The sequence below is a fragment of the Chenopodium quinoa genome, unplaced genomic scaffold, assembly GCF_001683475.1.
Source record: "Chenopodium quinoa cultivar QQ74 unplaced genomic scaffold, ASM168347v1, whole genome shotgun sequence".
NCBI lineage: Eukaryota > Viridiplantae > Streptophyta > Magnoliopsida > Caryophyllales > Amaranthaceae > Chenopodium > Chenopodium quinoa.
The window spans coordinates 999729-1225920 of NW_018744537.1; the positions used below are offsets into that span (position 1 = coordinate 999729).

At 35.6% G+C, this 226192-nt stretch overlaps 33 protein-coding genes, 2 long non-coding RNA genes, 3 other non-coding genes and 2 pseudogenes across 43 annotated transcripts; 24 read left to right on the plus strand and 16 right to left on the minus strand.

Annotated features, from left to right (window-relative positions):
• Positions 1-2350: 2350 nt before the first annotated feature.
• On the minus strand, positions 2351-4210 carry LOC110698507. Its single transcript, XR_002506750.1, has 2 exons — positions 3907-4210; positions 2351-2573 (listed from the first exon to the last, which is right to left on the minus strand). It is a non-coding gene; the product is annotated as an uncharacterized LOC110698507 (long non-coding RNA).
• A 7520-nt stretch (positions 4211-11730) lies between these two features.
• Positions 11731-13764, plus strand: LOC110698508 (probable LRR receptor-like serine/threonine-protein kinase At3g47570). Its single transcript, XM_021875949.1, has 3 exons — positions 11731-12893; positions 13005-13382; positions 13493-13764. Exons 1-3 carry the CDS (start codon positions 11828-11830, stop codon positions 13504-13506), a joined length of 1458 nt encoding a protein of 485 aa, XP_021731641.1. The 5' UTR covers positions 11731-11827; the 3' UTR covers positions 13507-13764.
• A 2597-nt stretch (positions 13765-16361) lies between these two features.
• On the plus strand, positions 16362-19343 carry LOC110698916 (receptor kinase-like protein Xa21). Its single transcript, XM_021876422.1, has 6 exons — positions 16362-16649; positions 16796-16980; positions 17797-18055; positions 18148-18238; positions 18390-19016; positions 19153-19343. The coding sequence occupies exons 1-6, from the start codon at positions 16362-16364 to the stop codon at positions 19341-19343; spliced, it is 1641 nt and encodes a 546-aa protein (XP_021732114.1).
• A 32-nt stretch (positions 19344-19375) lies between these two features.
• Positions 19376-23341, plus strand: LOC110698917 (probable LRR receptor-like serine/threonine-protein kinase At3g47570). Its single transcript, XM_021876423.1, has 6 exons — positions 19376-19555; positions 19652-19730; positions 20691-22652; positions 22800-22877; positions 22988-23174; positions 23278-23341. Exons 1-6 carry the CDS (start codon positions 19376-19378, stop codon positions 23339-23341), a joined length of 2550 nt encoding a protein of 849 aa, XP_021732115.1.
• Positions 23342-25316: 1975 nt separating this feature from the next.
• On the plus strand, positions 25317-30173 carry LOC110698509 (probable LRR receptor-like serine/threonine-protein kinase At3g47570). Its single transcript, XM_021875950.1, has 3 exons — positions 25317-29245; positions 29357-29734; positions 29845-30173. Exons 1-3 carry the CDS (start codon positions 26560-26562, stop codon positions 29856-29858), a joined length of 3078 nt encoding a protein of 1025 aa, XP_021731642.1. The 5' UTR covers positions 25317-26559; the 3' UTR covers positions 29859-30173.
• Positions 30174-31929: 1756 nt separating this feature from the next.
• Positions 31930-32919, plus strand: LOC110698918 (probable LRR receptor-like serine/threonine-protein kinase At3g47570). The gene has a single exon (XM_021876424.1). It carries the CDS (start codon positions 31930-31932, stop codon positions 32917-32919), a length of 990 nt encoding a protein of 329 aa, XP_021732116.1.
• A 318-nt stretch (positions 32920-33237) lies between these two features.
• Positions 33238-35258, plus strand: LOC110698919 (probable LRR receptor-like serine/threonine-protein kinase At3g47570). The gene is made up of 3 exons (XM_021876425.1): positions 33238-33637; positions 33710-34609; positions 34876-35258. Exons 1-3 carry the CDS (start codon positions 33238-33240, stop codon positions 35256-35258), a joined length of 1683 nt encoding a protein of 560 aa, XP_021732117.1.
• A 3915-nt stretch (positions 35259-39173) lies between these two features.
• On the plus strand, positions 39174-42504 carry LOC110698920 (probable LRR receptor-like serine/threonine-protein kinase At3g47570). Its single transcript, XM_021876426.1, has 3 exons — positions 39174-41874; positions 41994-42374; positions 42491-42504. The coding sequence occupies exons 1-3, from the start codon at positions 39174-39176 to the stop codon at positions 42502-42504; spliced, it is 3096 nt and encodes a 1031-aa protein (XP_021732118.1).
• Positions 42505-43884: 1380 nt separating this feature from the next.
• LOC110698921 lies at positions 43885-45034 on the plus strand (annotated as a pseudogene).
• A 420-nt stretch (positions 45035-45454) lies between these two features.
• Positions 45455-52153, plus strand: LOC110698510 (probable LRR receptor-like serine/threonine-protein kinase At3g47570). Its single transcript, XM_021875951.1, has 3 exons — positions 45455-49531; positions 49684-50073; positions 50193-52153. The coding sequence occupies exons 1-3, from the start codon at positions 46792-46794 to the stop codon at positions 50204-50206; spliced, it is 3144 nt and encodes a 1047-aa protein (XP_021731643.1). The 5' UTR covers positions 45455-46791; the 3' UTR covers positions 50207-52153.
• A 123-nt stretch (positions 52154-52276) lies between these two features.
• Positions 52277-53283, minus strand: LOC110698511 (peroxisomal membrane protein 11A-like). Its single transcript, XM_021875952.1, has one exon. It carries the CDS (start codon positions 53146-53148, stop codon positions 52411-52413), a length of 738 nt encoding a protein of 245 aa, XP_021731644.1. The 5' UTR covers positions 53149-53283; the 3' UTR covers positions 52277-52410.
• Positions 53284-53884: 601 nt separating this feature from the next.
• LOC110698512 (putative receptor-like protein kinase At3g47110) lies at positions 53885-58651 on the plus strand. Of its 2 annotated transcripts, XM_021875955.1 has the most exons (3): positions 53885-54160; positions 55457-57517; positions 57689-58651. In XM_021875955.1, exons 2-3 carry the CDS (start codon positions 56944-56946, stop codon positions 58636-58638), a joined length of 1524 nt encoding a protein of 507 aa, XP_021731647.1. In that variant the 5' UTR covers positions 53885-54160; positions 55457-56943; the 3' UTR covers positions 58639-58651. The 2 variants fall into 2 exon arrangements, with proteins under 2 accessions (XP_021731647.1, XP_021731645.1); XM_021875953.1 differs by having other exon boundaries at positions 55457-58651.
• Positions 58648-60900, plus strand: LOC110698513 (probable LRR receptor-like serine/threonine-protein kinase At3g47570). The gene is made up of 2 exons (XM_021875956.1): positions 58648-59624; positions 59802-60900. The coding sequence occupies exons 1-2, from the start codon at positions 58877-58879 to the stop codon at positions 60185-60187; spliced, it is 1134 nt and encodes a 377-aa protein (XP_021731648.1). The 5' UTR covers positions 58648-58876; the 3' UTR covers positions 60188-60900.
• Positions 60901-63831: 2931 nt separating this feature from the next.
• Positions 63832-66018, plus strand: LOC110698922 (methyltransferase-like protein 13). Its single transcript, XM_021876427.1, has 8 exons — positions 63832-63864; positions 64007-64102; positions 64240-64348; positions 64541-64629; positions 64725-64859; positions 64946-65050; positions 65440-65466; positions 65789-66018. The coding sequence occupies exons 1-8, from the start codon at positions 63832-63834 to the stop codon at positions 65873-65875; spliced, it is 681 nt and encodes a 226-aa protein (XP_021732119.1). The 3' UTR covers positions 65876-66018.
• An 886-nt stretch (positions 66019-66904) lies between these two features.
• Positions 66905-71773, plus strand: LOC110698514 (probable E3 ubiquitin-protein ligase ARI1). 2 transcript variants are annotated; one of them, XM_021875957.1, is made up of 7 exons: positions 66905-67272; positions 68826-68858; positions 68960-69242; positions 69733-70213; positions 70484-71005; positions 71105-71262; positions 71418-71773. In XM_021875957.1, exons 1-6 carry the CDS (start codon positions 67159-67161, stop codon positions 71232-71234), a joined length of 1563 nt encoding a protein of 520 aa, XP_021731649.1. In that variant the 5' UTR covers positions 66905-67158; the 3' UTR covers positions 71235-71262; positions 71418-71773. The 2 variants fall into 2 exon arrangements, with proteins under 2 accessions (XP_021731649.1, XP_021731650.1); XM_021875958.1 differs by lacking the exon at positions 66905-67272 and adding an exon at positions 68039-68607.
• A 13445-nt stretch (positions 71774-85218) lies between these two features.
• On the plus strand, positions 85219-88861 carry LOC110698515. Its single transcript, XM_021875959.1, has 8 exons — positions 85219-85534; positions 85620-86006; positions 86659-87044; positions 87123-87222; positions 87320-87379; positions 87658-87744; positions 87838-87966; positions 88067-88861. The coding sequence occupies exons 1-8, from the start codon at positions 85487-85489 to the stop codon at positions 88382-88384; spliced, it is 1515 nt and encodes a 504-aa protein (XP_021731651.1). The 5' UTR covers positions 85219-85486; the 3' UTR covers positions 88385-88861.
• Positions 88862-89486: 625 nt separating this feature from the next.
• Positions 89487-92308, plus strand: LOC110698517 (plastid division protein PDV2-like). Its single transcript, XM_021875961.1, has 2 exons — positions 89487-89859; positions 91024-92308. Exons 1-2 carry the CDS (start codon positions 89617-89619, stop codon positions 91648-91650), a joined length of 870 nt encoding a protein of 289 aa, XP_021731653.1. The 5' UTR covers positions 89487-89616; the 3' UTR covers positions 91651-92308.
• A 101-nt stretch (positions 92309-92409) lies between these two features.
• Positions 92410-94066, minus strand: LOC110698519 (late embryogenesis abundant protein 76-like). The gene is made up of 2 exons (XM_021875962.1): positions 93946-94066; positions 92410-93328 (listed from the first exon to the last, which is right to left on the minus strand). Exons 1-2 carry the CDS (start codon positions 93976-93978, stop codon positions 92648-92650), a joined length of 714 nt encoding a protein of 237 aa, XP_021731654.1. The 5' UTR covers positions 93979-94066; the 3' UTR covers positions 92410-92647.
• An 855-nt stretch (positions 94067-94921) lies between these two features.
• Positions 94922-99296, minus strand: LOC110698516. The gene is made up of 5 exons (XM_021875960.1): positions 99069-99296; positions 97612-98713; positions 97382-97531; positions 96554-96739; positions 94922-95368 (listed from the first exon to the last, which is right to left on the minus strand). Exons 2-5 carry the CDS (start codon positions 98635-98637, stop codon positions 95288-95290), a joined length of 1443 nt encoding a protein of 480 aa, XP_021731652.1. The 5' UTR covers positions 98638-98713; positions 99069-99296; the 3' UTR covers positions 94922-95287.
• An 8021-nt stretch (positions 99297-107317) lies between these two features.
• Positions 107318-108757, plus strand: LOC110698521 (non-symbiotic hemoglobin 1-like). Its single transcript, XM_021875964.1, has 5 exons — positions 107318-107464; positions 107612-107705; positions 107815-107929; positions 108155-108271; positions 108405-108757. Exons 1-5 carry the CDS (start codon positions 107422-107424, stop codon positions 108546-108548), a joined length of 513 nt encoding a protein of 170 aa, XP_021731656.1. The 5' UTR covers positions 107318-107421; the 3' UTR covers positions 108549-108757.
• Positions 108758-111907: 3150 nt separating this feature from the next.
• LOC110698520 (non-symbiotic hemoglobin 1-like) lies at positions 111908-113365 on the plus strand. The gene is made up of 6 exons (XM_021875963.1): positions 111908-112063; positions 112177-112323; positions 112415-112544; positions 112647-112764; positions 112946-113062; positions 113160-113365. Exons 1-6 carry the CDS (start codon positions 112027-112029, stop codon positions 113304-113306), a joined length of 696 nt encoding a protein of 231 aa, XP_021731655.1. The 5' UTR covers positions 111908-112026; the 3' UTR covers positions 113307-113365.
• Positions 113366-114701: 1336 nt separating this feature from the next.
• On the minus strand, positions 114702-115169 carry LOC110698924. The gene has a single exon (XM_021876428.1). The coding sequence runs from the start codon at positions 115167-115169 to the stop codon at positions 114702-114704; it is 468 nt and encodes a 155-aa protein (XP_021732120.1).
• Positions 115170-119211: 4042 nt separating this feature from the next.
• LOC110698522 lies at positions 119212-121006 on the minus strand. Its single transcript, XM_021875966.1, has 2 exons — positions 120432-121006; positions 119212-119729 (listed from the first exon to the last, which is right to left on the minus strand). Exons 1-2 carry the CDS (start codon positions 120810-120812, stop codon positions 119355-119357), a joined length of 756 nt encoding a protein of 251 aa, XP_021731658.1. The 5' UTR covers positions 120813-121006; the 3' UTR covers positions 119212-119354.
• Positions 121007-130932: 9926 nt separating this feature from the next.
• LOC110698523 (pentatricopeptide repeat-containing protein At2g15980-like) lies at positions 130933-135014 on the plus strand. Its single transcript, XM_021875967.1, has 2 exons — positions 130933-133986; positions 134428-135014. Exon 1 carries the CDS (start codon positions 131170-131172, stop codon positions 132598-132600), a length of 1431 nt encoding a protein of 476 aa, XP_021731659.1. The 5' UTR covers positions 130933-131169; the 3' UTR covers positions 132601-133986; positions 134428-135014.
• Positions 135015-137908: 2894 nt separating this feature from the next.
• On the minus strand, positions 137909-140806 carry LOC110698524 (mitochondrial import receptor subunit TOM6 homolog). The gene is made up of 2 exons (XM_021875968.1): positions 140528-140806; positions 137909-138222 (listed from the first exon to the last, which is right to left on the minus strand). Exon 1 carries the CDS (start codon positions 140705-140707, stop codon positions 140549-140551), a length of 159 nt encoding a protein of 52 aa, XP_021731660.1. The 5' UTR covers positions 140708-140806; the 3' UTR covers positions 137909-138222; positions 140528-140548.
• A 2765-nt stretch (positions 140807-143571) lies between these two features.
• Positions 143572-145431, plus strand: LOC110698525 (RING-H2 finger protein ATL65-like). Its single transcript, XM_021875969.1, has one exon. The coding sequence runs from the start codon at positions 143645-143647 to the stop codon at positions 144821-144823; it is 1179 nt and encodes a 392-aa protein (XP_021731661.1). The 5' UTR covers positions 143572-143644; the 3' UTR covers positions 144824-145431.
• Positions 145432-150062: 4631 nt separating this feature from the next.
• Positions 150063-156339, plus strand: LOC110698526 (long chain acyl-CoA synthetase 2-like). The gene is made up of 19 exons (XM_021875970.1): positions 150063-150426; positions 150982-151045; positions 151128-151217; positions 151490-151546; positions 151921-151969; positions 152099-152175; positions 152475-152511; positions 152608-152702; positions 152850-153014; positions 153372-153482; positions 153578-153665; positions 153768-153834; positions 153934-154009; positions 154146-154263; positions 154666-154911; positions 155036-155175; positions 155262-155444; positions 155529-155648; positions 155958-156339. Exons 1-19 carry the CDS (start codon positions 150281-150283, stop codon positions 156003-156005), a joined length of 1977 nt encoding a protein of 658 aa, XP_021731662.1. The 5' UTR covers positions 150063-150280; the 3' UTR covers positions 156006-156339.
• Positions 150803-150879, minus strand: TRNAI-AAU. The gene has a single exon. It is a non-coding gene; the product is annotated as a tRNA-Ile (tRNA).
• A 1553-nt stretch (positions 156340-157892) lies between the features above and the next one.
• On the plus strand, positions 157893-165520 carry LOC110698527. Its single transcript, XR_002506752.1, has 3 exons — positions 157893-161536; positions 161642-164609; positions 164707-165520. It is a non-coding gene; the product is annotated as an uncharacterized LOC110698527 (long non-coding RNA).
• Positions 165521-167567: 2047 nt separating this feature from the next.
• LOC110698528 (coenzyme Q-binding protein COQ10 homolog, mitochondrial-like) lies at positions 167568-170778 on the plus strand. The gene is made up of 4 exons (XM_021875971.1): positions 167568-168259; positions 168817-169012; positions 169974-170105; positions 170301-170778. Exons 1-4 carry the CDS (start codon positions 167955-167957, stop codon positions 170406-170408), a joined length of 741 nt encoding a protein of 246 aa, XP_021731663.1. The 5' UTR covers positions 167568-167954; the 3' UTR covers positions 170409-170778.
• Positions 170779-172134: 1356 nt separating this feature from the next.
• Positions 172135-173948, plus strand: LOC110698530 (trihelix transcription factor ASIL2-like). Its single transcript, XM_021875972.1, has one exon. It carries the CDS (start codon positions 172492-172494, stop codon positions 173641-173643), a length of 1152 nt encoding a protein of 383 aa, XP_021731664.1. The 5' UTR covers positions 172135-172491; the 3' UTR covers positions 173644-173948.
• Positions 173949-174816: 868 nt separating this feature from the next.
• TRNAI-AAU lies at positions 174817-174890 on the minus strand. The gene has a single exon. It is a non-coding gene; the product is annotated as a tRNA-Ile (tRNA).
• A 79-nt stretch (positions 174891-174969) lies between these two features.
• Positions 174970-175043, minus strand: TRNAI-AAU. Its single transcript has one exon. It is a non-coding gene; the product is annotated as a tRNA-Ile (tRNA).
• Positions 175044-175981: 938 nt separating this feature from the next.
• LOC110698531 (cold-regulated 413 plasma membrane protein 2-like) lies at positions 175982-179246 on the minus strand. 4 transcript variants are annotated; one of them, XM_021875976.1, is made up of 5 exons: positions 179130-179246; positions 178731-178914; positions 177670-177777; positions 177515-177585; positions 175982-176424 (listed from the first exon to the last, which is right to left on the minus strand). In XM_021875976.1, the coding sequence occupies exons 2-5, from the start codon at positions 178907-178909 to the stop codon at positions 176171-176173; spliced, it is 612 nt and encodes a 203-aa protein (XP_021731668.1). In that variant the 5' UTR covers positions 178910-178914; positions 179130-179246; the 3' UTR covers positions 175982-176170. The 4 variants fall into 4 exon arrangements, with proteins under 4 accessions (XP_021731668.1, XP_021731666.1, XP_021731667.1 ...); XM_021875974.1 differs by having other exon boundaries at positions 179036-179147; XM_021875975.1 differs by lacking the exon at positions 179130-179246 and adding an exon at positions 179040-179123.
• Positions 179247-182699: 3453 nt separating this feature from the next.
• On the minus strand, positions 182700-184274 carry LOC110698925 (annotated as a pseudogene).
• LOC110698532 (allene oxide synthase 3-like) lies at positions 184184-186238 on the minus strand. Its single transcript, XM_021875977.1, has one exon. The coding sequence runs from the start codon at positions 185897-185899 to the stop codon at positions 184385-184387; it is 1515 nt and encodes a 504-aa protein (XP_021731669.1). The 5' UTR covers positions 185900-186238; the 3' UTR covers positions 184184-184384.
• Positions 186239-193420: 7182 nt separating this feature from the next.
• On the minus strand, positions 193421-194027 carry LOC110698926 (allene oxide synthase 2-like). Its single transcript, XM_021876430.1, has 2 exons — positions 193507-194027; positions 193421-193460 (listed from the first exon to the last, which is right to left on the minus strand). The coding sequence occupies exons 1-2, from the start codon at positions 194025-194027 to the stop codon at positions 193421-193423; spliced, it is 561 nt and encodes a 186-aa protein (XP_021732122.1).
• A 2044-nt stretch (positions 194028-196071) lies between these two features.
• Positions 196072-198435, minus strand: LOC110698533 (allene oxide synthase 3-like). Its single transcript, XM_021875978.1, has one exon. It carries the CDS (start codon positions 198361-198363, stop codon positions 196906-196908), a length of 1458 nt encoding a protein of 485 aa, XP_021731670.1. The 5' UTR covers positions 198364-198435; the 3' UTR covers positions 196072-196905.
• A 397-nt stretch (positions 198436-198832) lies between these two features.
• Positions 198833-203839, minus strand: LOC110698534 (proteasome assembly chaperone 2-like). The gene is made up of 7 exons (XM_021875979.1): positions 203700-203839; positions 203353-203518; positions 202992-203050; positions 202309-202427; positions 201808-202048; positions 201420-201543; positions 198833-199338 (listed from the first exon to the last, which is right to left on the minus strand). The coding sequence occupies exons 1-7, from the start codon at positions 203757-203759 to the stop codon at positions 199259-199261; spliced, it is 849 nt and encodes a 282-aa protein (XP_021731671.1). The 5' UTR covers positions 203760-203839; the 3' UTR covers positions 198833-199258.
• Positions 203840-220578: 16739 nt separating this feature from the next.
• LOC110698535 (protein JINGUBANG-like) lies at positions 220579-222962 on the plus strand. Its single transcript, XM_021875980.1, has one exon. The coding sequence runs from the start codon at positions 220796-220798 to the stop codon at positions 222272-222274; it is 1479 nt and encodes a 492-aa protein (XP_021731672.1). The 5' UTR covers positions 220579-220795; the 3' UTR covers positions 222275-222962.
• The last annotated feature ends 3230 nt before the right edge of the window (positions 222963-226192 follow it).

The following is a 226192-nucleotide window of genomic DNA, read 5'->3' on the forward strand; positions in this document are numbered from 1 at the left end:
GATCCCTCCCGGGTTTGGTTTCTTTTTACATCTACATCGCCTTGACTTATCCACTAACAACTTGACAGGTACCATTCCTTCTTCTCTAGGAAACTTATCATCTCTCAGTATGCTCCATCTGGGTGGAAACAACTTGGTTGAGAAGATCCCAGACGACCTAGGAAATCTGAAAAATCTCACCATATAAGCTCCAATATGCTGTCTGGAATAGTCCCATCGTCGATCTTTAACCTCTCATTCATGACTTAGAGGGACACCTTCCTTGAGATTTAGGCAACACTCTTCCTTATCTGCAGTTCTTATCCATAGCCGGGAACCAATTCACTGGACTCATCCCTGCTTCAATCTCTAATTCTTCTAATCTCGGAGTGCTCCGATTGTCCGAGAACTATCTTCAAGGACCAGTTCCTTCTTTACAAAAGTTACAATGGCTTACTGACCTTGTCATTGGTGATAACTCCCTTGGCAGTGGCGAAGCTACTGATTTAGACTTTGTTTCTTCCTTGTCCAATGCTACCAAGTTACAATGGTTGGATATTGGTCCAAATAGTTTCAGGGGAATACTACCAAAAATCATTTGCAATTTCTCAACGCTTACATTTTTGAAATTTGAGAGCAACAAGATAGCTGGGAAATTCCAACATGCATAGAAAATCTTGTAGAGTTGCAGATATTTAACATAAACACGTACCCATTCTTACAAAATTGATACGTTTGGGTTTTTTTTAACTATAAATATACTAACTATTTATATACTAACTAATTAAAACCATCATTTTTTTAGTAACATATAATAAACAAATTTTATTTGAAATATTTTGTTAAGTAGGTATTACTATAAAATTGTAAAGTATCAATTTTTTTGGTATATTTTTAAAACATTAATTTTTTTTTAATACTATTTAATTATACATATTTAATTTACTACGTATGACTAATGCATAAGAAGAGGGTAATTTTTTTTTTTAAAAAAAAAAAAACTCTAGATAATAACGAGTTAGCAATTATAACTTTTGGTAGGGAAGTATGTCGATTGTTACCTGTTTACGTTAGCGGTACATGCATGTTACCTGTAATCTTACCTATTTTAAGTTAAATAAGGGTGAAGGTTGTATTATAAAATAATAACCCAAAGATTGTATCATTTTGAGCGGGTAGAGTGTTGTATTATTTTTAGTAAATTTTATAATATCAACTTTTTAATTTTTTTTAGTAGCATATTATTATACATTTTTAAGGTCACCTGTAACCTTATCAATCATTGATATGTGTGATAATTGTGTGTCCCAATCTTCTCCTTGTTGGGTTACAGGTGATAATTGATATGTGTTTCAATCAAGTTTAAATATGATTAATTATTGTGGGATAGAGGGAATAGATGACTTATGCCATAGCATATACGGAGTACTCTATAGTGATATTGACTTGACCAATGTGAGAAATTCTTATGATAAATCCAATAATAGATTGTAGAGAACTAGTGACGAAGGGAAGAAATAGAAGAATTTTCAAAACTACCGAACGTATGGCTTATGACTGATTTTGATAGCACTAGACTTTCTCTAACCAAGTTGTGGTTCGCATACGTTATTTTCAATTTTATTTTATTATGAAACAAAATTTCATAGAAATGAAGTATTAGTATATCCTAAATTTCCAATTTTCAAGTCGTCTCTTTTATTTATAGAGAAATAGCAACGAAATTGTCGGAGCTGTCCGAGAGCGAAAGAAAAATAAACTTTCTGTAATCGTATATCAGGTCAGTTTATTTGTATATAGTTGTATGCGATCACAGCCTCACAAGATCCCACATAAATATATTATCACTTATAAATCAACGAGAATTCATGGTCAAAGTTTTAAAAGTTTGACCCGTATTTTTGCCCCGGGACAAAAATTAAGGAATGGAGGGAGTAATTGTCTAGATGTGTCAAGGGACTAGGGGTGAAAGTTCGGTTTTCGGTTTGGTTTATAGGCCAAACCGAAACCGAACCACACTAATTCGGTTTTTGGTTTTTGGAAACCAAACCGCACCACTTTACTTTTGAAACCAAACCAAACCAAACCATACAAATTTCGGTTTCAAAAGAGAAAACCGAACCAAACCGAATTTTTTTGGGCCTTGTTTATTTGGGATTTAATCTGCAATTTTTGTTCGGTTTTTGGTTTTTGGAAACCAAACCGCACCACTTTACTTTTGAAACCAAACCAAACCAAACCAAACCATACAAATTTCGGTTTCAAAAGAGAAAACCGAACCAAACCGAATTTTTTTGGGCCTTGTTTATTTGGGATTTAATCTGCAATTTTTGTGGGCTTAAATCATATAAATATTATATTCAACAACATATGTAGTAGCATAAATGCTTAATGAGATTTAAACAACATTAACAAGTTCTAAAACTTCAAAGTTATAATTCAAAGTTATAAAAGCTCAACACCTCATCCCAAAAAAAAATAAAATTGTTCAACATTACAACTTTAACAATTGTTTAACAGCAGTAGCAACAAGCAGCAGGGCAGCAGCAACATCATTACAGCAGGTCAGCACTCAGCAGCATAGAACCCTACAACTGCAAAGAAATTGTCATTCCATCCATATATCCTCAATTTCACAAGTCAGTTTTTCAGCTTACTCAAATTTGTGACATAGACATGAAAAAATGCAATCAGAAGTCAAAACCCATTGTTCAGAAGAAAAAACACAACAAGAAGAAACAACTAAGTATAAACAGCAAAAAAAAACACAAATTCGCACAAAAACCACTTCAACCCAACAAATTATAGCTCAAATTAAGCTACCCCAGAAGCAAAATCAATATATTACAATAATCTCATAATAATTAATGTGGGAGTACCATATATTTACCAATAAACAAAAACTTCCATTTCCTATTCTTCTTACACGAGAATGACACTTATCATTATCAACTCTTCAAGTTGAACTAAAAGTACTAATTCATACTAAATTACCCCAAAATAAAATAAAAATTAAAAAAAAAACCCACATGAAACTAAGGGGGCGTTTGGTATCAACTTTGTAAAGGTAACGGAATGGAAACAAATTAGGAGGGGAAAGGGTAATGTATAGTGTTACCCTTACTAGTTGTTTGGTATTACTAAGAAAACGTAAACGATTAACAACCAATTAATTTCCTTTTGTTTGGTATAAAAAAAGGAAAACAATTTTTCTTTTTTAAAACAAAAAAGGGAAAACAAAATTTAAAATATTGGTGGGCGACAATTATCACAATTCAGAAGCTGCTTTATTGCTTCAACTTGTTCGAAATTCTTCTCTCTTTTTTCTTACTCTAATTTAATTACTCTAATTCAATAACCAAATTGATCACATCATCAAAAAATCAGATGACTAGATCCTTTTTTCTTTTATTGATCATAAAAAGACAACTACACCAGATTAAAACCAGCAGACCATCAAAAATCAAAATTATCAACATCAAATCAGATCATCGCAAAGGCAGATCAATCTTCATCATCGATCATCACGAAAGCACATTCGTTTTTTCTTTTTTTTTTTTTAATTTTTGGTGGGTGAGATGTGAAAATGATGAGTTGTTGTTGAGCAATTTTATTTGACCCAATTTGACGTGTCTTGAATAATGAAGCAAAATCTTGAACAATGACATGCTGAGAAATTGAATTCAGAAGAGAGAGATTGGGTGAGTAAGAACCATAAATTACTAGGCTCTAAAACACACACTAGTTAAAAACATATCCTCGAAATAAATTACCAAAATTAAAAGTTACAGAGAAGAATTTACATAATACAACTATACAAGTACACAACCATTGCATTGCATAAAAATTGGAATCAAAATCATGAATACAAGAAAAACATCCAAGTAAACCAAACCAAAAAAAACAAAAAAACAAACGAACACTCACCAATCTGAACGGTGAAGTGGTGAAGTGGTGAACGGCAACGGTGGAGAGTGAAACTGAAAAGGTGAGCTATCTGGATTCGCAATGAAACTGAGAAATTCGCAAGAGGATTAGAGGAGAGGAAGTCAGGAGACTAGGAGAGACCGAGAGAGAATGAGGGATTGAGGGTTAGGGACTTAGGGTTTTTTTTTTCTGATTTTATACTTAGGGTAAATTTGGGCTGGGCCAAGGGTTTTTTTTATGTTGGGCCAAAATTTCGGTTTTCGGTTTTTTTCGGTTTTTTATTTCCTCAAACCGAAACCAAACCGAAAACCGAATTATTTTTTTTTTTAAAAACCGAACCGAACCATTTCCGAAAAAAAACCGAACCATATTTCTTATTCGGTTCGGTTTTCGGTTTGGTTCGGTTTTAACCCGAATTTGTTTCACCCCTACAAGGGACACTGACATGTAATCATGTACTAGTGCGTGTATGACTCAGCTAGCTTAAAAATTCTCTAGTCTGCTTGTATTTTCATTGCTAATTTATTTAATTTTTTCCTTTTGGGCTGGAAATTAGAGTCAAGTCGTCACTCACCAGTCCCACCATAGTCTTTGTTCTAAACACAATAACTCCGTAATGTACTTTATATAAAGTCCCCCAAATAGCAAAGAATAGTTATGAACATGTACTAGCCTTGGTCAGTTAAGAGTGTTCTTTCCAAACTAGTCTGTAAATCTGTATTTCCATAAACCAGAGAAGGCTTTATTTCCATAAGTTAGCATAATGTCATTCTCTACATTTTACCTCATCATTTTGGCAACTGCTTTCATGTACTGCCTTCATTTTTCCGTCGCCGGGACAAATGAAACAGACAGGTTAGCATTGCTCGATTTCAAAGCTAAAATTACAGGTGACCCTCTTGGGGTTATGAGCTCGTGGAATGATACAACCCACTTCTGTGAATGGCATGGTATTACATGTCATCGAGGCCGGAGAGTCAAGATGCTGGAACTATACTCTTCCAAGCTCACAGGTTTCCTCTCTCCATCTATTGGAAATTTAAGCTTCTTGAAGGCGTTGTTACTGCACAATAATATTTTGGGTGGTACAATTCCTCCTGAAATAGGCCGCTTGCATCGACTGCGCTATCTCCGGCTCGATAATAATGCAATTGAAGGCCACATTCCACCAAATATATCAGCTTGCTCAAGGCTCACGGGTCTCAATATCTGCGTTAACAGGTTGGTAGGAAAGATCCCATCTAAAATTAGTTACCTTGTGCATCTACAATATATTTGTCTTGGTAAAAACAACTTGACAGGAACCATCCCTTCATTTTTCGGGAACTTTTCATCCCTCAACTATATCTACCTAGAGTCCAACAACTTAAGTGGAAGCATCCCAGAGAGCTTAGGTGTTAGAATCCAACCTCTTTGTTATGTATTCTTCTTTATTTTCCTTATATTTTCCTTATGTAATGTCTCTTTAGTCTTTCTTTTTATTTTTCTAGACCCTAGGGAGAATTATTGTGTTACTGTCATTTCAACGTTCACTTGTAATTCTCTACTAATGCAATATAAAGCTCTTTAGGGAGCGAATGGTTATTCAATCAAAGCTCTCTACCCCGTTGTTATTGCTTTAAGACTTGTGTGTTGTTTAAGCCTTTATAGATATTGTGCTTGCCTTGTTTTAAAGCATCCCCCACCAAACCAAGAGACCCTAGAGACGTCCTCATTTTCGTCGGTTCCGCTTGTGCCCGCTTCGAAGTATCGGCCGTCACAAGCCCCGACTCCGCACTCGTTGTTCTCGTGCGCCCTCTTGAGACACCGTAGGTCCGTGTTGCTGTGTGCTCACGAACCTCCTTGCTTTAGGCTTGCGCCCTTGTCGCCAAAAGACGAGAGCGCGCCGCACGATCTGGTGTTGAATCACTCGGACCGTGACAGTTTGGTATCAGAGCCAAGTTTGCCGTAGAGATGGCAGAAGAAGGAGAGATGCATGAATACACATTCGAGGAAAGACTTGCTTGGCTTGAAGGCAAGTCCGAACAGTGGGCTATGCTTGAAGAAAGGCTGCCCAAACTCGAGGATATTGTAATAAAACAAGCCGACCAAATAGAGAGGCTTGCCGCTACTGTGGATGGGTTAACGGAGCAACTTAACTTCGTGCAAGGCGTCGCTGATGAAGCACATGATAAATGTGCAACCTTAATGCGTGCCCAGAGAGGGCTCGGGGGAAGTGGAGGTGCCAAGATAAAACCTCCCAAGCCCCGGACCTTCAATGGCACGAGAGATTCAAAAGAAGTCGATAATTTCATTTTCGACATGGAGCAATACTTTCGGGTCTGTCAGTTGGAGAATGAGTTAAAAGTTGATACCGCCACTATGTATTTGGTGGATGATGCAAAGCTTTGGTGGCGCACCAAGTACACCGACATCCAAGCTAAGAGGACGTCAGTGGATACTTGGGAGGATCTGAAGAAAGAGCTGATGGCCCAATTTTATCCCGAGAATACCGAGTTTGTTGCTCGCACCAAGCTCGCTGCTTTGCAGCATAAGGGTTCCATCCGGGAGTATGTCAAAGAGTTTTCAGCGTGCATGTTGGAGATCCACAATATGTCCGAGGAAGATCGCCTATTCAACTTTGTGCGTGGTCTTAAGGAATGGGCCCAAAGAGAAATTTGGCGCCAAAAGATTGATACTTTATCGGGAGCCATCGTTGCAGCCGAAAGGTTGATGGACTACTCCTCAGAGAAAGGACAAGGTTTGAAGAAAGGGAATAGCGGGCCGACACCGAACCCTCCTAGGAACTCCGGACATGGCTCGCAAGTGAGCTCCAACAACTCGAACAATAGATACAATAGGAGTGGGGGAGAAGACTCTCGGAAAAGTGGAGCTTCTTCCTTCTCTAGTAGAGGAAGCACCCCTAGTTCATCTTCGACAGCCAGGCCATTGACGTGTATCCTTTGCAGAGGACCGCACAAGTGGTTTGAATGTCGACACAAGGGAGAAATTGACAATCTCCAAAAGAAACTGTCCTCCATGTCCTTAGAAAACCCCGAGGGTGAAGAAGCCGATGAGGTAGTACCTAGTGAAGGAGAACATTCCAGACTGGGGGCCATTCGCATGATGTGCGCTATGGGAAGAGAAGGCTCTGAGGGCCAACCCAAAAACTCTGGATTGATGTATGTGAATGCGTTGGTAAACGGAAAGGAAACTCGTGCCATGGTGGATACCAGTGCTACCCACAACTTCATTTCAGAAAAGGAGGCAAAAAGACTTGGGTTGAAGCTCCTACCAGAAGGAGGCAGTATGAAAGCGGTGAATTCAGTTGCCAAACCGATCCACGGCGTTGCCAAGAAAGTAACAATGAAGCTGGGAGATTGGAGCGGACAGGTGGACTTTACCGTTGCGCCAATGGACGACTTCAGCTTGGTGCTCGGCATGGACTTCTTACACTTTAGTAAGGCAGTCCCGATGCCGCATCTTAGATCTATTCTGGTGCCCGGGCAGCAACCATGTCTCCTCCGAACCTGCGATTCGGGAAAAGGGCCGAAAGGGCCCCTCCTTTCAGCAATGCAATTGGAGAAGGGGTTGAAGAGGAACGAGCCCACGTTCCTAGCAACACTTTCCACGAAGGAAGATGAAGCAAGTGGAGACTTTCCGCCTGCAGTTGCCGAGCTACTATCAGAGTTCCAGGATCTCCTCCCGAAAGACCTACCAAAAGTTCTCCCACCTAGAAGGACAGTGGACCATGAGATTGAGCTGGTTCCAGGGGCGAAACCCCCAGCACGAAGCCCTTATCGCATGGCCCCCCCAGAATTGGCTGAACTCCGGAAACAATTGGAGGACTTGCTTGAGGCAGGCTTCATCCGCCCATCAAAGGCTCCTTATGGGGTTCCTGTGCTTTTTCAGAAAAAACAAGATGGAAGTCTTCGATTGTGTATCGACTACCGAGCATTAAATAAGGTTACGGTGCGCAATCACTACCCTATCCCTTTGGTGGCGGATTTGTTCGATCAGTTAGGGGATGCAGTGTACTTTACAAAGCTAGACTTGAAGTCTGGCTATCACCAAGTTCGTATCGCCGAAGGAGATGAACCAAAAACTGCTTGTGTGACGAGATACGGGGCATACGAATGGCTAGTCATGCCCTTCGGCTTGACGAATGCACCTGCTACGTTCTGTACTCTGATGAACCAAGTATTTCGAGAGTACTTAGACAAGTTTGTGGTCGTGTACCTCGATGACATCGTTGTCTACAGCAAGACTTTGGAGGAGCACCTCGAGCACCTAAGATTGGTCTTCGAGAAGCTGAGAGAACATCACCTTTTTGTGAAACGAGAAAAGTGTGCCTTTGCGCAGGAAGAAGTCGGATTTCTTGGACACTTTGTGGGGAAGGGTCGATTGAGGATGGACCCAAAGAAGATATGTGCTGTTCGCGATTGGCGGGATCCCAAGAACCCCTCTGAGCTGCGATCCTTTCTAGGACTGGCGAACTATTATAGAAGATTCATTAAGGGATACTCAGAGATCGCAAGTCCCCTCACCGACCTATTGAGGAAAGATTGTCGTTGGGAATGGTCAGGGCCCCAGAAGGAAGCTTTCCAGAAGTTGAAAGAAGCAATGGTGAAGGAGCCGGTCCTTGCCCTTCCAGACATCACCAAACCATTTGTGGTCGAGACGGATGCTTCGGATTTTGCTTTAGGAGGAGTGCTCCTCCAAGAAGGACATCCTATTGCATTCGAAAGTAGGAAGCTGAATAATGCGGAGAGAAGGTATGCGGCACAAGAAAAGGAGCTACTAGCCATTGTGCACTGCCTAAGAGGATGGAGGCACTACTTGTTGGGGTCAAAGTTTACCGTCCGCACAGACAACACCGCGGCGAGTCACTTTCTCACCCAACCCAAGCTGACAGGAAAACAAGCTCGGTGGCAGGAGGACTTAGCTGAGTTCGACGTGGAGTTCACCTATAGAACGGGATCCAGCAATAGAGTTGCCGATGCCCTGAGTAGGCGGGCCGATCTTGCTGCGATGTACAAGTTAGCGCCAATGACGGCAAACAACATTGCCACATCCGTTAGAGATCAAGTTCGTGCTTATCTCCCAGATGATCCGATGACAAAAACCATAACAAGGATGATTGAAGAAGGGAAGACTAGACGCTTTTGGTTGGAAGATGACCAAAGGTACAAAGCTGTTCATCCCCAAAGCAGGGGGATTGAGGAAAATGTTGTTGAAGGAATGCCATGATACGCTGTGGGCGGGACATCCAGGTTGGCAGAGAACCCTCAGTCTACTCGCGATGGGGTACTACTGGCCAGGAATGAAGGAAGATGTGATGAGCTACACCAAAACCTGCCTTGTGTGCCAGCAAGACAAGGTTGACAGACAGAAGCCCGGGGGCCTCCTTGAACCTCTTCCTGTACCAACTCGACCGTGGGAGAGTGTGTCGATGGACTTCATTAGTGGCCTCCCGAAGGTTGGCCAGTTCTCTTCTATCATGGTGGTGATAGACAGGTTCTCAAAATACGCAACGTTTGTACCCTTGCAGAAGGCTTGCGGAGCAGAAGAAACGGCATCTCTCTTCTTTAAGCATATTGTGAAGTACTGGGGATTGCCAAAGAGCATAGTAAGCAACAGGGATACCAGATTCACGAGCATATTCTGGTCTGAGCTATTCCAAATGATGGGGTCTGACCTCAACATGTCGTCAAGCCACCACCCTCAATCTGATGGGCAGACAGAGAGATTCAATGGGCTTCTCGAGGAATACTTACGTCACTTTGTGAGCGCCAACCAGAAAGATTGGGTGAGACTCTTGGACGTCGCACAACTTTGCTTCAACGCTCAAAGGAGTTCTTCTTCCAACAAAAGCCCCTTTGAGTTGGTCATGGGTCAACAACCTCTCCTCCCGCACACAGTGGCTGACTGGGAGGGCGGTAGGAGTGCTCAGGCTCGAGATTTTACAAGAGAGTGGAAGCAAAACACCGACATTGCAAAAGCCTACCTAGAGCGAGCATCGCGCCGGATGAAGAAATGGGCTGATCAAAACAGAAGGCCAGTTGATTTTGCTATTGGGGACATGGTGATGGTGAAGGTCTTACCAGAACAGCTGAAGTTTCTCAGAGGGAGAGATCGTCGCCTCATTCGGAAATATGAAGGCCCCATCCGCATCACTAAACGGATTGGGAAGAACGCATACAAGGTAGAACCGCCTGCGTGGATGAGGATTCACCCCGTCTTCCACGTTAGTCGTCTAAAACCCTACCATCCAGATCCCGACGACAGCAACCGCAACGTCAGCTACCGCGCCAACATCAGAACCAGGACAAGAGCCACCCCTACAACAGAAGACTGAAGCTGCTAAGATCTTCGTGTAGATTTTGTAAGTCGACGAGGACGTCGACGACTTAAGTGGGGGAGGATGTTAGAATCCAACCTCTTTGTTATGTATTCTTCTTTATTTTCCTTATATTTTCCTTATGTAATGTCTCTTTAGTCTTTCTTTTTATTTTTCTAGACCCTAGGGAGAATTATTGTGTTACTGTCATTTCAACGTTCACTTGTAATTCTCTACTAATGCAATATAAAGCTCTTTAGGGAGCGAATGGTTATTCAATCAAAGCTCTCTACCCCGTTGTTATTGCTTTAAGACTTGTGTGTTGTTTAAGCCTTTATAGATATTGTGCTTTCCTTGTTTTAAAGCATCCCCCACCAAACCAAGAGACCCTAGAGACGTCCTCATTTTCGTCGGTTCCGCTTGTGCCCGCTTCGAAGTATCGGCCGTCACAAGCCCCGACTCCGCACTCGTTGTTCTCGTGCGCCCTCTTGAGACACCGTAGGTCCGTGTTGCTGTGTGCTCACGAACCTCCTTGCTTTAGGCTTGCGCCCTTGTCGCCAAAAGACGAGAGCGCGCCGCACGATCTGGTGTTGAATCACTCGGACCGTGACATTAGGCAAATTGAATAAATTAACATTGCTCTCACTTGGAGGGAACATGTTATCAGGGATAGTCCCATCTTCAATCTTCAACCTCACGCTCTTAGAGAATTTTGATTTAGGATTTAATAACTTGGAGGGAAGCCTTCCTTCAGATTTGGGCAACAAACTTCCAAATCTGCAGTGGTTCTCCATTCTCTTTAATAAATTCACCGGATCAATTCCTACTTCTATATCCAATTCCTCAGGTCTAATGGTTCTTCAGTTAGATGCTAACAATCTGACTGGACAAGTTCCTTCTCTGCACAAATTAGCAAATCTCTCAAGACTTTCTCTTGGCCTTAACTTACTAGGGCATGGCCAAGCTGGGGATTTGAACTTTGCATATTCGTTGGCCAATGCAACTAATTTACAAGTACTAGAAATAAATAGTAATATTTTTTCAGGAAATTTCCCTAAGATCTTCTGTAATTTCTCAATGCTTTCCTATTTAGGAATTGCTGATAATCATATAGGCGGACAGATTCCAGCTTGCATTGAAAACCTTGAATACCTGACAGTATTTATTGCTTTCGGTAACCAACTTTCTGGTGTCATACCTCGAGGCATAGGAAGGCTCCATAATTTGGGCAAATTATGTTTAGATGCTAACCAATTGTCAGGGAAAATACCATTCTCTATCGGGAACTTAACAAAGATGACTATTCTAACTCTAAATAATAATAATCTTGTTGGCCAAATTCCTTCAACTCTAGGAAATTGTAAAAACCTACTACGCATGGATCTGTCTTTCAACCGCCTCAGTGGTAAAATACCCTCACAACTTTTTGATCTCTCTACCTTATCCATTGGTCTTCTTCTATCATTCAACAAGTTAAGTGGGTCCATTCCTGAAGAAGTAGGGCAACTCAAGAATCTAGGTTTGCTTCGCGTTACAGGAAACACGTTGTCCGGTGAAATACCAAGCACACTCAGTAGTTGTGTAGAGTTGACGAATCTGTACATGGATGGAAATTTTCTTCAAGGCGCCATTCCTGATGCATTGAGCGAATTGAAAGGTCTCAATGAGTTGGATTTGTCTAAAAACAATTTATCAGGTAAAATTCCGCAATTTTTGGAGAGCCTTCCATTGCAAATGCTGAATCTATCATACAATAGCAAGCTCGAAGGTGAAGTACCCACTGGTGGAATTTTTAGTAATGCAACAGGTCTTTCACTAGATGGAATTAGGGGATTGTGTGGAGGTCGACCGGAGTTGAAGCTTCCTAAATGCAACAAAAAGAACCAGAAAAAAAGACAAGGTCACAATAAAAGATTAATACTTGGTATTGTTTTCGGCCTTCTTGGAATTATATCGATGGTGACAATATTTGTGTCATTATACATCTATCGGTATAAAAAGAAGACTAAATTACCCACATTCTTGGGTAATTTTTCAGAGAACTATCCAAACTTGTCTTACCAAACCCTTTTAAAAGCCACAAATGGGTTTTCTTTTGACAATTTGATTGGGAGAGGCACATTTGGGGCTGTATACAAGGGAATCCTTCATGACCTTGTGGAAACATCCATTATTGCAATCAAGATTTTCAACCTAGAGCAGCATGGTGCTTCGAAGAGTTTTATGGCTGAATGTGGAGTCCTCCGGACTATAAGACATCGGAATTTGATCAAGGTCATTACTGCTTGCTCAAGTGTTGACTATCAAGGGAATGACTTCAAGGCTTTGGTTTATGAGTACATGGTTAGAGGAAGCTTAGAAGAGTGGTTGCATCCAGTGGCAATTGATGTGGTTGAGGACACAGATACTGCACCTAGGTTAAGTCTACGACAAAGACTTGATATTGTAGTTGATGTTGCTAGTGCGTTGGAGTATCTTCATCATAATTGTGGTGCACCCATAATTCATTGTGATCTCAAGCCAAGCAATGTCCTACTAGATGAAGAATTGGTTGCACATGTCAGCGACTTTGGGTTGGCTAAATTTCTCTCGGAAAGCATCAGTAGCTCTATTGCAAATCAATCCAGCTCTCTTGGAGTCAGGGGAACTGTTGGTTACGCTCCACCAGGTAAATAATAATAACTGGCTAATCAATATCTTATTCATTTATCCTATTTCTATGTATTTTAGTACATGTAATTTGCGAGATTCTTCTAATATTTTTTAAATTTTTTGGCAGAATATGGTTTGGGAAATGAGGCGTCTACCAATGGTGATGTCTATAGTTTTGGAATTCTACTACTGGAGATGATCACAGGAAAAAGGCCTACTAATGATATGTTCAGTGAAGGAATAAGCCTTCATGACTATGTGAAAGAAGCTCTACCTGAACGAGTGATCGAGATTGTAGATCACTCCCTTGTTGAAGACATAGACTCTGAGGAGATCGATAGCAGGTTAATGTTGGAGGCACTAACTTCTGTACTTGGAATAGCATTGTCTTGCTCAACTGAGGTCCCACAAGAAAGGTTGGATATGAGTGATGTCACTGCAAAATTATCATCAATCAGAAAAAAGCTTCTTGGAACTAGATTAGATCAAAGGAGAATTCGTGCAGGTAATGTATTAACTACCATAATGATGATAAAAAGAGCAACTGCAGAATTATTTCTGTAATGACAGTTTTTAATATCAGTTAGACTTCATTAGTTTTTCTTCTGGTTGCAGGAACACGATGGTGATCAAGATCTCTCTAATATTACCAGCTCATGACCAAGCTTTCTATGTATCTGTGACTTCTCTTAAAAAGAATCTTGCTCTTGTTTCTTATTTTTTTCTTTTCCCCTTACAGTGTTCTGACTTAAGATCTGAACAGTAGAGCAACTATCTACTTCAGATTACAGTCTTTGAATCATTTGATGGTTTTTCTCCTTTAAGCTTTTTGTTTGTATCACAATAAACAATTTTAGTTCCTTATCTATATACTGTGTGATCAGATACATTATTCACTGGCATATCTTTCAATACTCGTACAAAATGTATGTAGCTAATTAAGCATATTTACCAAACCAACCGAGTCATGTTGGATTACTATTAATGATTATATATGATTAACTATTGAAAAGTTTGAGAAAAATTCCATGGAAGAAACTTTCCAAGTCAAACTTGAAATCGCGTTGTCTTGCTCAACTGAGGTCCCACGAGAAAGGCTGGATATGAGTGATGTCACCACAAAGCTAACATCAATCAGAAACAAGCTTCTTGGAACTAGATTGCAACAAAGGAGTATTCGTGCAGATAATGTTCCAGCTACCCTATGATAATAAAAAGATTAAAAAAACCACAGGATTATTTATGTAATGACTAGTTTTTAATTCAGAATTAGACTTCATTTGCTTTTCTTCTGGGTGCAGGAACAAGAGGGTGATCAAGTTCACCCAAACTTATTTTATCAGTCCGTGACCAAGCTTAGCTTATCTGAATGAAATTTCATCTTTAAAGGCACAGACGACTAATGTTAACATACTAGCATTAAGAAAATAGAAGCCAAGCAGCAATATTTCCATTCATAAATTTCATATGAAATCAAAGTATCAAAAAAAAAAAAAAAATGTGAGAGGAAAGCTAATAAACCCAGGCCACTTTGCCCTCCAACTCTAAACTAAACGACATGAAAGCTAATATTTCTCTCTAAAACCTAAAGTACCAACAATTTGAAGATGATTATTGAACCAAAAATGCATGTCATTCTTTCAATAATCATTTCAAAGGCCCTTCAATGTATTACATGCATATTACTCTGCTGCCTATGATAGGATGTTCTTAATCACTACTCTGAAAAGAAAAAAGGCTAGAGCTTGCCATCATTCGAACAACTAAACATGAAATCAACTTGCATAAATTTCCGTAATGTTTGGCTGTTTGCAGCTAAACCAAGAAGCAGAAACAAAACAAAAAAGCATAGTGAACAGATCTTCTGAGAAGTAGAGTTAAGAAAACGAACCTTTGTTTAGCAGTCCGTAATCTTAGAAATTTAGATGATCGGTTCCAACTCCAAAAGAACGCAGTACCATTAACTCAAAACCGAGCTATTTCGAGCTCACAACAACCAAAAGTTCCAATTTCCAGCTAACAAGTGAAATCATGTTACTCCAGTAACTATTATCCTGCTTTTCTTCATGACAAATAGTTGGAAGTTAACTTCAAAGGCAAAAGCAACCATATATCATATGTTTGGGTCCAATTCAGTCCATCTAATTGGGCCAAGTCCAAATAATTCAACTCAAGCCCAAAGCAAGGTTCAACTCTCCAAAAGTATGCTAAGGTCATCAAAAGCCCAGTCAATGTGGTCATCCCATCTGACTCCAGGGGCCCAATTCTCCTCAATTGAGTCCAGGTATAAAAGCCATCAATTACATCATTTTACATTCATGCAACTAAAACCTCAAGCACTAAATCTCTTGCATAGCATTCTCTCTTAATTGAACTGACTTTAGCATCGGAGGGGCCTTCCTTGGCAACCACCCCCGAGGCTAGTTTACGTGTTCTTTGCTGTGCAGGAAATCCTCGGCTCCAGTGTTCTTTGGACCGAGACCCGTCTTCTCCACCTTAAAAGGGTCTGCTGAAGGTCCTATTGTTTTTTTATACAAAAATAATTTGGCGTCGTCTGTGGGGAGGATACATAAAATCAAGCCAAAAATCCATCACTCCTAGTGAAAAGCATGACTAAGAGTGGCAAGAGTACCAAAAGTGCTAGAAAGAGGGGCGGTCATACCCCCTCAAGGAAGGAAAAGGACATGATCACGGTGAGGGAGCATCACTCGATTTCACCGTCACCGGAGCCATCCTCTCCTTCCTCAAGAGCTCCCAATTCTCAAGAAAGGGAGGCTTCAAGAGCCTCCAATTCTCAGGAAAGGGAGGCTTCAAGAGACTCATCCTCGCACCAAACTCGACAGCCAACAGTCTCACCTAGGCCGAGTGGGTCTAATGCGAGGAGTCCTTCACCAAACAACAGCCTGCGTTCTCGGTCCCGGCCGAAAGAGACCCCTCTATCGGGGCCCTCTAGAGAGGAAGTGGACAGGGCCGTGGCGGTTTGCATGGAGTTCCTTAAGGCCCAAGGGGGTCAACTCCAACCAACACCTCCTGAGTCTTCATCTCTTCTGCCGAGAAACCTAAAAAGGAGAATCGATCAAGAGAAGGATGGACAAGTTCCATCCTACAAGGAGCTTGGGAACAAGTGGCAGGAGGACACATGGTACACTAATAAGGAAAGGAAGAAGAACCCTCATTTCTTCGACCATTCTGAAACTCGGGACTCAATGAGTTTCCGAAGCAACAATACTACCTCCACATACAAGGAGTCTGCTCGTCGAAGCGTTCATGAACGCTTAGGCTCAAGGGAGGTGAACGTGCATAGCCGCCTCACCTTCCCAGAAAAGACCGGGTCATACACCGAATTGTCTCGGCCACAGACGAAAACCACTTCCACCTCTCTAAGAGGATGAAGTGAGGTCCCTTTGGCCAAGCAAAAGGGGAAGGCCGTAATGGTCCCTACAAGCTCGCCCTCCAAAGTTGGATATTAGAAGAGCATGTGTCGATGGTGAAAATACCGGGGCACATTACTTACGATGGCACCTCGGACCCAAAGGATCACATTGCCTCTTACGAGGGGCACATGTATCTTAACCCCAGGTCCGAGGCGACCTGGTGCAAGTATTTTCCAACAACCCTCAAAGGTGTTGCACAATCGTGGATCACCAAAGGAGTAAAAGAAGGCTCTATATCTGGTTGGAAAGACCTTTCCAACAAATTCAAGAGAAAATTTTCCACGGCTAACCGCCGAGAAAAGATAACTGCAGAGCTGATGAGTCTGCAGCAATCGAAGGTGAAAGCCTCCGCGATTATCTGACTCGTTTCAGCAACGAGTCATCCAGAATTATAAGTCTGGATCAAGGCCTTGCCGTATTTGCACTATGGAATGGTCTGTAAGCTGGAAAAATCCTGAAATTCATGGTCATGCATCCCCCGCAGACCTTGGAGGAAGCTTTGGATGCCTCGGATAAATTTATCCGAGCCGAAGAATGGAACAAGGTAAAATCTCAGTCCCAACCAGGGACTGAGAAAGCTAAAGGACAACTGTCCGAAGGCCCAACATTGAGGAAAGGGAAGGCCAAGGCCTCAGATTCGTCCTCGACTGCCGAGCCGGAGAAAGAAAAGTTTGTCCCCTATGCGGGGAGATACGATTCATACACTCCCCTTACTCTTCCTCGTGCTAAAATCTACAGCACGACAAGGGACGAGGGGAGGTTCAAGAAGCCTCGGCCGCTGCCACCGTGGCATCAGCAAAAGGGCAAAGACTGATGGTGTGAGTTCCACGAGTCTCCCGGACATCACACCGAGGACTGCCTCCAGCTGAAGGACCAGATCGAAGACCTGGTTCGAAAAGGCTATTTAAAGAAATACCTCGTGGATCGCGAGGAGAAAAAAGCCGAGAGAGACTCTCGACAAGATCTTGATTTTCTCCAGAAAAAAGGCAAGCAGCAAGACAAGGACACCCTTGATATTCTTGTCATTTCCGGGGGAATTTCTCGGAGCGTAGTAAAACGCCACTTGAGGGCTCTAACCCACCAAGTGAATCATGCTGTTCTTTGTTTTTAGATGGAAGAAAAACATCTGATGTCAATTTTAATTTATTGAACCAGTGCGACAATATTCATGATTTTATTTTATGCCATATCTTTATAGTTTGCATCTTTAAAGTTACCTTTTTTTTTCTTCAGATTGCCAAAGTAATAGTTATTTTATGTTGCAGCATGATTATCAGTGCATGGTGTTGATATGGGCATACTCTTGCTAATGCCATAGTACAATATCAGTTGTAGAAATTGCTTAAGCTTTATCAACTATTGTTGCATCTTCTGCATTTGAAAATCACGCAATTCTTCTCTACAACCTGTAATTTATGTTAGAGTATTCTATTTCATGATGATTTTTGTGGATTTTACTTTATTACTTAACATATGTGGATATAGTTGTGTTGATGCAGCTGCAGCTATAGGATTAGATCTTTCCCATAATAAACTAAGTGGGAGAATTCCCTCACAACTTTTTAGCCTTTCTACCTTGTCTATGCTACTTGATCTATCTAACAACTGCCTAGTTGGGTCTCTCCCGGAAGAAGTAGAGCAATTGAATAATCTTGAGGTGCTTAATGTTTCTATAAACATGCTCTCTGGTGAGATACCAAGCTCCCTTAGTAGCTGCATTGCGTTAGACATGCTAGGGATGGAGGTGCATTGGTGACATTAAAGGGTCTTCGTGTTTTGAAGTTGTCACGAAATAAATTATCAGGCAAAATTCTAAATTTTCTTATAAGTTTGCAGCTGCAAGTACTTGAGGGTGCAGTACCTAGTGATGGAGTCTTCAGCAATCTAACAGCCTTTTCGGTCCATGGAAACAATAGGCTCTGTGGAGGTATACCTCAGTTAAAGCTGCCCCACTGCAATTTCAATAATACTTGGAAAAGAAGATCGTGGAGGAAATTAACCGTGATTTTTCTTTCTACATTTTCCGGAGTTACTACACTGGTGGCATTATATGTGCTATACATCTTCCGGCACAAAAGGGGAACTAAGACATCTTCCAAATTTGTCGTACCAAACCCTTCTTAAAGCCACAAATGGCTTCTCTGGGGAAAATTTGATTGGCAGTGGTACATTTGGGGTTGTGTATAAGAGAAATTTTGACGACAATATATCAACAGCTGCAATCAAGGTATTCAAACTCGAGCATCATGGTGGTTGCAAGAGTTTTATGGCAGAATGTGAAGTCCTTCGAAACATCAGACATCGGAATCTTGTCAAGGTGATATCAGCTTGTTCAAGTGTTGATTATCAAGGAAACGGTTTTATGGCTTTGGATTACGCGTACATGGTGAATGGGAGTTTAGATGATTGGTTGCATCCAGCAAGAACAATAAGGAGGCTTCAAGATGCACCAAGGACCTTAAATTTCCGCCACAGACTTGATATTGCAGTGGATGTTGCATTTGCTTTAGAGTATCTTCATCATAATTGTGGGGCATCTATAGTTCATTGTGACCTCAAACCAAGCAATGTTCTCCTTGATAATGAGATGGTCGCACATCTTGGTGACTTTGGTTTGGCTAAATTTCTTTCAGGGGACGTTAATAGCTCTGCAAATCAGTCCAACTCTATCGGTTTCAGGGGAACTATTGGCCATGCTCCTCCAGGTAATGAGCTACTCACATCCGTAGCGTTTTCTACATAGTTGATCTCTAATCATAAATCCATTAAGCTTTAATTTTGTTACATTCACCTTAATCAATATTCCTGGTCATATAACATTTGAGGTATGACTTAATGCAGAATACGGTTTGGGAAATGAAGCATCTACTCACGGCGATGTCTATAGTTTTGGAATTTTGTTAATGGAATTGTTTACCGGAAAGAGGCCTACTAATGAAATGTTTAAAGGGGGTATGAACCTCCATACCTTTGTGAAAGCAGCTCTTCCTGAAGGGGTGACCGAAATTTTAGATAATCTTTTTCTTTTTTAGACGTAGTTGGAGAGGAGACAAGTAGCAGGGCAATGTTGGAGTCTATTGTGTTAATTCTTGGCATAGCAGTTTCTTGCTCTGCGGAGCTTCCACATGATAGATTTTCCATGAGTGATGTTTCTGCTAAGCTATCATCTATTAGAAACAAGCTTGTTGGAACTCGTCGCCAACAAAGGCGAAGAATCCTTGCAGGTAAAGATTCTACTACTGCTGTATGAGTTTTTAAGTAAAATCTAAGTTTGATTTTCCCTTGATTACACCGTGCTATTAAGATCCTACAGATGTAAATTAGTTCCTTCTGGCTGCAGGTGCACGAGGTGATTGATGTTTTGCAAAGCTGCTTAGCTCTTTTGATCAGTAAGCAGTGTTCTAGTGATCATGAAGGCTGTCCTAAAATGTTAAGTCAAATATTTACTTGATAAAGGCTGTCCTAAACTACTAATGTCCTCCACATTTTGCACATACATGTCCCTACAACATGTTCAAAACTATTACAAGTAATAATCCAGCCATTTGTTCTTCATTCACTAACTTATTATTCTATGAATTTCATGTCTTTCACTATATTGTCTATATATAACATCTCTATCGTTATTGATAGGTCTTATATCTAGCTCCAAATTATTAAACATGTTGAGCTCATGCTATTTCTTTTCTTGGATCTTTTTCTCTATTGGTATGTTTGCTGTCCGCTGCTCTCGATAGCCCGGATGGGCAACGACACAGACTGGCTAGCGTTGCTTGAAATCAAATCCAAAATAACAAATGACCCTCTTGGTGTCATGAGTTCATGGAAAAACACCCGCCACTTTTGTGACTGGTACGGGGTAACCTGTGGTCGTAGGCACGAACGAGTCATGAAACTTGACTTGCATTCATTGCAACTCACAGGTATCCTCTCTCCCCATCTTGGTAATTTGAGCTTCTTAAGGGAGTTGTACCTTCAAACAATACTTTTGAAGGAACAATACCGCGAGAAATTAGTCATTTGCAAAGGTTGCAAATTTGATGGTTGTATAATAATTCCATCGGAGGGGAAATTCCATCGAACATATCAAGTTGCTATCGACTTATCGATATTAGCCTCGATGGTAATATGTTGGTGGGAGAAATCCCTCTTGCAATATCTTTACTTGTCAAGTAACAACTTAACAGGCAACATTCCTTCATCTCTCGGGAACTTATCATCCCTCTCGATGCTCTTTATTGCTCAAAACAACTTGTTCGGTAGGATCCCATTTGGTCTAGGCAAACTAAAAAGTCTTACCATTGTAGATTTACAATATAACAAGTTTTTTGGAGTTGTTCCACACTTGATCTTTAACCTTTCACTATTGACAATTTTAGATTTAAGTCATAACGACTTGATAGGAAGCCTTCCTCTAGATTTTGGTAACGCGTTGCCACATCTTCGATCGTTTTCAATATCAAATAATCGATTTGTTGGACAAATTCCAGCTTCGATATCCAACTCCTCAAATCTAGAAGTTCTCCAATTAGGTGAGAACAATCTTCAAGGCCAAGTTCCTTGTTTACACAAGCTAGTAAAGCTTACTCGCCTCGGCCTTTATACTAACTCACTTGGGTACGACCAAGTTGATGATTTGAAATTTGTATCTTCCTTGGCCAATGCTACCGATTTACAAGCGTTAGACATAAGTCAAAATAATTTCGCGGGAGTTTTTCCTAATATTATTTGTAATTTCTCAACACTTACCTATATAATATTAAGCCAAAACCACCTAATTGGAGAAATACCAAATTGTATTGAAAACGTAGCAAAATTGCAATATTTTGCTGCTGATCAAAATGCAATTTCGGGGGTCATTCCCCATAGCATAGGGAAGCTTCAATACCTCTACTTTTTACTTTTACGAAATAACAATTTGTCTGGAGTTATTCCACCTTCAATCGGAAACTTAATAAAATTATCTATTTTCGGCTTTTCCGAGAATAGACTTGTAGGACAAATACCATCGTCTCTTGGAAATTGTAGTCTGCTAACAGAATTGGATATTTCTAATAACCATCTTAGTGGCAGGATACCGTTACAACTTTTTAGTCTCCCCGCCTTGTCCTTGGTACTCAACGTATCCAGAAACCACCTTATCGGATCCCTCCCTGAAGAAGTTGGGCGGCTGAATAATCTTGACGCCCTTGATGTTTCGCGTAACATGTTATCAGGTCAGATACCAAGCTCTCTTGGTAGTTGTGTGTCGTTAGAGTATCTCTACATGCGCGAAAACAATTTTTATGGCACCATTCCTAACACATTGGAGACGTTAAAAGGTCTCTATTGGTTAGATTTGTCACACAACAATTTATCTGGCAAAATCCCAAAGTTTTTATCGAGGTTCCAATTGCTAGGGGCCCTCGATTTATCACATAATAGTCTTCAAGGTGAAGTACCCATTGGTGGAGTCTTTAGCAACGCGAGTATTGTAGTACTAGATGGAAACAGTATGCTTTGTGGAGGAATTTCTGAGTTAAAATTGCCTCACTGCAATGATTTTAGCCGCGATACTCAGAAAAGAAAGCCAAAGAAGCATAAGAAGAAATTACAAGCAACAATTGTTTCAGGGATTTTTGGGGTTATTTTGTTAGTGGCTTTACTTGTATCACTATATATATTCAGGCAAAGAAAGAGTAGGCACTCAAATAAGGAAATTTTAGCTTCTGAAGTTTCAGAAAATTTTCCTAATTTGTCTTACCAAACTCTTCTAAAAGCCACAAATGAGTTCTCCTCAAACAATTTGATTGGCAGTGGTACATTTGGGCTTGTTTACAAGGGAGTTCTCGATGATAATGGACCAACTGTTGCCATCAAGGTGTTTAGTCTAGAGTATCGTGGTGCGTTGAAGAGTTTCATGGCTGAATGTGAGGTCCTTAGAAGCATTAGGCATCGAAATCTAGTTAAGGTGATAACAGCTTGTTCGAGTGTTGATTATCAAGGAAGAGATTTCAAGGCTTTGGTTTATGAGTACATGGGGAATGGTAGCTTAGATGATTGGTTGCATCCATCGAAAATGATTGAAGGCACAAGTAATAACTCAAGGAATATGAATTTTCACCAAAGGCTTGACATTGTGATCGATGTTGCATTTGCTTTGGATTATCTTCACCATCATTGTGGTGCTTCCATAGTTCATTGTGACCTGAAGCCAAACAATGTTCTCCTTGACAATGAAATGGTTGCGCGTGTTAGTGACTTTGGGCTAGCCAAGTTTCTCCTACAAGACAACATCAACTCTCATGCAAATCAATCCAGCTCAATTGGTGTAAGAGGAACTATCGGCTACACTCCTCCGGGTAACTATAATAGTCACAATAATATCTCATGTTCGGAATATTTGTTACATTTTCTAAAAATAGTATCGGTTTTGTTTGAATGGAGGGTACTATAAACCAAACCTTTTAATTCATCACATCAATTTCGTATTTTTGTCATAACTGCAGAGTCTGGTTTGGGAAATGAGGTGTCTACTAGCGGCGATGTCTATAGTTTCGGGATCCTTTTATTTGAGATGTTTACAGGTAAGAGGCCTACTGATCACATGTCGAAGGTGGGCTGAGCCTACATCGCTTTGTGAAAGAAGCTTTGCCGGAACAGATGAACTCAATTCTAGATCCCGCTCGTTTTCAAGATATAGATGAAGAGGAGACTAATGATACGAGTAGTAGAGTAATGTTGGAGGCCTTGACTTCGATATTTGGAGTAGCACTCTCTTGCTCAGCTGAAGTGCCGCGAGAACGGTTGGAAATGAGTGATGTTGTTGCAAAGCTATCATCGATAAGGAGCAAGTTCCTTGGAACTCGTTTACGACAAAGGAGGTTCATTCTAATGGGTAATGATTCAACTATTTCTTTGAGATTTTCACCTGATTGATATGAAATTATATGAGTACGACCTTATTTGTTCATTTTCTCAATGTAGGATCAAAAGAGTGATCGATGTCGAATTGAGTCAAGTTGCTCTGCCTTTGAGGAAGTTTGTGTAATTGTAGAAAGAAGAATGAGAACAACCATATGTTTATATATGTTCAAAACTTCTATATATGTTGAAAATTGCAGCCGCTTGATCTCGGATATTAGCATTCAATAAAATATCAAGAACACTTGTACTCAATTTATTTTCTATTCTGTTATTTTAACTTTGAAAAACAAAGGAGTATGACAACATACAGTTACAAATATATTTGATATGGTTACAAGCTCATCTTTTTTGATCATTAACTTTTTTCTTGAAGGGATTTTTTGATCATTAACTAGGCTTTTGGCCCATGCAATATAACAATTGTATAAAATAAAATCAACTTAGAATCAATTTATTTTTAATAGTTATATATATTTTTTTTTTCTTATGAAGAAATGTAAAGAATAGGGAGAGGAAAAGTTAAACATCACAGCAATGATGTATATTCATTAAAATATTAAGTATGTAAATATATATTAAATTATCAATTAAATTATTTTGGAAAAAAAAAAAAAATTAATGGAGGGGATGATACTTGGCGCATGTGGTTTGAGATTTATAAATTAGGTACTGTAACTATGTATACACTTCTAGACTTCTAGTACGTTAGATATACATTAAATAAAAATTTACTTTATATATCCAAATATTATATATACTTCCTTTATTTATTTATTTATTTTGACGGATTTCTTTGTTTCTTTTTAATACTATGTACTTGTATAACTGTACGTATCGTAATATTTTGAAAGTCCACATTCTAGCTCATGTAAAAGTTTAATCATGACTTTGGACCAAGTGTGAAAAGATCCCATAGCTTTTATGAATTTTTTTTGGTAAGGTATATGTTTCAACTTTCCAAGTCGTCGCTGATCATCTAGGAGTCGTCTCTCACATCGAGTCAGCAAGTCAATATGTATTTACTTAGGCCTTGTTCACTTCACCTTAAAAAAAAAAAATTCAGTAAAAATAATTTTAGTTCATTAAAATTAATTTTAGTTCAGTAAAAATAATTTCACTTCAGTAAAATTAATTTCAATTCAGTAAAAATAATTTCAGTTCAGCAAAAATAAGGTGAAATAAACAGGGTCTTAGTGTAAAACTATCACGTAGAACTTTAAATTTGTAATGATTGTGTGTTTGCTTGTTGCACAACTTTCTTGCACATGTATAATATAAACATTTATACCAAGTATATCCTTAAATACTTTCCTAAAAAAAAAAATTTATATCCTTAAATACCAGTTATACAAATAGTAAAAAATAAAATACACGATGCTCCTATTTTAAAATTACACATTCATACGAATCAACCAAGATTGACCGAACTCATGCACGATAATTTTTACTTTAAACATTAACGATTCAATGTTATTTTTTAATTTCAATCCCAATAGTTTTTACATGTCCACATTGGTGGTCACTAATGAAGAACATATATATACTAGTTGTTGGAAAAAATATAGTTTAATAATTCAAGTGTTAAATTTAATATACCAAAAATGGAAATATTTTCGTTTAAAGTACTTTATAATCCAAGACTAGTAAACGGTCTTCCACAACATGCACCTACCTACTACACTCGTATTCTTTCACCGATGTTCGTTCCCATCAATTTTATGTTTTTTTGGTGATTAATTTAAAAATGGAGGGAGTACATTTTTTCTTCAAAAGTTGAGTTGTGTTTCGTTCACCTTTCACGAATAGATCATATGGTGCAAGTGCAATGATTCGTATACTACCTCCATTTCAAATTATTTATAAATTGGAGTATTATTTTGAGATAAAAATTATTCTAAAGTTGCAAATAATTTAAAACAGAGATATTAATTTTCTAATGACACATTTTTGAGATTACAACCAACTTTTAATTTTCGTAATACAAACAAAAAAACAATTTATATAAATTTGTTGTCAACTTCTATTCAACGATCGTAGTTTTGATGAAGAAAACCCTTATTTAATTCAATTTTATGTATTTGTTGATTTAAATTTCATTTGTAGATGGCATATAACTTTTAATTAATGAATTGATTAATTTCAAAAATAAATTTGTTGTCAGCTTCTATATTTCAACTAACTTCAAGACGTTCAATCTTATGCCAACTTTTGTTTAGAATAACAACTAAAAGAATTTATAACTATTCTTTTTTTTTTTAAAAAAAAAAAAAAAAAAAGATAGATTATTTACCTACTTCAAAAAAACGTACATGCATGTCAATGGGCCTAATGTGAAAAATGTTATACTCTCTTTAAGTCTTTATTTATTTAAGTGTTATATTTACAAAATGTGATCATGTTTTTCAATTGTTACGTTTTAATTATTTTTTTTTTTTTTTTTAAAAAAAAAGCCAAAAAGTTACATTAATATGTTATTTCTCTCCTTTCATATTCCCTACTCAAATTCACTACAAATTTTTTTTTTATTATTTTTTTCCCAACTCACATTCATTACTTTTCAATAAACTATTAACCCCACTATCTTTCTTTAATAATTTTTTTTAATACTCAAACTAACCCACTTACCTACTATTTTATTTACGTTAACTAAATTGCCTAATAGCTAACACTATGTGCCAGTCAAGTGTTACAAGGTGTTAACTTGTATACCAATTTGTCGCTGATTGCTAATTTTAATACCAATGTGTTTTAAGGGTGCTAATTTTTATACTAACAATCATCAGCGTAACTTTAAATTTATACCAATGTGTCACAAAGACACTAATTTTTAAACTACCTCTGTTTCATATTATTTAAAATAATTAAATATTTTCTAATCATATTCTGTGTTAAGTTGTTGCAAATAATATAAAATGAAGGTAGTATCAATATTGTAAATTGATCTACTAACTTATAATTGCCGTTGCATATGATTTACGGCACGGAACTACGTGACCTCTGGAATAGTCAGATAAAATGAGTAGATCAAACAAAACTAGTAATTGTCTAGATGTGTCAATGGACATTGACATGTAATCATGTATTAGTGCGTGTATGACTCAGCTAGCTTAAAAATTCTCTAGTCTTCTTGTATTTTCATTTAATTGCTAATTTATTTATTTTTTTCCTTTTGGGCTGGAAATTAGAGTCAAGTCGTCTCTCACCAGTCACGCCATAGTCTCTGGTTTATATAAAGTCCCCCAAATAGCAAAGAATAGTTAAGAGTGTTCTTTCCAACTCTTAACTAGTCTGTAAATCTGTATTCTTATACCAGAGAAGGCTTTACTTCCATAAGTTAGCATAATGTCATTCTCTACATTTTACCTCATCATTTTGGCAACTGCTTTCATGTACTGCCTTCATTTTTCCGTTGCTGGGACAAATGAAACAGACAGGTTAGCATTGCTCGATTTCAAAGCAAAAATTACAGGTGACCCTCTTGGGGTTATGAGCTCGTGGAATGATACAACCCACTTCTGTGAATGGCATGGTATTACATGTCATCGAGGCCGGAGAGTCAAGAAGCTGAAACTATACTCTTCCAAGCTCACAGGTTTCCTCTCTCCATCTATTGGAAATTTGAGCTTCTTGAAGGTGTTGCAACTGTACAATAATACTTTGGGTGGTACAATTCCTCCTGAAATAGGCCGCTTGCATCGACTGCGCGATCTCCAGCTCGGTAACAATACAATTGAAGGCCACATTCCACCAAATATATCAGCTTGCTCAAGGCTCTTGGCCCTCGATATCCGCAATAACAGGTTGGTAGGAAAGATCCCATCTAAAATTAGTTACCTTGTGCATCTACAATATATTAATCTTCATAACAACAACTTGACAGGAACCATCCCTTCATCTTTCGGGAACTTTTCATCCCTCTACTTAATCGACCTAGAGTCCAACAACTTAAGTGGAAGCATCCCAGAGAGCTTAGGCAAACTTAATAAATTAACATATCTCGCACTCGGTGAGAACATGTTATCAGGGATAGTCCCATCTTCAATCTTCAACCTCACACTCTTAGTCTCTTTTGGTTTAGGATTTAATAATAACTTGGAGGGAAGCCTTCCTTCAGATTTGGGCATCAAACTTCCAAATCTGCAGTGGTTCTCCATCTCCAGTAATAATTTCACCGGATCAATTCCTACTTCTATATCCAATTCCTCAGGTCTAACAGTTCTTCAGTTAGATGATAACAATCTTACTGGACAAGTTCCTTCTCTGCACAAATTAGCAAATCTCTCAATACTTTTTCTTAGCAATAACTCACTAGGGCATGGCCAAGCTGGTGATTTGAACTTTGCTTATTCATTGGCCAATGCAACTGATTTACAAGTACTAGGTATAGGTGATAATATTTTATCAGGAAATTTCCCTAAGATCTTCTGTAATTTCTCAATGCTTTCCTCTTTAGAAATTGATGATAATTATATAGACGGACAGATTCCAGCTTGCATTGAAAACCTTGAATACCTGACAGGATTTGCTGCTTCCGGTAACCAACTTTCTGGAATCATTCCTCAAGGCATAGGAAAGCTCCGTAATCTCGACAGATTAATGTTAGATGCTAACCAATTCTCAGGGAAAATACCATCCTCAATCGGGAACTTAACAAAGATGACTATTCTAAATCTATATCATAATAATCTTGTTGGCCAAATTCCTTCAACTCTAGGAAGTTGTAAAAACCTACTAGGCATGGATCTGTCTTTCAACCGCCTCAGTGGTAGAATACCCTCACAACTTTTTGATATCTCTACCTTATCCATTGGTCTTTATCTATCATTCAACAAGTTAAGTGGGTCCCTTCCTGAAGAAGTAGGGCAACTCAAGAATCTAGGTTTGCTTCGCGTTACAGGAAACACGTTGTCCGGTGAAATACCAAGCACACTCAGTAGTTGTGTAGAGTTGACGAATCTGTACATGGATGGAAATTTTCTTCAAGGCGCCATTCCTGATGCATTGAGCGAATTGAAAGGTCTCAATGAGTTGGATTTGTCTAAAAACAATTTATCAGGTAAAATTCCGCAATTTTTGGAGAGCCTTCCATTGCAAATGCTGAATCTATCATACAATAGCAAGCTCGAAGGTGAAGTACCCACTGGTGGAATTTTTAGTAATGCAACAGGTCTTTCACTAGATGGAATTAGGGGATTGTGTGGAGGTCGACCGGAGTTGAAGCTTCCTAAATGCAACAAAAAGAACCAGAAAAAAAGCCTAGGTCACAAAAACAGATTCATACTTGGAATAGTTTTCGGACTTCTTGGAATTATATCGATGGTGACAATATTTGTGTCACTTTATATCTATTGGTATAAAAAGAAGACTAAATTACCCACACCCTTGGGTAATTTTTCAGAGAACTATCCAAATTTGTCTTATCAAACCCTTTTAAAAGCCACAAATGGGTTTTCTTTTGACAATTTGATTGGGAGAGGCACATTTGGGGCTGTATACAAGGGAATCCTTCATGACCTTGTGGAAACATCCATTATTGCAATCAAGATTTTCAACCTAGAGCAGCATGGTGCTTCGAAGAGTTTTATGGCTGAATGTGGAGTCCTCCGGACTATAAGACATCGGAATTTGATCAAGGTCATTACTGCTTGCTCAAGTGTTGACTATCAAGGGAATGACTTCAAGGCTTTGGTTTATGAGTACATGGTTAGAGGAAGCTTAGAAGAGTGGTTGCATCCAGTGGCAATTGATGTGGTTGAGGACACAGATACTGCACCTAGGTTAAGTCTACGACAAAGACTTGATATTGTAGTTGATGTTGCTAGTGCGTTGGAGTATCTTCATCATAATTGTGGTGCACCCATAATTCATTGTGATCTCAAGCCAAGCAATGTCCTACTAGATGAAGAATTGGTTGCACATGTCAGCGACTTTGGGTTGGCTAAATTTCTCTCGGAAAGCATCAGTAGCTCTATTGCAAATCAATCCAGCTCTCTTGGAGTCAGGGGAACTGTTGGTTACGCTCCACCAGGTAAATAATAATAACTGGCTAATCAATATCTTATTCATTTATCCTATTTCTATGTATTTTAGTACATGTAATTTGCGAGATTCTTCTAATATTTTTTAAATTTTTTGGCAGAATATGGTTTGGGAAATGAGGCGTCTACCAATGGTGATGTCTATAGTTTTGGAATTCTACTACTGGAGATGATCACAGGAAAAAGGCCTACTAATGATATGTTCAGTGAAGGAATAAGCCTTCATGACTATGTGAAAGAAGCTCTACCTGAACGAGTGATCGAGATTGTAGATCACTCCCTTGTTGAAGACATAGACTCTGAGGAGATCGATAGCAGGTTAATGTTGGAGGCACTAACTTCTGTACTTGGAATAGCATTGTCTTGCTCAACTGAGGTCCCACAAGAAAGGTTGGATATGAGTGATGTCACTGCAAAATTATCATCAATCAGAAAAAAGCTTCTTGGAACTAGATTAGATCAAAGGAGAATTCGTGCAGGTAATGTATTAACTACCATAATGATGATAAAAAGAGCAACTGCAGAATTATTTCTGTAATGACAGTTTTTAATATCAGTTAGACTTCATTAGTTTTTCTTCTGGTTGCAGGAACACGATGGTGATCAAGATCTCTCTAATATTACCAGCTCATGACCAAGCTTTCTATGTATCTGTGACTTCTCTTAAAAAGAATCTTGCTCTTGTTTCTTATTTTTTTCTTTTCCCCTTACAGTGTTCTGACTTAAGATCTGAACAGTAGAGCAACTATCTACTTCAGATTACAGTCTTTGAATCATTTGATGGTTTTTCTCCTTTAAGCTTTTTGTTTGTATCACAATAAACAATTTTAGTTCCTTATCTATATACTGTGTGATCAGATACATTATTCACTGGCATATCTTTCAATACTCGTACAAAATGTATGTAGCTAATTAAGCATATTCACCAAACCAACCGAGTCATGTTGGATTACTATTAATGATTATAAATGATTAACTTTTGAAAAGTTTGAGAAAAATTCCATGGAAGAAACCTCGATGTACAAACTTTCCAAGTCGTCGCGGACTATGTAGGAGTTATTGGTCACAAGTTCATGACCTCTAGCAGCGTGTCAATTGGGCTACAAATGCTAATTTTTTTTTTCTTTCACTAATGATCTTAATGATGTTTCTACTTCATATGATGTATTGTTTTTATTTGACACTAATGATTAACTTCATACTTCTACGCTTATTAACTTCTTTGATGGTCATATTTGACAATTGCATTATTTTTCCATAGTATTTGCAACCAGTGAGCAGAAACAGAACATGAAATATAGCATAATAAACAGTCCTTTTATGTAGTATAGTTAGGAAAATTAACCTTATTTAGCAGTCCATTTCATGCTCGATACAACCAAAAGTTCCGATTTCCAGCTAACGAGTGAAGTCCATGTTACTGCAACAACTTTTATCCTGATGATAATACCTTCATTTAATACTCAGGCCGCTTATTATGTGCACTACATAGCTGCCTGCCAAAGTATAATCGATCACAAATAACTGAGCAAGATTTAATTCGCCCATATTAATATACAATATCTAGACATCCTATGAGATTTATATATAATTTGATTCATTTCCATTTTCCAGAATTTAATTGTAATTAAACATAAATAAATACAAGAGCAATAGATCATCAACAACCTATTCCAGTCCCACAAAAAAATTAAATATGATGATTTTTCCTACTAATTGAACAATCACGGACCAATACACACACACACACAGTCTCTCTCTCTCTCTCTCTCTCTCTCACACACACACACACACACACACACACACAAAAAAAAAAAAAAACTTGAAACAAAATTTCAGCAAGAACTTCAAATGAATACAGAGTAATTCCTAAAATAATTACAAATATAGCAATAATTAACCATTTTTTGTTAACTAAATTCCAGAATTTTTAACATGTATTGTATTCATTATAAAATTTGAGAATGGCTCGGGTATTAACTAGTCTTACATTCACTTTTCCATGGATATTATATTCAATGTGAACACGATTTTGAGAAGGACCAAATGATGAAATTTTATCACTGTAAATAAATTAATTATTAAAAAAATATAATTTTGGGACACCAAAATGGAAATTAAAATGGAAAATTCCATACAGAGCAGATGGAGTATAAAATTGCAGAAAAACTAACAACTATCCTGGAAATTAAAGAGATAATTGCAAATTAAAATTAATATTAAGTGATCATAAGATGTAGTCAATAAATTGCGTAGAAGAATATAAATACATAATAGTCCATGCCTAAATTTTCAGGAGCCAGGACTAATGACTAATGCCATAGCACATTTTCTTGCATATACTTTATACTTTACAAAACTCCATTGAAAGGTCAAACGATGATTAAGTCCAATATTGGACCGTAGAAACTGGAGGAGTGGAGAGAAATTTCATAACTTGTAGCAAGGGATAGTGGATGTGTGACAGCTGATTGTGATAGCTCGCTCTCTTAGCAATTGTGTTCATCATTCACTAATCTTGTTTTGTCTCCGAAGTCTCATCACCAACGTATTTCTATAAATTTGGTTAGAGACTTTATTTTGATTTTAACATAACCATTATTCATATCTTTTCAACTGTACTGTTGGTGCACCGGAATAGTTAAGTCCCTTAATTATCTCCCAAAGATTAAGCATGTCAAGCATCTCATTTTTCCTAATCATCTGTGCCTCTGCTCTCTTCCACTCCTTTCACTTCTCCATTGCTGGGAGTAATGAGACAGACCGGTTATCATTGCTCGATTTCAAAGCCAAAATTACAGGTGACCCTCTCGGGGTTATGAGATCGTGGAATGACACAGTCCACTTCTGTGAATGGCATGGTATTACATGTCATCGAGGTGGGAGAGTAAAGAAGCTGGAACTATACTCTTCGAAGTTCACAGGTTTCCTTTCTCCATCTATTGGAAATTTGAGCTTCTTGAAGGTGTTGTTCCTGTACAATAATACTTTGGGTGGTACAATTCCTCCAGAAATAGGCCGTTTGAATCGACTGCGGTATCTCTTGCTCGGTAAAAATGCCATTGAAGGCCACATTCCACCAAATATATCAGCTTGCTCAAGGCTCACGGAACTCAATATCGGCTCTGACAGGTTGGTAGGAAAGATCCCATCTGAATTTAGTTACCTTGTACATCTACAACTTCTTAGACTTGAAAAGAACTACTTGACAGGCACCATCCCTTTATCTTTCGAGAACTTATCATCCCTCTCCAAAATCTACCTGTACTACAACTACTTAAGTGGAAGCATCCCAAAGAGCTTAGGCAAATTGAATAAATTAACATTGCTCTCACTTGGAGGGAACATGTTATCAGGGATAGCCCCATCTCCAATCTTCAACCTCACACTCTTAGAGGCTTTTGATGTAGGAGTGAATAACTTGGAGGGAAACCTTCCTTCAGATTTGGGAATCAAACTTCCAAATCTGCAGTGGTTCTCCATTTTCAATAATAATTTCACCGGATCTATTCCTACTTCTATAATCAATTCCTCGGGTCTAAGTGTTCTTCAGTTTAGTTCTAACAATCTTACTGGACAAGTTCCTTCTCTCCACAGATTAGCAAATCTCTTACGCCTTACCCTTGCCAATAATTCACTGGGGTATGGCCAACCTAGTGATTAACACTTTGCTTATTCGTTGGCCAATGCAACTGAGTTACAATACTTGGATATAGGTGGTAATATTTTATCAGGAAATTTCCCTAAGATCTTCTGTAATTTCTCAATGCTTTCCAATTTAGAAATTTATGATAATTATATAGGTGGACAGATTCCAACTTGCATTGAAAACCTTGAACACTTGACAAAATTTAATGCTTTCAGTAATAAACTTTCTGGTGTCATTCCTCGAGGCATAGGAAAGCTCCATAATCTCGGCAGACTAATGTTACATGCTAACCAGTTGTTAGGTAAAATACCTTTCTCAATTGGGAACTTAACAATGATGACTGTTCTTACTCTACAAAATAATAATCTTGTTGGCCAAATACCTTCAGGTCTAGGAAATTGTAATAGTCTACTGTCCTTGAATCTGGCTTCCAACCGCCTCAGTGGCAAAATACCCACACAAGTTTTTGAAATCACTACGTCTGTTCATCTCGACCTATCAATGAACAAGTTTAATGGGTCCCTTCCTGAAGAAGTAGGGCAACTCAAGAATCTAGGTTGGCTTGGCGTTTCTGGAAACATGTTGTCCGGTGAAATACCAAGCACACTCAGTAGTTGTGTAGAGTTGACGAATCTGTACTTGAATGGAAATTTTCTTCAAGGCGCCATTCCTGGTGCATTGAGCGAATTGAAAGGTCTCAATGTGTTGGATTTGTCTAAGAACAATTTATCAGGTAAAATTCCACAATTTTTGGAGAGCCTTCCATTGTAAGTGCTCAATCTATCATACAATAGCAACCTTGAAGGTGAAGTACCCACTGGTGGAATTTTCAGTAATGCAACTGGTCTTTCACTAAATGGAATTAGGGGATTGTGTGGAGGTAAGCCAGAGTTGAAGCTTCCTAAATGCAACAAAAAGAACCAGAAAAAAAGCCTAGGTCACAAAAACAGATTCATACTTGGAATAGTTTTCGGACTTCTTGGAATTATATCGATGGTGACAATATTTGTGTCACTTTATATCTATTGGTATAAAAAGAAGACTAAATTACCCACACCCTTGGGTAATTTTTCAGAGAACTATCCAAATTTGTCTTATCAAACCCTTTTAAAAGCCACAAATGGGTTTTCTTTTGACAATTTGATTGGGAGAGGCACATTTGGGGCTGTATACAAGGGAATCCTTCATGACCTTGTGGAAACATCCATTATTGCAATCAAGATTTTCAACCTAGAGCAGCATGGTGCTTCGAAGAGTTTTATGGCTGAATGTGGAGTCCTCCGGACTATAAGACATCGGAATTTGATCAAGGTCATTACTGCTTGCTCAAGTGTTGACTATCAAGGGAATGACTTCAAGGCTTTGGTTTATGAGTACATGGTTAGAGGAAGCTTAGAAGAGTGGTTGCATCCAGTGGCAATTGATGTGGTTGAGGACACAGATACTGCACCTAGGTTAAGTCTACGACAAAGACTTGATATTGTAGTTGATGTTGCTAGTGCGTTGGAGTATCTTCATCATAATTGTGGTGCACCCATAATTCATTGTGATCTCAAGCCAAGCAATGTCCTACTAGATGAAGAATTGGTTGCCCATGTTGGTGACTTTGGGTTGGCTAAATTTCTCTCAAAGAGCATCAGTAACTCTAACGCAAATCAGTGCAGCTCTCTCGGAGTCAGGGGAACTGTTGGTTACGCTCCACCAGGTAAAAAAATATCGTCTAATTAATATCTCATTCCTTTAATCTATATACTACCTCTGTATATTATTAGTTGCAACTTTGGAATATTTTATATCTCACAAATAATGCCCCAAAGTTGCAACTAATAATATACAGAGGTAGTATATATTTCAGTACATGTAATTTGCTAGATTCCACTAGTATTTTTCTCCAAATTTTCCTCCCCATCATTTTTGACAATAACACTTTAGGTGTGAATAATTTTTGAGAATATGGTTTGGGAAATGAAGCGTCTAGCAATGGTGATGTTTATAGTTTCGGAATTCTTCTACTGGAGATGTTCACAGGAAAAAGGCCTACTAATGATATATTCAGTGAAGTAATAAGCCTTCATCACTATGTGAAAGAAGCTGTACCTGAACGTGTGATCGAGATTCTAGATCACTCCCTTGTTGAAGACATAGACTCTGAGAAGACAGATAGCAGCTTGATGTTGGAGGCACTAATTTCTGTACTTGAAATCGCATTGTCTTGCTCAACTGAGGTCCCACGAGAAAGGCTGGATATGAGTGATGTCACTGCAAAGCTAACATCAATCAGAAACAAGCTTCTTGGAACTAGATTGCAACAAAGAAGGAGAATTCGTGCAGATAATGTTCCAGCTACCCTATGATAATAAAAAGATTAAAAAAACCACAGGATTATTTATGTAATGACTAGTTTTAAATTCAGAATTAGACTTCATTTGCTTTTCTTCTGGGTGCAGGAACAAGAGGGTGATCAAGTTCCCCCAAACTTATTTTATCAGTCCGTGACCAAACTTGTGATGTGGTGGACATTAGAATGAGATAATATGGTTCTGCCTTCTGTGACTTCTCTGAAAAAGCTTCTCCTTTTTTTTTTTTTTTTTTTTCGTTTAAGAATATTTTTAAAAAATAAAAAAATTTGTTCATTAGTTCTGACCTAAGATCAGAATAGCAGATACATCTTGATTGATCAATTTTCAAGTTTTTTGTTCTGGTTTCTGTGTTTCTAAGATGAGCAAATTATAGCTTATCTGAATGAAATTTCATCTTTAAAGGCACAGGCGACTAATGTTAACATACTAGCATTAAGAAAATGGAAGCCAAGCAGCAATATTTCCATTCATAAATTTCATATGAAATCAAAGTATCAAAAAAAAAAATCTGTGAGAGGAAAGCTAATAAACCCAGGCCACTCTGCCCTCCAACTCCAAACTAAACGACACGAAAGCTAATATTTCTCTCTAAAAGCTAAAGTACCAACAATTTAAAGATGATTATTGAACCAAAACCGCATGTCATTCTTTCAATATTCATTTCAAAGGCCCTTCAATGTATTACATGCACATTACTCTGCTGCCTATGATAGGATGTTCTGTAATCAGTACTCTGAAAAGAAAAAAAGGCTAGAGCTCGCCATCATTCGAACAACTAAACATGAAATCAACTTGCATAAATTTCAGTAATGTTTGGCTGTTTGCAGCTAAACCAAGAAGCAGAAACAAAACAAAAAAGCATAGTAAACAGAACTTCTGAGAAGTATAGATAAGAAAACGAACCTTTGTTTAGCAGTCCGTTATCTTAGAAATTTAGATGATCAGTTCCAACTCCAAAAGAATGCAGTAATTCAGCAGCATTAACTCAAAACCGAGTTATTTCGAGCTCACAACAACCAAAAGTTCCAATTTCCAGCTAACAAATGAAGTCATGTTACTTCAGTAACTATTATCCTGCCCTACTTCATGACAAATAGTTGGAAGTTAACTTCAAAGGCAAAAGCAACCATATATTATATATACCTCCATATTGTGCACGATATAAGTATATAACAGCCAAAATAGAATTGATCATGAACAAAATTGGCCAAATTCGTTTACATTATTGATAGCTAGTACAACTTTATCATTAACACCTGTTCAGAATATCAGAATCTTTGCGCTTAAGAATTTAATTTTCTAGATTTTCACTGTTTCTGAATTTGATAATGCCAAAAGCATTTCAGGTTGGAAAAGTTTGAATTCATCTTATTTGATAAAATTTTCAACTCCACTATCTTATCTTCATAGAGTTTATTAAGATTCAAAGGCCTCAAATTCCAATTGCGCAAAAAATTTAAAAAAAAAAAAAAAAATACTCAATTAAACTACTTGAAAAATTATTCAGCCTCAATTTCATTACAAAACAATCAAATTATGATTTATTTTCTGATTTTCATCTTCCAGAACATACATGTAAATTACACATTAAATACAAAACCAAAAGACCAAAAAAAAAAAAAAAAGGATCAATTTCCCTAAGACAAAAAACAACTACCAGTAATACAAAAAATTATACCTTGAGATAAACTTTGGTCAAATTTATGAGCGTGCTATTGAGTACGGAGTAATTCCTAATTTAATAAATGGAGAACGAACTCTCCAGAAAGTCTGTCTCTCTCTTCTCACGCCTGCAATACTGGCAACATACGGCTTCTTCCGAGCAGCGAATATATCGCCGGCAGCCGCTATATGCTTTCCGTTGCCGGCGGGAGAGTTCCAGTAATTTGTGTGAAATCTTTGGGTACTATTGCTAGATTTTTCTTGCCCAATTTAACCCTTCGTTCGTTTTTATTCTTTACGCATCAAAATAAAAATGAAAAAGTCACTTTTATCACCTCTGCTTACAAAATAATCTCACCTTTATCCTCACATTCTTAGATTGGTTTTTATGTTGTTTTTTTTTTTTGTTTTTTTTTTTTTTTTTACAGATAAGGTGCACGGGAAGCCCCCTCCTGTCACACGGGGGGATGAGGTTCAAACCAAGGGGGAGCCTAGATCCTCTAATTGGTTTTTATTTTGATGTTTTTAATATGGAGTAGTGAATTTTAAGGTCAAATCTTCAAAAAGTTGACCATAAAAGTTAAAGGGTAAAAAATCCTCCGTAAAAAAGAAATCGAGTGAGTACGGACTACACAATATTTGCTAAAGTTTGAAAAGAGTAAAGACGTGTTTGTTTAAAAACTGCTCCGCATTGTCCTCCTTCGTCATTTACCTACACCACACGCTTTGTGGTATACCAATGTTGTGTTACACCACTAGCTTAGTTGGCTAAAGTCTTGAGGGTATACCCAAAATTTGAAAATGAATTTTAAATTTCGTCTACATCACCACCTTATATGGCTCTCTCTATAAAAAAAATAAAAATAAAAAATAAAATAATGTCAATTATACATAACATTAAATATAATTATGTGTGTTTCCCTAAAAATTCTTATATGTGGTTAGCCACATGGTGTGGCCACTTCACATAATCACACATAAGATAATTAATTAAGAATAGAGGTCACGGTGATGAACAAATAGGGCTACCTTAACATATGTAGGTTACTTAAATGAGAAAAAGGAGTTAGTTTCTTAAATAAGTGGAATAATTCTTTCATTTTTTAAAACAAAAGAATAGGGGGTTACTTGAATGAACAAATGGGGTTACTGATTTCTAAATTACTTTTTTTTTTTAATGGATATTTTTTAAATTACTTGATTTTACTCGTATAATGAATTTGTATTACTTTTTTGGACAAAATGGGATTACTCTTATGATTAAATGAGGTTACTCATACATATAAATGAAGATTACTCTTACGTAGTATAAAGCAATGTGGCCACACCGTGTGGCTAGCCATATACAAGATTACCCAAATATAATTATGTGTGTGCTTGTTAGAAAAATATAGTTTTATTTATTATGTGTGTACTTGTTAGAAAAATATAGTTTTCAATAAGTAACCTTTTTTTTTTTTTTTTTTTTTTTTTCTTTTTGCTTTTTTTTGCTTTTCTCCCAACCCATTATCTAGATTAAATATAATGTTCCCCAAAACCCACTTAACTACATTAGATTTTAGAAAATCATCTCACCACCAAGTTAAATAATAAAATTATATGTAAGATAATATAATTTGTACCTATATAATTTATAGTTATTGATAATTCAAGATATTATTAGTAAAAGTTTCACATTTACAATTATACTGGTTAAAGTGAGGCAAAGATATTATTAGCCGAACCTAAAACCATAAGATCTGAAACCCCAACCCAATCTGACTCGGTTGACCGTTTTGTCTTGACCACTAGCTTCATATGTATGGTCCACGTGCTCTAATAAGATCTAATGCGATGAAGTATCATTTAGTATCCCTTGAAAAGAGTGATTAAATGAAGGTTGACTTAGATAATGGTTCATGTTAGTATGTTACCTTCTCATCTAGTCCATGTTCATCAATTAGAAAGTCAAAACACTTGAATGTCAGCATCATAATAAAAAACCTAAGTGACTCCCTTATTGTACGCATGAAAACATGAGAGGGTACTATTTTAGACTATAAACCAAATAATTAATTTGTTATATTCAGAGTTACCCTCCATAATTTCTTCATTGATGTGCAACAATGTAGCATGTGACAGTCATTTTTTTATACATCAATGATTACTTTTGTCAACTTTCACTTATGCATCTGAATAAAAAGTGATCTCCTTTGTAAACATGGTAACACCATTGTATATGACCCTTTTGGATCCATAAAATTAAATATGTCATGTGCATCTTCTTTGTTTTTGCAGCTCATTTTGGTTACGACTATGTTTTGCTGCCATCAGTTCTTGGTAATCGCCGGGAACGACAACACGGAAAAGCAAGCATTGCTTGAAATCAAAGCCAAGATAAGTGATGATCCTCTAGGTGTGCTGAGCTCATGGAATGCCTCCCTCCACTTTTGTAAGTGGCATGGGGTTACTTGTGGTCGTAGGCATCGAAGAGTGACAACACTCGACCTAAGTAACTCGAAACTCACAGGTATCCTTTCTCCACATGTTGGCAATTTGAGCTTCCTTAGGGAGTTATACCTTCAAGATAATAGTTTTGGAGGAACTATACCCCAAGAAATTAATCGTTTGTATCGTTTGCAAATTCTTTGGCTATTTAACAATTCCATTGGAGGGGAAATTCCATCAAATATATCAAGTTGTTATAGACTTATTGATATAAGTCTCGACAATAATAGGTTGGTGGGTGCAACCCCTCCTGAGCTTGGTTACTTGTCACAATTGCAATACCTTAATTTGGCAAGGAATAACTTGATAGGTGTGATCCCTTCATTCTTGGGGAACTTATCATACCTCGTCGAGTTCCACATGGGTGGCAACACTTTGGCAGGAAAAATCCCTAATCAACTAGGTAAATTAAGATATCTAGAAGTTTTGATTTTAGACAACAATAATTTTTTTGGAGAAATCCCTCCCTCGATCTTCAACCTATCTTCATTAACCAAATTAAGTTTAGCGCAGAATGACTTTGTAGGAAACCTTCCTTCATATATGGGTAACTCTCTTCCCTATCTACGGTGGTTCTCCATATCCAATAATCGATTCACTGGACATATTCCAACTTCAATATCTAATGCATCGGATCTAGAAGTTTTGAGCTTATCGAAAAACAATCTTCGAGGACAAGTTCCTTCTTTGCATAAGTTATCATGGCTTAATTACCTTAACCTTTACACAAACTCCCTTGGGAATAACCAACCCGAAGATTTGAACTTTATTTCTTCCTTGACTAATGCAACCAATTTAGAATGGCTTCAAATTAAAGATAATAACTTTGGAGGAGTTTTTCCTAAGATCATTTGCAATTTCTCATCTCTTACTTATTTAACACTAAGCCACAACAAATTAGATGGAGAAATCCCAAATTGCGTAGGAAACTTAGCAAAATTGCATTTCTTTTCAGCCGGTAACAACACATTCACAGGGATCATTCCTCGAGGCATAGGGAACCTTCAAAACCTCACATATTTATATTTAAAAGGTAACCATTTATCCGGGGTCATTCCATCCTCAATCGGAAACTTAACTAAGTTGTCAACTTTAACCCTATCCAATAATAAGCTCGAAGGCCAAATACCTCCCAATCTTGAAAATTGTAGATCACTTCTAAGCTTAGATCTTTCAAATAACAAGCTTAACGGCACAATACCGTCACAACTTTTTAGTCTCCCCACCATGTCCATCCTACTCAATCTTTCAGGAAACCATCTAACGGGGTCTCTCCCTGTAGAAGTCGGACAACTGAATACTCTCAATAGCCTTGATGTTTCTCATAATATGTTGTCCGATAATATACCAAGATCTCTTACTAGTTGTGTGTCATTAGAGATTTTATACATGCAAGAAAACAATTTCAACGGCACCATTCCTGATGCATTACAAGCATTAAAGGGTCTTCGTTGGCTAGATTTGTCACACAACAATTTATCTGGTGAAATCCCGAAAATTCTCACAAGCCTCCAATTGCAAAGCCTCAATCTATCACACAACAATCTTGAAGGTGAAGTACCCATAGAAGGAGTTTTCAAAAATGCAACCGGTATTCTGATAAATGGAAACAATAGGTTATGCGGAGGCATACCCGAGTTACAATTGCCCCGTTGTAACTTGAGCCGCAGCAACACTAAAAAAAGAAGACTAGAACATAGGAAGAAATTGATGATTGGAATAATTTGTGGATTATTTGGGTTTATTTTGCTAGTGCCTTTACTTGTGTCATTATATAGTTTATGGAAGAAGAAGGAAACCAAGGAATCTACACATTCAGATGATTCTGGGAATTTTTCGAATTTGTCTTATCAAACACTTCGTAAAGCCACAAATGAGTTCTCCAAGGAAAATTTGATTGGTAGTGGAGCATTTGGTGTTGTATACAAAGGAACCCTTCAAGAGAGTGGATCAATTGTTGCCATCAAGATATTTAAACTAGATTATCGCGGTGCTTCTAAGAGTTTCATGGCTGAATGCAAGGTCCTTCGTAGTATAAGACATCGAAATCTTGTCAAGGTGGTAACAACTTGTTCTAGTGTTGATTATCAAGGTACAGATTTCAAAGCTCTAGTTTATGAATACATGTCGAATGGTAGTTTGGATGACTGGTTACATCCAGCCGACGAAATTAATAGGCCGATTGAAGGCATAGAACATACCTTAAGGAAGCTGAATCTTTACCAAAGACTTGATATTGCTATTGATGTTGCATTTGCGTTGGATTATCTTCACAACCATTGTGGGATCTCCCTTGTTCACTGTGACCTCAAGCCAAGTAATGTTCTCCTTGATGGTGAAATGGTTGCACATGTCGGGGACTTTGGGCTCGCCAAATTCCTCTCAAAAGGCATCAACAACTCACATGAGAATGAGTTCAGCTCTATGGGTGTTAGAGGAACTATCGGTTACACTCCCCCAGGTAACTAGTTATAATGTTCACACACTTTTCACCAGTACTATATAGTTGGTATGTATGTACTTATGTATTGATAATGTGATATACGTAGTAACAACTAACATTCGAGTTATGCAATGCAGAATATGGTTTGGGAAACGAGGTATCTACCAAAGGCGATGTATATAGTTTTGGAATTCTTTTACTAGAGCTGATAACCGGAAAGAGGCCTACAAGTGACATGTTCAAGGGGGGTGTAAGCTTACATTGCTTTGTCAAAGAATCTCTTCCTGGACATGTGATCGAGACTCTAGATCGCGTTCTTCTTGAAGACATACATGGTCAGGAGATTGATAGCAGTTTTATGTTGGAGACCCTGAGTTCTATACTTAAGGTCGCGCTGTCTTGTTCAACTGAGGCTCCACAAGAAAGGATGGACATGAGCAATGTCGTTGCAAAGCTATTATCGGTTAGAAAGAAGCTTCTTGAATATAGCTTACGGCAAAGAAGAAGATTTCAAGCAGGTATACATATATTAATGGTTTAGTTATTGGTTTTCCCTCGCTAATGAATACTTAATTTAATAAAACATTGAAAATTGACTTTGATATATTTGATTGATCTTTCTTTCTTGGTGCAGGTTCACAAGTGTGATTGATCTAAAACCAAGTATGGTCTAACTTTGAGCAAGCTCCTGAAGACAAGAAGATTAACGAATGAAATAATAACGAGCTATATTTTTCATTTTTTTCTATAAAATAATGGAACCTTTTTTATTTTATTTTATTTCTATTTTGAGGAAAGAAATGAAGGAACTATACGGTGTAAACCTGATTTTTTGGCTTGATGTAGTACAGTAATTTATTTTGTTTTTGGTGTAGCGAGATACATGCCCCAACTTTACAGTAAATTTACACAGTTAGTCTGTAGTCTGCACTAATAAGATCTTGAATATCATTGCTTGAGTTTTGCCTTAAAAATATTGATAATGTAAAGGTTGACTTAGAGAGTCGTCTATCTTTAATTACCATCATCTAGCTAGTCCATGTTCCCTCAATTGGAAAGTCAAAGTCTTTACTATCTGGATCATGTTACAAGGTATATAACTCCCTATTGTATATTTTTATTATGTATTAAAAGCACAAGAGGAGATTTGGAATTTGTTTCTTCCTTGGCCAACGCCACCAATTTAGAACGGCTCAAGATAGCTGAAAATAACTTCAAAGGATATTTCTCAAAAATCATCTGCAATTTCTCATCGCTTAGATTTTTATCTCTAAGCTACAACAAATTAGGTGGAGAAATTCCAACTTGCATTTGAAAACTTGGCAAAATTGCAATTTTTTGCATCTGGTTACATCACAATTTCTGGGGTCATTCCCCAAGGTATAGGGAAGCTCCAAAATCTCATTTATTTAAATTTAAATGGTAACCATATATCAGGGGTTATTCCGCCCTCTATTAGAAACTTAACCAAATTGTCTATTTTTTCCTTATTCAATAATAGCCTTGAAAGCCGAATACCTTCAACTATTGAAAATTGTAAATCACTAATAGAATTAGATCTTTCTCAAAACAGGCTTAACGGTTTGATACCGTCACACTTTTTAATCTTCCTGCCTTATCAATCGCACTCAATCTTTCTAGAAACCATCTAATTGGGACCCTCCCTCAAGAAGTTGGGCAGCTCAACAATCTTAACAAACTTGATGTCTCTCGTAACATGCTATCTGGTCAGATACCGAGCTCACTTGGTAGTTGCGTATCCTTAGAGTTCTTATACATGCAAGAAAACAATTTAAGTGGCATCATTCCTAGTGCATTACAAACATTAAGGGGTCTCCTTCGGTTAGACTTGTCGCACAACAATTTATCGGGTGAAATCCCGAAATTTCTCGCAAGCCTCCAGTTGCAAAGCCTTAATCTGTCACACAACAATCTTGAAGGTGAAGTACCCGTTGGAGGAGTCTTCAACAATGTGACTGGTGTTCTAATAACCGGGAACAATAGGGCTGTGGAGGCATATCTGATTTAATGTTACCCCGATGTAACTGGAGCCACAACACTGAAAAAAGCAAAAAGAAGCACATAAAGAGATTGACAATTGCACTTCTTTCTGGGTTATTCGGAATTCTTGTGGCTATACTTTTGTCATTGTGTAGCTTTTGGCAAAGGCAGAGGGCTAGGGGACCTTTAACTTCAAGTGATTTAGATAATTTTTTGTCTAATCAAACCCTTGTTAAAGCCACAAATGAATTCTCCTCGGAAAATTTGATCGGCAGTGGTACATTTGGGGAAGGGAAGCCTTGATAACGATGGATCGACGTTGCCATAAAGATATTCAAGCAAGAGTACCATGGGGCTTCAAAGAGTTTCACTGCAGAATGCAACATCCTACGAAATACCAGGCATCGAAATCTGGTGAAGGTAATAACAGCTTGTTCTAGTGTTGATTATCAAGGTAGAGATTTCAAAGCTTTGGTTTATGACTACATGGTTAATGGGAGTTTGGAAGAATGGTTGCATCCAACCGAGGTATTCAATCAGGTTGAGAGCATAAATGTCACAAAAAACTTGAATTTTCACTAAAGACTTGACATTGCAGTTGATGTTGCATGCTCTTTGGAATATCTTCACCATCATTGCGGTGCCTCCATAGTTCATTGTGATCTCAAGCCGAGCAATATTCTCCTTGATGAAAATATGGTTGCACATGTAGGCGACTTTGGTCTAGCCAAGATCCTCTTGAAAGGAATCACGGACTCTCATGGAAATCAGTTTAGCTCTATTGGAGTCAAAGGAACTATCGGCTATATTTTGATTATTTTTAGCCCAATTCCAAAGATTATGCAAACTAAATTAATAATTTATTTTTCTTAGTGTCCCCTAAATTATCTTTTGTACCAATTACTATATTTTCGTTACGGAGTATGATGCATTGGTATGACATGCAGAATATGGACTAGGGAACGAGGTGTCCACCTGTGGCGACGTCTATATTTTTGGGATCCTTTTACTGCAAACGTTTACAGGAAAGAGACCAATTAACGATATAATTATAGGCAATTTGAACTTGCTAAGTTTTGGGAAAAGGGCTTTACATAAACATGTAACTGAGATTCTTGACCCTGCTCTTCTTCAAGACCTAGACAATGGGGAAAATGCGAGTAGCAGCGCAAAGTAGGATGCCTTGATTTCTATACTTGAAATCGCACTTCATTGCTCTGCTGAAGTCCCAGGAGAGAGGTCGGACATCAGTGATGTTGCTACAAAGCTATCATCAATTAGAAAGAAGCTCTTTGGCACTTGAATTGTGCACAAAACAGAGAAAAATCTAACAGCCTAGCAGGTATTCAGATATATTGACGAGCACTTGAGCAGGAATGTTTTTCTGATAGCATTTATTTTACTGTAATGTATTTTCTGATTTGCATCTCTATTTCTTTCTTGGGAAATATTATTGTTAATTTTGAGTATTAGGAGTTCATAACCAACCATGTGCAATAGTCCGGATTCCAGAAGACATTGTAACCTGGTATATTTAATTTCACAATACGCAGGAAACTAATTAAGGAACCTGCAGCAGTTATACATTGTCATTTTTTTCTTCCAAGGGTGAAGCACCACAAGATTTCGGCCATCCAGGCATCTTCATATAGGGCAGTGGTCATAGGCTAATGGCTTTACCTTAGCTACACTAGTTCATTTTGAGGTGATATCCCACCTCATGTTACTTTTTGTGCCAACCAAGTGCAGTCTCAGGAAAATCAAATGGTTAGAAGAAACCAGAAAAACAATGCCTGAGATTCAGAAGCCTGGATATGAACAAAGTGAATGCATTGCTCAGAACATAAACAAAGTGAAACAAGCTATCCCTTAATTCTAAGAAATTAGTAACACATACCCGCTGCATTTGGCATCTCTAGTTTGTATAACATTCTAAGTCACACATAAGTAATTTCTGCAATCCTGCATACAATCAGGAAATGGTAAAATCGATCTAAATGAATCAATACCAACATTCTTTCATGTGAGCAATCAGACAATACATTGGATGATATCTCCTAGGTTCGCACCAATCATGGGCCGGACGCATAAGAGCTTGCTTGAATGCGTTCGGGAGATACCTTAGCTTACCAGACCCCTCATCCTTAAAGCCCTGTCTTCCCAATAGGAATCGACTCAACAACTGATCATCGGATAACCCTTTGATCTCGTCGGCTATAGGATTTTAGGCTCGAAAATACCTGCTTGAGCAGCAGCTGCACGACAACTAAGTCCATTCGATTACAGCAACTCTGCAAGCATCATTTTCAAAAAAAAAAAAAAAAAAAAAAAAAAAAAAACAAAACAGTCTATATTTCAATAATATTGCCAAAAATTATGCAAAGCAAAAATGTATCCTGTATAACATATATTAGATCAAACAAATTAAAGAACCAGAAAGTAAGATTCAATAAAGAGACATTCTCACAGGTAAAACCCCAGGCAAAGTTACTTATTGATCCACCCTTGTTCAGCAAAAAGAACAAATTTTGGGTAGAATAACGGTTCAAGTACTAACGGAGTTTTGATCTGTTAACTGTTTTGTGTTAGCTGTCAAAAAAAAAAAAAATCATGCATTTTTCACTCCACTCATTTTCAACCCAAAGTCCTAACAATCACTCACAGCAGACAATGAAGATATTTAGAGTACATGGGACCACACCTAAATTTGCAAGTCCAAAGTTTTCTTGTATTATTATTCAACTTGTCAATTAAAAACACCAAAAGTAGAAAGGTGTTCAGATTTGGAGGTCAAAGTTTCATAAACAGGCTAAGGTCCTCCACAAATTTGCATATCCCTACCATTTTTAGTAATGTGCTGGTCATTTCAATTCAGCAACTTATTTTACGACCATTGACTACTGCATTGTATATAAAGATAAGTGAATAGCTTCAATGAGGATAGTTATATCAAATAATAACTCCCAAAAAACCAAAAAAAAAAAAATGTCAAGCCGAAACACTTTATTATACTGGATCATTTTCTCTCTGTCTGCGCTTTGCTGTCTTGAATTCTCGATAGCTAGCAACACTAGCACAGACAGGATAGCACTGCTTGAAATCAAAGCCAAAATAAGTGACGATCCACTCAACCTCATGAGCTCGTGGAATGACAGTCTCCCCTTTTGTGAGTGGTATGGGGTTACTTGCGGCGGAAAGCACTGGAGAGTAACGGTACTTGACTTGCATTCCTCAAAACTCACAGGTACCCTCTCCCCTCATCTTGGTAATTTAAGCTTCCTCAGGATACTCAACCTCCAAAATAACAGTTTCAGCAGCGTACTCCCACCTGAGATTGGCCGTTTGCATCGGTTGCAAACTCTCCGGCTGTCTAATAATTCCATTGGGGGGAAAATTCCATCTAATATATCAAATTGCTACAGCCTTACTGGTATACACCTTTCCCTAAACAAGTTTGTGGGGAAAATCCCACCAACGGTTGGTTCCCTGTCACATTTGCAATTTCTTATGTTAGCAAGAAATAACTTAACTGGCAATGTTCCTTCATCCCTAGGGAACTTATCATCCCTGTCTATGCTTTCATTAGGTGGAAACAATTTAGTTGGAAGTATCTCAGATAGTCTAGGCAAACTAAAGAACCTAACCAGTCTGAATTTATGTGAGAATAAGTTTTCGGGAGTACTTCCTCCCTCTATTTTTAACCTCTCTTTGTTGACATACTTGTGTTTATACCAAAATGAATTTGAAGGAAACCTTCCGGCAGATATTGGTAATACACTCCCGAATCTTCAGTGGTTCTCTATATACAATAATCGATTCACTGGACATATTCCAACTTCAATATCTAATGCCTCAAATCTAGAAGTTCTTGATCTGTCACAAAACAATCTCCGAGGACAAGTTCCTTCTCTGCACAAATTAGTAAACCTTATTCACCTTGTCCTTTACAGTAACTCCCTTGGATATGGCCAAGCTCAAGATTTGGACTTTGTTTCTTCCTTGGCTAACTCCACAAATTTGCAATGGCTTGAGATAGATCAAAATAAGTTCAAGGGAATCTTTCCTAAAATCATATGCAATTTCTCATCAATTACTTATTTGGTATTAAGCGACAACAGCTTATCAGGTGAAATTCCAATTTGTATAGAAAATTTAGCAGAAATGCAATATTTTGATGCTAGCAAAAATGCACTATCTTCGGTCATTCCCCAAGGCATAGGGAAGCTCCAAAATCTCCAGCTTCTAAGTCTAAATGATAACTTATTATCCGGGGTCATTCCACCCTCAATTGGAAACTTAACCAAGTTGTCAATGCTCTTCCTATATAATAATAGCCTTGAAGGCCAAATACCTCCAACTCTTGAAAATTGTAGGTCACTAATAGAATTATTGCTGTCTGATAACAATCTTACCGGTAGTATACCCTCACAACTCTATAACATTCCCTCCTTAACTATTGCACTCTCTCTAGATGGAAACCGCTTAACTGGATCTCTCTCTGAGGAAGTTGGACAATTGAAAAACCTTGCAGCCCTTGATGTTTCTGGTAACAGGCTATCAGGTGAGATACCACGCTCTCTTGGAAGTTGCCTATCATTAGAGCTCCTAGGCATGGATGAAAACAGATTCCAAGGCACTATTCCTAATGAACTGCAGAAATTAACTGGTCTTATAGAAATAGATCTGTCATACAACAATTTATCTGGCAAAATTCCAAAATTTTTAGCAAGCCTCAATTTGAGGAGGCTAAACCTATCATACAACAACCTTGAAGGTGAAGTACCAATAGGTGGAGTCTTCAACAACGCAAAGAATCTTTCCGTCATTGGAAACAATAGAATTTGTGGAGGCATATCAGTCTTAAATTTGCCACACTGCAAATTTAGCCACACCACCAAGAAGAGAAGATTGATGAACAAGAAGTTGACAGTTGTAATTCTTTCAGCAATTTTGGGAGTTGTTTTACTAGTCACTTTACTTGTGGTATCATATATTTGCTGGTTTAAAAGGAAGCCTGAGGAACCCACATCTTCTAGTGATTCAAATAATTTCCAGAATGTGTCATATCAAACCCTTCTTAAAGCAACTAATGGATTCTCCTCTGAAAATTTAATTGGCACTGGTTCATTTGGGATCGTATACAAAGGAATTCTTGAAGAGGATAGATCAACAGTGGCCATCAAGATATTTAACCTTGAAAATCGTGGTGCTTCCAAGAGTTTTTTGGCAGAATGTAGCGTCCTCCGAAGCATAAGACATCGGAATCTTGTGAAGGTAATAACAGTTTGTTCAAGTGTTGATTATCAAGGCAAAGATTTCAAGGCTTTGGTTTTTGAGTATATGGTGAATGGGAGTTTAGACAATTGGTTCCATCCAACTGAGGCAATCACTAGAGCTGATGGCACAAATGATACCTCAAGGAACTTGAACTTTCGCCAAAGACTTGATATTGCAATTGAGGTTGCATTTGCTTTGGATTATCTTCACCACCACTGTGGCACCTCCATAGTTCACTGCGACCTCAAGCCAAGCAATATTCTCCTTGATGAAAATATGGTCGCACATGTAGGAGACTTTGGCCTTGCCAAGTTTCTCTTGAAAGGCATCACTGATTCTCAAGCTAATCAATCTACCTCTATTGGAGTTAGAGGTACCATCGGTTACACTCCTCCAGGTAATTAACTAGTGTTCTTACACCTATCTCTAAAAATATATAATCTACCTGTACTGCAGTGATCCTATTTTAGCTATCTGTAACAAAATTTTTGCATATAATTTAATGTTAGTTCAATTATAACATATTAACACAAGAGGCACTACATGCAGAATATGGTGTGGGAAATGAGGTGTCTACCAGAGGTGATGTCTATAGTTTTGGAATCCTATTACTCGAAATATTTACAGGAAAGAGGCCTACAAACGACATGTTCAAGGGGGGCCTAAGCTTGCATTGCTACGTCAAAGAAGCTCTACCGGAACATGTGATCGAGATTTTAGATCATGTCCTTGTTGATGAAATAGACCATGAGGAAACAGACAGGCGAGACAGCACCTTGATGTTGGAGGCCCTGACTTCAATACTTGGAATAGCAATTTCTTGCTCAGCTGAGGTCCCAAGAGAAAGGTTGGACATAAGCGATGTAGCTACAAAGCTATCATCAATCAGAAACAAGCTCCTTGGAACTCGTTTACAACAAAGGAGGAGAATTCGAGCAGGTAATGTTTCTATTACCTTTCCTCACAAATGAACGATTACTTGTTCAACTACATCTCTAGCTGAGGTTTAGTAATTTTTTTAATCAGATTTTATTAGCTCTTCAATCTTCTGGGTGCAGGAACACAAAGGTGATCAATGTCTACATAACGTTATCTTCCCACGAGCAAACTAGTGATGTGATGGACATGAAGAACAAGATGAGCTAATATTCTTCAGTGACTTCTCTTAGAGGCTTTTTAGGGGGTTTTAATAACTAGTCCTTATGAGTTCTGATTCAAGATCAGAACAGCAAAGCAGCCATCTACTCATCTAATTCAGAATACATTATTTTGATAATTTGATTATTTTTTTTACCTAAGATGTAGCACAATGAGACTTATAATCTGTGATGCACGGGTACGGCACTCTTCCACCGTCTCCCGTACCGGGGATGTAGAAATTGAAAAGGCTAGATTCTTTGTATAGAAGGAGGCGACCTAGGTTGCAGCCCTACAATCGAAGCCGGCGACCACCTACGATCCACCTGGCACCGGCGACCGGTGAACACGCGTGACTGACAAGTGTTTTGATAGTGTGATGTGATTATTTTTTCTTTTTTCCCTGTTTTCATTCCACTAACTGTAGCAGCAGGCCAGCACTCCAGCAGTAGTGGTTTGGCGTGAACTTTGTGATTTTGTTTTTCTTTTCATTTTTCGTTTTAAATGATTTTTATAATGTGTGTTGTTTAAGACATGATATTAAATTATTAACAAGTTTTTCTTTTAATTTGTGTTGTATGGAATTTTTTTTTAAAAAAAAACTTTATATATATATATATATTTCTTATTTTGCCGTATCCCGTTTTTTGAAATTTTGATTTTGCCGTTTCCATCCCCTTACCCGTACCCGTTTTTGTCCCCGTATCCGTTTCCGTGCAACCTAGCTTATAATTCCTTATCTTAGATCCATGAGTCTTTTCATGAGATACCAAGAGGCCAGCAGAAATATTTCCAGATATCTTTAAACAAGTATCTTAAACATGATAAATGCATCGGCATTTCCAAGTTCTCTATTTTTGTAATTTTGATTACTCTGTGTAGTGTGTATACCGGACCCTATGCTGTACCGCAATGTATCCTTGTGCAGTAGCTTTATTTGTATCTGTATTCTATTCTGTTAAATGAAATAAGCAAACGCTAGCCATCATTTGAACAGAAAGGCACAATAACTTACAATCAAAGTAACTATCATTTCATTCACAATGTCAAAAAAAGGACAGAAACCATACAGAGAAAAATCCATATTCTCTTAACACAAGATTGTAACAAAGATTAAATTCTTTCAAGTAAATGCGCAAATAAAATTGAGGAAGAGCCAAATACAGAGTATACAGAAAAAGAAAAACTCCCAGTGATACACTTAAGAAAACTGACCTTAAATTCAGAGGTCCACAAACAAGCATTTGATTCAGAAAGAAAGTTGATCTGCAGCTGCTCGATCCACTGTGAAAGCCGCCCATCAAGATCATCATTCATCAACATGAAACTGCCTTAATTGGATGCTTGCTTGGTTGAACCAAAAGCTCCAACTTTCAGTTAACGAACACAAACTTTTGTCCAGTTCTGACACAGTAGTTGAAGACTTAGAGCAACCCGGAAAACCAGAAGACTGAAGTGACTACATATTTAAGAGCTGAAGATCACAGTTATGGACACTTGAAACCAAACTTCAACCCAAAAGTAACACAGGTTGAATTTTCCATATACACGGCTTTAGGGTCAATCTATCTTCAATCACAGATAAACTCGTCGTAATTCAACTCCATGTACAGAGGGAGGAACAATCTTTCTACCTACTAGCCAATTACTCATAACTAGCTATCATAATATCAGAGCCATGTTAATTCAGATGAGATTGTGCATCTGTTTAACCCATCTTCAAGTCAGCTAACGAGCAATCGATCATTTGCCTTGACTAGAGATATAAATACATTCATGAATCAAGTTCTTAAAGTTTTTTGGTAGGGAAACCAAGATTTTTAATCTTTCTGCTTCTGTTAGTACAACATTGCAATTGTATACAAACATCAACCAGCTCTCAAAACATTGCACAAGTAAATGCCGACTGGAATCAAAACCCATCCACATTGCCTTCCAGCTCCGATATCAAGTGGGATCAAATCCCGTCTACATTTCCTACTTGCTCAAAGATATTGCACATAAATGGCAAAAAAAATTTGTATTCAATTCAATTTCCAGATTTCAGTATTATTACACAAAATACAAGATTAAAACTGTAATATTCATCAATTTTCCACCAATTCAACCCTAAAAAAATCAATAAATTAACAGAAAAAATCAACAAGAAACCCAATTTTTGTGGGTACTAATCAGAGCAGACAACAATCCAGCACAAGAAAGAACAAATGGAGTAAAAATCTTTCCTTTACCGTCCCGAATATCGGCCAACGCCATTAATCCATCAGCAAAATCCTGCAAGATCGACATCTTCTTCATCATCATCTTCAACCTCAAAACCTTCAATTTTTCTCTCTCCTCTTCACAATTCTCATCTCTTACATCCGCAATCTCAACACTCGAATTCAAACACTTCAATTTCTCATCCAATTCCTTCAAATCTCCAACCTTCAACGTAATACTCCCAATATATCCAACAAACTCCGCCCACGCGCTTACCTTCTGAAGCTCACGCGCATGACGCGCGTCAATCAAACCAGATTTCGACAACCACACGATTTGTTCGACGAAGTAGTAGATTCCTTCTCCGCCGTACGCGAGGAGAGAGAGTAGAAGTAATTGACGGCTCTGATTTTTCTCACGCGCCGCCGAGCGTAGCGCGTTGACGTCTTGGATGAATTTTCCGAGGCGAAAGGCTTTTCGGCTGAGACCAACGGAGGATTCAAACGACTTGAGGCGGCGCGTGACAGGGTGCGCGTGGGGGAGGAGTGAAGAAGAGATAATGAATTTGGAAGCGTATCGCGATATCTTGAGGAGTTTGTCGACTCCATCGCGTTTTGCTAAGTATGCTTCTAGATGCTTCAGGAAGTCTCTATCTTTCGAAGGTTTTGCTGCCATTGAAGATGATGGAGTTTCCTTTGGTTTAGAGATTGTTCATCTGGAAGAGAGACGATGTCGTTTTAGAGTGTATGATTTTGGTTTCCATTGACCGATTGGTTGGGGAAGAAAGAGGGGAGATATTATTGTTTGAAACGAAGTCGTTTTACTGGATTTCGTGCTTTAATTTGCGTGCCAACTGGTGATGAAAATTAATTCCAAAATCTCTTAAAATTTAGACCAAACCACACTTACATGTATTTTGTGGTTTTTATTCTATATTTTTATTAAAAAAATATATAAAAGAAGTAAAATATATGAGCTAATCTTTGACTATTAGCTAATTAAAGGTTAAAATATGAGTTTAATATCTGAATTATAAATTAATAATCTCAAAATAAAATAAAAGTTTTGTTTTACAAAAAATAATTATAACTTTTAGAACATACGGCTAAACCGCAAATCGCACCGCACTAAACCGCATTTTGCGGTGCGGTTTAGTTAGAAGTGCGATTTGGTGCGATTTGAAAAAAATACAAACTGTAATTTTGCGGTTTGGTGCGGTTTAGGATTCAAACCACACCAAATCGCACCGCGAACACCCCTACTCCCACTAACATCTTATTTTATTAAACCACCCAAAACTCTGCGCAATCTAATCTCTAGCCTATAAAATAAAAATAAAGGGAATATATAATTATATACAAGTAAATTGTATAAAAATCAAATTATTGCAATTATTATAAAATGAAGGGATTACGAAATAGAGCTACTTACGGACACTAATCCAAAATGGTACGAGTAGTCGAGTACCAGTAACCACCTTTGTTTAACAGTTGATGCACTGTTTTGATTTTTCTATTTTCCAACGCACTATTTGACCACTAATTTTTTTTTTGTAGATGGATTTGTTCTTTGAGACGACATGCTTCGATGCTTAATTGTTGTGAATTGTAAAAACGTTAGGAGTTGATTGATTAAAAACGAAGAAGCCAAGAGCAATTGAAGATGATATGGAGTTCTTGCGATTTTGGTAAGTAATTAGTGCTAATTATTTCAATTTATCAAAAATTTTGCTTGTAAATTTGTAATTCGGAGTAATTAATGTTTTCTCTTAGTTTGTTGGTGTATGATTGACAAATTTGGCATTAACAATAGTCATGAAATTGGAATTCTGACTACATGATCTGTAATATTCTTTTTCTTCCCTGATAATCATTAATTCAGGAATGCAGCTATTGTCTGATAGTGTAGTTCTTAACATTTATTTGATCAATTTGAGTAATTATGGTTGAACTTCCATTCAGAATTTATCAAGTTAATCATTTGGAGAAATCATGATACTAGAGTTACAACATGCAAAATTTACTTTTTTTTTTCTATAATTAGGAGAAGTTACTAAATTTTGCTCACATGTTTTTGATTGTGGAAGATCAGATATCACCAATCATCAGCTGAATATTGTATAATCTTTAATATAACTAGGGTGGCCAAAGTACGTGATGCGCGCGCCATAGCTAGTCATGTGCGGGAAACTCTTTTGATTTGGCCTTATGTTAAAAGCATTAATGAGAAAAATATGTAAACAAATATTTTAGGAGTATAAATTTCCACGCACTATTCTTAAGAGTTAAAAAAAAAACAATCAAAATTAACGAAGGCAATAAGTAAATAAATATTTGAAGGGTATAATTGTCCAAACACTATTCATAAGAATTATGTCAAACTTTTAAAAGGTGGGATTATTGAACGAACTCAGTTTAACCTGTCAGTTGATCACCTTCTTTACCATTTATCGAAAACAGTTCGATTTTTTACTTGTTTGTGATCTTTTTATAGATGAATAGCAACTTAAGGAGAATTAGGAAGTTGAAAAATGTCAAGTAGCTTGTAGAATTTGCTTTAAAAATATATAATGGAATTGAAATTCAATTTTTGGGATTTGTTTGATGAAACTTGACATGTTTCGGCGTATTTGATTTCTAGCACATTAGTTGAAAAATGTCAAGTAGCTTGTAGAATTTGCTTTAAAAATATATAATGGAATTGAAATTCAATTTTTGGGATTTGTTTGATGAAACTTGACATGTTTCGGCGTATTTGATTTCTAGCACATTAGCTGAAAATGGTGGGTTAATATTTTGGTTATACTTGTAGAAATAGTACTTAAACTAGTATATTCTTTCTTGTTAATCAGTCAATTATTATCAGTTAGATGCAGGTGGGTTGATTCTTTCAAACTCTTGAATTAGTTTAGGTGGTTGATGAAACAATAACGTTATTAACGATTAAGTCCTACTCCCTCAATCCCTTTTTTGTTTGCCACTAGGTCAAATGGAGCAAATATTAAGGAACAAAGGGGTTACCATCCATGGAGTTCACCTTGTGGTTGTGAAGATTCTTAATTCAAAGTCGCAGAGGTATACTGTTTTACTCCAAAATTTTCGGGATAAATATTATAGTAGTGGAAAACTCTTGGTCTGATATCAATATTTGTGTGATACAAAACCCAGGTTTATATGGTATATTTGATTATAAAAAAAAAATACGGATGTTTTGTTGCAAACATTCTTCTGTTTGGCTTTGTTTCCTGTTTAAGTATGCTGCATTCTTCTTCCTGAGGATGTGGAGTGCCCATGGTGTACATGTGTGATATATAGCTGAACCTACTTGCTTCAAATTAAAATGGTTTCAACAGAAATAGAAAGCTTTATGTGTTTTTTGTCTTCAGTTGTGGTTGTTAAAGAAATTTGTTTCCCATTTATTATGGGCCAAAGTATTTTAAAAGCTAAAGGGGGGTGTTTGATTAGTGAGAATAGAAAATGGGAATTGGAAAAACTAATCCCATATATAATAATACCCCATGTTTGTTTGGTGGGAACGGGATAATTATGTTAATCTCTGCAGATTTTCTTTTATTTTTCTCTGATGGGATTATTCTTTCAAGAGATGCTTGTGGTCTGATAATGTTTTCTTCCTTGAGGTTTGGTACTACTGTGAATTTTTTCCTCTGCGAAGTTAAAGTAAGTTTTCTAACCACTTGATATCGTTATTTATTTGTTCGGAACCATTACTTATCAGTTCTAAGGGTGCGTTTTGGTTCCCTGGACATTGTATAGTAGGATCATATTTAACCATCAGTGTGTATGTTTAGATCATATTTTCATCAGTGTTCTTGTTAAATTTGCTATTTTACTCACCTTAAATGACAGAAAAATCAATATAATAACCTTCGGTAGTTGTCAGATTTGTTGTATTTGGGGGAGGAAGTAGGTGTACCTTATTTTATTAAAGGACATAATCATAAGTTTGATACAAGACTTCAGGATTAAAAAAATAATACTTATGAATATGAATCTAATCCTTTGGTCTTTTTTTAAAAGAAAACATATAGACTGGACCATATGCTTTTCTCGAGGAGACTTTTTTTACACTTCTTACTGTCTTAAGTGATCTTTAGAGAACAGAAGAGCACATAATACACTAAACATAAAATTTTATAAGATATTGCATGTCCCTTTCTGTTGTTTGATCAAAGCTGGTCAAACTCTGATAAATTAGAATTTTTTATTTTGATCACGGGTCATTTGTTAAATTATTTGGTCGTAATCTTCTCCATGTTCTCACCATTGCATTTCCTAGATATTCACTAATAGGGAGTCCTTCATTTGCTTTATCTTAGTTTAGTATATCTGGTAAAAATGCGGATACCTTTGTTAATATACTAGCCTTGGATTATATAGACTGACAAGACATTCTTTTCAACTGTATGCAATTAGAAACTAATACTCTCAAATAATCAAATATAGTTGTAGTATGGGGCTTCCCTCCAAACATTTTCTCATGGTTCTGTGTGCCACCTCTCTCTTCTGTTACTGTCTTCAGTCCTCCTTGGCTGGTTATCACCTGGAGACTGATCATTTAGCATTACTTGAAATCAAAGCCAAAATAACTGATGATCCTTTAGGTGTGATGAGATCATGGAATGACACTGCCTTCTTTTGCGAGTGGCATGGGGTTACTTGTAGTCACCGGCATAAAAGAGTGACTGGACTGGACCTCCAATCGTCGAAGCTTACTGGTTCCCTTTCCTTACATGTAGGAAATTTAAGCTTTTTGAAGCAGTTGCAGCTCCAAAATAACAGCTTTACAGGTTCAATCCCTTCTGAAATTGGTAATTTGCATAGATTGCAGTATTTCTCATTTTCTGATAATTTATTTCAAGGGGAAATCCCTGAAAGTATATCTGGTTGCTCTAGCCTTGTTGTGTTGGATGGCTCAAATAACAGGTTGAAGGGTCGGATTCCACCCGAGCTTGGTTCTCTGTCTAAACTTCAAATTCTTCAATTGTCAATAAACAACCTGACAGGAACCATTCCTCCGTCTCTGGGTAACACATCTTCCCTACTTAAACTCTCCATCGGTAGAAATAAATTGGTTGGGAAGCTCCCAAAAAACCTTGGCAGACTGAAAAATCTTACCTTTCTCTCATTCTTCTCAAATAACTTATCTGGTGTTGTTCCACTGTCTGTTTTTAATCTCTCATTCTTGACTACTCTAGATTTGGGAGAGAATCACTTTGATGGGAGCCTTCCTTCAAATGTAGGCAACATGCTTCCGAATCTCAGGTACTTCTCCATACACAATAACCAGTTTACTGGACTCATTCCTTCTTCAATATCCAACGCCTCAAAGTTAGAAATTCTTCAAATTAGCTCCAATAAACTTCAAGGGCAAGTTCCTTCTCTAGAGAAACTAGTTATGCTTTCCGAGCTTTTGCTTTTTGACAACTTCCTTGGATCTGGCCAAGTTGGTAGCTTAAACTTTGTTTCTTCCTTGGTCAATGCCACCAACTTAAATGTACTTGACTTAAGTCAAAATTCTTTCAAAGGCAATTTTCCTAGGATTATCTGCAGTTTCTCAATGCTTACAACATTTGTAATAGATAATAATATGATAGGTGGAGAAATTCCAAGCTGTATAGAAAACCTGGCAGACTTGCAGTTGTTTAACGTGTGGGGGAACCAACTCTCTGGTGTCATTCCTCTGAGTATAGGAAACCTCCATTACCTAGAAGAATTAGATTTAAGTTTTAACCGGCTATCAGGCTACATACCATCCTCAATTGACCTAACTAAGCTTAGTGTCCTAAGCTTATCTGCTAATAGTTTTGAAGGCCACATACCTCCCACTATAGGGCACTGTAAATACCTGCTAGCTTTGGATCTTTCCTACAACAATCTTACTGGCGGAAAACCTCCAGAGCTTTTTAATCTTTTTGCACTATCTACTGCACTATATCTGAATGGTAACAATCTAAGGGGGCCCCTCCCTTCTGAAGTTGGGAAACTGAGTAATCTAGGCGCTTTAGATGTCTCTGAAAACATGTTGTCCGGTGAAATACCAAGCACTCTTAGCTCTTGTGTAGTGTTAGAATCCCTTTTTATGGGGGGGAAATGCTTTCCAAGGTGTTATTCCTCCTACCTTGGAGACTCTGAAGGGTCTTCGTAAGTTGGATTTGTCACGGAACAATTTATCTGGTAAAATTCCAGACTATTTGGGGACATTCCAGTTGCAATTGCTTAACCTCTCATACAATAACCTTGAAGGCAATGTTCCCACTGGTGGAATCTTTAAGAATGCAACTGGTGTTTTAACAGCCGGAAACATAGGGCTCTGCGGAGGTCTACCTGAATTAAAGTTGCCAAAATGCAACTTTAACATCCAGAAAAGAAGATTGAGACAGAAAATGACTATAATATTTGCATCTCTTTCTGGGTTTTGTGCTGTTTTATTGCTGGTTTTTGTATTAGTATATGCCTTTTGCTGCAGAAAGAGAAACAAGGAACCCATAACTTCAGATGATTCAGAACTTTCTCTTACAAATTTGTCCTACAAAAGCCTTGTAAAAGCCACAAACGGATTTTCTTCTGAAAATATATTAGGCAGCGGCAGCTTTGGGACCGTATACCTGGGAAGCCTGAACCATGGTAGGAAAGTTGTTGCCATCAAGTTGTTTAAACTTGAGCACCATGGTGCTTCCAAAAGTTTCATCGCTGAATGTGAGGTACTCCGGAACATTAGACACCGGAATCTTGTTCAGGTTATAACAGCCTGTTCAAGTCTTGATTACCAAGGCAAGGATTTCAAGGCTCTAGTTTATGAGTATATGGTAAATGGGAGTTTGGAAGATTGGTTGCACCCAGAAATCAATAGAATTAATGGCCCAAACTATGCTTCAAGAAACTTAAATCTTCAGCAAAGACTCAATATTGCTGTTGATGTTGCTTTAGCCTTGGAGTATCTTCACCATCATTATGGTGTATCCCTAGTGCACTGTGACCTGAAGCCAAGCAATGTTCTCCTTGATGATGATATGGTAGCACATGTCAGTGACTTTGGGTTGGCAAAGTTTCTCTCAAAAAGCACCAGTGAGTTTAATTCCAATCCATCTAGTTCTATGGGAGTTCGGGGAACTATTGGTTACACTCCTCCAGGTAACTAACATCCCTCCCCCACCCACACGGCACACGAACACACACACACACTTACATGTAGTTCAGTGAGTTTGTGAATTTAGATGGATTATTGGAAGATTGCTCCCACCAAGCTTTTTAGAGCATGTAGTTACCTCATTTTCATGATCATAACATTTACATGAATTGTTATTGCAGAATATGGTTTGGGAAATGAAGTGTCTATATATGGCAATGTCTACAGCTTTGGGATACTTTTACTGGAAATATTTACAGGAAGGAGGCCTACTAATGACATGTTAAAAGGAAGCTTGAGCCTTCACCACTTTGTGAAAGAAGCCTTACCTGATAAGGTAACTGAGATTTTAGATCCAGCTCTTCTTGAAGGCTTAGTAGAAGATGAGGAATATAACTGTATGATGTTAGAGGCTTTGATTTCTATACTTGGAATTGGACTTTGTTGCTCTGCTGAGCTCCCACGAGAAAGGTTGGACATGAGTGACGTTGCTGCAAAGCTCTCTTCAATCAAGAACAAGCTCCCAAGTTATGCAAATTGCAGAGAGAGGGCCAATATTAGTTTGTAATCATACGGCAGAGGACCAACTGATGCTCCCAGCTCCTGATAAGAATGGTGGAATATCAGTGATTTATAATCCAATCCTATAAATGCTGGTATTGAAGGTTAAATGTCTTACCTAGAGAGAAGTGTGATGCACAACTTTCTGAAGTCATGTTGCAAAGGTTCCTGGAAGTTGTTTTCTTTCTTTTCTGCTCACTATTCTTTTTTTTTTTTTTTTTTTTTTTTTTTTGATTGAGTGAGAAAAGCTAGGTTAGCCCCTTTGATTGGGGATACCTAAAGCATCCTTTTGGATGATAAGGGAGAGGGAAGGCGCAAAATTATTAAAGGACCAAAGTAAATTTTCATGGTGGTGCCCCTTCTTTGCCATGTAATCCGCCACCATATTCGTCTCCCTACAACAATGGTGAATGGAGTGAGAATCAAGTGTGTTCAAACTACCTCCGTGTCACATATGATGTTGTAGATCTTCCATGGGATTTGCCACGTCCTCTTGATGGCGTTTATGACTGTCGGGGTCCATCTCGAAGACCGCTTCATAAATTTCTTAGTCTGATATTGTTCTTATTAATTCATTATTGTCTTGCTCAGAAATTATTGGATCTAAAAGATCAAAATCGGTGCTAATATTAAAAGTACAGTTTTGGTTGCTTGTAAATCTAGCAGCAAATTCTTCATTCATGATTTAGCTAATTGAATTGTTATCATAGACTGTTTTCCCACCTTGTGTGATTAATTTCTTTATAGCCATTTTGTTTTTCCTTATAGTAGCATGTGCTTGGAAGAATTTAATGTTTTGATCGTTTAATTTTAAAGAGTTTATTCTAGCTCTTTGCTTCCAATAGGTGTTTGAAAAGGAGAACAAATTATTTCTCTTTACTAGCAACTTATCATACTTTACCTGTAGCACCTTATTATCGGGTGTAGTAATTAGTTGAGCTTGAATTTTTTGTAGATTATCATCTACTAATCTTAACTGTCTAAAAATGTTACCAAATCTACGTTTATTCCATTCTTTGGCGTTTGTCTTAAGAAGTTTAAGTTTTTTTAGTAAGCGAAACATATTTGATCCTTTAAATTTGGTGCACCAAGTTTTTTTAACTAAGTTCTTAAAATCTTTTCTAGTTGTCCACATTTTTTCGAATCTAAATGGTGGGGTATTCAAAGGTGATAGATTTTTTAGACACAAACTAATTGGGCAGTGATTTGATGTTGTAAAAATGTTGTGCTTAATTCTTGCATTTTGGAATGTGTTTAGCCAATTTGTGTTAGCCATACCCCTATCTAATCTTTCAAAAATGTTGTCAGTGCCATATTTTTTCTTTCTCCATGTGAAAGGAGCTCCAGTGAATGGAATTTCAATGCAATCTACTTTTGCTTTTAATTCATTCATTCTTTGAAATCTTTTACTCGTTGGTGTGTTGCCACCTTGTTTATCCTTTCATTAAAGTCACCCATTATTATAAATGGGTCATTGATACAATGATACTTGCTAAATATGATATTAGCTCTGTCCAAAAGCGTTCCTTTTGTTCTTCTCTAGCAGGGGCATAAATAAAAACACAAATAAAGGATACATTCAAATTAATAATAGAGATATTACATGAGATAAATCTGTTGGCTTTTACTACAATGGATAAATTAAAAGGATTAGCTAAGCTATCCTTCCACATTAACCAGATACCACCAGAAAGTCCCAAAGTTGCGCTGAAAACAAAAGTCCTAAAGTCACAGTTGGCTATTTCCGAATGACGAGAAGATTGTTTTTTTGTATCACATAATGCCATTACATTAATACGATTTATCGAGCAGAAGTCATTGACTTCAGATAGGGCATTTTTTCTTCCGCAACCTCTAATATTCCAAAAACCTAAATTCATTTAAAACGTAAAAAATAAAAAAGGGAGGTTAATTGCATTAGTTCTTGTTCCTCTTCACTAAGGTTGAGGCCGTGTCTTCTTCCTTCTCCTCTATTTTTCGCTTGGTGGAGTCAGACATGGTTGAGAGGACTTTCTCTAGCGGTTGCTCCACCTCCATGTTTTCACTGTGCTTTATGATAGAGTTATAATGAGGGTGCCTATTTCATTTTTCTCAATAAGATTAGCAATTGAATCATAATTTATGAGCTCAGATGGGAATCTAGGGATACGAATCCAAAGATCAACCCACTGAAAAAGGATCAAACAGAGGTCTCCAAGGTTGGAGAACAAGAATTTCACCCTGGACATGCCATGGCCTTTCATTCCATACAATTTCCTTATCATTAGGAATTGCAAATCGAAGGAGAATCCAATTATTACCAACTTCGTAAAATTGAAAGGGGAGATGGGTTTCAAAAGGGACCCAATTTGAAACCCAGAACTCTGGAGATTTGAAACTATTTGAGGCTCTTTGATTGTGATGTTTAGTCCTTGAAATTTGGAGATTACAAAATACATGTAGATAATTGTTCAGATTGAGCTTTTTACGGGATTTGATAGATGCTTTTGTGGATTTCGTTGTGTTTGGTTGACGATTACCATTAATTCCTTTTTGTAAGCATATGATGTTGGGTTTTGAGATAGAATTGTGCTTGGATACACTGGGCTCTTTCCTTGATGATAGATTTTTACCAGAAGACATGCTGAAATTGTATTTCATTACTTTTAATCAAGAGAAATGAGTGGAGTAGAATGGAGATGGCTAGTAGTAGCTTAGATCTAGTGTTTTTCGTAGGTTCTGGTCTCTTTTTCTTGTTGGGGTTGTTGGCTAACTTTCTCTCTAGTTTCATTTTTTATCTGCTCACTATTCTTTGAACTTCATGTATTTAGTTATGCAAAAACTATTAATTGTAGATTGTGCATTGTTTAAGTGAACTGATGAAAAACAAACCCAAATAAATTATGAAATTGATAATGAAAACTTATTAACCCTGATTGAATCATAAATAGTTATGTATAGATCCGGATAATGATAATTCATTTCTTTAATTGGAGATAGTTCTTCCTCATAGCATGAAGAATCTCAATGACCTTAACTCCAGCAATTACCTTGCCTTCGGCCGATGGTGGTTTGTTAGAGGAGAAAATGATATATTGAGTTAGGGGGTGGAAAACATGGAATTTATGTGAAGGTATAGTCGCCCATTCATGTTTAAAACGTGGACATTATCTAATAAAATACGAAAATTGTTTTTTATTAATTTTTTTTTTTAACGTCTAATTATTTAAAATAATTTTTAAAATTCTTTCAGATTAAGAAAATAATTTCTTAAAGTACTCCGTAGAAATCAAGGAATGGACTACTTTTACGCGAAGTACTTCGTTGTCGATACTCAATAATACTGCTCAAGTGAGGTTGAGGTGATGGAGTAGTGACATCGCTGCTATCTCGTATCCCTAAAATCTTAGGATCGAACCTCATGGGAATTATTTGAGGGATTTTCTTTTATCTCCCTCTCAAATGAGCCCTTTTTTCTTACCATTTTTTAAAAAAAATAAAAAATAAAAAATAATACTGCTCAAGTAGTCAAGTCCTCATATAGTCAGATTTGACAAATTTTCCGATATTAAAGACTTTGACTTGTTGACCTGTAAGCCTTGTCGTCGCTCTTGCTCAATCTAGGGTTTAAGAAAACCCTCTGAAATCAAAGGTACCCAGAATCTCTCATTAATGGATTATGAGAAGAAGAATCTCGAAGATACAGTAGTACCCTATTTCTTTTTTACTTATCTTGATCCACTTTACTGGTTTGTTCTCTCTCCCCTGTTTCTAATTTTAATTTCACTCTAAAAAAATTTGCTCAAATTTATTGCATCTAATTTAATTTCTAAAATTTTCTTTTAAGAACGATAGATTTGCTAAGGAAGAAAATTATGAATGGCTCAAAGATTATTCCCATCTTTGTCACCTAATTTTGGAGAATATTCAACCTAATTCCTCTGTATTTTCTCTGTTTCATTTTTTTGTTTTTTTTTGTTTTGCATGGTAGAATGTTAATACTGAAGTATTTTTTATTTATTTATGTTAATTTTCTGGGCTTGATATGAATTTGATAAGTTTCATTTGTTCAATTTTTAGGTTTTGGAATTGGGTTGTGGAAATTCCCAATTAAGTGATATAGCCTTCCACGGACATGCTCGGATATTTTTAAGGTGTGCATCATTTTGTGCTTATTCAATGTGTTGTTGTTGCTAATTGTTTCCCTTTCATTAAAATTCAATGTGAATTTAGAGAAGATTCGAGGTTTAATCACTTGTGGAAAGTATGATTGTCAAGTTGTTTATCTTGACTGATTTTGAATGTATTTTGGTTTAGCAGTACTGATTGTTGCACTTTCTTGCCCCTTTATCTTAACTTGGATGATTTGTGCTGCCTTAAATGTCAGAAATAAAGGCCATGGTTGCAGACATGCTAGACTTGCCATTCGCAGATGATTCTTTTGATGTTGTTATTGAGAAAGGAACAATGGTGAGAACAATATTAGTAGCTTAGCCTTAAATATTTCTTTTGTAAGTGCAAATTGACTTTTAATTTGCCAAGTTTGGATATACTTGTCATTCAAGGATGTATTGTTCGTGGACAATGGTGATCCATGGAACCCAAAAGCTGAAACCATTAGCAAGGTCATGGCAATGCTCCAAGGCATCCACCGGGTATTGAAGCCAAATGGTATCTACATATCAATTTCGTTTGGGCAGGTAGTACATTCAAACTTTGGTTCACTGAATCATATAAGCTCTAGCATGGATTTTTCTCCTCTTTATTTCTTAACTTTCTGTTGCAGTCACACTTTAGGCGTCCATTATTTGAAGCTCCTGATTTTACATGGTCAATGAAGTGGAGCACTTTTGGTGATGGATTCCATTATTTCTTCTACACTCTAAAGAAGGTTAGGTTAATTTCTTATGTTTTATGAACTAGGTAGGGTTTTAAGTGTGAGAACATAACCAACATTCATTTACTGAAAGGAAATTGTTACATATTCCTATAACCCGCATTTTGAGTCTATTCTAATTTATAACACTTGAAGAAACAATTTTTTATAGACTAAGGTTATCTTGTATAAGCTCTTGGAATATATCACCTGTTATGTTACTCAGATTTATGGATACAGTGCCAAGTGTACAACACAACCATCATGAAAACTTTGCATATATTTTTGTCCAAAATGAACTTACTCATGTTTGATGTTGAGCTTCTGATTTGAGCACTTGAGGTGAAATGGAGAATCAAAGTGATATTGAACTTATAGAACACTTGTAACTAGAATATGAGGAGAATAGTAGACAAGAGGACTTGATTTGTGTGTCATAGAAATCTGTATACCGCTTTACCGGTGCATGTCATTCATATTATTGGATGCATGTATGCTACTATGCTTCACTTAGCTTGCAATAATTAGGCCAAATGATGCTATCTTTTCTTTCCAATATGAAATTTGAATCCCATGAGACTGCATCCTTTCGAAAATGATTCTTAAAAATTTGATCATGCATAATTATGTTCAGCTCTGTAATTATGCTAAATTTCTTAATGCAAGTGAATTAAGTTTTAAGTTTCTATGCTGCAAACCACAGGGCACAAGATCATTGAATAGTTATCAACCTTGTGAAAGGCTAAACCTTAGCTTCCATCAATCTGCTTGTATCAAGATGAATTGGAAGGTGAAGATTTCTTATTCAGGACCAACATTGATGAACCGGAGGACAACTAAAAAGGTGAAGTGGACAAGAAGCAGTGTCATTGTAACAGGGTCTTTTGCAATCTTATTCTCTTGTTAACCTTTCTAATGGTGATCATGAATTATGTTTTGCATATCAAATCATTAGTCCTTATTTGCTCAAATGATTGGGCAGATCTTATTGGCCAGGTTTGGTAATTAGAGTTTTGACAAAAAAAAGAAGCTTATTTGACCCAATTAGAGGTTTGGTTGCATAAATCATTTAATTTGGTTGTTTGGTTAAAGAGCTTTTTAAATGAGCTGATTGAGGCACAACTAATTTGTGAAAAGCTAAAAAATAGAGCTTTTTAGATTAGCTTATTGAGTAATGGATGTCAAATGACAATTTCATCCTAAAAAGTTACTCTAATTTACATTCTTGCCCTCCCACTTCTTACCTTAGTGAAGTAAAAATGAATTGCTAATGTCCTACATTGTCATTTCATGTGTTCAACTAACAAACAACTACAACTAAGAATCAAATTTTACCAAATAACTCTCATAATAAGCTCTTACCAATCAGCTAGTCAAAATAGCTCATGCAATCAACTCTTACCAATTAGCTAATCGTTAATTACTAAACAAGGCCATTATTTAATTGCGTGATCCATATTGCATTAGGAATTGTCTTCTGAGACCGTGTCCTAACGTTTTCTCTTTATCATACCTTATTACAAGTAAAACAAATAAAAAATTGTGTGATCCTTACGATTGGAATTGGACATACCAAATGGGCTAAGCCCAATCAAGCCTATTTCAAAAATACTTTGTAAAAATCAAAATGAGATACTTAAACATAAAACAGGAAGCATGTCATATACTTGTAAGTTGTAACACAAATATTCCGTACATTGATCCTTTAAAAAAAGAAAATACTTTGTAAAAATCAAAATGAGATACTTAAACATAAAACAAGAATTATGTCATATACTTGTAAGTTGTAACACAAATACTCCGTACATTGATCCTTTAAAAAAAAAAAAAAAAAAAAAAAAAAAAAAAAAACTCTGTTATATAATTTTGATCTTGAGAAAAATAAAATTATCTTACCATTTGTGTACTATCTGAACATTTAAAAAAAAAAAAAAAAAAAAGTCAAGGTCAACTGGAGGACGCGCTCAGATTTTTTATTTATAATAAAAGTATAAATACACAAGATAAAACTCATCTCACCAGAAACAAGTTGAGTTAACGACTCAAAACCTAGTATCTCCGCAAAATCCCATCATATCACTTGTTTTTCTTCTCTCTATTTTGCTTGCTTTCTTCTGGATTACATGGATGATAGCGAGGCCGAGTGCGACTATTATTCGCACAACTCCAGCGATGACGACCTTGAGTTTGACGATATCAAACCCGATCATCAATGTCATTCTCTCCCTTCGTGTCAGGTCCTGTTTATTTTTTCTCTACCTTTTTCCTTTAATTTATTATTACTCCCTCCGTTTCTTAAACATTGTTATCCTAATTCTTAAACTACTCTTTCTTATTTCAATCTGATCTAACGTTTACGTAGTACAGTACATATCATCAAAATAAAAATTGAAGGAGATGATGGTGATATTATGTCATTCTGTGTTTTGAGATGATCACGGATTTCACACGTCACTTTCCTAGGTTTAATGAATTATTCCGTATTGATACTTTTTTCGTCTCTAATATTATAATTTATCTTATGATTTTGTGGTCATGTGAAATTGAAATTTGACTCAGTTTTTTTAACTTTTGATCACAATAAGCCAATCTGACCTATTATTTAGGGACGTAGTTAGTTATGATTTTTTAATTTTTTGCTCATTAGCAACTCAACTTAGACCAATCAGTGTGTTGCTTTTAAGTGACAATACTCAAAACCTCAAAAAAAAAAAAATTATGATATTTATATTATGTTACTGTATTATATTTTTTTTTTAGCCATTAAGTCCATAATTAACTTGGGATTTCATTAAAAGAATTAAGATAATTCTGATATATAAGTCTCGTTAGTTTCATATATTAAACTTTATTAACAAATAAGATATACAAGTTCATGTGAAAAGTGATAATTAGGTAATTGATCTTGACAAATTGGCTTAATTGACTTGTAATTAAATAGTGGAAAAAAAGGCTCTTTTTTAAATAAAGCATTCTTCAATTTTATTTTATTTTCCCATTTTATTATACATACATAGTAATAAGAAATAGGACCGATAAGAAGTGTTTTCTAGTTAGATGCCTTTCTTAGGAGAAAAAGCTAAGCAAAAAATGACAAGTTGTTGAATTGAAGAAGCAAAGTTGAGCTCTACTTTTATGTAGTGTAATTTAAAAGTGTTGGAACAGTTTGTTCCACTAAGTTCTTTTCCACTTACACTAGTAAAAAAGTATCTCTAATTAATAACGTTATGAATTAAGGTAATCTCCCGTTCTGTAACAATTGTAATATTGGATGGTACTCCGTATTACTAATAAACACGTGGCCTACCTGCTTTTGGTAGGTAGCGTCATGTTATTTTTCTCTCTTCCAACTTTCTTTGCAAAGTTATTGATTAATTTTGGAAGTTTGAAAATCAAACAAATGGTCTAAAGTTGGTCATTCTAGCCTCCATGGACTTCATACTTGCGAATTACACTGCCTTGAAATTAAATTCTTAAATGAAATTCTATGAAAAATCGAAACTCAAATTGTTACACCTTGATGTGGTACTTGGAGGCTGCTAAACGAGTAAACGTTATCAGCATTGGCTAAGGTCATCTCTTCTTTGTTTATTTGTCATTTTCGTAAACAACATTAGGAATCGATTTTTTTTTTTTTTATATTTCATTATCTGCACAAGGATGATCTGATATACAAGAATCTGCTTAAATCGGTCAATACGTGTCAAATGATATTGGAATTACCAAGAGTCCAATAATATTGGGATTGCATATGATCAAGTTATGATTTCCTATATTCTGGTTCATGCAGGTGATTACAAGCGACTCTCTATTAGCTGCACAGGTATTCCTTACCCTTTAATTCTTTCGATCAAGTTTACTTTTTGAAATAGTCTTTCGAATTCCCTATTTTTAATTTTAGGATGACTTCTTCTTTTCTGTCAGTGGGATGTTTTACAAAGAGTGATGGATTTACTGATGGTGGGAGTACACCATGCTCGAACTTTACTTATTCATTACCATTGGGATGTTGATAAGCTAGTCACGGTGTTTGTGGAGAAGGGCAAAGATCACTTGTTTGCGGAAGCTGGAGTTAAAATGATTAATTGCCCTGATCTTGGCACCTACTTATCACCTTCTTCAACTGTCTTCTGTAATGTTTGCATGGAGGATGTTCGGTACAATGAAGCGACTCAAATGGATTGCCAACATTCGTTTTGCAACAATTGTAAGTATTCCTACTTCACTAAACTTTATGCATTTATGTAATTATGTACTTGTACTCAAACTAATGCACAATTATGGTCTACATTGCTAATGAAAATGATCTGGTTTGTTGGCACGAAAACATACACTACCATGAATCGGATTCTGTAGTCCAATCACAGAGTAATTTGTGATATTTTAGGTATATGATTTTCTTTACCATATAGGAATGTAAGTTTACCTGAAATTGGACCTCAATGCCAAGGATCAACTAGGAGTTCGGAGTTCCTATTTTCCTATACCTTTGGGGCAAGGATTTCATTTGGCTACTTTGTATGTCTGTAAACTGCAATAGCAAAATAAAATAAAAAACTTTGAAACATTGTTAGTGCAATTTATATACATGTTAATGTTTATTAATACATCTTTATCTCTGCTACGATAGTTTTTACCTGTTCATATGTTAACTAATAACACAATTATATCTATTGTACTTCGTATATGCTTTTTAGGCTGGACAGAGCATTTTATTATGCAGATAAGGGAGGGTCATAGCAGGCGAATTAAGTGCATGTCACACAAATGCAATACAGTATGTGATGAATCTGTCATACGAAACCTAGTAAGCAAGAGAGATGAAGATCTAGCAAAGAAATTTGATCGATTTCTACTAGAATCCTACATTGAGGAGAATAAATTGGTGAAATGGTGTCCGAGTGTTCCTCATTGTGGAAATGCTATACGTGTTGAGGGTGATGTGCTATGCGAGGTGGGATGTACATGTGGGTTACAGTTTTGTTTTAGCTGTTTATCAGAAGCACACTCTCCTTGTTCATGTTTGATGTGGGAGTTGTGGACAAAGAAGTGGAGAGATGAATCGTTGAACCTAAATTGGATTAAGATCAATACGAAGAACTGTCCATCATGTCTTAAGCCTGTGGAGAAGAATGGAGGCTGCAATATTGTCAGATGTGTGTGTGGAAAGCCTTTCTGGTGAGTTTGTTCTGCTCTTTTATTCTTTTTGTCTTTTCATTTCTAAGAATTCTGAACAAGTTCCGATTAGAAGGCTAGGCAATCAATAAAAAAATTTCAATGAAGTATTTACTCGATTACAGAACTTATAATTGGACTTATTGTTAACTTATTCTTACAACATAAAAAGTTAATAAGATGAAGAGAGTATTTTTAAGATATAATACAGAATTAGATATGCTCTGTGCTATTATCGACTTTGCTAAGTGTGTTTGATATTGTTTCTAATAGTTGGGTGTGTTTGCAAGCAAAGAGCTACAACCATGCCTGTGGGCGTTATGTAGACCCAGGAGATTCAGTTGAGCTTATAAGAAAGGCCCTCTACCGATATAGGCACTATTATGAACGGTTTAAAGCACATAGAGATTCCTTAAATCTTGAGACTGAACTAGAGAAAACAGTAAGAAAGAAGATATCCTTTTGTGAAGAGGAGACAGGGCTTCGAGAGTTTAACTGGTTGGAGAAAGGAATGTGTGTATTATTCAGGTCAAGACGGGCTCTATCATACTCGTATGCCTTTGCCTTTTACATGTTTGGAGATGAATTATTCAAGAATGACATGAGTAAACAAGAGAAAAAGATTAAGCAGAATCTATTCGAGGATCAGCAACAGCAATTCGAGGCTAATGTTGAAAAACTCTCAAAGTTAGTAGAAGAGCCATTGGAAAAGTACTCTGTGGATGATGAAGTCAAGGCTATAAGATCAAAAGTGATGATTTTGTCTAATGTTGTTAGCAAGTTCTGCAAGAGCATGTAAGTGCTGCATTTTCTCTATCGACACTTACAAGCATGTTTCGTGTTTTTTCAAGTTTAAATTCCAATGCTAATCTTGCTTTAACAACAATGATGCAGGTACGATTGCATTGAAAATGATTTACTAGGCAGCCTTCGTTGCAATATTCATAATATCGCGCCTTACAGATCAGATGGAGTTGAGAGGGCTTCTGAGCTTTCTGCTAGCCTAACTAACATGGGCAGTTGAGGCGTACCATCAGAGGAAGAGATAAATGGTAAATAGATTGGTACTTAAATAGGGTGTAATCATATTAACCATATTGTACATGCTTAAAATTCACAATATTAAGATGATAGCCTGAGCTTAGAAAGGGAAGATTTTACATTGTAACAGAGCTGTATAATTAACGAACTTTTGATGGTTTTGTAGGGTGGATGGTGGAAATTGATGAATCTTCAAAATTTGATAAGTCAAATAAAAGGTTGAAGGCGAGTTGATGCATGCTAGATTTGGCAATGATTCTACAGTGCACTGGCAGATTCAGAGATTTCTTGTGATGAATTCATCCAAAGAGTTTCTTGATTTTTCATTAATAAAGGTCCGCGCCTTGAAATAGCAGCTCGATACTTGATAATTTATCCAAGAAAATCATGATTGTAAAGATTGAGGATTATTTTATCTTTTACTCCACCGATAAGAAATTTAGTGTCGCATAAATAATGTTATGAACTAAAGAGCAACAATTGGTAGTAATTTAGACATGATTTGATCTTACATTTTCAATACCTATCCTCCGTGAGTACCGTGACTTTAACAAACTAATTAAGCTTTAGAATTTATAATGATTAGTTGAATTATGGATTGTGTTAAGCATCTGATGGTTATGGAAGCCAATAAATTTAGATGTTACAGTTTAGTGGTTGCACATAAAGTTATATAATAGGTGGGAGGAATATTGCATTTTAAATTGCAATTATACCTTTAAATTTATAGCAATGTAAATTGCAAAACTTTGATTTACAATGTATGTAAATGATATTATGAATAGTCAAACTATGATATTATAACACAAAGGTTGTTTCATTTTTGGAAGGCCCAACAAATATTGTATCATTTGTGGCAATTTAGTGTCAAATTAGGTATTATTATTGATTTTTTAAAATTTCCTAGTAAAAGAGTTTATGTTTTGGGGAGGAGACTTATCAATCTATCAAAATAAGGGCGTGTTCAGCAAAATAGAGTTGTGAATGTAAACTAATAATTTTATTCCGTACCTTTTAATAGAAGGTACCTCAACTACTAAAAGTCTAAAAGTTACCAAACCACTATAATGCCGATTTTGAATTCTTGATTATTTTTTTTAATCAAGTAATGGTCGTGCCTAGCACTGTCAAAACGGTTTGACAGTTCGGTTTCGGTTCGGTTTGAAATCGGTTCGGTTTGAAATCGGGTCGGTTTGAAATCGGTTCAAATGTCTTACGGGTCGGTTTCGGTTCGGTTTAAATAATTATCGGTTCGGTTCGGTTTCGGTTTATTCTTGAACGGTTTAAATTCGGTTCGGGTTATAAACGGTTCGGTTAGTAAACGATTCGGTGCAAACGGGTTGCGGTTTGTTAACGGTTCGGTGTAAACGGTTTTTAACCCGGTTTAAATTCGGTTCGGGTTGTAAACGGTCCGGGTAGTAAACGGTTCGGTGCAAACGGGTTGCGGTTTGTTAACGGTTCGGTGTAAACGGTTTTTAACCCGGTTTAAATTTGGTTCGGGTTGTAAACGGTTCGGTGCAGACGGGTTGCGGTTTGTTAACGGTTCGGTGTAAATGGTTTTTAACCCGGTTTAAATTCGGTTCGGTTTGTAAACGGTGCGGGTTGTAAAAATTCCAGGTAGTAAACGGTTCGGTGCAGACGGGTTGCGGTTTGTTAACGGTTCGGTGTAAATGGTTATTATCCCGGTTCAAACAGTTTCAGGTTGGAAACGGTTCGGTTGTTTTTTGGTTTAGTTTTATTTTAGTTCGGTTATAACTGGTTCGGTTCGTTCACGGGTTTGGTTCTTCTACGATTTAACATTATTTAGATCGGTTTTATTTCAGATTTACTAAATTACGGTTCGAGTCTGTTTTTGATTTCAAAAAATTTTGTACTACTTTCTAACTTTTTGCTAGTTAACAAGTTTTATATCAAGCCGAGACTTCATCACTTCATATTGAGGCATCATATTATATGCAAATTCTCATTAATTTTATAAATACATATCATGTTATGATTTAAGTTTAGCTATACTGATCTTACTAGTTTATTATGAAGTAGATTATAAAAGTTTAGTGCATTAATGTATTATTGTTTTACTATCAGATTATTATCTGCTTCTGATTTGATCATTTAGTTAATAGTGTCATAATCATGATTTGATGAGTTGTTGTGACATCGAAATTTGCAATTTGGTATTCGATACTTAATTAGTCAACAAGACTGATAATTAAGACTCGTTTATCATTATATATTTGCATAAAGTTATACTTGAAGATATTACAGAGTAGTTTGATTTGTATAATGAAAGAAAACATTAATGAAGAAGAAGGTAATGTTGATTCCTTCAATCGATTATACAGATACATAACATATAACCATCTCATATTCTCATAGTTAGATATTATTAGTATAAAGGGATGAGAAACATAAGATTATTATATTTTTGTATATCCTTTACTGGTTTACCCTTAAGGCTTAAGTCACTAATTAGTAATTAGTAATTACTTAATTAGACTAACAAGTTAATCAGAAAGAGTAACTTTTAACTTGAGTCTAGTAGATCAAATACTGAAATGGTATTAGTATATTACCGAGTATGATAGTCTAGTACGCTGCTAATCTGTTATGCAGCTATGCTAAATTGACAATTGCTCATATAGTCATATTAGTCAATCACTCATGTAGACATAACTCATATCTAATTAAGTAATTTGTATTTATGTACTAATCTACTAGTCAACTATATCATTTATAAGTTTACACGATTACAAGTGTATTGCTTATAGGTACAGCTAAACTGATATAAATATAACCATATAACAAATCTGTAGTACTTCTAACTCTCTAAGATATGACATCATTATTTATTGAACAATTTTCGATTTTTTATTAATCGCAACGCCTAGAAATTACACGCTAACCGATTCACATTTTATAATTTAAAGAACTTAATATTTTAATGTGTGTGTTAAAAAAAATTATAAAAGCTGATATTATGAAGGTGAATATCGTTTTATCGGGATCCGAGAAATGTAATTAGTTTTTTTTTTTAAGTCATGTAATTAATTAATTGTATAAAAGTTTGTTTAATGTTATTAAAATAAAATTAAAAATTTTGATTTTTACAAAGTGGAAAATTAATTTCATTTTTTTGGTTGACAATTTCAACAAAATATGGTGGGAAATTTCCCTCCAAAAACCAAAAGGAAAAACACATTTTAGATTTAGAATTTAGATATTTTGATTCTTTAATAATTAAATAAACATGTGGTTCATATATTATGCAAAAGAGAAAAAAAAAAAAAAAAAAAAAAAAAAAAAAAAAAGTGAAACGTGAAACTGTGAAAGACTGAAAGGCAATTAGGTTCTTCATTCATCCTCTTCATTCATCCTCTTCATTCCACAGCATTCACCGTTCTTCTTCTTCATCCTCAAATCGAAGCGTTGAATCCTCACTCACTCTCAAGTTCTCAACTCTCAAGCTCTGAACTCTTAGCCTTCAATAGCTCAAAGGTAAATTTTAGTTAATTGTTTTTGTTTTCGTTTCGTTTTTTTCGATTTTTTTTTCGATCTCTCCATTCTCGTTTTTTTTTTCATTCTCCAGTTCTCCATCTTCAAATCTTCCTCTCCTTCAAGCCGTCACTGCTCAAAGGTAATTTTATGTTAATTTTTTTGTTTTCATTTCGGTTTTATGTTGCTGATTCGTTGTTTGCAGGATTTGCATGTCTTTACTTTTTGATTTTTACTTCTGATTTGTTCATATAATTTCATATAATTTCTGATTTGTTCATATAATTTCTGATTTTTTGATGTTGTTCATGTAATTTTTAATTTTATTGTTCTTGTTGTTCATTTAATTTCTGATTTTTTAATTTTATTGTTCTTGTTGTTCATTTTTTGTTATATCTATTTGTGAGGTGTTCTGGCCTTACCAGCTTTGGCTATGCTCAGTTCTGATCAGGGTTGTGGTTGTAGTACCATGAGCAACAATTGAGTTGATTTGGTTACCTTATTCATGCTTGTGGTTTCTTTTCGTGTTATTAATTGTGCTTGGTTTTTTTCAGGCTGCTGTGTTGTTGCTGGTCTGCCTTTGTGACTGTTTGCTGTTTGTTGAGCATTTAAAATGTATGGCTTTGTCTATAATGCTCTATTAGTCTTCAAATATACTGAATGCTATCCTTTGTTCTATCAGCTGCATTGTTCTCTCATTAGTGTTTCTGTTTATGTGGGTTAATGCTGAATGCTAGCAGGATTTTTTGATTTAAGTTTGGGTTTTGTTTTGTTGCAAAAGTGCAAGTGCATTCAGATAGGAGTTGTCTAATAGTGTTTAGTATATTTTAGGACTGAATTGTAGATGGACTACCTCAGCTTAGAGCATGTAGTACTAGCTAGGGTCTGTCCTGTGCTGCTGCTGTTCTAATGTCTGGCCAGATCTGCTAGATGTACAAGGCTAGATTGTAGGATCTGCTGGGTGTTTTCTGCCCTGTTCAGAGCAGAGTCTTTCTGGCCATGGTTTGTGCTGTCCTAGTTGATGTCTCTGCTGCAGGCTGGGTGCTGGGGTTGGTTGCTGCTGGTTTTCTAGGGTATTGTAGCTGTGGTTTTGCTGTCGTCTTGTGTTAGCTGGGCTGTGTTGTCTGTCTGTTGTTGGGCTAGGTTGCTGGTGTGCTTTGCTTGAAGCAAGCAGGTCCGGAGCTGCTGTGTTAATTTGCCTTTTTTTTTATTTGCCCTTAATTTGCCTTTTTTTTCACTTGATTTATACTGTTGTGTTTTTGTTTTTTCAGCAATGGAGCAAGAGTTTATTGGTTTTGATGAGGATTCTACTGTAAAGAATCAAGATTCTACTGTTCAGAATCAAGATTCTACTCAACGTACCACTAGTGGTAGTAAGCGTGGACGAACATCAGATGTTTGGAGGTATTACACCTTTTTTGATAAGATGGTTGGTCTTGCTCCGATAAAATATGCTCGATGCAATGTTTGCGGTAATGAATATAAAACTCCAGGTAATGCTGGTACTTCAACTTGTAAAGCTCATACTAAGACATGCATGAATAAAAATCCACACCATCCTGGAAATCATGAAAGTGGTGTTGAGCTCCTGTTTAATCAAACACGTCATTTACAATTGCTTGCTAGAGCTATAATTTTGCATTCCTATCCTTTAAGTATTGTGGAGCATCATGGCCTTAGGGAAGTTTTTACGAATTTGAACCCCAACGTGAATCATGTGTGTAGAAACACTATTTTGAAACATTGTATTGATGAGCATGATAAGTTTAAGTCTTTGTTGTTGCAATCTTTTTCGGGAATTGAAGGTAGAGTTAGCTTCACTTGTGACTTGTGGACAACATGTACTAATCGAGGTTATCTTACTTTAACGGCACATTATGTTGATAAAAATTGGTGTCTTAGGTCTAAAATTCTGAATTTTAGATATTGTGGTCCTCCTCATACTGGTGTTGAGGTAGAAAAATTTGTGTTAAAACTTATTGGGGAGTGGAACCTTCAGGGTAAAGCTTTTGCAATGACTGTTGATAATGCTCGATCCATGGATGTTATGGTTAACCTTTTGAAGAAAGATTTAATGTTGACTTCTCCTCTTCCTTGTAATGGTAAATTTTTTCATATTCGATGTTCAGCTCATGTCTTGAACATTATTGTTCAAAGAGGTTTAAAAGAAGTTGATAGTAGTGTTCAAAAATTGCGTGAGGTTTGTAAATATATTGATTCTTCAGATTCTAGACTCACTCAATTTGAGCATGCTCTTCATGAGGTTAACTGTGTGTTTAATGGAAAGTTACGTCTTGATGTTGTGACTCGTTGGAATGCCACATATACGATGATTCGAAAAGCTTTGGAAGCAAAGGAAGCCTTGAAATTGGTTATTGATAGGTTTATAGGTTATGAATTCAAACTTTCGAATGATGAATGGGATACCCTTACTAAAATATGTAATTTCCTAAAGCCATTTCATGAAATCACTGTGTTATTTTCTGGTTCAGAATATCCTACTGCAAATTTGTATTTTGCTAGTGTTTTAAAAATTGAGCGCACAATAAGTAAAGCCCATATAGATCCTAAACTTGCACCCATGGCAAAAGTTATGCTTGAAAAGTTTGAGGGCTATTGGGATGAATATAGTTTGATCCTATCAATTGCTATTGTTCTTGATCCTCGTTATAAGCTTGTTCGAGTGATGAAGATGTTAAAAGTGCTTTATATTGATGAGGCATGTGTTGAAAAGGCGAAGGTGATTAAAGATGCTCTTTTGGAGTTGTATAACTTTTATTCTTCTTTGTCTTCCGGTTTTACATCAAGTACAAATGCTCCACCCTCCATCCCAGCTGTTATCGAAAATTCAAATAGTCACTTGGATGATGATATATTCAAGGTAATCAATTTCTGATTATTGTGGTTTACAAAATTAATAATTTTATGTTTTAATTTTATTATTTAATAAAAGCATTTTGTTTGAACTTTTCTAGTATGTTGATAATGATGATGATGAGGAGGATGACACATCAAATCGGCCATCGATGGAGATTGATTCTTATTTGTGTACTCCTCGACAACCAATTTATGAAGGGCAGAAGTACGATGTTCTTAAGTATTGGGAATCTCAAAGTAGTGTGTACCCCATATTAGCTGTTATGGCTAGGGATGTTTTGGCCATTCCTATTACATCGGTAGCCTCAGAGTCTTCTTTTAGCATGGGTGGTCGTATTTTAAACAAGTATAGGAGTGCGCTTTTGCCTAAGAATGTTGAGCCGTTGGTGACCACACAAAATTGGTTACGTGGTTATGATTGTGATATTGAAGAAGACGTCCTTGAAATTGGTAAAGAAGTGATAGATGAAAGTTTTGCATCTAATTAAGAAGACATGGATGTTGTATTGTAGTGAACTAGTGATGCTTAATATATATTGTGTTGCTTCATTGCTAAAATGTTTTAATCTCATAGAACAAGTATTAATAGTTTTAGTCACATTACATATTGATATGTTGTTCCTTTTTTTATCTCGAGTTATTGGTTATTATTTATGTCCCGCTAAATATTCATCTTGACCTGCAACCGACTCACTTCGTAAATGATCTGCATCGACCCACACTGACCCACCCAATAACCACTCCTAGTAGTAAGTAGTTTGTAAACGGTTCGATTTATAAGGATTCGGTTCATAAACAGTTCGGTTTATAAACGGTCCGGTTTATAAACGGTTCGGTTTGTAAACGGTTCGGTTTGTAAACGGTTCGGTTTGTAAACGGTTCGGTTTATAACGGTTTTTATGCCAGTTTAAACGGTTTCGGGTTAGAAACGGTTCGGTTTATTTTCGGTTCGGTTTCCTTTCCAGTTCGGTTTAGATTTGGTTCGGTTCTAAAACGGTTTAACATTACTCGGATCGGTTCGGTTTCGGGTTTACTAAAATGTGGTTCGGGTCGGTTTTCGGTTTCAAAAAATCGGTTTTTAATCGGTTCGGTTCTCATTCGGATCGGTTTGAATCGGTTCGGTTTCACCGGTTCGGTTCGGTTTTTGACAGTGCTAGTCTCGTGCCTAATCAGTAATCACTAAACTACCTCAATCACTAAAAACTATTTTAAAGTTACTCAATTAACTCAAAAACTAGTGCTAAACACACTCAATTTTAGTTATTTACTCTATAGTCTATACAAAGTACGAGTACATTTAAATTTAGTCGGTTAAAGTGAAGTTCAGTTGGGTAAAGTCTTGATTGTATAATTGAATCCACTTAATCACAAAATTTCGCGGGAACTTGTTGCACTTCTCATATATATACCGCCGGCGTAATTCAGGAGATTCAACCCAAAATTTCTCTGAAAATCCAAGAAAACTTATCTTATTACACCCAACATTATGAAAGCTCTGAACTTTGACAATGAAGAAAAAGAAAGTTACGATTCCACCCTTTTCTATGAAGATGACGACGACGATGATGACTGTTCTGTCGACGGAATTCAAGATGTTTCCGTCGCTACTTTGTCTTCTTCTCGCACCCCCTCTTGTCAGGTACTTTAGGAGAGAGAAAGTTATCATCTTTTTATGCAATTTGTTCAAAATTAATGATTTTAGCAAAATTGGGTTTCTGGGTGTGTTTAATTTCTTGTAAATTTCTAAATTTGGGACAAATTGATCATCAATTTCCTCAATTTAGCATTTATAATGTGTTAGTCTGTGTTTTTTAATTTCTGTTTTAAAAAGGTTTAACTAGGTTTTTGATGGACAAATTGATCATCAAATTCCTCAATTTAACTTTATTAATGTGTTTGTCTGTGTTTTTTAATTTCTGTTTTTGAAAGGTTTAACTAGGGTTTTTGATGTTACTTGTTAATCATGGTTAAATGCACGATTTCTTTGAATTTCTAAAGCTTTTTCATGTGGAATTCAGTTGATTAATTTCGTTTTTGTGGGGGGGGGGGGGGGGGGGGGGGGGGGGAAGTCTTAATTTTGGGGTTCTAAAACAGGGGAGTAGTTATTTTAATTGGAAATATATGTGATTTTTGTCAAATTTGGAATGTAGATTTTTTCTTTAACTTTTTTTGTTTTGGTTATTGACAGGTAAAACATATGGTGCCAAATTCTCAAGAAAAAACACACATACTCAAGATTTTAGCTGGGTGGAAAATGGAGCCTATAGACTATTTAGGTCAAGACGCATTCTCTCCTACTAGTATGTTTGCTTTCTATATGTTTGGGAACGAACTCTTCGAGGGTGAGATGACTGAAACAGAAAGAAAAATTAAACAGAATCTTTTCGAAGATCAGCAACAGCAATTAGAAGCTCGAGTTGAGCAGCTCTCTGATCTGATGGAGAAGCTTATTCACAATCATACCATAGATATCGCGATACAACTAAGGATTTGACTTGTACCATTGATGACCTCTGCAAAAAATTGTAAGTATATACGAAGTACTTCGAATCTAATTGCTGAAAATAAACAAGAGACTACTTCGTATGAAGTTTGTTGAAGCTGATACCTGTTTCAACTTCACTAATTTGCAGGTATGATTGCATTGGGAATGATTTGTTGGGTTCCCTTCAACAGAATACTCACATTATTGCTCCTTATGAATCAAAGGGACTTGTTCGAGCATCTGATTTTTCTGTTCATGCTGTATCTGATATCCATAATTAGGGGTGTTAATGAGTTTAGCTAGTTCGTGAGCTGAAGACAACAAAGCTTGGCTCAAGAAGCTCATGAACGCTCCTAGTTCTTCAGCTGAACACGACAAAGTTCGGCTCAGGAAGCTCGTGAATAGGTTCGATTTTTTTTAAAAAAACTATTTTATTCTATAGATTATAACATCTAACTTAAAATTACAATGACATAGAAGTATTAAACAACATTGGTGAGAAGCTTAAAATAATAACACAAATATAGTAGTAAGTACTAACTAGAGGTGATAGGGGAGCGAGTCAAGACTAAGCTATGCTTATAAGTGCAACTTCTAGCACACACATTCATCAATCAATCAATCGAAGTCTTAATCCCATAAGTGGGGTCGGCTATATGAACCAAAAGTGATTATTCCATGTAATTATCGACAAAAATCTTCCTCCTCCATCCCTTACATGAACCAAAAGTGTCAGCTCCTAGCACACACATTCATCGATGACTAGAAACATCTGTTCTCAAATCGCCCTGAACAGCTGCGTGTACACTTTATGTGTCTAGGTCTACACTTGAGTCTGCATAAGGTCTGCATCAGCATCCTCTGCACTTTTATACAGAATGATCAAGCCTGAACTTAAGATATGCAGTAGAGAAATTAGCATTTAGCAATAGTATAGCATCCAAGGTAAGCTTATATGGGCTTTATGTGACATTGGCAAAGGCCCATAATCGTATCGTGCCGGTGGGCAGTCGATTTATAGGGCCCATTTGGGAAGTCTAGATGAAGTGAGGATCCATGAATCATAACATTCATAAGCATGGTCACCCAAAGGCCAGCTCTTTTAATTCCTCTAAATCTCTAATGCAAGTATACTCCATTTCTTCACTTCAATTATCACATAATTATTCTGTTGTCTTTAAAATTGGGTCCTACCAATCCATAAATTATTTATCAGTCAATGTCAAAATGACCTAGCTCATTTGGATTTTATGATACAGCTTGTCAGTCTCCTTGCACTACACTATATATGTAGTATGTACACATACTTCCTCCCTGGTCTAAAATAAATCTCAATCATTTAATTTAGATGATCTGAGTCTAATCTCATAAAAATACAGGGGTTGCTTTTAATGACAACAATCCAAGTTTGTAATTAGCAGAGTAACTCTGTACTTCAATTTATTTTAAGAAAAAGTAAAAATAATTTTTTTTTAAAGAAAATAATATTTCCATAACTTTAACTTTTCTCGACTTATCAGAATTATCTTTCTTTGCAAATTGGATTATGAGATAAGTAACTGTAAATAGTGTATATCCACTTTACCCTATGACCCCCAAGGGCCCCACCTGTTAGGATACTTTGCAAAATTAGTCTTATAATATGCATTTATGGTGATTACTCCATCATTTTCCATTTAAATTTTAATTTTGATCAATAACATCTTTAATTATCAATAAGTATAAATTCTAATAATTAAAAGTTAACAATCTATTCATTAAGACGATTCCAACAAGTATCCATAAGACTATATATTTTTTTTCTTATATATAAATCATAGATATTAGTCAAAGTAGACAAATAAATAATACAAAAATAAAAAATGAAACATATTTAAAAATGGAGAGAGTATAAGCTTTATGGAACAAGAATACAAGATACGGAGTAGAATGTAACGTTACTGTGGGTGATTTTTGTCAAACCTGTCAGTTCAATTTTGTCAATTACTATTTACTATGGTATTTCTTGTAAATAAACAAGAAATAGACAGTAGTAGAAGTATAAGATATTTTTATATGAGAATAATGTATTTCTAACTGAATTGCATAATGCTCATTCAATTTTAGTGGGATGAAAAGCACTAAAACTTAACGTGACATAATAATAAAACTATACTTCTTCTGTTTCTGAAACTCGGTTCATTTGACTTTTGCACCCTTTTTTTTCAATTTTGTGCACTAATTATACATCAACTTTGACTTATATTTCTACTTAGGGTTGATCTCAATGTCAGTTTTAAAATATCATTTTTTACTCTTAACTTTTTTTTTGAAACGATATTTTACTCTTAACTAGTAAAATATATAAATGGTCAAATGTGTGCGTTAATAGACATAAAAATAAAAATGGTGCAATTATTTACCTGTTAGATGATTGAAAATATTAATGATAATATTTATGCTTTGACAAGCATGAGAATCAAAATGCATGGTCCAATTATTTCTAAATGGAGAAAGCATGTAATTTGATGAATCAAGCATATTGCTTAATGCTTATAATGCATGCATGCTGTAAAAGACAAACTTTTTTGGGCCTTTGACCAAAGACATGAGCAATTAGACATTGAAAGCCCACCAAAACCTAGTAATTTCACATCATCAATTTAATTATCTTACACTTTTTGTTTAATGGAAATTTTGGATATTTTTACACTTTCAGCCCTTTTAAGGGTATATTGCCTTTTTATCAATATCCATCCTTTTGGTTGCATCACATGGGGCATTAAGCAAAGGCATCAATCTTTACTTCATCTTACATGCATTTAAGTTTCTTTTTCTGCATGTAAAGCTGGCTATTTTATTTATCAAAAGTTAAGGGGTCACCTAAGAGATTCTTTGATGTGTTTGGATGCATGATTGACTTGAATGATAAAAGGATCCTATATAATATAGACTCATTATTTTAGCAATATAAATATAACAATGAACTAATCAATTAATGTTTAATTGGAAAGTAAACTAGTCATTGTAGAGTTTAAATGGAAATTGATAGAATATAAAACTAATCTCGTGATTACAACCATATATAAAGTCGGTCTAGAGACTCTAATGATTAGTTTAGACTTTTGATAAAGTTAGTTTTATGACAGAAAAACTGGCTTGAGTGAAAGAGTCTCAGTACTCATGGGCCCAATGTTTATATTTTTAAGCCTTAAGTGACGTGTCTGACACTTGTAAGGTTACATGCGCATGTACACTTGTAAGGTTACTTGTACTACTCGACAATTACACTCGTGTTTGAATCTGATGATGCTTGTAAATCTACTCGACAATCATACTAATGTTTGAACAACATAGATGAACCATACACCCATTACAAAGATCTAAAATTTTGGAAAACTTGTTAATTTTTATGCAATGACCAAAGTGTTTAATAGTTACAACCAAAGTGCTAAAAGTAAACTTCCCATTTCAAATAAACTTTGTAGCTATACAACCAAAAAGCCACCACCCCTTCTTTTCATGCAAATTAGACCACCACGTCCAATTAAAGTTACTACTACAGACAATTAAGTGGTTTTGCTTTACATTTGACAAGGGACTAGACAGCAAATTATACCCACCTTTTTAATTCAATTTTGTACACAAAAAAGTGTGTAAATTTACATCAAGAATAATGAAAAATTTCCCCCCTTTTTTTTCTTAATATTTAGTGTTTTTAAGCTTTTCCAAAGGACATTTGATTGACATTCGTGTGAGTAGTCTCACTCCATATCTCAGAAATTTGTTCAGTTTGCAATAAATGTGAAACTTGTATTTATCTTCAGCTTACACTTCTGTGCTTTACTGTCAAAATCTGTTGGATTTTACTTGGGTTGCAGTTGTTATGTTGGTTTCTTCTGTGAGCCTTCTTTGTGAGTGTAGTTGGTTGAATACAACTGCGCTTTCATAGTTTTATGACGTTGATCTTTTGTTCACGAGTCTATTTACATAGAGTCAAATTAATTGTCTAATAATTAGGCAACTAACAAAGGGCGCAAAGACTGTCATATAGCGGTTACTTATATACATGTAACAAGTGTAATGTATTGTAGCCAATTGACATGTTACAAAATAACTATTTTGCGTTCATAGCAATAGTAACATATTGATTAAAGGGTGATTTAGTTATTCTAACTTTAGTTAATAGTTGAATAACTTCAGATCATGCCTTTCTCCTTTCCCAAAAAAATAAAGGCATTGATTGAGGGTACTGTGAGTGATTATTAGACAAAAAGTTAGATTATGGGAATGATTATAAGAGCCTCTTGCGTTGAAATTTTGTTGAATTCTTGAATACAACTTTTTTATTAGGCTTGACAATGCACGCATGTCACAATGACAATGTTTAGAATGTTGAATATGTATGTTTATGGTTATAAATATACTCCCCGTCTTATTTTATTTGTCTCATTTGACCGATTTTTGTGAGAGTATGGCAAATAAAATGATATTGAAAGAGTATAATATGACCATTTTCATCAATTTCCTTTTGTGTGTTATATTCTTTCGTTTATGGATTATATAAGTATAAAGAACTATTACCAATATAGTGTTTTGTCAATTTTAGGACCATTCTCTAAAGTCTAAAACGAGAGGTCAATCTGAATAGTACTTGCAATATTCTAAAGTTTGAACTTGCTTGTGAATGTTAGAATCACTGGTTTATACTCTGTGACAATAGAGGGCATGAAACACATTTTATTTACTTATGTGGTATAAAGAGTTGTATTGAGTGAGTAGTTAGTTTTGTCATATTAGGTGTGATAGAAAACAAAGTATAAACAGATTGTGGGAAACATGTGAACTAATTAAAAAGAAAATGGAGTAATATTTTAATAGTAAACAAACATTAAAAAAATCGAGAAACCATTATTTAAGAGGTAGAGGAAGTTAGTAAGAGGGTACCACTTGTTAATTAAAGAGAGGGCTCTTTTAATTATATTATAAATAAAATTTACTCCTTTCACCAGGATTAATATCATATATGTATTCTTTAATCCGTATATTAGGATAATGTGACAACGATAGAGGTAAAAAAAGGAAGACATATACGATTGAGGTTTATATTTGAACCCATCAATATTATTTTGTATCCTACTACTTTAGTAACTAGTGTAACTGTTTCAGCTCAGAAGTATTCGAGTCCTTAGAAAAACCCAAGTCTTCAAATAACAATAGAAACATCAATTAGTTTCACTTTATGCACATCCAATTTCTATGGAGGAAGCTCACTTAGCAACTTCTGCCTTCAACTATCTTACCACCAAACTGTATTAAAGCTCATTCTTTCAGACCGACACTTCGAAAAGGCTGCTTATTGTCCAACACTTGTGAAGCCGTTCGACATCTAAACCCGAAACATGGAGAAACCTGTTTCTCAATCAATTCAGATATCTTCAAAGCCAAAGGTAACAATTTTTATACCAATGCATTGATGCTAATTGAAAGTTCTTGCTGATATAGGCGATGCAGTAATGTTTCCTCTTGCTTCAGTCTGTCACAGAACTTCTTAAGGAAATCGCGATGTTAGAGCTGGAAGTACTGCAGTTGGAGAAGTATCTTGTTTCCCGGTATCAAAAAGCTCTTGATCGCCGACTAGCCTCGCTGTCAAAAGACAGCAACGACGTTTTATCAGAAGAAATGGTCTGTTCTAATCGTTTTCAGATGCCTGCAGATCAACCTATCAATAACAACATTTGCTTAGAAGACAGCAATAATGAAGCTAAGGAACAAGAAGATGTGCTTGGTAGTAGCATTCACCGGTGTCACTCTTCGTTATCTCATCAATCGATAGCTTATGCAAGTCGATTATCTCCTTTAGCAGGGAAGGTTGCTGAAGCTGTGAATTCTTACCATTCCTTGCCTTTGACTATGCTGGAGGTAAATATATGTTTTTTCATGTAAACTTCTAGTAAGAACATTAACATTATAATATAATTTGCTACATGAATGCATGAATCCTCAAGTTTCTATTTAGTACAGCAATATATCTAAATCATCTACTTCTTCTGCTTGAACGCCTTAATCCCATAAGTGGGGTCGGCTACATGAACCAACATGAGGACTTCCCAGAAGGTCACTCGTCCTAGTACTACTCTCAATCATTGTGGCTCATGTGAAGCGATGTGACAAAGTTATACACTGGCTAAATGAACTCTGCAATATACCTAAATGAACTCTGCAATAAAGTAATCTGAATCTTGTATTTTGTAACAGCTGATAGTAAAGAATATGGCTGATCGTTTCACCTGAATGAAAACCCGTAGCTGAACTTACTTTTCCTTATCTGAACTTACCTGAATGAAAACCCGTATCTGAACTTACTTTTCCTTATCTGAAATATCGGCCTAACTGAACTTATTTTATATCTGTACATTGAATTTTGCTCGTATCTGAAATTATTGAAGAAGATAAAGAAGGGTGCTTTTTTTTTTTTTCTTTTTCTTTATAACTTTTTGAAGGAAGAAAGATTTTTGCTTAAAGATTCAACTCTTGCTTCTTAACGGAATACATTATTATTTTATCACATCAGCCAGAAGCTTGTGAAGTTCCAAACAATGTGGCTACCTATAACTTCAGTGAAGTTAAAGAGACAGCAAATTGGCTTTCAGCGGAGATGGTCAGGTGCATTTCAGCCATTTACTGTAAACTAGCAGGAAATTCTGTGATCAGCAACAATTTCTCATCACCTGCTGTATCAATTCCATCGTCGATAAGTGGATCACCACAAACTCATGAATCTAATTTGTGGAGTCCTCTTAGGATAAAATCTTTTCAGGACTTACATTCAGATGCACCTTACCAAGCGGGAGGACATTTCGAGTTTAGTGGACTTTACAGTCAAATGGTTGAGGTCCTCCAGATTCATAGGGACAGTACAAAATTCAGAGATATTGAGCCCATGCTTCAAAAATATAGGTAATTCTATCATTGATTCATCGTATTAAATGTGTTTCAGTTTTTGATCTTGCAATGAGGTTCATTTTTTGTCTGCAGGTTACTTGTTAACAAATTGGATGGAGTAAAACCGAGCAAATTGAACCACAAAGAGAAGTTAGCATTTTGGATTAATGTGCACAATGCTCTTGTGATGCATGTAAGAATGCTATAACCAATAACAAATTTTATGTCAACTTCTCCTACAACCTTTATCGTATAATACTGAACTCTTCTTATTGGTGTCGCGACAACAGGCATTTCTGGAGTATGGAGTGCCACAAAACAAGCTTAAACGACTGTCCTTGATATTAAAGGTTCAGAATTTACTTATTGTTTTATCCATCTCCAAAAAAAAATATACTCGCTTTGTCCCAGATCTAAGTTGATACTGCATTATAAAGCAGAGATTATAAGAGAAGAGGTGGAGAATAAAAGGTGGATGGGTGGATATTGAACCTGCAAGTCACACGTTTAACAAAAAATGCAGGGAGACTCATCCCAAATTGAATACATTAAAACTTAGTTTTGGGACGGAGGGAGTATGGAGTATATGTTTTGAAATCGTTGTTTATAAGCTGCTCGTGTTACACAGGCTGCATATAGTATTGGGAGTCATACTATCAGTGTGAGCATGATACAGGACTACATTCTTGGGAACCAATTGCCTCACCCGGGACAAGTATTATCTTTAACTTTTAAGTAATTACAATTAATTTTAAATCTTTTATGTCATGAAATCAATCTGAATGTGTATGTATCCATCTTCTTGCAGTGGTTTCATAAATTACTCCATATTAAGAAAAAATTCAGGACTGGAGACAGAAGAAGAATGTTCGCGATTGATCACTCTGAACCTCTATGTTACTTTTCCCTTTGCTGTGGAAGCCATTCCGATCCACAAGTAATAATCTTACAACATAGCATCACGGTTTATTTGAAGGTCTTACTAAAAGTTTTATACATAATATGTAACTATCTTGTGCTTAATGTATGTACATAAGGTTCACGTATACACGCCTCAGAGAGTGTTCCAAGACCTGATGGCTGCAAGAGACCAGTACATCTTGAGCAATTATCGAGTTCATAAAGAACAGAACAAGATACTACTGCCAAAGATTGTAGAGAGTTATGCCAAAGATTCCGGCTTACACCCACCTGAACTCATGAAGATTCTGGAGCAGATTCTCCCTGCAGATCTTCAGAGAAACAGGACTACTTCTAGTTACAACTTTCGACATAGGAAAGGATGGAAAGGCATTGAATGGATTCCCCACGACTTTTCTTTCCGCTATCAGTTCCCCAAGGATCTCTTGCAGTGATCATACACCCACTTATGAGCTGAAAAAACTGAGTAGATGTTGATACACAAACATAGCGTGAAAGAGGTGCTGATCAAACCGGCTCAGGGTCTTGTTATGTCTATTGGTGTCGCGAGGATGTCACTCAATTATGCATGAACAAGACAACAAAGTTGATAATGTTTCAATGTAATTGGACTTGAGCTTATTTGATCACTATTATCTTGATGAAATTGCTTTGTTTGTGGTTCAAGTTGAACCCCTAAATATGAGAAGATAAGCTAAGGGAATTGAATTTGGCTTTTGCTTGGTTGCATTTTTGGCATATGTGTGTTTGGTCGGTCTCCTATGTAGTGGTTAAGTATTACTCAAGAAAGATTAGTTTTGTCAATTGCTTGGAGAATTGTTGGCTTTCTACATTTTTGACAATGAAATATTGAAATAAAATTATGATGCCAAAAGAGCATATTTTACAGGTGATACATGCCAACATGAGCATTTTGCTATTAATAGTACACAAATTTGCGTTTTCTAGTTCAGGGATATCAAATAACTAAATAGAGATTTTGTAATTAATTTAGTTTGTGAAATTATTTTAGTCTCTGAGATCAAATACCATAGTGATTAATGAACTATGCGGAGTACACTTCTACTCTATAAAGAAGCTAAAAACCTAGACAATGCATATGGAAGCAAAAAAAGAAACTTCATTCTTTTCTAATAAGGGTTAATTATAGCTATCAAGTTCAAAAATTTTAATACATTTGAAAAAAAAAAAGTTAAAATAAGTTCAAGAATTTTTTAATTTTTTTTTTGGACGGAAGTAAGTTTAGATTAGAAAAGATTAGTATTTAAATGCACTATAAACGTGCAACTTGTGACACGGTACGTAGCTTTATATTACTCTGTAGTAAATTTTTATTCTAAACACTACTCACATTAAGACACTTCTTCTTTTAAAAAAAAAGAAAAAAAAATTAAGACACTTCTTTGAATGGCTTTAGTACCAGCACAATGGCATATTTATGTGTTGATTTTCTTTTGGATTATATCTAAAATTGAAATTTAAATCTAGTCTAAATCATTCTTTATTTCTTTTAATCGCGGTGCTAAATATCTTTTCAAAAAAAAATTATAAAATAAAAAAAAAAAACCCTAAATTCCAAAACTCTACCCCCGCAGTAGAGCATTTTTGGCGGTTTTCTTGTTTTCACTGAAATAGAGAGAGAGAGCGAGAACAAGAACAAAAGAAGATGGAAATGGAAGAAGAAAGGATAGGAATGGTGTTAGTTCGAGCATCTGAATTACGCTCCAAAATCGCAAATTGCATTCATAAATCAACAAACCCACTTCAATCTCAGCTTGAAGGTTCTCAAAACAATGGCGATTCATCTTCTTCTGCACAAAATGGTGATGAAGCTGATGAAGGAACTGATGCCCTTTTGAACATTTGCTACTCTTTTGATGCCCTTGAGACTCAGCTTGGTTCTTTGCAAGTAATTCCATACACCCCTTTTCTTTATTTCTGGTTTTATCTTTGATTTTTTTCATTTGGGTTTCTAGGGTTTTGTGATTCTGTTTCTGGGTTGTTGTTAATTTTGAAGAATTCGTTAATTTTGGTTGAATTTGGTGTATTATTCGAATATTAGTTGCAGAATTTAGGATTATTTGCTGTTTTTAACAATCATTTGGGATTTTTAAGGAATTGGTGGTATGTTATTTTGCCAATTTTGCTAGATACTTCTATTTTGTTTTAAATTTTATTAGGGGAAGAATTGTTGTTTTTAACCCTTTTTTTTTTTTTTTTTTTTTAAGTATTCAGGTCTAATTTGTGCCCATTATTTATTTATTTGTGGACTCTGTCTTACCAATATAGCGTGTTTTGTTAGGGTGCTTATTTTAATTACTTTATGATTGGGGGGCAAAGTTGCTTCATTTTCGAATTGCAGTTAGCTGGTCCCTTAATCCTACTTCTATATCTATATGAATAAGAAGTTAAGAACTATCCTTTCAGTGATGTGAAGTGGTTGGAAATTGGTGCCTTGATTTAATTTTTCATCTTGAAAGTAAGCTTATTTTCTGCATGAGTTGAACTGCCCAATTGTGGATGGATTGGTCTTGTTCATGTATAGCTGGTATGCTAGATTACCCAACCTAAAACTAAGAAAGAACAAAGAATTGTGTTTCGCCGCTGTGCAGCCTCAATCATTGACTAGGGAGAAATTGGAGGGTTCTGCACTTCTGTTATTTAGTCATTGAACTGTAACATGTAAGATAGTCCGGGAAGCTGGTGTCTTTATCAGTCCATTAGGAAAAAAATGTCTTTGAATCTAGTTTACAATTCTTTCATATGGTGTAATGGAGTATGCATCACCCTGTCAAATGGTGTAAACATCACCCTGTGGCAGGGTTGTGGAAGGCAGTGGGAATACCACTGCATCGTCTTTGGTTCTTGAAAAAATCTAGTTTACTTGGCTTGTAGAATGAAGATATGTAAGGCAGAGTAGTCAGGGGAAGTAAATAACATGATATAATGCTTGTCCAATTACTGATTTTGCGTAAAGGTTGTAGTGTGTAGCTAAGAGGTGTGCAATTTAGGACATGTCTATCAGATGTTGGCTTTCTGTGATGTGTATTAACTGTTAAATGTTTTGGATCAGTCTTTACGACAACAGCAGCAATATGAAAGGGAAGCTGTGATTGGAGAAATTGAGTACAGCCGTAAAATGTTGCTTAAGAAGCTCAGTGAATATAAAGGGGAACACTCTGATGTGATACAAGAGGCAGAAGCTTTTGCAAGTATGAAGGTGGAGCACGACAATGAATTGCTACTCCCACCATATCAAACCCATTCTCCAAATTCTTTGGTGCTAGACAAGAACTATCTCTCACGTGTTCCATATTCACGTAAGCTTGCACAAAATGGTCTTAATGGGGGCAGTGAGTCAAAGGAAAGCCACACTCAAAGTAAACCCAACAAGCTATGGGGAGGATTTAGATTTCTTGTTCATTCAACTGCAAAGACCATGCTTACCCTTGTTGGCGTCATCTCTCTTCTTAGCTTGGCTGGTTTTGAGCCTAAGCTTCAGAAAAAAGGTACCAAGTTAAATGTCCTGTCATTGTTTCAGCAACCCAATGATCAAGGCAGGGCACTTGGTGCACGCTGTCCCCCTGGTAAAACAGCAGTGATGGAGGATGGCGAAATCCGTTGCATTGTGAAGGAGAGAGTTGAAATTCCATTTGATCATGTTGCTGATAATCCTGATGTGCATTATGGTTGCGGTTAAAAACGGCCTGTGTTGTCAACTTTTTTGTATATCCTGCCATCATGACAAGTTGATTTCTTTTCCTTCTAATTTTGAAATGAAATTGTTTATTTCTCCGTAATTATTTAGTTGGCTTTCTTACTGGCTGATCTCCATATTTTGGAGAAAAGTGAAGCCAAAATCAGATATAGGAAGGCTCATTTTCAATAATATCTATACATAGCTCAGTGACCTGTTTTTTCTAGGACCTTTTCTGGGCAATCTAGGGCATGGACAGCTTAATATGCACTTACAAAGCTAGAGTTTAGAGATATGTTTGTCTCCATCTCTATTTTCCTCCCTAATATGTTTCTCAATTCGTTTAAGTTCGGGTTTTGTTTCAAGTTGCATTTGGACCTTGGTAGAGCAAGTAGGAAATGTTGCCAATGACCTAATCTGAGAACCATCAGAAGCAAGATATTTTCGGGTCTAGCCAGAGTCAGTACTTTGCCCATGACCTGAGAGCCATCAGAAGCAAGATATTTTGGGTAAGATTTGTAGATTTTTTTTCCGCCGTCATGGCTAGTTGGCTGCCATCAGCTTGTAAATGGCCCATCGTTGTTAGGTTGGGCAAAGCTTGATTGGTTGTTTTCTATGGCTCATTGATGACCCCAAAATTATAAACTCAGAGATCTTTTACTAATGACTTGGACATTCTAAAAATCTTTGCAAATTTTTTTTTCTTGTACAAATCTTCTCATTTTTTATTACTTTCCAATTGAAATATGACCATTTGGGAAGTAACAAAGTAATAATTAAGTTTTCTTTGATAATATATCACCAAAACATAGTGGTTAACAAACAGCTGCCCCTAAAACATTGTTTTGATCATACAAACTAGTAAAACAGTTTTTGGGAACTTCAGCAAGACCCAAAAACTTGCAAAATATTGTTTTAGGCTAAGGTTTAACAAGACCTAAAACTAGCAAAAAGGTTGTTTTAGGCTACGTTTACAAAAGTCGACTGATGATAATCTCATCTACAGAACTTTTCTTACTTTGACTCGACCCATTTCTGCCATCTCCGAGCCTGCCTTCTTCTTGGTGCCTTTGGCTGCATTACATGCATTGTCCTTAGTTGTTTGGGCTGCCTCAGATGCCTTGTCCTTGGTTGCTTGGGCTGCTTGCGCTGCGTTGAACGCGTCATCCTCAGTTGCTTGGGCTGCATTGAACGCGTCATCCTCAGTTGCTTGGGCTGCATTGAACGCGTCATCCTCAGTTGCTTGGGCTGCATAAAACGCGTCATCATCAGTAGCTAGGGCTGCACAAAACGCGTCATCCTTAGTTGCTTGGGCTGCATCAAACGCATCATCCTTCCCTTTCTGCGCTACATCAAATGCCGCATCATTGGCTGCTTGGACAGCGACTTTGGTTGCTTGGGCTGCAACAACCGCATCATCCTTGCCTTTTTGAGCTACCTCAGCTGCCGCATCCTTGGCTGCTTGGACTACAATCTTGGTTGCTTGGGCTGCATCAAATGCGTCATCTTCGGCTGTTTGGGCTACCTCAGATGCAGCATCCTTGGTTGCTTGGGCCGCATAATACGCGTCATCCATGGTTGCTTGGGCTGCCTCAGATGCGTCATCCTTGATGACTTGGGTCTTCTCCTTTTTCTTGTCCTGGGTGTGCCCTGTTCTTTTTTTTAGTTGATTAGTTTTCTCCTGCACAACATAATAGTGGATTATATTACAGCAGTCAATCAAAGGAAAGGGTATACATAGGTTTAGTGACAATACAAAGATGGGAGGGTCCATTATGGTAAATCATTAGTTCGTATCCTCGTTTTTATTTGTAATTTGTAATGCCCTCGAGAACTCAGATCCACATAAATTGAAATTTTTATCAACTAACAGTGTTTTGTTTCAAAAGATCGGCTAAGGTTGCTTTAGCATAAAAATACGTACAAGTCAATAAAGTCATACCAAAACTCCCTCCGGTCCAAATTATTTGGTTCAAATTAGCTAGTTGTAGAATAATATGTATCACATTTCTAATAGTATATCCTTTATACTTCGTATTGATAATCATTCAAAGTTATGTTACACCATTAAATTTGATTACATCCCATTTTAGTTTATTATTAGATCAGAAAAGCTTAGATGATGAAACACAAACTTAATTTCTTCCTTTTTCTAAGCAAATAAACATTATAAGATATTGAATCCTAATAAATTTAAGCCATTAATATCTTATTTTTTACACAATTAAATAATCCAAAAATCGTATAGTAATAGAGAGATTATACGAAAAAAAAATAAGTATAAGTGTAGCAAATTACCTCAACATTGTAGCTTTGAACTTGAGATGCCATGTTTCACTCTTTTGAATAACAGAAGCTTAAAAACACTCTTTTTAAGACAAACTAAAATGAAGTAATAATGATAGATGACTTTAATTGGATTTGTGTTTATCCAATATCAAGTATTTATAAAATTTGCATGCTTCCAGCAACAAAGGACGCGTGTCTTATGTGACACGTACCTTAGTACGTGCCATTCAACTATAATTCGGCTCTACACTACTACATGTTCCAGCAATTACATCTACTCCTACTTTTTAGATTTTATTTACTCTGTAAAATTAAATAATGGTTTATCTACTCCAATAGTTTATTTGATTTTTATAATGTGCTAGGATAGTGGGATGTGATAAACTTGTTAATGGTAATGGCCTAATGGGGTATGGTTAACACATGGAGCGAGATAGGGTTGGTCATATACTCCTTGCCTCCTTTTAGATCGTACCAAATCGCAAATAAAATTGTTTTCAATTATTTGTTATGGTTTTCAATTTTACTGTAATGGTTTAGTTTGAGAAAATCTTAAATTTGGAACTTACAAGATTTTAAACTAAACCAAACCAAAAGTTATAGTAACAAACTAACAAATCGTCTAACGCATATATTATTTTAAAGAATTATTAATACTTGTAATTACAAAGTTTCAATGTTCCATTAAGATATTTTGCCAATGTATTGATTTTCTCAAGTTTTTTTTTTTACAAACTAAAGCACACCAAACTGTCTTAATGTTATATCCTTTTTTGGGAGAGGTTTATATGTTATTCTTTGTTAAATATGGGTGTCTTTTAGAGGGGAAAAAAATAAATTAAAAAAAAAACCTACCTATATTAATTATCGTTGTAGATGGCATTTGACGAATTATTACATATAGATTTTCTATTCTCTTAAAAAAAATAAAAAATGCAATCCGCTCAAATTAGCAGGATCATAAATTTTTTAACAGAAGAATAAATTAAGATATTGTTTACTAGTGACTAGTTCAAATTTCAAAATCTATACAAATTACAGTGTCTTCCAATTCTATAGTTCTATATATTCGACTAAACTACATATCGGTTACAATTTTGCCAATTAGAGCTAGCAACACAACTACTAACAGCTCGAAAGATCGATTTAAGCATGCAAAAATTCAATATACTTGTAACAATTTAAGGGAAAAAATTACAACCAGTGTACAAAAAAAATCCTCTAGCTGGCTGTTATGCTTGTCAATGGAGAGAGGTTTATTGAAAAACTAATCTTCCTTTTTGGAAAAAAATTCGTATACCCAGAACATGGTCTTTGAATGCAAACTGTAAACTAAGCCTCAATAATCTGCTCACTTGCAGGACTTGGAAACCTCGAGTGCCAGCTTATCCATAAACTGCCATTTTCGATGAAATCCCCAGCCTGGATTGCTCTGCATCACAAGTTAAAGCAATATTGCTATTTTAGTTTGTAATCGCATTTTTAATAAGGAAATTCAGCCAGTAGATTGCCTGATCAGAATTATCAGACAATATCATGAAACTTATCAAAATACCGTCAGATCCTTTGCTAAGCATGAGTAAGAGTGAGTTTATGTCAACATACACAAGCAGCTAAAGTTTAAGGCTACTAAGGGAAAAATACTGATCCTAGAGAACTAAAAAAGGGTGGGATGGCCCTTCATAAGAGAAACCTTAGAAGTTACGAGAGCAATGGTTTTCCCAATTTTGTTCAAAGCCGAAAGACACTAACCAACCAATCACAAAAGCCCATACATATATACATAACATAAAGCAACTAGATCACAGAAGTCCATACTACTCCTTTATGTAGTTAAATAGAATGTGTTGCCTTCATATTGAGAACCAAATTTGGCACTCTCTCCATCCTAAATTACTCCTACTAGGCTTCAGCATGGAGATAAAGATATACAGTAGCGGAGGGCCCGGAGGCATTTGCATATTAAGTTTGAATAAAATGTTGAAAGTAGTAAGAGAAAATGTTAGGAAAGGATGATAAGATTAGAAAGAAAATTCACCAGGGCAGTCCAATGCACATGATAGGGTGAACTTTTTTCCATTTTAAATAACACAAAGATTATTTATAGAGACAATAGAATATAACTAGTAATATTTCTCTATCTAGAGGCATAATTGCTTACAAAATACGAGTAGCTTCCAATACTTGGATATAAATGAGCACTAAGTTACCAAAATCCATCCATATACCGGTAGTAGATGTAGATTATCTTCCATAGAATAACTAATCATCCTACATTCTTGACTCTCTAATTATACATTACTTCATTAACTACCGCTCATCCACACGTGCGGGAACAAAAATAAAAAATAATAAGAGGTATCAAAATCTCTACCTGCTCTTACATTAGGACAATCAGGTCCAACATCTTAACAAATTTAGTCTATTAATGAACAAAGAGCTAAATGCAAATTAAAAGCTTCGCTTATAAGAGCGATGGCAATGAATTGAATCTTGAATGCTTAGCTTAGATACTTTATGCACCATTGCTCTGAGTAGAAATCTCAGATATTATGGTATTACACCGTAATAAAATATACCCTGAAAAAAAAAAAATTGCAAGGTAGGAAAGACCAACCTGGAGTGATAGAACAGCACGGTCAGTGAAGTTCTTCACAGAATTAGGTACATTAGCAGGAATAGTTTTGGCAACTCTTTTCAATTCTTCATGTTGCTGCTTTGCAGTTGCTCTATCAGGCCCACAATAGTGATCCACAATCTCTTTCAAAAGTGGAACCTTCTCCATTGTCTCATTCAGAATTTCCTAGCAAAGGCCACATAATTTTATTTTTAAATCAGATTGAATGTTGAAGAATGATAAATCATGTAAACAATTAGCCATGTGAACAAGCATCCCAAAAGTGTTATGCATCTCTATAGCTTACTGACAAATGTCTGCAGTAAGGTAATAACTGAGAAACCAAAGTTACTTCTTTGTGCACAGCTACACATCTGTTGTCTGTCATTGCATATTTGCATGTGTTGACACTAAAGTTCCATTCAAGCCATTTTAGTAAACAACTTTTCAGTTTTCACCCTTAAAATGACAAACTAGCTACCATTTTCTCAAGACAGAAACACATAACTACCAATGCGCAAACACATGTACACACACTATATGTGTGCATGCACACATGTATGTATAGTGATCCTAAACTTAATAGCTCTTTAACATAATCACGGTCTTCTTGATTAAGGTGGAATGATGTGAAAGGTCAAAAAACGTTGGAAGGGAAGTGGAATCAACACCAATTTCCATAAAAGAGAATGAATCAGAATTCAAAGATACAAGATACAAATTGCAAAACTATTTTTAACAAACAACAGTATAGATAATTTCATATTGAAGCAGAGTAGAAAAACAAATTAATTAGCAGATCATGCAACATAGCAGGGCAATGCTTACCTCCCACTCCTCTTGTTTCTCTATTCCCTCATAAGCCATCAAGAATGGCTTCATCTTCTCAAGAGCTTCAAGAAGAGGAATAGGTGGATTCTCGTAAATATCAGGATTTGTCTCAAAATCTCCCATCAAGTATTCAGGCTCCAATTCGATCTACAACCCAAAGGTGAAGTTACCACATGAAATAGCTCATCCAACAAGTACAAGGGCAAAGATTGAAGGACAAATACTACCTTAAGATTTGTATCATATGCCTCAAGATACTCATCCTCCTCTGGATCAGGCAACACATCAATAGCCATTTCTTCAAACGCCTCAGTCAATTCAGCCATCATGCTGGGCCCAAGCTCCTTGGCTAATTTCTCACCATCTGCATCATCACCCATGACAAGTTTGTCTTCATCTTCTTCATCCTCCGCCTCATCATCAGAGTCGGCTTTCAATCTTCCACCCCTTCGCCTATGACCACCTCCTCTCTCAGCACCTCCAGCTTCCCTTCTATCATCACCCCTAGACAAGATGCCAACTGCCTTCTTTACAGCCTCCTCTTTGCTTATCTTAGTCTTTGCACCTGCAGAGCCCTTCTCACCTTTCTCAGCTCTATCTCCACCTCTTGCAGCTCCAGTGGCAGGAGCACCAACTTGCTTTGGCCTAATATGCCTATTCTCTTCCTTAACTCTATTTTCAAATACTGGTTTTCTATCAGGGATTCCCCTCCCTGTTCCTGACAACACATTCAAAATATTTTCAGGAAGATTATTTTCTCCAATAGGCTGACGAGGTACAGACTCAACTGATTCAGCTTCAGCACTAGTGCCCGTAAATTCATCTTTCTTAAGAAATACAGGTGCTTTATGTTGTGATCCCAGTTCATTTCCTCCCTCAAAGGACTGTTGAACTGGACCGCCTCTACCCTGACTTAATCCTGGTTGCCGTGGTGGTGGTGGGTTGGACGCGACAAAGGAATTATATGAAGGAAGAAATGGGGAGGAAGGTAGGGGCATTCCACTTCCATGCCCACGTCCTGCAGGAGGTAATGATTTATCGGAATCCTCCAATCCCTCATTCGAGTCAGCTATACCAGCCACAAAGTTATATAGAGGCGAACCGGAGACACCCCGGCCTCGGCCTCTACCTCCTCCCGAGCCATCCCCAGCAGAGGAGGAAAAGGCAGAACAAGAAACAAGTTTACTTGTCCGCCCAATTGTTGTACTTCCTAATCCACTAGGGTTCATAAACAACCCAATTCTTCCTCTCATTTTCACACCTTTCCTTAAATCCTATCAAACTTCTCCCCAAATATGTCCAGTAAAGCAGCAAAATTAAAGGGTTCACCTTGTCAAAAGAAATTTAGAGTAACTAAATCAGTAAACTATTGATAAACTGGGTTTTTTCTAACTTAGGTTAATCACTCAAATTTTCCCAATTAAATTGATGGTAAACTCACTAACATTGATCTGAATAACTAGACTTTTATTTCTGAGAAATTAATTCCTGTAAATTGGGTTTTAAACCCATTTCTCCGGAAAAATCAAATCTTGAATTTCACATTCCGCAAATTAGTTCTGAATATCAAATTTAACTAAAACATAAAAGGAATATCAATCCAATTGAGTTACAAGAATCTTACAAAATAATGATTTTGAATCTAAAAGATATTCAACAGTGTGAGAAGTTACAAATAACTTACCAAACAATGTCAGCACTCCATCGAGAATAGACAGCACCCAAGAATTAGAGCAAATCTTCTGAGCAAAAATGGCGAGAAGAAGAGGAGATGGCGTTGGGTTTAGAGTTTAGCCCAGTTGGGTTCTGGGTTTTAGGCTTTACTGCCTTAGCCAATGAGACTTAAATTTTTACTTTTCTTTTTTAATCCTTTCTTTTTTTATTTTTTTTTTTACGGGTATTTTTAATCCTTTCTTCATAAACTATCTACTCCTTTCTTTTTCTTTGTTTTTTAACGGGTATTTTTACGGAGTATTTATTTTCTTTTTTAAGGTAAGAAAATAATCATTAGGAAGCCCTCCTTGCTAGGGAAATTCTTAATGTATTCAAAAAAAAAAAAAATATAGTAAACCAAATATATAGGTCATGTTCTTTTGAACTGTTATGGTCTGCTCTGCTTTGTCTCAATCTACTCTGCTCTACTTGCCCAGAAGCTCAAAAGAATAGGGCGATTTCAACATAGAGCAAATTGATTCAACAGAGCTGAGCAGATTTCAGCAGCACAGAGCAGATTTCGGCATACTAGAGCAGATTTTAGCAAAGCAGAATGGGAGCAGATTGAGTAAGCAGAGCAGGGCTCAGCAGAGTAGAACAGCTCAAAAGAACAGTGCCTAACGAGTATATCAATATCCATACTACTAAATAAAATGACTTACAATATTAAGTACCTATTCATATGATCAATTTGACTATGATTTTGTGGATTCCGCTCGTATTAATTTGAGCTTTATGACTATGGTTTAAGTTGGTTAGTTGATAAAAGTAGTATTAGATGTTTTGCGATTACATCAATATTATGTTATGATTGTAGTTAGAAATCGACCTAATGTAAAGAAGGTAAAGGTAGTGGAGTTAATGTGGATTTTGATTTGTAGTAAACATAAACTTTATGTGAGCATTGGTATTATAAATTTATAGCTACAAGTTTAAAGGAAACTTTTTATTTTATTTATTTTTTTTTATTTTTTTTTATGTTAAGTTTAAAGGAAACTTCATTCCAAATTAACCAGTGATTATTTGGAACAACAATTCAAACTTAATGGAGTACAATGTGGGATATTAACTTGAATTTTCTCCACTTGTGTATAATATAGTGTTTTAACACTTTCCCTCACACTTGAGTATCCAAAGAATTACTCGTAGATTTTATTGAAAGTAAATTAATAGCAATACTGTCGTTAAAAATAAATAAATAAATAAAATAAAAAATTAATAGCAATACTCTTAGAAATTGGACAACCTATCAAAGTAAATCCTATAGCTATAATGCCATTTTATATGAATTTGTCTCTCTTATTGTGGGATCTATAATGCCTAGCACTGTCAAAAACCGAACCGAACCGATTCAAACCGATCCGAATGAGAACCGAACCGATTAAAAACCGATTTTTTGAAACCGAAAACCGACCCGAACCCCATTTTAGTAAACCTGAAACCGAACCGATCCGAGTAATGTTAAACCGTTTTAGAACCGAACCAAATCTAAACCGAACTGGAAAGGAAACCGAGCCGTTTCTAACCCGAAACCGTTTAAACTGGCATAAAAACCGTTATAAACCGAACCGTTATAAACCGAACCGTTTACAAACCGAACCGTTTACAAACCGAACCGTTTACAAACCGGACCGTTTATAAACCGAACCATTTATAAACCGAACTGTTTATGAACCGAATCCTTATAAATCGAACCGTTTACAAACTACTTACTACTAGGAGTGGTTATTGGGTGGGTCAGTGTGGGTCGATGCAGATCATTTACGAAGTGAGTCGGTTGCAGGTCAAGATGAATATTTAGCGGGACATAAATAATAACCAATAACTCGAGATAAAAAAAGGAACAACATATCAATATGTAATGTGACTAAAACTATTAATACTTGTTCTATGAGATTAAAACATTTTAGCAATGAAGCAACACAACATATATTAAGCATCACTAGTTCACTACAATACAACATCCATGTCTTCTTAATTAGATGCAAAACTTTCATCTATCACTTCTTTACCAATTTCAAGGACGTCTTCTTCAATATCACAATCATAACCACGTAACCAATTTTGTGTGGTCACCAACGCCTCAACATTCTTAGGCAAAAGCGCACTCCTATACTTGTTTAAAATACGACCACCCATGCTAAAAGAAGACTCTGAGGCTACCGATGTAATAGGAATGGCCAAAACATCCCTAACCATAACAGCTAATATGGGGTACACACTACTTTGAGATTCCCAATACTTAAGAACATCGTACTTCTGCCCTTCATAAATTGGTTGTCGAGGAGTACACAAATAAGAATCAATCTCCATCGATGGCCGATTTGATGTGTCATCCTCATCATCATCATCATTATCAACATACTAGAAAAGTTCAAACAAAATGCTTTTATTAAATAATAAAATTAAAACATAAAATTATTAATTTTGTAAACCACAATAATCAGAAATTGATTACCTTGAATATATCATCATCCAAGTGACTATTTGAATTTTCGATAACAGCTGGGATGGAGGGTGGAGCATTTGTACTTGATGTAAAACCGGAAGACAAAGAAGAATAAAAGTTATACAACTCCAAAAGAGCATCTTTAATCACCTTCGCCTTTTCAACACATGCCTCATCAACATAAAGCACTTTTAACATCTTCATCACTCGAACAAGCTTATAACGAGGATCAAGAACAATAGCAATTGATAGGATCAAACTATATTCATCCCAATAGCCCTCAAACTTTTCAAGCATAACTTTTGCCATGGGTGCAAGTTTAGGATCTATATGGGCTTTACTTATTGTGTGCTCAATTTTTAAAACACTAGCAAAATACAAATTTGCAGTAGGATATTCTGAACCAGAAAATAACACAGTGATTTCATGAAATGGCTTTAGGAAATTACATATTTTAGTAAGGGTATCCCATTCATCATTCGAAAGTTTGAATTCATAACCTATAAACCTATCAATAACCAATTTCAAGGCTTCCTTTGCTTCCAAAGCTTTTCGAATCATCGTATATGTGGCATTCCAACGAGTCACAACATCAAGACGTAACTTTCCATTAAACACACAGTTAACCTCATGAAGAGCATGCTCAAATTGAGTGAGTCTAGAATCTGAAGAATCAATATATTTACAAACCTCACGCAATTTTTGAACACTACTATCAACTTCTTTTAAACCTCTTTGAACAATAATGTTCAAGACATGAGCTGAACATCGAATATGAAAAAATTTACCATTACAAGGAAGAGGAGAAGTCAACATTAAATCTTTCTTCAAAAGGTTAACCATAACATCCATGGATCGAGCATTATCAACAGTCATTGCAAAAGCTTTACCCTGAAGGTTCCACTCCCCAATAAGTTTTAACACAAATTTTTCTACCTCAACACCAGTATGAGGAGGACCACAATATCTAAAATTCAGAATTTTAGACCTAAGACACCAATTTTTATCAACATAATGTGCCGTTAAAGTAAGATAACCTCGATTAGTACATGCTGTCCACAAGTCACAAGTGAAGCTAACTCTACCTTCAATTCCCGAAAAAGATTGCAACAACAAAGACTTAAACTTATCATGCTCATCAATACAATGTTTCAAAATAGTGTTTCTACACACATGATTCACGTTGGGGTTCAAAATTCGTAAAAACTTCCCTAAGGCCATGATGCTCCACAATACTTAAAGGATAGGAATGCAAAATTATAGCTCTAGCAAGCAATTGTAAATGACGTGTTTGATTAAACAGGAGCTCAACACCACTTTCATGATTTCCAGGATGGTGTGGATTTTTATTCATGCATGTCTTAGTATGAGCTTTACAAGTTGAAGTACCAGCATTACCTGGAGTTTTATATTCATTACCACAAACATTGCATCGAGCATATTTTATCGGAGCAAGACCAACCATCTTATCAAAAAAGGTGTAATACCTCCAAACATCTGATGTTCGTCCACGCTTACTACCACTAGTGGTACGTTGAGTAGAATCTTGATTCTGAACAGTAGAATCTTGATTCTTTACAGTAGAATCCTCATCAAAACCAATAAACTCTTGCTCCATTGCTGAAAAAACAAAAACACAACAGTATAAATCAAGTGAAAAAAAAAGGCAAATTAAGGGCAAATAAAAAAAAATAGGCAAATTAACACAGCAGCTCCGGACCTGCTTGCTTCAAGCAAAGCACACCAGCAACCTAGCCCAGCAACAGACAGACAACACAGCCCAGCTAACACAAGACGACAGCAAAACCACAGCTGCAATACCCTAGAAAACCAGCAGCAACCAACCCCAGCACCCAGCCTGCAGCAGAGACATCAACTAGGACAGCACAAACCATGGCCAGAAAGACTCTGCTCTGAACAGGGCAGAAAACACCCAGTAGATCCTACAATCTAGCCTTGTACATCTAGCAGATCTGGCCAGACATTAGAACAGCAGCAGCACAGGACAGACCCTAGCTAGTACTACATGCTCTAAGCTGAGGTAGTCCATCTACAATTCAGTCCTAAAATATACTAAACACTATTAGACAACTCCTATCTGAATGCACTTGCACTTTTGCAACAAAACAAAACCCAAACTTAAATAAAAAAATCCTGCTAGCATTCAGCATTAACCCACATAAACAGAAACACTAATGAGAGAACAATGCAGCTGATAGAACAAAGGATAGCATTCAGTATATTTGAAGACTAATAGAGCATTATAGACAAAGCCATACATTTTAAATGCTCAACAAACAGCAAACAGTCACAAAGGCAGACCAACAACAACACAGCAGCCTGAAAAAAACCAAGCACAATTAATAACACGAAAAGAAACCACGAGCATGAATAAGGTAACCAAATCAACTCAATTGTTGCTCATGGTACTACAACCACAACCCTGATCAGAACTGAGCATAGCCAAAGCTGGTAAGGCCAGAACACCTCACAAATAGATATAACAAAAAATGAACAACAAGAACAATAAAATTAAAAAATCAGAAATTAAATGAACAACAAGAACAATAAAATTAAAAATTACATGAACAACATCAAAAAATCAGAAATTATATGAACAAATCAGAAATTATATGAAATTATATGAACAAATCAGAAGTAAAAATCAAAAAATAAAGACATGCAAATCCTGCAAACAACGAATCAGCAACATAAAACCGAAATGAAAACAAAAAAATTAACATAAAATTACCTTTGAGCAGTGACGGCTTGAAGGAGAGGAAGATTTGAAGATGGAGAACTGGAGAATGAAAAAAAAACGAGAATGGAGAGATCGAAAAAAAAATCGAAAAAAACAAAACCAAAACAAAAACAATTAACTAAAATTTACCTTTGAGCTATTGAAGGCTAAGAGTTCAGAGCTTGAGAGTTGAGAACTTGAGAGTGAGTGAGGATTCAACGCTTCGATTTGAGGATGAAGAAGAAGAACGGTGAATGCTGTGGAATGAAGAGGATGAATGAAGAGGATGAATGAAGAGGATGAATGAAGAACCTAATTGCCTTTCAGTCTTTCACAATTTCACGTTTCACTTTTTTTTTTTTTTTTTTTTCTCTTTTGCATAATATATGAACCACATGTTTATTTAATTATTAAAGAATCAAAATATCTAAATTCTAAATCTAAAATGTGTTTTTCCTTTTGGTTTTTGGAGGGAAATTTCCCACCATATTTTGTTGAAATTGTCAACCAAAAAAATGAAATTAATTTTCCACTTTGTAAAAATCAAAATTTTTAATTTTATTTTAATAACATTAAACAAACTTTTATACAATTAATTAATTACATGACTTAAAAAAAAACTAATTACATTTCTCGGATCCCGATAAAACGATATTCACCTTCATAATATCAGCTTTTATAATTTTTTTTAACACACACATTAAAATATTAAGTTCTTTAAATTATAAAATGTGAATCGGTTAGCGTGTAATTTCTAGGCGTTGCGATTAATAAAAAATCGAAAATTGTTCAATAAATAATGATGTCATATCTTAGAGAGTTAGAAGTACTACGGATTTGTTATATGGTTATATTTATATCAGTTTTGCTGTACCTATAAGCAATACACTTGTAATCGTGTAAACTTATAAATGATATAGTTGACTAGTAGATTAGTACATAAATACAAATTACTTAATTAGATATGAGTTATGTCTACATGAGTGATTGACTAATATGACTATATGAGCAATTGTCAATTTAGCATAGCTGCATAACAGATTAGCAGCGTACTAGACTATCATACTCGGTAATATACTAATACCATTTCAGTATTTGATCTACTAGACTCAAGTTAAAAGTTACTCTTTCTGATTAACTTGTTAGTCTAATTAAGTAATTACTAATTACTAATTAGTGACTTAAGCCTTAAGGGTAAACCAGTAAAGGATATACAAAAATATAATAATCTTATGTTTCTCATCCCTTTATACTAATAATATCTAACTATGAGAATATGAGATGGTTATATGTTATGTATCTGTATAATCGATTGAAGGAATCAACATTACCTTCTTCTTCATTAATGTTTTCTTTCATTATACAAATCAAACTACTCTGTAATATCTTCATGTATAACTTTATGCAAATATATAATGATAAACGAGTCTTAATTATCAGTCTTGTTGACTAATTAAGTATCGAATACCAAATTGCAAATTTCGATGTCACAACAACTCATCAAATCATGATTATGACACTATTAACTAAATGATCAAATCAGAAGCAGATAATAATCTGATAGTAAAACAATAATACATTAATGCACTAAACTTTTATAATCTACTTCATAATAAACTAGTAAGATCAGTATAGCTAAACTTAAATCATAACATGATATGTATTTATAAAATTAATGAGAATTTGCATATAATATGATGCCTCAATATGAAGTGATGAAGTCTCGGCTTGATATAAAACTTGTTAACTAGCAAAAAGTTAGAAAGTAGTACAAAATTTTTTGAAATCAAAAACAGACTCGAACCGTAATTTAGTAAATCTGAAATAAAACCGATTTAAATAATGTTAAATCGTAGAAGAACCAAACCCGTGAACGAATCGAACCAGTTATAACCGAACTAAAATAAAACTAAACCTAAAAACAACCGAACCGTTTCCAACCTGAAACTGTTTGAACCGGGATAATAACCATTTACACCGAACCGTTAACAAACCGCAACCCGTCTGCACCGAACCGTTTACTACCTGGAATTTTTACAACCCGCACTGTTTACAAACCGAACCGAATTTAAACCGGGTTAAAAACCATTTACACCAAACCGTTAACAAACCGCAACCCGTCTGCACCGAACCGTTTACAACCCGAACCAAATTTAAACCGGGTTAAAAACCGTTTACACCGAACCGTTAACAAACCGCAACCCGTTTGCACCGAACCGTTTACTACCCGGACCGTTTACAACCCGGACCGTTTACAACCCGAACCGAATTTAAACCGGGTTAAAAACCGTTTACACCGAACCGTTAACAAATCGCAACCCGTTTGCACCGAATCGTTTACTAACCGAACCGTTTATAACCCGAACCGAATTTAAACCGTTCAAGAATAAACCGAAACCGAACCGAACCGATAATTATTTAAACCGAACCGAAACCGACCCGTAAGACATTTGAACCGATTTCAAACCGACCCGATTTCAAACCGAACCGATTTCAAACCGAACCAAAACCGAACTGTCAAACCGTTTTGACTGTGCTAATAATGCCAAATTGTTTACTCTACTAATTCGAGGCAAATAAGGATTCTCTTACTCTACGCACTAATTTGATGACTTATTTTGGTTTTCTCTTAGAATCATACTTAACTTACTAATTTTGTATGAATAATAAATCTCACGCCTATATCCATAAGCAAGGAATGAAATTTCAAATTAAACTTACTAATTATAGAAACACCAATCAATTTGGTAACACCAGAAATAGATTAAGAAAAAATGATTGACCACTCGGAGTTTCCTATAATTATTTATGGAGAAGACAGCAGCCAATTGACCATTTTAATATGAAGTACAATGAATTTTGTCAAGTTGAAAAACTCAAACTTGACCATATGCAACAACATGTATGTTTTCCCATTTAAGGCCCCTGGTTTTTCAACCACAATAATCCACAGTTTTCATCTTAAATTGAATTTAAATTCTTGTAAAACAATTCAAACTTTGCATTTGATTGACTCTACTTAGCATTGAAAGGTCATCAAGTCTCCTATTTAAACAGTTTGAATTTCTTTTAACATAAATTTATATTACCTTTTTTTATCCTACCAAAATAATTCAGATTTTGTATAAACCAACCATGAGCCTGAGTCTCGAAAACGTTAAATGTCCTGCCTCAAATGGTATATTTTTATATGTCTTTCACCATATTTTTTCATAGAATGTAAAATGTCATTTACCATCATATATATCGTATGCTTATTATGTTTCTTTTTTTTTTTTTTTTTTTTTTTTTTTTTTGTAATGTGTTTTTGTTGGTAATGTAACAGTTTTGTTTACTGAAGAACAAGAAGCACTAGTGGTTAAATCATGGAATGTCATGAAAAAGAACTCTGCTGAACTTGGTCTCAAGTTGTTCTTGAGGTAACAAATATTTTATTCTACTAGTTGGCTCCATGTTTATGTATTTTTGGTTTTTCCAATTTGCTCTAATTCATTTATTCACATTGTAATCGAAATTGGTTACGTGCAGGATATTTGAGATTGCACCAACAGCAAAGAAAATGTTCTCTTTTGTAAGGGACTCGAACGTTCCCTTGGAGCAAAATCCGAAGCTCAAAGCCCATGCTATGTCTGTTTTCGTAATGGTACATGCTTCATCTAATATCCAAATCCACCCCCTAAAACTCGTGATGCATATTACATACTTTGCTTGTGACTTATAGCCAAATATAGTTATGATACATATTACATACTGCCTCCGTTCCAAATTTCTAGTACACATAGTGGCCAGATTGCTCTGAAAATAACATATATGTCACGTATATATTTTTGTAATTTCTCATGTTTATCACTGCTTCTCTATCTCTCAGACGTGTAAATCAGCTGCTCAACTTAGAAAAGCTGGGAAAGTAACTGTTGGTGAGTCTACATTGAAGCATATGGGGTCAGTCCACTTAAAATACGGAGTTGTAGATGAACATTTTGAGGTAATTCATTAGTAACTCTTTTCAAGTTCTAATGCATTTTCTTTTAAAAAAATCTCCTAGATATAACGAACTATGTTTTGATTGGTATGTTTATGATCATTTTGAGCTTAGAAGATATGTGATGAACTTGTAGGTGACTAGATTCGCGTTGCTGGAAACAATAAAAGAGGCGGTACCAGAGATGTGGTCGCCGGAGATGAAGAATGCTTGGACTAAAGCTTTTAATCAGTTGGTTGCTGCTATTAAGGCTGAAATGAAGCCTTCATCTACAGCTTAAGTTCACTTGAAAAAAACTTGCTTTTGACAATGTTTGTTTTTTTATACATGGAATAATGTTTCATTATCAACAATGTACTATTATTGTACTATATACTCCGTGCGTGTTACATTCGAATCATCAATAACATCATTATTTGTTTTGTTGTAAATCCCTTAAAGTTTATCAGATTACATTAGAATATATATATATGTTATGAAGACATATGATCGTTGCTACAACCATTGCGTGCATCTTACCATTTCATTTAATAAATTATTCTTGCTTGATCTTGATGTTATATTTCCCTCACTCTTATCAAATTTCATTTACTCGATCATTATCATATTAAAGGAATTAGTAAAGAATTCAACATATTAGATTATTATTGGACGAAGAATTTTATGTCCATGTTAAATAATATTCTTACTATTGGGTAATTTTTATATCATTTTGTAAATATTGTGTTATATTTTTTTAATTTTTAATTTTAATTATTTAAAAAAAAAAATTCAAATTTGTTTTCTATAGACTTACCAAACTACCAATACATCACCGTAGCCATCTCCTAACAAGCCAAATAAAGCTCATGAAATATGCCAAACGGCTAACTCACAAAATCTGAAAATCATAGTCTGATCTGTTAGCCGCCAGATCAATTAAGAACACAGTTGCTTTTCATACATTCTCGAATTGAATTGGGGAAGACGTACGTATGTTAATTTTGTCACATCTGATAAAGTTATTCTTTCCTTCCGGATATTAGATTTGGTTTTACTAAATTGATTAAATGTATCGGTTGGACTTTAAAAACGATAACGTAATTTCCTTGACCGTATTAAGGCAAAATAGAATTTTGTTGAATTTGTTTTAATTATTGTTCTTATACGAAGTTATGTTTAGATAAAATAATTAATAGGATTAATACAGTTTTTTAATCCCAATTTTCACCAATTTATTTTCATTAATCTCAACTTTGGATTATTTCTCAACAATCTTAACTTTAAGGTGGTCTATCATTCTTCATATCCAACCGGGGCAACCGGTAACTAAACCTGTTGTACCAGGTCACTTGACACATGTCAAGTCCTGATTGGTCTAAAAATTAAAAAAAATAAATAAATAACAAAAAAAACCCAAAAATCACAAAACACCAGCCAGCCTCTCCTTCCCCACCGCCCACCTTAACACCACCAGCCCGTGCCCAGACCGACGCTTATTCCCTGTCGGCTAGCCGCCCCTTTTCAGCGCCGACTTCCCCCCTTCCCGAAATCTGCTTCCATTCCCTCAAACAACCACGAAGTACACCCCTCCCCAACTCCCAAAAACCCCAAACCACCACGAAGTTCAGAGCCACGAAATCCGGCCAAACCCCCAACCTCATCCATTGCTTTGCCCTCCGCCACCTAAAAACCCACGGCCACACCCCGAAAACACCAGACCACGCCGATCCAACATTAAGCCTTCGCCGCTTGATCGAAACCCGCATCGAGTTTTCCCTTCCCCCTTGAACGCCATCCTCGTGAGCACATGAGCATAATTTGAAGTTGTTGATGCTATTGGAGGCTGAAATTGATGAAATTAGGTGTTGAATTGCTGATTGTAGGTGGCGAATCGGCGTTGAGATGGAGATGGGTGTTGCGACTGACGAATTAGGCTAGTCGTGATGGTGGTTGTTTGGTGTTTGCGAGTTGTGCGGTTGTTTGGGTTGAGCTGCTGGTGTTTGTTGTTGTTATTTGTGGTTGTAGCGTGTGTGGAATGGGGCGGCTGATTGGCGAGAAGAAAGGTGTGAGTTTTCTGGTGGACAGTGGGGCTGGGCTTCCGGTGGACGGTGTGGCAGTGGCCAGGGAAGGGAAGGGGGTTTTCTGAAAAAAAAAATTAATTTTCAAGGGTTTCAAAATTTTTATTTTGTTGTTTTTTTTTTATTAAATTTTCATTAACCAATCAACTTGTGACACGTGTCACTTTTTTAAAAAAAAAAAAAAAAATAACTCATTCAACCGGTCACCGGTTTTTGGGATTGAAAAATGATAGGCCACCTTAAAGTTGGGATTATTGAGGAATAATCCAAAATTGGGATTAATGAAAATAAATTGGTAAAAGTTGAGATTAAAAAACTGTATTAATCCTAATTAATAAAACTTGTATGATACGGAGTAATCGTTAAAATTGTACATTGTTAAGCATGGAACTGCCTCAACCGCCGTCACCACTCACTGCATCCTTTTGTGGCCTTGATGTTGTCAAATAAAAGGGAAGGGGAGGTCGCCACACATCAAAGGGGAGTGATGAGTCTTTTGCCAACTGCGAACTAAAAACTATGAACGTAATTAACAAAGCTAAAGTAAATGAGACTTCATGATAATTTATACTTTCATTAAGAATTGAAGTCACATTAACACTTTTTGAAAGGATAATATAATTTTTTTTTTTTTGAGTTTACCCCATCCGGTTCAGACCCGAGTTGCACACCTGGCTTATGGTGGATGAGTCTCTCAACAAGAGTTTTCTGCATTCGGTGAGACTCGAACTCGAGACCTCCCTTAACCGATATCAAACTGCTTACCTCTTGAGCCAACTCTTGTTGGTGGATAATATAATTAATTCTATAGAATTTAGCTTTCACGACTCTGTTACTAATGTCTACCAATATCCAAACTACATGTGTCATTTTCCCAAAATATCTATCATTATGATCTCCTTTATTGCACTTTTATTAACAATGCTAATTCTCAATTGACTTTGGCATGATTTACATGACCCAGTTCTTTTGAGCTTCCGAACAAGCAGAGCATATTTCAGCAGAGCAGAGTAGAGCAGGGCTTAGCAGAGGAGAGAACATATTTTAGCAGAGCAAAGCAAACCACATCAGCTCAAAAGAACCGGGCCTATGCGCTTCAATCAATATTTGCGCTTTGACAAGATTAAATTGTGTGTCATTATTAGAATCTTTTCAATTAATAGTTTCAAATATCAAAAATTTATCATGTATATCTATTTAACAATTAGTACGATATATTATTAGTAAAAAAATCTACATTAATACGTGTCCGTCAAACTAAACATATATTTTAAAACAAATGAAAAAGTTTTAATGAACTCACCCAACTCTATTTGTCTTACATTCTTCCGTTCACCCTACTAAATTCCTTATACAATGTACATGTTCAAACTTTAACAGGCTAACAAGACGATTATTTGAGAATAGAGGAGTGGATATTAAGAATGACATTAAATTTGGTAGGAAGACAAGATAGATATAGAAATTCACCAAGTTGAGAATTCTTAGCATCTTAGCAACACGACACATGCAATTACCTAAGCAAGTAAAGTAGGTTGACTCTACTCTTCCTTGAAAGGCTACTGCATGCCCACATTAGTAGTTTAGTACATTGTACTTAGATTACTTTATTTTTTTGTTTTTAAGAACCAAGATCTAATATTTCCTGTATTTATACATCTCTTACCAATGTTTTAATTCCCATCTTCATATTTTCCAATGGATATTATCTGCACCAAACCCCCTGCCGCCAAAGGTAATGTCATTTTCCTACATTCTTTCATTTTGATTTTTTAGATATTAAATTTTCTTGGGTTTAAGGGTAATTTTTTTTCTTAATTATTGTGTGTGTGTGTTTTTTTTTGGCAGCTATTTGCATTTCCAATGCAGTAAAATTTCATGGTAATTTTTCTCCTCAGAAAAATTCCAGTTTCGGATTCACTGAGTTATCATGGATCAAAAGGGAAAATTTTCAATTTCAGGGACTTTTTTGCAAAGATTCCAGATTCATCACTAGTAATTTCTTTTTCCCTTCATTTGCTTTTCTTTTTTAATATTCATTATAATATACTCTGTATTAATTGGCACTTTTTTGGTGATTAATTAGGTGTAAGCAAGAGGAATAATGGTGGATTAATAGTAAAATCATTTAGTGAAGAGCAGGAAATTCTTGTGGTTAAATCTTGGAATGCCATGAAAAAGAATGCTTCTGAATTGGGTCTTAAGCTCTTCTTAAGGTTAATTAATTATCTAATTAAATCCCAGAAATTTGATTAATTAGTTTATTTATAATCTTCCTCTATTTTAGGATTACTAATTTGGGAAAGGTTATATTTCAGGGTTTTTGAGATTGCACCCACTGCAAAGAAACTGTTCTCATTCTTAAATGATTCTAATAATGTTCCTTTGGAAAAGAACCCAAAACTTAAGGCCCATGCCTTAACTGTCTTCGCCATGGTAATTACTCTCTCCGTTCCTTTTTGTTGTTCCTCTTTTTGTCGTGCTTAGAATCTTTCATTTTTTACCTCATACATATCAAAATTTCTGAACTTTTTCATGAAGTTAAGTAATTTTAATGAGGAAAATATCAATACTAACTTAAATAATTAATCTTTTTTTTCTTTCCTTCTTAATTTAGACTTGTGAATCAGCTGTTAATTTGAGGAAGGCAGGAAAGGCCACAGTGAAAGATTCCAACTTGAAGGATTTAGGAGAGTTGCACTACAAATATGGGGTGGTTGATGAGCATTTTGAGGTAATTAATTAGATTAAACAAATTGTAATGTCATATTATATGTCATTTGCTAGTATTATTAACATTGTAACAATATGATCATTGTTTTGACATAAAGGTTGTTAGATTCGCGCTACTCGAAACCATTAAAGAAGCAGTTCCTGAAATGTGGTCATCAGAGATGAAGGAAGCTTGGACAGAAGCTTATAATCAGCTAGTTGCTGCTATTAAACAACAAATGAAACCTCCAGCACAAGTTGTTTAGTGACAAAAATATCTTATGTAAACAACAATATTGGATATTAATATTATGTTTTTTAATTAGTAAGATAGCCTTGAATAAATGTGTTACAAAGTTTGTTAGATTAGACTAGTTATTAATGTATGATGATTTCTAGCATTAGTCCAAATAAATGTATGAAAGATGAATATCTGTTCAAATAATAAACAGATATTATTTGTACTGTTTAATAGCATTAGATTCAGTGAATTAGATAACAAACAGGAAAAAAGAATAAGAAAGCAAATCACTTTATTGAGATTTTTATTTTTCTTCGTTTGTTGGATTTTAAGGGCCCTTGTACAGTACAAATGTTTGGTACATCCAGCTATTTGAATCTCAATTTATGCATGCATTCAAGTTTGATGGACAAATACCCTTATCATTAACCCTTTAATAGTTTATACTAGAGAAGTCCGATCCTTTTCTTATAATCCGTCATTGTCTTGCCACCCTGTTCTTGCCCCCCGGCACACGTGTGTTTGCAGGGGGTGGGGGGCGAAATTATTTTAAATTATTGCCTTATTGGTGTATGTACATGTGAATAAAAAACGTTTATTGTAAACAAATTTCGAATACATTTATTTTGACATTAAATTTTAATGTGCTCACTAGTCACTATGATACAAAAGTATTGTACGAGTTAGAGAAAGTGTAACCCACTTAGAACCATAGGTTGGGATAAGACCAAATTATCGGGCTTATCTTATTTTAGGCTCCTTTCTTAACTAATAATATAATGAAGGAATGGGTCTGATTAAACAATCCGATTTAAACTTGATCAAGTTTAAAGCACGCCATATTAATGATCATAAGAGCAAGAACACAATGTTAATGCATCGGACCCAAAATCTAATTGGTTACGCACAATCTTTAAAAGCATGAATGATACCATAATTACAAATGTACTAACACCATATCCTTGTACTTGGACTTAATTATATGTACAAATTCCAGCTCATAGTGCTAATAATTGAACAAAAAGTTGAACAAACAAAGAAATGGAAGATATAGAAGGTTGTTACTTGTTACAATTCGTACTTTTTTCTTTTTCCAAATTTGGCCTTTTGCATAAAATCAGACCAATAGCAACAACTAATTAGTGCTGCCCATAATGTGCCCACTTAGTGTTACACATATATGAACACTTTAAATGATTCATTGTTGGCCAAATTGGCCATTTTTACATGTTCGTTTTTACACCAATTCACAACATTGCAACTCTCTAGAGATACAAACGTTACTTTTGGTCACTTCGCGTACAAGTGTACAACTACAAGTTACAATTACAACCATCACTCTAAAAAAATGGTCGTAAAAATTTTTACATTTTTCTTTTTTTCGGATTTCATCAAACTAAAAATACATACAAAACGAAATTTAAATCCCAATTCTTCGGCTACCTCGCCGTGCCTGTGGGTAAAGTGCACCAATGGCATCAAGCCCACTTAGGACGCGACACGAGCTACGAGCTTGAGCAACAATTTTGGCAACATTAGAGTGACTTCTTTTGATATTAGAGAACCCAAGTGCGATACTAGCCTTAATAGCTAACTCACATAAGTCCTCAAGGGAAAGAACTTTATGAGCTTGAGAAAGTGGTAAAAGAAAGTATATCTGACCTAGCTCAAGTTCTTCATCATACGAAATTGGAGGAGCAATTGAATCAACATACATTGACTCCGAACTTGCAAGAAAACAACTTGTGTGTTGAGAGAGTACACGACGCGGAGTGATTGCCTCGTTGAACTCGTCTAAGCTTCCATCTGGATGAATGATCATAACCGTAGGTCTCAATGAGAGAAAGTTGCCATTTCTTTTGGTCATTTGAGAGCTACAAATGCCCATCTTTGGAAGCCAAAAAAAAATAAGAAGAGAAAAAAAAGAGATTAAGATGTTTATGCATGAATAAAGAGGAAAACAAATATATTGGGATTTATAGAGGAAGATTTAGGCCCTAGTTAGCCCCACCATTAAGGACAAATGAAAATGATTTTCCTGTAAAGGGCATTGACACTAAAAAGTAGATATGTTATACACTTCGGTCCTGTTTTTTGAGCTTCTGGACAAAGCAGATTTCAGCAGAGCAAATTGAGTCACCACAACAGGGTTACAGCAGAGCTGCATAGATTTCAGCAGAGCATAACAGCTCTAAAGAACAAGGTCCTTTGTTTCTTTATAGTTGCTACATTTCTCTTTTCACGCTTGCCAAAGCATGATTTTAATTGTTAATATCTTTAATTACCAATATGTAAAAATATTTTATATTAAAATAGTATAAATCGATACGAATCTAACAAGATCACACATGACTATATTTTCACAAATCTATAAATCATCAAAGCTAGTCAAAGCTCAAAGTGGACACATAAATAGTGTAAAAGTCAAACTATTGCAACAATAAAACAAAAAATGGAGAAAGTATATTATAAACTACTATCTCTGTTTCATATTTTTTGTCACCTTAGAATATTTTATATCTCACAAATAATACCACAAAGTTGCAAAATCAGAAACGGGGTAGTATATGCTTTGTAAAAGCTTGATATATACCAAAATAATAGTCTTACATGCATCAGAAATTGTTGAAAATTATATGGTTCACATAGCTTTTGTATAACAACCAAAAGAAATGTAGCAAGAAAATACAACATTGCGCTGTCGTTGATAGCCAGCTTGCAGTGACCGCAATGTTAGTGTGAATTATTTTCTATGTCAACGGACTTGGTAAACTCGAGAGTGAATAATCAAACCATCAACAAATTTCTACTATTCTGACGCGACATATTTTGTAAGAATAATTAGTCATTGGTTGATATAATGATTGTTATGTCATGGGCGATTGTATGTAACAGAAATATAAAATTGTTAAATAGTTTAATCGGACTAAATCAAGTGGAAATAAATGGTTTTTTCAGGAATATATTTTCAAATGGGTAGATAGGTTATTAATGACATTAAAATCTAATACATACTAGTCGAAAATTGAATTTTTAGTCGACCTTCATTTGTAATGTGAAGCCTCGGGTTCAAGTCTTGATATTGTCAAAGAATATGTTCTTTATGCTCAATTTTTTAAATAAAATGGTAAAGTGAAGCTAAGGCCCGTTCAAGCAAAGAATTGTTATTTACACTCGGGTTCACGGTTCACCTATGAGTATTTTGTTCTCATTTTGATGATTGTTATTCATTTAATCATCAAATGAAGAGCAATAACTAACCTTGGATTAGTTGGGTGCACGACTATATGGTGCCGCACCCGGGTGTATATAACAATTTCCAAGTTCAAGGAGAAGGGATTCAAATGAGCTTGGTGAAATTCATGCATAGAAGTCGAGCGTTCTAAGAAACTTTGTAAGACACAATGGATAGTTGGATCTTGGGTGTATTGCAAATGTACTAGCAGCCAAGGTTAAAGGTTTTGATTATACGAACTGGCAATTGAATAGATCGACAATTCTGCAGTCGAGTTTGATCACCCTACAGCTTTTTCACCTTAAATTCCTTTTCATCAAGATTTCAAACCTTATCCATGTACTGTATTTAGTATATACCGTATATTTCAAATCTTCATCTTTATGTCATGACAACTACTGACAAAAGGGGTATTATTTACTTCATGTCATCCAATTTACGGAACTGAAATCCATAAAATCAATTGATTGTTGAAATCGTATAAAGTACAGAGTAATACCTACGAAGTAACGCATACAATAAAATTAAGTTATGAAACTTGACTGTGAGTAATAATTCAGTTGATTAATGTCTAATTATGAGTTCAAAATTTTAATTTGGTTATATTTTTTTTTTTAAATCAATTTGGTTATATAATACGGAGTATGATGATGGACTCACTCCAATAGACAACTGATAATTTGTAAATAAAGTTGTCTAAATGTAATGACGAAAAATGTTTGACGGTCACACGTCGTGTTTTAGAGTTTATTAAGTATAAATTTATAATAATGATGTGATTAGCCTTACACTTCTTGAAAAAGAAGAATATTGTTACAATAAATTAAAGAGTAGCTATTCAAAAAACGCTGGTATTAGATTCGTAAATTGAGATTGGATTCCAACTCAATTATTAGTACGTCAACATTATGGGAGTGGTTGATATGATAGCAACCTATGTCAACTTGTTATATGCAAAGTATTGTCTCAAGTAATTGCAACTGAAAATGAAGTATCATCGTTAATCATACACCAAATTAAAGATGTTAGATATATCAAGTTAAAGTTGTGATCAGGGAGCTGCCACACAGCTATATATGTATGTATAAGAGAATTCAAAGTTTTATGTGATTAGTGTCATTAGTGACTTAAGAATTTAAGATCGTGCAAAGTCGTCGGTAATACAGGATAGATAGCTAAGCAATTAAAATTATTACTTCCTATTATAATAGGATTATTAGGATAGATAGGTACACCCTTTTTTTTTTTTTTTTTTTTGGAAACGGATAGATAGGTACTTAATATTACATTTTCTATATACTTCGTACATAAGAGTTCGATATCTATATAAGATAAGTCATATCGGATTCACATATATAGGGTAATTACTATTCCTGTGCTCCATAGTATTCTCATCAATAAAAACTTGGTCTCCAATAAAATTCATAGATTAATTGATGTCGCTATAATTAGGAAGTAAATTTAACCGCTTTTACACATTTGTTTTTCAAGTGGATAAGATTGCTAACGTGATCTGCTTAAAAAAAATAATAAATAAAAAAAAAATGCTCAAGTGACCTCAACTTAGGGTGGATTCTATTCACCTAATTTTTACTTATTTGAATTTATCTTATCTTATCTGAATTTACCTGAACTTATTAAACCTTATTAAAATTTATTTTAGTTGTAATTTGAACCTGAGCAACCCTTATCAGAAATTATTTTTCCTGAACTGAACTTATTATGATAGACAAGAAATAAGTGAAAATAAGGTGAACAAAACATACCTTTAGTTGGAGATGAAAAAATCTACTAGCTGAATAAACCAATTATATTGTCCTAGCTAATTCTCATAAAACGAAATTCAATATCGTTAATTTTTTGTTTTTAACACTACTACAAAAATGTTTAAAGAGACTTTAAATAAAAGACTTGTTATAAAGATAACGGATCTCTTTGGGTGAAGAGACTTATTAGTAGAGATAATGGGCCTCTAACATGCCTTGGCTGAGTGATAAAAATGAGCAATATTTATTAAATGTGCAACAATATCTTTGGGCATGTACACCTTACCGGTGTACATGTATAGAAGCCACCATTACAAAGTCATCCAATATTACAATCCACTATTTCCATAGAGTATCGTGTATTCTTTTCCTCCAATGATTTTTTACTTTTATCATATATTTGGGAAATTGTGCTCTAGAAGTCAATATGTGGCCCGTGCAACCTAACTAGAGGATAAGATATGGAGATTGAATAATTTGCCTCGAAATTACCATAATACTTCAATATAACCCTAGCATTGTCTATTGAACACATACTTATTTTATCAATAAACATCTTAAAAAATGTTACGATAATTCTCCATTTTCATGGGAATCTTTATCATATTAATTTATCATGTTATAAAGTGGGTTTAATAGCTGTCCATGACCTACATATACGTAGTTATGCACCAATTATTTATCATCAAAGCTACTATATTTCTATATTGGTTATATAAGGCATAGATCAATTAATTTATAGACAAGACTTTGTGAGTCCAAGTTAATTTTGGTACTGTACGATAATCAATATAGTTATTTGTCGTTTGATTATAAGTGAGAAATAAATTTATTATACAAGTACTTTTGGTCTGGTATCATCACTAATCAGAGATCCACCTTTCTTATTATTGTTGGTGTCACATGTTAGCGTCAACTAAAAAAGCATCTATAATTATATGGTGTATCTTATTTCTTGGAAATTCAAACTGTACCATCATGTCAACCAGACGATCACTTATTTTACTCATAAATCTCACACTTGTTACAAATTTAAGTATACTAAGACAGAGTAGTATGGCAAGTACTATTGTTACCTAGACATCATGGAGCCTATGACCCCAGCAATAAGGGAAGTAGGATCCCCAAGAACAGCTGAGATAACGAACTGCAATGTCATTCCAGCCATTTCACAACATTTTTGTACCTTTGATCCCTTACTCTTAGTGTTAGTATACCTATGACTATGCGTTTGTAGCAGGGCCCTTTTCAGGCCCGGAACATCCGGTATCCCCGTCCCACCACCGCGAACAATCGTACTACCTAGGCCAAGCCCATTGTACAAATCTTGCCAGCTCTCAATCAGCATGTCCTTGACACAAGCTACGTGTAGATTGTACTTTTTATCTGATGATCGGTAGCTCCAACTTCGTCCTTTTTTCCCACACCTTTGACATGAAGCACTAACCTACATTCACATAACATACCAAGTTTAATCAGTGGACTCAAATAAAATGGAGCCTACACACATACGTACGCGCGCACACACAAAAAAATAGTTCTGTATAAAGTAACACTACCCTTCGAAAATTAAACAAGTCTACAAACTACAGCCTTTAAATTTTGTACTCCCTTCGTCCCATAATATAGTTCCTATTGTGTTTTTTTCACGGTTTTTAAAAAATGGGAGGAGAAGTGGAAGAAGTACACTAAAAGTGGAAAAAAAGCTAGACAAAAGTACAAGACAAATAGATAATTTAAGGGAAAAACTAAACCATAGTACAAATTAAAAGTGGAAGAAGTACACTAAAAGTGGAAGAAGTACTTGTATATGTTATATCACGCAATAACGGTCCATTTGGCAAAACTAAACCATAGTACAAATTAAATGGATCAATTTGTGTGTAACTTTGTTATAGATAAATCTCTGTGTCAATATATACAACTCTTATCTCAAATATATGTTTTACTTCTTAATTTCATTCCATTATTACTAACTTCTATTTTCTCTGACATTTGGGAAGAAAAACATTTACTTTTAAAAAAAAAAATAGAAAAAGAAAAAAGAATGTATTAGTAGTACAAACATGATAATTTGACATCTAGTTAAAGGTTTTAACAAAAACATGCTACTTATTGAGAAATAGGAGTTAACATTGATAACACTGACCTTCCTATAGAGGTACAACTTAATCTCTCCATCATCTATCGCGGTAGGAAGCTTGGCACAACAAGGATGAAGATCAAAACCACAAGACTTACAATGATACAAAAAACCCGAGATACCTCTTTCGCAAGCATTGCAATATCGAGGCACGTTCCCTGGTGGCCTCGACATGAAGATGAAGGAGCATTTAGGATAAAAGGGGTGGTAAATTACCGGGGTAGGAATAGCACAATGCATATGAAGATCATATTCACATATATTGCATTTATAGCAAGATCCTATGCCTATTTCCTTACACCCATCACACTTAAAGGGTATTTCTATGTACTCAAGTTTGAGCTTGTGTTGTGGGTGACTAAAATGAGATATCTCATTGTATTTCATTGCTTAAGATTATAATTAATTAATAATATTAGCTCTACATATATATATACACATCTTACAAGTTACAACTTAGCAAATATGTATATATAGTAAGTAATTTAAGATATTATTATGAGATAATAATAATGGGATGACTTGTAAAATTGGGTAAAATTGAGCTTGAGAATGAAGCTAATAGGTATCTAAAATTAAAGAATTTTATGGTAATGTCAAATATTTGTGTGGTGGGTTAAAGAATGTGTTGATAAGTATATTAGGTGACTCGTACTTCGTAGCTTTGTCCGCCCGATCGGGCGGACATTGCCCGGTCTGACCGGGCGGAAGAAGAAGAGGTGCCTGGCAAATTCGTTGAAGAAGCTGCTCTCGCGCCCGACCGGGCGAGCCTTCGCCCGACCGGGCGAGCCTTCGCCCGATCGGGCAGACCTTGCCCGGTCTGACCGGGCGGTGGGGGTTGGATACGTTGAAGCATTCGTATGGAGTTTTCTTCTCGCGCCCGATCGGGCAGACCTTGCCCGGTCTGACCGGGCGGAGAAGGAAAAATACGGAACGCGGATTTTGCGGTTTTAGGTTATCTTATTTTATTTTCTTTTTGCCCAAGTATCTTTTAATTAGGGATTAATATAAAACCTCCCTAATATCAGTATTAGGGTGAAGAGAGACAGAGTGAGAGCCGTTCTTGAGAAATACAAGAATCATCTTTGTAATCTTTGCAGTTTATAGTGAAATCATTCGATCTCGGTGCCCGTGGACGTAGCTATCACATCGATAGTGAACCACGTAAATTCTTGGTGTTGTTCTTATTGTTTGCATTGAATTTCTTTATTGTTTTCTTGTTTGTTTTCGACCTTTGCTTCCGCTGTCGCACAACAATTGGTATCAAGAGCTCAGGTTCAATCCTTGGAGAGTTTCTTGAAGATAACAATGGCAGGAGATTCAACAATAAGAATTGAGAAGTTTACCGGGAAAAATAGTTTCGGGCTATGGCAAATTAAGATGAAGGCTCTGTTAAAACAACAGCAGATATGGCGTCCGTTGGCTCCAAAGAGTACTACTTCGGAGTCAGGAGACGGACCGACTGACTCGCAGTTAGAAGTTATGGAAGAGAAGGCACACTCTACCATATTACTTAGTCTTGATGATCAAATCATCACGGAGGTGGCTGATCAGGAAACGGCGGCTGGATTGTGGCTGAAGCTGGAGTCATTGTATATGACTAAGTCGTTGACCAACAAATTATTACTGAAACAGCGGTTGTTTAGCCTCCGGATGCAGTCAGGTACTTCCTTACGGGAACATCTAGAAAAACTTAACTCTATTTTGCTTGATTTACGTAATTTAGATGTTAAAATTGATGATGAGGATGCTGCGTTGATTTTACTTGTATCTCTACCGTCTAGCTTTGAGAATTTTGTAGAGTCTTTTGTTGTTGGTAAGGATTCTATAACCTTAGAAGAAGTGAAGGCAGCACTTCATACTAGGGAACTCAGAATGAAAGCTACGAGTGATAATGGGGATAATGGTAGTGGGTTATTTGTTAAGTCCGGAAAGTCTAAAAAGAATAAGGGGTTTAACAAGGGGAACAATGCTGGGTCGGGTGCTGGAAACGGCAAGGATGGATCTAGTAAAACTACTACTAAAACATGTTATTACTGTAAAGAACCGGGTCACTTTAGGAATAATTGTCCGGTGAGGAAAAACAAGTCCCAGGCTGCTGTAGTTGAAGAGAAACCGAATGAGAGCTATAATTCAGAGGAAGATTTAGCATTAGTCAGTTCTGCTAGGTCTGATGATTTATCTGATAACTGGGTTCTAGATTCGGGGTGTTCGTTCCATATGTGTCCACGTCGAGATTGGTTTGATACATATGAACCTCGCAATGGGGGTATGGTTATAGTCGGTAACAATGCTCCATGTAAGGTCACAGGTATTGGTTCCATGAGGTTGAGGACTGTTGATGGGCGGAGGTTAACTTTGACTAATGTACGGCATGTTCCTGCTTTAGGAAAGAATCTGATTTCATTGGGTACCCTGGATGAATTGGGGTACAATGGTGTGTTTTCAGATGGGGAGTTGTGTATTTTCAGAGGTTCTGAGTTGGTACTTAAGGGTATCAAAAGGAACACCCTCTATGTTTTTGAGGGTGTTACACTGCCTAGTTCTGCGGTTTGCGCATCTGTATCTCACCAGGAGATGACTAAGATTTGGCACATGAGGCTTGGTCATATGGGGGAGAAGGGGATGCAGCTATTGTCCAAGAGGGGTCTTCTATCCGGGGTCAAGGTTGTCAACCTTGAATTTTGTGAGCATTGTGTGTTTGGTAAGAAACACAGGTCAAAGTTCAGCAAGGGTGCTCACATTACTGATGCAGTGCTCGATTACATCCATTCAGATTGCTGGGGTCCATCTAGAGTTGAAGGTATGGGAGGTTACCACTATTTTGTGTCATTTGTTGATGACAAGTCCCGATACACATGGCTTAGGTTGCTTAAGTCAAAGGATGAGGCCTTCAAAGTTTTCAAGCAATGGAAAGCTTTGGTGGAAAATCGACAAGGAAGGAAGATCAAGAAGCTACGAACGGACAATGGGCTAGAGTTTTGCAAAGACGAGTTTAATCAGTTCTGTGCAGATGAGGGTATAGGTCGGCATCATACTGTCAGGAAGACACCACAGCAGAACGGTGTAGCAGAACGGGTTAATCAGACACTGCTAGAGAGAGTCCGATGCATGCTCTCTAATGCAGGGCTTGGGAGGAGGTACTGGAGTGAAGCTGTGTTAACAGCTTGTTATGTCATTAATAGGGGTCCTCATTCTGGAATTGATTCCAAAATTCCGTTTGAGATCTGGAGTGGTAAGTTGCCTAATTTTTCGAATTTGAAGATTTTTGGTTGTGTTGCTTATTATCATGTTATTGAGGGTAAGCTGGATCCACGAGCCAAGAAGGGGTGTTTTGTTGGGTACGGGGATGGTGTGAAGGGGTTTAGAATTTTTTCACCTTCGGAGGGTCGGGTCATTCTTAGTAGGGATGTTACTTTCGATGAAAACACCATGTATTCAATTAAAAATGCAGAGATTTCAGATTTGAGAAGGGAAGGAGACAATTTATTACAGACAGATGGGGTACTTGAGGTACATCAGTCTACCATTGCTGATTTACCTCGGGTACAATATATTGATGATGATGCTGATGTTCCAGTGCCGGGTACTCCTGAACCTGAGATTACTCCTACTCATTCTAACTCTGGGGATGAGGTGGAGCAATCTAATCAGGGGTCATCTAGTCAACCTGACACCATTCTTGAGATGCCTAAACGAGTTATCAAGAAGCCTGTTAGATTGATTGAAGAGATGGAGGGAAGAAATTGCTGTGTTGATGCGATGACAGGTTATGCATTGAGTGTAGCTGATGATGTAGAGTCATTTGAACCTGCCACATATAAACAAGCAATTAGTTGTAGTGAGTCTGCGCAATGGCTTGCCGCAATGGGTGAAGAGATGCAGTCTCTTTACAAGAACAGAGTGTGGGAACTGGTAAAGGTACCGGAAGGGAGGAAGCTTGTGGGTTGTAAATGGATTTACAAGAAGAAAGAAGGGTTGTCGGAAACTGAGCAAATACGTTTTAAGGCTAGGCTAGTTGCTAAGGGGTTCAGTCAGGTAGAAGGGGTTGATTTTGTTGAGATATTCTCACCTGTGGTTCGACATACTTCTATCCGTGTGTTATTGTCAATTGTAGCACATTTTGATCTTGAGCTGGAGCAGTTGGATGTTAAAACGGCTTTCCTTCATGGCGATTTGGAGGAGGAGATTCTGATGAAGCAGCCCGAAGGATTCGAAGTTCCTGGAAAGGAACACTATGCCTGCAGATTGCTAAAGTCATTGTATGGACTTAAGCAATCCCCCCGACAGTGGTACAAAAGGTTTGATTCTTTTATGGTTTCACAAGGTTTTGACAGGAATTCATATGATTGCTGTGTGTATCATAGTAAGCTGGATAATGGTTCCATGATTTATCTTTTGTTATATGTTGATGACATGTTGGTTGCCACAAAGAATAAATCTGATATTGCTAGATTAAAGGAGATGCTTAACTCGGAGTTTGACATGAAAGACTTGGGTGCAGCTAGGAAGATTTTGGGTATGGAGATCTACAGGGATCGGGCTAGAGGTAAGCTTTTCTTGACTCAGAAAAGCTACATTGAAAAGATTTTGTCTCGTTTTGGGATGGAAAAATCGAAGCCTATAAGTACGCCAACTACTGTTAGTTGTAAGTTGTCTTTGTCTATGTCACCTCAATCAGAGGAGGAGTTGTCTTATATGTCTAGAGTTCCATATGCAAATGCGGTTGGTTGTTTGATGTATGCTATGGTCTGTACTAGGCCGGATATTGCGCATGCCGTTAGTGTTGTAAGCAGGTTTATGGCTCGACCTGGGAGGGAACACTGGCAAGGGGTGAAAAGGATTTTTCGCTACCTGAGAGGGACAGCTGATATTGGTCTTGTGTACGGGAATGATAAGGAATGCTTGGTCACTGGGTACAGTGATTCTGATTATGCAGCTGATGTGGATACCAGGAGGTCTGTGACTGGTTATGTGTTCACTTTGGGTGGTTCTGTGGTTAGTTGGAAGTCTACATTGCAGTCATCAGTTACGTTGTCAACTACTGAAGCTGAGTATATGGCTTTAACTTCTGCAGCTAAGGAGTCTATTTGGCTCAAAGGCCTAGTAGGTGAACTGGGTATTGCACAGGATTTTGCTACAGTGTATTGTGATAGTCTAAGTGCGATTTGCTTAGCTAAAGATCAAGTACACCATGATCGGACGAAGCACATTGATGTCAGGTATCATTTCTTACGTACTGACAAGAGGATTAAGGTGAAGAAGATTGGGACTGCTGACAACCCGGCTGATTTCTTCACTAAGCCTGTTCCGTTTAGCAAGTTTAAACATTGCTTAGACTTGTTAAATATTGATTACTACGTGATGTAGTAGGCCCTGAGGGGCGAAGTTGGGGAGCTCCTGGTGTAGGTGTGTTGGCCTTAAGGTGGAGCTTGCCCGGGGCTTGTGATGCAGGTGGAGCATTATGAGTTGTTATACTTGGAGACGAGTATGTGATGGGTCTTGGTTGAAGACTTATCGGGATGTATGGCTTATGCATGAGTCCTGCATCGGGTTTGGCTTGAGATGTTTTTCCACTATGTCTTGATGGGGTCGTTTGCTGACTACGAGTTCTCGTCAAGGTGGAGATTGTTGATAAGTATATTAGGTGACTCGTACTTCGTAGCTTTGTCCGCCCGATCGGGCGGACATTGCCCGGTCTGACCGGGCGGAAGAAGAAGAGGTGCCTGGCAAATTCGTTGAAGAAGCTGCTCTCGCGCCCGACCGGGCGAGCCTTCGCCCGACCGGGCGAGCCTTCGCCCGATCGGGCAGACCTTGCCCGGTCTGACCGGGCGGTGGGGGTTGGATACGTTGAAGCATTCGTATGGAGTTTTCTTCTCGCGCCCGATCGGGCAGACCTTGCCCGGTCTGACCGGGCGGAGAAGGAAAAATACGGAACGCGGATTTTGCGGTTTTAGGTTATCTTATTTTATTTTCTTTTTGCCCAAGTATCTTTTAATTAGGGATTAATATAAAACCTCCCTAATATCAGTATTAGGGTGAAGAGAGACAGAGTGAGAGCCGTTCTTGAGAAATACAAGAATCATCTTTGTAATCTTTGCAGTTTATAGTGAAATCATTCGATCTCGGTGCCCGTGGACGTAGCTATCACATCGATAGTGAACCACGTAAATTCTTGGTGTTGTTCTTATTGTTTGCATTGAATTTCTTTATTGTTTTCTTGTTTGTTTTCGACCTTTGCTTCCGCTGTCGCACAACAGAATGTACATGAAAATTCCTATGGATAGAGAATGAATTAGAGAGGAGACATAGAGAATAAGATTTTATTTCAAAGTCCACAGGAATATGAATTTTTTTGCTTTATGATGTGATCTACATTTTTTTTTTCTTTTTGACATTGATCTCTAGATTCCGATAGCATGGTGTTGGAGTAGAGTGCAAGAAATGGTCTTACTTCAATTATAAAGCTATTATCACTTGTACAAATTTTTAAAATTACTTATAATACCATCGCACGTACCAAATGTCAATTATTCACTATCCATATAATTATAAATAATTATTTTAATTACTTCATTTTATCTAATATTCTTATTGTGTATTAACTATTAAGAAACTATATTTTTTCATACATTTTTCACAACTAGTATATGTATTGACGTTATTAGTTGGTCAAATAAGACCAAATAAGCTAGGAAAACAGTCAACAACTGATCGTCAAAAAAGACATGCAAATGAGCAAAATTTAGCATGCAACCAACCTAATCCAAACAAACTTTGTCGAAAGTTTTAAGATAGTCATTTTTCAAGATGTTATTGTACTCGCTAAATTACACATGTTGTGGATCATGACTCGTAAGAGCTAATACGAGTACAAACTAGGAGTGATCCTTAATTATGTTTTGGAAAATGTATTGCAATATATGGAGTGATAGACAAGAATCACAAAATATGAAGAATAAAGTATTATTGTTTAGTATATTATAAGTTCTCTTAAAAAGTTTTAATAATGTTACATGGTTTGCTTAGAATGGAGGACACAGCATCTCGCAGTAAAGTTGAATAATTATCCAAATAATTGAGGAGGAAATGTAGGTCAGAGTATATTACAAAAAAGAATCGATGCCAACTTTATTTAAGATTCTAAATAATCACTCCATACTTAAGGTAGAAGGTAATAATCATATACTTATGCAGTTATGCTCACTTTTTAGAAGCATATTTTCGTATAATGGCTCAAATTTATGCCACATATATTCATCTCTAGAGGATCAATAATAGATTATCAAGATCTCAATAATTCAAGGCTAGGGTAAGAAAATTCTAATGGCTCTGTTTGATGCCATGAAACATTTACATAAACTTTCATATATTCTACTCCTTAAATTAGTGGTCTAAATTTATCGAATGGGAATTTAACTATAATATATATTTTATTGTTTCTCACAACTTAGATTTTATATTATATTTGAGATTATAATGCAGATCATGCATGTTTAAGATTATACAGTTTATAAAAAGGAAAACATTTCATCCTTATAAAAAAATATACTTCATATATTATGAAGTACGAAGTATAATTTTTCAAAATAAAAGAAAGCATCAAGATAAAATAATATACTTGTACTCCGTATTAAATTAATAGAAAGAACATTAATTAGAAGCATAATAAAGCACATTTGTGTACAGATTAAATAAATAAATAACCAATTGCTAGTTGCTACTAAACCTAAAACTTCAGTTTGACTTTGCAAAAATTCACAAGAATAATCCCACCTTTTGCACACCTTCTCATAATAGTCCCACTTTTTAAAAATTTGGGAATAATCCCACCTTTTCTAGTAATCTTCTCAAAATGGACCATTAAACTGGAAACTTGGAGAACTGGTTTTTTTATTTAGGTGGACTTTTAATTAGTCTTCCCTCCTTAATGAATTAAATTAATTACCCAACTATCCAATTTAGAACCTACAGTATTCACCCCCTTTCCCCTGCAAATAATTAAAGACCATTAATTTTAAAAAAAATAAAAATAAAAAAGAGCAATGGCATATTACGCATGAAGTTCAATTTCCGATTACGCATGAAGTTCAATGGTGGATTTTAAGCAGCAAAATTGAAGGGATTTTTCTGATTTAATGCTAAAAAATTTCGAGTTTTGTGGGTTGAATATGAAATCGAGTATGTATAGATCAATTTTCAAATTTCCGAATTTAATTAGATCGATTTTTCTTTGTTTTGTGATTTTTTCGGTTGAATAGGTGATTGTGGTTACTTGTTTGTTGAATGTTGGTTGTTGGTTGTTTCGATTACTGCTCTAAATTTCTACAAAATTGAGTCTTGATTGTTTGTAATGGATACTACTGTGACATTGAAGTTCTGGCATGGTGGTGTATTTATTAAGGAAGAAAAGGGATTAACGTATGTAGGAGGGGAGGGTATAACATGTGAAATTGACCCAGACGAGCTTTGTTGGTGGTATACTGAGGAATTAGCCAAGAAAGGGGAGAATTACTGTAAAATAGAGGAGGTGTATTACCTAATGATGACAGGGTTAACTTTAGGTAAGGGTTTAAGGAGAGTTTATGATGATGATGAGGTGAGAAAAATGACTGCTATTGCTATGAAAAACAGAAACTTAGAGTTATATGTGGTGCATGGTGTTTCTGACCTGAAGTGTTGCCAATAGATGCTTCTGTTTTGGAGAGAGCTTTACATGAGCAAGTACATGAAACAAAGAAACACCAGAGAAGCTAAGTGAAGGTGGTCAAAAAAGAAAAAAAATTAACTCCTAAGAACGGACCACTAAAGATAAAAGATGCCACAACTAAACCTGGGCATCGTGCCGGGCCGACGTGCAGTGCCGGCGTGCCCAGGTTTTCGTGCCGTGCCGTGCCGGCCTTCATGTTGGCCTGCGGGCCGCCGTGCTTTTCTTCTTCTTCTTTTTTTTTTTTTAATGTTTACACTATATAAATAAATATATATACATAAATATATATATATTTATATTTATATTTATATATATATTAATATATATATATTTAGGGCGTGCTTGGGCGGGCTGGCACGGCGGGCCAAGGGGCGGGCTCGTGCCGTGCTGGGCGGCACGCGGGCCACCCTGACCCGTGCCCAGCTTTAGCCACAACACAACCCGGATCAATAAAAAAGGTGGGATTATTCCCAGATTTTTAAAAGGTGGGACTATTATGAGAAGATGTGCAAAAGGTGGGATTATTCTTGTGAATTTTCCTTTGACTTTATAATTTCCATCTGACATTTGTAGGACTGTTCATCGGTCCAAGTCCGGACTGAACCAACCCGGACCGGACCGAAGACCTAAAAATTGAATTTCAAGAACCGAACAGCGGACTAATTAAGATAGGACCGAACGCAGACCAAAACGAAAAAATCGGTCCAAAACCCGGACCGGGCCGATTTGGACCGATGTTAGAATTTTTATAAAAAAAATTTCTAAATTTTAAATAATTTATGGAAAACTCGAAAAAAATAAAGGAAAAACAATATTTTAACTTTTTTTAATATGTTTAGCATAAAAAAGCTCATAAGACTAAAGTTTTCCAAGCTTGTTAAGGATAATCTTAATTATTATTAAAGGTTTTATGTAAATTTTTTAGCAAAAAACCGGTTCGGTCCAACACCGGTTTTTATAGGGTTTTGGACCTGACCGAAGACCGGAAAAAAAAAAAAAAAAAAATCTCGACCCGGAGACCGGTCCGGTCTGGTCCATTTTTTCAATCCGGACCAATTTTTGAACACCCCTAGATAATTGTAAATCTCATGTTTAATATGAATGCAACCTCAGCTTCACTGATCTCCTACTCAGAAAAATACTTCGATTTCTCCAATTTTTTAACTTATACGGAATAACATTTTTGTTTATCACGTTTATCAATACATAATTTCAACAATTTATATCTATAATTTTACATTAGTAAAAAAAAAAATTTATAAAATAAACATTGAGATGAATCAAACAAGATCTATATAAAGTAACTAATTTTTCCTTAAGTACGTACATGTTGCAAGTATGTCAAGATTCAGTTTGAGAATTTGCAAGTATGTATAAAAGTAAAAAAACTCAAAAAGACATACTCCGAAAAAAGTAAAAGACAATCATGTTGAATCAATTGACCCAACCCAACCCGACCCACCCCAACTTAATCTATTACTCCATACTAAATTGGAGTTATTTTTAGGGAATCTATACTTATATATTAAACACAAGACCAATAAAAAATAAATTAATGTTCTTACGAACTTTGCTATCTTTTAATTATGTTTCATATTCAATTAAAATACACTAAATACTTTGTAGTACAAAACATCAATTTGAGAGCGTTTATTTAATTTCATTAGTTATTATTGTTCACTTTCTTTTTTTTATTATATAGTTTTTATTTTATAGCTCAAATAATATTTATTGATATTCAAAATAAAATGCGATGCATCACCCGAGTCACACATTACTTTTCCTTCATAATTTTTTTTTTTTTAGTAAGATTATTTTTATAATTGACTATTGTGCTACATTTCGCTATAATCATCTATATTTCAACTATTAAAAATTTAAAAACCGGAACATGGCTCAGAAATTATCTAATTATCCATTTATCCCCAAAACTAAAACCCCAACAGTAATTATCAATACCGTACTTCCAAACCTCCCGCAACCAGAATGTAAATCCTCTATTCACTCTTAAAACTTCCCACTGAAACATCACTAATGTCAACTGCAATCTTCCGGCGGGCGTTAACCCCACGCGCCACCGCTTCAACCACCGTCTCACTCTCCTCCATCTCTTCCTCCCCTCCAACCCCCGACACTTCCGCCGTCTCCACCACCGTATCAATCCTAACCCACCACCGTCGCAAATCCCGGTGGTCCACTCTCCTCTCTCTCTTCCCCAACGGTTTCACCCCATCTCAAACCTCCAAAATCCTCCTCAAAATCCGCAACAATCCCCACCTCGCCCTCCGCTTCTTCCTCTTCACCACGCGCCGCTGCCATTCTCTCTCTTCCCTCCATTCTTACTCCACCATTATTCACATCTTAGCTCGCGGTCGCCAAAAAACCCGGGCCAAATCGCTTATTAAATCGGCAATTCGGGAGTTTGATTTGATGGGTGTTGAAGATTCTCGAGAATTTTCTGGAAAAAAGTGCAAGGTTTTTAAGGCTTTGGTTGAATCTTATAGGGTATGTGATTCTGCCCCCTTTGTGTTTGATTTACTGATTGTTTCCCTTTTAGAAATGAATAAATTAGACCCATGTATTGATATTGTTAGAATGTTGCATAATCGTGGAGTTTATGTTAATGTTGGTACTTGTAATGAGTTGATTTCGAGCGCCTTGAAAACTAGGGATTGTTTCTTTGGATATGATTTGTATAAGGAGTTATTTGGGTGTGAGAAAGGTAAATTAGTTCCAAATGTGCATGTTTTTAATGAGCTTATGCTTTCGTTTCATCGAAATGGATTGCTTGATATGGTGGAGGAGGTTTGGATTGAGATGGTTAAGTCGAATTGCGATCCGAATGCTTATAGTTATAGCATTTTGATGGAGGGTTATTGTGAGAAAGGTGATTTGGAGAAGGCTGAAAAGGTGTGGGAAGAGTTGAGAGTGAAGGGGTTGAATCCTGATGTTGTTGGTTATAATACATTGATTGGTGGGTATTGTAGAATGGGTGAGGTTGGGAAGGGTGAGGAGCTTTATAGAGAGATGGGATTGCGCGGCGTGGAGGGAACTTGTGTTACTTATGAACATCTTATAGGTGGGTATTGTTTGGCTGGAGATGCTGATTCTGCAATGCTGTTGTATAATGACATGCGTAGGAAGGGGTTTATTACTGATAATTCAACTGTTGATTCATTGGTTAGAGTACTTTGTTGTAAGAGGTCAGTTTTGGAAGCTTTTGAATTCTTCAAGATTGCCATGAAGAATGCTGATTTTGTTGCAAGGGAGTCAAGCTATGAGTTACTGATAAAGGGTTTGTGTGATGAGGGAAAGACAGAGGAAGCCTTGAAACTTCAGGCACAAATGGCAGGGAAGGGGTTTAGACCCAAGTCACATGTATATGGTGCTTTCATTGATGGCTACTTGAAGATAGGAAAAGCTGATGAAGCAGAAAGTCTGAGGAAAGAGATGATGGATATGTAAAGCTTACCGTGTTAAGAGTCAGGAATTAAACACCCTGTAAGAATGAAAACTGCCCGTCACTAAAGGTTATAACAAAACCTCGGACCTTAAGGATGATGTTTGTAATGCTTATATGAAATTTAAGAAGCTTTTGGAATCTGCTAAAAGGTAGGAATAAGAAGGTGTCAACTCTGTAGCTTATGAAATCCTTGATCTTCACAACATTGGAAGGTATTCATTTGACAGCTTTCCTTTGCCTCTTATATACATTAGCTTCTTATATCTCTACCTCAATGATACCATTTTTGAATATCTAAATGGGGAAGGGAGTTCAAAAACGAAGTCGTGTTTCTTGTTTGTGCATTTTTCATTGCAAAGCTTGTGGAATGCTTTGCACAAAGGAATTGGTTAGGCGTCATGTAGCCTGGGTTAGGCAAGAGCTGTTCTTACGGGGAGCATTTTAATAAGGCCTTGTTCGATCGAAACAAGGGTAGTTAAGTGAAGAAAAGACTTACCTTTTTGTCTTTTGATGCAAAGAGATTGGTCGCTTAAGTTGTTACATGCTTGATTCATGGCCAATAATTGTGCAAGTTACATTAGCATTGGTATTCATGTAGTAGTACAAAAGTCTAGGACTTGCAACAATTTCTAGATTTGCTACACTTATTTCGACCATTGTCATGCTGGTCAATTTCCCTTTGTCAATTTGTGCTAAAAAGTATCAGTAAAAAATAATGGAATCAAAGGATTAGAGAATGAAGGCTACATCTGAAATATTGATAACCATGGGAATTTTAAAGCTTCAAGAATGGAAGATTTAGCTCTTGTCTAAGATTATTTAGAAATATCGAGAATAAATGGCTGACAAATTTTCTTTGTACTACAAGTATTACTTCATTTGTCTTCTGGGATGCTCAATCATCCTGACAATCTCTGCGATGATTCAGACAAAGCTTTCCCTTGATAGAATTGCCTCATTTCTTAGCCTCAACGACAATATATTTCCAAGGTGCTGCTGAGATGTATAATGAAACTTTAATTTGGATCCGTCTGTCCCAAGCAAAATCGAGGACATTAATCTTAGGGTGTATTCAGCTTTGGCGAGTCAACCGTACTCTCTTCTATACTCGTAAGACTGATTGGATCCAAGGCTTTTGCTGTGTGGATAGTTGATGAAATATTGTTTGGCAAAGAAATGGATCATGACAGTTTTACAGTTTTGTGAAGAAGGATCTCAAAATCTTATCTTTTAATAACAAGATTATTGTTGGTGAGGGGGTTATCAGTTGGAGTGGCGATTAGAAGCAAAGGATTTGAATTGCCTGTGCATGGTACCAGGATGCTGATATATCTGTTTGATGATCCATTAGTGTTGTTGATGCTCACACTCATAGTCTTCTTTTCAAGGTATAGTATCTGTCATTTTCTTATAGTTCCTGGTTGTTAAAATAATGAGAGTATCCGTCCTACAAAGTACATAAGTTTTATACTCTGCCCCATCACATATCATGGCGCTTTGTTGTAATACTTTTGATTGCAGGATTGTGTTCTTAGCCTTAAGAGCCCAAAATTGTAATTTGTGTCGCACATCAAGTGTAGCTCATACCTGCTGCAGATTTGATCTTGATGAGAAATCAAGTGTAATAAAAAAAGAAATTGCTTCATTTTCCAATTAATGGTTCATAATTTACAAATTAACTTGTAATCTGTGTGCATAAGTGTGATGGAAGTTTTCTTTATCGTTGTAGTTTTGTACTGGGTGACATACCCAGATACCCTACATAGTATACTAGTCCTTTGTCGTAGCTAGGTTAGTAACGTGAAACTTTTCTGTGGACTGCCTTACAGATATTAGCAGGTAGCTACTTCTGTGAGGTCGCTGGTCGGAGCAATATTTGATTACCTGGTCTGTTGAAGGGTGGCAGGTTAAGCTTATTTGGAACGCTGCTGCTTATGGGACTTGTTAAAAGAAACCGTGAAGCAACATTCGACATGCTTAGATGCTGGCCAAGCAGTACAATATGCTTCAATCATGTTAGTAGCTCTGTTCTGGCCTTATCGTCGATCAAGAATGATGTAAGAGTTGTAATATGAAGTGTAAAGCTTTCAAACCCACCATCAGCAACTGAAGCTGTTAAATTGCAGGAGCATATCAAGAATAGAAATAAGGGTATGGAGAAGAAGAGGCTTGAATGGACAGTTTTTGTTAACATAACTCCTAGGTCCAAAAAAAAAATAATAAAATTACTTGTACCTTATTTCTGAATGATTTGTTCTAGATTTAGTAAATCTAACTAATGTAACTCTGCTGTGATCAAATTTCTTACTTCGTAAATTGTGGGATCAATCATTATTAACCGTGCTTCCTTGGTTATAGCATAAAATTTACCCTCAAAACTGATAATATTGGAGAAATCACTATTGTTGATTACGAATTGTTCATCTTTATTGTCTAAAATCTCTACTAGATAAAAGGATCTGTTATAATAGTCCATATGACTTCTCCTGGCCTATACAAACCCAACCTTCCTACTCTAAACAATACCAATACGGTGAAATCACCACTACCGGAGGGCGAAGGAGTGAGGAGGTGGGGCCGCCGAGGAGTTTGGTAGAGGGAGGCGTGGGTGGGCAAGGATTTTTTACAATTTTTTAAGTTTTTTTTTACAAAAAGTGTCAATTTAAGTTGGGATTATTAAAACCAATTAAAACCCGTCCAGAGACTTTATATTAATACCGAGGCAATGCAGGGTAATCAACACACATTAATAAATCTTATTGCAATCTAAAGACATAACACACAAGCCGTACTACTACTACTGAAGTACTGAATCCATCCTCATTTAATGGCCTAGAAACTTAAAGAGTAAAAAATTTCCTTTTGTGAATCATTTGACTTGAATAGGATCTGCATAAACCTTCTGCTAGCCGATTCTATGCTCAATGTATGATCACCTAATTTATGCCACTAAACACCACCATACATGGCCACCATTGATATAATAATAAGCTCGCACGAACCTACATCAATTTTATTACCAGTTTACTACATCAATTTACTAAAAAGCCGATGAGGAGGGGGCAAGAAAATCTTGGCGAATGGAGCTACCTCTTTCCTATCGGAGCATATCTTTGAATCTTGTGAAGTGTAAAATGCCAAGCAATCTCCAAATTATTGTTCAAAGGGCCACTCTTGCAGTCCTACCTTGTCATCTATTAAATCTTCATCTACGCTAAAGAACATAATTGTGCTTAGAAAGTAGGAGTGACCAAATGGCATAACAACATAGTTACCTTTAGACCACCCTAAACCTTCCACCGCGATGGAAAAGGTCACATACTCACTAACGTAGAAAACACGATCTTCTAGGTTCGAGACCTCCTTCCAAGTGCATGTCTGATTATGATTTATCCTACCATAAGCTTCCAACTTATAAACTCCAACAACTCTGGGTGGCTCGGGTTCTTCTGAATAGTAATATTCTATATAAACTAGATAAAGCCGTCCATTCGATTCAACTATATATGTTAACACGTCCGAATAGCCCAAATCTAACTCTACTGTGATCAAATTCCTTACCTCATAAGTCGGGGATCAATCATTATTAACCTTGCTTCCCTATTTATAGCATAAAATTTACCCTCGAAACTGATAATATCGGAGAAATACTTCATAATCTATAATCTCTATAAAAGGATCTGGTACAATATTCCATTCGGCTTCTCCGGGCCTCCACAAACCCAACTTCCTGCTCCTAACAACACCAATACGGTGAAATCATCATCATATTGTCTTTAGAATTACTATTATTCCAACATACAACTGCTTTAGCTTTTCTCGGGTTTTGTTCATTGGATATACCATATTGAAGTGAATAAGACCTAGTGATTTCCTTGGCATTGCAGTCGAACATATCGAATGATCCTCTACACAACGTAGGGTGCTCGAATGATGCAGACAGCGTAAGCAAAGGGTTTTGTAGGCGCAATTTACTCGATTCAACCCGTTGTTCAACCTTTACTATCCATCCACTTTCTTGGTGTCCTGGACCAGGAGGAGGGGGAAATAGTAAAATATTGTTTCGCAAAAGGTATGCAGTGGTGAAAGGTTCATTGGAGTCATATGTTGTGTTTAACAACAAAGGCGGCGGTGGGAGTTTAAGAGGAAACTGAAGAGGTTTCTTTAAGGGTAAGAGAGAAGAGCGCCATGAAGTACAAACAGAACGTATCCTTCGAAGCTCGAACTCGTCACCGGTCTTATCATTATCGAGGTGTTTGTAAATTTCGAATAAGATATCGCTTGGAAGATTTCTCCAATACTTTGGTGTTCTTCACCAAATTCATCTTCCCTCTTTCACTTAGGGGCCATCTTTGACTCCCTAAGGGGGCGTTTAGGTTAAATTGAATGGTTGAGATCACAAAGGAATTCAATGGTTTAATTAATAAAAAGATACTTCGTAGGTGATTATCACATATCACCCTTTGTTAAGTTTTTTAGCCAAATACAGAGTAGGGTTTTATAGAGTGAGGGATAGCTCAAGTGATTAGAGCTTCCCTCGCGATTTCAAGAGATATTGGGATCTTTTCTTGGGAATTTATCGGTTTGGTTAATGGATATCATATTCAGTGTTATTGGTTATCGGATACCCGAACCGGTAGTGTTAACGGTATGGGTACCCGACCCATGCTCACCCCTATTTTATATAGCAAATTAGGCAAAACTAGTAAAAAAAGGCTCTCAACTATGGGTATTCTTACGATCTGATGTCCAATCTCTTGATAATTATGGACAGTCCTATGCTTCCTAGCTATGAAAGTACTACTCCCTCCGTTCGTCTCAATGAATAGATTATTAATTTTCAATTGTTAGACTTTATACTTAGTAAGATTAATTCGGCATACGTACCCAAGAGAAATGGAGCAAGTATTTAAAAACGGAAGGAGTAATTAAGAATTGGGCTTCCTTTTATACGTATTTTCAATCTCCTATATCTGTATCATTATATTAGATGATATTAATATTTCTGGCACCAATGGTTAATGTCCAAGAATTGATAGAAGGCAGAACCACTTGATATGGAAAGCCGGTCAAAAAAGGCAACCAAATAGTAGCTCTAGTATAAGACCTAGAACATGGAGTACTTGTACATTTTGTTGTAGAGTAGTAGAGAATACCAGTAATGGAGAAAGTCAAGAAAACAAGTACGTTTTTTTTTTTTTGGTTAAGAAGAAAAACAAGTACTTGCCTTAGACAGGAATAGGCATGGCAACTTTGCTATTTTAGCTTTTCATATAGCTTTCACCTGTATTACCTCCCCAACGAACATGATTAATGCAAATTCAAATTCTGAATTAACACGGCAAGGTAGTGTTAAAAATACAGTGTTCTTCCCAAGTAGCTCCCATTATAGCACAACTAAAAATAAAGAAAAACCTTTGTCAAGCCTACGGCTGTATGGGATAATTGATGAGGAGTTAGCGTACAATAATTATTATGACGAATAACCAGTGATATAATTCACGACCACATACTGTCCAACTACATGTTGACACTTACAAAATACTTAAGGTTTTGTTGATAACTTGAGTAAACTAATTAAGTGATATCTTGGTCCCTTCATTCTCTATATCTCGCCTGTGTCCCTGCAATGCAAACAACGAACAAATATTAAGCAACTGATAACTTGATTTTTTTAAAAAAAAAAAAAAAAAAAAAAAAAGGGTTTATAGAGATAGCAGGTATTAGACATTTTGTGTCCCCCAAGTCCTTGACTTGAATTTTTTATTCACAATTCTCAGAACATGAAAACTATATTAATGACTCAGGAAGTTCACAAAGTTACAAATGTCGTAATTAAAGGCTCTTGTATGTGAAGTATATTTGCCTAGATCCTAGATCCTAGTTCCTCCTCATTGTGACAGAAAGATAATGCAAAAGGAACCATCCATCACAAAGCCTGAATTGGTCGGCAGCCTTCAGTAGTTTAGTTCCTCTTAGACTTGTGTGTTATGAGAAAGATATCTCAAGAGTTCCTCCCCAGTTTGACAGAAAGCAATTGCAGAGAATGAAACAGCCATTTATCACAGATATCTGGTTGGCTTGGTAGTTTAGTTCCTCAAAGACTCATGTACATATGATTCTATCCCAGAATATTATAGCAAAAGAGTGCCATGAGACAATGAGGATATAATAAAAGTCCTAAACCCAATGAAACTATTAGCTACATGAGTAGAAAGAAGCCTCTTTATAATACACTAAAGTTTCACCGATCATAGGAAAGCTGCAAGAACCAAGAAATCTAGCTAAGCTTTCTAATGCACTTGTGTAGTGGCACCTTCAGTTTACCAGGGTTGATAAGCAAATCACCTAGGTCTACCTCAGGCATGCACTACACATAGTATGAGAATTCCTTCAAGTAAGCAAGGTCAAGAAAACTCAGTTTTATGTTCATATTACATGCTTAATTGATGAAAGCTAAACAACAAATATTGTCCAGAACAACCTTCAATTCACAGATTTTGTGTAACAGTTGCAATCTGAGAGGGATGGAAAGTAGATTACAACCCTCTCGTAGAGAAAGAGGCCGTAAACCCATGCAAAAGAATAACCTTTAGCATGAAACCATGTGTCACATACGTTACAAAAGCAATAAATCAGTTCAAAAACGACATTGAAAATGAGCACCTCCAGGAAATTAGACTTGAAATATCTTCTAACAGGAAAATAAAGTAACGTCATATGATATTGACTAATTGAGCAAAAGTATGATATCAATCAATCAATAAAAGCCTTAATCCCATAAGTGGGGTCAGCTACATGAACCAAAAGTGATTATTCCGTATAGTCATCCACAAAATTCTTCCTCCTCCAACCCTTACGATATAGAATGATGTAGAATGCCACACACAGTCACAAGCACATAGAATGTACACCCATGCACATCATACACAAGGAAAAATGCATATATGGGCCTCACCTGTACCACAAGACCTCAACTTTATTGTCTTTACATAATTTCAAGATATTCCTAAACTACAATAAGTTCATAACTTGTCCAGTAGATTTAATGTTATGCACCAATCATATATTCATTTGTACAAGAATCCTTTGACCATCATAGAAACTGCATCAATCAAGCAAGCAAATGTGCACAAGAATCACCCTGGAAAGTCATTCTCCACTGTAAATTGTAATTTTTTTCAAGCATACTCTACTCAAGTTTTCAAACCCTATCTCAAACTATGCCAAGCACCACTCTCATTAGTCAATAACACCAATATATGTATGCCATATAGCATCCGAGACACTAATATTCAATTCCGGGGTTCAACCACACTAAAAAGCCAACCCCAACAACACATCATCCTTTGACAAATCCTAAGCTCTTATAATGGAAATTTTATTTTTCCTAGATAGTGAAAGTTGTATTGCCAAGAGCCCACGAATTTAAAGAAAAGATCCCTTCTAATACCTCCCAAATCATATATTGGGGAGAATTGTTAAAATCAATGCAAATTGATGATATCAATACCGCAAGGAGAAAGAAACACTTAATACCGCGAATTCAATGAAGAACCCCTTTAATTCCTCCCAATTCATTGTTCTCAAATTGTGAAGTTCGTCAATTAAATCTTATTACCGTGAATCCGCATTTCAATGGATAAAAACTTCCCCTTCCTATTGCTAATAATAATTAAACATAGACAATCGTTCTATTTCATAACAAACCCTTTTTAAAAATAATAAAAATAGCAAATTTGTAATTTTCAGGTCACAATTATAATCCTTCTTAGCTATATAAGACAATAATCAACTTTGAGCAAATAGAAATTAAAAATTAAAGTTTTTGCCGAAATCGAAAACACAATTAAAACCCCAAATAAAGTAAAACAAGTGAAATTAAGAGCTAAATAACATCACTTCCATAAAAAATTATAAGAACAATACCTTAAATTTGGTGGGGTTGAATCAAAGATCCAAAGTGATCTCCTCTTTCTGGAAATACTGAAGAACATAAGGAGTGACCCGAATAGCAACAACCCATGCTCCGAACATCAACCCATGGGATCGAAGCTGCTTCAGAGCTTCTTCCTTGCTTGGTTTCTTCTGGAACATTCCTCCGAACATCTTTGCTTTGTTCTCTCTTTCTCTCTCTAGATTGCAAGATCTGTTGAATTTCCCCAAAACCTTTGATAAACCCTAAATTATGAGCCTTTGGTTGAATATAAAGCTGATTACTTGATCAGGTTATTCGGTTTTCTTTCTTGGGCTATAAGATAATCCTGGAATTGGGTTTGGGCTTTGGTACCAAAGAAAGTGGTTTGATGGCTTTTGAGTTTTTTTTTTTTTTTTTTTTTTTTGAAAAAATGTAGAATTGTGCTATTCTAATATTCTTCACAATTTATTTATTTATTTATTTTGTTTAGAGAATCGCAAAGGGTAGATGATAGAGAATCAATTTTAAGATATCATGTATCTATAAATAGAATCTAAATCAACATATACATAAAATTGAATTAAATAAGGGTTTCCTTCGTCAAAGCTATGATCGTTGAATATATCTTGCATTGTAGTGCATCTCTCGCACACATCGCTGGAATATACCGCCTTTTCATAGAGACGGTCTAACGATTGGTTGTAGTTGTAAGGATGATTTTCATATGATTCACTCGAATGTCTTTGAAGATTTGACAACCGTTGCTATCCCGGACAACTCTCTACCAACGAAGTGATAATAGGGCAAAAGATGATTACCTTTTTAATAAACTCTAACACACACACACACACACACACACAAAAAGACAAACAACAAAACTAACAAAAATTGATAACTCCACCATAGGGAGATAGACGAATGTCTACACTATTTCCGGCCTAAACAATCAAGAATTTGGAGAAACCCTAAAAGAGAGGAGGAGAGAAGGGATAGGCGAGGCGAGAGTTTCAAAAATGATTTTGAAGGTCTTTTTGATATCCTGATCTATCCCTAATTCTCTTCTCGATCCTATTTTATTCTATATGATTTTGTACAATATGATTATGCTATAATCCTAAGTGATTATGCTATGATTCTACTAGGATTGCGATTTTCCCTTTGATCCGAATTGTTTAGTTGAATTATGATTGTAAAATTAAGCAACATTATGATCCAGTTTTAGTAACTACTTTGTATGATAGTAGCAATACACATTGTAATTCTCTATGACAAAACATGTGTTTACTACATACGTAAAGAAATCATCATTAACAACTTTAATTTGGCTAGGTGTAAGGCACATAATGAGATTGATTCGAAAAAGTTGCTTAACCTAATCTTTTGTAAGAGTTGTTTGAGAAATTTTTATAATCCATCATAAACTATTTTGATCGTTGCTAAAAATAAATTATTTAAATAGCTAATTTAAACATCTAATGTACATAATATAGAGTAACTAGATAACTTATCAACTAATTAATATAATCAGTTATATCAATGAGTTAATAGCAAAGTAATTATCAAATATAACATGCATGATCACGGCATAATGATTATAATGTCCATACTCATTTTACACTAGATCAAGCTAAAATTGGGTATAATGTACAGTGGTAATTGTTATAAACGGAACTGCGGGAACAAAAACAGTAAGAACAAAGTTACCGAAAAATAGACTGAGTCGCGGACTATGTCGCTTTCTTTAGAACATTCACGGCACTGCCCTGAAAAGGTGCAAGCAGTTCGTAATAAACCGGATGTTCCCCAGGATAAAACAGTCTTTCTGTATTGTAATTATACCGGTGGAACTGCACAAAACCACCGGGCAACTAAACACCAAAAAAAGAAAAAAAACTGCTCGAGGGTTTTGTTTTTGTGAGGGAAAATAGAGAGGAGAAGAAGATTGCTTTCTGTATTTTTTGTGTATCAAAAACAGGAAATCAACACGCCTTTTATAGGAAAAATTGCAACGTAACTGCTGCTGTTTAATTAGGCACTAATCACGCAATTAAAACAGTCATAAGTTGAACGTTTAGCAAAAAATCAGTGAAAACGTTTGCATGATTAACGCTCCATTAATCAGTTTTGAAAAAACGGTCAAATGTAATCAGTCAAAAACGTTTAGCAAAAATCAAGGAACTAATCACGCAATTAGCCTTGTCCAAAAAAATAAGTTTATTTAATAAACCCGACCCGGCCCGGCTCGGTTCGGCGCGCGTGTGTGTGATAGATGGTTTACCATATAGGTCCTCCCTCTCCACAAAATGTGGGTAGCCCAAGGGCCACACCCCTTTAGCCCACTCTCTATATTATAAAGAGAGTAAAACTCTCATTTCCCACCAATGTGGGACTTTGAGTTTTTTCACAAAATTCACACACTACACACTTGTTGTTCCAACAGTAATCACTACCCAATTACTACCCTCTTTTTTTATAACAAAAGCTTAAGGTAGCGTCCCCCACAAGCTCACCTTTCCATATCTAACAATGGGAAAACAAACTCAACTGACAAACAAAACCCCCCCTAAGATTCAAGTCACCTAAAATTCAAGTCATTTTCACACCTTAGCATTCAACTGTTTTTAGGTCAATCTCCCCTCAAACCTAGTCAACAATCTTTTTCACCAATCCATATGCCGCATTAGTGCTAAGTGGGTTCCCCCACATTAGATAGAAACTCCCCTCCTTTACTTTTTAGTATTCCTCTAATCACCCCAATACATTTTTACATACACTCGCGTGTACATGTCACAAACCCGTACAATGTACTCAAGTAATACAAAGTATTTTTCTTTTTTACTCGTTTGATTTCAAAATAAACAAAAATTACAGTATTCCCAAGTCCCGGGTAACACTAAAATGATAAGATTACTCACTACATATTCTTAAGTGCACCCAGTTCACGATATACCCGTGTGTATATTAAAATTTCCTAAACACCCCTCCTCAGCTGAGGTGTCATGAAGATTTGCAATCCTAAATTTCCAAAATCATTTTAATAAATCAAAAATTTTAATCCCCCATTTCTTTTTCTTCTACCTCACTCACACACACTCTCTCTCCTGCCTACCTAATTTCTCTCTCTAAAAATGGCTGCCAGACCACCAGAACCAGAACACCCACCTCAACCAGGCCCCACGCTTCCTCCAACCTCCTTCTCCTCCGCCATAGTCGTCCACCAATCTCCACCGTCCAAACTCCCAATCGACTTCAGCCCACCGTTGATCGCCATGGTGGTCGTCGCAGCAGCAGCCTTCCTCTTCATCACTTACTCCCGCCTTATTTCCCGCCACCTCTTCCCGCCATTTCTCCGCTTCATCCGCCGTCACCGCCGCCGCAGGATTCTCTTCCCGCCGTCCGATATCGGCTCTCCGCCGCCGCCCTACGAATCCTCCGACGGATTCTACGTTTACTCGCCTTACGGCCTCGATGAATCGGTTATCAAGAATATTCCGTTGACAATTTACAAGTTCCCGACGAAATTAGGGTTTATCGAAGTTAATGGATTCAATGATTGCGCTGTTTGTTTACTTGATTTTGAGGAGGGAGAATGTATTCGTACTCTGCCTCTTTGTTGTCACGCTTTCCACGTTGATTGTATCGACATGTGGCTTCGATCGCACGCCACGTGTCCGCTTTGTCGTGCCGGAGTTTACCTTCCGCCGCCGGAATCGCCGTTGTTATCGCCGGTAATGACGGCGAGAATCCGTCCGAGCTTCGACGAAGGAATTCTCCTCGAAAGCATGTTTTTAGAGCCGTTGCCGGAAGTTGATGTTGAGCAAAATTCCGGCGAAATTCAGGAGGTTTTCTCGCCGGAAAGAAGGATAATTCAGTCGGAAGATCAGCGTTGTAATAGAAGAGAACTCGATTTTCTTCTCAAACGATCGTATTCGTTTGGATTTGAACGGAGTTTTCCGTCGGAAAGGTTAGTTATGGAGCCGGCAACGACGCCGTATCACCACCGTCAACGGCGGAACTTCTTCTGGACAAAACGACCATCATCAACGCCGTTTAGCTCAATAGCAAAATCTAGAGTATTCTCTTTCCGGCGAACGATGAAATCTCCGGCGTTGTTCCGGCGACGAGGGTTTTTCCCGTTGTCGGAATCTTCAGCGAGCTTACGATACGCTAGCACAGATGAACCTTCTAGAAGAATCAAATCAATGGCGTCGCCATTGTTTGGAAGAGCGGCGATGTTTTCGTCGAGTCGAATGAGGTCGGGTGATCCTGAAGCATTGATTTCACCGGAGAGGTTTAACAGACGGTAGGAGATGATGACACGTGGGAGGTGGATGTAGCGTTGGATTAAGGTGGAATGAATGAACGGTGATGATGGGGTTTGAGGGGTGTAAATGTGGTGGGGATGAAGGTGGTGTAAATGTAGTAGGAAATTTAATGGGAGGGTGTGTCAACTGTCGAGTGCATTAAATGGGTGAAATTGACGAAAGAGAAAAATATTAAGGGAGTGTTAGAAAGATGGAGAGAGATAATATAACTTAAGTAAGGGACTTTTTGTTTAAGATTGCTTTTGGGGATTCTCTCTCCATCTATCTACTACTCTCTAAAGTTGGTTTTTGGGGCGTAAACGGAGCTATAAAGCAATGATGTAAACGAGGTTTGATCTCGACTTTTGTAAAGATAATACTCGTAGCATAGGTTAGGAGATAGGTGTGGAGGTGTAGTAGGGGGTGTTAAACTTAAATTGATGGGATTGATGTTGGTTAGAAAATAGGGAAAAGATCATTTAATGCAGGAAATTGATTTATGGTACTCTCAAGCTTTAAATTTCTTTGTTGTGTTTACAATGGATTTATTAGTAGTAATTCTTGGCGGGAGATTTATTGATATTGGTCCGATTTTGGACTATTCTTTTGTAGCTTTTGTTTTGGCCTTCTTAATGTTGGATTTGACTTTTATGACACTAGAAATTGGAGGTTTGAAGTTGTGAAAATGTGGGTCTTTTGGATACTTGGTGTTGGAAATTTTGTGTTAAGTGCGTTGAATTTATCTTTCTAATGTTGAAAATATGGAGGGAGGGGAATGAGTGAGATTGTATGGTCTACCTTATGCTGAGAACTGAGGAGATGTGCTAGGCCTCTAGCCGGCCCTCTTCTACTCGTAAGCGCCTCCGACGTGTCCCTATGACTCTGAGCGGACACTCGGGAGCCAGGAAGTACTATATGGTAGGTTCCTTGATGAGCATAAAACTTGTTTTGAAAATTGAATGTTCTTTAACCTAGTCCATCTCCATCATATGCATTAATCAATAATCACAATGAAATTTTAGCGTAAATAGATTTATGATAAATTATCTGATAATATTGTCTTATTTTACTTCAGTTGGAAAAATTTTATTGCTCTCAAGAATATTCACACTTTGAAGTATGAATATACGGAGTAGATAAAACACGATCAAATTTAGCCGAACTTGTAACATGATAATTATCTTAAATTTTGCGTAATATGGAGTATATTTGTCCTTAAAAAGGCACCTCTATGCTTAATCCACCTTTGTTGTATGGTAGTGTCCAAATCCAATAGTTGGAGACTTCATTTCAAACTATCTACAAATTTATTATCAAATCCAATATTATCATATGTGGCAAACATAAAGAAATGTAAATGACTGGTCTAAACTACTACTCCCTCCATTTTTAAATACTTGCTTCATTTCTCTAAGCGTGAAGTTTTAGGAGAAATTGGCGAAAGGAAATAAAATATGGAGGTAGTGGGATAGATGAAAGAATAAAAAAATTGTAAAATGTAAAAGGCGTCAAGAGAATTGGAGGAGAGAGAATATGAAATCAATAAAATATGATTTATGTTAGGTTCACTAGTTTGGAGAATTGAATTAAATATTCTAAAAGTTTTTCAAATAAGGAAATAGAGCAAGTATTTAAAAACGGCCGGAAATGAAAAATGGAGCAAGTATTTAAAAATAGAGGGAGTATCAATAATCCGATTTAGATTTTTTTGGTGAAAATTAAATTAGATCAAATTATAAAATTAAAGTATTTGAAGAAAATGTAACATTACTTAATCGAGACCGAAAATGTAGGTGGCAATATAAGCATGAAAGCAAAGAGGCTAGCTGCTGAGCATTAATTAGGAAAAACGACCATCCTCTTCTAGTCTTATACAAGTATAATATTAACTCCGTTTCTGAAAGTTTGATTCACTTAGTATTCATATGGTCAAAATAAAATAACTTTGACCACATTTTATGATATATACAATCAAAATAAATTAACAAGTTTAATCTTATTAGATTCCCCTAATGATAAATTTTTCAAATATCAACTTTTAAAATTTTTACTTCTACATAACCGAAGTCATTAATGGTCAAAGATGTCCATTGAAGACCGTATAAATAGAGAGTGAGTCGAACTTTAAAAAATGGAGGGAGTATATTAATATTACCCTTTAAACTTTGAGACTACCCATTTATTATTTGGAGAAAATCCTGTATTCATGTACTGTACTATAGAAAAGTATAATGAAAACAAAGAAGAGATAATGAAAGGAGGAGGGGGGATTTTTAAACATTAATTGGACGTGTCAAACAAGTAAAAAAAGGGTCGGCTTTGGACTAGCCAACTATGAAAATAAAATGGGTCAAATATGAGAAACAATGTTGATTTGCACCCATTTAAACTTTAACTTGGGGTAACTGCATAATGTTTGGAGAAACACAAATTTTTATATGTGATTGGTCATACCGTGTGGTTGGGGTTACTTATTTAGGGGTTACTTATTATGAGATTACTTATTAAGGGGTTACTCGGTCTGCCAGGGGTTACTTATTGAGGGGTTACTCGGTCGGTCAAATGTTACTTATTTAGGGGTTATTCGATCGGTTAGAGGTTACTCTCATATAGAAAACGCGCTAAGCTAAGGGTGAAAGTTCGGTTTGCGGTGTGGTTTATAGCCCAAACCAGATCATATTAATTCAGTTTAGGATTTTTCAAACCGCAATGCACCATATTATTATTCAATCCGAACCAAACCACACCATTTTTAATTTGGTTTTCAAAACAAAAACCAAACCGCACCACAATTTTTTTAGGCCTAGTGTTTTGAGCTTTGATTTGTACCTTTTTTGGGCCTGACTCAACAGAACTTGTTTTAAGCCTTATATAATAGAGTTGAAAAATCAGATTTGGGCTATAATTTAGATATGGGCCTATATTTCGGTTTGGTTTTCAGTTTTTCAAATCTTGAAACCGAAACCAAACCGAAAACCTCAATTTTTTTTTTATTTCTCAAACCACACCGAACCATATTAACAAAAAAAACCAAACTGCATTACTAATTCGGTTTGGTTTACGGTTCAGTTTTAAACCGTATTAGTTTCACCCCTAGCGCTAACTGACCGAGTAACCTCAAAATAAGTAACCCTTAACCGACTGAGTAGCCCCTAAATAAGTAACCCCGGCGAAAACGCGCTAACTGACTGAGTAACCCCACAATAAGTAACCCTTAACCGATTGAGTAACTCCTAAATAAGCAACCCCTGAATAAGTAACTCCGGCCACACAGTGTGACCAGCCACACAAAAAAAGCACCGAAAGCCAAATATTTTTTGCTACACATTGCAAAAACATTACTAATACGTTGTATTGTTGAGTCATGGATGGAGCAGACGGTAGGCTTCCTAGTTTCACTTAACATCGTAATTAATTTTACTTCGAATACTTAAATGTTTGTCCATTTTACAATTACCTGAACAATAGATGTGTTTGAGTTTTAAAATGGTTTTTTCTTCAAAACATGAGAAGTTAAATGGTTTTGAAAAGCACGATCAGAGTGCTAGTTGATTTTGTTGCGCAGATGTATGAATGAGTCTATAAAGTGTTAGAATTAATGGTGGAGCTCCAAGGCTTGACCGTGGCTTGTGTGTGGAGAAGGAACGGAGCAACAAAGAGAGATGAAAATAAAGGTGTCGAAGTAAAGGAAGGAGTGCAAGAATTAGCCATGCACGTTTGTGCAAGATATGGCACATCTTCTATATATGCAGCCTAGAGCACGTTCGTGCAAGTGGTTCTTCGACAAAGTAGTAGTTAATAGGGAGATCTAAGGAGTTTAACATCGACACACATGCTAGTGTGCAAGATATGGCATGTCCATGCGAGCTCACAACACACATGCTTCTTAATCAGCTCAAAACTTGTTTTCTTAGTCTATTACCGTACCCTACGCCAATCCAATCAAGAAGCTTATATGACGACAAAACTGTACATATGAAGTACTACTTCCATTTCTGAAAGTTCGACTCACTTACCCTTCATGGGTCAAAATAAAATAACTTTGATCACATTTTATGACTTATACAATAAAAATAAATTAGCATATAAGATCTTATTAGATTCCACTTATTATAAATTTTCCAAATATCAACTTTTTATAATTTTCAATTATACATAGCCGAAGATATTCATGGTCAAAGATGTTCATTGGAGACCGTGCAAATGCAAAGTGAGTCGAACTTTCAGGAACGGAGGGAGTGTATGTTATTGTGCAGCTAAGCTATTGTATTATTGAGAGTAAAAACACTGCAAGGTTTAAATTTATGATTATGAGATTAAATAGATATCTTGATTCTTGAGTGTCTTGTTATAGTTGTCATGGCTATACATTTAATCTAAGTCATAGGGAAAATTAATTTTAAGTCTCTTAGAGATATATGAAATTTTCCATGTTAAATTATTCGTGTGTTATTCGTCGTTTTTCTTTGTTATTTCCTTTACATTATTATGAAGGTTTAACAGTGCTCCCAGTTTACCAATAACGAATTCCCAACAAAAGGTTGGTAACAGATTATTTATGTACAACAGTACAAGGAAACAACAACCATCAAATCATGTGATAAAATCTGACCTCTTTGTTAGGATTAGGACTCAAGAGGTGGGAATTCTATAACTATATTACTACTTGATTTCTTTATCTGACTTAACTCTAATCCATAAACTAATTTAATTTGCTTATTGCTGAATATTCCCCCTAAATACAATAACTTAATCAAGTGGCCTAGTGATCAATTAAAGTATGTGATACTTTTCACATGATAATTCAACCATTTTCAATCACATTGAGTCAAATTAAAATTAACTATACATTACAATGATAATTATGCATAAGTATCACACATTTGATATCCAATCAACATACCAATTTAAATTGTATGTACACACATTTAAGTAATCATTTAAATAACCAGCTAATTAACCGTACCCTTTATTAAGTTGACCTACTTTTCGGCCAATACAAAAAATACTTTATACCGTAATTCCTAATCCATTAAACGAAGAAAAAAAATCTTTTATATACAAGTATCTACTTTATCTTCATTGTTCCACAATAATGTGTACATCTAAAATTCTTACCAAAGGCCCATTTTTTTCTTCACAAAATGCAGCAGCATTAATGGGACATCCCAAATAATAACATGATAAGGAGCAGTACTAGTTAATGGCAAAGTTGCACAACATTAACACCAACCATATTTTTGTGCTACTAATTTATTGCCATCACTTTACTCAACTACCTCCCTCCCATTTTTCTCTTTGAATTTATTCATCTAATTTAATCTTGTTCACTCTCAATCTTCCATACTCCCCACTTCTATTCTTATCCTAATTTCCTAAGGTCTATATTATTTCATTTTTCATCAAAGTTATAACATTGTGATAATTTGTACATTATCAAAAAAGGAGGAAATTGTTAAAATGGCGGTATACACCGAGAAGGTAGAGGAAGAAAGGGCGGCAACGGGGAATAGGCCATCGACCGGGGCGGTGTATCGTAACATTTATGCGGTGGATGCCCTCACTGGTGTACCTGATGGAATTGAGTCTCCTTGGGATCTCTTTAGGTATATTACATTTCTTCATGAACTTTACTATATGCTTACATGCTCTTGAACGTAGTGGTATTGAAGTTATTAGATCTAAGGAATGTCAATTAAAATGTATGTATGGAGTAACTAAGTTTTATATGATGGAAAAATTATCACTCTAAATTTTTTTATATAGGTAGTTTGTGCAATATGTAGAGGTAGTGACTTGTAAAAGTCGTGATGTGATTATTAAATATGAAGGGAAATATTTATTGCTGGGAGTTGATAATAATATGAATGAAAATTGTATAGTGGTTGATTGAGATACATAATTTTAAAATTTGGTTTTGGTTTTATTTGTTATAATTATGAGTGAGGATATTAGAAATATGGGTGTTGTTGATAAAAATAGATGGCCCAACGCAGGGGTCGAACCTGCGACCTTGGCGTTATTAGCACCACGCTCTAACCAACTGAGCTAATGGATCAGTTATTTGAAAAGCTAATGCATTGATTTTACTTAAATTATGAAATTGACATTCAAAACTACATCCATTAAAGATGTTAATTTCTGGGTTTTAATGGTTTCAGCAAATCTGTGGAGAAATATCCCACAAATCATTTACTGGGTTCTCGCAAAATTATTGATGGCAAGGTTAGTTTATCTTTAATTATAGTGTGTAAGTTATGATTATTAACTTTCATGTGTAATTAAATTGTACCTGTAACTTTAACAGGCGGGTCCATATGAATGGCTTACTTATAAAGAGGTGTATGACTCAGCTCTTCAAATTGGGTCTGCTATTAGGAAGTGTGGAGTAAATCCTGTGAGTTTCAATTTTACTTTGCAACTTTTTAATATTGATGAGTATTTGGTTTGATTGAAGTATACTGTCTTAAATTAATTGTCACGTTAATAGTTTAATTTGAATCGGCAATATGACAACTGAATTTCGACGGAGGGAGTACGAAACAATTTTGTGGAATTAAAGCTGAATTATGTGTCCTAATGGCTGCAATGATTATTTACATACTGTATTAGTATGTCCTGCAATTGAACTGATAATGAAAATTTTCCGGCACAAATTTTTGATTTTAGGGTGGTCAATGTGGAATTTATGGGTCAAACTGTCCCAAGTGGATCATTTCTATGCAGGTATGTTTTCGCGATCATTGGATTGTTGGTACTTAGGTAGTTTTTGATGTTTGGCAATGTTGTACTTCATACTTCATACTTGTTACAGTAATAGAGTAGCAACTAGTTTTTTGTTCAAATTTGACAAGTTATTAGGTTTAACTCTCTCAATATCCGCGTATATACTTCAACATATAAGAGGTTGTAATTATAATGAGTTATTAGGCTTATTCTTTTATGACATGATTCACAAATAGGTAAATTTGTATAAGCTGTAAGTAGCGAGTTTATTTGGAACATATGGGATATGGCTGCATAGGTTGAAGCTATTGTTTGCAATTGTCATATTCGAATGCCATGGTTAGTGACTGAGAATAGATATGCTGATTTTTCAGGCTTGTAACGGTCAAGCCATATCCTATGTACCATTGTATGACACGCTTGGTATGCCGCCTTCAGAATCTTAATATCTGTCCTTTATTTCTAATAAAATCTGTCTAAGGTTGCATATGCCACGAGCCTACAAGAGCAAACATTCATGACTAACTGATAATGCTGTAATATGTTATGCAGGCCCCAATGCAGTGGAGTTCATCATTAACCATGCTGAAGTCTCCTTAGTTTTTGTTCAAGAGAAAAAAATACCAGCTGTAAGTTGTTTGTTGCTGCACAAAAATGTTCTGATTTCATAAGCTAGAGATCTATGTGAAAACTGTAAGTTTGATGTGCTGGTCTAACACTATATGGAAATCTATCATAAGATATTTGTGTTTCATGGTTTTGTGACTATAGCATAGATAAGTTGATTCTATGCCTCGTACTCAATCAGCCAATTCTAATAATTAGTTTTTGTGAGTCAAGGCTGATGTACATTCTCTTGGATAAATAACTAAAGCTGTTCAATCTTTGATCCTGAATTAATGATGCTACTATTTTGATGCTTATGCAGATACTAGCATGCTTGTCAGAGTGTAACTACTTAAAAAGTAGGTTAACAGAGAAGATCTTTATAACACATTTTTAAATTTTGGTTGCTTAGTTTTCTTTTCATTTACTGAATTACATTCAATTTTGATCCTCAGCCATTGTCAGCTTTGAGAACATCTCCAGCTCACAAAGAAAAGAAGCTGAGGAAGCTGGAGTGTCTTGTTTCTCTTGGGATGAATTCTCTCAATTGGTAAGTGTCATGAATTATAGTCCAAAATCTTGCCTGCAGAATCATGGGAGCTATTTAAATTTACATAGCCTGCAGAACTCTTATCTCAGAATACTTATTTGATAACGCTGCTTGTGGGTTAATCTCTGAGGTTTTTCGTTGTTCCAGGGGACTATGGATTGTGAACTTCCTTTGAAACAAAGGACTGATGTCTGCACTGTAATGTACACAAGTGGCACAACGGGAGAGCCAAAGGGGGTAATTTTAAACAATGCAGCTTTTACAGCAGAGGTCTTTTCAGTAGACTACCTGTTCGAGAAGACAGACAAATCGGTAAAAGGCACTTGCTGTTTTTGCTACTTGATTCCATTAGTTGGATATACATTGTAATAGGTTCAAATTATTCACTGTTCAGCAAATAAATATCAAGTTTCTCTGCTGAAATTATGTTAGTGGCATGAAAGTTGTGCTACATTATACCCTTTCTATTTCAAAGTGATTATCCTACTTCACTTTTCACATAAAACTGAGTATTGGATTTGTGACACAATTTTTCCAAAGAACAATCACTTTGATTTGGAAGACATTAGAAGTTACATGGAATTCTTGCAGTAGATTAACTTCCATCATTTCTCTAAATTACATTGCTGTTGAACTAGTAAAATTAAACTGGAAAATCCTTTGTTACAGGCAAGTACAGAAGATGTATACTTCTCATTCCTTCCCTTGGCGCATATATTTGATCAGATAGTAGAAACATATTGCATTGCCAAAGGCACTTCAATTGGTTTCTGGCAGGGAGTAAGTTCATATGCTACAACTTAAAGTGCTCTTTACACTTATTTCTGTTCCTTCAGAACTTCAATCAACACCTTTATTCTGCATTTCGCTTACAGGATGTGAGATATCTGATTGAGGATCTCCATGAATTGAAGCCAACAATGTTCTGCGGGGTTCCCAGGGTTTTTGAACGTTTATACAATGGTATATATATCTGATACTGATGCATTTATGAAACCCCTTAGCTGTCCCCCCTTAATGATTTTCTTATTATGAGAAATTGGCTCATTTAATTTCTGTCTGAAGGTATTGTGGATAAAGTTTCATCCAGTGGTGCTCTCAGGAAGAGCTTGTTTGACTATGCCTATAGCTAGTATGTTCAAGTTTTGGCCCTTGTGATTTTCTTTCAGTCTGTGAACTTGAATCTATTTGCTCAAACATTATATATAGCTGATCTGTAAGTGTCAAACAGTAAACTGCGGAATTTGGAGAAGGGATTGCGCCAAGATGAAGCCGCACCTCTTTTGGACAAGCTTGTTTTCAATAAAGTTGGTGGATTCTGTCCAAATATACCTTCTGATTTTCCTTTTCCTTGATTACCAATTATTTATCCTTCGGTCCTTCTTGAGTTCCTGATAGTAATGAGTAGTTTTAATTTGGTTCCATTACTCTGACCTGGACTAGATCAAACAAAGCTTTGGAGGAAGAGTCCGCATTATGATTTCTGGAGGAGCACCTTTGCCACGGCATGTTGAAGAATTTTTGAGGGTTACTTGTTGCTGTGTGGTGGTTCAAGGATATGGTGAGTCATGAAGCTTTTTCAAGCGATGTATTTTAGGTTAAGCTATCGTGGATGTTAATATGAAATCTCAGCTGATCTTTGGACAATTGCATATATATGTTCAAATATGGTGTAAAATTAATTATGATTCTCAGATTCAGACAATTATTGCGATTCCCTTGTACATGTGAGAAGGCTCATCCAACTTTGTTTGATCTGATTTTCTAACTGATAAGTTAACTCCACGACATAAGACATAGTTTTATAGCTAAAAAAAATACCCCTTTGTGCCAAGCCCTAAACTTTCAGCTCTGCAGTTTAGGCTATATAGTTCATTCCTGCTTTCAAGATTTGTTGTGCTAGTAGTTCTGGTGTTTTGCTTTCCTCTTTTGTCAATTTATAAAACATTTACTCCATTGATAGGTCTCACTGAAAGCTGTGGAGGATGCTTCACATCAATAGCCAATGTGTATTCAATGATAGGCACTGTGGGAATCCCCTCGCCTGCCATAGACGCAAGACTGGAGTCTGTTCCAGAGATGGAATATGATGCGCTTTCAACCACACCGCGTGGTGAAATCTGTTTGAGGGGGAATATATTGTTTTCTGGTTATCACAAAAGGCAAGATTTAACTCAAGAAGTTCTTATAGATGGGTGGTTCCATACAGGTATATTCCTTCTGTAAAAGCGGAATTTTGTTAATGTGAATGGTATCGTTTCCATACTTTGAGGCTCTGATTAGTACTTTTGTTCTCTGGAATGTGTAATATTATTATCTTTAAAAATTTTTAGGTGACATTGGCGAATGGCAGCCTGATGGATCTATGAAAGTCATTGATAGGAAGAAAAACATCTTTAAGTTGTCTCAAGGTGAATATGTAGCGGTGGAGAACCTTGAGAGCATATACTCGCGGTGTAACCTTATAACATCTGTAAGTTTTCCCGTAAATAGTGCATGTAGCTTTGATTATCACACCCAACGAAGTGAATGGTTGTTGATATGCTGTTGTCTTCTCAGATTTGGGTGTATGGCAATAGTTTCGAGTCATTTCTTGTGGCTGTTGTTGTTCCTGAGAAAAAGGCACTCGAGAACTGGGCAGCTAATAATAATGAGACTGGGGACTTCGAAACACTCTGCAAAAGTACCAAAGCTAGGAAATATTTCTTAGAAGAGCTCAACAGCACTGGTCAGAAAAATAAAGTATGTACTTCAACCTTAGCATTCTTTCTGCATTTAACTAGCAACACCTTGATTTTGCTTACTCAATATTGTAATTTTGATCAGCTTCGAGGTTTTGAGATGCTAAAAGCAGCTTTCCTCGAGCCCATTCCTTTTGATCTTGAGAGGGATCTGATGACTCCAACCTTCAAATTGAAAAGGCCCCAGTTGCTTAAATACTACAAGGTATGTATTGCACATCTTATTAATGTAATGTCATGACTTGATGATCCCTGGAAAAGGCTCAAATTGCAAGGAAATAGTTTTGAAAGATAATTTATTCAAAAGACAGAGCTCTTTTGTAGTCATGCTTTTGGCTGGGAATTTGAAGCTAAGAGGAACCCTTTCATTCAAATTTAGCTGTCATTGTACTATATTAAGTTACATTATCAACGTGACAATTAATTTTGGTTTGATTATATTACTACCTGTCACCGAGTTCAATTTGAGTATGGCATCGCCTTTCTGATGTATGGCTTTGTATGGAAATTGCAGGATACCATCAATGAGATGTACAATGAAGCAAAAGGGAAGAAGGTATGAGATGAGGAAACAACTTTGTTTTGAAATGAGCAATGAATATGAAAGGATCGATTTTTTTAGCCTACTAAAAGTTAATTTTGGCTTGACTACGATTTGTTTCTTCTCACACGGAGAAGTGCTAAAATCAAGCTTATTGTTAAAATCAATTTCCAATACGAAGATATGGGACTTCCTCAAACCCAAATATTATATATTTTGTATTTACTATATTAATATATCATATAGTCTATATGTCGTTAATGTGCTATTATTCTCTTGTACCTAGTTTATATATCAGAAGAAGATCAAGTGTCCATCAATACAAGTATACAACAATACAAGATGGTTTAGGTTACCATTTGCATAGAAATATGTTTGGTCCTTGTTAATTGTAGATTTGTAGGGTTTTTAATCATTAAATAATCCTTAAATAGTATACCATGAATCATGATATAAAAGGGATAAATTAATTTATATGAATGAAGATCACTCTGTGTGATCATATGAACCACACTCATATTGTCTCAATGTGGTCATTGTGATATTATTGTGGCACCAAAATTGATGATGAGAGTACCGAGTTTACTCAAAGGTTTTACATTATGAAAATATTGCTCTTCCGATCCATTTTTTATACATCCATTGGGAATCCATGTACAAAATAATTTGTCATAATCAATTATACAATGCATACCCAGTAGGCCAGTATATGGTAAAAAAGGGAAATATAAAAACCCAACTTTAACTAGTTTTGATCAGGCATAAAACTACTATAAATAAAATGAAAAGCACATTTATGTTATATCACAAACTAACAAGAGCATTAATCTTCCAAGGGCCTTGAAATATGCCAATACATAACGTTAAGTACCAAAGTATCCCCTCCGATCTCCCATGAGGTCATGAGTGATACTCTTCAACATTACAAACAAAAGCATCAATTTTCTTATTTAATTATTTCTAACTATAGAAATATCTTAAATCTCAAAAATAGTTGTACTTGTATTATTGTTTATAGCATGCTAATTATTCTTGCAATGGAGTTTGTCACTTCATTTGTCCATTTGTCTAAGACTCTAAATCATATTTGATGTGTCCAATATGTGAAATGCTACATAATTGGCGTGTATGCCTCTCCTCTTTAACTTATGATAACTTAGTGAAATACTCATATTTTTTAATGTATGAGCATTTTTTTTCCTCACAAGATGGCATACTGTACAATGTTCCATCTCATGATTTAGAATTAGATTGTACAACGATCAAATTATGTTCAAATTGAAAATTTACTCCTTTTTTTCATCATGATACATTGTTTGAAAAATATAATCGAAGATTATATTTCAATCTTTCTCTAATAACCTGTGTAAAATCTCCAATAAAATATTTATGCAATAATAAAGCTTATCTCGCATTTTTTTTTTTTTTTTTGGAAAAATACACTTTAATAATCCCAACTATGGCCGATTTACTTTTAATAAGCCCAACTAAGGTTTATTATCTAATAATCCTAACTATTGGGTATGTTTGCCAAGAGTAGTCCCAGTTGACTGGGAACCGATTAAAGAAGTTATTTTTATTTATTTTTTCTTTTTTTTAATGATGATATAGCATTGTCGACCTGGACAAAACTTAGGTTGACTTGTCTTATTTCCTTTCCCTCCCAAAATTAAAGCCACGTCACTCTCTTTCTCACTCACTCAACTACTCTCTGCAAAAAAGTAAAGCCCGCCATAAACACTTCCTCTCTTCCATTAACTCATCTCAACCATAATTGAGTTTCCAAAATTGGGAAATTTACTCAACAACCGAGTTTCCATTTCTGGAAAAAAAGGAGCGACGGTGAAGGAAAGATCTGCAGACGCCATTGAAGCACAAACGAAGCAAAATCGTGTTGAATAGGTAAACCCTAAATCCTTTAAAGTTGGCATTTTTATCGTTTTGTCGTGTTAATTAAGCCTTTAAAAGCTATTAGTATCCTAGAATTATGCATGAATTCTGTTAATTAGGTCTGTGCTTTGCGATTTAATTTGTAAAAATTGAATTTTGTTTCTCGAATTTTTAGGTTTAGTCTCGCTTAATTGCTTAATGATTCTGGATTTTACTGTTCAAGGTGTATTTGTAGATAAGTAATTGTTATTTTTTCTGCATTTAGTTGTTAGGTTGAAATGAATGATAGGATAAATTTGAAATTTTGGCATAGTGGGTTGTTCAAAGGCATAAATAATGGTGGTTTGGTGCATGAGGGAGGTGTTGGCAGAACTAAAGCAATTGATCTAGATTTAGTGAGTTTCTTTGACCTTATTTAGTTAACCAAGGAGGTTAGTAGGGATAAAGAAGTTAAAGGTGTTTTACTCTTGGTTCTTGGGCTTAGTATGGAAAATGGATTGAGGAGACTGGAGGGTGATGAAGATGCTATGGAGGTAGCAGCTTTGGGTGTTAAGTATAAGGTGTGTGGAGCTATATATATATATAATTACCAGAACTTGAACCAAAAGAGCCCCCACCTGTTCAAACACACTTCCAACCACTTACACAAGCTTCACAGTCTACCCCGCTCTCATCCAAGCATAACAAAAAGAAAAGTAAACCAAAAAGGGGCCCACCCACTGTATTGACTCAAGTAAGGTCAAGTCCTAGGACAAAAAAGCCACTGCTTCAACATTAATTCTAAAATTTCCACCCAATCTTGACCATGAGCTGGCCAAAAAAGAATCTTTCGCATCAACCAAACATAAAGCTGACCCAAGCTCACCCCTTCTTACCCATACTACTACATCTTCAGATCTAGTTTTTTTAAAGCACCCAACTCCACATAAAACCCCTAAAGCACAAACTACTACTGTAACAAAAATCACCAGTGTGCCAGATGACTATAAGTGGCTTGATAACAGGCTTGAAAGTCCTATGAGGATTGATGAGCTGCTGCATAGTTACAATAGTGATGAAAGTGATGGTAAAGACCCTCTTTATAACCCTGTAGTAGATTAAGGGAAAGGTGTATTAGTTGAGAGTAGTAAGAAGGGGAAGGATCTCAGTGAAGGTGGTTTCTTTCAAGGAGTTTATACTGATGATTAGTCAACTGATGGAGATGATGATGACTTGGAAGAAGAGGATTTTGTAAGGGGATTGGAAGGTTTAGATGCAGAGTTAGATGATCAATATAATGAGGCCATTTTTTATGATAAGGAACTGTATGACTCTGAGGTTAGTGATGAAGAGTACTCTCAGGCAAAAGAGAGAGTGAAGGCTTGTACCACACAACTTGTACAAGCAGCTGATCAGTTAGCTAAAGAAGTAGTGCAAGGGAAGGTGTGTATTGTGAATCCAGAAGAGGAAGCAAAATAAACTCACAGTTTGTCAGAATATGAAAAGAGTGATGAGGAAGAAAATACTCCACCAACAACTGAAGATGAAGGTCTTGAGGCTAACAGGAGAAATAGATCAGGTTTGTTAGTTAGCCCAAACATCGATTTTTCTCGGTTTAATTGGAGAGTAGGGTTGAGGTTTGCAAAAAGGGATGACTTCAAAGAAGCAATTTCAAAGTATGCAGTATTTAAAGAGAAGAATCTTGTGATCAATGACAGCAACAAGAGAAGGGGTCAGAGAATTGGAGCAAGGTACATTAAGGGTTGTCCTTTTAGGGTGTATGCTCTTGGCATACTGGAAAGGCTAAACTGTTGGTGAAGAGAGTGTGTAATAAGCACACTTGTCAAAGAAACATGTAGAAAAACAGGCAATTGAAGCCAGATGGGTTGCTTAACAGTTTATCGATGTTTTCAAAACAAGACCTCATTAGCCTGCCAAGGAGATTGTCGAATTTAAGAGGGCTTACAAGATTATAGTGACTAGGATTTTTTCTAGGGCTGTAAAAAAAAACCGACCTGGTTGTCCCGTCCCGATTACCCGATGACCCGCAAAAAACCCGATGGGAAATTGACAAATTTTTCTGTATATTCGGGTCGGGTACCCGTCCCGCTAAAATAGCAGTTTCGTGGGCCGGGACATGGGACAAACTTTGCTAAAATCGGGTACCTGGATACCCGTTAAAAAAAACAAAAAAAAAAAAAACTAAAACTAAAAAACGTACTATACCCATTACCCACCCTATCTTCTTCTCTTTCTTTTTAGATCCTCATCCTCCTCTTTCTCTCTCCTCTTCCCCCTGTTACTCTTTGTCACTCTCTCTCTCTCTCTTTCTCTCTCTCCTTCTTACGCTCTCCTCTTCTCTCTCCTCTCCTCTTTGCTTTCTCTTTCCTCCTTTTCACGCTGTTCTAGTGGTGATGACGAATACAGTGGCGTGCGGAGGTGATGAATAATACGGTGACTTGCGGTGGTGAATATTTATTTGACAGCAACAATTCGTTAGCCATATGATTCATATTTCATCCATTCATTAAATAATCCTCCCGTTGTTCATTAAGTCATCGTTGGTGATACGACAAATTTTTCGCCATCGATCGATGATAATATAATTAGAGAAGAAGCAGGGTCATCTTTAATTTATGGAGAATAAAACAAAGAGAAGAATGTGGAAGAAGAAGTAGACGCGTTTGCAATTGATGGGTCTTTTGCTAATTAGTTTGTTCCTCCTCTAGTTCCTTTTCAACACCATCTTAAGAAAGACAAGGTTTTTATTAGATTTTTCTTTTTTCCGATTTTTGGGTACTAATTTGTTTGTCAAATTATGCTTTTTTGAATTTTGAGAAGTTAATTTCTAATATTATGTTCTGTTTTTTTGGGATTCTACTTTTTAATTTGAATTTTGGGTTTTACAATTTGATTATGGGTTTATGATTATAATTTTGTGCAATTTGTTTAGCATTATGTTCAGTAGATTCAATTTTTGTTGCTTTATAGTTTGGCTTCTTAGGATCCATTGCATTCAATTTCAATAGAGTCAATTTTTTATAAAAACATCAAATATAAACTTTGAAACTAATTTTACAGCAGCTTTAGATTCCAACTAATTTTAATTCGGATACCCGTGTCCCGTCCCGAACCCGAATTATCCGGGACGGGACACGGGCTGACTTATCAACTACCCGAAGATCCGGAGATCCGGATTTTTGGGTACCCTAAAATCCGGGTACCCGGATCTGAACACCCCTAGTTTTTGCATACAAGGTAAAGTATGCAGCACACGGGCTATTACATGGGAGTATGCATGAGCATTACCAGAAAGTGGGAGGGTACTTGGCTTAATTGCAAAAGACCAGCCCTGGAAGTCACACTGAGTTAGTGACAATCATGGAAAAGGTTCCTCCACCAGGTTCCAGAGATTATTCATGTGTTTTGAGGGGCTAGCTAAAGGGTGGAAGGAAGGGTGCATGAAGGTTTTGGCTGTGGATGCATGTTTCTGAAAGACTTTCTTGGGTGGCCAGCTTCTTTGTGTTGTAGGGAGGGATGCAAATGACCAAATGTACCCTGTGGCATGGGATGCTGTAGAGGGAGAAAACAACTTGAGCTGGGAATGGTTCTTCAAGCATCTGCAAGCATGCCTAGACTTGGGTGAAGGAGAAGGAGCTGCCATCATTTCTGATGAGCACCAAGTATGTCAAATACTTAAGTTTTAACAATATTTTGTTTGGTTTTATATGATTTTGATGAGCATGCCTGATCTTATGTGTTGGTATGTTTTATTTTCAATGTCACAGGCTATCTTGAATGCTGTGTCAACTGTTCTGCCAAAAGTAGAACATAGGCACTGTGCCAGGCATGTCTTTGCACACTAGTACAAGACCTATAGAGGAAATGAGTTCAAATTGCAATTTTAGAAAATTGCAAAGTGTTACAACAAGCAGACTATGAAGATGCTTTGAAAGAGTTGAGTGAAATCAACTGTGATGTAGCAGAGGCATTCAAGCTTTACAATCCACCCTTCTTTTGTAGAGCTTTCCTGAAGACTTCAATCAAAATAGATGTCATCACCTCTAACATTGCTGAAACCTTCAATGGTTACATAATTCAGGCCAGAACCAAGCATCTTATGTACATGCTTGAGGAGATAAGATCTGATCTCATGCAAAGGTTTGTCAAGAAAAGGCAAGAAATGAGCAAATGTAATCCTGTTCTTTGCCCAAGAATTCAGTCAAAGCTGAATAAGGAGAAAGATAAGGCTGCATACTGTGAGGTCTTCCCTTAAACAGAGATTCTCTTCAATGTGGCTTACTACCTTGATCTAGGCCTGATCACGGATCGGATATCCGATCCGAAAGAGGATTTCGGATCGGATATCCGTATCCGAAAATACGGATATTTGATATCCGTATCTGATCCGAAAATTTCGGATATCCGAAAATCCGCATATCCGAAATTTTTGGATCGGATAGTTCGGATATCCCATATCCGACTACTTTAATTACAGGTTTTTTAAATGGAAAAATTGATTTTTTTATTCCCATTTTTTTCTCATGTTCTCGTATACTCCCAACCAACAATTAATTTTCAGAAAAAAAATAATAAAATAATAATGGCTAAACTAATGAAGATCAATTTCCCAAAAATATATCAAAATTATCAAAAAATTAAAACAAAAAAGCGGCCTACTCTAGAAACTGAACCCAGATACACACAATTGAAAACTCCAAGCAAATCAATTGAAGCAGAGCAAGGGAATATAATATAATCTAAAATTACAATTATATACAAAAATACAAATAATTAAAATCTGAAATTTGAAAAAAAAATAAAACTACATCCAAATTCTAACCTAAATTAAATTAGATATGAAATCGGCCTCGTTGGTGTCGGTGACTCGGTGTTAATGTTGACCACAATCTGTGTTGTTGTTGCTCGTTGTTGAAAACCGCAGGTGTTGCTCGGTGTTGCTGTTGGTCGCTGTTGGCAACCGCCAGTGTTGCTCGGTGTTGTTGTTGTGGAGTTAAAAGTTGAGACTTGAGAGAAGAAAGAATGGAGTATGGACATGAAGAGGATAGAGAAGGAAAAAAATAATGTAATATGGAGTTAAGAGGAGAGAGAAAAGAAAGGGAGGAGAGAGAAAAGGGAGGCATGCGTGAGTAGTACTAGTGACAGAGGAGAAAATGGAGGAGAGAGAAAAAGACAGGGAGCAAAGGAGAAAAGGGAGGAGGCGTGACAGTAGAGGAGAAAAGGGAGGAGAGAGAAAAAAAAAAATGGGTGGTTGTTATTTAATTAGGTTTTTTTTTTAATAGGAGGTATTTTTACGTTTCCTACTTTCGGATTATTTTGGATATTCGGATATCCGAAATCCGAAATTTCGATATCCGAATCCGATTCGATATTCGAAATTTTCGGATCGGATATCCTAAATTTTCAGATCGGATTTTTGGATTTTCGGATAATCAGATAGTTTTGCTCAGCCCTACCTTGATCAGGTTGTAGTTGATTTGGATGCAAAAAGTTGTACATGCAGGAAATGGGATATGCTAGGCATTCCCTGCTTGCATGCATGTGCCTGCATCTTCTTTCTAAACAAAGAAGCAGAAGAATTTGTGGATCCTTGTTACACTAGGGAGAATTATCTGAAAGCATATGTAGGTAACTGTTCTTTCCCTTCCATTCTCTGTTTTGTGTCTAGTTGAGATTTTACATAAGTCATGCAATTGATTCCCTTCATTAATGTGACTTGATTATTGTGTGTGTACTATGTGTTTAACTCAATGTATACAGATATGACAGGATCAATTCCACCCTTAGAGGGTGAAAGATATTGGACTAAAATTGTCTGCTCACTAGACCCACCTCCCCTTAAAATAGGACCAGGGAGGCCAAGAAAGAACAGGGTTAAGGACCCTTTTGAGAACCCCAAGAAACCAGGATTTTTTAACTAAGACTGCTATTGAAATGTCTTGTTTTGTCAGCAAATCCAAATACCATAACAAGAGGACATTACTAGAAATTCCGATTTCCGCAGACAGTTTTTGACGGACACGTATTTCCGTCGAAAAAATCAGAAATTCCGACGGATGCAAAGAGAAGGGGCGTAGTTGAAAACCTCTCCAACTCCGACGGAAATTTCCGTCTGAAGAGGTATATTCCGACGGAATCTCAATTAAAGTCAAAAAAGCGCCGACAGAAAAAAATCCGTCGAAAACTAGCCTTCCGACGGAAATGGTCGAATTTCCTACGAAGGGTTTTGCGACTAAACATTCCGACGGAAGACCAATTTTCGAAGGAATTTCGACTGATTCCGACGGATTATTTTCGTCGGAATCAAGCTGTTTTCTAGTAGTGGGAGATGCCCAAATAAGGATTATGCAGACACCTCCACTGAACCACCCTAGAAAAAGCCTAGGGGAAGGCCTAGGAAAGATGGCAACCCAGTCCAAACCCCTCTGTCAGCAATTGAAAGTGCACCTGCTGCACACCATAACATCTCTGCCCAACCCACGCTACTTGGGAGAGGTTCCAGAGCAATTAGAGGTGGAAAAGGTGCAAGAGGAGGTCAAAAATCTGCAGCTACTACTTCAGATGCAAGACAGTCTGAAGGTGCTTCAGGTTTAGCACAACCTGCAACTGCAGCAGCAGGGCAAGGAAAAACAAGGGGTGGGAGATTTAGAGGTGGTAGGGCAGAGAAGAGCCAACTTTCATGAGCCAAGGGGGGTTGGAGTTATCATTGGTAATGATGGGTCTATACTTAACAATGTAAGAAATAAAACCCAACTCTATGATTATTAAATCAACATTGTCATCATTGACTAATCATATCTATTCACTAATCATATCTATATAATTTGAACAGGTGGGGGGAAAATCTGCAAGAGAGCAAGCAGGGACAACAACCACCATGAAGAGCAAGAGATCATTAGGTGACCAAACTTTGAATTACATCATTGGTGGTCAATCAAGTCAGCAATCAACCCTCCACAACCCAACTCAGTAGTACTTCAAGACTATGTGCATGTATAAAACAATTATGACCTTAGGTTGTCTATGAATCTATTATGCAACTCTGTTTATTTTGAAAACTACTATACAGTAGCACCAGCTTGTTAATTTGCTGGATATTTTGGATTTGGCTACTTGGGTTGCAATATATATTTTGGCTATTTTGTTGAAACAATTATGTTAAGATTAATCATTGTTGCAATGTACTAAGTTCAAATCATATGATACATGTATTGACTCAACGTGTTAGCAAGAAGATTTTTTATTTCACTGCATAAAACGTCATAGGTTACATACCAAAACAACAAGTACTGATAGCAAAACGTAATTACTACTTAATCCTAAGATACTTGGATTACAACTTCACACCACTTAATTCATTTCCAACTTACTACCCTTCTTCATCATGAAAACCACAATGCCAAAAAACACCCATGAAAAAAACAGAGCCATTGTCAAATTGGATTCATCCCTTGAAGACTTCATGAGCTCAATCCTTAATTGGCTAATTTCTGCTTTCATCTCTTGTACTTCATCCACAAAGTGGTCCCTTCTTTCCTTGCAATCTCTTCACTTTGTCTTCTAACATACTCTTTTGCATCTCCAATTCAGCAATTATTGTTTCCCATTCAAAATTTGAAATCTCAAGTCGTCACCGTTGTTATAATCAATCCACTTCAAAAAATTGCATTCAGTATCCTGTACAATTGAAATAAACCCTAATTTCAATTCAATTTCAAAATTAACCAAATAAATAAGCCAAATAAGGCCTACCCAGAACATTAGTTAAACAAACAATCAATTAACTTACAGGCCATTTTGGACAACCAAAGAATTTTGAACCAACATTAGGGCCCTGCTCCACTATTCGCACAACCGCATCCAATCCATAATTGCATTTCGTGGTTGAATACATCCCACCCCTGGAGCTTGAAGACGGAGCAGAAGAGCCACCTCCTTGAATCCTTCCACCAACCATCGCAAAATTGAAGGAATTCAAAAAAAGATTTTTTTTTCCAGAAATCAAGAACGAAAGGAACAGGGGAGGAGACTAAACAAGAAAGGAGAGAGAAGAGTGTAACGGGAAAAAAAAATTGGAGGAGTTCCTTTTTAATTACAGCAAAGAAGTAAGGTAAATAAAAAATAAAGTTTTTTTTTTTTAAAAAAAAGCCACGTAGATGGTCACGTAGGCTTATGACTGTCATCAATAAGTTAGTGACCTGCTGGGACTACTCTCGGCAAACATACCCAATAATTAGGATTAAATCGGTGATAGGCGGTCGCACACCTAGCAAAAATAACCTAACTAATCCTCCTAACTATGTAGTAGGGTAAGTCAGGGTCGATCCCACAGAGACTATGGTTCACCTATAACTATTTAGACTCAAGTTATTACTAAGCAAGTAACAAATTCAATGATGAAGAGTATTGACTACTAACTACGGAATATTAAGAAAATAAATTAACACGAAGATTAATATAAACTAAAAACACCTAGAATTAGGAATCCCCACTAATATAGATCAATACGTCAAAATAATCCCTTTCCCACAATCAAATCAATAGATATTCCACAGGACGGGTGCTCCCTACAACAAATACTAAGAGTTTCTTTCGATCAACTAATAGCTTCCCTAATATGCAATCATACCTATTTTCATGGAGTCATACATATTAAAGACATTAAAAACAGCATCCCAATAGTCCTAGCAAGAATAATTAGCTATTTTCATGCATAAAGATTCTTACTTTTAATTAGGGTTCTAAAATCGATTAAGAATCAACTTTCATTGTAAACCTAATCACATTCAATAATACTATTTCTAGTTAATCATTGATAATAAAACCAACCCTAATAAAGAGGAATTATAAATTAATTAGATATAGGATTGAGAACCAAACAACGTATTAATCCATATTAGGGTTCAACCTAACCCTAGATTATAAAACTACTCACACATGTTGATTAAATAAACGAAATAGTTAACGAAAGAAAACATAATGACAATAATAATAAGAAGTAAAGAGAAGAAGAAATACTTGGATAAATAGAGAACTTGAATTAATCTTCAATGGAACAAAGTTGGAAGAACAAGAAGAAAACAAACGTATAAACTGGAATAATGATAATGATCCCAAATCCCCTTTCTATCTTGTTATTAGTCTATATATATCCTAGGAATTTTAGTGGGCTTAAGACTCTAAATTAACATAATTAAGGGCCTAAAACGCAGTAATTAGGAGCCACCACGGGTAGGCTGTGGAGAGCCGCGTTCGACCATAGGCAGGCCGTGGAGAAGGCTGCCATAGCTGCTCTTTGCCATATGAAAACGAGTTGGCCACAGGATGGCCGTGGAGAGAGTTGTACGCCCACAGGAAAGCCGTGGAGGTGGCTGCCATGTCCATTATTGTATGTAAATTTCTCCCTTTAACAAGTCGAATCACGATCAAAGCAAACCTCTAGCAAATCTAGCCCAATTCCTACAAAAATCAAAATAAAACAAACCAAGGAGAGCAATATCGAAATATAAAGAATAATAGCTCTAAAAGATTAAAAGTATGTAGAAAACATGATAAAAACCCGCAAATATAACATATAAAATGAATATATAAACGTGTTATCAATCGGTCATAATTGGGATTATTAATGTATTTTTCCTTTTTTTTTTTTTTTTTTTTTTTTTTTTTTTTTTTCTATTTTGATTGAAAGATCCACACACATCGAAAAAGAAAATTCCACTAATAGAAATTTATTCACATGAGAATTGTGAAAATTAAGAAGATTACCTTTACGTCACCAACTTCTACATTTTGGGTTTCAAATACTGAGTATTTTTTTTTTTTTTAATAAATAAAGAAACGAAATATCGGAAGCAAAAACGTGTGATTTCATCCCAGCTTCAAGCAAACTCGTTAGGGTTTGCTCAATCTTCTACCAACTTTCTATCTATTTTTTACCCAACAATTGAATACACAAAACACTTGATCATATCAAATCATTGATTATCCCTAATTCAATTTGAAGATTAATTTCTGCAATTCCAACTTACTAAATCGATTAATTCTCAAGATTTTTCCCCATTCCTTGTTGATTTAATCAAGATGCCGAATTTCTTCTCAGCATTGAGAACAGCTGGGAGGAGCAGAATATTGCGACAAAACGACATTAAACCATTCATTCGACATCAGAATCGTACAATTGATCTCGGCGAGATTGGAAATTATGTTTCAGTTCGATGTTTGAGCAGCATTGCTGGAGTTGATCGGTTTTGTTCTAGAGATTTGATTCATCGTTCGAATGAATTGTTAAATTCTAATTATAATTTGCAGAAAAGATGGTTTTTAGGGGTTGGAGATGGTGAAGAAGGAACTCTTTCTAAGGTTCATGAGGAAAAACTTGTTCTTGGGTGAGTTTTTCTTTACTTATTATTGCTTTTAATTTTACTTAATCTAGATTGAATGATACATTAGGTTATTTTTCGCAATGATACCATTATTTCCCAGGAATTAAGTTTATGTTTTGAGTTAATGTTAACTGTATTGCATTATGTAGAATATATTGGATCTTTGTTGTGTTGAATAGATTTGATGAATAATGGGGTTGAGTTGTACAAGTATGTGATGATATTAGATGAGAAGAACAAATTTAAGCTGAGAAACAATCATCAAGAAAATATAGAGTAGGGATGTTACTCGTACTTGGCTATAAATTTAGTGTGTTGTGAAGCAAACATGATATACATTGCTGAATGTTTTGTAAGAAAAATAATGCAATCAGAAGAAGGTTATTTGCAAAAAGCCTGTCTATCAGGGAAAAATGCTGAGTGAAGATTAGTTGTGATTCTTGCAAACCATTATAAAATAAAGCCTTTCTCATCATAGTTAACTTGCATCATTTCTTTGCATATCTATGATGTTTTGTGGACTGAAGCATGAAATGAACAAAGATTATCTTTATAAACAGGTACTCCCCTGAGCAACTGTTTGCTGTCGTTGCAGCTGTAGATATGTATGAAGGTTTCTTACCTTGGTGCCAAAGATCAGAAATAATTCGACATCACCCTGATGGATCATTTGATGCTGAATTAGAAATTGGTTTTAAATTTCTAGTTGAGAGTTATGTTTCACATGTGATTTTGGACAAGCCGAAGTACATTAAGGTACATTTTTCATTGCACCTAATTCAGATTTTCATACACTAGCTGACTGAACATGCTCATCCTTTTTTGTAAAGATTTTATGAAATTTATGATATTCTTAGGTTTTCTGTTCTAGTGTGATTTTGATATGATTGAGGATGTACTTTAAAAATGCAATTATACTAAACTTTTAACAATGGGTCTGTATTTGCGCTCCTATTCCTGCATTGCAATAGAATCCTAAGTGAATTGAGTTTATTATTTATTAGATACAATATGATGATGCATGAAAAAAAAGTTGAGCATAAAGGCCATAAAGATTAGGTCTTTGGAACACTTCAATGCTTTAACTTGTATGAATCTTTGTTATGACTTCTCTCATAATCCAAAAGCAGTGTTAGTATCCTTGCCAGTGATAGCTGAATCTTAAAGATGCTGATTCGTTTTGAAGTAAGGATCAGAATTTCAGATGTGCAGAGGAATGAGTTAGTAAATAATGTGGATCTAAAGGAGAGCATAGATGGGGAGAAGGGTTGTAGTGATATACTAATAATTAATTCTTACGCAACTATTGTGTGAACCCCACCCCTTTTTCCTTCCCCAAAGCTGTAAATATTTGTAAAAAGAAGGGATCAGCCGCACTATTTGGATAAAAAATTTTGTAAGACCTTCAAGAGCAATATTTACAGAGGGAGAAAAATTATTTGACCCTTAATTATCATGGGGGATAAGTACAGATAAATAGCCCTTGCTGAGTCATTCCTGCCATGGTAGTAAAGCATTGTTCCTGCTTGAGTGATAATTTATCAATCTATCCATTCATCTATAAATCTATCTGTATCCCTTGATGGCTTGATGAGTGAGCTATGCCTTTTTATGTTTAGAATCTTTTGGTTTCAGATGAAAGTAATTGTAAAATGATTTCTTTGACCCATTGATTGATATGTACTGATATCTCTGCTTTTGTTAATGGTACTGTCAGACCACTGCATCTGAAAGCAACCTTTTTGAACACTTGATCAACATATGGGAATTCAGGCCAGGTCCAACTCCAGGCACCTGTAATGTTTACTTCTTGGTCGATTTCAAGTTCCGTTCACCGCTTTACCGGCAGGTAATATTCATCGTTTGATCCTGCATGTATAACTTGTTTTGGACCCCTTTAGCTCCAACAAGAAGTTGAATACAATCCTTTCATTTTAGTTAGTATAGGAGACTGCAATTTTCCTTAGTATTGACACACCTATATTTGATTGTGTTGGATACATACTGCTTGCCTCCTAACAATGATGATGTCTTTCCTGTATAGGTGGCATCAATGTTCTTTAAGGAGGTTGTATCTCGATTGGTCAGTTCATTTACTGACCGCTGCCGATTGATATACGGGCCAGGGGCAGCCATTGAGCAAAATGCGTAGGATTTTGGAGTTAACTCACCCTGATACATCGGCTCTAGGCCATCTCTAGAGATATAGTTGAATCAAGTGAAACTTTTAGGAGGCTGTAACCTTGCATCTCATTCTTTAGATTTTTGTTAATCACAAAATTGTATCTTGAAGTATTATTGAGATACTCTTGACAATTTGGGATTCCAAATCGAGCCTTGTTAGTTTTTCAATTCCTTTCTTTTGGCTGCTGAGACTTGCATGAAGACCCAATGGAGGCTTCTGATGTACATTTTCCCCTAAAATTAAGGATTAGACAAAGCCACGAGGCCTGTGATCCTGTACAATAATACATAGGTATGTATAATGTTGAACTTAATCAGATTAGATTGTTTCGAAACAAGCCAGTCATGTAAACATAGCGACTGTAATGAGTTTATAAAAGCACCACAGAAATTGAGAAGGCTTCAAGGCTTTCACGTACAAAACCGTACATTACAATTCACAACTATTTAAAAGGGAAGATGGAAAATGTGTGGAGTTTTAGTGGACATTGTAAATTTCAGTACATTTCCTGCCAATCAACACAGTTTTAATCTCCCTAATAGTAGTGATTGTGGACATTAAGACTCTTGTACTTTGTGGCTAGGTTGCACCAATACGGACACGAGTACGATACGGACACGATAAAACGGCAATCCTAAAATAGGGGACACGGGTACGGCAAATAACAAGACAAATAATACGTCAAAAAAAACAAGATTTTGACAACCTATTCAACAAAACACTAAATAATTAACCTTAAAACAAGTTTTTTACCTTAGCTAAATAATATTTTCCTAATTCACATACAATAATGTGCTATGAAATGTGTTTTGAAGGCGCTTGTATTATAACTGTTACCTGTTTCTCTCATACTTTACCCTAACTTTCTAATTAAAAAGGTTAAAAAGATGAGATGACATATCAAAATGCAAACCGGATCGTATCATAGTAGGATACAATTCATCTCAAAGTGTCTAAATATATTATAAAACCGGATGTAGTTTTTATGTGTGTCCGTCATGTGTCGAACGAGTGTCGGTGTCGGACACGGTGTCGGACATGGACACGGCTGTTGGACGAAGTGTCCGTGCATCCTAGCTTTGTGGACATCTTTTACATAATTTCAATTTATTTCAGCTCAATTAAGTTCAATTCAATTTAATTTGGCTTTCTTAAGTTCAATTCAATTTAATTTGGCTTTCTTAAGTTCAATTCATTTTAGTTAAATTTCATTTCTGTTCATTGCATTCATTTTAGTTAAGTTTATCTCAGTGCTAATTGTTTTCAAATTGTTATAATATTAGTGTAGTTCAGTTTAGCTTTATTAAATTCAATTTAAATCCATCCTTTTTCTTTTTTTTTTGTCAAGCAAACTCCATTAGATTTAGTGCAATTTAGCTCAGCACAATTCATTCAAAAAACCAGGCCTAACACTCTTAGGTCTTGTTTAATTTACCTTATTTTTGCTTATCTGATCTGGTATGATTTGATTGTCTGATTTGGCCAAACTTTGACATTTATACGATAATTTTTGAAAAAAATTATTAAGTTGGGTCTTGTTAGATTCGTAATAATGTATATTTTTATTAATATGTAAATTTTAGAATTTTTTTAAATTATGAAATTAAAGAAATTTAGCGATAAAAACCCGCACATAAAACAATGATCTGATCTGAACTTACTTTATCTAATCAGATTTGATATTGTTTTTTTTTTTCTTCTGATCTAATATGTTCTGAACTTATTATGAAATAAGTAAAAATAAGTTAAACAATGAACAACCACTTAATAAAACTCTCTCTTCCTTAATCCTCACTCATACTCAAATTACTCACACCACAACCCAACCAAACCAAACATGATGTAAAAAACACAACTTCTGAGGGGTTGGGTGAGATGAGGTGGGCCCCACCACCTCAACCCTGAATCTCAACACCCACCCCCACCTCTTCTTCCTCCGTCCTAGGCGGGCGTTTTTAACCCGCCCCACCCTCATCCGGATCCTCCCACCTTCCCCTTATAATCAACCCTACCCCCCCTCTTTCTCTCTCCCCAACTTTCTCTCTCCTCCATGGCTTCCTCCTCTCCGCCGCACCAACCACCTCCTTTCTCCGACTACCTCGACCCTCCTCTTGGCATCCCCCTCCTCCTCCCCGCACCCCCACCACCACCCCCACCTCCTTCCCGCCGCCTTCCTCCGCCGTGCTGGACCCCTGATGAAACCTCCGCTCTCATCGACGCTTATCGTGATAAATGGTACTCTCTCCGCCGTGGTAACCTCCGTGCTGCTCACTGGCAAGATGTTGCCGACACTATTCACCGTCTTTGCCCTCATGTTTCTCCCCCCAAAACCTCCGTTCAATGTCGCCATAAAATGGAGAAGCTCAGGAAACGTTATCGTTCTGAGCTTCAGCGAGCTAAGTCTATTCCTCATCATCGCTTTTCTTCTTCTTGGATTTACTTCTCTAAAATGGATTCCATGGAAAAGGGTAATTCTGGTCCTGCTTCTTCTGCTGGGAATGGTGGATTTAATGGTGTTGATGAAGAAGAGGAAGAAGATGGTGGTAATGATGATGATGATGTAAATGATGAGGATTATGGGGTTGGTGGGTCTTTCGGAAAGGGAGTGAAGAATTATGGGAGAAATGGGTTGAAGATTCGAATTGCTGGGAATTCCAATTCCAATTTGAATTTGAGAAAGAATTATGGAGGATTTCAGGAAATTTCTAACCCTAACCCTAACCCTAGGTTTGGATTTAATTCGTCAATTCAGTCAAGGTGTAATGAATTTGGGTCGCCTCCTAATCAATTTGATGTTGGACCGAGGTATTCGGGGAGTTATGGGAGCAATGGTGGAGGTGGGTTTTCGTCTGGGAATGGATTGGGGGTAATGAAGATGATAAAGAAGAAGAGGAGTGCGTTGGGGAAGAAAGAGGGGAGACGAGAGGCAGGGGATAATGTGGCGATGGCGATGGTGGAGGCGATACGAATGTTGGGAGAAGGGTATGTTAGGACTGAGATGACTAAGATGGAGATGGTGAGAGACTCGGAGAAGGCGAGGATGGACATTGAGATGAATCGAACTCGGATGATGCTTGAGTATCACCAAAGCATTGTTGAAACTTTTGTTAGAGGATGGTCTGATCACTTTGTTGACAACAATGATGATGACGACGATGATGACAGGAACAGTGAGGGAGACGCCTCGCCTCCTAGATGCTAGTTCCCATTTGATTGTAGTCTAATCTCCGGTGAGAATTGGAGAGTTTTTTTTTTGGTGCTTGAATTGCATAGTATAGTATCAGGGGAGATTGAGAGAGTTGTATGTTTGGGGATTTCATTTTGTACTAGGATGCTATCAAATGGTAGTTGTGAAGTTGTCGGATTAGTTAGGTTTTTGATTTGGAATTGCTGTGTAGATTTGTATGGTTTAGAGTAGTAACTAGATTCTAATCTGTAACCAAAATTGTGAGTGAAATCAACTTTACTTCTAATTTGCGTTGTTTCTTCAGCTTGGATTTCTTGCTAGTTTGTCTTTGGAGAAACCTTGTGTAGCTTTGCATCATGGGTGATGTATGAAAAGCAGCTTTCTTTTGATAGCATACAATTTAGAGAGAGCTTATGATTAGTCCAGGTTTACAGTCTATGTTACTGATTACTTCAGTGTTGTTTCTGCTCCTGTATTGATCTTGAGGGGTTTATGCTAGCAATTCGAGCTCTAGTCGTTTAATCTCATTGTTTGAGTTGAATGAAGCCTTGTAGATTGAGGAAGGCTGATGAGGCAATGATGTCCGTGTTTAAACCTTTGAGCAAGAACTGTAAGGCTAGAGTAGCGAGTGCAGTATTTAACATCTATATTTAGAAATCAGGCTAATGACACCAGTATTGTGGCTAAAGCTATTGACTTGTACAATGTTGTTGTGGCAAAAGCTAATGACTTGTACTCTGTACAATGTTGTTGTGTTAAAGCTAACAACTTGAATTAGGCGTTAGGCCCAAAGCTATAGTAATGTCGTAGGCGTTAGGCCCAAAGCTATAGTAATGTCGTAGGCGTTTAACATCTTCAGAGCTATCTTAGTAAAATCAAGAGCATCTTAGTAATGTCGTAGGCCTTTCAAATCTTCAAAGCCATTTTAGTAAAACCAAAACCTTTGTGCAGTAGTTGATGTAATTTTGTCATTGCACATCTGAATGATTCTGATGTACACTACCTTTGTGCAGTAGTTGATAACTTGATATAATTTTTTGTTCGTTCATACATTCATACCATACTGTTGTTTAGTGCTCCGCTAACAAAATCAGACATCAGAATTTCTGAATGCTTTATGCTTTTTGCCCGTTTTAGGTTTTTTTTAGTTTAGATCCTGAAGAGTTTTTAAAAATTAGCAAAAATAAATGGCCCATGCAGGGATCGAACCTACGACCTTGGCGTTATTAGCACCACGCTCTAACCAGCTGAGCTAATGGGCCATGATGTTAATATTAAAGATATATTATATTAATTACATAATGTGTTGAACATCCCTAAAAACGAAAAACTAAAAATAAATGGCCCATGCAGGGGTCGAACCTGCGACCTTGGCGTTATTAGCACCACGCTCTAACCAACTGAGCTAATGGGCCTTCTTAAGATTTAGTATTTTCATTTTGATAATGTTCTGTTTCGAATTTTGATACTTCCCTCCAGTATGAATTTTCTAAAGTTGGGTCTAAACTGATTCAAGAGATAACCTGTCTCAGATATTAGGAAACAATCCTAACAACTTATAACTTTATAAGTTCGTTAAAGATGATACCAAATATTCTAAAGATATTATTCACCAAATCATATCTTAACCCTATATTATCATCACTAACGAAGTTCTTATTTGATAAATCTTGATTTGTATTTTTCAATTATTTAATCTTAATTATTACAGAATTATTAAAAATATTTGGAAGCAAGCATATGGATCTAAAGATATTATTATGTTGAAATAAAAGTCATTGTGATATTATAAAAGGCTATAAGAAGTTATTTTATTTGTTTTAATGAATTTTTTTATATACTTGTCAATATAAATAGTAAAGGTTACTAAGTTAAAATTAGGGTCACTATATTTAACATAACGTCGTATTTCAAGTTCACAATAATGTTAAATGTCGCACAACTTTTAATAAAGGTTACTATGTTAAAAATAAGGTTACCATGTTAAAATTAGGGCCACTATGTTTTATATAACATTGATTGCGTGCGTATAAACCTCGGGTTCACAATAATATTATTGTGGACCAGGTCAACGCAAGATTTTTTGTCTATAGAGTTATGATAAACTCTAATTTGAACTTTTCAACTCTAGTTTGATTTTGTCTTACAAGTACTTTTTAAGAATAGTAATAGCTTCTTAAAATAAAATGGATAAAAACATAGCCTAAATAGTTTTGTTTTACTAATAAATGTTTGTTTAGGAATTTTGCATGTCATTTTTAGTCAAACGATCAAAATCTGTTCACAATTATCTGCAATCGTTTCATGCTAGGTAGGTTGGTTTATTACTTGACAAAAGAAGAAAGCAATAGACTGATGTGACAAAAGCTTAAGAATCCACATAAATTTAATTTGACTCTTAATAACTTAGGTACAAACAAATGAAATCAAAGCATGTTCAGCACAAAAATTTAAATGCAATAACAAACAATGATAGGATACTAAGCCTTGTACATGTAAAAACAGTCAACAAATGTACAAGCCACAGAAGAATTCAAGCAGATTAGAGAATGTTGACTATCAGGAACCAAATTGGATAGACCAGCAAAAGGATTATGCCTACGGTGTTTGATACCCCGTTAGCCCTTGTGAAGGAGTTCCTAAACCCTCCTGATGCTCGAATGTGTTCTTGCAGCAAGTAACATCCAATCGCCAAACAAATTGCTGCGCCAATCCAACCACCACGGACATAGGATGCTAACAAACTCGGAGCTACCACTATGATGATAATGACAGAACCTGGCAGCTCCAGCCAATCTGCAGCAACAAAGATGTGAAGGTGTTATAAGCTAGGGATCATCTTGAATATCCACATAAGCAAAGTAGAACTCATAGTTAATGCTTCAATCAGCTCAATTTCAGTAAAGCTAAATAACAAACAGGACACTGATGGTACAAGCAGCACCGCCAAACTATTTTTTAATGAGGGAGCAAACATCTTCAGTCAGTAACCATCAAGTTCCTATGTACCACCTCTATTTACTACTTGGATTTGGCAGTTTTCCACTACTTGAGTATATTGCATCCTGATCTATGTCCATTTTGCTTCCTAGAAGAACGCTATATTTCTCTTCAAAAACTATCAGTCCTGTAATGGCTCTAGCAAAAAAGGTGAAAGCAGATGCCAAACAAGTAGGAAAATAAAAACGCAGAATACAGCAACATAAACTTCAGATCCTGTTTACATGTAGCCGAATGCAATGAGGAGAATATTCTCAAATCTAACACAAGTGAATGTCAACAAGGAGATGTGGAGGAAAGGAAAATTTTAAATATTAGTCATGTCCCCGAAACTAATTTATTATCCAAATAAGCAATGTAGACTCTCTGAGGCCACCAGGTCTCAAGGAGGTAGTGTAAACATAAGAGTGAAATTCTTTCTAACAATGCTGAGACTTTCCAACAAAGTTTAATAAAGGTCTAACGAGCATGGCTTGTAAGGACTTTGTTATGATTTGGTAGCTGCCATTTGAGGAACCTTTCCAAAGTTTTTGTTGAGATTTTCTGTGGACTTTACAAAGGCCAAAAGTTTGCCATCCATGAATTCGATACTATAAATTCTTAGCTTGAAGGCTACAGAAGAGTCAGAGTGAAAGTATATAGATATGATCGACAACTAACTCAAAGGAGAAGAGACCCCAAAATCAGACAATGGTATCATTAAAAAGACAGATAATGAAGTATTAAATGTTTGAGTAGTCAGCAGATACCAGCCATCACGTCATGAAGCAATGTGGAAAGTAGACCCATTAAAAAAAACAAAGAAGATACTCCTTAATAGTTATCTTTTTAACAAAACAAATAGGAAAATCTGATGTCAAACTAACACAGTCAAGTAAATGCATACCAGGGAAGCGTTGTGGAAAGAAAACACGCAATATGATAGTCACGAAAGCAATCCACATTCCAACCTCTCCCCTGCATTGTCAATCAAATTGGTGAAAAAGAGATCAAAAGATAGAGACAGCCTTTTAATACCCAGGCTACTGTCCATCAAACTACCTCAGAAGGTTGAACAAAATCCCAGGGAGACTGAAGAAAATGTAAGGCACTAAGAGGCCGGTTAGGATCTCAGTCTTCCAGTTCGTGCGGTCCAAAACCAACAAATAACTGCAACAAGAAATAGAGGAAAAATTATCAACAAATGGGCGCTTGAATGACAAAAACCGCATATAGGATAGTAAAACAAGTTGCAGACAATAAAATTTCAATTCGACCATTAGTTTGATTGCAATTCACAAATACTAGACAAACAAGTTTATGCAGAAAGACCAGCACTTGCTTGCAATAGAGACACACGATTATAGTAATCAATTCAACCCACAAGACTGATTTAAAAACCCAGAGAGCTATTAAAATCTATTTAGTGGAACGCATTTAGCGCATCTATCACTCTTGTGTTGTCATTGAGCACGGATGATTATGCCACAAAATAAATCTGAACTTAGCTTACTCTAACTTCACCTCATAATCTCATATACAAGCCTTAACCTCTTAAGAGCAATGCTGTAATGAAGTCCAATTCTAAATTGCCTCACATTTTTCTTTCAAATACAGCTATGCAAAAGTTGATAAATTGCTCAAATACTAGACAAACAAGTATATGCAGCTAATTATTCCCTCAAATGCTAATATGCTATTCTGATGGTAAAACATCAAATTACTGGTTATTTACTTGAAAGGAACTAAGCTAAGAGGGAAAATTTCAACAACTTCGCCATGATAAAATTTCACAAGCATGAAATTTGACGTTTTACCATCCATCCGTGCACCCAAAAAAATGTGATCATGGGTTCAAATTAATGGATGATTACCCAATATTAATTTACCCCAAAACTAAGAGTATAATTTTCACTAAAATCAATCAACAATCCAAGAAACTGTTTTATTCCCAAAAAAAAAAAAAAATAGATCAATCAGATGAGCAAAAATGATTACTTCAAATCATCAGATGAAAAAAAACCCAGATGAAAATTCATCAATTCAAACAAACTCATAATTCAATACAACAGTTTTGCATCAAAAATTGCATCAATTCTAGAGAGAGAAAGAAAGAGTTATACATGGCAGAAAAGGAAGCAATCCATTGAAGAAAAGAGGTGCCAAAACCCAAACCACCAAGCCTGATAACATCAGAAGCAAGCTTTTTAGCAGCATTATGCACTTCCTTCAAATCTGAACTCAGTTGATTACTAGGGAATTCATCCTCTGTCTTCATCTTCAAATAATCCATTTGCTTCATTTTTCCTGAAATTCCAAATAAAATGGGAAAAAGAATAAATTCAATAGAACAATTAATTGGGAAATTAAATTTTTTACTAGAATTTTGAGATTTTGTACAAAAAAAAAAAGGGATTTAAATTATTGCCGACGTGTTTGTAGTGAAGAGGGAAAAATTATGCTGCTGTTAAGTCAAAAGAGAAGAATGGGTAGATATAGACATTAGACAGATGTAATTTTACCCAAAATAATTTTTATAGTAAGCTATTTATCTGCATGAAGACAATATTTAATGTAACTTTTTATCACTTTTTTTTATTACAAAAAATAATGGATCTAATTGGACTGGGACACAATCATGAATGATCCAATTATCCAACTACCCTTGTAGTAAAAGATATCTATTTTGTAGCATTCTACTTGTATGATTGAACAATCCTATTTTCGGCAGTAATAACTAATAAGAATAGCCTGCCGACCTGCTCGCTAGAAGACATGTGACATGTCAAATAGATCGGTCGAGTTTAATTCGGAACAATTGGTTAGACCGTTAGATTATTCGGTTGAGAATTACGGAGTATATATATTTGTGAACTTTGATTGTGTGTTGGATTAATTCTATTTTGAGTAGTTTGAGTTATCCAAACTTATTTTTCTTCACCTTAACTCGAAACTTAGCACTAGTTAGCCAAAAAATTTACAATTACTTGTCGTATTTCCAATTAATAATTGGTGATGATTGCACATTTGATGATTATCAAATACAAGTAATAACTTTGTTTCAATAATTATAATCAGTATGACCATTAAAGTCAAAGTTAATTTTTTAATGAGATGAGGACGAAATAAGGTGTGAGACTAAAGATAAATTCATGAGTAAAACTGTTCAAAAAAGTTAAGATGATATTGTGAGAAAAATTTGCATAATTTTAAGATAAGTATTTCAAAATCTCAGGAAATCTTGTTCGATCGTTGGGTCTCACAAGAATTGGATGGCTTTTTGGACAAATTGACTTACAAATTACAATATAATTGTATGATTGACATGGTAACGTGATCGAGTATGTTGATTAATATGGTGACATTTAGCATTGCTAGGTTTGAATATTTGATGGCAAATAATTAATTAGACAAATAGATAAGAATTAAGAAAGGAAAGATTATTAATATATATACAATGACAGAAGTGATAGTAATACCAAGCTAAGTGGTGTAATGACAGACAATAGAGTTGCTGGCAATGTGATACATTCATTCATTTCTAGCACTTTCATTGTCTTTCTTACCAATTTGATTGTGACACGTGTCCTCTGCCTTGTGGGATTGCGGGCACGTATCTAAGAATATGACTCATCCACTCTGCAATCGATCTTTATCAATGAATCTCGAAGTTGATATTGATATTTTATTTTAGCTGTTTATCACTTTAAGAAGATTTTTGTACTGCAGATGGAAGTGGGCCGTGCTGGACCCGCGTGCCTTATACTACCTCCGTTTTGGTTGACACGTTTCTTTAGTCAATGAACAAATTCAACCATTCATATCTTTAATTATTGATAAGCAAAAATTATGAAAAGTTGATATTTTGAAAATATATATCGTGACGAATCTAACAAGATTCCACGTGACTATATTTTTCATTACATATAAAGTACAAAACACGGTCAAAGGAGAGTGTGAATAATGCTAAAGTCAAAATGTGTCAACTAAAAAAAAACGGAGGTAGTATTATTAAGAAATATAAAAAGTTTTTTTTTACGAGAAGAAATATAAAAAATTGATATAATGAAATTATATAAAGAATAATTCAAATATATTTTATATGGCAATATATGTTTTTTATATATTGATAAAAAGTAGAGTCAAAATAAACATATAAAGTGCAAAAAATCAAAGTGTTGCGATTATTATGAGACAGAGGATTACTTGGAATCTTGGATAAGCCACTGTGGCTAAGCCTACTCACTAGGTGTCGTGCTGATTGAAGTTTTTAGAAAGGAGGCCCAGTCTCAACCCAAGGCAATATGCCTCTGTGTTATATTGTATCGTGCCATGATTGTGTGATCAAGCTAGAACTAATTTTCTGTGTGTTGTTGTATCGGATCATGTCGTGTTTCTGTTGTGTCTAGGTGTAATTCTTCTAAAACAATGACCATACTTTTTTCATTTTAGTAATACAGAGCATGTGCTTGTATGTGACAGATGCATGTATAAGTGACTCCACTTGAACATGAAAAAAAGAAAAGAAATTCTCCCTAAAATAAAGTTTTTAATTAAAAAATTGGTTTTTTTTTTTTTCTCATAAAATTACTCACTTGGCCCCACTAAAATTTATCAAATGTATTTTGACCCCGTTAAATGTTTTTTCTGGATCCGTCACTGCCTGTAACTACATGTCTACATACTTCAATTCATGCTTTGATAAATTACACCATTTGCTTTTTCATAGTTAACGAATCTACAACACATTAACTTGAGTACTTGACTATAAATATCTATAATTGTACATTGTAACAAAATTTATGCTTTAATACTCGTACATAATATTAAGAAGTTTTCACATGATCTCACGTGCCTTCTTAATTTAATAATGAAATTTATAGTCAAGTTTTAAGTTGACCTTCAAAATATAAATGGTGTAAATATTTTTTAAGTAACCGACTAACAGAAGAAGCATATCTAATGCACGAGTCAAGTAAAGTAATGCTCCAACAAGAAATAACTTGAGAAAATGAGCGACATAATAATTTTTCTGAGGAACAAAGAGCTCATGTAAAACATCAAGCTCTCCTGGCAACAAGCAAGCCACCCAATTCGCTTTTTGATTATGGGAGGAGATATACTATGTATGATTCCTCGTGATGGAGCCTCGCCGATGCTCAAGTTAGTTCTTATTGCCCATACTTCAAAAAAAAAAAAACATTCTCTTAACTCTTAATAAAAGCCTCATTTCTTCCAAAATTTTTATCCTTGAATAAAACCCAACAACTTAGTTCTTACTCCCTATATCACTATATGGATGTGTCTTTTTCACCCTTTTTTTCTAAAAAAAAAATTTACTCTGAATCAACAAAAACACTCAAATGGCTTAAAGAGTCCAAATGTACAATTTCACTATATTTTCTCTTACTTTTTTAATAGCAATAACTTGAGTAGATCGTAAGCAGCGAGTCCGGCCCAAAATTGCCTGGGTTTGGACAGTTGTTTTTGGGCCTAAATTTCGAGTTGGGCTGATTTTATTTATTTATTTATTTTAAAAAAATTATTATTAGAGTTTGTCCATTGTATAGGCTTGAATCCATTCCCAAACACATTTCAGTGTGTAGTAAGTACTAAGTAGCATCAAATTATGGTTTTTTAACGACCGAAAACTAGGGAACAAATAAGAGTGATAAGGCATCCAATTTAGATAGAATATTATTCACAATATATGTACGTTATAGCTATAAATACATATACTTGCTAAATATAAATACATTTTTCTTTAGAGGGAGAGATATTTCAAGTGGTTATATCTTATAGCTTTCCTTCCGATTTCAAAAGATCTAAAGAAGTTCTATTTATAGCACTATGCCCTTATTCAATTTAGAAGAACATCACTTCAAGATGTATGTATGAAGTATATAATTATGAATACATTACTTCTTCACTTGCTCTCTTAGCAAGTCTTATACTCGAATTCAAACATGTTGATCTACAATTATTGCCTTTGCCTTTGCCTTATGCCCTTAATTTGCATAAAATGGTAATATGAAAATCACACATAACTTCACATTGATTATCAATCCTTAAAAAGTCGATTCTCCCCAATATCAAGTGCTTGTTGTGGCGTTCTTCAAGGAAAAAAAGGTCACGGTGGTCTCTGATAACAAGCTGCCAATTTCAACTGAAAATGTGTCATAGCGTAAGAAGAATTCCGCCAAGAAAACTCTAGGCAAGAGCTCCACCAAATTCTTACCAGGGCATTGCTTATTATCATTGTCGGATCATCAATTCCCCTCCCATTCGACCATAACACGTACTTCAACAATTGTTCTCTTTTCTCTCCAACAAATCCTATAAATTTATCCGGATCATTAAATATCTTTGGATCTTTTGTAGCAAAGGGTTGATATCCAAAGATCATCTCCCCTTTCTTAATCTTGAACAAAGCATCATGGCTATGAATTATCAAATCATCCTTAGCCAAACCATATTGGTATGGCACCGGAGGTTCAATCCTTAGAGCCTCATAGACCACTGACTTGGTCAAGGCCATCTTGTTGATGGCATTCAAAGTGACTCGACCCTCGCATCTTACAGCGGCTCTGATCTCCTTAGCCAACTCGCAGTGTAGGGTCTCCCCTCCAGATGCAACCCATTTGATGAATAATGGAAACCATCTTTAAAACCCCCCAAATGCATTAAATCCAGCTATGAAAACCAGGTTATGGCATGCCTCTTCTCTAATTATACCAAAACTTTCTGCTTTGTCTAAGTATGATGTCGCCAAGGAGTAAAATGCATCATACAACTTTTTGTAATCACCTTTCACCAAGAAAAATGGTAACCTAATAGAATGTAATATGAAATCATCAATAGGGATTAACAACTTGGTTGAGCCCAATGTTTTCAAAGGTGCTAATTGGCAAATTAACCACTTCTTGAACATGCTAGGTCCCTTGGACTGCAGCTTGGTATCCGAAGGGCTCTTGCCATCACAAAACAACCTAAAAACAAACTCAAGCGATACAACATCGTTTAGCAGTCCAAACTCAGCCCGACCTTTGCCCCTCAATTGATCCTCTAGCTCATCGAACATGCCTTTAGACTACTTTGATAGAGTGGGACGCTCCCCTCATGCTTTGAGTTGAGGAAAGAAAGTAATAAGGACTTAAGAGAGCCATGCGCAGGCTCACTTGGGTCCAAGTAGGCGCACACATGATAACCTCCAGAGAAGGAGGTGGAAGGCATGTAGGTTCCTGTCAACACATCGCGTTTTTCAACCTTAGAAGTATCAAAGAGGACAGGGAAACTGTTGCCATCTAGAAGAACAATAACTCGTGAGTCATGAGAGACCCAAGGACCGGGAGGCATGTTAACTCTGAAGACCGTGGAGTTATATTTGGCATACCAAACCCTTGGAAGTGGAGAGGAAGGACTAGGGAAAGCCCTACCTCAACGAGTCTACGACATACTCCATATAACGAAGTATTATTTGAAAATTGTACACTTAAATGAAAAGAGTATCATTTCATAATTATTCATATGCAAATCACAATCACAAACTTGATGCGGCCCTGGAAAAATTATCAAATCAGAAAAAAGCACCATTTTATTTCATAATTATTACTTGTGCTAGCAAATTCATAGATTTTTTTTAAGACAAATGGTAGTAAACTATCCATGTATAACTTCACATAAAGTACATTAAAAAAAAAAAAAAAAAACAAAAAAAAAAAAAAAAAAGAAGATTGAACAAAATAAACGATGATAAGACATCATTGTTTCTTGAACATCAAGTGCTGGTGGCTTTCTTCAAGGACAAGAACGTTAGGGTGGTTTTAGAGGCATCAACAGAAAATGTATCATACTGTAAGAAGAATTCCACCAGGAACACTTTAGACATAAGCTCCACCAGATTCTTACCAGGACACTGCTTATCATCTACCATCGGATTATCAGTCCCTTTTCCATTCGACCATAACACGTACTTAGCCAGCCTTTCTCCTTCTTCCCCTACGAATCTATTTGCTACAAACTTCTCAGGATCGTCAAAGATCTTTGGATCTTTTGTAGCGAACGGCTGGAACCCAAAGATCATCTCCCCTTTCTTAATCTTAAATGAAGCGTCATGGCTTTGGATCACCAAATCATCCTTAGCCCGCCCGTACTGGTATGGTACAGGAGGGTCAATCCTTAGACCCTCGTAAACCACAGACTTGGTCAATGCCATCTTGTTGATGGCATTCAGAGTGACCCCACCCTCAGACTTCACAATGGTCCTGATCTCCTTAGCTAGCTCGCGATGTAGGCTCTCCCCTGCTGATGCAACCCATTTCATCATTGACGGAAACCATGTTGTAAACCCTCCGAATGAATTGAATCCAGCAATGAAAACTAAGTTATGACATGCCTCCTCTCTACTTAAACCAAAACTTTCTGCTTTGTTTAAGAATGATATTGCTGAGGAGTAAAATGAATCATACAACTTTCTATAGTCACCTTTCACCAAGAGAAAAGGTATTCCAACAGAATGCATTATGAAATCATCGATTGGATATAATAACTTGGGCAATCCCAAAGAACCCACAGGTCCTATTTGGCCAAGTAGCCACTTCTTGAGCATAATAGCCCCATTGGACTCTAATTTGGTGTCTGAAGGGCTCTTGCCATCACAAAACAGCTTGAAAACAAATTCAAGAGATATTACATCATTGAGCTGCTCAAACCCGGCCCGGCCTGTGTCTCTCAGCTGATCCTCAAGACCAGAGAACAGGCCTTTCATACAGCTCTGAAAGAGAGGGATGAACTCCTCATGCTTGGAGGCAAGGAAAGAGAATAGCAGGGCCTTAAGAGATCCATGCTCAGGCTCACTTGGGTCCAAATAGGGGCATACACGATAACCCCCGGTGTAGGAGGTGGATGGCATGTAAGTTCCAGTAAAAAGATCACGTTTTTCAACCTTGGAATTATCAAAGAGAACTAAAAAGCTTTTGGCATCCAGAAGAACAATAACGCGTGGGTCAGGGGATATCCAAGGACCGGGAGGCATGTTTGCTCGAAAAACTGTGGACTTGTAATTCTCCATGCGAGACCTGAAAAATTGGTCTCGTCCTTGGAGGTAAAAAAAGTCCCACCGATCTTTAATTGCTCCAAAGAAGGGCAGACCATAACTTCCAGGGATATCACATAGAGGAAGATCTGAGGATGGTGATGATGAGAGGACAGAAGAGGAGACAAATGGAGATGACATTGTGAGGGAAGGGCAATTTAATACAATGGTAAGATTAGAACATCTATTATATAGCATACATTGGTAATGACCATAATATATGTTTACCACGCATTATTGACAATCTTTCTAACCGCTTCAGTTCTTTTCAGGGGGTTTAGGGTTCTACCTAATTCGCTGGATAGTAATTCCAAATTGGCCAACTACTTGTCACCTTTACCACAAAAAAATCAAGTACATAAATTTTATCAAGTTGAAAAGTATTAAAGCCAAGGGGTGAAAATGAACGAATAAGGTGCTAGGAAAAGCAAAGGTAGCTCTCATAGTAGCAAACATGTCAACTACGCATATTTATCTAACACACAAAATTCTTGTAGTTCAAGGCCTTCTTTGAAACGTCACATGTAGTAAGAGCTAGTTGATATTGACAGTATTTAAAACCGATAAATCTCTGTTACTCATTGTGAGAAACGTTTTTGTTTCTCATAGTGACAGTTTCGTAAATAAATTGTACCACAATCACAGTGAGTAATGGGGGCGCCCTCATTTAAAACCTAAAATTAAATATTAAAAACGACGTAGTTTGAAGAATTCAACAAACATTTATATACTGTTATTTATATTTTTCCAATCTTTTTATTTTAGTTAAAGGGCCTTATAGGAAGTTAATTGGGGAGCAAGAGTAACAAAGTACGGCGTGGTCTAAGATGTTTAGAAATGGTCCCCATATAATCATATTACAATGATGCATTGATTAGTCACATGTACCAGAAGGCAATGCCCCAACAATGTTAAAAGTCAAGTATTCACATAATGCCACAATCAATGCATGATCAGGATTTTATAAGCAAATCATAATAGAAACCTAAATAAACCAAATGAGATCAACTCTGCAACCCACAGTATATTAATGGAATAAGAAGAAACAAAAAAAAGTATGCATACTATGTTCATTATCAAAAGCAATACATAATTGAACAGAGGCAGAACTGTAATTAAGGACTGATACTGTACCATACAATTCCAGTTGAATGGTGATTAAGGAAGAGTACCTAAAGAAACAAACTCGATCAGCTGCAGAAGCTTCGTATATTGTTGTCAATTCAACTCCTTCACAGCTGGGATCTTCTGAGTTCTGATCAATGTTTTCATGTACTTGGATTTGTAAACTAATAAACATAGAGTTCAACATGTATTTGATGTCCTATATTTTCCAACTTCAATCACATATCTGCAGGTGGTCCATACACGCTCTTCCATGAAAATGTGGTGATCCATCCGCTATCTTCACCAGTTGTATACAACAAATAGAGAGTAAGGTTTACAAAACATTGAGCACGTGGTTCGATAAGTCATAATCTTTACCGGTCAAAAGTAGCAACAAGATCAGTTTTGAAACACTTGCAGCTAAATTTTTACCACATATGGATAGTGGTAATAATGAGTTACGAATATTAGTGGTTTATTTTAGAAAAATACAGCAAGTAGATATGTTTTAGGTTCTAATAGTCAAGGTGAACCATACATTGATCATTAATGTGATGGAGCTAATACAGAGTCAGAGGATGTTAGAGATATAAGATATCGGAAAATATATGTGTGATATATTTTCCGTAGATATCATTAGGAGATAATATATTTAGATTTATTGATGTTAAGATATTATTTAGAGAATATATCTTTAGGATTTATGATTATGGTAGTATATCTAATACAGAGTCAGAGGAGGAAGTATATATTACGAGGGCATTCAGTTCATTTTGTTTAAACAAGCTAGTATATCATCACATTGACATTCTAGTATCTATAACATCGATTACAACATTACCATAAAACTTCTAAAAGGGCCTAATTTTTGCTAATTCAATAATAACAATTTAAACCCATTACCAACGCAAGGAGGGATATTCGGATTATTCAAATACCCGATTTCTATGTACCAGTTGATGATATCAACAAATCTACTTCTAATTGTCTCACAATTACTATTGATAAAGCTGGGCAATACAATTCAACCCAGAAATCACCAAAAGAAACGAAATCAAATTTAGCATAATTGGTTAACCTACTACTACGGAGTACTAATTAAAATGACCAAATAATCAAGAAAAATGTAGAGTAATTAAGTTTAATTGAGCTTACCAGTATTAAAGTGGAGCAGTGAGAGTGAGATTTCTTGCCTTCTTCTTCTACAAACTCCATAGTTTTTTTCAAGAAATTTGGGGAACAAGAAGAGCAATAAGCTGGGAGTATACGAGAGAGAAAACTTTGGAGTTTGTAATGCCAAGGCACCACCAACATTATACGCTTGAGTGCCTGACTAACCAAATTTTTACCCGTATAAAGAAATACTTCCTCCGTTTTTTATTAAATGCATCACTATTTATGTCAGTTAATCATATTATATCACTAATATATAAAGCCGGTTGACATATCAGTTTTTCGCCAAGTGACGAGCCACGTAGGCGACAAATAGATTTTATTGTGACACATATAATCCTAAGTAAGCGAATTTTGGATAGATTTTTTTAAAATAAAATTGTTGTATAGTGTTTTATTATCGATATACTTTTAATATTTCATATATACGAAATCAATAATAATAAATATCTTATACCTCAGTTTTATTTCTATCATAAAATTCTTTTAAAAAGTTCTTTAAAATGAGTTCCATTTATAATATATTTTAATAAAAATAAAAAATCGGTAAAAATAAGGTAAAAGTACTTTCAGTTCATTAGAAATAATTTAAGTGTAATAAAAAAATATCAAGTTAATAATAACAAAGATATCTATTTATAAATTTGCATGAAATAAACAAAAATCAAGTATAATAACATTACGTACATCGATTTCAATTTTATACAAATAAATTTGCTCCCAACTTCTTAAATTACAACTTATTAATGTCAATATTAACTTTTGAGACATTAAATCATAAGAATTTCTCTTTCCATTCACTTTTTGAGAATTGTGTTTGAACTCACTTTTTTTTTTGGGTTATTATTTGTTGATAAATTATGGTGCATGAGCATGGAAGAGAGAAATATTTGCCATTAAATGAGAATTAACAACAAAAAATAAAATAAAATAAAACAAACACGAGTACTTAATGCAGTACAACATAAATGCAGAAAAAGATTAAAAATATGTAAATAAAAAGACAAAATATCCTATTCTAAATCAATTCCTGTTTCACTAATTGATGCTTCACTCTTCCCCTAATGCAATCCTCCAAACCACTTCTACATTGAGTTCGTCTCTTAAACATGTTTGGTTGCTTGATCGATTAATTTAACAAAATGTAGTTATTGTTTCATAATTAGGTTGCTTAATTTCTATATACATGTCTAGTTCGGAAAAAAATGCCATTTAATTACTGTAATTCATTACCTTTTGCTACTACATATGTTATTGCTCGAAAATTGACAAAGGTATTTGCCGTTACTACCGGTAACACCAACCGGTGGGTAGCTTAGAGCCCAGGAAACATCATCCGATAAGTAGCTTAGAAGCCCGGAAATTGCATCCGGTAGGTAGCTTAGAGCCCCCAAAATTTAAGGTCTTGAAAATATCGTCATAGTGCAATTCATTACTTCCGTCAATCTTTTAGAGCAAATCTTCCATCAATCTCACAAATCAATATTACCACTGTATGAAAGAATGATGAAAGTGGTAGGAAAAAAACTGAAAACGCGTACCGAAAACCTTGAGTGATAATGATGATTAAAATAATTTTTGGGTTAGAACCCTTGAAATCATTTTTTTGTTTGGTTTTGTTTTACTTTTTTATTTGAAGTTATGCACGGATTAGTTTACTACATTTTGCATAAAAAAGTCTATGAATTTGCTAGCAGAGCAAGTAAATAATCATGAAATGTAATTTGCTTTTATCAAATATTATGTTTCCGAGGTCTACTAAGTTTGTAATTTTGATTTGCTTATGAATAATTATTAACGAAATGGTTCTCTAGCTAGTCATATAAGAATTTGTAATACGAAGTATGTCGAAGCTAGACCTGTCGAGGTGGGACTTTCCCTTGTCCTTCCTCTCCACCTTCAAGGGTTTTGATATGCAATTTTGGTTGAGTTAATCCGCAAGTGGTCCTTGTACCATTAGATGTTATCTAATGGAGAATATCTGTTCCGCTTGAGTTGTGACAGATTTTGTTCAATTTTGTCGTAACATTTTTCACCTTCTAGTCGATGTTTTAAGTTGATGGTTAATTTAATGATAATGTCACAAACTTTAATTTGGAGGACCTAGAGCATGATCGACTTGCACCTTGTTGATTCGTTGCATTTCTTCCTTTGTAAATTATTTAGCCCTAAACCCCCCCCCCCTTCGCTTCAACGTTGTAAAAATTCAACATGTTCTACGGAGTAGGAAGGAGAGGTTATGGCTGGACAACAACTGGTTAGCCAACGCGGAATGATTGAACCTTTATTATACAGTTAGATGATCCTAACGGCGCGAAATTAATTGGAACCTCTATTATACACTTTACATTTAAAGCTAGGTGCACCCAAATTTATTTTCTGTTAATATTAATATGATAATTTCCAAAAAAAAAAAAAAAAAAAAAAAATAACAAACAAAAAATATTAAATGAGCAAAAATAATACACTTGGTATAACTCAACCACCCAGAGCAGGGTGCATCTAAGAATTTTCTAAGATTACTAGGAGTAATTGCACGATTGGAAACTGTTTTGGGGTTTTTGGAGTCACTCGGGAGAGTTACAATTCCAGGAATGCGTGCCGACCGTCTGTACCTGCAAAACCACGAAACTCTAATTAGGTGGAGTTCCGTCTCCGACGATCAAGTTAGAACGTAAAGTTAATGGATTTTTAATTAATATTGTTCGGGTTTAGTGTTTGTATTTATGAGTATTTCTGAATGTGCAATAAATGAGGTCTTTCCTCTATTTATAGTGGAAAGGGATCAGTTCCCCTATTAGGGTTACGGTGCCACGTGTCAGCAGAGGATTAGATCCCATTGGGTCTCTCTGAGGCTGACACGTGTCAGATTGCCATTGGGCCACGTGGCATAAGTATTTTTACCCCAAACATTTGCCCCTTACAAGTGTCACATCCTGGGAAGGTGACGGTTCGTCTCCTTCCCTCCATTTTTTTTAATCGAATTTCGAATTTGAATTGGAGGGGGTGGTGATGGTTCGCCTTCTGCCCCTCCCTATAAATGGGAGGCTTCCTCCTCTTATTTCAACACTTTACAAATTTTTCAAAAACTTCTTGAGAGAAAAAGCTCAGACACCGGCTGCTTTGCATTCAAACAACTCCATTGTTTCAGACACATCCGGATACCGTCTGGTTTGAATAGTTAAAGGTAGAGCCTCACAAATTGGGAGTAGGGTTTGAATTGTTAAAGGTAGATTCTCACTTATTGATATTAGGGTCTGAATATTATAAAGGTAGATTCACGTTTTGAGAGTAGGGTCTATATTGTTAAAGGTAGAGTCTTTCATATTGAAAGTAGGGTCTGAATAGTTAAAACGTAGAGCGCAAGTAAAATGTAGTGTCTAAAGATAGAGCTTTTTTAGTTTGAAATGATATCTAAAGTGAATAAAGTTTTAAAAAAGGTAGAGTCTCACATGTTGAGAGTAGGGACTGTATAGTCAAATGTAGAGCCTCACATACATGTTGAGAGTAAGGCCTGTATAGTCAAATGTAGAGCCTTACGTGTTGAGAGTAGGAATATTTAAAGGTAGAGACTCTACGTTTAACTATCCAGACCCTACTCTCAATATGGTCATGTTTGAGCCAAGTCGTGTACAGTTTCTGTTTGGGGTTTTTTGATGTGTCCTACGGGAGAGTTACAATTTTGAGAATGCCCTTCACCGCTTGTACCTGCAAAATCACGAAGTCTCCGGTTGGTTGGAGCTCCGCCTCCGACGATCAAGTCAGTAACGTACAGGAGGAAAAGTGTGCGTTAATAGTGAAATTACTTCTCACGTAATGGGAGAATTCTGCAATTAATATTGCTCGGGATTGGTGTGTGTATTTATGAATGCCCCATTAATGAGGGTCCTTCCACTATTTATAGTGGGGAGTCTTTGTTCCCTATTTAGGGTTCATTGGACACGTGTCAGCACGGGATTGGAGCCCTGCTGACCAATGGCTGGGTGCCACGTGTCACTTGGCCATTGGGCCACGTGTCTGAGGTATTTTTTACCCCAAACATTTGCCCCTCACAGGTGCTGACGTGGCAAGGTGCCACGTGGCGCCTGTGAAGAGTGCTGACGTTTTTTTTTTTTTTGAAATCTCTTCAGATTCTAACTGAAGGAAGAGGAGGGAAAAGCAGAAGGGGAAGGGTCGTGACTCTTCGCCTTCTGGGACAAATCCTATAAATAAGAGAAGGCGCCCTCGAGCTCTCATTTACAAACTTCGCGAAATTTCTTGAATTTGAGAGCATCCGGCATTTAAGAGTTGAGAGCAGACGGAAATTTGATAGTTGAGAGCAGCCGGTTTTCAGACCGCCTGCATTATTGCGAGCTAGCAAAGGATTTTCGTGAGGGTACTCAAGGGAACTCAGCCGGTTTTCAGACCGTCTGTGTCTTCGCAAGCATCCCCAAGAAATTTCTTGAGGTTTCAACAAATTCTCCCTTTCTTTAGGTACCGTCTCTATTCCCTCTAGCTTTTCCATGAATTTCCGTTTGCGTCTTTTACTTGTGCTTTTATTTATTAGTCCCATAAGTAGATGGACCCTTTATACCCATACCCGGAACATAGTTGTGAACTCAGCCGGTCAATTAGTACGGCTGAGTCTAGAACTGGATCTGCCGCCTCTGATCTTTGAAATTTCTCTTTTTCAACGTCTATATCGACCGACTCCGTGTTTGTGCAGGACACGATGGCCAGGATTAGGGGTACAGCTATGGACCCTAATTATAGAGGCGGGAACTCAGACGAGTTGTCGCCTGAGACACGAGCCCCGGACGAGGTGGCTAGAGACTCACCCGGGGGCATCCCCGACACCCCAAGCGATAGCATTTTAGGCTCCTACAACGAGGGGACTTCCCCTGCTCAGGAGGCTGAGCTGCCAGGATCCGTCAACGAGGATCCCAACTCCCCATCCGGCTCTGATGCCGGTCGCATTGAAAGCAGTAGCACTAGCTACCTGACCTCGTCTGAAGATAGCGAGGAGGCGGAGAGGCCTACTTGGCAAAGTAGAAACGACCCTCTCATGATTGCCGTGTCTACTAAGGATAGGGCCCTTATGCGGTCCTCCCTGACGGACTTTGTCACCAAGCGGCCGCTAGGAGGGGGTTATAAACTGTCAATACAGGCAGAGTTTGGAACGGTTGTATGGGAGGATGACCAACCCAATGCAGACAGCTGGTTTGGGTGCTATGAGGCAGCCTTCCTGGCCGGGCTCCGCTTCCCTCTGCACAACACAATAAAGGCCATACTTAGGGGATATGGCCTAGGCGTCTGGCAACTCACCCCTAATTCCTGGGTGAACATACTCGGGTATATCGCCGCCTGCGAGATGCAGGATCTCAACCCCGCCTAAGCTTCTACTCAAATAGTGCATATGGCCAAGTAGCCACTTCTTGAGCATGGTCGGCCCACTGGACTTTAATTTGGTGTCTGAAGGGCTCTTGCCATCACAAAACATCTTGAAAACAAATTCAAGAGATAGTACATCATTGAGCTGCTCAAACCCGGCCCGGCCTGTGTCTCTCAGCTGATCCTCAAGACCAGAGAACAGGCCTTTCATACAGCTCTGAAAGAGAGGGATGAACTCCTCATGCTTAGAGGCAAGGAAAGAGAGCAGCAGGGCCTTAAGAGACCCATGCTCGGGCTCACTTGGGTCCAAATAGGAGCATACACGATAACCCCCAGTGTAGGAGGTGGACGACATGTAAGTTCCAGTAAAAAGATTACGTTTTTCAACCTTGGAACTATCAAAGAGAACTAAAAAGCTTTTGGCATCCAGAAGAACAATAACGCATGGATCAGGGGATATCCAAGGACCAGGAGGCATGTTTGTTCGAAAAACTGTGGACTTGTAATTCTCCATGCGAGACCTGAAAAATTGGTCTCGTCCTTGGAGGTAAAAAAAGTCCCACCGATCTTTAATGGCTCCAAAGAAGGGCAGACCGTGATTTCCAGGGATCTTACATCGAGGAAGATCCGAGGATGGTGATGAGGAGAGCACAGAAGAGACAAATGAAGATGACATTGTGAGGGATGGGGTAATTTAATACAATGGTACGTAGGATTAGCACATCTATTATATAGCATACATTGGTAATGACTAATGAGTATTGAGTAATTACCATAATACTATGTTTACCACGCATTATTGAAAATGTTTCTAACCGCTTCAGTACTTTTCAGGGGGTTAAAGTCATATAATGCTACAACCATGTTGAAGTCCCATATTCACAAAATGCCACAACCAATGCATGATCAGGATTATATAAGCAAAGCATAATAGAAACCTAAATAAACCAAATGAAATCAAAAGGAATACATAATAGAACAGAGGCAGAACAGTAATTAAGGACTAATACTGTACCATACAATTCCAGTTCAATGGTGATATAGGAAGAGTACCTAAAGAAACAACCTCAGCCGCAAAAGCTTTGTATTTTGTTGTCAATTCAACTCCTTCACAGCTGGGATCTTCTGAGATCTGAGTCGTAGAGTTCTGAGTCATATATACTATGTTACATGGACTCTTCATTTCACCTCAAGTAGCCATGTCGGACTCTCGACACTCAGACATGGGTATGACACTTAAAAACTTCACTTTTGGTTCAAAACAATTGATTTTTTTTCACAAAATAGCCGAGTTGGACGCTATACCCGTGTCGCACATGGGTACCCAAGTCCATGTAACATAGCATATATATATATACACACTATAATTTGCGTGTTTGGTAATTGCCTTTATTTGTGTACTTTTTTTCCAAGACGCGAAAAATTATTATATTTTTTTTTCACTTTTGACTTGAAAATTCACGCGGCTTAGAAAATGAAGTATAGACTAATCAAGGCAATTCCTAGCACAATTGAATTGAAATTGCTCGGTTTTTTGCCAACTTTAACTTCAAATTTGATTGTTAAGGGCTCAAAATTCCCCTATATAACATTAATCGAGAAAATTTCGCGACTCAAAAATATAATGCAAAATTAAGGCATTGCTTGCTCACAAACCGAGGTGTACATAGTCCTTTATTACCAATTTTTACTTCAAATTATATCCATAAAGAGCCAAAAAGACCCTATATTTTAACCGAGCAATTTCTGTGTTTAAAAAAAAAAAAAAAAAAATTGGACCATTAACACTCCAGTATGCAAAGGTTAATTTTATGATAAATCTTGGTACCAAGTCATTCACATGTTTTGTACACCCAAATTAGAATTACTCCGGCCGTATCGTTTTCTGCTTTCTATGATCAGCTTCTTTTTTTTCTAATAAATGTTATCACCACGTACGTGTGGCTGTGCGTGCCTACCCATTTCATCCATATGACTGTATGTTCTGATGCAATTAAAGGGTTCTTAATTTGTATGATTATGAAAATGGAAGAGGTGAAGACTAATTGCTTCTTAAGTCTTCTATTTTAAGTTTTAAACCCACGCGAACATGCATTATATACATATTACAGATGATTCTTTTGACTATCACAATTTTTTAAAATGGACGGTTGAGATTTTTTGTTTCTTGATTTATTTTTAAGTAATTTTAATTAAAAATTATTTTTTAAATAATTTTAAATATATTTTTATCTTCCCGAAATTATTTTTTAATATTTTTGAAAATATATAATAATTAAAAAAATGATTTTTTTAATTAAAATTACTAATTAAAAATAAATCAAAAACAAATAAACTCAGCCATCCATTTTAAAAAAATTGTGATGGTCAAAAGTCATAACACTACATTAGAATTTTCAATATATTACTCCCTCCTCCGTTTTGTATTAATAGCAACACTTTTTTTTCACCTGTTTTATAATAATTGCAACAGTACTTTATTTAGTAAGGACCCACTACTATTGCCTTCAAAAAAAAAGTAAGGACACACTACTATTTTCTTATTGTCTATCTCCTATCATCTCCACTTATACTGTTTTTTTTAATTATTTTTTTCATTATTTTTCTCTCATAATAACGATTAAATATATTCCCACTTACAATACTTTATACTATGAAATTTACCTTTTGATCCCCCACCCTATAATTTTCTTAAAATTTTGTGCAACACCTATGTTATAACGGATGCAAGAAATAACAAGTATTGAATGTAAAATTAACAACAAAAACAGACACAAATTACATGGTTCACCAACAATGTGTTGGCTACATCCAGGGCAGGTTAGAGTATAGTTTTACTGATCTTGGGTAATACAAATTACATATTCTAAATAGATTTTAGATCAGTCACAGAAAACAGATTGATTGTCTATCGAATTTTTAATATTTTATCTCTCATAACTCATATATGAGAAATGCATAAAAGACTCTCGAATTTCTGAATAATTACTCAATTAATGATTATAACGGCTAGGAAATAACCTAGGAGTATTTATAATAACACTTAGGTTATGATAGAAAACAAAAGAATTCCTTAAATATGGAAATGACCTTTTTTCTAGTAGTTTATTTATTTATTTATTTATTTTTATTTTTAAATTTTCATTAATATTTACTTGCGTAAATAAGGTTAAATTATTGTATTATAGACATGTGTGCAAAATTTGACTGTGTCAGTTAAGAGAGGGATTATTAACTAACAAATTAAAGCTCTATTAATAATTATTCATAAGCAAATCAACATTACAAACTTAGCAGCCCTCGGAATTTCGGAAACATGTAAGATAACCTATTTGAAAAAAAAGCACAATTGCATTTCATGATTATTTACTTGCTCTGCTAGCAAATTCATAGACTTTTTTATGCAAAAAAAAAAAAAGAAAAAAAAAAAGTAGTAAACTAATCCATGCATAACTTCAAATAAAAAAAAGCAAAAGCAAAAACAAAAACAGACACAAAAAAATGATTGAAAAAGTAAAATGATTATAGGATTTCATTATTGTTTTTCTCGATTATCAATGGCTGGTGGCTTTCTTCAAGGACAAGAAAGTCAGAATGGTTTTAGAATCATCAACAGAAAATGTATCATACTGCAAGAAGAATTCCACCAGGAAAACTTTAGACAAAAGCTCCACCAGATTCTTACCGGCACACTGCTTATCATCTACTGTCGGATCATCAATCCCTCTTCCATTTGACCATATCACGTACTTCAGCAGCCTTTCTCCTTTTTCCCCTAGGAATCTCTTCCCTAAAAACTTCTCAGGATCATCAAAGATCTTTGGATCTTTTGTAGCAAACGGCTGGAACCCAAAGATCATTTCCCCTTTCTTGATCTTAAATGAAGCGTCATGGCTTTGAACCACTAAATCATCCTTAGCCCGCCCATACTGGTATGGTACAGGAGGTTCAATCCTGAGAGCCTCGTAAACCACTGACTTGGTCAAGGCCATCTTGTTGATGGCATTCAGAGTGACCCCACCCTCAGACTTCACAGTGGTTCTGATCTCCTCAGCCAGCTCACGATGCAGGCTCTCCCCAGCAGATGCAACCCATTTCATCAATGATGGAAACCATATTGTAAACCCACCAAATGAATTAAATCCAGCTACGAAAACTAAGTTATGGCATGCCTCCTCTCTACTTAAACCAAAACTTTCTGCTTTGTTCAAGAATGATATCGCTGAGGAGTAAAATGCATCATACAGCTTTCTATAATCACCTTTCACCAAGAGAAAAGGTAGTCTAACTGAATGCATTATAAAATCATCGATTGGAAATAATAACTTGGGTAATCCTAATGAACCCAGAGGTGCTATTTGGCCAAGTAGCCACTTCTTGAGCATAAAAGGGCCATTGGACTCTAATTTGGTGTCTGAAGGGCTCTTGCCATCACAAAACAGCCTGAAAACAAACTCAAGAGATAGTACATCATTGAGCTGCTCAAACTTGGCCCGGCCTGTATCTCTCAGCTGATCCTCAAGACCATAGAACAGGCCTTTCATACAGCTCTGAAAGAGTGGGATGAACTCTTCATGCTTAGAGGCAAGGAAAGAGAACAACAGGGCCTTGAGAGATCCATGATCAGGCTCACTTGGATCCAAATAGGGGCATACACGATAACCCCCGGTGTAGGAGGTAGAAGGCATGTAAGTTCCAGTAAAAACATCTCGTTTTTCAACCTTGGAATTATCAAAGAGAACTAAAAAGCTGTTGGCATCCAGAAGAACAATGACCTGTGGGTCAGAGGATATCCAAGGACCAGGAGGCATGTTAGCTCGAAAAATTGTGGACTTGTAATTCTCCATGCGAGACCTGAAAAACTGATCTCGGCCTTGGAGGTAAAAAAAGTCCCACCGATCTTTGATGGCTCCAAAGAAGGGCAGACCATAACTTCCAGGGATCTCACATAGAGGAAGATCCGAAGATGGTGATGATGAGAGGAGAGAAGAGGAGACAGATGGAGATGACATTGTTAGAGAAGGGGCAAGTTAATACAATGGTAGCATTTGCACATCTATTATATAGCATATGTTAGGGATGACCGTACACATATTAAATTACGCATAACTTTTTTAACACAGAACGTTCTGAACTAGTGATTAAGGCCTTGATTGAATTGTGGGTTGCATGTACTAAGAAGTAAGAACAAGTTGGTATTATTGACAGTAGGGTCAATATTAAAAAAAGATAAGTCAACATAAAAAAAGAAAGTCCTCTATTTGAAGAATTTATTTGACATTTATATATTGTTTTTTTACTTTTCCACTCTTTTTATTTTAATTCAAGGACCTTATACACAATGCTGCATTACCCCAACAATGTTATTTTATTAGTCTCCGCAACCATTGCTATTGTTTGTTAATATTAAGTCCAGTATTCACATAATGCCACAAACAATGCATGATCAGGACTCTAAGCAAAGCATAAAAGAAACCTGAATAAACCAAACGAAAGCAACTCTGCAACCCAGAAGGTAAACTAATGGATTAACAAGAAACAAAGAACTATGCCGGGTTTCAAAAAATAACAAAGAAATATGCCTACTATGTTAACAATCAAAACCGATACATAATAGAACAGAGGCAGAACTGTAAACTGTATATAAGGACTGTACCATACAATTCCAATTCACATGGTGATTAAGGAAGAGTACCTAACGAAACAACCTCAGCCACAGAAGCTTTGTTGTAAATTCAACTCCTTTGCAGCTGGATCATGTTTTCTTGTACTTGGATTTGCAAACTAATGAACATAGGGTTCAACATGTATTTCGCTACGACTTGTGAGAAACTTGTTTCGAAGGCCGTAAGGTAGTATACCTTCTCAGATGTCCAAGGAGGGCTACGCTTTCCAACTTCAATCAGCCTAGAACATCTCCATGTCTGGAGGTGGTCCATACACGCTCTTCCATGAAAGTGGGGTGATCCACTCTCTATCTTCACCCGCTGTATACAACAAAAAGAGAATAAGGTTTACAAATCAATAAGCACGTGGTTCGACAAAGACTCCAAGCCACATTGAGTAGCAGCATTGGGCAGGCCAAAATGAATCATAATCTTAACTGGTCAGAAGTAGCAAAGAGATTGGTTTTGAACCACTGGCAGCAACATTTTACCACATATGGATAGTACATAGTAGTAATAATGAGTTACTAATATTAGTGGTTTTTTTGAAAGATAGTGCAAGTGGATATGTTACAAGTTCTAATAGTCAAGGTGAATATTACATTGATGTCATGGTGTTAACATTTGATAGAGAATCAGAGAAGTACATAGATGTACATATCACAAAGGCATTCAGTTCTTGTTGTTCAGAGGAATGAAAACTCAACGAAAACCCCAGTCTATTATTTCGCTTTTGATTGAATAAATTATCTTTCAGTTCTGTTACTAATAACCCAACCCCACTCTCCCCCAAATGCAGACCCTACTCCATGGATTAGAATTCCTTGAGTAGTACCAAAATTCATGATTTCCAGGCCATAGACCATCGACATCAGCAAAACCCACTGCTATGTCACCAGCAGCATCACACAGCCACATAGGCAGCTCTACCAGTGCTGCCACCCACTAGCCTGTCACACTCATCATCATTGATACCTAAAAATGTGCACTTATCTAACCATCATCACCATCGGCTGTCCATCAGCTAGTACCATAGGAAAAATTACAGGAAAGCGTGAATGACAGAGAGGGCAGCGGCAGCACAATAAATATTCCTTCACTGTTCTGCCACACTCAGCAAGAAAAACCAAAAAAGTGCCATGTTCAACAGTTCAACACAGCCATGGCCAGATTTAGCTACAGTTAAGTTGAACAGAACCACCATGTGTAACTCAGAGAGAGAGAGAGAGAGAGAGAGAGAGAGAGAGAGAGAGAGAGAGAGAGAAGATATGTGAAGAGTAAAAAGTTTGTGTAAATTAGCGACAGCAAGGTACTGTGAACAACTGCTAAAACTGTGATGTGTGAACGGCAATGTCATGTAGGGCTAAACCAGCGACGGGGGAGAGAGAGCAAAGATGGATTAATCAGAGCATGTCCAACAACAACTTAACCACACTTTTCTTGAATAGAAGAATGTAGAATGAGGTGAGTTTCCCACAAATTCTCAATACCTCAGATAGACAAGGGACTGTATAGCATTTGCCACTCTTAGTGACAGATCTTAGTCATATGGCTATCATTTGTTTAAAGTATCAGTCGAACTCTTGATTTGTAATTTGGCCGACGAATTAGAAAAAGAACTGAGAGGTCTGGACAGAACTTTATTCTGACATTATATCCCAGCATCATCAAGGAACCTAATACAAAAAATTATGTTCATATTCTGAGATAGTAATTTGGCAGAAGAATTCAGGTGAGAAGTAATGTGGAACAAGACTTTATTCTGACATTATATAAAGCTTCAACTAGGGACCTGATACAAAGAGTTCCATTCCTATCCTCAACCGGAAGGGGGCAAACTTAAACAGAACAAATACAGCTTCCTACAAAAATATTTGCAACTTTAAACTGTCTTCTGCTGCGCAACACAAAAAAAGCAGCGGATAGATATTTCATTACCAACACAATAGCAGACTTTGCATATACCTTAGTCGAATTGTGCAATAACAAAGCTAGCCAAATGCAATCTTAGTTCAGGAAAGAGAAGGACTATAGGGCTTGCCGGTTAAAGTAGTTGGTCAAGATAGGATAATATCTACAACTAGATATGAATGCTTCAGCTCCTCACTCCAAAGGAGATAATTCTCTAAGCTGAACATTTGATTGGCGCTAACACTTGGAAATGGTCGTAGAGAAAAAAAATATCTAGGAGTATGCAAAGTATCTATGCAAAACTAAGATGAAAAAGGGCAGAGTAGAAAGGATTAGGATGTACCGGAAGAACAAAAGCCATATGCTCCAATTACCAACTTACCACTTGACATTAGTAGCTTACCACTAACACTAAACATGATCGCTAACTACTCTGGTACTTCATAGAAAGCAATCAAGAAATTACTACAAAGTAATGTGAAGCATCTTACCGTGGCAATCACTAAGGCGCAGTCCTGAAATTTTGCATGCAGCCTCAGCAAGATTAAAGGAGTCGCATATGTTATCTCCTTCAGAACAGTAACAGAGCAAGCAAGTCACTTTCAATCCTCTCGCCTGACCAGATAAAAAGAGGCAACTTGTAGATCAGTAACAATTGGGTTCCACGGCACAGTAAGAAAATATTCTAGTATCTCCTATAAAATAAAAGCACATTCTAGTTTATATTTGCAACATCACAGATTTTGTGTGTAATACACAGTTCCAAAGGAAAACACACAATAGATATAAGCTATGGAGCAGCATCAAATTGCGAACATCTACAAAAAACTGTTCACTAAAAGCTAGCCTTGCTATATAAACGTCTTGCATAACCTTTACCTTGAAGCAAGAAAATAGTGCAGCAAAAGGCAAACTGGCATAATAATCTTCATCTTTTTCTAGATCATCATTAAAAGGAACAGAACTTTCCTCAACAATATTGCCTTCAGCAACTGTACTAAGATACTGCCATCGCCCTTGAGAGGGACTGTACTCTTGCAGTCGTTTCCATCCAAGCTTTTCATAATCATTGTCACTTCCATCTGCATTGGTGCTTGAGAGGTAATGTATAGGCATTCCACTGAAGAATCAACACAATAAATCAAGTTAAATGCTGCCCCTCCCGCATTCCACAAAATTAATATCAATAACAAAAGGTAAAATGGCCAGCTGAACTATTCAGAATTATTCAGAGTGCTTCAGACACTTGTTAAAAAAACTAAGCAGAGAAAGCTACATGGTTGATGAAAGTTGTTTGGAATTTTGATTGCAATTCATGATAGCTGAGCATATATCCTCTTTGATTGCAAGTTAAAGACCTAAAAAGAAAGACTAATGTACCTTGACATATCGACCTTTTTCCACCGCCCAAAGTCCAAGCTTGAAAGCACAATAACATGCTTCATTCCAGCAGCAATGGCAAAATCAGCCAAATTTTGGGCAAATTGAACCATCATTCCCTACAAGACAAAATTTATCAGAATAACAGAAATTTCCTTTAAGAACATAAGATTACCAACCACAAAGAAATCCTACACAAAATTAGACAATTGCCAATGTAGGAGTCAAGGATGACTGTATTGGTAGAAAGTAGAAATTATTTGATCTCATGACACCCAAAAGTAATTGGAAAATAGAAAGCCAAAGATACCTTGTAAAATTAATTCCTTCGACATTACAAAATGACAGGTGACCCTAAGTTGGGCAAGAATGAGTAAGGTTGAGAGCAAGAACAAGCTCCCCTCCCCCAATCCATGAATGCTGGAATATTACTGACATTAATTTATTGTACATAACCGGAATAAAGATTCTTGCATTAACTACTTCACTTGCACACACTCAGTATACAATTAATCAAACTTACTGATTTTCCTTTAAAATACTAATCAGCCTAATTAATTAGATTATTACATGTTTGAACCTTTTAAGATCATCACATTGAAGCTCAACCACTTCCCTAACAACACAAGCACACTATAACATTCAGAATCAAGGTATAACATGTAAAAGATTCATATTTTTACCTTAACTACAGGAGATCTTTGTTGGACATAAGTCAAGTTACAAGAAACTGAATCATACACTGCAAACAAGAATATCATCATTAGAAAGTTCCAAATTCGATCGAGTATAACAAACTAGAATTTCATCACATAGACAGTCTAGCATCTACAACATGGATTTCAACATTACCCTTAATTTTATTGAAACGGCCCTGCCCATGATATAGTATCGGTATTAGATTTACGCAACTTTACCCCAACTCTAACTTATTGAGTCAATATTAGAAATCCATAACAATTCAAAACCCATAAAACAAACGAAGTACAATTATTTTGTATGAAAGAAATGCAAGAATTTAGGAGGAGAGAGAAAGAGAAAGACCTTCAAGGGGGAGAGCAAGGTCTCCATGAGGAAGAGGGCCAAAAGCGTCATTACCAACGCAAGGAAAGATATTCGGATCATCCAAATACCCGATTTTCTCAGTACCAGTTGATGATATCAACAAATCTACTGCTAATTGTCCCACATTTCCTATTGATAAAGCTGGCTAATACAATTCAACCCAGAAATTACCAACAAACACAAATAATAAACGTAAGAAATTGGGGAAAATCAACAATTTCAAATTCGGCAAAATTGGTTAACCTAATACTAACTACTAATTAAATAGATGAAGTAATCAAGAAATAAATGTGAAAAATGGAATAGGAAAGTTCAATTGAGCTTACCAGTATTAAAGTGGAGCATTCGGAGTGAGATTTCTTGCCATGTTCTAGTACAAACTCCATAATTTTATCTCTCTACTTCCTCTCTCTTAGCAGAGTACAGAATTTTCAGAAAGTTTGGGGAACAAGAAGAACAAGAATTTGGGCCTGATTTCTTGGGCAATAGGTAAACCTTAGTTAGAGCTACAATGTTGGGCCTCTTAGAAGTGGGCCAGTCCAATTTGCATGAGATAGGAATAATTAGCCAATCATTCATGTAATTAGATAATTCTACAATTTTAGGGTTCCATTTAAACATTTGTCATAAACTCGTAATTGTTACCATCAATGTACATTAGTATGACCATTATATACTACTATAAATTATGAAAATATTGTTGTGTTGATTCATCTCGATTTATCTTCAAAATTTATATTTTTAATATTTAACGTCATAGGAGCACAGGAAAGGTCTAATCAAGGGATCGTTTACCCTGGGTGATATGAGACTCTCATGTGTTCAAGAATGATATTGAGATTACCTTGTAAAGTTGTAAGTCATCACGTCTCTTCATACACGACATTAAAAGGCCTATTACAAATTTGCAATTTTTCACTCGGTTCTCATTTTCTCACGGAATACTCAAGTCATTTTGTTATTTATTTTGTTTTCCATGTCGATTACGGTTTGTGATTAGCATAATTAGATAGTCACAATCTGCACATTTGAAAGTATGTCTCAGGCAAGGATGGAAATAAGGATTAAAGAGACCAACATCCACATTCACCCTAGCTACTTTCCCGTGCCTCATGTGGCAATCCAAACAAGGATAGTCTATTCATTTAAATCATGTGCTAATGAGCCCAATTAATATTATTTCTGGCTATCCCAATAATTAACGTGTGATAATAGGGATTGTCTATTCATTTTACTCATGTCCTAAATTAGCCCTTACTAAATGTTATACTAAAAAGGGCCAACATCCAAGCAAACATGAAATTTCTGATACAATATTATTAGTGTTTTACATTAATTATTACATTCGGAGAGGATTACAAAATAATCATCTAGTTAAAAAATATATATTGTTGCAAATTTTCTCGAGTTATCTTTAATCGTTTATTCCATGTGCAAGTCAAGCTCTAACATCGTATAGCTGCTCTCAAAGCCAATCGTACAATGAGTGTGCAAAAGAAGTATCAATTTAATGGTTCATATAGTTTGATCAAATCAAATCTCTAAAAGATAGGTGATTCACCTAATTTAGGTTCATTATGAATGCGCTGCATCTAAATAAAGAATAAATTAATACAACTTCAACATAGTTTTCTAATCAAGCAATATATATGTATACTTTTTTTAGCATGCAATTTCAAGCTAAGAACAAGAAAATTTAGTACATCGAACTAACTAATACAGTTGCACATGCATATAGTATGACTTATACGGAGCTTATAACATTAAGAAGATATGATATGATAGTGACAATTACCAAGATTCGTTGACAATATTGGAAATTGTTGGCGGCATTTAATGGCAGATCGCTGAGTACACCACTATAACTGCTATGTTGATGTTTATATAATAATCCATGACAAAGCCTGCACGTCTAAAAGTCAAACTTGTAATCTTGACTTCAAGATGATCAGGTACGTGTTACTCCCTCCGTCGTTTTAATGTAATGGTTACATTTTATAATTGTCAATGTATAATTTTAAGCTTTAGTTATCTCTACTTATTATATTATATATTTTATGAAATATAGAAAGTTGAAATTTCGAAAAAACATGTTGATGAAACGTATATCTAACATGATCTCACGTTTCTTCTCTGAAATCATATAATCACAAATAGTAGTGTCAAATTCAAAGTGTTCGTAGTCCTTACATATATATGTAATATGTAAATTGAAACGGACGGGAGGAAGTACAGTACAACATATAGTTGGTCTCTATGAGGACACAAATATCTCGAAATAATATCTTGTGATAATTATCTAAAAAAAACATGGTGATGGTACGTGGTACTTAGTCAAGATTGTGACTTAGGCAGCAGGCAACAGCTATTAACGAAGACCAGACTATTAATGGAAAGTCTATGCATTTGAATTGGTGATTACTATTTACTAAGTACAAAACATTGACAGATTTGTACGTAAGAGTTATAAGCAAGTTATTAGCTAGCCGCCTAATATGTATTATGCGAAAGTAATAACAACTAATAACGATCAATGATAATTACATCATTAGGCACAACTTTGCCAAGCTGATCGAGAGCCATATATATGTATAGATCTATAGTACTACCCTACCTAGTTCCAAAACAACTATAATCGATCTTAATCTCCTATGAGAGTTAAGGTTTTTTTCTAATATTTGAATAATTGTTAATTTTGAGACTTTTTATTTAGAGTGATTACAAGTTCACAACGCAAGCCGATGACTGATGTGCGACATGAATAAAGTATTTTAATTTTTTTTATAATGTAATTCGAACGATTTAAATTCTACTTAAAGGTTAAGGGACTCTTATAATGAAACCTTCACCAAAAATTTATAACGAAACCATGTATGGAGGGACATACGCTTTAATTTCTAAAATCTAGCTATCTAATCATAGTTTGAGATCAACACTGGTTGAATTGAAATAAGTTTTCTTTGAAGAGTCAAGCACATCATTCAAATTGGACCATTCAGTTTAAGACTTCCAATTGTACTCATCATATCAAGTAATTAGTCATTTGATATGGTTCAACTATGAATGATTCAGTCAAACTTGTATCTATTGCTAATACCTATTTCATCAATTGAAATCATTAACAATTAATTCAATTTTAAATACAAGAAGTAGGATAATGAGGTACATTGTCTTTAATCTAATTATTTTGGGTTAGACTAGCTAGTCTTACCATGAATAAGATCTTTATCATAGTGAACACAAACCAAGCACTACAAAAAACAAGTTTAATTTATTTCACTACTAAAAATGTTGTACTAACTATGAAGAAGTATCAAGTATGTATATTCATATCTAAATCAATTTTTAGATGATCGTGACAACATTGACACTAATCAGCATAATTTAACAAAGTTACCCGATCCCGATATCCCAACTATACAAGGGCAACTTATTACCTTGCATGGACCATATCGACATATTGTGGTCTTGTGGGCGTAACCCTAGGATTGCTAGCTGGAATAGTTGGACACCACCCATTCACCCAATCAAAGACTTGGGTAATCAGTCATCTTAAAACAGTTAGTGATTCTCATAATAATTTGCAGATAGATAGCACTTACTGTGGTCTAACTATTGCCATATGTACGTATACTATAATTAGAAAAGTACTTCCATTTTTTTTTTATCTATCTTTTTTCTATCCTCTAAAATCTTCCAGTAATTCACCATCTTATATTATTTGTGATATTTAAATCATCCAGCATGTATACATTATGCATAATGAGGAGACAATGTGCCAATTAGAGAGACCCACATGGCATTCCATATATATGATAATGTAACGTGCATGCATGCGTGGAGTAGTCATGATAACCAACACAACGCTTTTTATCTGATTGATGGTGATTTTATATAATTGTGTGTCCTTTGTATGTATGTATGATTATGCGAGTATTAACAAATCTTAAATTGATGGCTTTGAAATCACATGTTCGAGCTTAACACCTACTTATGCTTGAGAGTGAGAATTTTCGATCCTTATCTTTTTTCCTATCCCTAGTTAAACGTTAGCCAATGTATAGTTGAAAAGACTGACCCATATATGAAAAGCTGAATCAATATAGTGTATATTTACCAGATTTAAAATGTATGTACGTGTATTTATATATATCATGTGTGGAACATGTTAGATTGTTAGACAAACTATTTGAGGACAAAAATATCTATCAAATTAAGTGATAATGATTAAAACTATCAAATATCTAGGGCCATGTTTGCGCATGTAAGCCATAGATTAAATCATCTTATCTTCATAGTAGGTTTTGATCCATCATTATTAAAGCACTGTTTCTTGAACATTCATCTATAGTCTTACTTTTTGTTTATTGTCTTATTGATGGATGATAGAGTATAATTGACATGACAACCAATTATTAGGTTTAGCATGTACTTCATTCTATTTGATTTGTACTACTAAATTAGGTTAAGTACTTTATTATTATTATGTATGAACTGTACTTTTAGGTTTATTACATCATTCTATGTCATTTATCGAATTGAGTATAATCAAAATAGAAAATAATTTTACACATGATTAGGTTTATTTTAGTTTAGGAAATATCGATGCGAATTGAAGTAATATAAATAGTGTGTTTGGCCGAGAGAATTTGAGGAGAGGGGGTAGGTTAAGAAGGAGAGATAAATATTTATGTATAAAAGGAAAAAGAAAATGGATTGAAATAGGAGAGATTCATAATTTATCCCATTTTATTACTCACTTACAAAACAATCCTTTTGGCATAAATGTATGGAAAGAGAAATAGATAGCACAAAGTACGTACTTTGCTTTTATTTCTTCGCTCACTTTCCCTCAACCCTCGACGTATTAAGTTTGAATGTCCAACTTTATTATACTCCCTCCATTTCTAAATGATGTTCTTGTTCTGACGATGATTTCTCTTCTTTTTTTTTTTTTTTTTTTTTTAGAAAAAAAGAGCATTTAGAAACGGAGGGAATATTAACTATACATGCATGCATGTGAATCATCTTGTAAATAATAACCTAGTTGGATCATATTTAGGGAGTAACATACCCTCTTTGTTCTATATATATAGGGTTGGGATCCAATGAGAACTTTCTTAAAATAAGAAGGAAGAAATGTGCATATTTTTTTCACTAAATATGCAAAATTGATTTTCGAACTAATAAAATTTTGAATTTTCTGGAAAATCAGAAAATGTGCACATTATGTTCAAAATTTATGCACATTGAATTTCTGTCAATTTTTTTTTGCATATTTAGTTCGAAAAATATGCACATTCAGTACAAAAATTATGCACATAAAATATTTCCCATCCTTCTCATTTTAAGGACCTTCTCATATACTTCCTCTGTTTTTTTTTTACTTGACCTGTTTCTTTTATCACGCTTGCCAATGCAAAACTTTAACGATCAATAACTTTAATTCTCCATAAGTAAAAATTATTAAAGTTATATATTATGATAGTACTTATTGAGACAAATTCAAAAAGATCCTGCATGAATATGTTTTTCCTTACATATTATTCACAAATGACGGTCAAAGAAGGGATGGTAAATAGTGTAAAAGTCAAAGTGGGTCAAGTAAAAAAGAATGGAGGAAGTATGTATACTTAATTAGTATGACATTATACGTATAATAAGCTCCAAATTATAATCTAGGTAACCATAATGTTATGCTACCTAGCTTCATCTAAATTTAGTCGATCAAAATTATGATGTACTAAAAAAAAAAAAATTGACCTTTTCATATATTGTCTAATTAACACAATATATAGATGAAATGGTGGGATTGAACTCGTTGAAGATAACAAATTTACTCAACCATATTATAATTTTTTTAATAAAAATTAATTAACTATGCTTCGATATTTGGTGAAGCTAGCCATTATTAGACTTAAAGCATGAATGTATTATTGGCATATATAGTTTGACTCTCCATGTACGAAAAAAATCTAGCTCCACCAATGCTAATGAATCGTGCATTCGTGCTCATTTTCATACCATAAAAAAATAAAAAGAAAAATAAATCTAATTTAACACCAAGTAGAGTGGAGTGGAGTGAAGAGTTAAAGCAAATAAGAGGCTATAAAAATTTGGTACACTGAATCTTAACATGAAAAAAGGAATAATTAAAAAGGCAATAATAATGACGTACAAAATTAAAATATCAACTTTATTTTGGAAAGTAATATGGTGCACAAAACTAGAGTTGCATAACAACAAACAGAAAGTATCAAAATACAAGTTTGTTTTAAAATTTGTGGTGTTTTTTTTAGTCATCACTATTTATTGATCACTCCATCTACGAACCCTGCAAAGTTTAAGTGGGTGGTGAGATAACAGAATTATGGGGGTAGCTTTTTATGTTTGTTGACGTGAAAATGGGGTTGTCTATGAATTGAATAACATTGAGAATGATACTTATGTTTGTTTCTATGATTTTCTTCATCATGCACTATGCAAGTGTTCTTAAGCCTTGCAATAGTGGGAGATAGTAGTTATTCCACTGTTCACACGGCAACTCGGCCACTAAACTCTTATCGACCGGCCCTAATCTCTTCAATTCCCCTTCGAATCTCCTATCCCTTTAGCCCTCTAATTGTAGTTACAGTGTTACCATACGGATTTAAACCCCTACTGTATGTATTCTGATTTAATTAAACAAATATATAGTTCTATATATAGGTAAATTATATTTCATAAAGTAGAACTAAAAAGCAAAAATGATATGTATGACTCGTAATGTATTATAGGTGAAATCATACTCCATAAAGTAAGAATAATGTTCAACAGTTCGTCCGAAAATATTACAAATGAAATTAATTAAATTGGGGTTACATTGTACATACCTATACGCATCAATAATGTATGCGCTAGAAGTTCGTATAGAACAATATGCATGAATGTGGCGCTTTCCGTTGAGAATTTGTGCTTGGCCAAGTGCGGGCTTGCTTGCTCGTGCAACTCTAGTATTTTGTTTTTGCTACATTTTAAAATTGTTACATGTAGTATATGATTCTTGATCAAGCTAACCTAATTTAAGGAAGAATCCAGAATATCTCTCTACTTTTAGTACTTAGAATAAGGACTATTACTTTTTCTATTTAATGGGACTTACAAATAATAATTGTCATCAATTGATTAGCCGCAATTATACAAGGTGGTTTTTTCTCCTTATGTTAATTAGGCCTCAAGCGATGAGTATTTTTTTCATGCATATCTTGTTGTTATTATTCGCACTTTATAAATATGTTTCATATGAATATTACTTTTCTTATTTTGAACATTGAATAAGATTACACAAATTCTCCAAAAAAAAATGGGTGTACGTTGCTTTATTGTAAGACAAGTTAAAATTATCTCAAAAGTATTTAAAGATACTCTTTATAGTACAAAATTTATTATTTTTCTAATAATAAATTTTATCATACAAAAAACTTATAATATATTAGACTAATCATATTAGCCTTTATATATATTATGTAATCATGAATCTATAAGAAATTATACATTAAAATAAAATTCAAACCAACGAAAAATTAAAAGTTACCCTCAAAGGGGTTAAAGTTACCATAAAATAGTTAAATTTACCCTCAAACTGACCGTCTTACAATAAAATTAACGTATGACACCCGCCTTACACAAGACTTATTGATAAGATTATCATCATCAAATCTCTAGTATATAAGTCAACGCTTTAGAAGTTTGGTGTCCACGACCTTGGCTGTATTTGGTAAATAGCTTATTTGAAAATTAGCTTATTGACTACAAGTATTAAATAAGCTAATTTAAAGTGTTTGGTAGAAAGCTTATTTAAAGAATTAATTTCACTAAATAAGGTCTTTTTCAAAATGCTTCTATTAGGAGCTTTTTTCATTAGAGTATCCAATTTCTTAGGGTGTGAAATAACACATATAGCCCCATTCAGATTTTCAGCAATTCAATCTGGTGATAAGTTCAGAAATTTAAAATCCTATATATCTCAACTACCTGTCCCCATAATTAGCTTATTGAATTGGTCATTTTACATACTCAAACAAATTTAAAAAATAAGTTATTTACACACAATATTATTATACAATCAGCTAATAAAATAAGTTAGTTAAATAAGTTAATACAATCAGCTAGTCAAAATCAGTTAACACAATCAGTTTCAACTTTTGGCTTTCAACTTTTCCAAACACGACCCAAAAATGATACTCATTTTTATATACTTTGAATACTTTTCAAAAGGTTATTGTATGCATAACTAGTTTCAAATATTATTACGTATCATTACGAAATTACTATTGTTCTACCGCAAACAAATCTATAATATAATTGCAGAGTCAGTAAATGAGGTTTTTCCAAAACCTCATTCCTCAACTCTCACGCGCTCCCGCCTAATTAGCAAATCCCTCCAACATTTTTATCTAATTTACATTAAAAAAAAAAAAAAGAAAGAAAGAAAAAAGGGTGTGTGTTTATCAGTAAATCGGTAACTGCATAACTACTCTGCCTAAGTAAATGCGTTCATCAATTTCCTCTATTTCATCCACTACACTTTCTCTCTACATTTCAAATTTATCAATTATAGAGAAAAACTTTGAGAGTTTAAGGTTAGTCTTCTTCTCTATTTCATCCATTACAATTATGTAGTAGACAAATAATTCTTCTGATTATATTTTTTGGGCTTCATACAATTCATTTTATGTTGTGAGATAAGATAAACTAAAATGTTGATATATGAGATTAACTTGGGCTCCCTCAAATATTTCATATCTTATTCCAATAAGAATAACCAATATACTTCGTATATGTTACCGAATTATTACGGCAACCAAGGTTTAAAAAAAAAAATATTACTACGAAAACAACATAAGTATGTAATAACTAATCCACCTTGCATTATAAGTCTATGCTAAGCTACTTAGCTGGCTAGCTAAATCCGACTATGCATGCACTATAAAATCCTTAATCAATTTTTTAATCTTCTTTAAAATCTTGGGTAAAACCCCCTTTAATTTAATCACATAACATATATTCCAAAATCCAAATCCACGTTACAAAGTTTGATAAGGTTAGATCACTTCTCACTTCAACTCATAAGATTTTGTCAAATCAACTACTATATCACTTTGATAATTAAACTATTCATAAAACCAAATTAATGTCTATATCATAACCACATTAGCTACAAAGTACACTTAATCTTGATTAATATTTTGTCTTGTTCTTGTATTATCCAATTATATTTTATGGACTTTCCTGATTCGCAGCATCCTAAAAATCTTCATTAAACATAAACTATTATCATCCTATATTGCATGTTTGTGTCTAGGGGTACTGTTTGTAACCACGCTAACAGGAGATTACCTTAATACATTACTTACTATATAAAATTAATCTAATTAATGCCATCTGTATAGTTTTGTGTTACTTTATTAAATTATCTACTTAGTTTAATTATGGACACCTGGCATTTAGAATTATGTAGGTTTCGATCGCTCTCAATTTAAAGACCCTTTAATTTAAATGAAAACTTTTTGAATTGATCGAAATTGCTCCTTGATATGATCTCGTCATGCAATTTATGAGTTTTTAATCATCGGTTTAGCTATTCGTAATCGTAGAGGTTATATTTAAGCATTTATGAATTAATTTATTTTTTTTTAATTTTAATAAAAGGTACGGAGTATTAATACAAATTATTATTTGTTCAGGAACTTTGATACAATTACATGCTTATTGAATAGTCCGTGTAATTAATGTTTATTATATCAATTATTTGAGATTTCTATTAACGCTTATTTAGACTGCATACAATTAGTTTCAACGCATCATTACATCATTAGTTGTACGAGTAACTCTAAGTTTTTCATCAATTAACTTATCAGTTTCACCTTTATTTCGAATTTTCAATTAGTACTGCCGAAAATAGCCGCAGATATTCATTTTAATCGGACAAACTTTAGATGTAGTTGGACTAAAATATATAGGTGTAGAGGGGAATGACAAGCTATAAGTTTGAAGATAGATTAAGACTAGTTGGTGAACCATAATTTTCAAGAAGTATAAATTAATCGAAGTAAAATGAATATGATGAGACACGTGTACGGTGATGGCACACGTAGCACGTGATGTAGCATGTTGCTAAAATCATAATTCTTAGAATCTTGCTAAATTTATACTGTGCTAAGTAGTTGATTATATCATAATACTATTAATGATAATGTTGCTAAAGTGATAAATTATGATGTATTATGTTGGATAACATATGTCAAGCCCCTATTATAACAAACAATAAAAGACAGCAGACAGTATTATGTTGGATAACATATCTCCTTTTTTATTTTTAACCTAATACTTCATATATATTAAACATGTAATATGTTAATAGAATTAATTATACCTGTAATAACCATTTTTCATTTGGAGGAATGAAAATGATGTGCCAATAATGTACGACAATGGCACACTTATAATGTGAAGTGGTGTGTTGCTCATATCATAGTATCATGAATTAATGGCTAATAATGCGCGTAATTATAAATTATACGTAATATTATCTAATTATGATATTGTTGAATTTTTGTATATACTTTGTCTCATTACAGTTGTGAGGCCCCTATATATATAAACGTATGTGTATTAGACAATTGATTGACTCACGGGACCTAATGTTGTTCTAGCAATTTACGATAATATTCGGATGATCCAGTGCAACAATTGGTAGCAGTCTCACACCTGTACTCTGCTAATAGATGATACAATTTTTTAAAAAAATTGTTGCAATATCTAGAAAATTTAGCAACCCCTAAATTATATTGCGAAAGATAATTTCGTGGAGAATCAGCAATTAAATGATTTGTTGTCACAATTTCACGATATAAAAAATTTAGTGAGAATAGAGGGTGGATCGAAACTATGTTCACAATAATCTTAAAAAGGCAACAAATATATAGAATGTGTTTCTTCAAAAAAATATATGTATAAAATGTGTAATAATATGGATCGGAGTATTTTGTAATAGAAAAAAATACAGAGTATGTATTCAAAATGTTGTTGTATCGGAGAAAGAAAGTCTTAAGTGAACTAACACTAAACTTAATTAGATAGAGAATTAGTCATTAAAGGTGGGAAAAACAAAAACAAAAAAAAAAAAAAAAAAAAATCTTGATTGATTAATTGACCCAATTGTATGCTTAGTTTCTAGATAGAGACCATAAAAAATAACATGATGTATCAGCATTTTGCTTTTATGTTTAATATTGATTAAGCATTAGCTTTAAATTTTTTGTTAACACTTGGCTCAAATAATCGAACTAAATTAATCTCACTTTTTATGCTTACACCAACTAGATTTCATATACGCAAGCATTAAATACGATAAAATCTCTAAACACGATTTTATCATAAATTATTTCATTAAATCTTACATATGTGAACGTAGAAATTAATTTAGTAACACGTTCAATATATATTTGATTTATTAATATTAATATTTGAACAATCAGTGTATTATCTCATCGTATGTATTTTTAGGTACAACGTATAGTTTTGTATTATTATTTTTTAAATGTTTATACAAACAAATATCTTATGTGTCACATAATTTTAAAACAAGCAGGTAGCTGATGATTTGAATTATGTGGACTTGATGGTATAAGTTAGTTGTATAGGATAAGTATATGTGGCAGTTGGTACCATATAACAAGTGTATACTTCAAAACTTTACGTTATCATTCGAGTTCATTCCTCTATGTCGCTCCTAATGCAGAAATATCTACGTAAACAAACTATTCGTACTCTATAAGGTATTCTTTATGTGTACTCAGATGAGAAATATGATAATACATAATTGATAGAGTATAAAACATATTCTCGAATCTCAATTATTAATTTAAATTTTTAATTGAGTTAGTCATATAATATTGTATCCATTCTTAATACTAAGTTCAGTTCAGGAAAAATAAGTTTTAACAAGATTTATCCAAATTTATATTACAACCGAAATAAGTAATAAGATTTTTTGAAATTAAGATAAGTTATTATTTTTAAAAAAAATCAGATAATTTAAGATAAGTAGCACGGAGTATTATATATATATATATATGTATATATGTTTCATAAACCATGCAAATTAAATAAAGCCAAACGTGACAAGCACTTAACTTGAAAGAAATGAACAAATTTGAATAGAGGGGTATAAAAACCTATACATACCGTATATATCAAAGGGATAAGGTCATTAGAATTCACACATTGTTGCGAACATGGTAAAACTAGCAGCTCGCAAGAGTGGTTATTTTTGTTTTTTCTAGCCACCTTATTGCATGTAGTTCGGTAGTTTGTTACCAACTTACCGTCCATGAGATGTCACAACTCACATGTATAGTGTAATAATTGTAACAATTGGAATTTTGCACAATTCATTACTCTTGTTTGACCCAATAATATGATTTATATATCAAGCAAAATATAGTTAAATACTTTCACAATATCAATTTTTTTATAATTTTTACTCTTATATAATTATAGATATTTAATATATAAAATGTGTTTTGGGATGCGTAATTTCATCATTGTTGTAATATTATTGAAACGGATAAAGTATTAGTATGGCCATACAGGTACTTCAATTTGTTTCTCAATTTTCTTCATTTGCTATTTTTTACATTCTTTAATTTATTCTATTCAAATTTAGTTGCTATTATTTCAATTTATGTATACTATATAAGTCTATATGGAGTAATATATATATATTATTTGAATGTTGATATCTTAATATATATAAACATTGCCAGCGTTATATAAATCTTATATATCAAATTTAGATACATACTCACCAAAAATAGTAAAGTGATGTTGAAAATTAAAGGAAAAGAAAAAACTGAAAATGGTACTCTGTAGTACGTAATAGAAATAAAGAAAATACTTAAGCAATACCATGCTAAATTTGGAAAGAAGAATTGTGGATTGGTGTAAAAGGTGAGAACGTCTAGTAGTTTTTGTCAAATAAGATTGTTGTCAAAACAATAGAGCTTTACTATTATGGAGCAGTATTTTAGCTTGTCTTCTTTGTGTGTGGTTGACCAAAAGCAATTATTTGTTTTTTCACCTTTTCGGTTTTATTCCACGACTTAATTACTACGAAGTATAAACAATTAACAAAGCACAACCAATTGGTACGAAAATTGAAAAAACCAGGTGAACTTCGCTAAGGCATATTATGTTGTGAATTGTGATGGCCTAAACAAATTCGACTTGTGGTATTATATTTTCTAACATCTTACAATAATTATTTAGATGCAATTTGTTCTCTTATGATTAGTAAATCATAGGTAATTCAGTTGGTTCAAGTAATGAGATATAGGTCCAGTTCACTTCACCTTATTTTTGTAGAACTGAAATTATTTTTACTGAACTGAAATTATTTTTACTGATTCTCTGTTGTACTTCTTCTTTAAAGTTACTGATTTTTACTGAACTGAAATTATTTTTACTGAACTGAAAATATTTTTGCTGAACTGAAATTATTTTTACTGAATTAAAATTATTTTTAGTGAATATTTTTTTTAAGGTAAAGTGAATAGGAGGACCATAAGGCTCAAATTAAACTTTATGGCTCTATATACTTCGCCGTTGTACGTATAATCTAGCGTATATATAATTAGGATTCATTCTAATTTCTAATTCATATAATATTGTTACATGTAAAACTATTTTCGATGCCTCTGTCAAAAATTACATGTATCACAATTACTAAATATACTTGTTAGTGCACAATTCAACTTGTACTATAAATATCTTACATACTAATATTTGTTTTCGTATATCAATTAAAAAATTATAGTCATATAGAGATATGCAAATAGTGAAAATAATGTATGCGGGATAATTTAAAATGGAGCTGAGGGAGAATACAATACAAATAGCGTGCTAAGACTTTGGCGCGTAAGGCAAAATGAGAAAAGAAAAAAGAAAAAAAGATCCTACGAAGGAGATTTAATAAAGTAGCATTAAAAATAGAGGTGAAATACGTGGCAGACCGGCCTCGCAATAAAGAGAAGAGCGAAGTCTTGGAATAGAAGAAAGGATAACGTGGCGGCTGATGATAAATAAATAGGGATTGATGGTTTTAAATACGTACGTAATTCCTATAACTAGAAGCCATGGACCGTTACATTTCACACCCTATTTTCTTAAGTCAACATTTTCTTATTTCTATAGTGTGAAACATAAAATAATAGAGTTTGTCACTTCAATATTCAAACATGATTGTTGCATTATGTAATATTGATGCATCCACTATTATTATACCTTGCTTTTAGTTAATTGTACCCCTAGTAAATGAGGAAATCACATTTTAGGAAACCTTGCTTTCTCTTTTTAGTTAGGAGAATAACTATAATCATTTGGTGTTAATCATATTACATCATCTAAAATAAAAGAATACTAATAAAACTAAACGGCTATATATAATTAGTAACTCGACACAATTAGTCGATTCATTAACCACAAGAAAATTCATACGTATTTGATTTGAAAGAATATGCTTTAATATAGTTTTGGTAAAATGTCTGTTTGTTTTAAAATTAGTTTATGTTGATTTTTTTTTTTTTTTGAGCTTATGTTGAGTTTAATTAGTGTTTGACATTGTGTAATTTTGATCATCAATAATAACTTTAATTATTTAAAGGTAAATTTGTTATAATAAGGCTTGTTTCTATTTACTTTATTTCCACTTATTTTAGGAATACGATTTCAAATTCAAATAAAAATAACTAAAGACCAGGAAATTAAAAATAAGTTTTAATAAGCGTTACAGTTGTTATTAAAATCCCGACCAAATCTTAGAATCTTACGATTTTACAATTTATATACGTCATACGATTCGATTCATGATTCTACCCGATTTTACATATTTTTCTTAACTAGCAAAATCCTAACAAGTTTAAAACATGCCTTCAAAGTTATTTATAAATATATAGTGTGAATTATTGTTTGTTTAATGGGTAAACATCTACTTTCTTTTAATAATTAGGTTTCAAACTTATAATTTAAATATATTTAATTAAATTTGGATATGACGTCCTGATTATGCATGTTCGTAGAATTTAAGAGCCCCTTCCGATTCAAAGTAGATACCCGATTTTGATAACTTTGAGCGTTACCCAAGAATAAATTATAATTGTAATAAATTCTAAAAAGATTTAATAAGATTAAGTAATATAACCCTAAACCCTGAGAGTGAGGGATAACTTAAGTGGTTAGAGCTCCCCTCCCGGTGCCAGGTGATCCTGATATTGATTCTCATCACATGTCCTTGTGGCTCTTTAAACACCAAAAAAAAAATATAAGCCTAATGTCTTGAAAATTTTAACACTTATTGTTATGTATTGTTATTGTAGTCGTGGTCATTATACTAGAGTAACTTAGTGAGGCGTGACCTAAAAATTCTTGGTCTGAAAATGGTTTTAAACTACTACTATTTCACGAAGTTGTTAACCAACTTCTTATACGCAGTCTTTGTGCCCTGAACTTACTAACTTCAGCTTCGATTTTCTCATCGGATGGAAAATTAGCAACCTTAGCCTCCTTTATTTGGTACGTACTACATTTCAGATTATATATTGAGTTATGTGCTCCAAAATGTCAACCATTTTGCACATTTTTCTCACTAACTTATTTTTTAAAACAATTTTAATTATCGGCTACTTGCCTACTACTAGTACTCATAATTTAAAATCTTATCTAGTGAAATTCTAATCTTGTTTTTTGATAAAAATACAAATATATTAAAATAATAAATCTATAAAAAAAAAAAACGAGTATAAGATTCCACATTAGCATCAATGATTATTTTTTATAGCACATGTCAGTATTAGAAAATGAAATATGCAAAGTTCACAATAAAAAAAGGTGTTCCCTCGGTAATTTTTTATAATTTTTTTTACAAAAATTATAGTCACAACTTATATCAAGATTGGATAAAGGAGGATGACAGAAAAAATTCTATTTGCCAAAAGTAAAATAGACGGAGTAAAAAAGTAGTAGCAGCCTAAACGAAAAAGATGGAAAACGCAAAAGAAATTGAATAATGGGAATACGTAGTATATAATTTACCCGTAAGCTTCTTGTATTAGAAATAAAGCAAATATTCACATGCAAAAATTTTGATTCAAAGAGTCAAAATTCTGAATAATACTAGTACTAATATTCACATGCAATAAGCCTGACATCATTTGGAAGTTTTTTAAGAGTCGAACTATTAAAAGGAAGTATGGTCGTATTACCCTTGCTTCCCAATTGAGCTGAAATCTTGAAAAATATAAATTTAGTCACTCCGAAAAAATTTGGCAACCGAATAACATTATATTAATCACGTCACTATTAGAAATTTTGGCTCATTTTGGTCCATTTTTCTTAGAAATCATGTGTAATTAATTAAAATCTTTGATTCATATTCATCCATATGTAGAAAAAAATGTATAATACTCCTACAATCTCTATTAGATCACATTTCTCTTTGGAGTTATTTTTAATTTATCGACTTTCTAAATTAAATATGTTAAGCTTACTACATAATTTAATATGTATATCTTAATCGATGACAATTTTAAGAAAAAACACATATTGTGTGATGATGTATACATAAAAATGCAAAAACTTAGCTCGCATGAACGGAAAAAACTTTAATTGTGAAATTTGTTAATGATCTATGAGTATGAGATATTATTTGAACTTGAGAGATGGCTGGGGAATACAAAGGTGACAAATTATATAATTTTTTTTTTTTTTTTGTTGCAATAAAGATAAGTCCTTGTGAATTGGATCTAAATGTATTATGATATGAGGTTGAAACTTTATTCAAATGATAATTTTTCATAAATCTAAATGACATAATTAGCTAAGCTAATTTCAAATACCAGTATGTTTAATTTTTTTATTACACGATGACTTTCTAAATTTTAAAAGTGAACACAAAATGACTAGCACAAGTAAAAGTCATAATTCCAAGCTTCTAAAAAAGAACGAAAAAAAAATCATAAACAAATAATATAACAGCCAGGTCACACAGGCAAGATTTTCGAAAATACTCCGTATAATAAAAAGCATTTAAAAAACAATCACGATTGATAAATATCCCACGTGTCCCCCTATCCCCACCCACCTTGAATCTACCTCTACCCCCACTCTCCTTTCCCTATTTAAACACCATTCTCCTCTTCCTTTACCCCAATTTAATTCTCTCCATTTTTCAAACTTCTCTTTTTAGCTCATCAACAACAACAACAACAATCACAAACATTCTCTCTCACAAAATAATAATAATAAACCTTAGCTCTATTTCTTTGTACCATCACAAAAAAGTAAAACTGACATTATTATTATAGATTGTACTATTAGTGCAATAATGTCTCCACTAATCGAAACGAGATTAGTTGATCATCATAACAACTGGAGTAGCAGTAACTCCCCTCGCCGAAGAGTGAATTTTCGACAATTGTTACAGCACTCTTCCGAGGAGGAGACGGAGGATAGCCGCCACTCGTATTCGAGTAGCGCCAGGCAAAGTAATGCTTCTGTTGAGACATTCTCAAGCAGTAGCAATAGTCCGAGATTGAGTAGTTTTAACTACACCGATGAGAATTATTCAACGACTACAAATTCATCATCACCTTATAATAATATCATCATGTCATCTCCTTCGCCTTTGATTCATCAATCATCTCCTTATTTGAAATCACCTTGGATTAAGCTATCCCCTCTTCAGATACACCCTGCAACACCCAGTCATTCGTCAAGCGACGACACGTATTTTTCTCGAGGGAGGAAGTGTTTGATTGGTTCACTTCTTCGCGAGGAAGGACACGTGTACTCGCTAGCCGTCAAGGATGGGATGCTGTACACCGGGTCTGAATCCAAGAATATTCGGGTTTGGAAGAATTTCCATGACGCGGGCGGGTTCAAGTCGGGTAGCGGGTTGGTGAAGGCGATCGTCATTTCGAAAGACGAGCAAGTTTTTACCGGACATCAAGATGGGAAGATCCGGATATGGAACCCGAAAGGAAAACGGCTCGGTACGCTTCCGAAGATGGGAGATTACATCAAAAGCTCAATGAACCCTAAGAATTACGTCGAAGTGAGGAGGCATCATAAGGTGCCTAAGATAAAGCACTTTGACGCGGTTTCATGCATGAGTTTGAACGAAGAGTTTGGACTTTTGTACTCGGGGTCGTGGGATAAGACCATCAAGGTATGGAGAATATCCGACGGAAAATGCTTAGAGTCATTCGAGGCGCATGATGATGCAATCAACTCGATCGTAGTAGGGTACGACGGACTGGTCTTTTCGGGTTCCGCGGACGGGACCGTGAAGGTTTGGAGACGAGAGTTGGATGGGAATACTGTTAGACACATCCATGTGAGGACGTTGTTAAAACAGGAGAATGCTGTTACCGCGTTAGCGGTAGCAGCAGACGAGGAGAGTGGCGGCTGGGTGTTGTACGCCGGGTCATCCGACGGATTGGTGAATTTCTGGGAGAGAGACGAGGAGGAAGGGGTGGTGTATGGAGGGGTGTTGAGAGGGCATAAGTTGGCCGTGTTGTGTTTGGGTACGGCGGGGAGTTTGGTGTTTAGTGGGTCCGCGGATAAGACTATCTGTGTATGGAAGAGAGAAGGTGATGGGGACCACTCTTGCTTAGCTGTCTTGTCGGGCCATAGTGGGCCCGTCAAATGTCTAGCCGTCGAGCAAGACAAAGACGACGACGACAACGACGGTGGTGGTGATGATCAACGACGGGAGTGGATTGTTTATAGTGGTAGCTTGGATAAGTCAGTCAAGATATGGCGCGTGTCGGAAGACGCGTTCGAGGATGAAACTACGTACTAATGTTATGTTGAAGTTGAACCGTAATTTGATTGATTGCGTGTTTAAAACTTTTTTCACATTGTGTATGTGGTGGTCCGTGTTAGAGGTGTGAATTGAACCATGTGGCTAAGGAAGTAGCCTAGACTAGACTAGCCGCCGTAGCTGCCACCGGGTATGGTTGTACATAAATTAATGATCGTTTGATTGATTGATGACACGTGGAAAAAGTGGAGTTCACGCGCCGCTGCCGCCGAGGGAAAAGGGTGACAGTGTTGGTACATGGAAATAGAAAGTGACCGGCCACCGACCGACCCCTTTGGAAAATAGAAGTGCGGAGCACGCTGGGAATCCAGGAGAGCCAAAGGAAAATTATATGGTTATTGGTCCCCTGTAGCAACGTTACAAAACTTTGTATTTAATTTTTGATAGAGATTTGGAAAGTTGCAACATTAAATGTATAGTAATAAAAACACACCATATAAAGGATTTCCTGCCGAATCTTTCGATGTTGAGAATCGCTTTCTGAGGGTTACTCTTGCCATAAACGAGAAGAAAAGGCATATATATGGTGTGTGTTGTTTAATTTGTTGTTTTTGAATTCTAGTATCATTGGTCTATTGTTAGCTTGTAGTCGAATATTCTTTTCTTCGTTAATTAAGATGAATGACTCAACTAAGCCTTATCTGTCGACCATTTATTTGTTGGTTCACGAATTGTATAGGTGCAATTTCTTTCTTTCATTACTTTGTTATTACAAGTACAGTATGTAAGCTTTTAATTATATGATGAATGTAACATGCAAATTAGAAAGTGTAAAGCAAATTTGGCATATTTTAAAATTTAGTATGAACTGTATTAATGGTTTGATTCTTGGCTATGGTTGAAAGCTAAGATTGCTTAATAGTAAATGACTGTAAAGCGGATTTGGTCAAAAAGGCAGCACCTAATTGTGCAATATCAGGGAGTATTTAATAAGGATATGGTAATAAGTATTGGAAAATTAACAATGTCACCTTTTTGCCTACCTCCTTTTGGTTTAAGAGTCGGCGGTTTGTGTTCGCTATAGCAGAGACCAAAACGTGCGATTACATGAAAAACTATATAGTAATATTAATTTTCAACGGATATAAGCACACAATATTTAGTCTGTTTATACTCCATAGCAAGTAAATTCAAGTTAAGTTACATTAAAGCTTTTATTGCTTTATATTGTTTTGAATTTGACTCGAAAATTATACGAGTCAAGTTGAAGTTTCCAATCGAGCTTTACAATCAATTCAAACTTGATTTAAGTTGTTAAGGGCAAGATATAACATATTTTCTCTCCAACTTTTAATTAATGTCAATGAAGTTGTCATTAGAATTAGTTGATAAGGTTCAAAATGGCATAATTTAAGTTCATTTGGATAGAGTGTATTAAGTTTGAGCTCTTGCTCTACTATGCAACTATACTGAATGGTTAGGAGAAAACAAATCCAATATCGGAACATCTGTCTCTAAGCTAATTCCATTGATATCAATCACTCAACCTTGAGATCGCTCCAAATTTATTGTAAGTAATAGAAAATGTAGGAACAAATGTATTTTAGAGAAGAGTGGAATAATGGGAAGAGTAAAGAAGACTTAGCTTGGTTTATATGAGCCCAAAAATATATTTACAAAAGCTAGACTAAATAGTGGTTTAACAATTTCAAGTGTCATAACCATGTTCATCGATGTTTTTTTTTTTTTTTTTTTTTTTTTTTTTTTTTTTTTTTTTTTTATGTTACCTTGGAGGTTTGTATTAGTTTTTTGGTATAGAAAGAGGCGGATAGCTAGATTGATGATGAGATTTGATCCATCCCTTGTTTTGCGTGCCACGTTCGATAGGGGGGGGGGCTGGTAGGAGCATAACTGCCCTACAAACATCGTGTTGTAATTAATTTGTAAGTTATTTTACATTTCTAATGGCAATGTTTCAATAACTCACAAGCACAATCCGTTCCTAAAAGTTTAACCAACTAATTTATCGAGTTGACATAATATCTTCAAGATTTGTATTAGCAAAGTCCAAATTAACTGCACGAAAATCATCAAAACTAAGCTGCACTCAAACTTTAGGTTAGACTAATATACTAGCCTCCCAAAATCTTAAAAGTTAAGATGCAAATGAAACAATAGCAAGAACATATTCATATAATTACTTTTTAGCCGTTGACATAATAATCAACAACCTAATAAGCATATTCTCTCAAATAAAATAATACAAACAAAATAAGAATAGCGGAAAACTCACATGCATGATGCATAAATAGATAGATAATTTGATGATGATGATGCGTGTTGTTTTATAAGGTACATTAATAGTGCGCCCATAAATTAATATATGGTCCCATATTATACAGTATGACTTTTGTTATTTAACAACAACAAAAAAATGATTATGACCGTTAGCGGCTAATGAAGTTCTTGCCATTCAATTCGTTCTATGTTGAGACTTCACAACCACTCAAACACAACTACAAAAAAAGTTAACCTATTTTGTAAATAATTTGATGTTATTTGTTGTTTTGCACACCAATAAATATTGTATAAACTCTAATCACTTTCGGTACCTTCCTTAGAAACTTAGCCTTCCCCTCAAAAAAAAGAAACTTAGCCTCTACATCAAGATTTGATTTCTTTGGTTGGTTTTTAAGTCCGTAAAGCGGCGCCTTTTCGGTTTTGTAAAACTCGAAACTTGATTAAGAAATTTCATTGGAGTGTATGAAGGATGTTTTTTAATCTAAAAATGTGTCTTCTTTTTGCCTACCTTGAGGTTTAATGTTGGCCGTGAATGTAGATCTGTGATAGGAGTAGTATAGCATGAAAGTATGAATGAGTTTCAAGCTCAAAAAGGGTTTAAGCTATGTTTAGCTTTATAGCCTTTTTACCTTTCTCAAGTTTGCAACATTATTGGTGTGAGATTTGGCTTGATTTGCTGACTTCAAGTATCCTAACAACTTAATGGTCCTAAGTGAGGTATAGTAGACTTCAAGTTCAATGTTCATCACCCCTATCGACGCGGGCTATTTTATAGTCTTTGTAGACTATAAATCACTCCGACTCATTCTTGACCTATTACTCAACTAACAAAATGTCTTTTTAAGCATGTACATTATATGAAAATTAATTAATATACCTTAATGTTTAAAATTAAAAAGTAAATGTACAAGGTTAATAAACATATCACAATGCATCAATATTTTATACTAGCATGATTAGATATACGGATAATGTCATGTGAAACCAGGGAAGCCAGTGTAGTATATCATTGACTTTTTGTACCTTGCCTATCAAATAATAAGGTTTAGTGGTTCTAAATAATTGCTACTTTGGTAATTTTGCATCTGGTTTGTATAGGTTATTTATGTGATTTAACAAACACATTGTAGTATTACAATAAATATCAAACCTTAGCTTCTTTGTGAAAAGCTCTACATGTTTTTTTTCTGAGAAGTAAACTCTATTCAACTGTGGTCTTGTTTCTTAGGACGATAAAAGTGTATTACATGCAGTTCTTTCTAATGTAAGCTATTTTTAGGATTTTAGTATTTTAGTATTTGTACATACTATGCTTCTTATAAGGTGAACGAATGAATAAGAGGAAAATACTTCTTATAGTCATATAGAGTCCGAATATGACTTTGTTTCTTGTGCTTGTGTAATATAGCAAAGTCTAGCACGAGGTCAGTGTGTGTTTTGTTTTAGGAGGGGGGGTGGTAGGTGTAGGTAAGGAGAAGGGCCTAACAGACCGGAACCTCTCACAGGTCAACTTGTCTCGGGTTAATAGATAAGACCCTTTGAGAGCGGCGGAAGGGTAAGACTCAAAGGAGAAGTTGGACAATTGGACATTAGATGCTTCACCATTGAGTCATGAAAAAAGGAAATAAATTTGCCCAAATCTAATGTACAAAGTGA

Coding starts and splice junctions, on each gene's coding strand:
- LOC110698508 (XM_021875949.1), top strand. CDS start 11,828: ATGGATGGAAATTTTCTTCAAGGCGCCATTCCTGATGCATTGAGCGAA. Junction 12,894..13,004: donor TGTTGGTTACGCTCCACCAG/GTAAATAATAAT, acceptor ATTTTTTGGCAG/AATATGGTTTGGGAAATGAG.
- LOC110698916 (XM_021876422.1), top strand. CDS start 16,362: ATGGTGAAAATACCGGGGCACATTACTTACGATGGCACCTCGGACCCA. Junction 16,650..16,795: donor TGAGTCTGCAGCAATCGAAG/GTGAAAGCCTCC, acceptor CATCCCCCGCAG/ACCTTGGAGGAAGCTTTGGA. Junction 18,239..18,389: donor AAACAATAGGCTCTGTGGAG/GTATACCTCAGT, acceptor CCGGCACAAAAG/GGGAACTAAGACATCTTCCA.
- LOC110698917 (XM_021876423.1), top strand. CDS start 19,376: ATGTTGGAGTCTATTGTGTTAATTCTTGGCATAGCAGTTTCTTGCTCT. Junction 22,878..22,987: donor TTTATTTGAGATGTTTACAG/GTAAGAGGCCTA, acceptor CTCGTTTTCAAG/ATATAGATGAAGAGGAGACT. Junction 23,175..23,277: donor ACTCGTTTACGACAAAGGAG/GTTCATTCTAAT, acceptor TTCTCAATGTAG/GATCAAAAGAGTGATCGATG.
- LOC110698509 (XM_021875950.1), top strand. CDS start 26,560: ATGTCATTCTCTACATTTTACCTCATCATTTTGGCAACTGCTTTCATG. Junction 29,246..29,356: donor TGTTGGTTACGCTCCACCAG/GTAAATAATAAT, acceptor ATTTTTTGGCAG/AATATGGTTTGGGAAATGAG.
- LOC110698918 (XM_021876424.1), top strand. CDS start 31,930: ATGTCAAGCATCTCATTTTTCCTAATCATCTGTGCCTCTGCTCTCTTC.
- LOC110698919 (XM_021876425.1), top strand. CDS start 33,238: ATGATGACTGTTCTTACTCTACAAAATAATAATCTTGTTGGCCAAATA. Junction 33,638..33,709: donor GTCTAAGAACAATTTATCAG/GTAAAATTCCAC, acceptor GCAACCTTGAAG/GTGAAGTACCCACTGGTGGA. Junction 34,610..34,875: donor TGTTGGTTACGCTCCACCAG/GTAAAAAAATAT, acceptor TGGGAAATGAAG/CGTCTAGCAATGGTGATGTT.
- LOC110698920 (XM_021876426.1), top strand. CDS start 39,174: ATGTCATGTGCATCTTCTTTGTTTTTGCAGCTCATTTTGGTTACGACT. Junction 41,875..41,993: donor TATCGGTTACACTCCCCCAG/GTAACTAGTTAT, acceptor TATGCAATGCAG/AATATGGTTTGGGAAACGAG.
- LOC110698510 (XM_021875951.1), top strand. CDS start 46,792: ATGAGGATAGTTATATCAAATAATAACTCCCAAAAAACCAAAAAAAAA. Junction 49,532..49,683: donor CATCGGTTACACTCCTCCAG/GTAATTAACTAG, acceptor CACTACATGCAG/AATATGGTGTGGGAAATGAG.
- LOC110698511 (XM_021875952.1), bottom strand. CDS start 53,148: ATGGCAGCAAAACCTTCGAAAGATAGAGACTTCCTGAAGCATCTAGAA.
- LOC110698512 (XM_021875953.1), top strand. CDS start 56,944: ATGGGGCTTCCCTCCAAACATTTTCTCATGGTTCTGTGTGCCACCTCT.
- LOC110698513 (XM_021875956.1), top strand. CDS start 58,877: ATGACTATAATATTTGCATCTCTTTCTGGGTTTTGTGCTGTTTTATTG. Junction 59,625..59,801: donor TATTGGTTACACTCCTCCAG/GTAACTAACATC, acceptor TTGTTATTGCAG/AATATGGTTTGGGAAATGAA.
- LOC110698922 (XM_021876427.1), top strand. CDS start 63,832: ATGGATTATGAGAAGAAGAATCTCGAAGATACA. Junction 64,630..64,724: donor TTATTGAGAAAGGAACAATG/GTGAGAACAATA, acceptor TTGTCATTCAAG/GATGTATTGTTCGTGGACAA. Junction 65,051..65,439: donor TCTTCTACACTCTAAAGAAG/GTTAGGTTAATT, acceptor GAATATGAGGAG/AATAGTAGACAAGAGGACTT.
- LOC110698514 (XM_021875957.1), top strand. CDS start 67,159: ATGGATGATAGCGAGGCCGAGTGCGACTATTATTCGCACAACTCCAGC. Junction 69,243..69,732: donor ACATTCGTTTTGCAACAATT/GTAAGTATTCCT, acceptor TATGCTTTTTAG/GCTGGACAGAGCATTTTATT. Junction 70,214..70,483: donor GTGTGTGGAAAGCCTTTCTG/GTGAGTTTGTTC, acceptor TGTTTCTAATAG/TTGGGTGTGTTTGCAAGCAA.
- LOC110698515 (XM_021875959.1), top strand. CDS start 85,487: ATGGAGAAACCTGTTTCTCAATCAATTCAGATATCTTCAAAGCCAAAG. Junction 85,535..85,619: donor AGATATCTTCAAAGCCAAAG/GTAACAATTTTT, acceptor CTCTTGCTTCAG/TCTGTCACAGAACTTCTTAA. Junction 87,380..87,657: donor GACTGTCCTTGATATTAAAG/GTTCAGAATTTA, acceptor CGTGTTACACAG/GCTGCATATAGTATTGGGAG.
- LOC110698517 (XM_021875961.1), top strand. CDS start 89,617: ATGGAAATGGAAGAAGAAAGGATAGGAATGGTGTTAGTTCGAGCATCT. Junction 89,860..91,023: donor CTCAGCTTGGTTCTTTGCAA/GTAATTCCATAC, acceptor GTTTTGGATCAG/TCTTTACGACAACAGCAGCA.
- LOC110698519 (XM_021875962.1), bottom strand. CDS start 93,978: ATGGCATCTCAAGTTCAAAGCTACAATGTTGAG. Junction 93,329..93,945: donor TTCAAAGCTACAATGTTGAG/GTAATTTGCTAC, acceptor TATGTTGTGCAG/GAGAAAACTAATCAACTAAA.
- LOC110698516 (XM_021875960.1), bottom strand. CDS start 98,637: ATGAGAGGAAGAATTGGGTTGTTTATGAACCCTAGTGGATTAGGAAGT. Junction 97,532..97,611: donor CATATGATACAAATCTTAAG/GTAGTATTTGTC, acceptor TTTGGGTTGTAG/ATCGAATTGGAGCCTGAATA. Junction 95,369..96,553: donor GTGCTGTTCTATCACTCCAG/GTTGGTCTTTCC, acceptor CTTGTGATGCAG/AGCAATCCAGGCTGGGGATT.
- LOC110698521 (XM_021875964.1), top strand. CDS start 107,422: ATGAGCCTGAGTCTCGAAAACGTTAAATGTCCTGCCTCAAATG. Junction 107,706..107,814: donor GGTCTCAAGTTGTTCTTGAG/GTAACAAATATT, acceptor GGTTACGTGCAG/GATATTTGAGATTGCACCAA. Junction 108,272..108,404: donor TTGTAGATGAACATTTTGAG/GTAATTCATTAG, acceptor ATGAACTTGTAG/GTGACTAGATTCGCGTTGCT.
- LOC110698520 (XM_021875963.1), top strand. CDS start 112,027: ATGGATATTATCTGCACCAAACCCCCTGCCGCCAAAG. Junction 112,064..112,176: donor CAAACCCCCTGCCGCCAAAG/GTAATGTCATTT, acceptor TTTTTTTGGCAG/CTATTTGCATTTCCAATGCA. Junction 112,324..112,414: donor AGATTCCAGATTCATCACTA/GTAATTTCTTTT, acceptor GTGATTAATTAG/GTGTAAGCAAGAGGAATAAT.
- LOC110698924 (XM_021876428.1), bottom strand. CDS start 115,169: ATGGGCATTTGTAGCTCTCAAATGACCAAAAGAAATGGCAACTTTCTC.
- LOC110698522 (XM_021875966.1), bottom strand. CDS start 120,812: ATGAAATACAATGAGATATCTCATTTTAGTCACCCACAACACAAGCTC. Junction 119,730..120,431: donor AGTTGTACCTCTATAGGAAG/GTCAGTGTTATC, acceptor ATGTGAATGTAG/GTTAGTGCTTCATGTCAAAG.
- LOC110698523 (XM_021875967.1), top strand. CDS start 131,170: ATGTCAACTGCAATCTTCCGGCGGGCGTTAACCCCACGCGCCACCGCT.
- LOC110698524 (XM_021875968.1), bottom strand. CDS start 140,707: ATGTTCGGAGGAATGTTCCAGAAGAAACCAAGCAAGGAAGAAGCTCTG.
- LOC110698525 (XM_021875969.1), top strand. CDS start 143,645: ATGGCTGCCAGACCACCAGAACCAGAACACCCACCTCAACCAGGCCCC.
- LOC110698526 (XM_021875970.1), top strand. CDS start 150,281: ATGGCGGTATACACCGAGAAGGTAGAGGAAGAAAGGGCGGCAACGGGG. Junction 150,427..150,981: donor TCTCCTTGGGATCTCTTTAG/GTATATTACATT, acceptor TAATGGTTTCAG/CAAATCTGTGGAGAAATATC. Junction 153,015..153,371: donor TCGAGAAGACAGACAAATCG/GTAAAAGGCACT, acceptor CCTTTGTTACAG/GCAAGTACAGAAGATGTATA.
- LOC110698528 (XM_021875971.1), top strand. CDS start 167,955: ATGCCGAATTTCTTCTCAGCATTGAGAACAGCTGGGAGGAGCAGAATA. Junction 168,260..168,816: donor GAGGAAAAACTTGTTCTTGG/GTGAGTTTTTCT, acceptor CTTTATAAACAG/GTACTCCCCTGAGCAACTGT. Junction 169,013..169,973: donor ACAAGCCGAAGTACATTAAG/GTACATTTTTCA, acceptor TGGTACTGTCAG/ACCACTGCATCTGAAAGCAA.
- LOC110698530 (XM_021875972.1), top strand. CDS start 172,492: ATGGCTTCCTCCTCTCCGCCGCACCAACCACCTCCTTTCTCCGACTAC.
- LOC110698531 (XM_021875976.1), bottom strand. CDS start 178,909: ATGAAGCAAATGGATTATTTGAAGATGAAGACAGAGGATGAATTCCCT. Junction 177,586..177,669: donor ATTTTGTTCAACCTTCTGAG/GTAGTTTGATGG, acceptor TTGACAATGCAG/GGGAGAGGTTGGAATGTGGA. Junction 176,425..177,514: donor CTTTCCACAACGCTTCCCTG/GTATGCATTTAC, acceptor TTGTTGCTGCAG/ATTGGCTGGAGCTGCCAGGT.
- LOC110698532 (XM_021875977.1), bottom strand. CDS start 185,899: ATGCTATATAATAGATGTTCTAATCTTACCATTGTATTAAATTGCCCT.
- LOC110698926 (XM_021876430.1), bottom strand. CDS start 194,027: ATGTCATCTTCATTTGTCTCTTCTGTGCTCTCCTCATCACCATCCTCG. Junction 193,461..193,506: donor AGAGACACAGGCCGGGCCGG/GTTTGAGCAGCT, acceptor TTTGTTTTCAAG/ATGTTTTGTGATGGCAAGAG.
- LOC110698533 (XM_021875978.1), bottom strand. CDS start 198,363: ATGTCATCTCCATCTGTCTCCTCTTCTCTCCTCTCATCATCACCATCT.
- LOC110698534 (XM_021875979.1), bottom strand. CDS start 203,759: ATGGAGTTTGTACTAGAACATGGCAAGAAATCTCACTCCGAATGCTCC. Junction 203,519..203,699: donor AATGCTCCACTTTAATACTG/GTAAGCTCAATT, acceptor GAATTGTATTAG/CCAGCTTTATCAATAGGAAA. Junction 202,049..202,308: donor AAAAAGGTCGATATGTCAAG/GTACATTAGTCT, acceptor TTGATTCTTCAG/TGGAATGCCTATACATTACC.
- LOC110698535 (XM_021875980.1), top strand. CDS start 220,796: ATGTCTCCACTAATCGAAACGAGATTAGTTGATCATCATAACAACTGG.